This window comes from Rhinatrema bivittatum, chromosome 4 (genome assembly GCF_901001135.1).
Source record: "Rhinatrema bivittatum chromosome 4, aRhiBiv1.1, whole genome shotgun sequence".
Lineage (NCBI taxonomy): Eukaryota > Metazoa > Chordata > Amphibia > Gymnophiona > Rhinatrematidae > Rhinatrema > Rhinatrema bivittatum.
Genome location: NC_042618.1, coordinates 443,302,469 through 443,590,826, shown reverse-complemented (window position 1 = coordinate 443,590,826; position 288,358 = coordinate 443,302,469). Strand labels below are relative to the sequence as shown.

Here is a 288,358-nt window from a genome sequence, read left to right as displayed (position 1 = left end):
TAATTACCACAGTAAGGCAAGAAGTTTGTCTTATAGCTTACGCTGTATGGTGTGGGTGCAAAAATGGGAGGGCGTGAATGATCCCAAAGGAGGGGGCACACCAGGTAGCTGAGGAATCAAAAATGGCTGTGCTGGCCAGTCTTAGTGCTACATAGGCATTGCAGGCTCTGGAGGGAAGCAGGCCACGGCTTAATACAATCTCTTTCTCTCTCAGCAAGCCCAGGAGAATGGCTGCTTCTGCTGTGACAGAGCCAGGCATAGGAGGAGCCGCTGCGGTAGTCCACAACCAGGAAGAGCTCCTACGCTCAAGCCCCAGCCCTGGAGTTCCTATTGCCACTGGGTCTCTACCCCAGGAGAGAGATTGCAGCTGCTGCCTGCCAGGGGGAAAAGAAGTGGTGAGGTGGAGAGGGGAAAGGGCAGACAAGGAGAAGGTGGAGGGGAGAGAGGAATGAGGTGAGGGAGGGGAGTTAGGGAGAGAGAATAAAAAGTTGTGGTGTTTTTTTTAAGTTAAATAAGCAAAACATGACAAAATAAGAAAGGCGGGGAAAAAATGCTACAGGTGTTCCAACTCTTGGTACAGGGAGGTGGTATAGAAAAATGAATAAATGCAAAGAATGGTGAAAAAGCAAAAAGAAGAAATGTTGGGCAGATGGGATACTTTTGTCCAGCTCCTAAAGATTTTGGGTGGTACAAAACTTCCACCTTTTTCCATTTTGTCTGTGGTGTATGGCCTGTGTCTGGAGGTGGTGTCTCTCTCTCTCTCTCTCTCTCTCTCTCCCTATCTATCCGAGTCTGGGTCTGGACTGTGTCTGTCTGGTGTGCTGAGGTTTATGGGTGTGGTGTGGTCTCTCTCTCTCTCTGACCCTGGGTCTGCCTGAGTTTAGATGTGTAGTGTCTGGGTGTCTGGGCCTGCCTGAGTATGAGCTATCTGTTTTCATCACTCACTGTTGGGACTGGATGTGTGTGTGTGGTGTGAGAAACAAGAAGGAGCCACTGGTTAGCAGTATGGCTTTCTGGTGGTTTGGCAACTGGTTCAAGAGCCGAGTGCTTGGCAAGACCAGGAATGCAGGATAACCCTCGTGTTTGTGAGTGTGTATATGTTAGAAAAGGCAGAATATCAAATGGAAACAAATATAGAATGATCTGTATTCTATATTTGGGGGTACCCCCAAATAATTGCATGGATGGAAGAGGGGTCTGTGACTTCAAAAGCTTGCTCACCCCTGCTGTGTTGGATCAATGTGCTCCGATGTTCACTACTAGCAACGAATCAGCTTACTGTACCCTCCCACCCCAGGATTGTTCCTTAACTGGGACAAACGGATTAATGATCAAAATAGCCACTAACAGCTGGAGGAGGAAGTATGTGCAGGAAAACATGCCCAAAGAATGGGGTTTGAAGCAGGTGATCCCCAGAGGTGGCGATTACTTAATTTAGTGGCTGGATGGGTGTCAGAAAAGGATTCAACTAGAACTCTCAAAAACAGAGCAACTGAAATCATAAATGAAAGAATGCACTCGCACAGGCTGTGGTAAACCTGCTCAAAGGCCTTTTTATCAAGCTTGCCAGAGGAGGAGGGCAAATTAAGTTAACACTGAATAAATCTCTGAAGGAAACTAAGAGGAAGTAACCATCTCTGTGCTTCCACAACGCCATCCTCTCTAGGCCTCTCCTCCACTCACCTCCCCCCCCAGTCACACCACTCCTCCAACTTACCCTCTCCAAACCATATTGAGGTGGATTTTTAAAAGCCCAGCACGCACATTAATTAGAGGACGCGTGAAGAAGTTGGGCTCGTGCGGGCCGAGTGGACTTTAAAAGTCGCTCAGATATGCGCGAGTCTCTTGCGGCGCGCACATCTCCAAAGGTTTGAAAAAGGGCTTGTGCGTTTCAGGGCACGAACCAGAGATGGGCGCGTAAATACTTAATGTGCCCCGAGCTGAGGCCCCCCCACCGTGTAACTTTACGTCTGCTATGGATGACGTGTATGTTAGAAATTAAAGCAAAGTAGGAAGATCTGCGGGGCTTTAAGGTTCGAGGCTCACTGGGGTTGAAGGACCTCTCTCTTAAATGGGCGAACTGACAAAACTGGGAATAGCGCCGGCACGCACCACTTTTAAAATCCCCTGATTTACGCGTCACTTGCGCGCACCCACTTTGGCGAGACCGTTTCATAACGTGCAGGCATGTGTTATAAAACGGCCGCGTCGCTGGGCGCAGGCCAATGTGAGCGCGCAAATGTGTGCCCGCCTGCCAGTTTGAAAGTTACCAAACCTAATTTTCAGTGAAACTAGATAGAAAAGAGCAACGGTGTTCATTACATGGAGAAAACAGAACCAGTACCTTACTATTAACATTGGCCATGAGATTGTTTTGTCTACAGTGAAACTGAAGTTACCAAGTGGCTCCAGAGTTTGATTCACTGCTGGTTTTACCCTCCTCTCATTCGTGGCCCTGCAGTCCTGTGGCTCTCAGGGAAATCAGAACTACAAATCCATACCTCCTATGGGGGGTAAAACCAGGAAGCCACGAATCCTGAAGAAATAAAGCAAGTTGGCAACCCTATGTGAGGCACGGCCTGACATGTCGGCAGTTTATTGATTATTACTAGATAGCGTTGCTACAGATTTCACATACAAACTGTTTGTGTCCCGGTAAGTAATTCTATACTTTCCAATAGTCATAAACCTCATGTGGACATGAGGTAATTAAGCTGATCTGTAAAGGGTTAGCAGAATAGCCCCCTTGGCTGGAGTAATCCTTTTGGTGTATAACCTTTACGGTATTCGTCTCCATTGATCAGTTTTTTTTTAAGACTAAGCAAACAGCAAGGATTTCTAATCTGCTGGCAGAAACTTTAGCTAAAAATCAATAAGACAGCAGTAAGTGATCCGCGGGGATTTCTCGGTGTGTACACAGTACCTTCATTACGTTAACTTCTTTGGGAGATTTTTAACCAGGAGCATACTTTCTAATCATTCCTTTAGAAGATGACAGAGCCAGCGCAAACGGTTCTGCATCAGTATCAGTTTAAATCAATAAAAATGTAATGGTTGGGTTTAGAATTTCTAAATTAATACATTTTTCTTTAGTATGGAGAGAGATATTTTTCTTACCTCATGTAGCGGGGTTAATGGTTCTTGGAAATGCAGATGCAATAGTTATACATGGAAGCCAATGCAGGTGCAACTCATTTATCTGTGTCTTCATTTCCTTTGCTAGTGTAAACCGATGATGGATTTTATGTGGAACAGCTTTTCTGTTCATGCGGATCGTGTTTCAAGAGAACTTTCATACTGTTAGAGTTTTTCACCTCCAGGTCCCTCGTTCAAACCCAGCTTAGGTCAGAAGGGACATAAATAAATACCCAACTCCGGTTGGTGAGGCCTAAGTGAAATAAGTTTGTGGTCTCTGTCCACTTCCAGGGCGGTCCACATTGTGCCCTTGTCAGATTCTTACAAATCTGTGATTTCTGTCACTTTGTCACTGATCTGTAGGGATGTGCTTTTGTTTCATTTTATTTTTTTAAATGAAACAAAAGGAAAAAGAATGAAAATCCTTTTGTTTTCGTACATTTTCTTTGAAAATACAAGTTGCCTCCATAGCAAAAACAAAAATTCCCAACACGCTCCCTAGCCCAAAATCTCCTCCCCCCAGCCTCTTATCCTTCTTCAGTCTTCGACAAGCAACAGTGACTCCCAGTCACTCCTGCTCCACCAGTGTGGGAACAGACAATGACCCCGGCCGACCCGAGGCTGGCTCCACTGGCTCCCGATCAAATACAGAATCTGGTACAAAGTTCTCACCATTACTCACAAAGCTCTACACAATATCACCCCACTAGAACTCATGATCCCTCTCCGACCTCACTTACCATCCAGGCCGGTAAGAGCAGCATATAAGGACACCCTCATGGTCCCCCCTTTAAAAACTTCATTAATTAAGAGAGCCATCTCAGCCTCTGGACCAATACATTGGAATTCTCTTCCACCAGACCTCAGGCTGGAACATTGCCCGGTCACATTTAAGAAAAGACTCAAAACCTGGCTGTTCAAGCAGGCCTTTGCTGAATCATACGCCAGATGATCTTAAATCAACTCTATCACCAGTAACTCATTGACTCTTGCCTGCTTTCTCTCGATTCAGTCAAATGCTATATGTCCTACTTTAGCAACAATTCCCAAGGCCCTTTGCCAATACCATGGTCTTAACCTAACCATTCTCTACCAGCCATGTATCATAGTTCGATATATATATATATATATATATATATATATATACACACCCTGGTTTGTTTCAACAGTTTCATGATCCTAGTTCTGTATTCCTCTGTTTTATGTAATTGCACTATTTGAGGCACTGTTATTGTTATTATGTAAACCGTTTTGATTTGTAATCCTGTTACAAGAAATTCGGTATATAAAACTGTTAAATAAATAAATAAATAAATAAATAAATAAATAAATACCATTGTGAAAATCTGAGGGACAAGAAAATAGTGCCAGTCGACTTGAAGCTGGCACCATTGTCTAATCTTATACTGGAAGGGCAGGGGTGCTGGGAATCGCTTTTGACACATGAAGACTGAAGAACTAGGGTAAAAGGCTGGGGGGAGGTTGATTTTGGGATTGGGAGAATACTAGGAAATCTTTTTGGAGGGGGGTTCACAGCAGAACAAAGCCAACATTTTTTTTTAAATGTAATTTTTGTTTCCTTTTTTAAAAAAAACCTCTGGCTGACACCCATGGAAATTCCCTGGAAGCTCCTATGAATTGCCCTCCGCTGCCAGCCACAGCACAGCCTCCCACTCCGAGCCCCGGTATAACCTACTCAGCCTCATCACAGCCTGCCCTCCACCCTCCAACACACACAGCACAGTCTGCCTTCTCCCCCTCTAGGCCCCAGCCCAGGCTACTCCCCCAAGCCTCAGCACAGCCACCCATGGAAATTGCCTGTTATTTATTGCTCTCCCCTCTCCAGCCCCAGCACAGCCTGCCCTCACCCGCCAGCAACCTTAGCACAGCCTCCACTCCCTCCAGCCTCAGCACAGCCAGCCCTCCCCAGGGCCAACTCCTTCCCCCCAGCCCCAGTACAGCCTGCCTTAGCCCAGCCTGAGTCCTTCCCCCTTGCCACAACACATGCCCCCCCCCCCACAGCCCTAGCCCCAGCCACTCTACCTTCCAGAGATTGGACTCATTCTCTGAGGGCTCGAAGCTCTTTGCACCAAGTGCTCACGTTCAACCTCTCATCAATTCGTAGATAATTATGCACGTGGCACTCGGTGGAAAAGACTGGATAACCCCCCCACCCCCCTTGCTGCTGAACTACTGTTTGTATCTTTTTTTGTTCAGTAGCAATTTAAAACTTCTAAGGGAACAGGGATGTTAAAATTAATCTAAAGTACTTTTAATCTATCGGTTTATTTTATATTTCACCGTCAGTGAGCCTCCAGAGACTAAATGTAATCTACTTATAGCTACCTAGTTACACACCTTATTGACTCTTGTTTTGAACTAATTCCCTGTTATTGTAACAGATAAATAAATCTGTTATTGAAAATGTATAAGAAGTGGTGTTTTGGCACATGCCTCTTCCGATCCTCTGCTGCTGGAAAGAGAGGGGAATGTGGAAGCTGAACCCTAGATGAGACACGGTGTCTGCTGCTGGGAGAAGTATGCAGATGAATGTTTGGGTCTTCTAATGCTGAAAAGAGTATTAAGGTTGAGGAAGCTGATACCTATATGGCTCACGATGCTCTCTAGAATCTCTACTGGGAGTACCCAGACGAACCTTCATGTCTTCTGCTGACAGAGAGAGTGCAGGGGCTGTGAAAACTCTGAACTAGATGGCTTGTAGTGTCCTCTACAGGGGGCTGTAAGGAAAAGAATGCAAATAAACCTTCCATTTCCTGCTGATGGAAAGAGGACAGTGACTGTAGAAGATGAAGCCTAGATGCCTCACACTATCCTCTAGAGTCCTCATCTGGGTTGCTAGAAAAAGCATGCAAATGAGTCTTCTAGCTATCTGCTACTGCAAAGAGTGTGAGGGCTGTAGAAGCTGAAGTCCAATAGCTCACAGTGTCCTCTGCTGGGGGCTGCTAGAAGAAAAATGCAAATCGGCCTTCCAATTCTCTGCTGCAGGAAACAGCACAGGGGATGTGATAAGTGGAAGTCTAGAAGGCTTGCAGTGTCCTCTGGAGTCCTCTGCTGGGGCTGCAGGGAGAAGTATGCAAATGAGCTTTCCAGTTCTCTGCTAGTGGAAAGTGTGAGGACGATGGAATTTGAAGCCCAAAGGGCTTGTGGTGTCCTCTGCTGGGAGTTGCTGGGAAAAGTATACAAAAGAGCTTTCCCATTCTCTGCTGCAGGAAATAGCACAGAGGCTGTGACAGCTGAAAGCCTAGAGAGATTATAGTGTCCTCTCCTAGCGCTACTAGGAGAAATACACTTGATTATGCAGTCACGTCTTGGAAAGTTTCTTTAAAATAACCCTCTTTAGGTTATTTCTTTTCTTTCTGTCTTTTTAATTTCTACATAGAAACATGATGGCAGAAAAAGACCATATGGCCCATCCAGTCTGCCCATCCATCCAATTAATTATAATTCCCATCACTTCCGCAGTAATCCCCTGTGTTTATCCCATGCTTTCTTGAATTCAGATACCGTTTTTGTCTCCACCACCTGCACTGGGAGGCTGTTCCACACATCCACCACCCTCTCTGCAAATAAATATTTCCTAATATTACTCTTGAGTCTACCCCCTTTCAACCTCATCACATGACTCCTCATTCTAGAGCCTCCATTCTGTTGAAAGAGGCTCACCTCCTATGCATGGAACCTTCAGGTACTCCACTACTGGAAAGAATACAGAGACTGTGAAAGATGAACCCCAGATAATAGCTCACAACATTTGCTGAAGTACTCCCCTGAGGCTGCAAAGAGGACATACAAATGAACCTTTAAATTTTCTGCTGCTGGAAAGAATACAGGGACTCTGGAAGCTGCAGCCTAGATGGCTCATGGTTTCCTCTGGCACCCTCTGTTGACAATGCTGGGAAAAGTATACAAAAGAGCTTTCCCATTCTCTGCTGCATATGAGCCTTCAGATCCTCTGCTGTTAAAAAGAGTGTAGGGGCTGTGAAAGCTGAAACCCAGAAAGTTTGCAGTATCCTCCGGAGTCCTCTGCTGGGGTTGCTGGGAGAAGTATGCAAATGAAGCTTCCAGTTCTCTGCTGCAGACTGACAGATACCACTTCCTCCTAAGTGCATTTTATATACATAGATTCTTTTGTATTATATTTTATTTCAAATAAACAGAATGAAATGAAACAAAACAAAAACAAATTCTATACACACCCCTACTGGTATGTAACCTTCACTGCCCCTATATAAATCCCTGGTAAGACTCACTTGGAATGCTGTGTACAATTCTGCAGACTGCACCTTCAAAAGGATATAAACAGGATGGAGTCCGTCCAGAAGGTGGCTATTAAAATGGTCTGTAGTCTTTGTTCTAATGCATATGGGGATAGACTCAAAGATCTAAACATCTATACCCTAGAGGAAAAGCAAGATAGGGGAGATATGATAGAGACATTCATATATCTCAAAGCTTTCCATGCATAGGAGGTGAGCCTCTTTCAACAGAATGGAGGCTCTAGAATGAGGAGTCATGTGATGAGGTTGAAAGGGGGTAGACTCAAGAGTAATATTAGGAAATATTTATTTGCAGAGAGGGTGGTGGATGTGTGGAACAGCCGCCCAGTGCAGGTGGTGGAGACAAAAACGGTATCTGAATTCAAGAAAGCATGGGATAAAGACAGGGGATTACTGCGGAAGTGATGGGAATTATAATTAATTGGATGGATGGGCAGACTGGATGGGCCATATGGTCTTTTTCTGCCATCATGTTTCTATGTAGAAATTAAAAAGACAGAATGAAAAGAAATAACCTAAAGAGGGTTATTTTTAAAGAAACTTTCCAAGAAGTGACTGCATAAAAGTATTCCACATCTAGGTTTAACAGGTTTTGATATCTAGAGGGTGTTAAAGGTTGGGAGGGGCGATGAGTATGTGTTGTTTTTTTTTATAGACCTTAAAAACTTTCCAACTCCTAATGTAAATAGCACTGGCATTTAATAGACCTGGCCAGATCACTGTGGTTAGTTTTGCCTTAGGGTTTTCTGTACCTAATCTAATTTGGGGATAAACAGTTCCCATTCTGCGTACTGCATCTTCATCAGCCTAGACCATACATTTACTAAAAATAATCAGGAAATAAATTATAAAGATTACTCAGAACCTGTCTAAAAATACTTTAAACGAACCTTCCCTGACTTGAGTTCCTGGAATAGAATTTGAGCGTTCCTGTGAATTTTCAGCTTCAGCAGTTCTGTGATCTGTAACACGAGATGCACTTCATCATCCTGTAATGCCAGGCCGCTACCTGAGTGCAGAGTTTGAATAGTCATATTGCTTTTGGTTGGAGCACAGTTTCTGTACAGTTGTGGTACCTTTCACTGGATCGAATATAAGAATTATCTATCCCAAGCTATGTATGAGCTTTCCCGACCCATCGCAAGATGAGACCCGAGGGAGCCTGAAAGCACTTGTACAATGACATTGTGAAGGGGTGAGCCTAAAACCCTTCCACAACCAGTGCAGGACCGGGCCTGATGCCTGGTCCACCTTAAATCCTGCAGAAAGAGAGAGCTCTATGGGCGGGACCCTGCTTGGAGGGGAATAAAGATTTGAGCCCAGCCGGGATCAGGAGGTCCCAGCATCTCCATGAGGAGCTCCTGTATATACAGCTCTAAGGTATACAAGGTGAAAGTGCACTGCTATGAGGTAGGCAGTCTACTAAAAGGTATGTTCTTTGATATTATAATAAAGTTTAAATTGCAAGGCTAAAATTGCAAGGCACAGAGAAAACCCAAGTCTCCAAGGAGAGAAAAATAAAGACGAGAAGAGAAAATTTTTTTTGATGTTGTGTGGTGTGCCTGCCGCAGAAACAGTTTGGAGGCAAAGCAGTGAGGCTAGTTGCGCCCAGAGCACTGAGTATTTTAAAAGGACTGTGGTACAGGAAAAAGCACAAAGCCAAAGCAGTTAAAACTTTTCTTGGGGCTTAAAGGAAAATAGAATAGCTTTAACACGTTTGTTTGCAAGTGGAAGATAAGCTCTGCTTACCCAAGAAAGTTAGGGAATCAAAGGCAGTCAGTTAGAAGCTGGTGAAGCAAGCCTTTCTTTCCTCTTTTCCTGTGGAATAAAAAAGGAACAATTTTGCAGAGATAATGTGTCAACAGGACATGGTCCTTACAGAAGTGAAGCTGCCATTGTATGTTGGGTGAATAAGGTAGGGCCCTCCAGCAGAAAGGCAGCTTGCTCATCCCCACAGCACAAGAAAACCAGCTACTCTACTCTAGAGCAAGCACGATTGATCAAGAAGTGCAAGTTCTGTATGAAAGCCTCAGGGAAGGCCAGAGACAACTGCAAGAAAATGCTCTGAAGTACCAGGTTTCGGGGCAAAGGCCAGGAAAGAACAGGAAGCACACTGGGCATGTATAACTTCCTGTCTGGCAGAAATAAAGCTGGAAGCAGAGGGTGCACAGCGGCTGAGTCACCTGACTGCAACTTGATCCTTCAATGGGATTCTACTTCAAAGAGAGCTGAAAGCAGCAACTGAGCAGAAGCATAGAAACATAGAAATGACGGCCCATCCAGTCTGCCCAGCAAACTTTCACACTTATTTTTTCTCATACTTATCTGTTATTCTTGGCCCTTATTAGTAACTTTTTGGTTCTAGTTACCTTCCACCCCTGCCATTGATGTAGAGAGCAGTGCTAGAGCTGCATCAAAGTGAAGTATCAAGCTTAATTGGTTAGGGGCAGAAACCGCCGCAATAAGCAAGCTACTCCCATGCTTATTTGTTTACCCAGCCTGTGCAATTCAGTGCTTGTTGGTTGTTGTCTGAATATAAATCCTCTTTTCTTCATTACTCCTGCCATTGAAGCAGTGAGCTGTGCTGGATATGTATTCCAAGTGAAGTATCAGGCTTAATTGATTCGGGATAGTAACTGCCGTAACAAGCAAGCTACACCCATGCTTATTTGTTTACCCAGGCTATGCAATTCAGTCCTTGTTGGTTGTTGTCTGAATTTAATTCCTCTTATCTTCATTCCCCCCGCCGTTGAAGCAGAGAGCTACGCTGGATATGCATTGAAAGTGAAGTATGAGGCTTATTTGGTTTGCGATAGTAACCGTCACAACAAGCAAGCTACTCCCCTGCTTTTTTGTGATTGCAAATCCTTTGTTCCACATTTCCTCTTGCCTTTGAAGCATACAGCAATGTTGGAGTCACATTAATCGTGTGTATGTTTATTTAATAAGGGTATTAATCAATAGGTAGTAGCTGTCATTCCCACAAGCCACCCCATGCCTCTTCTCTTCATTCACATCCTGTAGACTGTATGGATCCACAGTGTTTATCCCATGCCCCTTTGAAATCCAAAACAGACCTGGAGTTGCAAGAACAGGATGGATACCAGGTGAATGAACCTGCAGTGACTGAGTCTGAGACACAGAATGAGGCGGTATGGGATGGCCGGTTGGAAGCCCCACAGACTGGCCGGAGGAAGCCAGCGTGCAGAAGTCAGAGAGGAGCGCAGCAGAGAGCTCTGAAAGAGATGCTGCAGGCTGGCCAGAGAGAGATATTGCAGAGAACCCAGGGAGTAGCAATGCCGAGAGTCCAGTGAGAGCTGCTGCAAAGGAGCAAGTGAAAGGTGCTGCAGAGGAGCCAGTGAGAAGCGCTGCAGAGGAGCCAGAGAGAAGCGCTGCAAAGGAGCAAGTGAAAGGTGCTGCAGAGGAGCCAGTGAGAAGCGCTGCAGAGGAGCCAGTGAGAAGCGCTGCAGAGGAGCCAGAGAGTAGCACTATGGAATGGCCAGAGTGTGCTGATAGTGACAGCACAGAGAAGTCACAAGACGCTGGAGAGAAGACTGGAGAGCCCTCACAAAAAGTGCGAGGGAGGCCACCACAAGAACTCCCAAGTAAAGTCCCGAGAATCCGACGGGGGGAGGAGTGGAGCACAGAGCGACAAGCGGACTCAGTTGAAGGACTGGGGGTGGACACTGGGCAAAGGGCACAGCGGCTAGTGGTCCTACTGTAGTCTGGGGTAACCCTAAAGAGAGGGGGAGAGCTTGATCCTCAAACCCAAGCCCAATCCTAGTTGGTGGGAGGCCAAATGAAGGGGAGTGGCACTTCCCTGGATGGGATCCAAGCTGAGGGGGAGGGTATGCGAAGGGGTGACCCTAAAACCCCTCCTTAACCAGTGCGGCCTGGCCCACCTTAAATCCTGCAGAAGGAGCGAGCTCTATGGGCACGACGCTGCTGGGAGGGGACTAAAGCTTTGAGCCCAGCCGGGATCAGGAGGCCCCAGCATCTCCATGAGAGGAGCTCCTGTATATACAGCTCTAAGGTATCCGAGGTGAGAGTGCACTGCTATGAGGTAGGCAGTCTACTAAAAATATGTTCTTTGATATTATAATAAAGTTTAAATTGACTCCCACCTTTCACACTGGCTGCAGTGTGGAAAAGGAAGTAATTTACTGGCTCCAAGTCCATGAGCTGGCAGGAAATCAGGCCACTCACTGAATAAGGAAGCTTTGCTTTACTGCTTCTTTACAGATGGGGCTCTAGTGAGTTATATCAGAGCTTCTCTGCACAAAGATACAGTAAGCAGAGTACCATGAAGAACATATAATAGTTGGCATGTGAACTGATTTTTCTAAGAAATAATTTTATTTCCATTTATAGCTCACCCCGTTTCATTGGGAGCTCCAAGCTAGTTACCTTTAATTACCCTAGGTATTTCCCTCTCCCCAGAGAGCTTATAATCTAAGGGCCTCATTTACAAAGCTTGGTACCACAGCTTCGTAACCCCCACCCCCTTCAAGTATTTTCCCCAGTAGTAGAGCATCTGGGGGAAAATACTGCAGCTTTACTACCTCCACCAATTCTGTGAGTCTAGGGAGCCACATTGCCTTGAAGGGGCCTATCAGCCCAATTCCACCTCAAAAGTGTTAAAGAACCAGGGGTCTCCACAGATCCCTGTCCAACTCCTTCACTGCCCCTCGAGGCAGCCAAAGTTGTAAAAAAGAAGTTTTCTTTCACAAATCACTCGAGAGTAGGCCTCGCTCTAACTCTCTAATCCTCCACTTTGAGAACCAATTGCCTGGTACCCAGATGCCAGTCCCCCACCCTAGCTTACTCTCTCGACCATCCTGGGCTTACCAAAGTAGCCCTGGTAGTCTAGTTAGGGCCCTAGGGAGGTGAAGACGAGCCTGAGGCACATATTGGAGGGATCGGGGGCTGATTGAGTGGGTGGGCACTGGAGAAATCCCGATTGGGGTGAGGGTTGGGAGAATTGGATCAGCATTGAGCTGCGCGTGGTGCACAAGGCCCTGCCCTTAGATTTTCAGGGCTGGTTGAATGCTGCTGGTGTACCAGAGATGGGCAACTGAACTGCAAGGAATGTGGGTTAGAGAAGAAGCATTATGCCCATCCTAAAAAAAGATGATGGTGCATCCATTTTTATTGGAGTGGTTTACAGGCTTCCGACTCAAATGGAAGAACTAGACAGAAATCTGGTTAAAGACATCCAAAAGGTGGGAAAGAAGGGAGAATTATTGATTGCTGGAGATTTTAATCTGCCGGACGTAGACTGGAGAATCCCTTCTGTGGAATCTACCAGAACTAGAGAAATAGTGGATGCCCTCCAAGGGACTCTGTTCAGACAAATGGTAATGGAACCCATGAGGGAGGATGTGATAATCGACCTAGTGCTCACTAATGGAGATAACGTCTCTAATGCCCACCTGAGCACCAGAGATCAAACGGTATGGTTTGATATCTTAAATAGGTTACAGAGACTGAGGTCACACAAAAAATACGGACTTTGTCGAAATGGGGATGTACCTGGAAGTAGAACTAGAAGACTGGGAGAAAACGAGAGAGGTGGAACAACAGTGGGCCAAACTACAAGGAGCAATTACTAGGGATGTGCATTCGTTTGCAACGTATTGGCAATCCGCAACGTATAGGGCCATATTCGTTGTATTCGTGGGGAAGCGAAACGTATCGCGATTCCCACGAATACAACGAATCTTCACTGAATTATTCGGCCGTCTAAAGGAGCGAATTTAAACAAAACCCCCATCCTCATGAACCCCCCAAGACTTACCAAAACTCCCTGGTGGTCCAGCGGGAGCCATCTACTGCACTCACGCCGTTGGCTGCCGGTATTCAAAATGGTGCCGATAGCCCCTGTGACATAGTAAGGGCAAAGGCTATCGGCGCCATTTTGAATACCGGCAGCAGACAGCCCGAGTGCAGGAGATCGCTCCCGGACCCCCGCTGGACCACCAGGGAGTTTTGGCAAGTCTTGGGGGGGGGGGGGGGTCAGGAGGGTGAGGGGTTGTAGTTAATTAAATTTTAGCCAGGAAACAAATAAGAATGGAACGCATGAACGGATCGGGGCCCCCCTTGCTGAATGCAACGTATCTGCCCTCCATGAATACGAATACCGAATGTAACGTATGTGGTCCCTCTGCACATCTCTAGCAATTACAAAGGCAACAAATCTATATTTCAGAAAAGTAAACAAAAGTAAAACAGTAAGAGAATTAAGAAATCAATCTGGTTCTCAAAGGACATGACTGATAAAATAAAAGCAAAAAAAGCAGCATTCAAGAAATATATAGAATCCCAAAAACAGGAATACAGGGAAGAATATCTGGTGAAACTGAGGGAGACGAAGAAAGAAATCAAGAAAGCAAAAGGTCAGGCAGAAGAAAGGATTGCCAAAGAGGTAAAGTAAAGTGAGGTGACAAAACATTTATCAGAAAGATCAGAGAAAGAAGAAAGATCGGAAGTGGTATAGTGAAACTGAAAGATGACAAAGATCAATATGTGTGGAGAGAGACGAAGAAATGGCCAAAATATTAAACAAATACTTCAGTTTGGTGTTCACTAAAGAAGACCCTGGAGAAGGACCGTCGCTAGTTGACAAGACTGTGGGTGGGGGTGGAGTAGATGATACTCCGTTTACAGAAGAGAATGTATGGGAAGGGCTAGGAAAACCGAAAGTGGACAAATAAGAGCAATCAAATTGCTGAGGGGTCAGCACTGGAAGACTTATGAGGAGAGGCTGAAGGATATGAATATATGTACACCCTGGAAGAGAGGAGGTGCAGGGGAGATACGATAGGGACCTTCAGATACCTGAAAGGTTTTAATGATGCACAATCAGCAAACATTTTCCGATGGAAAGAAATCAGTAGAACTAGGGGTCATGAAACTCCAGGGAGGACGACTCAGAACCAATGTCAGGAAATACTTCTTCATGGAGAGGGTGGTGGATGCCTGGAATGCCCTTCCAGAGGAGGTGGTGAAGATGAAAATAGTGAAAGAATTCAAAGGGGCATGGGATAAACACTGTGGAAAGGCTAGAGGATGGCAATAAAGAAAAGAGTGCATTGGGGTAACTGGGAGTAAACTTGCTGGTGTGGCAGTTGCTACCCTTAACAAAGAACAGTATCAAGGCTTAATGCAACTCCATCAATGCTCTCTGTTTCAACAGTAGTGGGAAAAGGGGAATTGGATTCACACAGCAGCCAACGAGGGCCCCGACTTTTACGGTTTGGGGAAAAAATAAACATGGGGGTAACTTATTGAGGCAACTTTTAATACCCTTAATCATTAAGCCTGAAACTTTTGGTGCAGCACCATCATTGCTCTCTGCTTCCACAGCATGGGTTAGGGAAAACTGGATTTGGACAGCATCCGAGGGCCCTGACTTTTATGGTCTGGGAAACTGATAAGCACGAGGGTAACCTGCAAAGTGTAGCAGATACTGGCATAAGCTTGCTGGGCAGACTGGGTGGATTATTTGGTCCTTTTCTGCCATCTTTTCTGTTTCAACAGTGCCAAACTTTGCATATCTCAGAAGCTCAGCTGTGGGCCAATGCTGTTCCTGCTCCTTTTTTCCTGCCCATTTGGGCCAACAGGACACAATTTCCTCTTCCAGGCCTACATGGGCAAGAAGAAGGAGGAGCAGTTTCTACAATCCTCCCACTGCTGCACCGTCCCAAAACCTGTGGCTCTCTAGACAGCTGCCTATTGCGCCTATGCTTTCACTGGCCCTGCTATTGTAGACCCCACCCTCAACACAGAAATCATTATCATAACATTAAGGCATTTATGTCTGAGGTCCTTGCCAATAAGATAACAGTCTGCTGAAGTCAACAGAAGGTTGGGTGTCAATCAGAATGTGAGATTCCTGTTCCAGCTGTACAGACCCCATCCATGGGACTGATAATTAATTTGTAGACATGTATGCTATAGTTACACAATGTTAGGTTCCATATTAGGTGCTACTACCCAAGAAAGAGATCTAGGCGTCATAGTGGATAACACATTGAAATTGTCTGTTCAGTGTGCTGCGGCAGTCAAAAAAGCAAACAGAATGTTGGGAATTATTAGGAAGGGAATGGTGAATAAAACGGAAAATGTCATAATGCCTCTGTATCGCTCCATGGTGAGACCGCACCTTGAATACTGAGAACAATTCTGGTCGCCGCATCTCAAAAAAGATATAATTGCGATGGAGAAGGTACAGAGAAGGGCGACCAAAATATAAAGGGAATGGAACAGCTCCCCTATGAGGAAAGACTAAAGAGGTTAGGACTTTTCAGCTTGGAAAAGAGATGGCTGAGGGGGGATCATGAGAGGTCTAGAACGGGTAGATGTGAATCGGTTATTTACGCTTTCAGATAATAGAAAGACTAGGGGGCATTCCTTGAAGTTAGCATGTGGCACATTTAAAACTAATAGGAGAAAGTTCTTTTTCACTCAACGCACAATTAAACTCTGGAATGTGTTGCCAGAGGATGTGGTTAGTGCAGTTAGTGTAGCTGGGTTTAAAAAAGGATTGTATAAGCTCTTGGAGGAGAAGTCCATTATTGATTAAGTTGACTTAGAGAATAGCCACTGCTATTACTAGCGACAGTAGCATGGAATAGACTTAGTTTTTTGGGTACTTGCCAGGTTCTTATGGCCTGGATTGGCCACTGTTGGAAACAGGATGCTGGGCTTGATGGACCCTTGGTCTGACCCAGTATGGCATGTTCTTATGTTTCATATAGGTACTTTGAATTTGGCATTCTTACAGCAATGGGGTGCCTGTAGCTGCATGATTCTGCACATCTGGGACATATTTTTAAATCATGAGTGGCTTCAAGCAAAGGAAGAATGTTGTTTCAGGAGAATAGTATAACTCCTAGGGTGTTTTCCTAGTGCTATAAAATAGATCTCTTTTGTTAAAAGATTTTTTATGCCAATGATTATATCTGTGTTCTGATGAATCTTTAAAAGACTGAGTTCTGGGGGCTGACCTATGGCTCAGTGGCAATGCATAGCATGTGGAGCCACATGGATTCAATTCCAGACTTGCTTTTTCATCTTCCCAGGTCGGCCAGGGCTGGCAAGACCACAGAGGCAGCATTCACAGACCCCTTTGCAATAGTGACACCTGGTGGCCGAAATCAAGGGTTCCAGAAGGTGTCCTGATGCATGGCCCCAGGTGAGGACTGTCATTGCAACGATTGGACTGAAGTGAGTTGGGAGGGGATATAAATGTAGCCTCCACATAGTGGCATGAGACACTCCTATATAACAGGCCCATGCGGACCATATTTGGGTGGAGCCCCCTAGTGGTAAACCTCAGAGTAGATCTGGGCATGCCCTGAAGAGTTCAGAGACAGAGTTGTTGCAGAGAGGGTAGAGAAAGGAGTGAGGCAGCAGAAGCTAAAAGCCTGTGGAATTAGACCTGCATGGAGCAGGTGAACACCATTCAGTTCCCTAGCTGGAGAGGCTCATGAAGACCTGCCTTGCATGATTCCCTCCTCTGCCTTTGGAGGAATTGTTTGAATGGATTTCAAAAGAGTATATAAAGCGGGGCCTTATCTTACTCCAGTACCCTTTAAGTTCAAAGGGAACCCAAGATAGAAAGCTGCGTGCCAAGTACCTCCCTTAGGATGAGGAAAAATTCCACTAAAGGTTCTGTGAAAGGTAGCAAAGCTAAAGTCTGAGGATATTGCTCTGGAATTTACTACTTCTCCTACTTATCACTTCTATAGCGCTATTCGACATTCGCAGCACTATACAAATACACATGAGACAGAGCCTTCTTTGTAGAGCTCACCATGTAACCAAGACAAACATACAGGACAAAAGGCGACTTTAGGAAGTTCATTTATTAAGAAAATGATTAAAACAAATAAGGATGTGAATAGGGGAATTGGGATTAAGATTTAAAATCATCCCAGAAAAGGTGGGCTTTTAGATTTGATTTAAGGAAGGCCAGAGAGGGAGCATGACGCATACAGTGCAGCCAGGTGGAAAGCACAGAATTGATGGTGGTGGAGTAGGGCATAGGAGGTAATTTTCAAAAGGTTTTATGCATGTAAATGGACCTTTGAAAATAGCTATGATATATGCTACTTTTATGCGCGTAGCGCCTTTGACAATTCACTCTCTGGGGCTGAATTTTCCAAAGGTTTTATGTGAGTAAATGGGCTTTTGAAAATTCTCTACTTTGATAGGAGTGACCTGCTGGGTGAATGGAGTACAATAGGAGGGATATAGAGAGGTGTATAGGAGAGATAGTTCAATGCTCAACTCAGAAACCAAGAACTAATACAACGCAGCAACCTGTTTGAACATTCTTACTGTAAATAAAGTCAGAATAGTTTGGAACCGCACCAGCTGAGCGTGTTTGCATTTATCGGAATTTGGGGGCAGGACTGAGGTGTTAGGCACAGAGATGGTAACTTCCATTACAGTGAGTGAATTTTACCATCTGATAGACCACGGACCAATGAACCCTAACCTAGATCAGGTACACATCCCACCGAGTAACCAGTTCCACAACAATAGGGGAAAAGTCACTGGCTCATACCGCCAGATTCCAACCCTGGTTCTGACTGAGCTGGAAACCCAAAGAAGCAAAAAAGAAACTTCTGGGTCGCACACACATAAAAAGGAGTGAGTTCCATTTTATTTTCATTTTCTTCCCTTATGCAACACTTTTGAGTAAAGCCTAACTGCAAAAGTTGAGGCACGAGACAAAAATCACAGTAATGGAAACAGAGAGCAGATGAACATGCAATCAAAAGCAAACTAAGAATAACTGATGACCAGACGGACAGTAATCAGGGGGAAAATACAGTGAAATGGAAGAGAAGGATAAAGGGGCAGAGTCTCCTGAAGTCCAAGAACGGAAGCAGAAAATGTCAGGCAAGTCCAGAGATGGGGAGCCAAGCAAAAGGAGGAAGGGAAGGGGAGGGAGGGGGCAGGGCGAGGAGAAGCTGGGACAGAAAACTGGAGGCCTTTATGGGCCATTGGAAGAACTGAAAGCCTGCAAAGAGTAGGGAAGTGGGGACGTGAACTGCAGCCAAGGTGAAGGAAAAGCCGAAAGAGCAGGTTAGGGAGCGGAGATGAGATGGACACATAAAAAAAACCAGCCAAAAGGAACTGGTGACAAAAAGGGGCTGAAGACTGGAGGATGCTTTGAAGGGGAAGGAAAGCGGGTGGCGGGCCCGCCTGAACAGAGGTGCAGTGATTCGCATGAGAGAGGAACAAAAACATGGGAAGTAATTTTGGTAACGTGAGCAGCAGGAATGGGCGGCAAAGCCAAGCAACCGCCCGGGGACCCCAAACGTTTGCAACAATTTTTTCAGGGGCGGAGGAGGAAGTAGCTCTATTTGCATTTTAACATTTATTTAGTTCCCCCAAAGAATATTAAAAAGACCCATGACACAACTTTCATCACAGTTTGACAGAGGTTGAAATGTCCCGTTCGCTCTCGCGCCATCAGAATGAAAGCCTCTAAGAGGCCCCCAAGTGACTTCTCTTGCCCGGGACCCGGAAACCATAAGATCAAGAAACGGGCAGATTTTTCAATAAATGATAAGTGAAATCTTAGGAAGTGTCGGAGGTTTGCGAACCGAGGAAAAGCGAGGGATGGAAGAAGGAACAAAGACAGGAGGAGAAGGGAAGAGGCCCTGACCTGTCTGCCTGCAGCATCGAGAGAGACGGCAGAGCATCCCGGCAAAAGGTGGATTTCATGTTTGACAGAGGGCGTGGACGAGCAGGCCAGGGGGGAGGAGAAGCTCAGAAGCATTAAAACCTGGCAGATAAAAAGAAAAAACGCCACTTAAAAACAAATGCTCCTAGACTGCTTTTTTTTCCTGGCCAAACCACGGTCTGATAAACCTATGCTGTGCAAGCTGCTTTTTTACTGCTCACTGCCAAAGCTCAAAAGGCAGCATAAATCAGTCAACACAGGAATTTTCTCAAACTTTGTTCTTTTTCATAAAAAAAAAAAATCTATTTAGCATCCATCCAGTGACTTGAAGAAAAGTTGATTCAACGATCCGGTATAACATTTAGCAAATGGCTTCCTACCACCAAGTGAATTAAAAACAGTTCAAAAGCTCCTTCTATAAAACTGCAGTAACCTGGTTAAAATGTGTTAGATCTAGCAAGGCCTATGAAGAACCATTGCTAGATATGGTAAAAAATATATATATATCCTTTTGCATTATTTGCTTGATACCTGTTTATTGGACTGTCCTAAAATAATTTCTGAGCAGCCTTTGAGGATCCTGCTTCCTTCATCAGGTCAGTGCCGCTGACTCTTGAAAGCCTGTCCTGAATGCACCACCTGGAACACGTCTGTTGACCTCTGTTTCTGAGTATTCAAGTGGACCGACATGGTTGATCCGACTCCCCGTCGTGTTACAGTTCAAAGATAACCAATCTTAGCAACAGAAATCTGTGCTAAAATATAGGCTCTTTAGAGAGGGTTCAACAAACTAACATGCATGATGCCACAAAATGTGTACCATGCATGCGCTGCAGTGTGAAAACTCCATGCTAGCTGCCCCAAAGTGGAACACAGAGGGTTTCATCTCCTCTCACACCCGATCACGTCCAGGCCCTGACCCTCTAAAGAGGGAACCCACCCATGGACTTGCATTCCCCAAGACATAGTTCTTTCCCTGAGGGAATACGCCGCTGAGAGAGGACTATCAGACTAGTAGGTCTCCCTCTGAATGGCACATCATCATTCTGAGCCCTCTGCCCTCCCCCTCCATCTAGACTTCCCCCCACCCAACAACAGCCCCTGCTGACAACCCCCCTCCCCCCCCCAAAAAAAGACCCCTTCTGTTGCGGTCCCGGTCGCTAGGCTAGCGACCGGGTCCTTACCTCTCCGCCGCCTCCCCCGGGTTCGCCACGATCCGCCGCTCCTGGGGCCTGTAGGGCCGCATGGCAGCGTCTCCCTCCACGTGGAGACGCCGCCGAAGGCCGACTCTGACTCCTCCCACTGCCAGGGAACGCGCGCGCGAGGAGGGGGCTCTTAAAGGTCCAGCACCCGGAAGTGCTGAATCGCCCCGTTCCTGACGTCAGACGCCGGCTGGCTATTTAAACCAGCGTCTGACTTCCTTGCTTTGCCTTTGCAACGTGGTCGCTCCTTGAGTGGTTAGTTGCCTTGATTCCAGCTCTGGTTCCTGCCTGTTCCAGCCGTGCTGTGCTTCCAGCTCCGGTTCCTGCTTGTTCCAGCCGTGCCTTGCTTCCAGCTCCGGTACCCGCTTGGTCTTGCCGTGCCTTGGTTCCAGCTCTGGTTCCTGCTTGTACTGTACGTACCCTGACTCCAGCTCTGGCTTCACGATTCTCCTTGTCTTCAGCCAGCCACGACCCTCGGACTTCCTCACGATTCTCCTTGCCTTCAGCCAGCCACGATCCTCGGACTTCTTCACGATTCTCCTTGTCTTCAGCCAGCCACGATCCTCGGACTTCCTCACGATTCTCCTTGTCTTCAGCCAGCCACGATCCTCGGACTTCCTCACGATTCTCCTTGTCTTCAGCCAGCCACGACCCTCGGACTTCCTCACGATTCTCCTTGTCTTCAGCCAGCCACACACCTCGGACTTCTTCTCGATTCTCCTAAGTCCCAGCGACCCGGACCCCTACGGGCTCCTCCTGGGGGGGTCTCGAGTTTCCAGGGTGAAGACGTCATCAGTCCGCTCCAGCTGAGCTCTGCCTCCCGGCTTATTAACACCTGTGGACGTTGTCCATCTCAGCCGGCCCAAGGGTCCACTATTGACTCTCTTCACAACATAACACCTTCTCCCAAGAAACCTTCCCCTCCCCAGAAGACCCTCCCACTAACAGGCCACCCCAAGAGTTAGCATGCCAATGTTATTTTCAGAAACCTTCAAAGCCAAGCTCCTTCCTGCCTCAAACCCAGCAAAATCCAAAATGGCCCTGGCTGATCTCATGCAATGCTATGCCCTATTAGGTGAGGCTAAACAAGTTAGGGCTTTTAAGACTGGAGAAGAGACAGCTGAAAAGAGATATAACAGAGGTCTCTAACATCTTGAATGGGGTGGAATGAGTAAACTCTTTCCAACAGTACTCGGTCTAGAGGACACTCCATGAAGTTAATAAGTAGCAAATTTAAAACAAATTGGAGAAAGTATTTTTTCACCCAGCATACGGTTTAAACTGTAAAATTTGTGGCCCGAAGATGTGGTGAAAGCAGTCAGCACAGCTGGGTTTTAAAAGGGTTTTGACAAGTTCCTGAAGGATAAGTCCATAAACCATTATTAATAATGAATATTTGGGAAGGCCACTACTTATCCCTGGTTATGAGCAAGAAGGATTGGATCTATTCTTTGGGATCCCGCTGCATACTTGTGACCTGGATTTACCAATCAGAAACAGTATGTTGGGCTCGATAGACTTTTTGGTCTGACCCACTATGGCATTTCTTATGTTCTTATGTTGCATAGTGGTTTGTTTGTGGGTGGGGGAGGGAGTTTTCTTGGGGCATCTTCTTGATGGTGTTGGTAGGGAGGGATAGTCTTGTTGGAAGGGACTTCTGAGGGGAGGTCTTTTTGGAGAGGGGGCTATTTGGGAGGCCTTGTTATGGCAGGGTGGGGGGGGTACCTTGTTGAGTGGAGGAACATGGGGGCATGTGTCTTTATGGTTGGGATAGCCCATTTCTGCTGTATAGTTATACCAGTCAGTACAGTTGCCCAAGGTAATAGGCATAAGTCATAAGAACATTCACCCTGGGATGTGCTTTAGTTTGCTTTGCTTCAGCTTTTTGGTGTAGTGCATGCTAAAACTATTTTAATGCATGCTAAAACAAGCAACATGATTTAAAAAAGGAGAAAAACATTAAAACTAAATGAATCTGCAACAAATTTCTTTCCTTGCACACCCTTACTAGTCACTGATTGAAACCCCTTGTGCATGCTGTGTGTAACGGAGGTAGGAGATCTGTGGCCAGTCTCAGAGATTATTCATTTCTGTTCCCTGGATATCCTGTATTATATTTGTCAGGCCCATACCCTCACTATAATAGTCTTAATGTTAGTCCTCTCCTTAGCACAAGGAAGGATGGGTACAGTCTGTTGCAACCCCTTTGGGTGGACAAGTAAGTGAGATACGGTAATGGAGAATGAGGAGGATTGCTAGTGGCGTAAAATGTTTTTCACAATCACAGAGAGCGAGAGAGACACGTACACAAACATAAACGCACACACACACACACAAGACAAGGCGAGAGAAGGTGGAAGGAACAACAGAGGTTTTTCCAGTGCTCTGAAAAAAGAAACAAGGAGCACAAACAGCAAGTTTATTCTCTGTGATCAGAGAAAGATCCCCAGGAAAGAATTTAAAGAATCACGCTGCTGTAAGAGAGAGGATATCCACAGCATCGTGTGAATTAGTGATCCAGAGATACAGCTGCAGCTGAAGAAAGATCAAATCTCAAAGGGCTGCAGTAGATGGGATCAGCTGGACGCTGTTCTTTGAGTCATGTCCTCAGTGTCTGATGGTAATGCTTATCTGGGAGAAAGGACCAAAATCTAAATCATTTCTGGATGGCCAGGAAATAGCCATCTCTTGGATGGGAAGGAGTCAAGTGGAAATCTCACCATGCCTGTAAGAGACTGTTGTACTCTGGAACTGAAGAAATGTTTCTGACTGGGGCAGGCTTTGCCTTTAGCAGTTCTGACGCGATTTAATGCAGTAGGATAAGAGGAGTTCAAATTCAGACAACAGTTCACTGGACAGCCATGTAAATAAATGCAAATACTTTGCCTTCTGCTGGTCATCATATTCCAGGAAAGAGCTCTGTTTGGAACAAGCTTCTGCTGCACAGCCATGAATCTCCCTCGAGCTGTCTGCAGAGCTGTCTGCCAGCTTCCACCAGTAGCACGGTTTCCCCCCATGGGAAAAACCCTGACACCCCCTTCCTGAGAGAATAAAGGAAGAGGGTCATACATGCCTTTATACAGAAACTGAACGTGCTACACCGATAAATTCATGTGCTGAAGGAAACCCAAACAGAGATCAGAAGCAGAAGGCCACATCAAGTAAAGAGGTAAGTTTAATTTTAAAGCCATAAAAGGTGAATAAAAGATGGACTATAGAAAGAAAAGTCAAAACCAGGTAACCCCAAAGGAAAGCACACAGGTGTTCTACCTCCCAAGCACCAATGCATGGCATTTCCAGCTGACACATTAACCAGGGTGTTTTAAGAAAAGCATTTTTCCACAACCTGACACGTCAGGATAATACAAAAAAAAAAGGCTAGCTATATTTTTCTTTACTAATTTTCTATTATAAACAGTAATAATTAGGGAGCACACATACTAAAACATAGTTTCAAAGCCCTCAGTGTCTTCCAGTTAGTTGAAATCTCAGTCACACAGATTATATTACCAGCTGTTTAAGAACCACAGTTTGGGATTACTTTCATCGGCCCAGTCTAAGGATGACCCAAAGATGCCCTTCTTCCACGTGAGCTTACAAGACGACGTCGCATAGTTCCTGCGTGTACAGACCTGCTGCTTATTTTTTTAATTCAGAACACTAATGAACTTCTTACTATAGCTGATGAAAATAAATGTTCTTTTGTACAACACTGTGGAAATACAGCCATCTAGTGGTACCTGCTTGCAATGACACATCCCCCTGGTTTTCTTGGCCTTCAGTACAGTATATTTGAGATTCAAGAGAATAAAGAAGACTACTTTGCTAAGAGATTCATCAGGCAAAGGCGCTCGTAATCTGATTGAGAATTGTGAGAAATCTTCCGTTCAGCGTGCTTCAAGCTCTCCACCAATTATTAGCTACGATGCACTTGCAACTCATTTTGCCCAGAGACCTGGATATGACAGCAACTTGTTTTTAATATTTGCGACAGTAATTGCTCTGCACCTGCAATGTTGTTTGAATCCTGGGAGATGGTGCCTTTTAAAGGGATACAAGAAATCATGAGTAAATCCAAAATGTGCCATTGTGATCTTGACACCCCCTGCCCTACCACGTCAATGTGTTACTAGCTCTTCTCTTCACACTGGTGTCTTTCCTGAAATCTTAAAACATACTTTGATTTCACCTTTATTAAAGAAGTAAAATCTGGATCCATACTTAATAGACGACTATCATCCAACAACAAGTTTGTCATTTTGCAGCAAACTGGTTGAGTGTGTGCCGTTGCTAACCAACTGTATACTGCGGTATATTAAAGGAGTGTGAATTCTTGCATGTAGCTAGGCCTGGAGTCAGAAAACATTTCAGTACAGAAAGGAGGCATAGCAAATACTGAATTTTTGAGGGGGGTCCAAGGTTAGTTTTACTGCCTTAGATAAATTTTCTTACTATATATATATATATATATATACTTATAGTCCTTATATACTTATAGTCTTATATACTTATATATACTTATAGTCCTCATATAAGTGGTACTTAAATTGTATATAGTTTTTTGTAATTAGCCTATCTATTACCGTTTAAAGTTAATGTTTTTTAATTCAATACCTTCTGCACTTTGTAATTACTCTCTCCCCCTTCCCCTCCCTGTTGATTGTATTTTCAGTCTTTTAGTTGCAATGTAAACCGGTATGATGTTTGCATACTAATGCCGGTATATAAAAGTCTTAAATAAATAAATAAATAAATAAATAAATATACACATACATACATACAAATGTACATACACACTCTCTCACACACACACTCTCACATGCTGCTATTTACAGTCACCTGAAGGTAGCGATAAAGACTTGTGAAAATTCAGCTTTAACAATCAATGCAGCATGGTACATTGGCTTGTGGGATCAGCATTGGTCTCACAATGCAAAGGTAAGGGGAAAGGCCCATAGTTCTCGCTCTCCCTGAAATAACTTCCAAGTATGGGGACCAGTTTCAGAGGATAATTTATTCAATTTAACCCTAGCAACAATCAGGAAAGTGACATGTCTGAGGTAAAGGGTCTTACTTTCATGCATCTTTAACTCCTAAGTCATTGATTTTTTAAGTGACGGTGGGAGCACTGGATAGACAATTAGGTTTGCCTAGGAAAACCTTAGAAGTATTCATATTTCTTATTTTTCTCAATGTAATTCATTCCTAAGGCCTAAATACATTTTAAAAGCTTCTTCGCCCCATTAATGGGGGTCACTGTTGTGATCATCATTGAACAGCAGTACGAGGGCCTATCTGAGGTATGAATAAATATAAACAGCTCTAGAGCAACCTCAGGGAATGTGATTTATAAAAATAAATGGTGTGTGACCATGAAGACAGCTTACTTTTAATTTAGAAATGTAAAACAGTAAGAAATATATGCATATGAAGGGCAAATAAGAAAAGAAAGGAAAGCCATAACTACAACCAAAAAACGTTGAGCTAAGACGTCAGGAAACAGGAAGGATGACATGTTAAGGAACTTTGGTGCTTCAGAACTGCTGGTTTAACACTATCTCCCAGTTCAGTTGCGTGCTATTCTGTTTAAAAACAGGATGTCAAGAGATCAGAGGAGAAGCGACTGCAAGTATCACAGAGAAGGAAGCTGAAACCAGCTGAGCCCACTTGAACTAGCAATATGAATTTTGTGAAACAGGCAAAAATCTACTGGTACTGTAAAGGCTTTGAATAACCTGCCATCGGGTTTTTAAATAAATAAATACAATATTGTGTGTGGTTTGTATAATTTTTGCTGGACTCAAAGCTTTAGGGCAACAAGAACATTTCAAATCCACAAGAGGTTTTCAAATTTAGTTTATTTGGCTTCTTAAAAGTCAAATGTTCCTGTGAGATGCAATATAACTGCCCTCTATCTGTAATAACTTGCATCTCAGTGAATCTCTGACCTGCCCTGACTTATATAATCAAAATACAACATTCCCGAAGCTTCCAGAATGAATGACGTAACTGGCCAAAGACAAAATACCGTATACTGTTGTCATGACAATCTATCCTGTATAGGAAATGCTTGTGAGGACCTCCCTCAACTAAGAATTCTTCTAACCCTGTTCCTCCTCCCACTGTAAACAAGTTCCTGTATCATACTGGCTTTGATGCACTGTATTCTTCTTTTCTTCTGTTGTTCTTCTTTGTTTATGTAAATAAATTGCAGTCTGGGTTTTGAATAGAGCTAGACTTGGATTCCACTTCTTGGCACCAGGATTCATTCAAAACTATCACCTCACAAGATCTCCTTTTCAAATTGGTTTCAGGTCATTGAAACCAGCATCTGCAAGATAAAAGCTTGCATCCAAGACTCAGTTTCTCTGCATTATAAAGCAAATGTTGTCATTGATGCCTTCCTGGCCTGTAATTATAGGCTTTGCAGAACTTACAAGTTTCCCAAATCCTCTGCATCCTTCGAAACTGTGATAGTCAGAAAGTCTCTCAAAGTTCATTCACCTCTGACAGGCTAGTACAGCAGAGGCGTCTGGGTATTCTTAATCAGACATATTCTTCATTTCCCTCTATGGGACACCTTTAATGGACAGGTGTCACATCAATCAGTCTTCGATGCTAAGCCATGACAGAGGAACTTAAAAGTGTAACCTAACCCCTAACCTTGGTATTTATCAGGTGTAGTGCATAGGTGTATGTCCCTCTAGATTCCTAATTAATATGAATGATACTCCCACAAGCATTCACTAGTTAATAAAAAAATAACATCAAAACTAATTTTCACTAGGTAGCTATTAGCTCTATAATGGAGCTATACAGATACCTGCATTATAAAAAGGACCTACTTCATAACAACATGATCACATATGTTATCTTTCAGAATCAAATAAGTACATAATAGTGGTATAACATGTAAAGATAAGTACACAGAGAGACTAGTATGACGGTACTGTGTTTTTCATATAATACTAGGTATACTGGGCAAATCTTTTCAATGAATACTGTTGTTGTGAACAACTACCCAGGATAATATTCATTAAAATGGCAACCAGGGATATAATCAATGCACCTTACCAGAAAAGTAAAGAAACCAATAACATAGAAGAAAACCAAGAATCTATAGAAAAACTCATACTGTGTTGTGCATACATGATGTAAAAGTGTTGCAAAGCATAAGACATATTCTAGTCATATGCTGTAGTGATGGAAGATCAAATACAAAAGCATATGCATGATAGGCAAAGGCATAGCAAAAGTCTAAAACATCATACTAATTCTGTAGGGTATGTATAGTGCTATCCAGTATTATGACAATAAACTGTAGCAGTGAAAGCACTCACTGTATGGACTGTCCTAATTCACTTATGGCAGTCATATGTCCAAGAGATAATACGGCTGTGTAGGGCAAGTATTAATTATTAAGGTAGATGATGGCTAGTAATACTGCTTCGTCTTCAGATACTTCTAGGGGAAATGGGGCTAATACCCTTCTCAAATGATGGTAAGTCTAAATATATTGGGGATATTCATAAAAATAAATGAAAGCTAACTCTGTGAGAAAGTCTTTAACATATTATGTGAACTACTTTGCAGAATTAATAAACCATCAGTGTAAGATTTTACACAGGGAAGGAAGGAATGTCATATAAATAAAAGACAGAAATAAGGAAAATTATATCTTCCCCTTTGGAATCCTAAATAGAAACCAACTAGCTTATAAGTCACAGATAGAGTTTATAGTGAAAGGGCCAAGATAAGAAGAAAAGAACAATGAGCAATTAATATGCCGAAAGATATAGTAATAGAATGTTGCAGATCCCTATAGCAGAGCTCCTCATGTGTAAGGTCTGTATTTGTTTCAAGGAGAACAGTCTCATAATAAGCATCACAGACTACACTAGTAAGAAATCTTTGTGAAAGAGAGTGAAACAGTCATTAGGCAAAATCTAGTAAATAGTGTCATACGAAAAGATATTCAAAGAAGGGTTCAGCGAAAACATTAGAATAAGAGATAGAATATTGAGATATTAAAGATCAGCAAAGTGATTATCCTAAGTGCAAGCTGCAAAGCAAAAGAATAGAAATAGCTTATAACTTAGGCTGGTGTGGAAGAGAAATATAAAAAGATCTCCCTCTTGAACCCTGAATTATCATATTTGAATCACAATGAAACACAGGTTGTACACATATATGAAAATATATGTGTACAAAATCTCATATTTAAAAGTATGGAGGTCTTTATTCAGTCATTGTCCGGATTGCAAAGTTAGCTGGATAAACTTATCAAGCTAACTTTGGACTCTGAAGGCAGGGAGAGGATTCAAGCTCAGGATACAAGATACAGGATTCTCAGACAACTTGGGATTCAACAGACAGGGTTCAAGCAGAATCTTCGGGAGGCTTGCACTGTGGAGGAGAAGATGGCCTTGTACCATGAGGCGCCCTACACAGCCCGCCTGTGGGCTGGTCACGGACCACGACAATGGCACGCCGGGAAAGTGGACATCAAGGAACCAAGGAACTGGAGGCAGAGGCGAAGACAAAAGCGTCAGGAAGGAACATCGAACATCAGGAACATGGAGACATCTGGAGGTATGGACGAAGGCGCTCTGACGAGGGACAAGACCAGGACATCAGGAACAAGAAGACGGAGCCGTCAAAGCAGAAGACCACGGAGGACCTGGACCGAAGATGAGGACACAGACGACTGTGAGACTCGATCCGAAGGCACTGGATGAAGGCAGGCTGGGCCCTTTTATAGGGCTGAAGCAGGAAACTGTCATTAGGTGGGGCCCGGGGCATATCCAGCCATGGCCCCTTTGAATACAGAGAAGAAGCACGCGCCAGCACCTAGAGGCAGGAAACAGGACGGAGCAGCACCACGGACACTAGTGCCCTGCCACGCAGAAGCAGACAGGCTTCGGAAGCGGCCTCCAGGCTGCAAGATGACGTCGGAGCGGCAGCAGCACCAGGCCGCAAAAGCAGCACGACCTGAATAAAGGTGAGAGGCCTGCTCGCGGGGAGTAGCTCCGCAGGCAGGAATCGTAACATTTGTGACTTCTTCCGTCTGCCAATTTATTAATGCTCCTTAGGATTATGGGATCTAGAGATGAAGGCTGAGTTGGCAGGGTATGTTTATGGCTGCTACAGAAGAATGGCAACATGATATGTTATTTTAATTGTTTTAATGGGTATATATTGTTTTATTGACTGTATAATTTTATGTGATAGCTAAACATGTACATGCTTAGCTATCACATACAAGCCCTCATCCTATCGAAAATAGATTATTGTAACTCCATGCTTCTGGGCTTACCTAAAAGCACCATCCAACCTCTTCAACTACTCCAAAATGCAGCCACCCGTTTACTCACCAACACCCACAAAAATGACCACATAAGCCCTGTACTCAAGCATCTGCATTGGTTACCCGTAGCATCTAGAATTACTTACAAATCTCTCACTCTAATACACAAATCCCTTCACAACCAAAACATGCAGTGGTTTAAAGAGCATTTCACCTTTCACAACAATAATAGACCCACGAGAAAACAGTACCTGGCTACACTGCATACCTCCTCACCCAAGCTGATTAAGCTTCGCTCCACCAATGATAGGGCCCTCTCCCTAGCTGGGCCTTACCTCTGGAACAAACTACCAGCCTCACTCCGCCAGGAAACTTGTCCAAAAATATTCAGGCAAAACCTTAAGACATGGCTCTTCAAGCACTCTTACACCTAACTGCCTGCTCGCTCTACTGCTACCCCTGTCTCCTCCTGCCCTTGCTCACTGCATGACACCCATCCTTTTCTCCTCCTCTCCCCACCCTGTCAGAATATCTTATCCATTGCTTTCTCCTCAGCATCTTTTTGCAACATCTTTACCATTACCTCTCCACAAATTCGCAATTTTACCAGGCTATCCACAGTAGCCCTTGGCAATGTACTCTATCTCAACTATCGCAATGTACTCCATGGCGAGCTCACAACTGTACATATACTGTATATTATTTGTATATAACATGTCCCTAGTACCTCCATTTAATTTTATGAAGATGTATCTAATCAATCACATCTCCTTATCCCTTGTTCCATCCTGCCTCCCCTAATCAATCACATCTCCTTATCCCTTGTTCCATGCTGCCTCCCCTAATCAATCACATCTCCTTATCCCTTGTTCCATGCTGCCTCCCCTAATCAATCACATCTCCTTATCCCTTGTTCCATCCTGCCTCCCCTAATCAATCACATCTCCTTATCCCTTGTTCCATGCTGCCTCCCCTAATCAATCACATCTCCTTATCCCTTGTTCCATGCTGCCTCCCCTAATCAATCACATCTCCTTATCCCTTGTTCCATGCTGCCTCCCCTAATCAATCACATCTCCTTATCCCTTGTTCCATGCTGCCTCCCCTAATCAATCACATCTCCTTATCCCTTGTTCCATCCTGCCTCCCCTAATCAATCACATCTCCTTATCTCTTGTTCCATCCTGCCTCCCCTAATCAATCACATCTCCTTATCCCTTGTTCCATCCTGCCTCCCCTAATCAATCACATCTCCTTATCCCTTGTTCCATCCTGCCTCCCCTAATCAATCACATCTCCTTATCCCTTGTTCCATGCTGCCTCCCCTAATCAATCACATCTCCTTATCCCTTGTTCCATCCTGCCTCCCCTAATCAATCACATCTCCTTATCCCTTGTTCCATCCTGCCTCCCCTAATCAATCACATCTCCTTATCCCTTGTTCCATGCTGCCTCCCCTAATCAATCACATCTCCTTATCCCTTGTTCCATGCTGCCTCCCCTAATCAATCACATCTCCTTATCCCTTGTTCCATGCTGCCTCCCCTAATCAATCACATCTCCTTATCCCTTGTTCCATCCTGCCTCCCCTAATCAATCACATCTCCTTATCTCTTGTTCCATCCTGCCTCCCCTAATCAATCACATCTCCTTATCCCTTGTTCCATCCTGCCTCCCCTAATCAATCACATCTCCTTATCTCTTGTTCCATCCTGCCTCCCCTAATCAATCACATCTCCTTATCTCTTGTTCCATCCTGCCTCCCCTAATCAATCACATCTCCTTATCTCTTGTTCCATCCTGCCTCCCCTAATCAATCACATCTCCTTATCTCTTGTTCCATCCTGCCTCCCCTAATCAATCACATCTCCTTATCTCTTGTTCCATCCTGCCTCCCCTAATCAATCACATCTCCTTATCCCTTGTTCCATCCTGCCTCCCCTAATCAATCACATCTCCTTATCTCTTGTTCCATCCTGCCTCCCCTAATCAATCACATCTCCTTATCTCTTGTTCCATCCTGCCTCCCCTAATCAATCACATCTCCTTATCCCTTGTTCCATCCTGCCTCCCCTAATCAATCACATCTCCTTATCTCTTGTTCCATGCTGCCTCCCCTAATCAATCACATCTCCTTATCTCTTGTTCCATCCTGCCTCCCCTAATCAATCACATCTCCTTATCTCTTGTTCCATCCTGCCTCCCCTAATCAATCACATCTCCTTATCTCTTGTTCCATCCTGCCTCCCCTAATCAATCACATCTCCTTATCCCTTGTTCCATCCTGCCTCCCCTAATCAATCACATCTCCTTATCTCTTGTTCCATCCTGCCTCCCCTAATCAATCACATCTCCTTATCTCTTGTTCCATCCTGCCTCCCCTAATCAATCACATCTCCTTATCCCTTGTTCCATCCTGCCTCCCCCTCCCTTCTCCTCTCCCTACTCCAGCACCTCCCTCCTCCTTGCCCTCTCAAATTGCCTTTAGCTCTATTGTTTACTAATTTGTCTCTCTTCTAAGAATATACTCCTCTTCAGTTATGTGTTCCCTGTAAAGCCTGTTGCTAATTTTGTTCCTTGTAAACCGATGAGATGTTCCCAACGTTTGTCGGTATATAAAAGCTGTTAAATAAATAAATAGATAAAATCATAAAAATTGGAAAGTGATTAATAATTTTTTATAAATAAAAATGGATAATTGTTTTTTGCATCCATTCAAGTTATTGAAATGTTATCTTTCTCTCCTTTCCCAGGTCAAGGGACAGCTGTAAGCTTTCTTCCCTTAGAACTGATAAGTTAAGTGTCCAGTCAGTCAGCAGTATCTCCTACCTAAGAACATAAGAACATGCCATACTGGGTCAGACCAAGGGTCCATCAAGCCCTGCATCCTGTTTCCAACAGTGGCCAATCCAGGCCATAAGAACCTGGCAAGTACCCAAAAACTAAGTCTATTCCATGTAACCATTGCTAATGGCAGTGGCTATTCTCTAAGTGAACTTAATAGCAGGTAATGGACTTCTCCTCCAAGAACTTATCCAATCCTTTTTTAAACACAGCTATACTAACTGCACTAACCATGTCCTCTGGCAACAAATTCCAGAGTTTAATTGTGCGTTGAGTAAAAAAGAACTTTCTCCGATTAGTTTTAAATGTGCCACATGCTAACTTCATGGAGTGCCCCCTAGTCTTTCTATTATTCAAAAGAGTAAATACCTCTCTGGTAGTTTTCTTCACCTCCTCTTAGTTTCAGATAGATACTTGTATTCTTCTTCCAAGATCTCCAACAGATGTATGTGAGCCCTTGTAGGCGTCCACCAGATCTCCTCCCTTCCCTCTCTCCTTTGGAAGGCTGTACATCATTTCTCCTCAGGATCCACATGATCTCAGGTTCCTTCACAGTGAAGGCAACCTCTCCCTTTTGGGAAGTCAAAAACAAAAAAGACTGACTCCCTAGTGGATGGGAACCCAGAAAAGGTAAAACTAAAATCCTTCTACAGAAAAAGAGGGAAAAACACATGAGTGCAGGAGGGTGGAAAAATTCCTAGCTCCTAAAACGGCTTCGTCAAAAATAAAGGAAGGCTCTCTGTCTCCATGTCCATCCCAGGTCTCACTTTTGAGATCCCCATAGGCCTTATCCCTTTAACACAATCAAAACAGGGGACAGCTAGCACCATGCTGCCCCTGCAAGGGAAACCGGAATCTTCCAGAAAATAAAATGGTGGTCAGAGGTTATAAATCAGAGGAACACACTATTCACCTTCTACATGGGGGAGCTAACCACGCACACTACAACTCTGTTCTTCCCCCACCGAAATGGAATATTCCATGTGGTTACTGGTCAAGATCCAACAGGATCTCTACATACTTAGTGACCTAGAAGGGCAGAGGACCAAAAAGGGGAGTCAACAAAACTGGTTTGAATAAGGAACAATCTCTGGCAGGCAGTCAAACTTGTACAGCTAACGGCTGGGAAATAGGCTCAGCTAGAGCTGTGTAGGCAGGGACAACCAAGCAGATGCGGTGGGCCAGTTGATTCATATCTGCCGATCGCCACTGTGTAGCTTTGCAGCTGATATTCTAAAGTGTGATAAACTTCCTGTGCATCTCTGTAAATAGTATCTGCTGTTTTTCTACCAGGACCTTAACACAAATTTGCCGTACGTAGTTCTCCTCCAAACGTTTTTGCACATTTCGCTGAGATATAATTAAAGTTCTTGTGAAATTGTTTGCAAAGCTATTTTCACACGGGTTTTTACCAGGCACTTACAATTCATGAGCTGCTTTGCATAATTTTGCATAGCAGTGCCTCATGAACTATTAATTTAAATTCTATGAATTTTTCCATAAGTATGCATGAAATTTAGCTACTTGCAAAGTCTACAGTTAACATCCAGGAGTTCCTCTCCTCATTCCCCTGACTGTTTCTTGTCCTGTGCCCAATAATACCACAAAGACTCTTGCAGAACTCTGGAAGAAGACTTTCTTTCTTTCTTTCTTTGGAAATTTTATATACTGTCGTTCCAAGTGCAGATCACAACAGTTTACAAAAGTGACATTTATACAATAGATCAACCTAATCGGGGTCTGATACAAAGACCTGTCAGCTCCTCCTCCAAGCAACGGACAGATCCACAAAGCAGGCCGTTAAGAAGCACTGTCTGCTACCCCTATTTAAGCCAGGGGAGAAAGTATGGCTTAATACCAGGAACCTCCATCTCAAAACTGCTTCAATGAAGTCTGCCCTGCGGTTCATTGGTCCTTTTCCTGTTACCCACCAGGGGGATCCGGTCAGCTACCAACTTCGCTTACCTCCTATATTAAGGGTCCACAATACATTTCATGTTTTGTTGCTAAAGCCAATTGCTATTATTATTATGGCCATCTCGATCCAGAATAAGAAGTGCAAGCCATCTTGGACACCAAATGCATAAGGGGCAAACTTCACTATCTTATTTCCTGGAAAGATTTGGATCAGAGGAAAATACTTGGCAACTGGCCTGTAATGTCCCAGCCCTCCGTCACCCTGCTGACCAGTCTTGGTTTTGTAAAATAACTTACTTATTCAGGCACAAAATAACATTCAAGTATTCTCTTAGTGCATCACACATCAGTAACAAAACAAGTGGTGCTCTGGCAGACAAGTGTCCTTCCAAACACAAAAAAAGGGAAAAGGGAAAAGAAGAAAGAAAAAGAATAACCAAAACAATGCGTCTAGTCCAGAGCTGTGGATTCCAAATCTTAATAAATGTTTCTAGGTTGCCTTTAAAACAGATCTAATTGTCAGGATATCTGTCACAGGGGGAGAGTCCTTTGGCCGTGGTGTGACCGGTGCTGTCTAGGAGGCGAACCAGCTGGGCCCACGCCGACAGCGGGCAGACACGCTCAAGCTGCGACCAGGACCTGGCATCACTTTGCCAGTCTCTCTTCTCCTGCAGGCTGAGCCCTTGGGTTCTGAGGCTGGCGGGTGAAAGTCCAGCCAGAGGGCGGTGGGGGGGGGGGGGTGCACCAATTCTGCGCTTTGCCCCTGGTGGCCCGACACCGGCGCAGAACTGCTAATGGCCCGATGCAGCATCAACGCACCCTCAGACAACTTACTGCTTACCTGCCATCAGAGACACCATGGGGGCATGGTATGCACTGCTGAAAGTGCAGGCGATAATGCTGTTTTGTGTTTGCTGGTTATCCTTTCACAGATATATAGATAGATATATATTTTTTTTTTTTTATATACTGCGGCACGTTGGGAACATCAATCACCTTGGTTTACAAGTAACACAATGCAGCAACAGGCTTTACAGGTAACACATAGAGTAACAGAAACGGATTAATAATGGAAAATATGTAGAGAAAAAAACCTTGGTATGAAGGTTGTACAGACAAAAAAACCTTGGTATGAAGGTTGTTGACATTAGAGAGGATATGTTGAGGGCTTTACCAGAAAAACAGAGATTAATGGCAATAAAAGCAATGCTTTACCAGATAATGAGAAAGTGGAGATACTAAAGGTGTCATATGGGGGGGGGGGGGCAAGAGGAGGTGTTAAGTCAAAAGGGGGGTTTCCTAAGGGGAATGCGTGTAGAGAAGGACCATGGGAAGTAGGTTAATAAAGTTCAAGAGGATATATTGAGGGCTTTACCAGAAACACAGAGAAAAACGGCAATAACAGGAGAGATTTAACAGAGTTACCGCAGGGGGCGATATTAACAGAGTAATGAAGGGTTTTCAAGGGGGATGAGTTCAAGGGGAAGATGTATTGCAGGAGGTATATATTCAAGCGTAATTACAAAGGAGTATTGACAAAAGGGTATTTTCAGTGGAACGTGGTGGTGCAAGCTCTGGGGGGAGGGAGCGTTGGCTGCATGGTTCAGGTGAATGCCTGTTTAAAAAGCCATGTCTTCAGGTTCTGTTTGAATTTTTTTGGACACGGTTCCTGGCGAAGGCTGAGGGGCATATTGTTCCAAAGCGCGGGCCCAGCGATGGAGAGGGCACGTTCTCTGATGGTCATCAGTTTAGTGAGCTTGGGTGAAGGCATGTGCAGTGTTGCCAGGTATTGCGTTCTGGTGGGTCTGTCAGTGGTGCAGAAACAAGAGGTGCTCATTGAACCAAAGCATGTCTTGGTTGTGGAGGGATTTGTGGGTGATGGTAAGTGACTTGAAAATTATCCGGGATGGGATTGGCAGCCAGTGCAGGTGTTCGAGGACAGGGGTGGATATGATCGTGTCGGTGGGCATTGGTGAAGATGCGGGCGGCGGCATTCTGGAGCATCTGCAGGGGTTGGATGGCATTTTTTGGAAGGCCTAGGAGGATGGCATTACAGTAATAGACTTTGGATAGGATGATGGCTTGGAGAATTGTGCGAAAGTCGTTCAGATCTAGGAGAGGCTTCAGTTTTTTTAGCATATGGAGCTTGAAGAAGCCGTCTTTTAGGGCGGCGTTTATGAACTTTTTAAGGTTGAAGTGGTTGTCTAGTGTGACTCCGAGGCTACGGACATTTTGGGAAAAGGTGGTGGGTGGGGGTGCTGTATTGGGTAGGAGTAGGTTGGGGTTGTTGTGGTGGGGCGAGATGAGTAGGAATCGGTTTTTAAGGTGTTGAGCACAAGGTAGTTGTTTGAGAACAGAGTGTAGATGGCGGTTATGGCGGATTCGCAGGTTTTCATGACCTTTGGAAAGATGTCTGTTACAGGTATGAGGATCTGGACGTCATCCGCATAGATGAAGTGCGGAAGACAAAGTTTGGATAGGAGGTGGCAGAGGGGAAGGAGGTATATATTGAAGAGGGTAGAAGACAGCACACCCTGTGTCAGGCTAATTGGTTTGGATTCACATATTTATATATAAAAGCTATTCAAAAATACTTGTAACCTAACTTAAAAACATCAGAATGGAGAGAGCTACAATAACAAGAAGGACAAGAGATACTAATTGAAACGAGGAATAAACTTAACGAGGGAGAGAATGTAAGAATCAATACAACGTAGTGTGTACCAATTAACAAGCAAAATCTGTTATATTATTGTAGCTTGCTGTCTGTATTCCTAGCTTATGTCCCAGATTTTAGTCAAATATAATGGAACATTACATTTGATAGATGTTAATGCCTGTTTATGAACACTACCTCCGTAACCTGTCCTTAGCCATGAATGTTACTTTTGAAAACCTTTGTGATCTATACATGGAACGACAGTATATAAAATGTCTAAATAAATAAAAGGATAACCAAGGGAGAATGTAATGCCCCTTACCTCTAAGCGCTTCTGGCAAAGCGTTTCGCTCCTGCTGCATCTGAGGGCCGCGTATAGCATTCCAGATTTCCCTTCAGCTCTCTTATAGGCCTGGCAGCTGGGACTTCCTGAGGCGCTGGCTGATGACATCACATCTTGGCCAGGTATATAATGAACTCCTTTGAAACCACCCAGCGCCTCAGCAGCAGGTCTCCCACAGTGCTTTGCTTGCAGTATGTGTTGTTTTGTTCCTGCCCCCACCTTGCCTTGCCTTCTCCAGCCTGGCTTCTGCTTTGCCCCTTTCAGGTCTGTTATAGTTTTGGATGATAAAGTGTGGGCCCTTGGTCGTTCCAAGAGATGGCTCCTCCCACAGGGCGGGGCCCTGTGGGGACTTGCAACAACAGGCTAACTCTGAGCAGATATGGACACAGGGAATAGTCTTTATTATACTGCAATATGGAGAAGGTCTCAGGAGTGGATACGGATCCCTGCCAGAAGAGGATGTCTCTGATGGCGGTGTTCCTTCTGCTAGCTGCAGGATGGAGAGGCAGCGATGTAGTCTCACTGGATCCGGATAGCAGGACGAGCCCTGCTGTGGTTCGCAGTGAAGAGCAGTCCAGTATCTGTGGGAGAAGTGAGACAATGTAGAGATAGAACAGAAGCAACAGTACTCACTGAGATAATGATAATCGCAGTAGCAGGGAACCCCCGAGGAGTGGAGGTTCAGGACAGACTTAGGCCCCCGAGGAGCGGGTACCCTAGGCGTCCTTGATGTTGAGAGATTCCCCGAAGGGTCAACAGGAGCGAGGCAAGGCCCCGAGGAGCAAGTACCATAGGCTTCTGATGGTAGGAGACAGTCTGACCCCGAAGGGTGTAAAAGAGCGAGGCAAGGCCCCCGAGGAGCGGGCACCTTAGGCATCCTGCAGTAGATAGTCTACCCCGGAGGGTGTAGGGAAGCGAAGCAAGGCCCTCGAGGAGCATGTGCTCAAAGTTGTCCAAAGTAAGCGAACCAGAGAGGCATCCGGTAGTGAGTCGGAGAAGGATGGAGGATTCCTTGCTAACTTGTAGTTGGAGATTTAGGTTTAAATACCGGAGGCCCATGATGTCATGTGGTGGGGACGCCCCCAAGGTTCCCGCCATGATGCACGTAAAGGACGGGGTTGTGCGCATGCGCCTAGGTGAATCCTCGACAAAGATGGCAAACGCATTCACCCATGCCGGGCTGAAGACACCGAAGGGGTTGGCGAGAAGAAGCAGCGGCAGCCACTCTCCCAACATGGTTTGAAGCAGGCAAGAAGGTGGTGAGCAATAGAGGGCGCAGCTGTCTGTGACCGACGGGCGCAACAAGGTCTTTCTGTATTCTCCTGGTCTTTGCTTCTCCCTCTTTTCTTGCATTGACTTCTCGTGCCTTGACATCTGCGCTTGGATACTGACTGCCTGCGCAGACGGATTTACCCAAGGGAAATCTTGCCTAACAAATCTGCTTCATTTTTTTGAAGGGGTTAATAAACATGTGGATAAAGGTGAACTGGTAAATGTAGTGTATTTGGATTTTCAAAAGGCGTTTGACAAAGTCCCTCATGAGAGGCTTCTACGAAAACTAAAAAGTCATGGGGTAGGAGGCAATGTCCTTTTGTGGATTACAAACTGGTTAAAAGACAGGAAACAGAGAGTAGGATTAAATGGTCAATTTTCTCAGTGGAAAAGGGTAAACAGTGGAGTGCCTCAGGGATCTGTACTTGGACCGGTGCTTTTCAATATATATATATATATATATATATATATATATAAATGATCTGGAAAGGAATACGACGAGTGAGGTTATCAAATTTGCGGATGATACAAAATTATTCAGAGTAGTTAAATCACAAGCAGACTGTGATACATTACAGGAGGACCTTGCAAGACTGGAAGATTGGGCATCCAAATGGCAGATGAAATTTAATGTGGACAAGTGCAAGGTGTTGCATATAGGGAAAAATAACCCTTGCTGTAGTTACCCGATGTTAGGTTCCATATTAGGAGCTACCACCCAGGAAAAAGATCTAGGCATCATAGTGGATAATACTTTAAAATCGTCGGCTCAGTGTGCTGCAGCAGTCAAAAAAGCAAACAGAATGTTAGGAATTATTAGGAAGGGAATGGTTAATAAAACGGAAAATGTCATAATATCACTATATCGTTCCTTGGTGAGACCACACCTTGAATACTGTGTACAATTCTGGTCACCGCATCTCAAAAAAGATATAGTTGCGATGGAGAAGGTACAGAGAAGGGCAACCAAAATGATAAAGGGGATGGAACAGCTCCCCTATGAGGAAAGGCTGAAGAGGTTAGGGCTGTTCAGCTTGGAGAAGAGACGGCTGAGGGGGAATATGATAGAGGTCTTTAAGATCCTGAGAGGTCTTTAACGAGTAGATGTGACTCGGTTATTTACACTTCCGAATAATAGAAAGACTAGGGGGCATTCCATGAAGTTAGCAAATAGCACATTTAAGACTAATCGTAGAAAATTCTTTTTCACTCAACGCACAATAAAGCTCTGGAATTTGTTGCCAGAGGATGTGGTTAGTGCAGTTAGTATAGCTGGGTTTAAAAAAGGATTGGATAAGTTCTTGGAGGAGAAGTCCATTACCTGCTGTTAAGTTCACTCAGAGAATAGCCACTGCCTTTAGCAATGGTAACATGGAATAGACTTAGTTTTTGGGTACTTGCCAGGTTCTTATGGCCTGGATTGGCCACTGTTGGAAACAGGATGCTGGGCTTGATGGACCCTTGGTCTGTTCTTATGTAGAAGGTTTCCACCCTAAGCGCTGTTGCTGCTGTTGGGCCCTGCCTCCCTTCAGCTAAGGTCAAACAGTGAGCAGGGGGTGTAAGTCCCACACTTTGCTAGGAAGCTCAGGCATAGATTCTGTGGCAAAAACTGGAACAATCTGAAGTACACTGGCAAACATTTCCAGCTTTCAGAGTATATAAATTTAAGTAAGTTTCCAACCCTGCTTATGTCTGTATAATTTAGGTTTTTTATTGGGTGAGGAACAGGAATCTTAAGTATTAGTACAGGAAGGAGATCTCAGGGAGGGGCAGAAGAGAGGGAGAGGATGAGAGGACCAGGGATGAGGAGACGAAAGGAAAGGAAGAAGACTAGAAATGGAGTGAGGAGAAGGTGAAAGGAGTGAGGATAGCAAGGAGGGGTATGAGAAGGAAAGAGGACTGAGGATGGAGAGGAGAGATAGAAACACTGAGGATGGGGAGGAGAGATAGAAAGGACTGGGGATGAGGAGCATGAGAGGTAGAAAGGACTGGGGATGAGGAGCATGAGAGGTAGAAAGGACTGAGGATGAGGAGGAGAGATAGAAAGGACTGGGGATGAGGAGCATGAGAGGTAGAAAGGACTGGGGATGAGGAGGAGAGATAGAAAGGACTGGGGATGAGGAGCATGAGAGGTAGAAAGGTCTGGGGATGAGGAGCATGAGAGGTAGAAAGGACTGGGGATGAGGAGGAGAGATAGAAACACTGAGGATGGGGAGGAGAGATAGAAAGGTCTGGGGATGAGGAGCATGAGAGATAGAAAGGTCTGGGGATGAGGAGCATGAGAGATAGAAAGGACGGGATGAGGAGCATGAGAGATAGAAAGGACTGAGGATGGGGAGGAGAGGTAGAAAGGTCTGGGGATGAGGAGCATGAGAGATAGGGGTTATGGAAGAGAGATAGAAAGGGATGAGGAGGAGAGATAGAAAGGACTGAGGATGGGGAGGAGAGGTAGAAAGGTCTGGGGATGAGGAGCATGAGAGATAGAAAGGACTGGGGATGAGGAGGAGAGATAGAAAGGACTGGGGATGGGGAGGAGAGATAGAAACACTGAGGATGGGAAGGAGAGATAGAAAGAAATGGGGATGGGGAGGAGAGACAGGACTGAGGATGGGGAGGAGAGATAGAAAGGACTGGGGATGAGGAGCATGAGAGATGGGGAAGGTAGAGGAAAGGGGAAAATCAGGAATCTGGGATGGGAGAAAAAGAGGGAGAGTGAGGGAGGTCCTGGGATTGAGAATGTGGGAAAGGGAGTAGGACATGAAGGACGGTGGGTACCAGGATCTGGGGGATAGAATCTGAGAGACCAAAGGCGAGAGAACCTGCATTGCAGGGGGTGGAGACGGGGGGAGGGGGAAGGAGAGGAGGGAGGTAGGTATCCCTACTGTGCTCTGGTCCTGCTGCCCCTTTCATCTCCTCTTTAACCTCTCAATCTGGCACACATTCCAGAATCAGTCCCTTTTCTGTCACACACAAACACTTCCTCCTTCTGGCCATCTGATCCACTCTCATCCCTCAGCCTCTCTTCTCCCTCAGCCTCAACCCCATTCAACCCCTCCTAATCTTACCAAAATGATCTTCCTTTGCCAGTGGCTTAGCCAGAATTGATTTTTTGGGCAGGCACAAGATTAACATGGGTTGGCTGTAGGCATGCAGGTCTGAGACCTACTAGTTGTTTTCTAATTGATAAATAATCCCATATACTGCACCCTACAATGGCTTTCTAAGTAATTTGCAACAGCCTTTATGTATCATGCATGAAACTTTAAAACATTTTACCTCAATTATTTCAAGCACTTACCAGCATTAAAAAATTTTTATTAATCAGATTTTATATTTATTGTAGTTTATAAATGCACAAGTATAGAAAACAATCAGATCTAATCATGTAATAAAACAAAAATTAATGTATTCTTTCATGAACCATCTTTGCAGAAAACCAGAAATCTTCATAAATACAATAAAATATAATTAATCATCAGAACAGGTGCAGTGCAGAGCTAGGTTAATTCACATTACAACTAACATGAAAAAAAAATTTCAAATTCTGGTGTCACCTCAACAAAAAATAACCCTCCACTGCTATTTTGTGAAGTAACACAAACTCTTGCAAAGAAAGAGGCATCTAAAACCTTGCCATACAGTCACAGCACTGATTCTCAGGATTCAAATAACAGCAACCTTATGAAAAAGCAGCAATGCAAATACTACACCAGGCCCTAGAACATTAATACACCACCTATGGGAATAACAAAACAAGCTGGACTACTACTATAGAGAAACTACACGCTAGCAGAAATACTGCATTTCAGTCACACTCACAAGCAAAACAGAGACCGATCTTTACCTAATGTACAGGTCGATTCAGTAAAATGCGAGGGAGAGCCGGCACTCCCACTCTCCTAACTCGTGCCCAGGCCACTCTCCTGGGCGCGCAATTCTGTATGCAAATGAGGGTCTGCGGTAAAAAGGAGGCTCTAGGGACACTAGGCACTAGGGACACTTATTGGCAGAAGCGGCGGCTGTCAGCGGGTTTGACAGCCAACGCTTAATTTTACTGGCATCGATTGTCGAACCCACTGACAGCCATGGGTTCAGAAAGCGGCGCCGTCAAAATTGATTGTCCGTTTTTCAACCCATGGGCAGATTTTTTTTTTTTTAAGATGTTTAATTTTTTTTATTTTTGGGACCTCCGACTTAATATCGCCATGATATTAAGTCGGAGGGTATACAGAAAAGCAGTTTTTTCTGCTTTTATGTACACTTTCCCGGTGCTGGCTGAAATTAACGCCTGCCTTTGGGCAGGCGTTAATTTCTGAGAGTAAAATGTGTGGCTTGGCTGCACATTTTACTTTATGTATTGCGCAGGTCTAACTAATAGGCTCATCAACATGCATTTTCATGTTGAGGGCGCTATTAGTTTCGGAGGGTTGGACGCGCATTTTCCACGCGCTATACTGTATAAGGGGTAAAGCTAGCGCGTGGAAAACATGCATCCAGTGCGCTCGGCCTGAGCACTCCGTACTGAATCGGCCTGATAGAAATAAGAAACCACAAATTAAAAACAGAAACATGCAGATAAAACCAAAATAGAAAGGCTGAGAAACTAAAGTCTCTGAACTGAGGAATACTGAAGAAAGAGCAAAATACTAAACTATAAGAAATGCACATTCCCAAAGATGGCATATCTAACATCTTAAAAAATATATATATTTTTTACCTTTGTTGTCTGATCGTTGTAGTTTTCTAATCAGTTGGTCCTGGTCTCTTTTTCCCATTTTTTCCCTTGTCGCTCATTTCCTAATTGCTTTTCAGTGTCTTTCTTCTACTACTGTCTTCTTCCCTTCCCCACATACACACACACACACACGCACATACACACTTTCTCTCACAGGCTCCCTCACACACTCAAGCTCTCAATCTCATATGCTCTTCCCCCCCCCCCCCCCCCCCCCCCCAACACACACAAGCTCACATTCTCTGCAGACACCCATACAAGCTCTCACTTTCTCACCCCTCCCCAGGCTTACATTCTTATGCACACACAGATGCACATCCAGGCACCCATTCTCAGCCACACACTCAAACCCAGACTCCCATTCTCACCCACAAACCAATGCTCCTATTCTCATCCACACATACACATATTCAAGTTCCCATTCACACCCACACACACAAACCCAGACTCCCATTCTCACCCACATATACACACATTTAATTTCCCATTCTCAGTTTCTCACCCACATATACACACATTCAAGCACCCATTCTTACCCACATATTCAAGCTTCCATTCTCACCCACACACAAACCCAGGCTCCCATTCTCACCCACACACAAACCCAGGCTCCCATTCTCACCCACACATACACATTCAAGCCCGCGCACAGCTTCCGCTTCCTCCCCCTCCCAAGCAGGAAGATCAGCTGGCCTCTCCTGCTGCCACCAGCCTCCTGCTATCTTCCTGCTTGGGGGGGAGGGGGAGGAAGCGGAAGCTGTGTGCAGCACTTCTGCTCCCTCCCCCCCCCAAAATAGGAAGATTGGTGGGCCATACGTCTGCAGGATTGCTTCCCCATGTGTGTCGTGCAAATGCATGGAATGCCGCACCGGCCCTGGGTCCTCCTCTTCACCGCACAGAGATGGGATCCCGTGACGGCCTTGCAAGTCCGGTGCCCACCCATGGCTACACCACTGCCCTTTGCTCTCTGTGCTCCAGGCTCTCTCTCCTCCCATTTTGTTCCCTGCCTGCTGCCTGGGAAGGGAGGGGCTGGATCAGGAAGCAGAGGGTTATTCTCTGCTGAGTGACATTCAGCACAGCTGAAAGGCAGTGAATCTTCAGCCAGCCTGCTGCCCCCCCTCCCCCCAGATTTTACCACCCTGGGCAAAGGCTTAGGGTGCCTAGAGACATTTTCAGGCCTGTCTGCCTGACCTCCTCCTGTCCTGACCTCAGGCTGCTTCTTGACCTTGCTTCACTGCTCCCTGCAGGACCCTCACCTAAATCCTGTCGGCCTCAGAATACAAGGGCTCAGCCTGCGGGGGGAAGAGGCTGGTATGGTGAAGTCTAGCCCTTGTCCCAGCTTGAGCGTGTTTGCCTGCTGTCGGCGTGGGCCCAGTTGGTTTGCTAGCTGGACAGCACCAATCAAACCACAGCCTAAGGACTTGCACTCCGTGACGGAGAACAACAAAGAATGTGTCCAGAAAAGCAGGGAAGACAGTCAGAAAATAAAGACGCTAAGGCAGTTAAACCACGATAAGGCCTTCTTCTAGATAACTTTAATGAAAGGAGGAAATAACGAGGAGGGGCCGTGTGACGGAATGGGGAATGGAATGAATGTGTGCAGGAAATACAGAGCAAACATTTTTCTGCATCGTTCATTCAAGAAGGGAATGATGAGGGCGTGCAGATATGGAAGGGAGGTGGAACCTGCACAGTTTAACGAAGAGAGGATCTTGAGGAAGCCATAAAAAATGAAACTCAGCAAGGCACAGAGGCCAGACCAGATACATGCAAGGATATATTAGGGTGTTATAGAGAGGTACGGGCGGCCTCCACAACATTCCTGTTCAAGTACTCTCCACCAGTAAAGTAGACTGGTTGCCGTGTTAGTTAACTTGAATGCACGGAAATAAAGGTATAAAAATGTATATCTATACTGGACCAACCTATACATTTCTGGACTACTTTACATGAGTTGCATTCTCTTCATTGGGCTTTGGCTTGATGAAAGAGGCACAACTCCCGAAAGCTAATCATGCCATGCCACCCCACCTCCGTCTGGAACCCTGCCCCCTGAAATTCAGAAAGATGCTCAAAACATGGCTCTTCCACCAGGCCTTCCCAGACTAGCCTACCCCCTCTCCCACTCCTTGCCCCCCCAGTTGTAATCATGTAATTATGTTCACCTTCATGCCCACGATCAATGCTTGTAAATATGACTTTTGTTTGTAAATATGACTTTTTCAGGCTCTCCCTAGAGCCCTTATTCTCTTACTCATTTTCTCCTGGTTCTCCCCTCCCCTGTTCCATGTAATTTCAATCTTTCGTTACAATGTAAACCGATATGATGTGTACTTTAATGTCGGTATAAAAAAGATGTTAAATAAATAAATAAATAAATAATCAAGAAATATACTGTTAGTCCAGTAAAAAGGTATCACTTGATTTTTTTTTTGTCTCTCCATTTCTATGTTCTTTAGAGACAGAAGTGTTTGCACAAAAAGCAGGAGCAGAGAGGGAGGTCGGTGACTAAGGGCCAGTAACCTTGCCCTTGGTGATGGAGAAATTATTGGAATTACCACCACAGGAAGGGACTGTTTAATATTTTGAAGCGCATCGATTACAGGATGCAAACAGTATAAATCCATTAGGGAAAACCAGGCTGAACAAATTTCGCCGTTTCTTTGGTTGGATGAGGAGAGAATGAGATCAGGGGAGAGCGCTGGATGTGGTGTATTTAGCTGCCAGTAAGGGTCCTTTTACACTCTCCCACACAGAAGACCCATTGATTAACCTGTGTGGGGGGGTGTCCCTAAAATTGTAGACTGGATTTGAAATACGCTGAGTGATAAGCAGCAGAATGTGGCGATAAACAAGCTCGCCAAGGCAAGGAGGATGGTGACCACCTGACCTGAAGGAAAGGCCACGTTCTTGGGCAATTCTTCTGATGTGCACCGAGCAGCAAAGAGATTTCAGAGGGAATCGTGACCGATGATCCTAAGGATGCGAAACAACGCCACAAGGCAGGAGGCCAGAGTTAGAGGAATGCTAGAGTGCATAGAGAGAGGCGTAACCAGTGGAAAACAAATGAGGTGAAAAAGCCTCAGTACAGACCACTGGAGTCTGTACCTAGGAAAGGATGCAGACAGAGTGGAGGCAGTCAGGGGAGGGCTTACTAAAATGGCCCAGAGTCTGCACCAAAAGCTGTAGGAGACGAGACTTAAGGACTTACATAGGCACTGTTAAGCGCCAAAATATGCTTTATGACGCTTATATCCAGGGATACAAGAACACTTAGATTTTATAGAAAGTATCATTTTTATTGATCAATATAAGTATTCTTGGGAAATGCTGGATGCCCTTTCTCTGACAAATAGACCACCAGCATCTCTTTCTATACAGGAATTGATCCTTCTTTTATAGGTAACATACAATATAGTACTAGGTTAGAAGTTCTAAGAGTGCATGACTATCCAGAGAATAATTTACATTGGTTGTCTTGTCAACAGCATGATTTGACTATCCCTAAACTACCCTGATTATTTCTCCAAGGTGGGGCCCATTTACCACCACTCTTTAGAGCACACAGCAGAGGAATGGTGAGAAAGAGGGTACAGGGTAGAGACATTCAAATACCTCAAAAGGTACAAATAAGGCGCAAGAAGTAATAAACTTAGGAGCAAAATCAGAAAATATTTCTTCATGACAAGGATGGTGGATGCATGGAATGGCCTCCCAGTGGAGGCAGAAACAGCAGAGCAAGAGAGCATAGGAGGCGCTCAGAGGATCCTTAATTGCAAAGAGGTAAAGCATGGAAATATAGGTTAACAAGCAAAAACAATACTATAAGGCGATAAGGCGATTCCTTATATATATATAATATCTTTATTCATTAAATCATTTACATCAAATTAAATAATTAAAGCTATATGAAAATTACCAAAACATCAATACAAGTAATAAAAAAGGAAATTAAATGGTAAATCATAAAGGGGAGAATATCTAGCATAGACGCTAGGGGAGAAATTTCATTTACATTTGAACCTGTTTAGTATGGATATGACACCTACTTATTCCCCCCCAGTCTTATTAGAAAAGAAAACATTCTAGATGAAGAAGATAAAAAAATATAAATTGGTTATTTTGAAAAGAAACTAAACATTTGCAAGAATATTTAAGAAAAAAAAGTAGAACCTATACCTAATACCTTTTGCCACTGAGAAAGAAATTGTTTCCTACGGGCCTGTGTTGCCTGGGAAACATCAGGAAAAACCTGAACCTTTTGACCACAGAAAAGGAAAGCTTCATGGGAAAAATGTTTCTTGAAGATCAGGCCTAAGGCAATACCTTTTTATTGGACTAACTTATTACATTTCTTGTCTAGCTACTGGGAGCCCACACACTCTTCCTCAGGTCCGACCAAAAGATGACATTTACTGTATTATTACTATTATATCATCACGAATTGTATAGCGCACACCAGATGTACACAGACATAACGGACAGACCCTGCTCCCTGGAGCTTACAGTCTGCTCAAGACAGACAGGACACACCACAAAAAATAAATAAGAAGCTTTGAGTTAAGACAGCAAGGCCATAACTGAGAAGATTTAAGGCAGATGGGATCAAATTAAGGAGAGGCAGCTTTTAATTGAGAATTCACCTATGTTGTTTGGTGTCTGGAAATGTTTCAATGAGAACTCTGGTTATGTAAATTGTTGCTAATCAGCTTTTTCTTATGCAGAATATCTGCCCCCTGTGTAAGAAAGAGAGAAGTGCACGCCCAGTCTAGACCTGAGATTGAGGTTCAAGTCTTATAAGCAACCTCAAAAAAGTGAGTTTCCAAGCTGGATTTGAATCTGGTAAGAGAGGACATGATCAGGGAGGCTATTCCAGGCATCTGATGCAGCCAGGCGTTGAATTTTGTAGAGTGTAAGGAAGAGAGATCAGTCAGCAGTAGTGTGCCGGAGTAGCCTAGGCTGGAGAAGTTGAGACAGTAGAAGAGGGTTCTGGCAGTGTGTTGAGAAAGAACAGGAAATGATTCATGAAATGTTTTCCAATGACAGTCTGAAGGGGAAGGGGAGTGGGGTGTTCACGTGTTAAGAGCAGGGGTGGCCAACGCTGGTCCTCGAGAGCCACAAACAGGCCTGCTTTTCAGGATATCCACGATGAACGTACATGCGCTGCCTCCATTGTATGCAACTCTATCTCATGCACGTTCATCGTGGCTATCGGGGAAACCTGGCCAGTTTGTGGCCCTCGAGGACCGGAGTTGGCCACCCCTGTGTTAGAGTGATCAGAAGGTGGCAGGCACTCAGGCAGTGGCATTTTATGCCTGGAAGTGAGTTGGAAAACCCAGGTCACTGAGCCCCTTCTCAGTTTCACAGTGTCTGATCACTTTCACTTCAAATAATCTGGATTGTTTTGAATTTCCCTGTTAGTATCCTGATTATAATGTCATTGGATGCAGTGGAGTGTCAACTACCGAAAGCTAATTAAGAAATGCATTAAATCGGTCCGATAAAAAGCTATTTCATTACATTTGTTATTCTTTATTTCTGTGCACTCGCATGGACGAGCACACGGCTACCACACTCCTTTATCAAAGAGGAGAAGAGAAAGCCAGAGATGATAATGCAAAAGGAAGTAAATTGGGCAGATTAGATGGGCACTAGGGTCTTTATCTGCCCACATCTTTTTCTGTTTCCATAACAAGAATCAGCAGCTGCAATAGAGGGGAGGGGGAGGCATTGAATTAAGTTTGCTCCAGGACCAGTGTGGCTCCTAGAATTCTGCACTACAGTTTATGAAAGACTCGTTCAATGCTGGCAAACCCATATTCTTTGGCTGCTGGTCCCACCCGGATCTGCCAAAACTCTTGAGGGAGAGGCAGGGGGGCAGCACGACATCTGGGGGGGGCAGAAACCAAGCACTGAGCATCCATGCAGAGGGTGGAGAAGGCTGCTGCCAGGCGGCGGCGCCAGCTCCATGGGTGCAGTGGGTGGCTTGAGCACCCCCCGCCCCCCCCCTATTGAAAAACTCTTTCACTGTGTGCATGGAGGGGGCACCCTCAATCATTTTCAAGCGTTGGCTCCTATGCTGGCAGGAGTGTGAGTGCAGTGCCAGGCGAGAGCTCATCACTCTGGGCTGCTGCGGAAGTTTAAAAAAAAAGAAAAGAAATTCAGCAATAGGAAACGAACGTCTCCCTCTCCTCTCCAGCCCCCACTCAAATAGAGGAACTTCACAACAGCAAAAAAAAAACAAACCCAAAGCCACAGCAGTAAAAGTGTCCAGAAAGTGCTCCTCGCTGCAGATCAGCCCGGGCAGGGCAATGCAGCGCTGAGCAAGGAACGGCGATGAGGGGCACCCGGGGTGCCAGGGCGCTGCCCAGCCCGCGATCCACCCCCTGCCCTCTGGCTTTTGGCCTCTTCCTCCTCCTGGGCGCCGTTCGGGGCCAGGGGTCTTTCAGGCTGCCCCGGCCCCTCACCAACCTGGCCGTCAGCAAGCGCCACGTCTTCGTCGCCAGCGAGAGCCAGCTGTACCAGCTGAGCCCCTCCCTGCAGCAGGAGCTCTCGGTGCCCAGCCAGGCGGGCGAAGGGCGGCCCGGCTGCCCCCCGCCGACGGTCAACCAGCTGCTGATCGTGCAGGAGGAGGAGGGGGTCCTGTTCAGCTGCTGGAACCAGCGGGACGGCCTGTGCCAGCGGCGGAACCTGAGCCACGTGGGCAGCGTGCAGGGCAACAGCACGAACCTGGTGTCCTGCCACCCGGGGCAGCCCACGGCCGGGCTGGCCTACAGGATCGGGGGCGTCACCTACCTGCTGGTGGCCGCCAGCTACTCCCCGGCCGGCGTGCGGGACTGCTGCCCGGCCTTCGCGCAGCACTACAGCAAGGAGGCCATCTCCATCCGGGAGCGGGACCTCCGGAAGGGCAGCTACGAGAACTCGCTGGGCCTGCGGGAGCCGGCCGCCAGCCTGCGCTTCGTGGACGCCTTCCCGTGGCGGCAGGACGTCTTCGTCCCTTACTACCCTTACAACTACTCCGCGGGGGCGGTCGCCGGCGAGCCCGCCATGGTGGACATCCGGCAGACCGGGGGCCCCCTGACGCTGCGCGGGGAGGCGGCCCTGGGCTGCCGGGCGGGGAGCGGCAGGAGGGCGATCGTGGCCTCCGCCCTGATCCGGGGCCCGGGGCTCTGGGCCGGCGTCTTCGCCTCGGAAACCGCGCGGCGGGCGGCGGCGGCGGATCGCACGGCGCTTTGCCTCTTCGACCTGACCGAGATCCAAGGGCGGGCGGCCGGCTGCCGCCCGCGTCGCTTCTCCGATCCCATCTTGGACGGTGGGGGTGCTGCCTGCGTAAGTCGCCCGGAGCCTTTAATCAATAGTAACTTGTCCAAGGGCCAGTGAGGAGGAGAGTGCCTGGCCACAGAAGGCTTTAGGGTTAGACTTCGGTGGCCAAAGCCCCAGGCTAGTCGGGCACTCTCCTGCTTTTTTTTTTTCTCCTCCAAGTTCAGGGAAAGTCCCCTTGCGCCCTATAAGGGGGCAGTCCTAGTATCCAAAACCCAAACAATGTAAAACTGTTCCGTGCTTACTGAGCATTTCGGTTTTGTGGCCCTTGGCAGCGCCTTGAATGGGCGCAACACCGCAGAGCTGAGGGCTCCTGCATCAAAGGATAGGACAAGGGGGGGGCTTCCGAAACCTGTGCTGGGGGGACCGCACACAGCCCGGCGGGTTTCAAGATTTGCGCCAGAAAGCTGCATGCATTGGAGGCTCAACATATGCAGATTTGTCTCCTACATATTCATTGTGGCTCTCCTGAAAACCCCCAGGAGTTGTGTGGTCCCCGGGACAGGTTTGGGAAGCCCTGGGATAAGCTGCATGCATGCTCCCAGGCAGTTTTAAGTCCTCCAACCAGAGACTTTATTTAGTTATTTATTTGTTTTTACTGCTGGTTTTCAGCCCCTCACTTAGGGCTGATCTTGTAAAGGACAGCAGAGCTCTCCTTCAGGATCCCACTGTATTTATTTGTCCCCGGGGGGCCTCGCCCTAGGCCATGTACAAAATGTGCATGCATAATAAAATCAGAACAAATACTAAAACAAGAGTTACATAATTTTCAGAACTAGACAAACAGAAAAAAAAAAAACAAAACAGATAAGAAGGGAAAATGTGGCTTTAGTGTGGTGGGCAGGTGGAATATTGCAGTGTTTTGCCAGTCCAGTCACCGACCTCGGACAACACTGTGCTCTGTTTTTAGCTAAAACATCTTTTGGCAAGCACGGATTGGTGATAAATAGTGCGTGGGGCAGGAGTCTGCCCCTCGCACCCATTTTATCTGCTGCCAAATGATCAGGCTGAGGGCAGGCGAGGTGCCCTGGCCCCGCCCTGATTTACTGACTGGGCTGCGGGCAAACAGTGTTGAGGGCCCCCCCAGAAACACTTCCCGTTCCCGCAGGGCACGCACATTGCTGACTCTACCTCGCAGGTTTCAGCTCTTCCGCTCAGTTGTAAGCCCTTTAGACCTCCTGCTAGTTTTGTTTTTTAACAAAAGGGATCTAAATAATCAGTCTAAAAAAAAAGTTTCTTTACATATTACAAAAGGGCCGAAGAAAAGCACTAGTACTAGTTGCCTCCTAATGGCTTGTGGTGCATTGGAATAAAGTTTACATTAAAAAAACCCCAAAACAACAACCCTTTATAAATTGTTTTACTTTTACTGTCTGCTAGTTTTAACCGATGTTCTTATCACCAGGGCTGGATTTAAGAGTTTTGCACCCACAGGCAGGGCTGAAGTGTGAGGGGAATGGGGGCGGGCAGACCCTGGAGATCAGAAAGGTTGTGAGGGGGAGGGGGCGTCCCTTTCTCCCTACCTCCTCCCAAAGGCCCCGAGTGCCATAGCAGTGCCCCCTTGAAGGGGATCGCTGGTACAGGCTCCTCCTTGGCACACTTAGACACTCCTTTTTGGCCTGGGCATTTGGTGCCTTCAAAATCTGGCGCAGTGGGCAAATTGCAGACGTTGCCTGCGCCTAAATCCGGACCTGCTTACCTTGACGTATTTCAGGTTTAGAAATCTTTCCTTCCACTTTATTTTTGTCTAAAAGATTCCATACGATTCATAAGGCCTCTCAACTTTTCAAAAGCCTTGCACAATGCAAAATACTCCCCCCTCCCCCCCTCTCCCCCAAACTCAGCTGTTCTGCAAATCCTGCACCGTTCACCTTCTCTTTTAATTTTCCCGCGTAGTTTCTCATGCTTGGTAAGTAAGTGCATATGTTGCGTCTTGTCGAGGTGTAACCTCGGGTTATGCTGGGTTTTCTTTATCATATGGGGGAGTGTAGGTGCTTTTTAGTTTAAAGCTGTCCAAGCTGGTTGCACGTGACAGCATTTTGCTGCTGGCCCATGCAGAGGCAACAGCAGCGGCATCCTCTTCCCAAGGGCCCAGCCCCCTCTTCCATCCTTGTGAAAGGAAATGCAGTGCACTGGGGACTTCTAGATAGGCAAGGGTTGCGGAGATTTGAAAGCACAGAGGAAGGCAGGCCCTTTATATTTTCACAGACCCCAGGTCACCGGTGCAGGGTGGCAGGGCTGCTGCTGGAGCAGGACTCAGGCCAGCGCTGGAGTCAGGCCTGGACTGCTTGGAGGACCTGGTTGCTATCTGAGTCAGGCATTGGTGCTGACCATGGGGGTCATGCTTCGGCCTGAGCAGAAGGTAAGAGGCATGAGATGGATGGGTAGAGAGAGGCTGGGAGGGAGGGGTGAGGGAAAGCAAAGAATGTCAGAGTAAAAATGAAGAAAAACAAGTAAAAAATAAAATTAGCTAAGAATAATACAAGAAAAAACCATTGTACCTACTTTATTTTCCCCGGGCTCCGAAAACTTTTGGCTGGCACCTAAGTTTAAAACATTTTGTTCATTCCTATATCTAGTGCCCTTTCTACAGCACTAGTGCCGAGTACTTCCCACACAGAGAAGTACAAAGCCAATGATGCAGTCATCCCTTGGGAGGAGGGGTGTGCAGTAATAGAAACTGAAAAGAGAGAATATCAACAGACTTCAGTGCAGTGGGTTTGGGGAGGGGGGACAAAAGATTAAGGAAAGCATAGAGTCTGAAGTGGCTTGCTGAAATGTCCTCAGTGAGTGGTTTTAAGAGGGGACTCAACCCTGTCTGCTTGCTTGCTGTGAGTTCTCCTTCCTGCCCCGCTCACGGTTTGATTGCACAGTGCTCAGTCCGGAGTGTGGCGGTTAATGTCCAGGGGGGGGGAGGGGGGGGGATAATTAATACTAGGATTGAAGCTGAGCTAAGATTATTTTGGGGGTCCGGGTTTCTCTGACATTTTTGAACAAGAATCAGTAGAGATGAATTTTGCAAACGTTTTGCTTGTAGAAAGCTGGGAGGATCTTAGTGAAAGTGTCCAGTTAAGGAAAAAAAATCGTGGTTCCTGTTAAATTACTGTAACTAGGAGCCGGGGACAACAGTGGATGGGCGATCGCTTGCGGTCTCTTTCTTCTGCTTTTGCCTTTGCCTCCAGACTGCTGATTGTGGTTTAGCTGAGTGAAGAAGAGGAAAAAGGAGCCTGCGGCTTCTGGGCCATTCTTTCAGTTGCTAATTAAGCAACCGGTTAATTTAAGGAAGGGGAGGGTTGTTTGTTTGATTTTTCAGAGACAGGACAGTGTCAGGGAGCTCCGCCTCTGGAAATGATCTGGTGATTGGGGGAATGGGTTGCTGAATCAGGGAAACCAGGGTTCAAATCCCACGCCCTCCCTTGGCATTCCCTAATGGCCTTGGGCACGTAACTTTATCTCCTGTTGCCTTCAGTACCCACTGGATTGTAAGTTCTTTGGGGCAGGGACCTACCACATCTGAAAAATAATCTGTAACCCACCTTGAGCTGAAATTGGAAAAGGAGCCTAGAAATACCAAAATCAATAATTGCAATTAGGCTGTCTCTGGACTCAGAACAGATTTGACACCAGAAGTGCTGCCGCCATCACTGTAGCTCAACAAAGCCGAGCTCTTTCTGAGAAGTTACTGCCCTCTGGCCTGGCATTCTACAAGGTTGTTAATAAAAAGTCCTGCAGAGAAAAGAAGGCATAAGAATGAAGCTAATCACAGACCGGTACATTTTCTTATGCGTGGTAGCACCTTCTAGGTTTCCTGAAGAGTTACTGGTTTTCCAGGCAACTCCTTTTGTAAGATCTTAGGTTCAGGGAATCAATAATAATAATAAAAAAAAGCCATCCAAATTTCCCTTACTTCTGAAAAGTTTCAACCAAGGCTAGCACTAATTTTCCCCGTCAGACACAATAGACTGCAACTTTCTTGCCATTCAGTAGTGTTGTCAGCCCCAGTAACACCGCCCAGAAGGAGAATGAACCTGGCAGTGGGCCTTGGAGAGAAGACCTTGGTAGAATCTTGCCAAAATAATCATAGTCTGGCAATGGGCTGTGATCACCAATTCTTGGAAAAGAGAGACGGTACCTGCTACCCCTGATGCTGAGACTGCTTCTCAGCTGTACTTGCTCTTTCACCGTCCAGTCAGTGGCAAGTGTAAACATGACATTTTTTTTCCCCCCCTGCCTATTTCCTGCCTATTTCTTGGGTTAAGCAATGCAGGCGTTGGGCAGTCAGATGTTTGTAGCCAGCGGCTGGAGAGAGAGGTAGTGCAGGTTTTGCAGTTTAACAGCTAATGCCAGGGCAGAGAGGAAGAGAAAAAAGTTTAACATGATGGAAGATATTAAAAAAAAAACAACCCACACGGTCGGCACGTGAACGCTTTGCCGAGGTATCTGTCAGACAGTAATCTTGGCTTTTCAGCTGCTTTTCTTGTATTTGTTTTTACTGCTGTCTAAATAAGTAATGATTCTGCTTTATTTCAAGTCAAGTGGATTTTTTTGGGCCGGTCCGGTTATTCAGTGGTGGCACTGCTACATGGAAAGCCTGAGCCAGAATTCTTCTCCCTGGGCTAGTCTCAGCCATTACTCAGTAGCCAGACTCGGGATCCACGTCAGCCATGTCTCCGGTGGGAACCGCAGTTTGTGGTCCCTGGCTGCAATAGCTGGGCTGACTTAGAGGGGGGGGGGGGTTGAGGCCCCACCCTGGCTAGTTGCAGATGAAGATACTTCAGTTGCCATAGCCCTCTGGAAGCAGTTTGTGTCTGAGCTAGAGGCTTGAAGGAGCAGAAAGAAACTGCTGGGTTGGAAACCAATGTGTTCTGCTTCCCTCTTTATGAAGTCTGCTGACGTATATAAAAGAATGCTCAGACTTTAATGTGTAACCTGATGTCGCTGACCCCCACTAGTAGACCAAACACCACTCCCTTGTGCAATCAATTCCTTTTTCTTAATTATATGTTAACCGAATGAAAGAAACATTTTTTAAAGATGGATGGTGGGGGTTTTATACATAAGCCAACAAACGGTTCCATCCAGGTAGGCAAAAACTGGAGATACCATCACGCTGGAGGCCTGCTTATCTGCTTGAATTGTGGCGATATAACATTGGAAGGTTTTTTTTCTGCAAGAATGAAAAGTTTTCCCTTGATGAAGGATTCATTATTTGAAACGTGGCCATGTCGGGCTTGACGATCTATGAGCGGGACAATTTGTGGCATGTCATGAAAGTGGGACAGCACAAGGATTCTATGAATTTTAAAGGATTGCCCACAGTTTATTTTGAACATTTGATGGCATTTCCAAAACAATTTTTTTGATATATAAAAATATATATATATATATATATATATATATATATATATATATATATAAAATAAACCCCCCACCTTCTATCTTTAACATTTTTTTTCTTTCATTTAGTTAATATATCATTTAAAAAAAGGAATTGATTGCAAAAGACAGTGGTGTGGGTTTGATTTATTAGGTTTACACTCCCTGGGTGGAGAATTGTTGGTCAACTGAACCTACCAGGGCAGTAGAGTATGTGGAAGAAGTTTATAAGTATGAAGACTTTGCCTGTTCAAGGATCACTAATCTTGACTCGCAAAACCCATGATATGGAAGGATGGAAAAGCACCAGTTCACCTTTTTGGATAGAAGAGTCTCGATCAACACTGATCGTCTCCAAGCATCTGTATAGTAAAAACAAACGATCAAACTGAGGGAGGGGCAGCTCAAAAATAGAGGACTCCCCTCCTGCTTGCACTGGTGTATAAATATTTTCACTCCCTCACAGACAAATTTTATTCACCACTAAAAAAGTTCAGTAGTGCAATCTTGGGTTTAATTAGAGTTGAAACCAGAGGAGGTGAACTCAACTTATGATGCAGATCACTGTTGGCCCCTGAACTGCACATAGAAGACGACTGATAGAAGCACTAGTCCAGTGAATAACCATGCATGTAGAATAAGTCCTGGCAGTCTAAGATGATCTATGAATTTCATTTTAAATGTCTGGATCTAGCTCCTGGCAGTGTAAGTATAGTTTAAAGTTGAGATACGATAGCAAGATAAATTGTTTGTTGATGAACTAAACAGGAGATCTACCCAAGATGGTGGAGAAAGGTAGGGAGTGATATCTTACAAGCAGTCATGCTCTATGGCTGGCAGCTGGGATGCGTCCTTGAAATGTGAACAGGAATAGTTGGGCAGACTGGACCGCCTGCATGGTCTTTTTCTGCCGTCATCTACTGTGTTTTCTCTGTAACTATAGAAAAGCTGATCCAAGAGTCCGCTAACTATAGTTTTTATTTACATTTTAATGAGGGCCTTGGTTTGGATTCAGAGTGGTAACGGAAAGAGGGGGAACTGAACAGCATATGACAATTTTTGTTTTAGAAAGGGGGGAGTTGACCAGCACTTATGCCACTAGGACCCTGCTCAGCTCTGAACCCTGAGTTCTCTCTTCTCCACGAATTCAGCCTTCTTAATTTGCTTCCTATCCTACCCCCACTGGTAGATTTCTCATCAACATGAAAACAATTTCCATACCAGTCTTTTATGGACTGCCCAGTCAAATGTTTACAATATAAATTAGGTTGAGAAAAATGCTCAGCGTAACTCCTTCTCGGGTCTGATGGTGGCACTAGCCTCTGTGGTTGCAAAATCCACAGAATGGTTGGGTAGATGGTGGACGGCACCTGGCCCTGGCCCAGTTACTCGTGTAATATCCTCTCCCGCTGAACATAGAAAAGTAACAAAATCTCCCCTTTTCTTTCTGTGACCATCTGACTGCACCCCATTCTTCATTCTTCTCTTCCATAGGCAGACAAACTCACACCTTGAACCCACAACCCTGGGTTCAAGTAACAGAATCTTTCTCAAAGGGCATCTTTCAAAAGCAGAAACATTTATTTCTTTTGGGGATAGCAGCAGTTAGTTCACAATAATAAAAATCACCAAAAAGGATTCACAAGATAAGCAGCCTAGCAAAGTAAACAGACTTGCTCTTCCTTTAGCATAGTGTTCAGATCTTAGCCTGGGCCTCAAACATCCAAAGGGGCCGATGCAAAAAAAAAAAGCGCAGAAAAGCGGGCGCTGAAAAGTCAGCGCCCACTTTCTTAACAGGCACATGGCTCCCGCAAGGGGGGCACCATGCAATATTATAATTAGGGGGTCGCTTTAGCAAGGAGGCACTAGGCGCTAACACGAACCCGCGGCGGCTGCCGGTTACGAAAACCGACGCCGAGTTTACCGGCATTGGTCTGCCAAGGTATTTTTTATTTTTATTAACTTAAGAAGTACAGAAGAGCAGTTTTTTCTGCTTTTCTGTACTTCTTTTACATGCACTCAGCTATTAACGCCTGCTCCAGGCAGGCGTTAATAACTGAGAGCCAAATGTGCGTCTGAGACACACACTTTTTTTTTGGAATGCGGAGTGAATGAGTAATAGCCTCATTCGCATGCATTTGCATGTGATGAGCACTATCGCATTCACTCCGCATCGGACACGCGTTAAATTGGTGCTAATCCCCTATTGCATTAGGGGGTGGATTAGCTTGGCTGAGCGCACTGTATTGCATCGGCCCCTAAGTGTCTTAGTCATTCTTCAGATAAGACCCCATTAGTATTCCTGTCTCTTCTCAGGATTCTCTCTCCGCAGTACTTCTCTTAATATCACACAAAGCAGCTCCCCTTACAGGTCCTCTCTCACCTCAGTGAGCCATCCTTTTCTGTAATTGTAAAAATTACAAATTAACCAAAAGTAGAGGTTACGTGATTATACTGTATTAAGATAAAATTATGTTATTAGTTGCATAGGGCCAGAATTAGAGCCTGGGCCACGCTCAGTAATTAGCCGGTTCGGAAAGTTGCTAGAGGCTCGGCTGATTGCTAAGCAAAGCATAAGACAGTTGTTCTCCCCTTTCCCCTTTTAATGTAGGGTCATTCTGTTCAAGTTGGCTAATTGAATATTGTAAAAGACTGTGGATTTGTCATTTGAAGTGAGAATTCACAGCTTTAAGGGGAACTTGGCAAGCAGCAGCGGCCTGGGAGAGCCTGAACTTGTTGGTTATCAGACGCTAAGCAGGGTTGGGCCTCGCTAGTACTTGCATGAGGAAACCTCTAGCAAAAACCAGGGGTTATGCTCTGTAGAAGGCAATGGCAAACTACTGCTGTCTTCTGCCAAAGAAAAGGTCACAGGTACTGTGATGGGGCTGGCCGATCAGCTGGCCCTCCACAGCTACAAAGAGGCTGGGAGAAGCAAGCAAATAGCTCTTGATTTAGAGTGGGAGAATTGTAGGATGACTCGAGCTCAATATTAGAAGGAACAGGACAAATCAGTTCTACTTTTACTCCCAGTGTCACTATGGATTTGCAGTTTCCAGTGTCGTAAAAATAGGAATAAAAAACCACAATCAAATCCTCCGTGGTAAGTTTATTTGTTCAAATGTATGAAGCTTCTAAATCCCAAATCAAGGTACCACGGAGGATTTGATTTGTGGTTTTTCATGTATTAATAATTCCTCCAAAGCAATTTGGTGCTCATTTTGAGGGTTGGTAAAAATATGAATAACATTTAAAAAAAAAAAAAAAAAAAATCTAGCTGTGTCGAAATGGCTGAACACGCCTAGATTGCCCTCCTCTTGCTGAGTAAAGCATGGGCTTCCATGGCACCCAGACTTTTAGCCGTTTTGCGGCGGGGCGTTCTCACAGGTGGGGGAGGAAAATAGCCCAGGTGCACAACAATACAAAAGTCCTTGCACTGTTTTACAACACCCCCCCCCCAGCCAGGGTTCAAATCCTGCTGGCCCTTCCTGTGACCTTGGGTAAGTCACGCCATCCTCAGTTGCTTCAGGTACAAACCTAGGGGCTCCTTTACTGACAGGCCAGCGGAATCACCTGCACATTAAGAGCCTGGGTGCTGAATCTCAGCATGCAGTTTTAATGCACAGTTTAACCAATTCCCAATGCAATAAACTAATGCTGTGCGAATGCACTGGGAGTTAAAATGTGCGGTTGGCATGGGCTGACTGCACATTTTAACTTGGGAAGGGAGGGGGCTGAACGGGAGAGAGTGTATCAGAGCAGAGCTTTTCCTGTGCTCCTAGCCTGCTAACTGGCCACGGTTAGACTAAAAAAAAAAAAAAGAGTGTCCTGTCGAGCCTCTGCCACTTGTCCACGCGGGTAGGGGGAGGGGAAGGCCCGTGTTAGAAACTTTACTCCACCTCTGCCCATGAGCAGAGTTTCCAGCAGCAGCCCTCGCTGCGTGGGGAGGGAATGCTGAACGCACTCATTTGCATGGAATTTCCATGTGAGGGCGCGGTGCTGAGTGGGCATTTTTAAACACTCATTTTGTGCAGATAAAACTTCTTCCTGCATCGGGGCTAATGTTTACCTGCAAAAACCATGTGCTCAGCTGAACGCACTTTATTGCACCGGCCTGCGTGGCTTTTCTCCTGTTCTGTGTCTCTGGCGACAATGCTTGGGGACCAGGAAATACCTACGCAACCCGAATTGAATTCCCTTTGAAGTGGCCGACCCATCACAAAAGGTGGACTAATTAAATTATATTAAATTTATTTTTAAACATTTTCAAAGAAGAAGCGAACCCAGGTAGTTTCTCTCTGAAAATGAAATGTAAAGCTGAAACCACCTGCGCACTTTACAATTTTGCAGCTGACTGCAAGGCTATGGATGTCCTGGGAGGAAAGCCAGGGCTGGCCCAGTCTGTCCGCTTTGACATAAAGTGATCTAGGCAGCTTGAAAGTTCAGTAATAACGTCTTACAGCTGTGTAACAACAAATTAGCCCTTTTTGCCTTCAGAATAAAAAGCGGAGTCCTACAGGACGTAGAAAATGAACTATCATTAGTTTTTGGAAGTGCATTTCTCCCTTGTTATCGCTCCACTGCCTTTCAGTGGCAGGTTTACAGTCCTGCCATGCAGCTCGGTGCTGATCAGGTTTCTGCCTCTCGCCTTGTAGGGAATGCACAAAAAATAGCCACAAACGGCTCTCTTTTTTTTTTTTTTTTTTTGGCTAAAGCTTCAGTGATGACATCTTCGTCTAGTTTTTTATTTTTATTTTTTTAACTTCCTCAAACCAGGTGGTGGTTTTGATTTATTGGGAAATCTCCCTCTCCCGGCTGAAAAATGTCTTCAGAGAGTTAAGAGAAATGGTCTAGTACAAAAAAAAACCACCCTGAGGGCCAGAGTCATTAAAGCTTTTCTCCCATGTTGTGTCTATGGGAATCAGGTACTAAGTGTGCAGAGCTCTTTCTAAGCAAGTTCTGGAAGATTCCATGCTTGCCGGGCACTCTGCAGTGAAGCACACTTAGGTGAAGAAGCAGGGGAGCAGGTGGGCCACGCCCATGGTAAAAGATAGGCCCATGTGCTCTTTCTATTTTTCTCCATCTGCTCTGTTTGTCTCTCCCCTCTGTCCTGAGCCTCCCCCCCCCCCTTCTCTCCTGTCCCCTAAATCCCTCTGCCCACCCCCCCTATTCTCGCTCCCATGTCCTCTCTCTTTCCTTTGCCCAGCACCTCTCTTTCCTTCTTCATCTCCCTCCACTCAGCAGGCCCCAGTCATGCCCAATGCCTCCGCCCTCCTCCTGCCAGCAGCAGTGCTGGCCCAGTGACAGCACTGCCATCAGCCCTGGGGAGCTTGGAAGAGGTTCCTTCCACTCCGGTACAGTGGTCCTTCCTCTTCTTTGCAAGTGGCAGCAGGCAGGGCCTGTGTGCAGCCCCTACGCTTGCTGAACGCACCTTTCTACCTGCACTTCAACACGCTTTTTCTGTGCACAGAACTTACCGTCGAAGCAGCCAGGAGCTCTGCACGCCGAAAATGCGCCCTTGCATGGAAATCCTATGCAAGTGAGGGCATTAAGCATTACCACCCCGATGCAGAGAGACTGCATCTAACCAGCACACCTTTTTTTTTTTTAGCACTGGAAACTAAACTCCGGGTCAGAGCTGGGGTAAAGCTTCCAGCACTAGTGCCCTGGCACTTAAAACCCCTAGAAAAGGGGAATAAAAAAGCTAAGTCAGTGCTTACCTGCAAGCACTGACGTATCTGGCAGAGGGTAACAGCTTATCCGGAGCTGCTTCCAAATAGCCAGATAAATCAGCATTTATCTGGCTAAATGGTGGCAGTGGCTGCCGTCACTTACGGCCTATCAGGCATGCCCCCCCCCCCCCCCCCCTTTTCCTGAGTTGAAATGTGCATTTGACCTGAGCCACACACACGCATTTTACTCTAAACACGCTGTTTTGCCTCCCAGCGCATTTGCATTTCATTAGCTCACTGCAGCTGGAGTTTTAGAAAAGAAATGAATCTGGGTGCTAAAGATGTGGGCTGACAATCAGCGCTCAGTTACTGTTCACTGCAACGGCCTGACTACTCTGCCACCACTTTGGTTGAAACTGCCGCGGGTTTGCTGAGGGGGGAAGTGGAACCAAAACCCACCCTGCACAAAGGCGCACTGCCCAGCTAGCCGCATCCAGGAGCATCGCAGGCCCGTCTTGGCTTCAGTGGGCAAACTCACAGACCGAGAAAGAGGAGGAGGAGGGGACGAGGCGCGGCTCCCCTAGGCCATGTGCCTGAAGTGCCGAGCGGGAAAATGCAGCCCTGGCCACAGCCCCACTGAGGAGCCTCAGCGTTCGAGCCTGCACCGGAGACCCCACAACTGAACTGCCTACGGCTGAGGTCATAGGAGGACACGTCCTGCTTTTGCCAGGTCACGCTGCTCTTTCACAAGCTTAAAAATAAAAACAGCAGCAATGTCCGAACGGTGCTGGATATTTGCTTCCCGTCTCCCCCATATTTTGCTCTTAACCCTGAATTGTATGCTGGGGGGGGGGGGGGGAGAATCGAGTACCCTCCTTGCCAAAGGACCAGGGCAAAGTCTCTGCAGCAGCACAGGTTGACTTCTCTTTGCCCTGGGCTTCAGCTCGTCACCCGCATGGCAGGGGGGGGGGGGGCCTGCCTGTGGGCTCAGTCAAGAAACTAGAATTTAAATCTCATGCACCGCAGGGCTGCAGCCCCGAGACCCAGGGCTGGTTCCCGTCGGAGACATTTCCAGATAGAAAAAAAAGGTTTTAAGATGCGCTCCTAAGACCAAACTCTGGACATTTGCTTTTAGGTTGCAGGCAGCCTCATAAATCTTTGCCGAAGAAAGTTAATGCACTAAGGGATAGATTTTAAAAGGTGTGCACGAGCCGATTTTATAACATGCGCACGCTTTCTAATCCGCATGTGTGGGCTGCGCGTGCAGGGGGGGGGTAATTTTGTAAAAGTATGCGCGGCGACAAAATCGGGCCTTCCCCCGTTCCCTCCCAGTCCGTTCCAATTTAGGAGTGGACTGAGCGAGAACTTCCCTACCCCCTCCCTCTTCCCCTCTCCTCCCCACCCCCTAACCCCTACCTTTTTGGGGGTTTTTTTCTTTGTTTTTCAATTTACTTCATCTCCATTAGCTGCTGTCCCGGCTGGTCTCCACCCCCCCCCCCCCCCGCCCAGGACATGCCTCCCCCGGCCTGCCCCCCTTTTCAGGGCCTGGCAATTATGCCCGTATTGTCACTTACGTGCCTGGCTGGACCCTTTTGAAAATGTGCACAGTGGGGTAGATTTTCAAACCGCGCGAATTCGCGTACTTTTGCTGGCGCATCAGGCGCAAGCAAAAGTACGCGGGATTTTAGTAGATACGCGCGTAGCCGCTAAAATCCTGGATCGGCGCGCGCAAGGCTATCGATTCTGTATAGCCAGCGCGCGCCGAGCCGCGCAGCATACCCCCATTCCCTCCGAGGCCGCTCCGAAATCGGAGCGGCCTCGGAGGGAACTTTCTTTTGCCCTTCCCTCACCTTCCCCTCCCTTCCCCTACCTAACCCACCCGCCCGGCCCTGTCTAAACCCCCCCCTTACCTTTGTCGGGGGATTTACGCCTCCCGGAGGGAGACGTAAATCCCCGCGGGCCGCTAGCGCGCCGGGACGCGACCTGGGGGCAGGTATGGAGGGCGCGGCCACGCCCCCGGACCACCCTGGGCCGTAACCACGCCCCCGGGCCCACCCCCAAAACGCTGCCGACGCCCCCAAAACGCCGCGCCGACCGGGCCCGCCCCCGACACGCCCCCTCGCCAAACCCCGGGACTTATGCGAGTCCGGGGTCTGCGCGCGCCGGTAGGCCTATTGAACATAGGCGCACCGGCGCGCAGGGCCCTGCTCGCCTAAATCCGCCCGGATTTAGGAGGATTTAGGCGAGCAGGGCTCTGAAAATCCGCCCCAGTGTAACAACATTTGCACGCGTGGCTGATTTAAAATTCAACCAAAACAACAAATCATGTACTGGTTTAAGCTAAAAGCACCTTAATACCGACTTAACAAACTCGGCGAGCTGAAGGTTGGCTCGCGTTCAGAAAAAATACTGCACGGAATGTAACCGCAATCTTCAATTTTTGCATCGGATTGTTTTCCAGTTTCCAGCGTTTCCCCTGAAGCAGGACTACGGTCCGAAACATGGCCATGTCGGGACGTTTGGGACCGATCTATTATGGATGAGTATCTTTATACTAATATTAATTTTGGATTCAATAATTTGAAATTTTTCCTATGAAATTTTTGATTGGGACTGTTTTTATAATATCTTGAAAAAAGAAAAAAATCTTCTAGGAGTTGATAAATTAAAGCAATTAAGACCCCTTATAAAAAACGAGATGGTTTGTTCTATGCCTGCTCGTATATAGAGGGTCTAACAAAAGTTTGTTAAGTCGGTATTAAGGTGCTTTTTAGCTTAAACCAGTACATGATTTGTTGTTTTGGTTGTTTACAGAGTGGTGTACTGGAATACACGAGTGGTGTTGAGTGGGTTATTGTGTGATTGATTTAAAATTCAGCCATAAATGTTCGACCTCAGGAAACTACAAGTTAACAGCGTGTTAAACACCTCGCACCTCGGCCTCTACTGTATAATGTACATGGCAGCAGTGCCTTCCATATTTCTCTCAAAAACTGAGAGCATTATCTTTTCAGTGGGTATTTAGGACATTTGTTTGTGGAATCCGCATTCCTCACTAAGTCATTGCTTTAGTTTGAGGTTCGACTGTGGAGGCAGGACGCATAGATCCAGTGGGGGGAGAAGTCCAGCCTTCACACCACGGCAGGCTGAGGGGACCGAAATCCAGAGGGCGGCATGGCCTGCGACTGCTGACTTACAGTCACCACAGTAGCTGGGCCAGATGAGAGGGGAGGTAATGATGGGGGGTGGGCTGGAGTGGAGAATGCCAGGTGATTGCAGATGAAGGCTGGCAGGTGCTGTATCCACAGTCGAAGTTGGGTCCAAATGAGCTGAAAGCCAAAAGAAGTAGGAGGAACCTGCCAGGTCAAAGTAAAAATGATGGAAAGTAATGACACAGGACGACCGCCCTTCAGAGGCTGTGATAAGAAGCCACTGTATGTGCCCTGAAACCAGACACTGCTTAAGCACAGACACATAACTGAACTCTGAGGTCGGCATCCGATTTAAAAAGTGGACTTCATTTCAATGGGAGCACTAACAAAAGCCTCAGGTGCATCCAGGTAAATGGTATGGGACCTTTATCTTCCTTTTGGCTTACGTGAGCGCCATTTGCAAGCTTCCCTCCTTCCTGCAGGAGACTGAAATGAAAGGCACGTGTGTTCCTGAGCCTTCCTCCTGAAGGTAAAATGATGTGAGATAGTCTCTCTTCTGATTTCTCTCCGTGCTCCTGCACGCAGAGCAGGGTCCTCCATAGAGGGGAGGTGAATAGGGGCGACTGCCCGGGATCCCCCGCACCACCACGATAGCCCCCTTCCCCAGCACTAGAATTACCTTAAGCTTAGGAATGGGGCCCCATTGTGGCTGAGTCACCCTGGGTCCCCCGCATCTTCCTAAGGTCGGCAGCCAGTCATAGGTTGCAGCCCTGTGGGTGCAGTGGATTCTTGGGCACCATCAGTGTTGAGCAAACTCTTTCACTGTGTCAGGGAGTGGTAAGCAATCGTTGAGCACCCAGGACCTGATTCTCGAAGGCTTTCCTCCCATTCTGTATCTTTGGTGAAAAGATGTTAACGAAGCAGAACCTCGATCACATGTCCCCACCTCGGATACTGCTTACACTACTAATGCCGATGAGAAGAGATACTTGTCAAAAGGTTGCACGCCCCAGGGCTGGGGGAAATATCATTTCAGACAGCTAAACTGAAAATAAGGTTTTGGAACACAATAACCCTGACCAGAGTATGCTGCTGTTTCTTTGTTTTATTTCCTCTTACGGTTATGGGCATGATTTTCAGGCTGATCCATCAAAACCGGTTGACCCGATCTCCAAGGCCCCGACGTTGGTGCACTCGGACCTGTCTTCGGTACATGGTGTGGAACTCCGCGGACGGATCGTTTTGTTCTTGGGGACCGGGGATGGACAGCTGCTTAAGGTGAGCGCCATGAGAATTTTTAGTGTTAATCCCCATAGTGTGGCTACACATTGCAAACTGCCCAGGTTATGGCAAAAACTGTTTAAAAATTAAGTTTAGGGTTTTTTTTTTTTAATTGAAGATGCTCTTTCTTTAGCCTGAGGTTTGCATGTTCTACTGAAGCTGGTCGTCTGTTGCTTAGTTTAGCTTGAAAAGAGATCCTAGGCAAGCTTGTGTCTGTTAAACATCAAAATTAGCAATTGCACTGTATGAAGAGAGAAAATGCTATACTACAGCCCAGTCTTCATGTAACTGTCCCTCAGATAAGGTTGAGATTAGTTTGATGTGACTGAGGCTGAAATCAAGATCTGTCCTCAGTTTAATGCAGCCCACTTCATTGCCTTACACATGTTGATTGAAACATAAGAACATACCATACTGGGTCAGACCAAGGGTCCATCAAGCCCAGCATCTTGTTTCCAAAAGTGGCCAATCCAGGCCACAGGAACCTGGCAAGTACCCAAAAACTAAGTCTATTCCATGTTACGGTTGCTAGTAATAGCAGTGGCTATTTTCTAAGTCAATTTAATTAATAGCAGGTAATGGACTTCTCCTCCAAGAACTTATCCAATCCTTTTTTAAACCCAGCTATACTAACTGCACTAACCACATCCTCTGGCAACAAATTTCAGAGTTTAATTGTGTGTTGAGTGAAAAAGAACTTTCTCCGATTAGTTTTAAATGTGCCCCATACTAACTTCATGGAGTGCCCCCTAGTCTTTCTATTATCCGAAAGAGTAAATAACCGATTCACATCTACCCGTTCTAGACCTCTCATGATTTTAAACACCTCTATCACATCCTCCCCTCAGCCATCGCTTCTCCAAGCTGAAAAGTCCTAACCTCTTTAATCTTTCCTCATAGGGGAGCTGTTCCATTCCCCTTATCATTTTGGTCGCCCTTCTCTGTACCTTCTCCATTGCAGTTACATCTTTCTTGAGATGCGGCGAGCAGAATTGTGCACAGTATTCAAGGTGTTTCAGACTTGGAGAAAGTTAATGAGGGGAAGGGCTCTTCCATCCTTTCATGAGCTTGGAGTGACACCACATTCATTTCCGGGTATGAAACACAATCCTTAAAGAAAATAAGAGAGTTAAGGCAGCGGGTATTATGTAAATCTACTAACTTGAAAGGAGAAAATGCCCACTATCCAGAGAAAAAAAGCTGACCCTCGTCCTTCCACCAGTGTCCGTTCAAGACATGATTTAAAGAACGCAGCAGGAAAAATCTGTTGGGAAACCCTTTTCATTCTTTTAGATTCACTGGGGGAGGGTTCATGCAAGTGTTCAGCCCTCCTATTGTTCCTTAGTTTTGCAGAGTATGTCATAGATTGCGTGCTTAGTTTCCGTGATGTGATGGAGTCAGTGACCCCAGGTATGCTCTGGAGGCTCTTCCTGTCCATGGGCAAAGCAGGAATGACCGGATTTGGAAGGACTGGCACTGTAGACATTTCACACGCGCTCTGTCTAAAGTGGGGCTTGCCAGTCATGTCCTGGTAACCCCACAGCCAGTTCAGTTTCAGTGAAAATGCATGCTTACTCTCCAGCATATACAAATTTATCTGGCCCATATTCCTTGAGGCTGCTGTGAAAACCTGATTGGGTGTGGGGTCATTAGGACATGTCTGAGAAGACCTGAGCTTTCTCCATGACAGCAGGCTCCCTGTCGTCTCCCTTCACCCGTTGTTAGCTGCAAGAACGTCCAGCTACTATTCACCTTCAATCAGGACTTCACAACGAGCCAGGGGATAATATTTGCACTTTTGGAAGCTTCTGCCTTAAGATGGGGGACATAAGTGACATCTGAAAATCATCTTATTTTAAAAATGGAAGCAGCACTATTATTTTGAACTCCAAAAATATAGAAATATTTACAACTGCCTAGGGCCACTTTGGGCACTCCCATCAGGTTCAACAAGGCAGAGTACAAGTCCCAATGGAAACTAGAGAACATCTGGATATATGGCTAAGGCTCCAAAAAACACAAAAAAAGGGAAAAATCAAAAAAATATTTTTTTGCAACATTTTTATTTAATTTTTGAACTCCTTTCTAATAAAGTTATTATTTATCAAAAATCAAATGGGGCATGCGCCATATTTTTAATCATCAAATATTCCCATAAAATTGCAAAACACCCACACCATACGAGAGTACTGAAATATAGCATAAAGCAACACAAGGGCCAGATTTTCAAAGGGGTACGCGCTTAAGATACGCGTGTACTCCCCCGAAAACCTGGCCCAAACTCCCCCTGCGCGCGCCGAGCCTATGTTGAGTAGGCTCGGCGGCGCGTAAGTCCCGGGGCTTTCCTGGGGGGGGGGGCGTGTCGTGGCCAGCGCGTCATCGGGGGCGTGTCGGGGGGCGCGGCTGGCGTGTCATCGGGGGCATGGCCGCGGCTTCCGGACCAGCCCCCGGACCGGACCTTGATGCGCTGGCCCAACGCGCTTAAGTTACGCCTGCTTCGAGCAGGCGTAACTTAAGCGCGTCTCTGAATACAGAGACACTGAATACAGTGGCTCTGTATTCAGAGTGAATATATCCTTTGAGACTTTTCGAAAGCAAACGTTCAAGGAGCTAGATGTTTATTCCTTATTTAGGATTGTAAAATCTGGTACAATTCACTTGTCTTTGAATGGGAAGGTGCTGTAGTATGGGTGAGGCATGGTGTGGTTGTGTGAATTTAATGTGCGGTGATTTTACTGAATAGGTGTTGCTTGTATGCTATATTTCAGTATTCTGATATGGTGTGGGTGTTTTGCAATTTTATGGGAAAACATGATTAAAAATATGGCGCCATTTGATTTTTGATAAGTAATATCTTTATTAGACAAGAGTTAAAAAGTTAAAGATTTTATAAAAATATTTGTTGATTTTTCCCTTTTTCGTATTTTTTTGGATTTCCTATTGTTAGGGAAAACTTGCCTTACCTTTTTCTTTTTTTCTGTCTACCCATACGGTTATGTCTGCCATCCAAAAATGAAAGTTTGACTCAACCCCTCTGCCTGTTGTAATGGATGCTGTTGAAAAAAAAGCTCCCACTAGCCGACGGTTGCCTCTGCTAACAAATTAGATGATAAGCCTGTGGCCAATACAAGACATGTAGAGCTCAGCTGTGTAGCGGGAAACAAGTGAGAAATTGGCTTTGAGCATCTTATGGTTGACATGCTGCGTTCCATACCTCTATAATTCAGCAGATGCCTGTTCTTCTCTAACTATTTCTAGGTTATGCTTGATGAGAATATGCAAGCAGATTGCCCCGAGGTTTTATATGAAATTGAAGAAGAAACTCCAGTTTTTCATAAACTTGAATTCAATCCTGTAAATCAGAATTACATATACTTGCCGACTACATATGAGGTTGGTAGCAATTACAGATACAACTTAAACTATATTGAAGCAACAGAGCTCATGTGGACATGTTTTGTGGTGGGATGATGTTATCCTAGAATGACACAAGCAGTGTAGCACTTATTCAATGTTTCCATATCTCCATTCCTTTCCATTTTCTGTAGTAAACATCCAAAGTCTTTGGTTTCTCCAAATATGCTAAGTGCTTTATCCCCCTAACGAGCTTGAGTTCCTCAGTCTCCTCTGTATCTTTGTGCTGAGAGGTGACTACCAGAACCGCACCCCATATGGCGGATGAAGCCTTAGCAAAGCCTTACAGAGCGGTAGTATCACCTCCTTTTCGCAATCGTCAGTCACTCTCTAAAGATACTCTAGGACCTTTTGCTGCCTGGACAGTCACTGCTTGACTCTGTACTGCCATTTTTTAGTCTTGTCCTAAGTCTATTTCTGATTCACATTCCTAAACCTTCCATTCCCAGTTTATAACTGGCTTGTTGTTTTTGTTTCTTACATGCATGGCCTTTTGCTTATCTGCGCTGAGTTGGTGTTGCTGTTTCATAGCCCATTCCCCTAATTTATCCAAAGCACTTGCAGTTTTTAATATCTCTTATATTGTAAATTTTAACATCACCAACAAAAATTGCTATGTTATCTTCCACCCCTCTTTAATAATTGTTAAATAATCTTGATGAAAAGTGGGGATCCCATTGCAGATCCCTCTGTTCCTCCACTTTGCACTGTGTATTAGTCAGAGCCTGTACTGTTAATAAGTTGCATCCTAACTCTTTTGCATTTTCTTAGTAAGGTCATTTTTCTTTCTTAGCTTTCTGTGTGGCAGTACATGAAATGCCTTGGCACAATCTAGGTGAATGATATCAGTCATACAGTCCCATCTATTTCTCTAACAGATTCCAAGATATGTATTACATTGGTTTGTCAGTAAATAGGAAGCTCCATGTTTGCCCACCTAAAATAAAATGAATGAAAAAAGTAAAGATAAGACCTGTTTAAGACTAATACCTGTTTAAGGATGCAAACTTTCAGCTACTGAAGATGAGGCCTTAGTAATCTTAGCAGCCTGCATCTTTAAATATTTATTTGCTTTGTAGAGGCACCATCTCTACCCTGCTGCGTTGCTGTTATTTATTTATTTTTTAAAACTAATTGGATAGGCACGGTGTTCTTTTGCCAAATAAAGAATCTTGGTACATTGCTGACCCACGACAGGATTTGTTTTTGATCTGCCACGTTCTGCTATACCAGGCCTCTTAAAGGGTGTGAGGCCTTCACTACCCATGCATGGTCTTCAGTCCAGAGAGACAATGTATGATGCTGCATAAGTTCCTAAGTCAGGGGCAGCAGAGCCGCAGAGAAGCTATTTATTTTGTACGTCACCTGGGAAAGCACTAATCTTCTCGAGCCCCTTAGATCCTAGTCTAGGGAAATGACATGAAAAAACGGTCAAGATCTTGAAACCATGGAGGACGTAAAGAGCAAAGCTGGGCACAGAGAGAGCTGGTGCACAGTAGTTGCCACTGTTTGTATTGAAGATGGCACTTGAGGATGCCGAATTGGGTGGACATAGTGATCTGTTTTCCCTGACCCCCATGCTGGGCATCTGTGGGAGATGCAATGGATCTCTAAACAGATTCTAGTATATTTTTTCCCAGCTGTTGACCTCAGATTCCCAAGTTTAGACTGGACTATCTCAGTCAGCCCTTTTAATTTTTCTAAGTAAGAGCGTCACCCTTACTTTTCTCCAGGCACCGCTCCCCTCTTCAGAGATTCCTTACAAACAGCACACAGTGCGCTTGCCTGTTACACTCTGCCCCCGGTGCCTTATTAATATGCATTCATATCTGCCTTCCTAACAAACTCCTCCTCCAATAGTTTATTTTCTGTCAAAACATCGTGCTCTCTTTTGAGTAAAGTTGTCTCTCTGTGTTTCCTGTAGAGATGTGAATCGGAACCAGAATCGGTTCGGATTTCAGTTCCGATTCACATCTCTAGTTTCCTGTAACAAAGTTCTTTTGTGTAATTTGAAATATGCATAAATAAAAAGAAGTAGAATAAAAAAGCTGTCCATCAGCTCAGGATGTGACCAAGGGACATCCGAACCATCCTGTGGGAATGAGGCTTTAATATCTCCAGCTTTGCAATTATGTGGGGTTTTTTTTTTTTATTAACAACATCTCTAGGAGTTTGCTCCAATAGGCTCCACTACAGCTTCCTTCCCTTCCAAGCAAGAGCCAACAATTTTTATAGTGGGGGTTGTGGAAAACTCTTTTTGATCTGCTGTTCCCCCAGTACCTTAGTTCCAACATCTACGGTAACAGCTTTCCCACAGTGTACCGGGGTTACAACAATGACAATAGCCTGAAAAGTAGAACCAGGAGCCCTTCTCTTGATTTCCTTCAAAATCATTATAAATGCAGAATACACCTGATCTTCACTTCATTCAAATATCTTGCATTGGTTCTGCATTAAAAAAAAAACAGCTGCAGCCACAAACTGGTTCAAGTTTATTGGAATTTAACATTCCTCTAATTTCTTTGAATTTTGCAGGTGAAACAAATAAAGGTTGCAAACTGTGAAAAGTACGAGTCCTGCAAACATTGTTTATCTGCAAGGGATCCGTACTGTGGATGGTGTCATTCAAGCAAAAGGTTTGCAATTTTAAAAAAAACAAACAAAAAAACAGCAAAGCAATGGAGGACCCAAACACACCCAGGTGAAATCCACAAGAAAGAGGTGTGCTCAATGAAAAACTTTAAGTTCATCTGCAGACACACATGCCTTGGTGAAAAGTGAATGTATTAATGGTCATTAAGTCAAGCGGGCAGCCCTAACCATTCAAAGCTGAGACATCACAGTTCATTTACGTTGGTCCGATGTTGCTATCATTGTAAATGAAGTGTGATGTCTCAGCTTTGAATGGCTAGGACTGCCCGCTTGACTTGATGACCATTAATACATTCACTTTTCCCTAAGGCATGTGTGTCTGCAAATGAACTTAAAGTTTTTCATTGAGCACACCTCTTTCTTGTGGATTAAAAAAACCCCAAACAATCCAACTAAAATTATATAGCAAGTAATATCTGCTGCTTTTCCAGGCCTTCGCTACGCAGTCCAGTTTCCTGATGTAGCCCTTTCCAGCCCATGAGGTCCATATTCAGCCACTTTGTGGCTATGCTAGTTATATATGACCGGCTAACTAACAGGGTATACTCGGCAGTGCAGTTGTGCCGGTTAATATAGCTGGCTATCTTGAAGCTAGTCGGTTATGTATAACCGGCTAACTTTAGGACAGACCTATGGCCCGACCAGATTTAGCTGCAGAAGGTAACTTAAGCAGCTAACTTCTTCCTCCCCAGAGCGCTTCCTGCCTGCTCCCAGAACACCCTATCTTATCTGGCTAAATTCAAGCCAGGGAACCAGTTAGCCGGGCAAGCCATTTAGACGGATAGCTATTATGTTATTGGCCTAGATGGCTTTTGAATATGTACCTCCCTGATTTTAAGATCAGGCAACAGCAGGGCAAAACAAATGTGCCAAAATCATGCAGGTTAGTTTGGGCACAGTAAGTGCAATTTTAAAAGCCATTCCCACGGTTAAAGCAGTTCCATACTTGTGGATATGGGCTTTTATAACATTGCCCACCCAATATGTAGGTAAAAGTGCATGCATTAGACCTCCATGAGTGCATTTTTACCTGCATTCAGCAGAAGCATTCCAGGGCGTGGTTTATAAGTACATTTTCACGGTAAAACCACCCACGCATAACAACAAGTGTGATTGTATGTGGTAGTTTTGCCAGGGCATTTTCAAAGTCAACTTGTGTGCATCGGTTTGCTCTGGAAATTGGTGTAATTTATGCATGTAACAGCCAATAAATTTATGCAAGCTGTTATCATTTTACCCCATAACTCTGAAATTGCATTCACTTTTTTCTAGAAGGAGCAAAATTCCCCAGTGCTATGGTGCTCAGCAAGTCCATGCAGTCCTAGGGGCTGCAATCAAAGGTAACAGTATATACTTCATAGCCCCTAGGTCTGTATGGACTGTAAATCAGGAATAGGCCTGGGATACGAATTCAAGATTCCCCCCAGCCGACCACTGACTCTATATGATCTTGGATACATTTATCTCCCCTTGCCTCAGGCAAGGTACGTCTAATGTATAGCAAGATGGCTGCTGAAATTGTTCTGCTGTTAAACCTTTCAGAACTAAAGGCATGGTACTTTTTTTTTTTTTTTTTAATAATATCTTTATTCCTTTTATTCTGATTGTAACATGCAATTATAGATGCATATAAACAGGAACGAGTATACAACATTTTCCCCCTTACCCTGCTTTCCTAGCAGGCATGGTACTTTTATGTAAATGTTAACAGCTACGTTTTTGTCCGTTAAATGGTCCTATGGATATACAAGCAAACATGCCAACCAGTTCTACCAAGTTTCTTAATTGTAGGTGCACTTTACAAGAAGAGTGCTCGCATTTGAGCAACAGCGGGACCTGGTTGGATATTTCAGAGGGACCCAGCCAGTGTCTCACAATCCAAGTCATCCCCAGTGGGACGAAACAGGTACAGAAGAGGATTTCACTTATTTGTGTCTGTTGCTTCCAGCCTCCCATTACTGATACGTTCTACACTATTATATTTCTATTTTTTGGTGGTTGGTTTTTTTTTTTTTTAGATTATTGAGGTTGCCTTTGACAAAGTCGCGGGTCAACGTGAAAACCGTTCATCCTGTCAAGTGAAAAAATCAGCGACCGGTGCGGTGCTTTGTGAAGGAGTGGCAGAACCGACCGCGCGCTGCTCCTGTAACGTAACAGCCAAAGAGCTGTCGAAAACTGGTAGGAATGGTTAGAGTCTCAATGAAAAACAAACCTGACTTTCAGGCCCTTATTTAAAAAAAAAAAAAATAGAGGAAATATCTAACCAAGCAGCCAAGGCTCTAAACTGCGATGCACATTGTGAAAGTGTGCGTGATAACTTGCATGAATTATATGCAAATGACTTCAAAAGGTAAAGTATGCATATACTTTACCTATAGACTTTATTGCAATAACTTTTACCACACCTCTCTGAAGCGTAGTTACGTTTTGTTGTGATAGTGCGTCGGTAAAGCTATTTTCACCCATACTTATGTGCTGCATTTATGGCTAATGATCTGCTTTGCATAATTTTGCATGGCAGTAACTCATCAGCATGGTTTTAGCACCTAAACTTGAAAAAGGTAAAGTACACATGATAAAAGCGCTGTTGGCAGGAGAAAGAAAGATGACGCCTGTAGAAAGCACACACAGCATTCCCAATCCTAGTTAACGCAAGCTGACAGCGCTGTTATGCCTTTGATCATTTAAGTGCGGTTTAATTCATTGGCATCCAAATATGACAATCGAGGGCTTGCTGCTTAGATTTCAGAAGGTCATACAAGGAGTATGCTAAAGGGTGAACCCTGGGCTTTGATGACACCAGTACTAATGTTAAAAATAATCCTTAAATTTGAATTTTCTGTCTCAAAAGGGTGAATCCAAGTACAACACAGAAGAGATGTATTGGATTTTGGAGGGAACTAGGTGCATAATTGCACCTGATTGCCTTCCTACTACCCCTGCAAATATGCCCCTAACCCTCACCGTCAGTGCAGCTGCAAAATCCTATCCATAAAATGATTTTGCTATCCTTAGTGATGTGTATTCATAAACTAGCATTATACGTCTAGTGAGGATCCTGCAGAATGGAAGGATTAAAACACGCTGGGACCTCATTCAGTAAAGAGTCTTCTCCTAGGTACAGAATGGGAATGCGTTTATTATGCAGATAGATACAGAGGGAAGCAAATAGATGGACATTTATCTATGAACCGTGGGCTAACGTAAACAGACAGATATATAGATGGGTGATCTTCTGCGTGCTGGAAATGCACACAGGAAATCAAGGAAATGTTGACATATTCTGAAATGAAAAACCAGCCCTGCTTTTGATTTGGAGTTACATTGCCACCCGTCCTGCGGTGAAACGATTGATGACACGATAATATTCTGACAGCTCATGAACTGATTAGCAGCACATGTCACATGGATTTGTTTCTACCGGATCACATATTTGATTTTTTGTCCATGTCCGTGAAGAAGGCAAGCCGATAGGGGAGTCTCTCCCCGTGCCTCCTGCAGACCGCAGGCTGTTAAACACATGAATAACTTGTTTTTCAGAATTGCTGGTGGCAGAGGTGATGCTTTCCTCCAGAACTTTGTCAGAAAGATTCCAGTTTAGAAACTGCTCAGAGCTGCCAAGCAGGAAAACGGCGTAAGAAACCATCTTTGATCTGTACAGATGTTCATCTCTCTATATTCCGTCTTTCTCTGCAGCCAGTTTCTTTTTATCTGACTGCTGCTCACAAGGTTCTCGGACAAGGGTCAAGTTCAAGGGAGATGGCTGATTTAGTATATTTCTGATATCTGAATCCCTGTTGCGCGGCTGAACCGTGCAAGGAAGTCCAATCCAGTACAAGTTTACTCTCGCTTAACCTGTTTTCTCTCCTTTTTAGGTACTTTGTGTAGTCTGTGCACTGTGGAACCTCTTATGTGCCTGACCAGGTGTCTATCCGTGTCTTTTTTTTTCAAGTGCACATGTGCAGTAACTTACATGTGTAACTTTCATAATTACGTGTGGAACTTTGAACTTACACACACAATCATGTAATTTAGGCTTGTAAAGGAGAGGGAGAAGAAAGTGAGAGAAATTCTAGGAAACATGCTGAGATGGTGGTGGGCAGGGGTCAATGGGTGCTTTGAGAATGGCAGGGTCTGTGAGCTGGAGAAAGGTCAGATCTCCTGCAGTCAGAGGTGGTTGGGTGGGGGAGGGGGTGTACATGTACACTAGCTGGGGCCCGTGTGTGCACGCTGTAATTCAGAGCTGCATTTGTACAGTGAGAGAGCTCCCCAGAACCTTTTATCCAGTTATTTAAAACATTATATATGAGGCAGAAATGACAAGATCTGGATAAGAAGGTGGTAGCACAAGACCGGGTGGGTGTATGTACACTTTGATTGGCTGGAGCCTGGCTGTGTGTGCTTGGGTGTTTGTGGCCTGTGATTGGCTGGAGCCTGGCTGTGTGTGCTTGGGTGTTTGTTCCCTGTGATTGGTTGGAGTTTGGGTCTATTGATGTGTATTTGTACCTTGTGATTGGCAGGGACCAGGGCATGATGATGAATGTTCAGTACAACCTAATCTTCGTTACTGGTGGTCGGTGAACTGCAATGTGCACACGAAAAGTTCCATTTTTGTCTTATATAAATTTTAGCTCTGCATTATTGACCATAGCAACTATCGCAGGTATGTGATAATGTGCTGAGGAGGTAAATTTGCCCCCGAATGCACTAATCTCTATCCCCTGCATTTTAATAGCACAACTTCCTGTCTTAAATGATTCTTCGATCTGATGCTTTTTTTTTTTTTTAACAACGACTGATTTGTTAAAGCGCATGTTCGCATAATTCACTTTGACACATTGAAAACCTGGAGGGGTCACCATATCCTACTTGGGAACCCTGCGGATTAAGTGGCAATGTGCAGGCAGTGAGATAGGTGGGAGCTGGGCTTCCTGTTATTCCTTGGATTTTACCATTTAAACCTTAAATCTTCCTGCTCGTGCTAAAGGTTTCTTTCTGGACTAGGAAACACATTTCTCAACTTACTGAAACACTACTGGGCTTGATATTCTCTGCCTATTTATACTCATTAAGACTAAGCTGATTAGGAACAACACACACAGGACTGGCTCTAGGCCAACTGCCCCTATACAAAGGCCAAATTGGAAATTGGTGCCTTCACCCCTTCCCCCACCTTGGTGGCAGCTTTGGCACAGCTCTCCCTTCTTTGGCACTGTATTACCCATCTCTTCCCTCACACTTCCCTCACCTTTTGCCAAGCACCAGCATCCCCTCTGCCCTGCGCTCTTTCCTCTTTACTGCCCAGAAGCATCCTAAGAACATAAGAACCTGCCATACTGGGTCAGACCAAGGGTCCATCAAGCCCAGCATCCTGCTTCCAACAGTGGCCAATCCAGGCCACAAGAACCTGGCAAGTACCCAAAAACTAAGGGGTAGATTTTAATAAAGTACGCCCACGCGTACTTTTGTTTGCGCACGTCGGACTTTAATAGATATGCGCGTAGCCTTTAAAATCCGGGGTCGGCGCGCGCAAGGCTGTGCAAAATCGGCAGCCTGCGCGCGCTGAGCTGCGCAGCCTGCCTCCGTTCCCTCCGAGGCCGCTCCGAAATCGGAGCGGCCTCGGAGGGAACTTTCCTTCCACCCCCCCCCCAACACCTTCCCCTCCCTTTGTTTTAAGAGTTACGCCTGTGCCGGCTGCGCGATTCCCCGGCCCGGGAGCAGTTTTGGAGGCCTCAGTCACGCCCCGAAACGCCCCCAGGCTGGAACCACGCCCGCGGCCCCGCCCCGGATGATGCGACACCGCGACACGCCCCCCCCCCCCCCAGGAAAGCCCCGGGACTTACGCGTGTCCCGGGGCTTGCGCGCGCCGCCAAGCCTATTCAACATAGGCTCGGCGCACGCAAGGGGAACTTGGGTCAGGTTTTCGGGGGGTACGCGCGTATCCCTTTGAAAATCTGCCCCTAAGTGTATTCCATGTTACTGTTGCTAGTAACAGCAGTGCCTATTTTCTAAGTCAATTTAATTAATAGCAGGTAATGGACTTCTCCTCCAAGAACTTATCCAATCCTTTTTTAAACACAGCTATACTAACTGCACTAACCACATCCTCTGGCAACAAATTCCAGAGTTTAATTGTGCGTTCAGTGAAAAAGAACTTTCTCCGATTAGTTTTAAACGTGCCACACGCTAACTTCATGGAGTGCCCCCTAGTCTTTCTATTATCCGAAAGAGTAAATAACCGATTCACATCTACCCGTTCTAGACCTCTCATGATTTTAAACACCTCTATCATATCCCCCCCAGCCGTCTCTTCTCCAAGCTGAAAAGTCCTAACCTCTTTAGACTTTCCTCATAGGGGAGCTGTTCCATTCCCCTTATCATTTTGGTAGCCCTTCTCTGTACCTTCTCCATCACAATTATATCTTTTTTGAGATGCGGCGACCAGAATTATACACAGTATTCAAGGTGCGGTCTCACAATGGAGCGATACAGAGGCATTATGACATTTTCTGTTTTATTCACCATTCCCTTTCTAATAATTGCCAATGTTCTGTTTGCTTTTTTGACTGCCGCAGCACACTGAACCGATGATTTCCATGTGTTATCCACTATGACGCCTAGATCTCTTTCTTGGGTTGTAGCACCTAATATGGAACCCAACATTGTGTAATTATAGCATGGGTTATTTTTCCCTATATGCATCACCTTGCACTTATCCACATTAAATTTCATCTGCCATTTGGATGCCCAATCTTCCAGCCTTGCAAGGTCCTCCTGTAATGTATCACAATCTGCTTGTGATTTAACTACTCTGAATAATTTTGTATCATCTGCAAATTTGATTACCTCACTCGTTGTATTTCTTTCCAGATCATTTATAAATATATTGAAAAGTACGGGTCCCAATACAGATCCCTGAGGCACTCCACTGCCCACTCCCCTCCACTGAGAAAATTGCCCATTTAATCCTCCTCTCTGTTTCCTGTCTTTTAGCCAGTTTGCAATCCATGAAAGGACATCCTGTTCTTCTCATCGCCTCTCCTCCTCCTCCCTGCAGGCTGATCCTTCCCCTACCATCTTCTTCCTGCACAGCAGACATCATATGGAAGGGTTGTGGGAGGGAGGGGGCAGTGGCGCCCCCTTGAGCATGGCGCCCTAAGCGACTGCACAGGTTGCACACGCCAAAAGCCAGCCCAGAATATACATAACCTGTTATCTTTTAAATATTTACAGTCCCACCATTATTTTTGATCATCCTCAGTACACAACTGTAAACACCCACTTTATTCTTTTCAGTCATGGCCTCTCTTGCCCTAACTCAAAGCCTCTCGTTTTCTGTTTGTTGTGCATCTCGACGAGACTATAAGCGCCAAGGAGTAGGGGCTGCCCATTATAAGGGTCATTTTCAAACATCCCACATAAACTCATGCCGCTAATAACGCGCCTAAGCTCCGCCAATTTTCAAAGCGGACTTGGGAGCATAAATCTGCTTTAAAAATGATCCTGCCAAATCTACCCCGCCCCAGTTACCCCCAGCTACTGGGTGCACATAAAAGTTTCAGGGCATAAGGTCAAATTTTATAAAGACTGAGTGTTAAGTCCAAAGCTCAACTCCGCCCCCAGTAACACCTCCCCCCCAAGCACAATGTGCACATATAAGGTTACCCACATACCGAGTGGACAATTTTGTTAAAGGCTATTGCTGCGCATCAAGCAGTGCTTTTACCCCAGGGTTGCTCAAACTGGTGTCCGTGGGGCCTCCCCAGCCGGTCAGGATTTCAGGATATCTCTAATGGATGTGCATGAGATGGCACTACCTCCTGCATATCTATTAGGGATATCCTGAAAACCCAGTTGGCTTGGGGGAGGGGAGGGGTGAGGACCCGTTTCAGCACCCCTGTATCACCCACAGAGGACCCTTTGAAGATGACCCTTTATAAGTCTGTTCGCAGCGCTGTGTACATCTGGTATGCACTGTTCAAATGATCATTCACAGTAATAATAATAATCCTCCTTGCCAGGTGCTCCGAATGCATTGCCAGAGGCTGTGTTTGGTGCGCCCAGGTGGCCGACTGTCGCTCGTCCTTGCTTGCCTGCGGCAGGGGGGCTGACGTTGCAGACCAGGTAAATAACTTGGAAATGTAAGGAATCCCGAGGAGCGTTTGTCAACGAGTTGCAAGCGTGCAGAGCGTGCTGCGTGTGTATTTTGCTTATTTATTCCTTTGCTTTGCTTTCCAGGCCGGTTATTGTGCGGTGGTGGATGAGCAGACTGTGTCCTCTAGTACAGCCTCACCAAGTGAAACAAAATCTGTCTCACAAGACTTAAAGGTAGGTTGGCATATTGGATTTTTATAGCTGGCGCACAAATTAATTCAGAAAAGCCTCCCGAGTCGAACGCCTTGGAGACATTTTTGCCCCATGCACATGTTGGTTTGTAAAGCTCTGTAACACCAGGCATCCACAGCAGCATCTGAAAGAGAAGAACTGGATTGCAAAGTCTTGTTTTTCCTTTAATTGACTGTTTCGGGTTTTCTTAACGCTATGTAAATATGCAGCCTGTGGATTCTCCATCAGGCCGTGCCCTGTATCTGCCAGCTCATAATTGAAATCCCTTCAGAAATCCCTTTCCATATTTTCCCCTTTCAGTCAGGACAGGCAGCTGTGCTGGGGTCGGGGGGGGGGGGGGGGGGTAAGTATGTGGTGAGGTAATGGGAGGGGGGCAGATGTGTCAGTGTGAAGGAGGGAGCATGTCTGGGGTGGCACAGTGGGAGCAGCTGCCGAAAGGAGACTGCCACGTGCCAATCCCCTGTGCCTCCTGCTAGCACCTCCGGCACATGCACGAGGGCCCATGAATTCAGAGGCAGTTACTCTGCTCACCCCGCCGTAAAGCTGCTCTGGCTTTCAGAGCTAGGGATGGTCCTTTAATTGTTCTGTGACAGTGACGAGCTAGTGTAACTCATTGCCCTGAGCCTCTGTGGCTAGGAGTTTTACCTGTGGAAAGCCACCTTTTACGTATCTCAGCTATTTCCTGTAATCTCCTGAAGGTTTTGATGGATGGTGTGGTAGCCTCCCATCTGTTCCTGGTGCTTGGTTGAGATGTTCCTTCTGCTTACCCCACCCTTCAGCACACACATATGGCTTAGCAAAAAAAAGGTTCAAAAGATTAATGCTGCAATTTATGGGCTAAACCTTTAGAGGATGAATTTTCAAAAGCTTTCAGTATGTAAAATTGGAAGTTACGCACATAGGTAGGCAGTGTTTTAGCAGTATTGAGCATAAATGTCAACAAACAGAAGATGCGGTTCATAATAATAATATAATATAATATATTGTTTAGCATTTTAGGGGCATTTTGAGGTGGGGTTTGTGTGCAAGTCAGTGTTTTTTAAACGGTGTATGTGCATACATTACCAAACTTACCTGCATGCTTTCACACCTGCTAACTGAGTTGCGGAACTGTAGTTGCCCTTGTCTTCTTGTCTAAATTAATAATACCCGAAAAATAGCAGGAAACACTTGAATCAAGACAAAAGTGAAAATATTCCGCTATATAAACAGGCTCATGCTATTTTTATATGTGATGAGTGACCATCATACAGCGCCCTTGTAGTGGTGTCTTTTTGTCTGCATGTTAAGTGGTGGGCGTTCAGGGTGAACGCTGGTGGGGGTGAGGCTGAGTTTGATTAGCAGAAGGGGTGCATGCTTTCTGAAATGCCTGCCTCTGTGCACTACTGAGGATTATCATGCACACACACACACACGAAATCATTATGTGCATAAAATATCCGCATGTACTTTTATAAAATGGCTCTCTGCGAACTGACATATACACGTATCCTTGCTTCCAGGGCAGAGATACGCGGTGTGGATCCGGCTGTAACTTTAGTCACACTGACTTATTCATTTATTTAAAAAAAATTTCTTACCCGCTCTCTTCAAAAGTCTGAGGTGGGGCACAGCATCATGAGTTCATGCTATGCAAAATTATGCAAAGCAATTCATAAGCTATGAATGCACAGTTAAGCTGCATGTGAAAAACGATTTACAAATGCTGTGTCGCACAAAATGTAATGACCTCAGGGAAGTATCATTAAGAATTTAGTGATAGGTAAAACGCACACTGTTTAGCTACTGGGCTTATTTGCATACAGTGTCCGATAGTGAAATAGCACATGCTGAAAATGAAAAGGCATGCAAACTTGCATAAAGTTCAGCCCAGCTTAGTACAGAAGCCTCCTGGTTATTTTTATTCCTCTTTGTGAGTGCTTTTATTGAAACCCATTCTGGGTGGCTTTCAACAGGATGAGTAAAGCATCAGATTCAATAAAATCAATAAGTATCAGAAGTAACGTTTTCCACCCTTGTTGCATCAGGCTAGATGCCTGGTCCACCTTAAATCCCACAGAGGGAGCCAGCTGTGTGGGCGGGACCCTGCTGGGGCAGGGAGAGGCCTGGGGGCAGGACCAGCTGGGAAGCACAAGAGTGTTAAGCCCAGCTGGGTCCAGGAGGGGCGGCTGACCCAAAGCCCAGGGAGCGGGAAGTGTAGTGCAACGGTAGGCAGTCATTCTATTGTGTTGAAGTGCTGTAACTTGAATAAAGTTTCACCTGCATTAGAAAAGGCTGCTCGCTTTCCCACAGTGCTCTACATCCTCCTAAACCTTTCTGTAAGAGAGGGCAACCCTAGGCATTCTTGGGGGAGATTATCTGTGTTTGTTTTTACTGATTCTGTGTTGTCTTCCCCTAGCCCATCATCCATTCCATTGAACCACAGAGGATATCCACATTAGGCAAAAGCAAAGTGACAATCGCTGGCCAAAATTTAGGAGCGCTCTCAAAGATGTTCTTGTCTGGAACCAGTAGCTGTGGCTCGGTTCAGTAAGTAAAAGTTACTTCCAACCTGATCTTCAAAGAATTTTAATTACTGAAATATCCCATTTTCTGGGTGTGCAACGGATTGCATGGGGTATTAACCTGTCAGTTTTAGCCAGCAGATTCATAGCAGGCTGGTGGGAAGGGATACAGCGCACACGAATTTGTGCATAAACCCATGCTGAGATGGTATTTTTAAAAAAATGACTAAAAATAAAAATGTTGACGGAACTTGAAATGTAATGAAATGATGCTGTAAGATATTACATTTATGTATTTTACTGACGAACAGTTGCACTGAAATACCAACTTTTATTGGCCGCTTTAAAAGGGATATCAGAATACTGGGGCAGATTTTTAAAAGATATGCGGAGCGGCCTCGGAGGGAACTTTCCTTCCACCCCCCCCAACCCTATCTAAACCCCCCCCCCCCTACCTTTGTTTGAAAAGTTACGCCTGCCGGTCAGCCGCCGGCACGCGATTTCCCCAGCCTGGGAGCAGTTTCGGAGGCCTCGGCCACGCCCCCGAAACGCCCCCGGGCCGGAACCACACCTGCGGCCCCGCCCCCTGATGACGCACCGCCACGACATGCCCCCCCGACACGCCCCCCCAGGAAAGCCCCGGGACTTCCGCGCGTTCCGGGGCTTGCGCGCGCAGGGGGAGCTTGGGGCAGGGTTTCGGGGGGTACGTGCGTATCCCTTTGAAAATCTGCCCCACTGTGTGCAAGCAAAACAAAGGAAGCCGCTCCACTCCACAGCGCTAGCAAAGAGAGCCAGGGGTACAGGGAGGGAGAGAGGGACGTTAAGGCGATCCGCATTTGAAGAGCCAGGTCTAATGTGATGTCACTCTTCCAGGATCCCGGTGAACCTTACCAGTGACGCACTTGCCGTTCTGTCGTTGCCGCCGGGCCGCAAGGAAGTGAAGGCTTTATGTGTAAACTTGAAAGATGGAAACTGTTCTCTCGTGCATTATGTTTCTCTGCCATCCTGCCAGAGAATTCATCCAAAGACTACCTGGCTGAGGTGATGTTCTGTATTATTAATATGTCCTGGAGAAATGCTTGTGCTAAAGGGGGACAACTGCCAATACAGAGCACCTAGACTGCCTGTTGACTGGGGTGCACTGCTCTGGTGTACACTTTTACTGTGCTGACACCCCCTCTTCCTGTGGCTGTGCTTATATTCATCTCATTGTGAGGCCTGCTTGGGATTCTGATAAGGATCAGTGCAGTCATTTCCCTCTTCACTTCTGAGGCCCTTTTCAACAGTGCATTAGTCTGCAAGGACACTGGTCTTACAGCTCTTGAAGTGGGCCTTGTGTGTTCTTCTGTCTGCTGAGGTCACTCTTCCCTCTATTTTTTGGGAGAATATTCCATTGCAAAAGCCTATTGGCTTCTTTTTATATGGAGCCATGATAGTAAATTCTTTGCTGAGGCAGTTGAATAACCGGTATGGTACACTCTTGACTGAGGGTCAAACTGCCTGTTTTATTCAGAAGACACATGCAAGAACATCACTTAGTCCATAGGCTTGCAGGGAGAGTAATTAGTGTTGGCTCTTCACTGGGTACCAACTCCAAACTGTTTCACAATACAATGCAGATGATATTTAAACTATTGGCACTTAACATCAATGTTCAACTTCAAGCTGATTTGTTGCCCATTGCTGCTCTGAGCCCTTCCAAAATATAGGATCACACTGGATTTCTCATTAATGTCCCTGGAGCTTAAATCTGCTCTACAGGAAACTGGAACCTCTGGGCTAGTATCATGACAGAGAGGTTTTGCCACACATTTAATTCCTTCTGCACGCATCAATGTTTAAAATTTGTGAAAGCTCTTCTTAGTTAGACACACTTCCCCCTGGAACGCTAGATGTAGCCCCTGTGTGCTACTGCTGTTGTATATTCTGGTGAACCCTGTGTAGGGACTGTGAATGGTCTTTTCAGAGCATGTGATCTGGATATGCACTGAGAATATCTTTCTTAGAGATGGAAATTGTGTTGAAGTGGTGATAGTCCATGTTCGGCCTTAGCTGGCCACTGTGGGCTAAGTGCAGAATTTCCCTTGCTAAACAGCTGATGATGCTCTTCGGAAGGCAGGGGTGGATACTTTTGTTGGGCTTTCCAACCTGGAGGACCCCAGTAGAAGATGACAGGAGTGTGAGTACCAAGGAGCACCCCAGGAAAAGAAGATAACTTTGGCACGATCAGGTCAACGCCGTACAAAAGACACAAGAATTGTGTTTAAGGAAATCCAGTGACTGCATTCAGAGTTCTAATATTACAGTAGTAAGGAAACTTGAAATCTAGCCAGCACTTTAGACATTGAATGAATGAAATATTACAGTAAGGCGACAGTTTCTATGTAGTTCACCCCAATGCCAATAATGATAGTATCTTTCCTCTCTCTAAAGTTTTCTAACATATTGTATTTCTTGTAGCACGTTCTCGCCCTCTCCAAACTGTGCTGTTCTCTTTTTCACTGTTCAGAGCTCCGTTTCTTTAGACGTGTTTGGCAAGTTGTGACTATCCTTACATAAATGACAATGGGAGAAATAGGGTGAAAGTAATGTATATTTCCCTGTACGTACCAGGATCAGTCCAGGACACCTGGGTTGTCTCTCCTTTATGCCGTGCTTATGTAACCCATCATCTCTAAGTGCTTTAAATGCTTTATCTCATGAATATCAGTAAACCTGCCACTCAATATAAGTATGATTCCTGCTGGATAAATGCCAGATTTGAACGTGGCAAGTCAGTAAATTTCCAAGAGCAAGTGAAGAAATAAAAGAGATTTTTCATGAATAGAGCAGGACATGACCCAAGCTTAAGAACCTTTTCTTTTCATAGTGCTGGGCGAAATATAACCATAATCGGTAAGAACGTGGACCTGATTGATAATTTGGCTATTTCCGAGGAGAGCAGAAGCACTCTTGATGATGTAAGTCCGGAATTTCCTTTGTACGGTCATTGAGCGCATCGGGGAAACGAGCCTTCTCGTTATTGTAGTGTTTAACGAGTGGATTGCTCAGCTGGATGACTGAAGGAGGAAGGCCCCCCCTGCAGTGAAATGGCAAGGGATAGTTCAGCCATGTGTTTTAGGGGATGCGTTTTTGTGTCATTCTGTTTTATGTCATTTATATCGTTTGTTTCCCATGTGTATCGTTCGTTTTTAGCAAGAGTCATATTCTGTCTTTCCCCATTTTAGCATGTACTATATTTTTAACATGCATGTACTTTTCGAAATTTTGTAAACGGTGCCTGCTGTGTTTTTACAGTGCATGCATGCTACTAAACATTGCAAATAGTGCGCACTAAAATGACTTTATAAATGATATTTCGTTAGTTTTTTTGCGTTATTTCAAATGGGATAGGAGACTAAATGACGTGACAGCTATCCTTTATCTTTTCATGTCATTTTAAAACATCTGTAGTGTATTATCCTTAAAATAGATCATGAAGTCAGAAATTAAATTTAAAAAATAATTTGAAAAAATAATTAAAAGAAGTGTTTTAATAAAATAAAAACTGAGATGATTGTTGAATGCATCTGGCCCTAAATGAGTTGAGCTCGTTAACTTTATGGCTCTGTGGTTGCAAATACTGCACAGTTGACCTCGTTGCGTATTTTTTCTCCGCCTGATATGCAAGCTTTTCGGGAAGCATACATTTTCTTTCCCTTAGCGAGGAAAGGAACATCTGCGAGTAGACCAGTGATGGGATGCGCAGATGTGCCCTTATATACGTTCACTCGAAAACTTACCCAGGCTGAGCAAATGCAGGGTTTGGGCTTAACAAATGTACTTTTGGATTTTAAATACACACGTGTACATTTTCACTAAAAATGTGTGGGGACATTTTAGCAGGTGCAACTCATGCTTGTAGACCCCGGGCAGGGTAATTCTCAAGTGGACTTATCTGCACGTTTGCCAAATTTTTTAATGTGCAGTGTTACAGAGTTAACCCCCTGGGAGGCACCCCAGAGGTCCCACCTGGAGCATTTTCTTGGGATCAGAGAGCGGGTTTAGCAGAGAGGGTGATTCGGGATTGTGCATCTTTTTCTTTTCTCCTTTCTTTTAACCTCTTTGAGGCCAGTTCTCAAACCCTGCAGTCCTCGCAAGCTGATTTTCAAAGGAGAGCTTTCTGTGGAGTTTCCCTTTGAAAATGTCACGATGGCTGGCGCTGCAGGGAGTCTCTACCCCTCTGCATGCTTCACTGGGCCCATCCTAACCCCGCCCCCACTTCTTCCATCACAGAGAAATGTGCACGCACTGTGGACGGCGCAGGTACCCCAACCCCGCATGCAGGGTGGGGGGCGGTTGTAGAAGAGTTCCCTTCCTGCCCCACCCCCCAAGTAGAGACATGTTTACCCCTTTAGAAAATTGCCCCTTTGGGGCTTTATACTTTTCCCGCAAGTAAAAAGCAGGTACGCAGTGGCTCCCTGCACGTACGTTTTTTTTACTCGTGTACCAAGTTCAGAAACCCACCCAGATAAATGGTTTCTGAAAATTTCCCACCCCACTTTTTTTGGTATGCCGCCCCCATTAAATGGCAAAAAATGGTATAAAAATTCCTTTTTATCGATGACAAAAGTAAATCATGTAAAATGGAGGAATTCATGGAAAATCTTGAATATGGATTCCGTGACGTGCCCAACTGCCATTAAGAAACGGTTACTCTCCGACGTCCGCCATCAGGAGGCTTAATGCTGCACGTTACCTGTCCTCCAGCGTTGCGGATCCCTCTGGGGCGTCATGGTGTGGGGCTTCGGGAATTCTTCGCCGGCCGTTCATGTCTCCGTTTGCCATTCTGTTGCAGATCTCTTTACTCTCCGGGAATCGGTCCCACCGCCGTTTCCTGTCGCCACGTCCCAGCCGGACTGAGCCTAATCAGAGATTCCTGTTGAAGCTGAACGTGCAAGGGCATGGTAGAGACTGCGCCACGTTACAGTACCTAGCCGATCCCATATTTACTAATTTTGAGTTACACACCGAGGTAGACTCGGAGCTGGGATTAACATTAACGGTAATTCAAAATGTTACATTCTCTTTGAAGTTCACAGTCGGAGCTACTCAAATTGTGCCCCTGTAATTCTTATTTTCCACTTTTGTTTCCACAGAAAGAAAAAGATCAGTTGAACATTACCTCCGATGAGTTTAGAATTGTCGTCTCCCATGAAGACAAGCGTTATCTATGTGAGGTTGATAGTATTGTAGAAAATCTTGAGTACAATACGATACACTGTAAGGCAAATAGGACGGCAAACGAAAAAATTGACAGATCCAAAGTGGAAGTATGTGTAAGTAAGGAGACATTTTCTAGTGGTTAAGCATCGTTAAATATTGCTAGTAGCCTGTTGGTGGGTTATAGATGAATAAATGGTTTAATGTATTGAATTTACTTCACCAGAAAATGTTCTAAGGCAGGGCTTCCCAAACCTGTCCTGGGGACCCCACAAGCAGTCAGGTTTTCAGGATATCCACAATGAATATGCAGGAGATACATTTGCATGTGCTGAGTCTCCATGATATGCAAATTTATTTCATGCATATTAATTGTGGATATCCTGAAAACCCGACTGCCTGTGGGGTCCCCAGGACAGGTTTGGGAAGCCCTGTTCTAAGGCAACAATAAAAATAAAAAACAAAAAAAAAACCCCCAAACAAACCAATAAACCTTCTTCACTGTTGATTGAACTGAATCAGAAGCCCAAAGAAAGAAAAACATTAACCAGAACAAACCGGCCCAGAAGGTTCTCGTTTTGATCTCTGAGCCGAGACTTCCGCTCCCCGGGTCAGCTGGGTCTAGGGATACTGCGAAGGCAGCATTTACAGCCCCAGGGTGGGAGAAGGGATTCCTGGACATCGCTCCAGGGTGACGCCCGATGTGGGGCCCAGGATTGCAGGATTCAGAAGGAGACCTGGCGCATGCCACCAGCTGAAGAGCTGTCAATGCTGCAATAATCGGACTGGGTATATTGGAAAATAGGGGAAAAAAATCTCTGGTGAGGACCTCAGGCTTGAGACCGACTGAGCTGGAAGTACAAAGGTGCAGGAAGAAATTTCCAGGTCAAAAAGAAAAAAAATGAGCAAGAGCCTGAAGCCTTTAGAAGGTAGTAGGATTAAAGCAGACACAAAAGCTTAAGCATGAGACACTGCTAGAAATGAGAACGGGTAACAAGTCAAGCAGGATTTGCAACAGTGCAGAATTGTGGCCTTCTCTCAGGCTTTGTGTAACTAATATATTTTTGTGTTTTTTAAAGGTCCATTTAGGAAATTTTACTACTAAGATGATTCCACGCTCATCCTATTATATATACTTTTTCCTTGTGATCCCTTGTATTTTGCTGGTTGTGATAAGTAAGTCGAGTTTCTTTTGCTTACTGTTTCCTTTTTCAAAACAGATTATTCTGCTATGTAACCCTTCTTTTTCAAGTCACCAGGTTGGCCACCCATCCACTTCCACATACAGTTCAAGCTTCTCTACTCACCTACAAATGCATTCACTCTGCAGCTCCTCATTGCCTACCTTCTCTCTCCCTACATCCTTCCTCATGACCTCCATTCATCAGGCAAATCGCCCTTATCTGCGTCGTCCTCCTCTGCTGCAAACTTCTGACTCCATGCTTTCCACCTTGCTGTGCCCAGGGGCGGATTGTGGGAAAATAGTGGCCCGGGGGATTTTTCTCCATACTGGCCCGTGGGTACCCAATTACACATACAATTCGGTGAGTCACCAAATACAGAATAAAGGGACCATAAAATATACAAAGAAATGCACAGACAAACTGAATTGGAAATCCCAAGTTAGACTGTATGTAATGCAGCAATGGAAAAACAGAAAATACCATCATTCCTCATAAAACATCAAACAATAAAATCAAGAACTATAAAACATCAATCACAATAGGAAAATCATACTAAAAATATATATTTCAAAACTGCTGATGAATAGAACCTCCAGTAATTAAACTTATATACACATTTTTGAAAATTTCCCTAACACCAATAAAATATTTCAAAAACAGCAGACATCAAATAATAATCAATAATTAAAACTAAAAAGGATAGAAAAAAATCCACGGTTCTCCATACCTGGGAACTTTTAATTCCAGTCACCTTGAGATGGTCATGAATTAGTTGTTCTCTAGCACACATCACTCTCATATGCTCACTCATGCATACACACAGTCTCCCTCTCTCACTGATGTGCTTGCTTGCTCTGACACAGATGCTTAGTGCCACACATGCTCTCACTCACGGCCTTATGCATGCTTTCACACACATGCTGACTCATTCCCTCTCCCTCACACACATGCTCATTGACACACTCGCCCTATCACACTCACACATGTTCAGTGGCACACACACTCTGACTCATCCGTCCAGTCACGCTCATACACATGCTCAGACTTATGCACACTCACACATGCTGTCATTCTCTCCCTTGCACACATGCTCACTCACACACTTGCACTCTTAATGTTCACATATGCTGACAATCATACCCTCACTGTCTCATACATTCAGTCATGCTCACTTATGTTTGCTTTTTTACCCCTCTTTCTGTGAATAAGTAAAAAAACATTTTTACTTACATTGGTGGTCAGGGAAAATCCAGGCAGGGCCCAAGAGAGGAGAGTCTGAGTGGGCTTTAGAGCAGTGGTTCTCAACCTTTTTTCTGTCAGGACACACCTGACAGATGGTTCTTACATACATGACACACTGAACACATGACCATCATAGGGCTAAATGTAAAAGTACAGTTTGCATCCACAGGAACCCCCCTGACCCACAATTATGGATGTAAAGCAGAATTATGATATTCCCCGTACAACTCACCTTACAAAAAATATATTCTGGTTCTAATGTCATCTCAGTAACAGCAACACAAACTCCAACTACCAGGCTCAATAGCCCTACTTATGAAAAGACAGCAATTTATCACTAATGCATGTCCTCTTGAGAAAACACAACAAATAAGACCGATACAGTAAAATACCTCACCTCGGTCACATACACAGAACCGACCTAACATACTCCCAGGATCTGTAGTAATGCACATAAACGAATCCGCACACAGTTACACTTGTATTATGGAATGCACTCAACCAGTAACAACCCTACCTATGAAAAGGCAACACTACAAATATTAAATCAGGCCCTAAACACCAATACACCTCTTATTAGGAAAACAGAACTAGCCAAGCAACTATAGATCCCAACACAGAAATAATTGTAAAACTATACTAATAAGCAGAATAAATGTTTCACAACAACTATGAACAGAATAATATCCAACAATTAAAAACTCATAAAAATTATTTAAAATTTTCCAAACACCAATAAAATATTTCAAAACAGCAGACATCACATAATATTCAGTAATTAAAATGGCAGTCAATCAAGAAAAATAAACTTAAAAAAGCCACCTTTACTAGCTCCCTCCAGCAGCTCTCCTACTCCTGTCCTCTTCCATGCAGGCCAGTAGCACACACCAGTGGCTGAAGCTCTATACTCATGGTCCTCTTCCTTAGGGCCCATGACCAGTCTCTGTCTCTCACACACACACATACCAGTCACACTCACATACCAGTTTCTGTCTCTTACACACCAATCATCTCCTGACCAGTTTTTCTCTTACACACACACACACACACACACACACCAGTCACCTTCCCGAACAGTCTCTCTCTCTCATGCACACACACACAAACACAGGCTTCCCACTCCCATGTTCTATCTTACATATACAGGCTTCTCACTCCCATGCTGTGTCTCACACATACCCAGGTTTCTCACTCCTATGCTAGCTCTCTCCACATACACAGGCTTCTCATTCCCATAATCACTTTCTCTCTCACACACATACACACACTCCAGTCATCTCCCTGACCAGTCACTTCCATTGTCTCTCCTATATACACACATCACCTCTCTGACCAGTTTTTCTCAATCACACACATGCTCTCTCTCACACACTTTACATAGATGATCTCAATCAAATGCTCTCACACACAGGCTCTCACTCACAGTTTTACATGCACACTCTCAATCACACATACATTCTCTCACTTACACACAGGCTCTCACTCACAGTTACACATGCACACTCTCAATCACACATACATTCTCTCACTTACACACAGGCTCTCACTCACAGTTACACATGCACACTCTCAATCACACATACATTCTCTCACTTACAGACAGGCTCTCAGTCACAGTTACACATGCACACTCTCAATCACACATACATTCTCTCACATACACACAGGCTCTCACTTACAGTTACACATGCACACTCTCAATCACACATACATTCTCTCACTTACACACAGGCTCTCACTCACAGTTACACATGCACACTCTCAATCACACATACATTCTCTCACTTACACACAGGCTCTCAGTCACAGTTACACATGCACACTCTCAATCACACATACATTCTCTCAATTATAGACAGGCTGGCTGGTTCTCTCATTTCCTGCCCCCCCCCCCCCCCCCCGAGCACAAATGGCAGCTGCAGAAGCCTCCTCCTCTAGTCCCCGCATGCCAAGAAAGAAGAATCCCATCGGCCACAGGAGGCTAATTCTGCTGTCTCCTATGCCGATTTCTGGCTGCTTCTGATTTTGCTTCAGGCGTACGCTATTGCCCGGGGCCGACGCTGCCCAACACTATTTTTTGGTGCGGCATGGCTCTTTCTTCTTTCCGCGCACCCCACTGCACGTCACTTCCTGTTCCGGGCCAGGGGGGCAGGTGCGGGAAGAAGAAAAGGCCCAGCCGCAGTTGCCAGCCTCCACTAACACTGCTGCCGTTCCCATCCGGGCTTGAACGTGCTGATAGCCCGGGCGGCAACGGCAGCAGTGGAAGTTAGCCTGCCTCTCGCTCGGTGAAGGAAGAGGGAGGAAGAGCAGCAGGAGACCGGTAGCACGCGACACCCCGGTTGAGAATCGCTGCCTTAGAGGGAGGGGGGTGGCCATTTGGGTGGGAAGGCCCGAGATCAGTTAAGCCCTGTGAGCCCTGAAGCTGTTTGTTTTTATATGTATTTTTGCTGCGGCTTGAGAATGAAAGGAGCCTGCCACAGAGGAAAGGTGTGGGAGCTGGGAGGCAGGCATTCAGCCCGCGGAGAGGCAGCGGCAGGAAGTGTGCTGGCTAACTGCCTCCCGCCGGCAAAAACGCAAGCAGGGCAGGTGCAAATGGAGGTGGCGGGGCCTCGGTGATGATGGGGCATGGGAGAAGTGCGGCGAGTAGGCCCATGAGACCAGGGCTGGTGCCGCGGGGAAAATACAAAAGCAGCACTTCAATGTCACATGGCTGCTGTTCAATGTCGCCGCGACCAACACCTAACACGTGATTGGGGTGCCCGGCCCAGCGGGGCATGCCCGAAGCCCCGATAGGCCAATCCGCCCCTGGCTGTGCCGTATACATGAAACAGACTTCTTGATTCCTCTTTGGCAGTATTCAATCCAGTCTAACAACTTTTTCTTTCAGGCTGCTTTCAAATCCTAACCACGGCTCTACAATAAAAACACTTCCTAGTGACTCATTTGTCTTGTAGGCTTGTTTTGACTGCACTGTAAGCTCCATGGAGCAGGGACCGGCTCTTATATGGATTTGTACAGCACTGTGTATGTCTAGTAGCGCTTTACAATTGATAAATAGTAGTGGCAGTAGTCGTTGCATACCAGTATGAGTCAGTCCAGATGCTTTAATTTGCATATTTTTGCTGCAGCACAACAGAGGGAAGTAAAACAAGAGACTCAGACAGAAGATAGAAACTTTTCTTTAAGGCAGAATGTGCACAAAAATTGAATTAACTTTCATTTATAATGAATTTTCACAGGAAGCATGTCAAACATTTTTACTTGGTGTTTCTTAGTGGCTCAGCAAAAATGTGCAGAAACGATGCAGGTTAAAGTGACAAGTCTGACTCACCTCGTTGAGCTTCACTAACCCTCTACTTTCTAGTGCAAGCTTTGCCTGAGCCATCAGTACATAAGAGTGCTTATATTTAACTTTCACAGGAAGTGTACCTCTCTACCCAGTCTGCTCCATTTCTCATTAACACGTATCTTAAAAAGATAAACTGAAATTACTGCATGACATGTTTGTAGTGCTGCGCGATGTCTATAGCGCTGTAGTGAGCTCACGCGCTCCCCGTGCCATTCTCGTACCATATTCAAACCCAGCCTAAAAACGCACCTTTCCGAGGCTGCCTCAGAACCATTTAAGTCTCGATTCTCACTGATCTTAACAATTTCCTATCGTAAGCAAAGTTGCTCTTATTTTGCCTTGAGTAGACTGTAAGCTGTGCGGAGCAGAGGCTGTCTTTTATACTGTATGTGTCAGTGTCAGTACCGCGCTGCGCGCCCCTAGCACTGTGACTAGTACTAGCATGTGTTTTCATGATTTTCAGCGTTTCTTTGGTATTATTATTATTATTATTATTATTTATTTCTTTTATATACCGACATTCAATCGAGATATCACATCGGTTTCCAGATAACCAAGAGAATAGGGCGGGATCCGCCCTATTTTACATTATAACATGGTAACCAAAAAAACAGTTATAACATATTATAACAGTAGTAAATGGAACAAAAGGTTATAGGATTTTATGCTTGGTTTATTATGCTGTATTCCTTGTTTTATATTATGCTAGATTCTTCTAAGAGTCAATGGGGTTTTTATGCCCAATTTTAAAAATTCGTTTTAGGTCATATTCTTTAGCTCTACAACATAATATAAAAACAATTTCTGCCGGGCTCTGCCCCGATAAGGAGGTGGGGAATTGTGACCTGACTCTTTTTCGGTTCTTCCACTTTCAGTATTTCTTTCTTTCACCACTCTTCTCTGTTTCACAGTTGCTGTACTGGTAACCAGACACAAATCAAAACAGCTGAACCACAAACTGAGCCAAGAGCTGGAAATGCTGGAGTGTGAAATTCGAAAGGAGATTCGCGTGGGTAGGTTTCCCTCTTTCAGGACAAAAGGGCAAAGACAGCCCAGCAAAGGGACAGACAAGTCCTCAAAAATCCGCACGATGTAACTTTTAACGAGGCCTTTGCAGGTGGCCGGCTCAGAAAGTTAGTTTTCCACCTTCGGCGTGGAGGACTTTCAGGGACTGTGGGTGGGTTTCTCCCACCCTCAGGGAGTTTACAATCCAAGGGGTCAAATTACCCCTTAAAGATTTTCTTCCATCCTGGGGAAAAATGTTTGTACCCGAGGAAATGGAGGGTGAAGTGGCTCGCCCACAAGGTGCGGCAGTGAGATTTGCCACTCTGTAGAGTTATCCGAACTCAAACATATCCGCTTGCCCCACACACACACAATTAGCCGTGTCCTTCCTCCAAAGCGCTGGGAACGTGAGTCTTGGTATTCAAGGAAGTTAAGTGTTTGCCTAGGGTCACGCATGGAGAGGTCAGCAGTCAAAAGATTTGCCCAACAAACTTTAGGAGCCAGCCAGACAAATCTGCGAGTTAAAAATATCTCCTCCCCCCTCCCCTCGCTGAATGGGTACATTTCATCCAAACAAACCATTCCCCTCCCCCCCCCACACACACACAAAATGAATCCATACAGGAAGAGGTGAAGTTGGAGATGATCCCGGGACGCAGTCACGCTTTAAGTGGAAAGCGCGTTCTCTGGATAAAGTTAGCCAGGCAAGTCTGGTTGCGCCGAATGCCTGCCCTAAAGTTAGCCAGATTACTTTATCCAGGCGTATTCAGCAGCAGACCTGTCCGGATAAATGCCGCTGAATATGGGGGTGAAGTTAGCTGGGTACCTTGACCTGCTCACCGAGTATTGACCTCTGATTCGTAAAGCAGAGGAATGAAATGCAGGTTTCCATGTGTGCATTACTATGTGAGCCCTCCGGGATGTGTCTGTAGCACTACGTTATTAAAATGTTTCTACTCTGTGATTTGTGTGTGTGTCTGGACGTCGTTCTTCTAGGTTTTGCTGAGCTCCAGATGGATAAATTGGATGTGGTGGCTACCTCTGGTACTATTCCTTTCCTTGACTACAAGCATTTTGCCCTCAGAACTTTCTTCCCTGAGGTAAATAAGAGTTTAGAGATCTTTCTTGTAATCTCTGGTGGATACTGAAGACGGTAGCAGAACATAGCAGCACTGACTGTTGTAACACTACATAGTGCTACAACCTTACACCACATTTTTTCAACTCCCAACAAATAGTTGATCTTTTAGTAGACAAAGCATGAGCCTACTGGAATCTGTGGAAGAGAAGATTCATAAATAAATATTGATTTTCTCTAAATTTAAAAAAATGTCTACTAGGCTGCCAGATTTGCCCGAGAATTAAGTCTTGAGAATATTTACTTATATAGACTTTTTACCCCTGGAAAACATCTGTATCGGTCTGGGGTCCTTTTGTTCTGTGGTGGCAGTGTTCTAGAGATTTCCGCATTATTATCATGAGATTTAGGGGTAGATTTTCAATCGTGCGCATGTGCTTCCTGGCGCACACACATGGACGAGCCAATTTTATAACATGCACCCGCCAGCGTGCGCCTGTTATAAAATCCGATGGCCCGAGCGCACATGCACGTGCAGATTATATAATCCACGTGCGAACGTGCAGGCGGCGTGTGCAAGGGGGGAGAATTAATGCCACCTCTACACGGTGATGCATTCCAGCCTTTCCCCAGTTCCCTACCCCCCTACCTAAATTCCCTCCCTCTTCCCCTCTCCTCCCCACCCCCTAAACCCTACCTATTTTTTTGTTTTATAACTTACTTCAGGACCCCAGGCTGAAGTAAGTTGCGCGTGCCGGCGGGCGAGTCTTCGGGACAGCAATCAATGGCGCTGTCCTGGCCTGCCCCCCACCCAGACCTCGCCCGCCCCTTTGAAGAGGCCCGGCAGTTGTGCACGTGGCCGGGCCTCTTTGAAAATTCGTCCGGCGTGTGCAAGGCCCGGCCAGGCGCGTAAAGCCCAGGATTTATGCGCGCAGGGTTTTTAAAATCTACCCTTCGGTGAGTGAGCACGGGTGGCATTGCACAAGCCTCTAAATGCTGAACAAGGAAACGCTACGCAGCTTTTTTTTTTTTTTGTTGAAAATTCAGGCGGCGGAGAACTGGAATATCGTAATTCACAGAGCTCTTCATTAGTTAGGCACGCTGTGGATACTGTAGTTAGGTTAATCCCTGGGGGGGGGGGTGCAGGGCTAGGGTGGGGTTTCTGGTCAGAGAGCGGGCGTGGCTGAGAGGAAGCCAGGGGCACAGTGTGAGCTGCTTGCCCCGAGCGAGGCTGCCAGAGGCAACTTCCCACTCACCCTGCTAGGGCCTGCCGGGCATTCGTCCACATTATAGTGTCCCAGTCCCACTCGTTTCTGGTTCAGCCGGAGTGGCCAGTGTGGGGGGCGGGACCCCTTTCAGCACCGGGTCAGAAGCAGTCGCCTCACTTGCCGGCCCTTAAGGTTATCCCCTGACTAGAACTTTCAGAAAGGTAGATTAAAAGGCGTGAGATGGAAAGAAGGCAGAGAAAGGTATTCGGATTCCCTGTAAGTGTAAGAAAAATCCTAAGCAGTGCGCATGTATGTGAAAGGATTTGAGTGCAGCATGTGCACTTGTGCTTGTCACTGTGTCGGAGCACACAGATCCCTTGGCTCTATGATCATAACTAAGTTTTCTCCTCGTTATGAGGCAACAGTTTCTCTGTTAAAAGGCATCCTGCAAATAATGAGGAAATAGCTGCTCACCTCATCATGGGAACAAAGAGGCAAATGCTGACTATTAGATTTCATTGCTTTAAACAGAAGCATGTGAGTGGCAAAGAACATTAGAAATACATGAAAGGCAGGCAGCATTACAAAATGGAATTAATGTGGATGCAGTACCACCCCCAGTAACTCATCAGGATTACCCCTGCTGGCAAAGCTTCCATGTGCATTGCCCCGCATCCCAATTCAAGCAGCAGCCCAGTGCCACTGTCACCTGATGCCCTCCCCAGGTGAGCCAAGGATCCCCCCCCCCGCAGGGTCGATCCCTCAGGTCCCCAAACGTGAGGGGCACAGAAGTGCATGAAGTCATCAGGTGCCATATTGTCAGTTGTCACCAGCAGGCATGGCGGAGCATCCCCTCCTGCTCCAGCAGTCCTCTGGAAGACCACCAAGGCAGTAGGAGGTGGGGGAGCGGCGTAGGGGGTCGGCCCCATTGGTCCCCTTGAGATCGGCTTAGTGGGTGCTGTTTTATGTGTTAGCCGCAGAGGGCTAACACAATAGCTACATCTCCTAAGTGGAGTTAAGTCTTTGCGTTAGTCCGTGGGTTAATGCAAATCGCAGAGCTTAGCGTGAACTGCAGTAAACCGTTTGGACATTTACGTGCTGCTCTGTGTGCCTTTGCTTGCGAAGCAATGTTGGGCAGGAATTATTTAGTAACTATTTTATTTATTTGATTCATTAATAAAATAAATAGATTGACTTACTCTAAAAATGTTTATTAGGTTGCCAGAGTCTTAAGTCGAGAAAATTAAGTTACATAGACGTTTTGCTCCTGGGGTGCAATCTGGGGTCCTTTTGTTCTGTGACGTCAATGTTGTAGAGGTACTGATATCAAATGGTGAGCAGAATAATTCCGCAGCTGTATCTTTAAGAAGTCTGCATTCACTGTGCCAGTATGCATTTGTCATGTATTGTCCTCTTCTTGTGCTACAAAGGTATTGTGTCCTTACATTTTCTTCTCTTCTAGTCATTAGGCTCAGCATTCAACTCCATGGAAGAGCTTTGTGCCACCCTTCCTCCAGTAAGTGTCTGCACAGAAATAAGTTCCTATCCAGATCCATTACCGCAGTTACTTGATTTGTGACTCTCCAGTTGCAACCCCAGAAGATTCTGCAGGTCTCCCAGTTCTGCTCCTCAGCCTTTCTAATAAAAGAATATTGCACTTACTTTAAAAGTAGAGTGCAGGAGTACAACCAGGAAACAGCTGGGCAGGGAATAGCATACAATAGGGAAGTTAGAGGGACTGCATCCTTTCCCTAAGGCAGCACTTTATCTCCCTCTATAATGTACTTTTATGAGTTTTCAAATATGTCTGCATGGTTGCAAAGTCCATGCATATTTTTACCCGTGGACTTTGCACCGTTTTTCAAAGGGAAAGAACGAGCATGTTTTTCCTGTGTAGAACTGTCCTGGAACAAAAGCACCCGCAGAGATTTGCACTGTGAAAAATAATGTGCATAGTTTTGAAAATGCCAAACTATACGCACATTGTTGTCTCTTCCACCTTAACCCCATCCCCACACAGTACGGGTAAAAGTACCCATGCTTCAGCCACATGGAGGGTGAGTAATCTTCAAACCCCTTTTACCTGGGTAAATAGCTTTTGAAAATTGCCCGGCCCAGGAAGCTAACTTTCAAACTGTGTGCAGAAGTATAAAATCAGCAGGTACTTTTGATCTGCAGACTCAGTTTTCACAGGGAAAAAGTCTCCTTTGAATATTGAGTCAGAATATTTTGAGCACAGACCTGCAGCTGCTATTTGTATGGATACTTTTTCCAGCAAAATTATGCACGGACACACATAAGTGCTAACCCCACCTTCACTTTTTGCACATACTAGTACACATGTACAGGCACCATGTATGTACTTTTACATGCAGATAGGATAGGACATTTTCAAAGACCCCGCTTCTGCGTGTTAAATGCTGTTTTATGAGCAGAAATGACTTTGCAAATTGCCCTTGCCACAGGGGAAAGGATAGAACCTAAGAGGGAACTCTTTGAACATTAACAGTGAGTGGTAGGAATGTGCTTTCGTTGTTGTTCGTTCCAGTGGTTTGTGTGTGTACATTTTTTACATACATAAAATTTGATTTTGTGTGTAAGCACAGCCCTATGCGCATAAAATTCAAATTTATGCACAGAAAACAGCAATTATGTGCATAAATTACCAAAACTAAGCAAGTTGAATAAAGCACGGTGGGGGAAAAAGGACAAAATGAAAGAATAAATCCAACTGAAAATATTTTGTGTGCATCTCCCTAGCAAGTCTTAATTCCAGGAAACTTGAGAGTGCTGGGAAAACAGATGAAATGGGAAGCAATTAAGAGCCGAAAACTGAGTTCAGATAGAGAAGTGAAACCATATGAGAGCGAGGAGCTTGTGCATCAGCAGGAAAGGCTGCTTCAACTGAATACAGCGTGCAAGGTGTCTGAAGGGACCCCAGAGAAAGGAAAAGGGAGAGTCTGAAGAGAATGGCTCTCTGCAAAGCTTTCCAGAGACAAGGTGGAAGGGATGTAGAATGATAAGTAGTGGAGGGAGGAATAGGGGTCATGAAAAGCCTTAAAAATGACTTAAGAAACAACGGGAGGGCAAAGAAAATCTGAGAAAGTGGGACGAGTAAAAGATTTAAGCAGCTAAAAACACAAGTGCAGCATCACTTACCAGCACTAGAGACCGGTATCCTGAGGCGAAGAAAATGTTCCCTGTACGTAACCGGATCAGCCCAGACTGCTGGGTTATGCCTCGCTTCCAGCAGATGGAGACACAGAAAAACTTGAAGGGTACCCCCATAAGTACAGTACACCACCTGCAGCCCCCTTCAGTATTTCTCTGTCTCCAGCAGATGAAGGTGGCAGAACCTGTGGTCCTGGTAGCTTGATTCTTTAATTAAAAAAAAAAAAGAAGAAAGATATTTAGACATTAATCAGGAAGACAGGAAACCTGGTTTATTATCTATTGGCTAAATCAATGACACTGTTTCATTAAAACAAAACAAAAAAAAAGTAATTAGGTGAAGAGCACAGGAGCACGTCTCCCCTTGAGGGGAAGGCTCATCCACCTTCCTTCCTCAGTGATAGGCTTGGCGGGGGGGTCACTGGACCACCCGCATTCCCAGAGCGGTAGACGGTGAGTGACTGGGGGGGGATTTACCGGTGGGCCGGTCCCTCCCCCCCGGCCCAGAGACGTTAGTCGGGTGTGCTCTGGTCAGGCCCGCGCAGCTCATTTCGCCACGCTAAAGTAAAAAAAAAGGAAATAAGTCAGGCAGCGCCAATTCCCTGTACGTACCGGATCAGTCCAGACTCCTGGGTTTTGCCTCTGCACCAGCAGGTGGAGACAGAGCAAGATTTGACAGGCTCTGCCATAAGTACCAGGGTGCCACCCACAGCCTGTCAGTATTACTCTGTCTCCAGTAGATGGTCCGGGTGCTTGACCCACAGTCTTTACTGATTTAAAAAAAAAAAAGAAGAGAAAGGGATAATAAAAAAGGGGTTTCTATAGTTAGTTTTTGTGTCCTTTTCTTCCTATAATTAAGTTTGAAAAAAAAAAAAGAAGAAGTTTGGAGATCAACGTTGGTCTGAGCCTCCCAGGGGTTTACCAGGTCCTGAGGGGACCATCCCCCCTGGCTGTTAGGCTGCTGAGGCTTAGGGTTGAGAACCCTGCAGGTTAGTTCCAGCCCAGCTGGGATGATACCGGGGAGCCCGGCTCACTCACCCCAACCAGACCGCTTCAGCACTCGCCAAGGGACAGCGTCATGGAAAAAAAAAAAAAAGGTAAATGTTTTAGCGCGTCGTTCGGTTCCAGTGGCAGCAGTCTGTGTGCGATTCCCTGTTCCCCCGGTCCCCCCGATAACCTAAATTTTTCTTTTTTGTTTCTTGTTTGGTGTATTTTCTTCTTTCCGTTGGTGATGCCACGTGGTGCGGCTTGTGCGGCCTGCGGCTCGGCATGCGCGCGCGCCTTTCCAGGGATGGGCTGTGCTCAGCCTGCATCCCTGGCGGCGAGGGTACCTCGGGGTCGGCTCGGGGGGGGGTGGTCGTTCAGAGGAGCACCATGACTCTAGCCTTCGGGGAGCTCCCAGCGTCCGGTCCCAGACAGCTCCCTACTGGTGCGGCAAAAGCCGCCATTTTGGCTCTGGTCCTGCTGGCGGCTCTGATCGCGGGGGGGGCAGAAATTCGCCGCCCTCCCTCTCCCCTCAAAGACCGGTCCCGCGGTCTATTTTGCCGGCGGGGGCCTTCGGAGGAGTGGCAGGGGATGTTTCAGGAGCAGAATCGGATGTCTCCTGCTCCTCCTTCTCGTCCGAATTTATCTTGGTGATGCATAGGGCCTTTAAAGCCCACAAGGCCCATAAGCAACACTCTTCAGCGGCAGGAGGGTTCAAGGGGCCACAGTCTACGGATAAGGGCCCCCCCCCGGCCAGGGGCCACAGCGGAACCCCCGTGGTCAAAACGGCCATTGCGGGCTCTCCCTCCCCAGGGGGACTCGGATTCTCCGTCAGAGTCCACGGATCAGGAGGATCTGGAGGGGCTGTCCCCACCCCCGAGAGGGGTGGATGGTGATCCGTCGTAAGGTGCTACGCGACAGAGCCAGGCCTCGGAGGGCGATGATCCCAGGGTAATTCGTCTCTTCCGTAGGGACGAGCTTGCCCCTCTCATTCCCGCGATCCTGGAGGAATTAGGGATCGCTACACCCCCAGAGGAGTCCTGGCTTGGCTCGATGGATCCGGTGTTGTTGGGCCTGAGTGGTCCTCCCACGACTTTTCCCTTTCATTTTTCGGCTACGGACTTGCTCTTTTGGGAATGGCATACCCCGGACTTGGAGTTGAAGGTCACAAAGGCTATGGATAAGCTTTATCCTTTGCCCGAGGATGCCTTGGAGGTTCTGCGAGTTCCCAAAGTGGATACAGCTGTGTCAACGGTGACAAAGAGGACTACTATTCCAGTCACAGGAGCCACGGCGCTGAAGGACCTCCAGGATCAGAAACTGGAGGTCCAGCTTAAGAAGATATTCGAAGTATCCGCCCTCGCGGCGCGAGCAGCAATTTGTAGTAATTTTGCCTTAAGGGCTGGTCTGCGTTGGGTTCAGCAGCTCCTCGCCAATGAAGGCCTCTCGGAGGAGGAAGCCTGCCAGGCAGGTCGCCTCGAGGCGATCGTGGCTTATAGTGCAGGTGCCCTGTATGATCTTCTGCGAACCTCCGCGCGCTCCATGGTTTCGGCTGTCTCAGTGAGAAGACTATTGTGGTTGCGGAACTGGTCCGCGGATGGAGCCTCCAAGTCCAGGCTGGGCTCCTTACCCTTTAAGGGCAAGCTTTTGTTTGGTAAGGAATTGAAGGATATGATTCAGCTTCTGGGAGAGAATAAGGGCTATTGTCTCCCGAAGGACAAAGCGCGTCCCAGGGGGACCTTCTCGTCTAGATCACGGTTTCGGGGAAATTGGAAAGTCCATACCTCTCGTCCAGGTACCACTTCCCCTTCCTTCAGGTCGGGGGGGGGGGGGGGGCAGGCAGCAGTCTCAGTTCTTTCGAGGTAGGCGCTTTGGTAGGCCTGCTTCCTTCCAATCGACCCCTGGGGTTAAGTCCACACAATGATGTCCGGCCGGTCCATTCCTCTGTACCCAGGGTAGGGGGCTCTCTTCTATGAGGAATGGACCACAGTCACGACGGACCAATGGGTGCTCTCGGTGATAAGTCACGGCTACGCTTTAGATTTTGTGCGCCAACCCCGCCCTCTGTTTTTCCCATCCCCGTGCGGGTATGCCTACAAGCGCCGAGCAATTCAGTAGACCTTGGTTCCCCTGCTGGACCTGGGAGCGATTGTTCCAGTCCCACCCCTGGAACAACGAAAAGGACATTACTCCATACACTTTGTCGTGCCAAAGAAGGAAGGGTCCTTCCATCCCATACTAGAACTAAAGTGAGTCAACAAATGTCTGTGGATTCCTCGTTTTTGTATGGAAACGTTGCGCTCAGTAATTGCTTCCGTGAGTCCGGGGGAATTCTTGGTATGTCTGGATCTCATGGAGGCATACTTGCACATTGGGATCAGGAAGGATCATCAGAAGTATCTTCGGTTCTATGTCTTGGGAAGACATTACCAGTTTCAGGCGTTCCTTCCTCAGTGGTAGGGGGGATCTCCCTCCACAGCTTTCCGCATGATCAAAGTCCTGGGTCTCCTCAGGACTTTTGTTCAACCCCTCCGGCGCCTTTAGGAATGCACCCGAGGGGAAATTTAAAGGGACAACCACCCCTTTCGGCTGACTTTGTTTTATGAATGCATAAGGCATACCTAGCTAGCCTTATGCCTTCAGGAGAGCCGGAGCCCCCTCCAAGTCGACCTGCAGTTGACCCCTCTCCTCCCAGAAAAGTCCCTAGGGCGGATCCTCCAGAGGTTTCTCGGATTCAGGTGGTCCGGGGAGCGTCCAGTACCAGGGACCAGGGGAATACTACCCCGGCAGATCCGCTTCAGGCTGACGCGGATGAGAATTCTGAGCGGGTGGCGCCTGTGGAAGGGGATGATCCTCAAGTCCTTAGGCTCTTTCATAGGGATGAGTTAGAGCCGATGATCCCGCATGTTCTCGCGGAGCTGAGAATTCTGGCCATACAGGCATCCCAGGATCAGGATACAGTGGACCCAGTGCTTTCTGGTCCATGCCCCCCGGCTTGAACTTTCCCATTCCATTCAATGTTACTTCAGCTTATGTTTCGGGAATGGAATACTCCAGAGGCTAGCCTTCGGGTGGGCTGGGCTATGGACACTTTGTACCTGCTGCCGGACGACTCTCTGGATCTCCTCAAGGTTCCTAAGGTTGATGCGGCCGTGTCTGTGGTCACGAAGCGTACGACAATTCTGGTTGTTGGGGTGGCTGCTCTTGATCCTCAGGATCGTAAGCTTGAGGTTCTTCTCAAAAGAATCTTCGAGGTGTCGGCCCTGGGGATTAGGGTGGCTGTTTGTAGCAGTTTGATGCGACGTGTGAGTCTCCGGTGGGTGTGCAGCAGCTCCTGAGCGCCAGGGAGCTTTCCCCGGAAGAGGCAGAGCAGGATGATCGATTGGAGGCAGCGGTGGCGTATGGAGCTGATGCCTTGTATGATCTCCTCCGTACGTCTTCCCGCACTATGGCTTCCGTAGTGTCATCCTGCAGACTTTTGTGGTTACGTAATTAGTCAGTGGATGTCTCATCCAAGTCGCAGTTGGGAGCCTTTCCTTTTAGGGGAAAATTCCTTTTTGGGGATGATTTGGAGCAGCTCATTAAATCCTTTGGAGATAATAAGGTGTACAAGCTCCCTGAGGATAGGCCAAAGGCCTCCAGGGGTTTTGGGCCTTCCTGTTCTCATTTTCGAGGCCAGCATCCTTTTTGCCAGTCTAAGCCAACCGCCTTTGGCCAGAGGCAGCCAGCTGGGAAGTCTCAGTCTTGGTCTCATTCCTTTCGTGGCCGTAGGCCTTCCTGAGATGGCAGCGCTCCAGGTGCAGCAGGAAATAAATCTTCCCAATGAAATAGCGCCAACCCACCCCTCTGTTCCGATGGTCGGGGAATGGCTATCCCTGTTTTACGAGGAGTGGATCAAAATCATGTCGGACCACTGGGTTCTAAGCATTATAGAACACTGTTACGCATTCGATTTTGCTCATCCATTGCGCAATCTGTTTCTAGTGTCTCCCTGCAGGTCCGTAGAGAAATGTTGCCAGGTGGATCAAACTTTGTTGGTTGATAGACCTAGGAGCAGTGAACCCGGTTCCTTCGGGCGAGCAAAGAATGGGCAGATATTCAATTTACTTTGTGGTTCCCAAGAAGGACTGGTCTTTCCGTCCGATTTTGGACTTGAAGAAGGTCAACCGAGTTCTTCGAGTGCCCCGTTTTCGCATGGAAACTCTATGGTCCGTAATCACCTCCATCAGAGGAGGAGAGTTTTTAGCTTCTCTCGATCTGACGGAGGCGTACCTACACATAGCAATTCTGAAGGACCATCGGCAATATCTTTGTTTCATGATCCTCGGCAAACATTACCAGTTTCAGGCCCTTCCCTTCGGGCTGGCTACCGCTCCCCGCACCTTTACCAAGGTGATGGTCGAGGTCGCAGCTGCTCTCAACAGGAGGGGATCCTGGTCCATCCTTACCTGGACGATTGGCTCATTCGAGCGAAGTCAAAGGAGCTATGCAAGACGGCGGGGGCCAAGGTGGTGCAGACCCTTCGCTCTCTGGGATGGATCATCAATTCGACCAAGAGCCAGTTGTGTGCTACCCAGATCCTGGATTTTTTGGGAGTGGTTCGATACTCAGATCGGGAAAGTCTTCCTTATGCAGGAACGGATAGACAAGCTGACATCCCACGTTCGTCGTCTCTTGGCTCTGCCGCTTCCCAAGGTATGGGATTACTTGCAAGTGTTTGGTTCTATGGCGTCTACACTGGAGTTGGTTCCTTGGGCCTTCGCTCATATGAGACTGTTGCAGAGGGCCTTGCTCTCATGTTGGAATCCCAAAATGAAGGAGTTCCAGATTCCCTTGCTGCTCCAGGAGCCCACCAGGTCCAGCCTTGCTTGGTGGTTGAAACCCGAACATTTGTCTTGGGGAGTAGAGCTAGAAGTTCCTCAATGGATCATTGCTATGACCAACGCTGGTCTTTCCGGTTGGGAGGCAGTTTGCCAATCTCAAGCGGCGCAAGGCCAATGGACACGGCAGGAAGAGCAATGGCCCATCAATCATCTGGATATATGAGTGGTACGATTGGCCTTGCAGAAGTTCCTTCCTCTCATCAGCCATCAGTCTGTGAGGGTTTTATCCGACAACACAACGATGGTGGCCTACATCAACCAGCAAGGAGGAACAAGGAGCTGTCCTGTGGCGTTGGAGGTGGACGAGCTCATGGCCTGGGCAGAGAGAAATCTGTCCAGGCTAGCGGCTTCTCACATTGCCGGGGTAGACAATGTTCAGGCAGATTTTCTGAGCTGACAGCGACTGGATCCCAGAGAGTGGGAGCTGTCTGACGAGGCATTCAAGTTGTTAACTCATCAGTGGGGGATTCCCCGCTTGGATTTGATGGCAACTTGGTTGAATGCCAAAGTACCTAGATTCTTCAGTCACAGGAGAGAGCATGGGGCGGAAGGAGTGGATGCTCTTGTTCTTCTGTGGCCCCACGACATTCTGCTCTACATTTTTCCTCCTTGGCCCCTGGTGGGCAAGGTTCTAAGAAGAATAGATGCCCATCCTGGCACGGTGGTTCTGGTGGCTCCGGAATGGCCACGGAGGCCGTGGTTCGCGGATCTCATCAACCTCACGGTGGATGGCCTGTTCCGTCTGGGTCATCTTCTGAATCTCCTGAGACAAGGTCCAGTATTTTTCAACCAGGTGGATCGCTTTTGTCTAGCAGCTTGGCTTATGAGAGGCGGCAGCTGAGAAAGAAGGGTTTTCCGGTTATGGTAATTTCCACTCTTTTACGGGCTCGCAAAACATCAACCTCTCTTACATATGTCCGGGTCTGGAAAGTTTTTGACTCTTGGTGCAGTAGATCGAAGGTTTCCCCTAGGCACGCCTCAATAGTCCACATTCTAGCCTTTTTACAAGAGGGTTTGGTGAAGGGGTTAGCTTTCAGTTCTCTAAGGGTGCAAGTGGCGGCTTTAGGCTGTTTACGAGGAAAGGTGGAAGGCGTGTCCATAGTGGCTCATCCTGATGTGGTGGGTTTTCTTAGAGGTGCTAAGCACTTGAATCCTCCCCTCCGGGCTGCTTGTCCATCTTGGAGTTTGAATTTGGTCCTTCGGATGTTGTGTGAACCTCCTTTTGAACCGCTCAAGTGCGTTACTTTAAAGGACCTTACGCTGAAAACGGTGTTTTGGTAGCTATCTGCTTGGCTCGGAGAGTTTCTGAGATTCAGGCACTATCTTGTCGTGAACCTTTTCTTAGGTTTTCGGATTCCGGTGTTTCTCTGCAAACGGTGGCATCTTTTCTTCCTAAGATTGTATCGGAATTTCACATGAACCAGTCGGTTGAGTTGCCTGCGTTTCCGGATTTGGATCAAGGTTTTCCGCATGCACACGAATTGAGGAGGTTGGATGTTAGGCGGGCACTTCTGTGTTATTTGGAGGTCACTAACAAATTTTGTTTGTCTGATCACCTTTTTGTTTTGTGGAGCGGTCTTAAGAAAGGGCATAAGACTTCCAAGACCACTATTGCCCAATGGTTGAAGGAGGCTATTACTTCAGTGTACATATGTTACAGGCGAGTGGTTCCTGAGGGTCTTAAGGCTCATTCGCTTCGGTCTCAGGCTGAAAGTCAGTTGGTTTCCCCCCAGGAGATCTGTAGAGCGGCGACTTGGAAGTCTTTGCATACTTTTGCTCGGCATTACCGTTTGGATGTTTGGGCTCCTGACTCCGAGAGTTTTGGAAGCGGGGTGCTTCGAGCGGGGCTTTCTAGGTCCCACCCCATGTAAGGCAGCTTGCGTACATCCCAGCAGTCTGGGCTGATCCGGGTATGTACAGGGAAAGGAAAATTGGTTCTTACCTGCTAATTTTCGTTCCTGTAGTACCATGGATCAGCCCAGACACCCGCCCAGAGTAGATGTTATTTAATTTTTGTTTCAGATCTGCTCAAACTTTTCCATTTTTCTGTCAGACTATATCAGAACGAAGATTTCACAGTGCTCTTAATCTGTACATAGTTGTTGGTCATTGATTTGATTTAGCCACTAAATTTGGATCACGGTTACCTGTTCGAATTTATGTTCTGCTTTGATCCTGCTTATACTGAAGGGAGTTGCAGGTGGTGCACCGTAATTACAGGGGGTGCCCTTCAAGTTTTCTCTGTCTCCATCTGCTGGAAGGGAAGCATAACCCAGCAGTCTGAGCTGATCCATAGTACTACAGGAACGAAAATTAGCAGGTAAGAACCAATTTTCCTTTAGCAAAGATGAAAGGAGAAATGTTATGTTCTGAAAAGCACGACCAAGAGAGGAAGGGCTAGGACTCGGGTTTCACTTGAGAACTTCCAGAGTGCCGGCTTTGAAAAATATGGAATGACGTCCATGTTGTATTCGCTAACTTTTCTGACTGTATGCACTTGGCCAGAAGTCAGCAGTTTTATTCTCCTTGTATTAGTCGTTTCAGACAGGTGACCCCGTTGAGCAGAATGAGTGCCTGACAGAGCTGAGTGCTCTAATTTGTAACAAGACGTTTCTTGTTGCTCTCATCCATACCCTGGAAAATCAGAACAGTTTCTCGATCAAGGACAGGTAGAGTATATTTAATTATTCTGGCTTAAAAAATGTGTGATCCTCAGTCAAAATGCATAAATCAGTTGTTGCTGAGCAAAATTTTCTGCACTATTTTGTTCCATGCTATGACCCATTTTATGGCTAAACAGACTCGATTAAATGGGCCAACTTATCTATGGAGAGAATCCACAGTGCCTTACGGACTGTCCATGTTGGTAATAGTCACTGGAAATGGCCAGATCTGTCACTGACGTTAGCCCATTCAGCCATTTTCAGTAAAAAAAATGTCCACCTAAATCAAATAAATTGGCCCCTTCATGTTTAAATGAATCCAGCTAGATGTTGATGTCTGTGTCAGATGTCACTCTTGACAGGTTGTGTATGCAGGTCTCAGAGATTCTGTGCTGATGCCGCAGTAGGAATATCACTTGGTTTCCCTTTTTGCCCCATCCAGGCTAATATTTCTTTTCTACCAGGGACAGATTTTGGGGTACCCAGGGGCTTACTAATATTAGGCAGCTAAGGGATGATGAGACAAGGAATATTTAGAATCTCCAACAATTACAGAGGGTATTTCTACTCCCCTACCAACACCTTTTTTGGGTACTTGTAAGTTTGCCATTATGTATCGACCGTAGGACTGAATGGGGAACAAATTAAAAAGGAGCTGTAACTTGCTGATGAGATGGAGCTGAATGCACGGGGGGGGGGGGGAATTCAATTTCTCAGTGGTATGCCTATTGTAAACACATTAGGGGGGGTGATGGGCTGAATGGGCTGATGAGTTATTGGCAAAGGGGAATGGAGAGCTCATTTATGCTTGATCGGATTAAGGCTTTAATCCAAGCCATAATTAGCCTCCCTGTAGAGGTAAATCTGAAAGAAATGCAGTACCAAATATTATACCATTGTCAAGTGGATAGGGTACGCGTGCATAAGGTGAGGGATGGTGGGGACGGATGGCTGTCATATGTGTTATACGGGAGAAGGTCCTTTTGTGCATGTTTTTCTTACTTGTCCTAAGAACGACCCATTCTGGCGGGAGGTGATAAAATCCTGTGTACGAAGATAAATCTGCCGTTCCGGGTGAGGGGGTGGGGTGGGAATTCTTCTTCTGGCAGATGTGCAGACCTCAGTAGATTTGCACACGGATTTGTCCAGGGGGTTTCAGCTCTTTTTGGAAATAGCATTATTAATGGTGCGTAAATGTATCCTCGAAGAATGCATCGCGGATTGTCCTCCCTCAGTCTGCAGTGAGGCAGGATTATATGCTCACTCTTATGCAAACGGAAAGATATGAAGTAAAGATTCATGAAGATTATGTAAAGGCATGGCATTGTTTCTTGGATTATTTTGTGAAGAAGTGACCAAACTGCCTTATACAATGTAGGTTATTCCCCAGTGTGGGCACAACCCAGTCGCACCCGTAGGGTTTTTTCATTATCCAACCAAAGGGGTGGAAAATAAGAGGGGTGGTATGAAAGTATGTGAATGCGGTTGAATGAAGGAAGGGTGGTGGGGTCGGGAATCTATCAGTAGGGATGATTTATTTTGGAAAAAGCTGCGGTAGGAATGTTTACTTCTGTGCACTGTTATTGCTCTGTTCAATATGTTCTTGGCCTTATGCGCTGCATTTTTATAATCTTCTGTTGATGTACATTTATTACCTTTATCACAATAAAACAGATTTTTTTAAACATGCAGGGTACACACCAGTCCAGGCTCATGGCTATACAAAAGTTGGTAGGAGATAGTTCAGAAACGTTGACTGAGATGCGATGAGTGCAAATCTGCACGTAATTAAGCAAAGTTTCCAAAATGAAGTGGTGCAGAGGAGCAACAGCACCACCAGCTGCAGTCAAGTGAATGTCCATGTTAATGAACGTAATAGTAGAATCCTTATTTGGATCGCACTCTGTATCTAAACGCCATGGTTCCCAGGCTAATCTGCTGCTGCAGTGGCAGAGCGGTAGGACCTGAAGCCCACTCTCTCTTCTAAAAGCAAAAGCTAAAAGCAAACTGTTTCTTCTCTAAAGGGCAGTGACTCCCACTGGCAGGAGCATGGGATTTGCAGTGAAAGACCGGCCCCTCCTGTAGCATCCAAGAAGAGTCACTGGGGCTACTTCTCTAAAGCATTCTCGGTTTCAGAAGGAAAGTGTCACTACTGGAACTGATCGGCCGTGGGAATTGTCCTCCACCCACATTTCTTTTCTTGGCATGGCCTGTAATTCTGCTAGAACCTTATTTTAATTGTTTAAGGGGAGACGCATCTGAACAGTTCTTCGCCTCCTTGCCCGGTTCAAAATATTACTTTTTCTGAGGGCAGGAGGCTCTGCAGATCTAATTGTTCTGCTTAGCAATTCCAGGAGGAAATCCGTGGTTAGCCTTCTCTTTTGAACTCTAAGCCTTGTGAACCTGCTCAAAAAGATCTGACTAAGCCTCCCTGCAATCTTCACCTCTGTGTGAAAGCCTTCTCATTAGCATGGGTTTGCCACCTTCCTGTGGTCACCCCAAAGAGGTTCATGCAGCCCTGGTTTTGCCTGGTTGCATGAATGGGATTTGCAGTTCTGATTTTATCAATAAAAGAATTAGGATACATCTCTGTGTACACAGTGGGGGTAAAATTAGCCTCGTTGGGTTGACCTGGATGAGTTGGCAGCCCTAGAAAGGTTTGGTATTAATGTCTGTCTTTTGCCACGTGTTGCTTATCTAAGTAATAGCAGAACAGGATATGCTTTTCAGGATTTTGAGGGATACTTGGGTGGGAGGTGGGCAGTGTACTGTGAGATCAAAGGTCATGTGTTTGCAGCAACCATAGGGTACATTGAAATGTTTTGATGCCTACCCTTGAGGATGTTATCAAGCCTATGAAATATCCTGAGATTAAAACAACCTTATGATCTGCATTTAAAATAAGAGCAAATTAGCATTTAACCCATTCTCACCTGCCTCAGTCGGTATTTCATTAAATTAAGAGTACATTTTGATGTCAGACATTTTTTTAAAGCTGCATTTTTGTTAGCCAGCACCTCATGATGTGCTGATAAATGAATGAATGAATTTGCATGACGTTGCCTGACCCGATGAATCACAAGACATTTTTTTTTTCTCAGTTACATTGAAGCAATGGGAACTGTTCGTGGCATCCAGTAAGCCTAGGCTTCACTTGACAGAATGACGAATATGGTGCCTGTCTTTTTCTTTTCCTTCTTAGGTGCATGTTTGCATCCTTCTTGGCTGTTGCACTCCAGAATAAACTCGTCTACCTGACGCGTATACTGGAGGTCCTGACCAGGGACCTGATGGAGCAGTGTAGCAGCAGCCACCCCAAGCTCATGCTGCGGCGAACGGAGTCTGTCATGGAAAAGCTGCTGACAAACTGGATGTCCACCTGCCTGTACGGGTTCCTCCGGGTGAGTGCCAGAGATAACTAGAGGGCGTGTTAAGCTTGTACGAGAGGGGGCGTTGCAGTTTTCCCACGCAGTTTGTGGGTTGTTTTTTTTTTTTAAATGGATCAGATTGGCATGATCCAGGATTGTGATCCAGTGAATTCTTGCCCATGCGAGGTATCCCCGATTAGAGACGGGGTTTGCGGGTCAGGAACCATGATCCCAACGTTTTTGGTCCGTCTCTCATGTTTTTGGATACGTTTGAATTTTGCAGGATGAATGGAGGTTTGGGCTGTCAGATGGGTGGGGATGGGGAACAATATTTAGATCACTAGTCAGTGGGTTCCTGAAAGAGGTTTTTGAAATCACAGTAAAAATCCAAACGAGGCAGTATGGGAGGTAAATTTAAACTCTATACCCCTAGGATTTATTTATTTATTTATTTAACAACTTTTTTTATGCCGACATTCATAGGTACATCGTATCGGTTTACAAAGAACTAAGAGAAATACAACAAACAGGGCAAAAGGGGAAGGGTACAAATAACAATAGACATAGATTAACTAATAAGAATGTAAAAATAGGATCTGATTTTACCTTTATCACTGGGACTACAGATAACTGGAAAAATAAAAATGGATTCACATTCAGCATATTGCCCATAGAAGAGTAATTAGAAGAAGTAATTATTTAGCTTGTAGAAATAGCCAATAAAACAAATGATCTTATAAACACTACTGAAAACAATCCTCATAATGATAATTTATTTGTGCGATTCTGGATTACTGTCTACTTCCCGTAGCTGGGACAGAGTATATTTCTTATTGCTAGGAGCAGTTACTATAGAGGAGACAAAATTCCAGGCTGCCCGGTACAGAGTATGCTAAGTATTAATACAAAAAAAGTATTAGTGTATGAAAAAGGAAGTGAACGAATTTAACCATCTTTAATTAATAAATAAAGAGTCCTTGAAGAAATGGCCTCATCTGAACTGAACAAAAGAAGAACATAAAAACATTTCATAGCCCAGGAACTTGCCAAATTGTATTAGAGCAAAGTTCCAGCCAGCCCAGCATTCTGGCTGTGAGAGTTGCAAAGAGCAGACGACGCCTAGAGGAACGGCGGAAGCTCCTTTCCTTGGGCAGTCTTTAATTTTGTAACATATCGTTGCATAAATCAGGCAGCAGGCAAGCATGAGTCTGCTCTGAAAATGATCCCGCCAAAGTGGTGTGCACGCCGTTGCGCCGGCTGTTTGGTGCACACGGTTTTGTCGAGGAAAATTTGCGCGCCTGCTTTGTAAAATCAAAAAAGTGTGCGCGTGCAAAGTCCCAACCCCGCCCAGACTCCACCCTCCTAGAACGCCGCGTGTGGTGTGCATGGGCGTAATTTTATGCCCACACAGTTTTCTAAAGAGCCATTTGTTTTGGTAATGCACTGCTTTCCCTGGGTGCCAATGGTGGGGGTGGAGAGGGGGACAGACCCCCCTCTCTTTTAGAACACACAGAGTACCCCATTTTATATATATATATTACTATTAATGGGGACCCTTTGCCAGTATGTTTCATGCTGTCCTGTAGTGCACTATGTCATTTTATGCACTGCACATTGATTCTAGGACACCTCCAGTGCCAGGAACCACAGGAAGCTTGAAAAAATTAAAAGAAAACTCTTTGGGGGTCGATTTTAAGACCTGCGCGCGTCCATGGGTGCGCGGTTCCTGGAGCGCGCACATAGATGCGGCTATTTTATAACATGTGCATCAGCGCGCGCGTGTTATAAAATACAATATCCGCACGCACATGCACGGCAGATTTTGATATCCACACGCTCATATGTGTGCAGATGGCCTCCTCCGCGCGTGGGAGGCAATTTTAAAAAGGCCACATGTGGCGACGGGAGTTAGGCTTCCCCAGTTCCCTCCCAGTCCACTCCAATTAAGAAGCAGACTGGGAAGGAACTTCCCTACCTTCCTACCCTTTCCCCCTCCTCTCCTCTCCTCTCCTCTCCTCCCCTCTCCTCCCCAACCCCTAACCCCTTCCTAGCTACTTCCTATTTTTTTGTTCGATTACTTACTGCTCCTCGGGAAAATAATCTCTGCATGCTTCCGGCGCTGGTGTGCCCTTCCCTGAGACAACGCCGAATGGCGCTGTTCCGGTCCAACCCCCACCCTGCCCCTCCCCGCCCAGACCACACACCCCCGGCCCGCCCCTTTGGAAAGGCCCTGAACTTCAGTGCGTAACGGGGTTTACTCGGGTGGCTGGGCCATTCCGACAAGGCCCAGCCACGCGCATAAAGCACCCCCCCCCCCTCCCGTTTTTACACACGCGGGCTTCTGAAAATTAGCCTGTGTGGTTTCAAGAAAGTAACCTTGTACGGTGCTTCTGAACTTTCCATTTCCCTGTTCATGGCAAAGTAAAATGATTGCCCTGTTGAGAAGAGCTATGCCTTGAAACAGTGAATCCCACCCAGTGTGCCTTGGCACAGGAATGTGCCGAGGCTGTAGCTCTTGTAGGCCACAAACTTTTCTTCCAATTGCTAGCTGGTTTGTCTGCAGTCTTCTTTTAGTCTTTCCCCTACAACAGAATATCCTCCCGCCAGCAGGGGGAGACAGAGAGTAGTGCTTATCTGCTGCTGCTGCTGCTGCTGCTGCTTTTGCTTTCTCCTCTTCTCTACAATTGAAACTGCAGGGGGTGCTGTAGTCTCACAAGTCCTGCTGCCAGTGGCGGATTGGCCTATCAGGGAATCGGGCATCCTCCGGTGGTCTGGTTGCTCCGATCACGTAGTTTTTTTTTTTCAGCTTCCTGGCCTGTGGCCAAAAAAAAGATATGACAGCCTGAAGAGACCCGTCGGTGTCGATGTTTCCCTCGGTGCTCGATCCAGTCTTTCCCCGGCACCAAGGATGATGACGCCGATGTCCTCGATGGAGTCGGTGACGGGCGATCACCCTGTCCACAGTGCTCCAGGCGAATTGCCTCCGAGGTCGATGGACCCTCCACGGTCGGTGGCGCTTGAACTTGCGTCGATGGAGCAGTCTGATTTGAAGCAAACAACTGCTCCATTTTGTCCAGGTGAGCGCGAAGGCCTTTGGCGGTCATTTGTGCACAACTAGGGCATCGACGAACGTTGTGCGAGGGGCCTAAGCACAAAGCACATACTTCATGCGGGTCCGTTATGGACATGGTCCTCGGACACTCGGGACATTTTCTAAACCCGGTCGCCATGTTAAAATTTGGCGGGCATGCGGTCAGTGACCGTCGAGCACCGAAGCGGTAAGCCGCCAGGAACCGACCACATGTACCGGAAAAAACACTTACCGAGCATCGGAGGGAATGGAGCGTGATGGGGAGCCTGCTGAGGGATTTTTTGAGAAGATAAACTTCAAATAGTTCCGTGAGGAAAGTTGTGAGAAATTTATCACAGAGCTCCTAAACCGCGAGGCAACTGCTGAACGGAAAAAAAGAGACTGAAGGGGGACTCCTTCTGGCTGCAGGGTTAGTGGCATGCTGGGCATGCTCAGAGTGCCAGCCAAAGTTCTAAAAACTTTGACAGAAGTGTTCCGTGACAGGGCTCCATCTGATGATGTCACCCATATGTGAGGACTAACATCCTGCTGTCCTGGGAAAACACCTATTACAGGTAAGCAACTCTGCTTTTTCCATTGTTGCACTGCATACAGAGTCTGTCTTATTACGGTTTCAAATTCAGTTTTTGTCTGCATGTTTCTAGTTATACTTTATTGTGTCTTTATTCTTATTTGGTGAGGGTCTGTGTGTTCTGTGTGTGTGAATGAGGTGAGGTTTTCTGCTAGCATGCAGTTTCTGTGTAGAGATCTATAACAGCTTGGCTTTTTTTTTTATCCTAATATCAGGTGTATTGGTGTTTTAGGGTCTGGTGTAATATTTACAATGTTGCTTTTTCATAGGTAGGGTTATTACTGTGTGAGTGCTGGCAGCTAGTGCTGTTTTCATATGGAAGATTTACTATATTGTAATTCAGTTTACTCAAAGCTTTCTGAGGGATGACATGTTTTACAATAGTCCTAATACCTTATGGTTGCAGGTGTCTTTTTTTGTAGAGTTTTCTGGTTGGTACCACAGCAATTGTAAATAATATACATGTTGTAAGTGATATTTTTATCTTAAAACACTGATAATTGCATATTACTACAATTGCATATTTTTAAATTATTTGTGGGAAGGGTGGGGCTAGGAGTGTGGGCAAGGTTGTAAGGTTCACCTATGACACCTAATATCTTGCACCCTTGCACCAGCGCACTGGCTCCACAAGAGAATGCAGGATTCCTTCTGTGCTACTTTGGATTATTATCGCTCCCTAGTCTCGGCCAGGGCTTAATTTTCTCTTTTTATAAGCCCAGAAGTAGGGGTCACTTCTGGTTCCCTGGAGTCGGTAGGCAGAGCAGAGCCCGAGGAACCATCAAAGCAGCAGACTGTGTAGCCAGCAGTCAATGGGAATGCACTAGAGTGGAGGGAGGGTTGTGGAGAAGTGGAGGTGAGCTGCAGGCACAGGAAGGAAGGGGGTAAGCCAGGAGGAAGTGCCTGTGTAGTGTTGGGGAGACTTCTGACTGAGGTGACTGTACTGAGCTCTGAGAGAAGCAGTTGACTGTGGGACCAACGAGTCTCCTAGAGTAGTGGTTTTACACCCTTTTCTGTCAGGACACACTTGACAGATGGTTCTCACATGCGTGACACACTGAACATATGTCCATCACGAAGCTAAATGTAAATGTACACTTTACAGCCACAGGAACCTCCCTGACCCACAACAATAGATGCAAAGCAGAACTAGAACAGCCTCTGTACAATTTACCATACAAAAAAAATATTTCTGTTGTCATCTCATTAATAGCAATGCAAACTCCCTCCATTACCAGGCACAGTAGCCCTTATGAAAAGACAGCAGTTTATCACCAGTGCATGTCCTATTAAGAAACCACAACAAATAAGACGGATACAAATGCCTACATGCTAGTAAAATACCGCACCTCGGTCACTCACACTGAACTGACCTTCACTAAATACAGAATAAAAGACCACAAATTACAAATAGTAGAAACTGGAAGGAAACCCAAAAAGCCACTGTGCATGCAGTGCAAACCTGAAGAAATGGAAACAGAAATATAGCACCTAACATAGTCCCAGGATCTGCAATAATGCACACAAACTAATCCACACAAAGTTACACCTGCATTATGGCCTGCACTCCAACAGTAACAACCCTATCTATGAAAAGGCAACACTACAAATATTAAACCAGGCCCTGAACTCTAATACACCTCCTATTAGGAATACAGAGCAAGCCAAGCTGCTATAGAGCCCCACACACAGAAATAATTGTAAATCTATACTAATAAATGTTACAAAACAGCTGATGAACAGAATAACATCCAACAATTAAAACTCATCAAAATTATTAAAAATTCTCCCAAACCCAATAAAATATTTCAAAACAGCAGACATCACATAATACCCAATAATTACAATGGCAGTCAATCAAGAAAAATAAACTTAAAAAGCCACCTTTACTTACTCTTTCCAGCAGCTCTCCTACTCTTCTCCCTTGCAGGGCGGTAACACACACCAGAAGAGCAGTACCTGCTGAAGCTGTGTCCTCACGGTCCTTTTCCTTAGGGCCCATGACCAGTCTCTCTGACTCTCTCACACACACCAGTCACACTCCCATGATCAGTTTCTGTCTCTCACACACCAATTATCTCCCCGACCAGTTTCTCACACACACCAGTCACCTCCCCGACCAGTCTCTCTGTCTCATGTACAAAGACATATACACACACACACACACGCTACCCACTCCCAAGTTCTCTCTCTCACACACACACCAGTACACCCAGGTTTCTCACTCCCATGCTCATTTTCTCGACATGCACAAGCTTCTCATTCCCATAATCACTTTCACTCTCTCTCTCTCTCTCACACACAGACTTCTTACTTCCATGCTCTCTTACATACACAGACTTCTCATTTCCATGCTCTCCCATGTACACACACCCCTGTCATCTCCCTGACCAGTCTTTTACTCTCTCATACACACACACACCAGTCACCTCCCTGACCAGTCTCACTCTTTCTCTCTCTTGCACACACACACAAACACCAGACACCTCCTTGACCAGTCTCTCACCCTCTCACACACACACACTCCAGTCACCTCCCTGACCAATCTCTCTCAATCACATATGATCTCTCTCTCTCACTTACACCCAGGCTCTTAATCACTCACATGCTCTCTCTCACACACAGGCTCTCAATCACAATTATATACACTCTCAATCACACACACACTGTCTCTCACAAACAGGCAGGATGACTGGCTGACTGGCTCTATCTATCTCTCACTTCCTCCCCCCACCCACTGAGCACAAATGGTAGCTGTAGCAGCCTCCTCCTAAAGCCCCAGCAACCCAAGAAAGAAGAAACCCATCGGCCCCGGGGAATAATGCTGCAGTCTCCCTTGCTGATTGCCTGCTGCTTCTGATTTTGCTCCAGGCCAATGCTACTTCTCAGGGCCAATTCTATCACTGCCACTGCTTTTCAGTGCAGCACGGCTCTTTCTTCTTCCCACTCCCTCCACTGCACATCACTTTGTCTTCTGGGCTGCAGAGGCGAGAAGAAGAAAAGGCCAGCTGCAGTTGCCATCTTCCACTAACCCTGCTGCCATTCCCATCTGGGCTTGAATGTGCCCAGGCAGCAGCGACAGCAGTGGAAAAATGTCTGCCTCCCACTCAGTGGAGGAAGGGGAGAGCAAAGCAGCGGGAGACCGGGTGGCATGCGACCCACCTGCTGGTGCTTGGCGACACACCGGTTGGGAATCTCTGTCCTAGAGAATAGGATTGGGAAAGGGAGAGGGTCTTCTGCGGAATGGGGAAGGATTGGCAGCAAGCAAGAACTTTACCCTATGATGCAGCAGTGCTGGACTGGCGACGCTCACTGTGTGAGCACGTAAACAGCAGTGCAACAGTAGCAAGTCACAGAGAGTGTTTGTGGGTCTGTGTCAGAAGGAGTGAGAGAGACACACCCATACACACTTTGTCTGTGAGAGAGAGAGTGTGTGTGTGCGTGTATCTTTTTCTCTGACACACACACACACACACACACACACACACACACTCTCTGTGTGTGGGTGTGTCTTTATGTCTGAGAAAGAGTATGTTTCTTTGTGTGTCAGTGTTTATGTACCAATAAAGTTTCTGAAATCTAAAAATCTGTTTGTGACCAAGCACGTGTGTGTGTCTGACACTGGCTGGCAGTGTCATTACTTGCAACTGGTTCAAGAGCCAGATCAGGAACCCAGGGTATCTCTCTAAGAGATATAAGCAGATGTGTAGGGGGCCCATCCAGTTTGCATGGATGGAATGCAGGGCTGCAGGTCTGCTCACCCCTGGTCTAGAATGTGCTCAACTTTTTAGTTCTTTAGGAAAGATGAAGTTTATTTTGGAGATATTTTGCCCCAATTCTGCCAGGTTCCAGGGTCCACTTGGCGTGCTTTTGGGAGCTGTTGACACATGGGCTGCAGGGAAAGTGCATGAGGGCATCGGATCCCCCATGGGCCGGCTTTGAAAAATTCCCCGGGCTGATATTTTCCTGCAGTCCGCCCCTGCCTGCTGCCCTCATGTGCAGTTCCCACTGCAGAGGGAAACAGGCAGAGGAGGAAGAAGCAGCACCAGGTAAGTCAGTTCCAGGACATGGGGGAGAAGGGACAGCTGAATGTGTTGGGAAGTGGGGATGTTGAGGGAGAGGGAAGGGAAGAGAAAGTGCTGATGCCAAAGTGGGGAAGAGAGTAGGAAAGGGAAGAGGATGATGAAAGAGGGTGGGGGGGGAGGGAGAGAAAAGGGAAAGTGATGATGTCAGGGAGTGAGGTGAGAGGAAAAGGATGATCCCAGGCAAATAGCCCAAGAGGGAAGGAAGGGAAAGTGGTGATGCCAGGGGTCAAGGGGGATGGGAGGGAAGGGAAGACAAGGCGATGATGATGCTAGGAGTGGTTGGGGGGAGCGAGAAGGTGATGATACCTGGGGAGAGGGAAGAGAAGGTATTGATTGCAGCAGAGTGGAGGGATAGAGAAGAGAGGGGAAGAGATGGTGGGAGTGAGAGATGGGGGGAAGGGAAGGTGATGATGGCAGGGGTGGGGGGAAGGGAAGGTGATGGTGTGCCACAAAAAAGGTTGGGAACCACTGCCTTAGAGCAGCAGTAAGGGAGCCACTGGTGACTCAGTGACACTGCTGTACACAGCCATGCAGAGGAACCTGGGCTTGATTTCTGGCACAGTCGTCTGCTTTCAAGGACAGTCAGGGCTGGAGGGCCAGGGCTGGGACAAACCCTGGTGGGGAGGGAGTAAATCTTTGTTGAGTGGCGACACCTAGTGGTCAGATTCATGACCCACGCTTGAAGGACTCTGGTGCATGGGCCCTGGCTACAGTGACTGGACTGAGTGATTTGGTAGGGGATACAAAATACGGAAAAATATTCACAGTGTGGTTTAGAAATGAAAACTGAGGTCCCCAGATCCCAGACTGAGCCAGAAGCCCAAAAATAGCAGGAGGGAAATGGCTGGGTCAAAAAAAACAAACAAACAAACAGTAAGAGTGGCTAAACTCCTCATAAATATGAATCTGCGTCTTTCTAGTCTTCATTTCTTTCATCCTTGGATCTCTGTTGCTTCTTCTTCAGAATCCGTAGCCTAGTCTTGGACGTCTGATGCCACAGAAGGTCTGACAACCTGCTTCGTGCATTTCTGTTTCAGGAGCGAGTCGGAGAATCACTCTATCTCCTTGTGACGATGCTGAATCAGAGAATACACAAAGGACCCGTGGATGCCATCACCTGCAAAGCGCTGTTCACGCTGAACGAAGACTGGCTGCTGTGGCAAGTGGCCGAGTTCAATCCTGTGGTATGTTCATGAATTAATTTATGAATTAATTTATTAATTTATGAATTAATTTATGTTATTTATTGTTATTTATGACCTCTTGTTACCTTTTCACTTGTTAATTGTAAACCGACATGATGCGATACCCATCGCGAATGCCGGTATAGAAAAACTTAAAATAAATAAATAAATAAAAGCAGGGTCACGGAGGAGTGGTGGCCTCTGCCACGCACGATTTGAGAGCAGAAGATGCATTGGTGCTCGCATGGTGGCTGAGAACTGCCGTCTTTTCAACATACTCTTTACCTCCATAAATTAATTTCATTAGGTGATCCGGCCACGTGCCAGCCACATTAGTTTCTCACGCTGTGTCTACAACTGCAGTGTACTTGGTCATGTTAATCTTTATTTCCATGCATTCAAGTGGACCAACAAAAAAATAAGGGAGACACCTTTTAATGTTTTGTTAGCCCAATGAAAAGGTATCCCCTTATTTTATTTTGTTTGATTAACCTTTATTTCTGTTAATAAGTGCACAAAGGATCATTGAAAGATAGGACTTAAATACATTCTGGAGAAATAGACCTGAGTCATTTAATTCTGTTGTTTGGAAAAAAAAAATGCCCAAAAAGCTGAAAATGTGCGATCTGTTGAGATAAAGTTGATTTCTTGCAAAGTGTGACACATCTGCTCTGCGTTTCCTGTTGAACCAGAGATATCGGAATGCTGTACGTTTCCCCTGTTACTCATTAATAGCCATGGCCTTCCAGCTTCACTAGACAGCACCCTGTTTCTCCTTTGAGCAAAAGATTCAAAGTCGTTTCTTTGGCTGAAATGTTGTAAGTTCCTTGTGTTCTCAAAGACAAAAGAGGCAGTGCTCTGATGCAGACTGTTCTGTGCTGGGGACCGGCTAGCGACAGCGTAAAGCAAGCAGCAGATGGGCCGCGAGTTCACATTCAGCCACCCCCCCCCCCCCCCCCCCAAAGGCTGCTCAGGGCAGTCAGAGAAGGATCAGCAGAGTTCTGCCCAGCTCAGGAAGGGGAACCTCCCTCTCGGTGTTTCGTTCTTCACCTAAACGCTTCTCTTTTTTATGCAGCCAGCCAGCTGCGCGTCGCCTTACATTTTAGGGGATCATTTTTACACATTGATTTCAAAATGCCCGTCACCCATCACTTCACTGCCTTAAAGGTGGCCCCAGCGGTGCAAGCTCCGCCCAGGCGGCCCGCTCTGAAGGTTTGGCTCGGAAGGATGGACTTTGAACCTGACGCCACCGAGGTGGCTTTCCTCAAGCGTGCGCCATCGCAGGGGAAATCCCCGCACCGTTGGAGAGCGATGCTTTTCCTCTTCCAGCAGAGTAATGCTGGTGCGTGCCAGAGTAGAGGAGGCTCGGTACATCGGGGGCAGATGAGGCTGCTGAACGTGTATGGAAACCTGAGTCTTTCGGTAGGGATCGGAGAGCCCCAGATTTTCTGTGGAGAGCGAAGAGCAAATGTGAAAAAGTGAGACGGTGGCGGAGAGCAGAGAAACGCAGAGGAGAAGGGGGGCTGTTTTGCACTCCCTTCCCTCTTGGTGCCGGCACTAGGCATAAGCAGACTTAAAACAACGGAGGGATGCGTGAGCGGGTTCCTTAATTAGTCCGTTTGTTGTTGAAATGGCCAAGGCACTGTTTCCTCTGCTGGGTTTGAGGTGCTGCCCCTGCTTGCAGATCCCCCAATAAAAGTGGACTGTAAATCTCAAGTGGTTGAAATGGCTCTAATTTATTAACAATTGCTGATTCCCCTCCAGGTGCCAGCCTCGTTTCAGGGCCTTTCACAGTTCTCCACTTTGCATTAGGAAGCTCTCCCTTACAGATTTCTCCTTCAAACCTAGGTCCCTAGATTAGCGTTAACTCTCAGTTTTGAACCACTGCTCAGAACAGATCTGCACCATAGCCACACAAACATGGTGCGAACACCAGTCTGGCTTCCAAGAAAGTTCTGATCACAATGGAAAGATGGTGGAATTCTCCCCGGTCGCTGTAAGCAGTCAGGCTCAGAAGGTAGCAATAACCAGTTCCCTGTACTACCAGGATCAGTCCAGACTGCTGGGTTATGCCTCCCTTCCAGCAGATGGAGTCAGAGAGAAACTGAAAAGGCACCTCCTATATACTCTGGTGCACCACCTGCGATCCCTCAGTATTTCTCTGACTCCAGCAGATGAGAGAGCATAACCTGCGGTCCTGATCCTCTCTAAATTGGGAAGGGTTCCTGTCAGGTTTGGTTTAAAATTCTGGTGAATCCGTTGACTAGATCAACTCTAATATTTTATTATAGCCCACAGAGTCTTCGTATCCAAGCTCTTCTCGGTCTCTCTTCTCAGTCTTCTAGGGCAGTGGTTTTCAAACCTGAGGGTCACGACCCAGTTTGCAGCCCCATTTCCGACGCTTCTGCTTTGTGCGGCTCAACGTGACTGCGCAGTGCTGCTTACACTCTCGGGCTTCTTGGCCTTCATCAGGAGAATGGCACTGAAAGGCACAGGGACTGCGTGGCTCGCACTTCCTGAGAACCACGTGGCATCCCAACTCTCAGGGCTATTCTCGTGTTGAGGGCCAAGGGACCTGAGAGCACAGGTACTGTATGGCTGACACTGTCCGAGCTGTGCAGAGTCAGAGGCAGTGAGTGATGGGGACTGGGGTTGGGGGGAGGTGGTGAGAATGAGCAGTGGGGACTGGGGAGGAAGGGGTTAGTAAAAGTGGTCAGTGAGCAATGGAGGCTGGAGAATGCACGCATGCATGTGCACCAGGGGGCAGGGCGATGCTTTTCTTCCCCTGGGCCCCCCCGAGGAGAAAATGTTTTCTTCTGTTGGAAAAAAGTTTGAAAGCCACTAATCTAGGGGTTGACTAATTCACTTTTTAATCAAACCACTGGGGTTTTCTGGCTGAGGGATTTGCTGGGTCGTACCGTTTTTAGCCAGAGGTTACAATTGCTTGAAATGCCAAGCAGCTCATAGGGGTCCCCCAGACTCACTTTTTATTGTTGTCATTTTCTCCGGAGACATCGACGCCTTCCTCTCTCCCACCATGGACCTCCTGCTTAGGACTCCCAGTCCAGTGGCACCACTTCTGCCCCTTCCATTCTAAGGGATTCTCCTGGGCTAACAGAACGTTTTAAACTTTCAATTCCCGACACCAATTGGGCCTATTTACTAACACGAATATTGCACAGCCCAGCCGGGCTCGGATCTTAAAGGGGCAACAAGTCCCAGTTGACTTGCACCCCTCCCCCCCCCCAGCAGATGAAAACATTAGATGGGACTAAGGGGAGCCTCGGGTCGGCCAGTGCCATTTTGGATTATGGTGCCAGTGAGGCAGGACCAACTGGGGATTTCTACTGCTTTCTTAGGACCTGGGGGCTCCTGCAAATAAGGGGGAGGGGGGAGTGGCAGGAGGAAGGAGGCCAGCAAGGAGGTGGAGAGTTTGGAGGGACAGGGCGTCTTCAGGGGGAGGGTGATGTACTGGGGGTAGGGGAGGGGGGCCCCCGATGTGGGATCTGCTTTGGTGGGGGCACTGTGGTTGCAGGATATTCATTTCCGGAAGGGCTAAGTCACTTGGGGTTTGCTGTCCCTTTTTAGGGATCTGGGGGAGAGGGGCTCTGAGAGCATCAACGGGCGCAATGTCTGCCCTTGCTCCCGGGAGGAAAGTTAGCCGTACATCCTGAGATGTAGTTGTCATTCAGAGGCTGATCACAGATTGTGAAGGCCATTGCAGTCCCTGAGGAGTCTTTTTAATATTAATGAGCTGCTTTGCGTAGGACCCATCTCATTAATGCTTTCCTTATGTTTATGCTGTGATATTTGCAACAGTCACACAAGAGTTGCTCACGTCCCGTGTTAACACGGTCTTAACGTGTGTTAAAGGCCTAATTTTGCATTTAACGTACACTGCCGCTCCATCTCAGCCAGGTAAAAGGGCTCCTAATATTGTAGGACTCGGACATTGTTGGGAAAAGATCAGCATCCAACTGCTGTGTGTAACCAGTGCAGAAAAGTTGCAACCGTGGCAATAACTTTTGAAAAGCAGGGTTAAAACTGGTTTTTTTTTTAAAAAACCCTCAAAATTGCAAACCTGGCAGTAATGCATAAGAAGCATAAAACATATTTCATTTGGTTTAAGAAATTCAACCGGATAAAATGAGCTACGTTTTGGAATAACCTGCTTTTGTTTCTTTGTATTCTGCAGGAACTAAATGTTGTTTTTCCGAGAGTTTCTGATAATGAGAGTGAAGACGCCGCCTGTCAGAACCTCCAGGTCAATGTTTTGGATTGCGACACCATTGGACAAGCCAAGGACAAGATCCTTCAGGCTTTCTTAAGCAAGAATGGCTATCCTTATGGCATTCCAGTAGGTGAAACTGGACTTGGTAAGGCACATTGAGTAGGGAATAAGAGATTTCATGTGCCCCTTACTGACTGCGCAGCCTTTGGCCTCTTTGCCATTCCCCCACTGCTCGCAGATTTCCTTATCTTTTGGTCACCAGCCCAGTGCTTCTCGATGCTGCCACAAAGACCATATGAAGAGAAGGAGGTGGGCGTTTGTGTAGGGATGTTCTTCGATTTTTCAGGACGCTGAATTTGCAGCGATTTAACAATCCTGCAGTTTTTTGCATTTTAACTGCTCACTTATTGCAGCACTTATGTTTTATATTTACAGAAAAAGGCTCAATATTTCGAGGAGTTATATACATAAAGGATATTAATTCATCTATCACAGGCAATAGTGCCATTAGAGATCATAGTTGGTCTGTCTTTTCCTAAGTCTGCCTGAATCTCTTTTTCATGTACCTGTTTAAATCCAGTAGGGATTATTTGTAAGTAAACAGGGCTGGTGTTTCCATTTGGCAAACTAGGCAGTTGCCTAGAGCGTCAAACCTTTGGAGGCAGCAAAATCCTACCAGTGCAAGGCTCAGGAGCAATGGCAAAGACCTTCCCGCCAGTGGCCAAAGAAGAGGAAGAGTTACTGCTGGAACTCATCCCACCAGCGGCCAAACAGGGAGTGGTCTGGGGCTGCTGAATTTAGGAGGAGGCCTGGAGCTGTCGCATTAGGAAGAGGCAGAGAGAGGAAAATGAATACTTGTAAGTGTGGAAAGGTGGAGACAAAAAGAGAAGGAAAATGGATGCTGAGTGGGTAGAGGGTGGAGAGAGAGAAGTTGCTGAGTGTATGAGTGTGGAGAGAAATTGGAAGCGCTGAGCAGTTGGCAGGATGGAGAGAGAGGATGCTGGGTGGATGAGGGTAGGGTAGAGAGAAGATGTTGACACTGCAAAAAGAGGGCGAAGACATTAGGGTGATACTAGGCAAGGAGTGGAGGGGAGAGAGAGGAGAATGCTTTGGGATGGAGGAGGAGAAGAGGAGATGCAGAACAGGAAGAGAAGGGGGGAGGCCGGACACTATGAGTGGGGGTCAGAGAGAGGAGGATACTGTCCCAGAGCCAATGCTGCCAAAGAAAAGAGAGCATTGTGCTGTTGGGGTGAAGATTAAGGGTTCGCTTACGGTGCCTGATACCCCTTGCACCAGTTCTGTAAGTAAATTCATGTTTATGTAGACAGCCTGTCGCACAAACCCAAACTGGGGAGACCTATTCAGTAAAGGTGGCCCTAGCAGGAGCTTACACAGATCATCAGAGTGTGCAAGCCTCCTCACCAACGTCAAGATGCTGCTCTCGAGAGGATATTACCTCAACCTCTGGTAAAGTTCAGAGGTGTGCAAAAAACTGTGCTCACGCGCGGATCTCTCCCAAGCCAACCCAGATATCTTTTCCTGCAGCATGAGAAGTGTCCCCGAACACCGAGGCGCTTGCTTTGCTCATGAAAGTTCCAGAATGGAAACCTGTTTATACTGAGTAAAATAAATGTTAAAATGCAATTATGTAAAATGTAAACGAGATGTAGTAAACATATAAGAAGATTTATGGTGGGTGTTTACAGAATTATTGTAACCCCCCCCCCCCAAACAAAAACTATTGGTATACACTCCGACTGTAGGCAGGCATGCAGGATACTCAAGAGAGTGAGAAGGGGGAGGAGGCTGAAGGCTTTCAGGCTGTTTATTTATTTAAAAATCCCTGACTGCAGTATTTGGTACTTAATACACTCCAGACAGCCAGGTTACCAAATCTGGTTCTCAGGAACCCCACAGTAGGTCTGGTTTTTCAGAGCAATCACAACTATTGCAAATGAAGCTGGTTCAATCTGCCTTGACTAAATGCATGCAAATATAGCTAATGAATGTTAAGTTTGGATATTCCGAAAACTAGACCAGTCAAGGGGTCTCAAGGACTGGATTTAGGAATCACCAACCACAGTAAGAGGTTTTGTTTAATTTGTACTTATGGGAAACTTACTAAGCATATCTAAACCAGTGTACTCTGCTCTGATTACTCAGGTTTCCTTTCTTTGCAATGAAGGCAGATCAAGTGCTTGTTAAACACTTTGTAACTATCAGAATCATTGGTAAGGTATTTTTAATCTTCGTACCCCGCTCTGGGCTGTTAGAGCCAAGATCATGACTACCATGAGATGCATGTGTGGGAAGACGGAGACAGGAGAGATCAACCAGTGGCACTATTATATTTGATTTTCAACCCTGTTATATAGATAAAGCACAACATTAGAATCTACCGTGAGCCAAATAAATAGGATTTCTGTCTCATCCAAATTAGCTGGTTCCCCACTTTGATCAGAAGTGAAGGAAACAGGAATGCCATTGTTGTCAGCAGTCGCTTGCTGCTAATGATGATGATGATTGATGCTGCTGTTACTCTGTTGTTTTTTGTTTTTTTTTTCTCATCTGTGCCAGGCCAGAGTTTTCTTGTCTTTTCAGTGAAGACCCTTTGATCCATCACTTAGCAGTGCTGATGCAGGAGCTGGCTATTTCTGCAGGCACAGGATGCGGGAGAGCCATCTCTGGCTTGATAACACACTGTTCTTGAGTTAGTCAGACAGCTCGTTAGCATGCTGGAGGGAGCATATTTTTTTTGCAGGTGGTTGTCAGATCTCCATGTTGCATGCCAGGGGTCCTTGATGTGACAACTTTGTTGCTGGGCATACCTTCTTTTCTTCTGATGTCGTGCAGAAATGTTTCTGCATTCTGGCACAAACCGGGAAAGAGGCTGCGAATCCTTACCCTGGCTGACTAGGCCTCACCACTAATGCTAAGCTAATGCTCATGGTCCACCCCAGTGCTATGCTAGTCCTAACAGGGCGAGCATTTGTTAAGCTGGGAAGGTGGTTTATAAGACCAGTAAAATAAATAAATATCCAGTTCTCTTTTAATATCTCACCTTATGTATCAGATACATAAATTGAAAAGATAATTTGCATTGTGCTGATTTCTTTCGGTTCTTTAACCCTTTATTTAATTCAGCACTGAGTCAGCATTTCAGGTGCATTGGGTTTCATTATTTTTACAATTGTGATTACATTTTGTTCTTTGCAGAACTTCATGTTGGTCAGCAGCGGAAAGAGCTGTTAGATATAGACGACTCTTCTGTGACCCTGGAACATGGCAAAACAAAGTTAAATACCATTGGACATTATAAAGTAAGAATGAGAAATACTGCTCCAGAATTAGAATGTCAGTGCAGAAGGCCTGGATTTGATACTTGGGCCTGGTCTTTGCTCCCCAAGCTAGCCAGGGCTAGGAATGCTAAAGGGGCAGCATTCACAGCTCTCTGCGGGGATATGAGGGGAGGGGAGTCCCAGCCTGGCTAGAACAAGGGAGCACAGATCTGGAGGCAGACTTTGTGGCTTCTGGCCAAGGAGCTGGGCTTAGGGAAAGTTTAAAAACATAAAACCGGGGAAATGCTCTGGGTTGTTGCGAATGAATGCTCTTGGCGCCATTTCCTCAATAGTGGCCAGTTCCAGTCAAGCCAGTAGCCCAGAGAAGTAGGAGACAAATTCCAGAGCCAAAAAATCCAATTAAAAAATGTGCAGTATTTAGAACTTCCGATATGCAATTCCATTCTGTCTGTCTGTTCTAAGCCCCCATTTACTGTAGCTCTGAATTCTAGCCCTTCCCCATCTCACTGGCCACCTTTGTATGTTACAGTACTCATTGCTAAGCCCACTTTATGCTCTCTCTCAAGAGTGCTGGTTGACATATCACATATAATTTATTTATTCATTTTCTTTTATAGCCCACCTCATAATAACAAGGTAATCTGTTTGGAAAAATATCTGAGCATAGGCCTGAATGCAAAGCCTTTTTTCTCAAGCTGCAAAATAAGGTATTCTGGCAATCTCAGTGGGCATTTGGCACGAGCCCTGGAGATTTCCTCCTGTGCATAATTTCTTGCACACCTTCAAGTTTTGCATTAAAGAGGCAGGTTTAGCTTTCTCATGGTTGCCTATAATAACCTATCCTGCGCCGTGGTTCTTAACCCAGGCCTCGGGATACACCCAGCCAGTCAGGTTTTCAGGATATTCAGGAGATAGATTTGCATGCACTGCCTCAATTGTATGATGATCCATCCCATGCATATTCATTGTGAATATCCTGAAAATCTGACTGGCTGGGTGTGTCCTGAGGCCCGGTTTGAGAACCACTGAGCTAATGTACCATGCATATCCAATAATACCATTCATTCTTGTGAAGTTAGCCAGTTTTCTTTTAAAAATATTCAGGTCTGATTTCCCTAACAATACTGTACATACTTATGTATAAGTCAAAAAATGTTATCCTCAAAACTGGTCCTTAAAATCGTGTTGTCTTATCCACGGGTCAATCCACATAATGCCGGTACCATAATTGCAAGATGCATGAGTGAATCGTTCGTACGCTCCTCCTCCCGATCCCTTAACTCACCCGCTGCTCTGAGGACAACGGTGTCACTTGCGGTTGCGTAGGCAAGGGGGGAATAGGTGGCTCTGAAGAAGAATAGTGTTCAGGAGACCAAGAGACACTGACGGAGCATTCTAGACAGGTTACTACAGAAGAGATGGTTATCCCACCATTGAAACTAAGTGATGGGCCCAGATCATCAAGGTCGTTTCCCAGAATGGAAGGAAAGCCTGCGTGGATCAAGTCCTTAGGACAGAGAGAGGGTGACAGCTGGCATGCAGTGTGGCAGGAGAAGAGAGAGGAGGGAGGAATCTCCTAAACAGAAAATGTGAAGGGCTTGGAGGGAAGAGGCCGATCTTTAGAAGGGAAGCAGCAGCATTTTGAACACAAAGAAGATGAGAAATTTGGGACTTATCAAGACAAGAAGGAATACATGGATTTGGATTTTGGATTTAATTATTCACCTTTCCAAATCTGAGCTCAAGGCAGGTTACCAGTCCAGGTTAATAGGACCCTTCCCCACAGGACTTACAGTCTAAGGGGTCGATTTACTAAAGGTTTTCTCCCATTTTCTGTCTATGTGGAAAATGCTTAGTAAATCAGGCCCAAAGTTTGTACCTCAGACAATGGAGCGTGAAGAGACTTGCCCAGGGTCACAAAGAGGGTCAGGAGGATTTGACTTCTGGCTTCCCTGTTTTCTGAAATACTTTAATACTTTTCTGTTGGAGAAACCAAGAGCCCTGAGTGCAAAACCCTTGAAGATGAGTTACCCAGCCCATTGGGCAGCATCTGTAATTAGAAAATTGGAATGGGCGAGCTGCAAAGACAGGGATCCTCTGAGCTCTGTCATTCCCGAGTGGACCGATTCCACTGGCCTGTGAGGGTGAATTGATCTTGTCTCCTATGGAGCCCGCCAAGGGAGTGACAATAACCATGGAAGCCATGCTCAGCTTGGACCAAGCAGCTGTCTGCTGACTCTGAATCACTTCTTCCCCCATAGCCACTATATTGCAAACGCCGCTGGTGTGCTGTTATGGGGTCGATATTCAAACATTTAAAATTAGCAAGCAGAGTCACAAGAATTCCATTAATTACCCTTTAAAGAACTGCAACAGAAAAAATACAGATTGTCCAAAAGAAGAGCTAAGGAGATCCATGGCAGCCTCTGTGCAAGCAAGATTGCATAAACCCAGTCTTCATTCCCTGGACTCTACACCAGGGCTGCCCAAACCTGTCCCGAGGACCTCACAGCCAGTTGGGTTTTCAGGATATCCACAATGAATATGCAGGAGATAAATTTACATATGCTGGGTTTCCAATGTATGCAAATGTATCTCCTGCATATTCATTGTGGATATCCTGAAAACCCGACTGGCTGTGAGGTCCCCAGGACAGGGTTGGGCAGCCCTGGTCTAAGTACAGAAGACGCAGGCATCCGTCCCAGTGATTAGCATTCCTCTGACATGAGAAATTGTGCCCTCCTAGAAGAACATGCTTTAATACATTTTCTTTCTTTTCAGATCTCAGATGGGGCAACAATAAATGTCCTGAAAAAGAAAACACATTGTCCTTCAGGTAACAATGGAACTGTTAAACATTAACAACATTATTATTGCGATAAGGTGATTCGTATGTATTCTTAACAATCATTTGACCACTATATATACATAACTTGTGGACTTCAGTTTAGCAAAGCCAGGCTTAGTTTGGAGAAGGTGTCTTCCTTGGTAAAGTGGTAGGGAAGATTTGCAGCTGTCAAATGCTTTTGAGGTTCAATAGTAAATCTGTATCTGTCTATATACTGTATGTGTTTGCAAAGACACCTTAGGGTAGTTGGACAAGTTCCCTCTTGAGTTTGCGTACAATAATTTCCTAAATAAATAAAAAAATAGCCAAATATTCAAGAATGTCAAGCCTGATAAAGCACATCAAAGAATAAAATGTTAACCAAAAAGAAAGCAGGTTTCCCTCAGAAAGCTGCAGTGTTATTTTAAGATATTCGGGAAGTAATGCTGTGTCATACCCTTACTTCCCATCTCTCAGCTTTCACTATTGCGTGGATGGCTCTATTTTCATCCTAGACAGTTGTCTGTGACCCAGCATAGAAATCTGGGTTAAATATAATCAGACTTGCGCTGTAGCCCTTTATTTAATAAAATTAAAACAGTAGCTTGCAGTTCCCTTTTTTTGTAAACCTCCTTTTCGTATCTGACCTTTTAGCTACGAAATTCCTTCAAGCTTCTACAGTCGGCGTCTGCTGGACCTCTCCCCCTCGCTCGTTGACCCAAAGTGCTCGCTTCTAAAACTTAGCGAGATGCTTGCTCCTGCATTTTAATTTACATCACTGATTTTCTTTGTTTATTAATTTGACTAGAAGGCGAATACTCCGATGACTACTGCCACTTGGTAAGCAGAATAAATACCCCTGGCTTAACCCTGTCCAGGAAAAAGGGGTGACCTTGCCAGGAATGACCTTTCTCCTCTTCCCTTGTTAGATATTGCCACAGTCGGAGGCAGCAGAAGAGTCGCAGGGGGCACCGCACAAGGGAAAACAGAAGTTCAAAGTCAAGGAAATGTACTTGACGAAGCTGCTGGCCACAAAGGTGAATTTTCTTGCGTCTCCCACCTGTGCCTGATGGTAGATCTGGAGCTCAGGCTAGTTGGTATTTCTTGCACTGAAAATCCTCTCCACTCCCACGAAGAAAGTCCAGTGGAAACTTTAAGTGTCAAATTGTCATGAAAGTTGCTTCATGGGGAAGTGCAAGAGTGACTCGTACACCCCCTGCGATAAAGTGCATCCGAGGCAATGAAAGTTCAAATGGGAGTTCACACACACGCATCACTGTTGCTCTTGATCAAGACTTATCATCGTCGTGGCTGAGCTGCATGGGAGAGCGATTAAAAGTAGCAGGGAGAACGAGGGCGGACGGGGACCCCAGCTGGTTGGGAATGAAGGGTAATGGCATTGGGGCACCACCGGGAGTTGGTTATGACTGAGCTGGAAATCTCTGGGTGCCCCCTTCCACTGCCCATGACACGGTGCAGATGAACCGAGCGGGACCGTCACGTAAGATGTTTGTGGCCTACCTGGTCACTTCACATTCATGAGGGACTCATTTAGGGGATCAATAGGGTTTGGGTTAGGCTGGGCACATGAAGATACCTCAGCAGTATAACTACAGAAAAAATTACAAAATAAAACCTGGGCAATCCCAAAATATCAGCACTTCACCGCCAAACAACTCAGTATCACCACAAGAAGTAAGAAAAGGGCTGCAGAGCAATTTCTATGAGCACTTTTTTCTAAAAGTAAAAATAGAGAGGGAAATATTTAGTTTATTTTTTTTTCAATTTTGAGCCAGATCCATAAGTTTTAAGGGGAAATGTTATTTCAGTTTCTAGCTTTGCCACTGAAAATGTGGTTGCTGTAGGTTGAATGCTTCAGGAGATCATTTGCACGAGAATAGATAAATGATGATTTTTGTAGAAAAACAACAAATTCTAAAAAGGTAGTGTTTATCAGAAAGCAGACATTCATGCCTGTAATTCACTGTGCATGAAAACGCTTTCCAAAGGCAGTGGGTTAAAATCATGAAATATTGCCACTTTATTAGTCCCACAGGATCCAAAGTAACTCGAGTAATTATCGAGAAGCCAGTTCCCAGAATGCCGTGGTGCAGGTCTGTTCACCGAGCACACAGTCCTATAACTGATCCGAGACTTCAGAATTTGGGTGTCTAACAAACTGCTTGCTAGCTGTCATTTTTCCTGTGCTTGGCTACTGTTTGCAGTCAGTGCAGCAGGAGCCAATAAATGGGAACTTGTTTCGGTTCAAGGTTGTCAGAGACCCAGGCAATCCAAAAGGAATAAATGGAGGAAGCATTCCCCATCCCGATCCATGCTTAGACTGCTGCACACTGATGCCCCTCCAGCTTAGGACCCTCCTCACTGGTGCTAAATTGTTTTTCAGGTTGCAGTTAATTCTTTTGTTGAAGACCTATTCAGAAGCATTTGGAGTTTACCCAGCAGTAAAGCCCCGGTTGCCATTAAATACTTCTTTGATTTTTTGGACGCCCAGGCTGAAAATAAAAAAATCACAGACTCTGATGTACTGCACATATGGAAAACGAACAGGTATGTACGTGTGTGTGCGTGTGTGTGTAAAATGACAAAGGATCAGTCGTGGTTTTCCTTTCTGCTTATATTACTTGTTCTTATCCAAAGATAAGTATCTTCTATGGCTCGCTATAAAATGATTCAACCTTCTCTTTACCTCTTTTCCTCTGCCAGCCTCCCTCTGCGTTTCTGGGTGAATATAATAAAGAACCCCCAGTTTGTCTGTGATATTAAGAAGACTCCACACATGGACGGTTGCCTCTCCGTGATTGCCCAGGCTTTCATGGATGCATTCTCCCTTGCAGAGCAGCAGCTGGGGAAGGTAATGCAAGACTTCGCCTCAACATGCACAGCGTTGACTGAAAATAGGATACCTGTGAAAAATCAGTTTTAATTCTTAAGATAATATTCTGTCTCTGCAGTCAGTCGGTGCTTAGTTAATGTTTTTGTTACTGCATGGAGGGACAGGAAAGAGAGCCTGAACTATGTCTAGTTCATTAATGCCTTGATATAGGCACCCCCTGAGTACCTAGCTGAAGGGATTATGCACCCTCTCTCCTCACAACAGTGGCTTTTAGTCATTCCCTTTTAAAGTCGGCCCATTTAAGCTTTACAAGAAAGCAATCTTTCAGCCACGTGGGTCCTATTTGGTGGAACTTGCTCCAAGTCGAGATGCATCAAGAAGGCCAGTACTTACCATTTAGAAAACAGCTGAGAGGCTGGCTTTTTGCAAACATCTGTAGGTGGAGGACAGCTGTTTAGCAAAATGAGAGCTTGGTCTGGTGTGTCATGACTTGTTAATTGAAAGGATGATGGGAGTAGGGGTGAGTGGGCGATTGATTGTTTATTTTATTGGACTCTGCTTTAATGTCTTTGTGGGTGATGATAAGCAGATGATCACGTTTTAATAAATAAATAAAATCAATACATAAGTATAGGAGTTAAACCAAGAACTAGACAGCCCTGACCTCATGCCCTCTACTCACTGGACAAGTTCTGAATGTATTTCTGTATTATAAAACTATTAGGGGCTCCAGGTGATCATTGCGGCGCATCTCCACAAGTACGACCTAATGACCTCACCTGAAGCATGGGGGGTGAGGGGGAGGGGGCCTAAAGACAGCGAAGGAGGAGCACCGACGTCTGCAGTGGAGGGCCAGCAAGTGCAGAAGCAGTGGCGCCAGCACCAAAAAGGCTGGTGGGGTTTCCCAGGCCCCCACCAGTGCAAAAAGCAAAAAATAAAGCAAACAGAGTCACCGGCAGCAGAAAAGTTGATGGGGTTTCCCAGGCCCCCACCAGCGCAAGATAAAGTGCAGAGGCAACGTGGCAGGGAAAAGGCTGGAGGGAATTCCCAGGCCCTACCAGCTGCAGGAATATCACCTCAGAGCCCGAGGACTAGGAAGAGGAGGAGAGGGGAGGGCCAGAGTAGGTGGAGAAGGGTGAATGAGGGGAGTGGGAGAGTGAGGAGGAAGAGGGGCTGGGGGAGGGGAGCAGTGGAAGAGGGAGGGGGCTGGGAGAGAGGGGGAAGAGAAGCTGGGGGGAGAGGAGAATGAGGGAGGAGAGAAGCTGTGGAAGGGGGACTGGAGGAGAGGGGCAGAGTGGGGAAGTGGGGCTGGGGCAGAGAGAGAGAGGAGGGGAGGAGAGGGAGGGGAGGAGGGCTGCAGAGATGGGGGCAGAATGCAAATCCCGACCCCACAACACACACCTCACACAAACCACAACTACCTCCTCCTCCTCCTCCCACACATACACTCTCTCCATACCTTCTCCCCCCAACACATATACACCGCTGTCCTCTATACACAATCCAACTCCCTCTCACACAGCAACATCCACCTTCCCTTATACACTCATCTTACACCCCCAGCTCCCCCCCCCACACACACACATATTTATATCAGTGAGGGGGGAGGGGTGTGTCTTTCTCCACACCATTCCCTCCCTAACAAATACACCCTACTTCAGACTCACAACACACACACATCCCTTTACACAGGAGGAGGAGGAAAAGAAGGAAGAAAGTGGAGAGTGCAAGGGGGAAGTGCACAGCTCCCACCCCCACCCCAAAACATTCCCCTACACCCCCCCCACACTCCCCCAAATTGACCACTGACACCCTACCAGTCACTCCCCGATCCTCATACACAGCTCTAGACAACCCCACCCACACACAACCCCACCACACCCCATCCAACCTCAGTCATTCCCTGGTCGCTCACACCAACTTCATAACACGTACACATAACCTGCACACCCCCCCCCCCTACACCCACATACACAGAGGAAAGAGAGGGGTGGAGGGAGAGTAGGTGAAGGCAAAGTGGAGAGTGTGAGAGGAAGAGTGCACACATACACACACTCCACAACCTCTCAACATGCACCCCTCCCCAACTAGGCCCATAACACACACACACAGGCGGAGGCGGAGTTTGTGGAGAATGTAAGAGGGAAAGAGTCCATTCCCCAACACACACACACCCTCACTCTCACCTCCCCACAACACTCACACATGAGGGAGGAGGGGGGAAATGGGGTGCAGTGGGGAGAGGAAGGGAGTGCACACACACACACACCTGCATCCCCACACTCACAGAGGGAAGGAAGGGCAGAAAATGGGGGTGGGTCTCCCTCACACACACACACACACATTCCACTCACTCCTGATAACCACTCGCACATCTACAATACATGCACATCAGTTCCACACAGGTGGGGAGGAGAGGGTAGGGGGAGAACATGGAGAGTTCAAGGAAGAAAAAGTGCCCACGCACCACTCACATCCCCACCCAACCCAACAGTGCATACCATGTACAACGCCACATACGTACACGCCACCCATCACATACCCTACCAGCGCCTGCACCTTGACCTTCACACACCCTCTGGTAATGTTATATTCCCAACCACCATCAAGATTGACATTCAGCTTTCTTCTGTCCATTTTAAAGCTGTGAATGTACAGTGTAGAACCACCGCAGACTTCTGAATTTCCCTTTCAGGATCCTGATCTTAAAGACTGGTCCCAAAAAAGTGTTCTTCCTCGGAGACGTGATGGGCAGTCTTGGCTCTGTGTGGAAGTATTCTTGTCTTATAATGTTTGGACTGTTTCATGAATGCAGTTTCCCTGGTCACAGTCTCTGTATTGAATAGTGTACAAGTTGCATTAGAGGTGGAGCGTGAACAGAGTCCCACTTCTGCTGAAAGGCTTTCTCATATGAATCCTGTGGAATGTGTTGTCCCAGTGTGTTGGGTTTTCAGCCATTTTCTTGTTTCAGAGTTTGTTTGGAGCTTGTTTTTCCTTTATTTATTTATTTATTTATTTATTTATTTATTTATTTAAAATCTTTTCTATACTGTCGTTCAGTGTATTACTGTCACAACGGTTTACATAGAGGCACATATAGTAAATTGTACATGCATCTAATCCTATTATTAGTAATGGAGGTGTCTGATAAGCTCGGTAACATAGTTTCATATATGTTCAGTGTTGTCTAATCTGACCTGTGACTACAATAAAGACGGTTGGATTATACATTCAATTAAGAGGTGTAGTAAACAAACCGTGATGTACATACATATAATGTGCTAGTGCTGTATAAATATTTTGTGTGTACAGCTTTCAGCGTTTTTCTCTTTCTCGCTCTCTTTGTGAAAAAGCTTCTCTAAAGAGCCATGTCTTTAAGCTCTTTTTGAAAGTTTTGAAATCTCTCTGTAGTCTTACCTCTATGGGCATAGTGTTCCATAGTATCGTTCCGGCCAATGATCGTGCTCTTTCTCTGACTTGTGTTAGTTTTGCAGTTTTGACTGAGGGGATGGTTAGGAGGGCTTTGTTGGCAGATCTCAGGTTTCTGTGTGGGACATGGACACGGAGTGCTGTGTTTAGCCATTCAGCTTTTTCGTCATGGATTAATGTATATATAGTGCAAAGGGTTTTATATTTTACCCTGTATTCAATTGGCAGCCAGTGTAGTTCAGCTAGCGTTTCAGTGATATGATCTCTCTTTCTTTTGCCAGTCAAAATTCTTGCGGCCGAGTTTTGGAGTATTTGGAGTGGTCTTATTGTCGTGTATGGTAATCTTAATAGTAGGGCATTACAGTAGTCAGTGCTGGCAAATATTAAAGCTTGTAGGACAGTTCGGAAATTCGTTTGATTTAGTAACTGTTTAAGTTTTCTGAGGACCATTAGTTTGGCATATCCTTCTTTGACTTTTTTAATGATATGTGTTGTTTGAGGCTGAGTTCTGTGTCTATTATTACACCGAAGTTCCGTACTTGCTCAGCTATTTCAATTTTCTGATTGTTTTTTAGTAGTATAGAAGATTGAATGACTGTCATGTTTTTTCGTCCAAGATGGAGGAATTCGGTTTTTTCAATGTTAATGACTTAGCTCCCTTTGGTTTAGTAGTTGTTTAATGATATCAAGGTACATAATTGCTAGGTTTAGTGTTTTTTCCAGTGAGTCTTCGATTGGTAGTAATATTTGAATATCATTGGCGTATATGTAGTGTACGATACGCAGGCCCACTAGTAGATGGCACAGTGGAAGTAGGTAGATATTAAAGAGTGTAGCGGAGAGTGCTGATCCTTGTGGTACTCCAGTTACTAGATTTATTTTCTCCGACAATGTGTTTTTTATTTGAACTTGATAATATCTGTTACTTAAGTATGATCTGAACCAGGATTTAGTTTTATCCTTTAGTCCAATTTCATCAAGTCTTTTTAGCAGTATGTCATGATTTACTGTGTCAAAGGCAGAGGATAGGTCAAGCAATAGAAGGATGTAATGTTTACCATTGTCAAAACCTCTCATTATGCTGTCAGTCAATGAGAGAAGTAAGGTTTCGGTGCTGTAATGTTTGCGAAATCCGTGCTGTGAGGGGTACAGTATATTATTGTTGTCTAGGTGTTCAGCTAATTGTTTCTGAACGATTTTTTCTATTAATTTTGCTATTAGTGGCAGATTTGATACTGGTCTGTAGTTACTCAGTATAAGTGGGTCACTGTTCTTTTTCTTTATTATTGGTTTAATTATTGCTCCTTTTAGGTTATCTGGAAGGGATCCTTCCTCTAAGGAGAGGTTTATGATTTTTGTTAATGTGGGGGAAACTATGTTGGCTAGTTTTTTTATGTCGTTTGTTGGTATGGTGTCAATTATATGTGAGGCTGGGTTTATCTTTTTTAGTATGGTTTCAACTTCAGGTTCTGTTGTTTCCTCAAATGTGGACCAATATGTACTGTCCCTTATGTGCATTTTGATTTCTTGTTTTGTTGTGTTTGGAATTTTGTTTTTAAGGTTTCTAATTTTGTCATCGAAGTATTGAGCTATTTCGTTACATTTGTTTTCAGGTAACTCTGTGGGAGCTTCTGTTGTATCATTAGTAAGGTTTTTAACTATGGTGAATAACGTTCTAGGATTATTTGAAAATTTTTCAATTTTTGTTCTATAGTATTGTTTTTTGGCATCAAGGATTGTTTATTTGTAGTAGGCTAGATGTTTTCTATATCTAGTTAGGTTTTCATTGGTTTTGTGTTTTTTTCCAGTCTTTTTCTTTTTTTCTCAGATTTTCCTTGATTTCTTTTATCTTTTGGTTGTACCATGGGTTTGTTTGTTTTGGTTCTTTGATGAGAGTGTGTTTCATCAGGTTGATTTCATCTGCTAGTTTATTCATTGTTTCTGTCCATGTTTTTGTTGCTGAGTGGCTATCTTTAAACTCAAATTCTTTTAGTTTTTTGTCTAGTTCATTTCCTAATGTTTCAATGTTAAATGGCGGTCGGTATTTAAATTCTATTGGTTCCGTTCTATGTTTTGGTTGGGGCCTCGTATATTGAATTGTAGACTGTATTAGAAAGTGGTCGGACCATGGAATTTGTGAGTAGTTTGTTTTAATGTGTTCTAAGAAACTACTATTTATGACTGTAAGGTCAAGGGAGTGTCCTGCTTTGTGTGTTGGATTGTAATTAGTGTGAACCCTAGGGCTGTCATAATGTCCATTAATGTTTGGCAGGTGTTTGATAAAGGGTGTACGTCTATATGTAAATTGAAATCTCCTAACACTATTGTGGGTTTTGTTGTATTTAAGTGTGTTGTGAAGAATTCTATTAGCGGTGATATAGTTAGTTCAAGGAGGCTTGGAGGGCAGTAAATAAGACATATTTGTATGTTGAGGGTTTCAAACAGAGCAATTTCATGGTTTGTTGGGGGTATTATGGGTAGCAGTTTTCATTTAAGTTTTTTTTCAGTTATTAGTAGGACTCTGCCTCCTCTTTTGTTTGCTCTGGAATTGAGAATACATCATAGTTCTTGTGTGCTATTTGGTTTTTTAAAACAGTGTCAGATTTTTTCAGCCAGGATTCTGTTATTGCAATGAAGTTGGGTTTGATTTCATAGAGTAGATCCGTGATGATTGGGAATTTTTTGGTTATAGCTTGTGCATTTACTAGTAGGAAGGTGATCATTAGTAGGTTTAAATCTCCATTGTTTATGTTTTTTGATCTTTTGATTTGTATTAGGTTGTTTGTATTTGTTTGTGTAGTGTTTGTTGCTTTGTATTTTATTTTGTCTTTGTAGTTTTTCATATCTTTTCTGCCGTACTTACCTTTGTTTAGGCAGACTCTAATTGTGTTACCTGTTCTTCTTTCTCGTTGTCCATGTTTGGTGATCCGTGGCTGTTCAGCAAGAGTTTCCTGTTCTCTGGGAGTTCTCGGGGGGTACAAAGGGGCGTACAAAGGGGCTGCCCCTTTGACGCGCCCCTATGGCACGCGGCGCCTCTGGGTCGGCTCCGCTTTTAAATGCCTCCCCTTTGGTGCTCCTCCGACGTTGTGATGTCAGCAGCGACGCCAAAGGGGAGGGGCGCGGGCTGCTCTTCCGGGTCCGTCGGGGCCGTGCGATCTGGGGCTGCGGCGTCTGTAAGAAAAAGAAAAGGAAAGAGAGAGAGGAGAGACAGGAGACAAAGGAGGGAAAGGTTAGTAGGCGCGCTTTTTTTTTTTTTTACAGAGAGGCTTGGTGGCTGTAAGGGAGGAGCGGGTGTGAGACACTGCCGCTTGATTGGGCCTCGGTGTCAGCTGAGGCCGTCGGGCGGTAGCACTGCTCCTTCTCCAGGTCGGCCCTGCTTTTAAATGCTTCCCCTTTGGTGCTCCTCCGACGTTAGAAGGTTGCCAGAAGGCTCACCCCAGAGCAGCAGGGAATATTTCTTTCCATGATTCATCCTCCAGGAGTAGTGGCTGTAGGACTGTAATGATTTTTCTCACTTTTTCTAGCTCTAAGTTTTATGTTATAACAATGGGCTGCAGTTTTCCTCTCTTTGTGTTGCAATACATTTACCTTGGGAGTTTTAAGTGAAGATGCAGTGTTCCCAGAGATGATTTAAGTTTTAATCTTTTTGTCTGAAGGATGCACTTAAGGCTTTGAGGTGTTTGTCCCTGTTATAAGAAAATAAGGCTTGCCATAGTGGGTCAGACCAAAGATGCATCAAACCCAGTATCCTGTCTCCAACAGTGGCCAATCCCGGTCACAAGGTCCTGGCAGGATTCCAAGGGGTAGATACTATAGCATCCCAGGGATAAGCAGTGGAGTTCTCCAAATCCACCTTAATAATGGTTTATGGACCTTTCCTCCAGAAACTTGTCCAAACCTTTTCTAAATGCAGCTAGACTAATCGCTTTCACCGCATCCTCTAACTACGAATTCCAGAGCTTAATTATGCACTGAGTAAAAATATATTTTCTCTTATTAATTTTAAGTGTATCACCTACTCACTTCATTGTGTGTCCCCTGCTCTTTGTACTTTTTGAAAGAGTAAATAACTGATTAACATTGACTCGTTCCACTCCACTCATCCTATCTCCTCTCAGCTGTCTCTTCTCCAAACTGAGGAGTCTTTAGCCTTTCCTCATGGGGGGGGGGGGATTGGTTCCATCCGCTTTATCATTTTGCTTGCCCTTCTCTGTACCTTTTCTAATTCTGCTATATCATTTTTTTTTAAGATATGGTGACCAGAGCTGCACACAATACTCAAGATGAGGTCATATCCTGGAGCGATACCGAGGCATTATGATATGCTCTGTTTTATTCTCCATTCCTTTCCTAATAATCCCTAGCGTTCCATTTGCTTTCTTGGCTGCTGCAGCACACTGAGCAGATGATTTCAATGTATTACCAACGATAATTCCTAATATGGAACCTTGCATCGTGTATCTTTATAAATTTGGGTTTCTCTTCCCTAAGTGCATCACTTTGCCCTGGTCCACATTAAATTTCATTTGCCATTTTCATGCCCAGTCTCCCAGTTTTGCAAGGTCTTCTTGCAATTTCTCACAATCCTCATGTGATTTAACAACATTGAATAATTTGGCCTCATCGGCAGATTTGATCACCTCACTCACTGCTTCTATTTCCAGGTTGTTTATAAATATATTAAAAAGCACAGATTCCTGGGGAACTCCACTATTCACCTTCCTCCATTGGGAAAATTTACCATTTGGCCCTACTTTGTTTTCCATCTTTTAACCAGTTCGCAGTCCACAATAGGATAATGCCCCCATCCCATGACTTTTTAATTTCCAAAGAAGTCTCATGAGGGACTTTGTTAAATGCTTTCTGGAAATCCAGATACACTCTCTCAACACTTTATCCACTGCCATGAAAACCCACACTGGATGGGGTAAGGGGCTAGCAACCTTGAGCTCCCCCAAAAATTCAGTTCTGGCTACACCCTTGCCCAAATCATAAAAATATCCTCAATATGGCGGGCAGCACTGTTGAATGGATGCCAGACTAGACTTTTCAGATACTACTTCTACTTGGACCTCTTTACATCACCATTGTAATGTATTTAGGGAATAGCATCTTTTGCCCTGACTTGCTCGTTTTGTTGTGATCTGAAGAAGGGAGTGTAACCTCTGAAAGATATTTTAAAACCACCCACATTGGTGCGAAGACCCCGGGTACATTTTACCTGCGGTCTTTGCGCCCGTTCTCAAAGGGAAAAGTATGAGCGCATGTTCCTTTTCAAAACTGCCCCAGGAATCTCCGCAGAGATTTGCACCGGTGCTTTTTCTTGTAAGTGGATTTCCTGTGCAAAAAAGACGCACATTCTTTGTGTTTCTTATCTGAATCAATTACAAGCACTCTATTAAATATATATGTTAAAAAGGGAGGCGTGGCTGTTTTTAAACAGATGCTGTTTGCATAAAAATCCCAACTTTCTATTGACAGTTACGTTCTTAAGAGAAAAGCGTGCAATGATGTGGTCAAAGTTAAAAACAGATGCCCAGGAATACACAGAGCAACGGGGGGGGCGGGGGGCGGATTGTAACTATTGGTGACCTTGATCAATGGAATTTTTTATCTTGGTTTTGCACCAGTCAGTATTGACCTCTCAGGTCAATAATCTTTAGAGTAGATGAATCAAAATTGTGCTCTAGTGCAAAACTTGATCAGTTTGATGCTATTTTTTCCCTCTGAACATACTGGCATCTTTTTATTGAGTAATTCTGAAGCAAAACTTTGATTTATCTGTCAGATATTAATCCAGATCCAGTTGGCGCTCTTGCACCATGTGCTGTGGAAAAACAGGAATGCCCCATTAAATTAAATTAATCTAACTAGTGTATAATGCCAATTTTAAGGAAATATTTGCTTTTGAAGCTGCCTTTTCTTAATATTTATTATATCATGGTTATAAATGCAAGAACATGCTGAGATCAATATTCAAAAGCTATTTAGATGAATAACCTGAAGTTATCCATCTAAATGGCAAGGTTTGGGATATTCAGCCCCTTAACTGGCTAGATTTTAGGTGGCTACATTATTATCCGACTAAAATCTAACCGGATAAAAAAGAAGCATTCCAGGAGCGTTTCAGGGAGGAGTTAAGATTATCCAATTAACTTAGCCGCAGAGCCATAGCATTCCTATGGCCAATATAGCCATGGCCAAAAGGTGCCAGCGAGAGCAGTGCGGTTGGCCGCCAGCAGGGCCTCAGCAAAAGAAAAGCAGCGCTGCCCCGTTGAAACTGAAGGCATGCTAAGCGTGGCTTTAGTAAGTGGCGAGGCCACGCTGCTTTTCCATTTACTAAGGCAGAGCTTACCACGCGAACAATTTTGGCAAGGCCGTACTGCTTCAGAGGAGCGCCCCTGCCGGAAATAGTCCAGTGCTAGAGCTGGCTCGGCCTCGTGGCCAGAAGTTGTTCCCTTGGCCACAGGGGCTGAAGAAGGAGATTGCTGCAGCCTGCTACATCAAGGAGGAAGTGAGTGAGAGAGAAAGCATGTGTGTGGGAGAGTGAGAGAGCGCATATGTGTGAGAGAACGTGTATATGTGTTTGGGAGCATGTATGTGGGAGAGCAAGAGAGAGCATGTGTGCATGTGTGTGGGAGAGACAGAGCATGTTTGTTTATTTATTATTTATTTATTATTATATACCGACATTCGATCTCAATCGAGATATCACACCGGTTTACATTCAGGTACTGTAGGTATTTCCCTATCCCCAGAGGGCTTACAATCTAAGTTTTGTACCTGAGGCAATGGAGGGTAAAGTGACTTGCCCAAGGTCACAAGGAGCGACAACAGGTCTTGAACCCTGGTCTTGAACCCTGGTCTCCACTGCTCTAACCACTAGGCTATTCCTCCTCCCCCTGTGTGTATGTGTATATGAAAAGGAACATGTATGTGCACAACTACCCCAGTTACTCAGGGCATCTGGAAATCAAACGTTCCAAGGTATGGATATCGGGGAATTTTTTAAAAACCTTATTTTAATTGTTGGGTGTTATTTGATATGTCTGTTTTTGAAATATTTTATTGATGTTTGGAACATTTTATATGAGTTTTTAATTATTGAATGTTATTCTATTCATTAATAGTTTTGAATTATTCTTTTAATTGGTATGGTCTCTAGAGATGTGCATTCGTTTTTGCCGAATTGGAAAATCTCAAAGAAATTGTCCAATTCGGCATGGGTCAGAAGGCCCGAATCCCGAGACGGATTTTCCCTGAACTGGGGTTAGCGTGGGGGGAAGGGCACATTTATTTTTTAAAAAACCCAAACCCACCCCAACCCTTCAAATTTACTTAATTACAACCCCCCCCCCCCCCACCCCCACCTTGCCTAAAGTCCCTGGTGGTCCAGCGGGGGTCCCGGGAGCGATCTCCCGCTCTCAGACCGTCTGCTGCCAGTAAACAAAATGGTGCCGGTGGCCCTTTGCCCTTACTATGTGACAGGGGCTACCGGTGCCATTGGTCGGCCCCTGTCACATGGAAGGAGCAATGGGTGGCCCGTGCCATTTTCTAAGATGGCACGGGCCACCCATTGCTCCTTTATTCTGTATTTGAGGATCTATCTGTGTTTTGCATGTGTGACTGAAGTGAGTTATTCCATTACTGTGCAGTTTCTATGCAGGGATCTATTGCAGCTTGGATTGTTCTGTTTTCCTAATAGGAGGTTTATTACTATTTTGGGACTGGTGTAATATTTGTAGTATTAACTTTCATAGGTAAGGTTGTTGCTGTTTGAGTGCTGGCAGTGCTATTTTTATATAGAAATTCTTTTTTCCTCGTGGCTCTCTGAGGGTCTTGCCCAAGATGCATTACAATAGGCCTAAACCATATAGGTTCCAAGCGTCTCTTGCTTATTTGCAGGGTTTTCTGGATGGCACCTCAGCAGTGCATGTAAATATAATATACTTATTATAAGTGATATTTTTACCTCAGACGATTGTGCTTTGAATGTTCTTTTTCATGTAAAATCTGTTATAAATAATTTTTAATTGCGTGTGAGGAGGGTGTGATGGGGTGGGGGATGCAAGGCTATAAAGTTTTCCTAGGGCCATGGGCATTGCTGTACAAACATTGAACAGAGTCTCCCAACTCGTGGGGTCAGGTCTTGTGTAAAGGGGGAGGGCGCAGATTTTCACTTGGCCATAGGCGCCAGATTGCCTGGGAACAGCTCTGCTGGGCTGATTGTAAACTATAACCGACTAAGTTACCCAAATAACTTTAGAGCTGCTTCAGAACAGGCAGGGGGCTCCAGTGGAGGGGGGAGGACAGTGCAGGGGAGAGGGTGGCAATTAGATTTTTATTTTTGGAAAGGAACAGGAAGGGGGGCCTAAACTGTGAGCCCCGGGACCTTAGTTGTACATTTGGGGGGAGGTGGGGGATGCACGCCCCAGTGGGAGTCCTTATCAAATTTTGTGGCAGAAGGAGGGGATCGGGCTACAAGCCCTTTTAACTCTTTATTTTTTTTATTTAAAAAACAGTGGATATCTTTTGAAGAGATCCAGATAAGTAGCAAGTTATCTGGCCACACAAGGCTGGATAACTTAAAATCCTAAACAGGTACATGCAAACTTGTAGACAGATAACTTTCAGCAAGTATATTCAGCGAGATGTGTATCCGGGACAAGTTATCCGGCTTGCTGAATATGGACCTCGTCATGACTGGTGTGGAAGTAATAGATCTTGGAGAACAGAAATTTGTGCTTGCTGCGTTTCGGCTGCATGCAAACAATCCGCTGCTGTAACGTCCAAGGATGTCCTTAAAGTGTTTTCTGGATTCCTGTTTTTCTTTAGGAAGCGCCAACAAATAAACTTCTGTATGCAAAAGACATTCCACTATACAAGGAGGAGGTGAAAACTTACTACAAGGGGATCAGGGATTTGCCTCCACTCTCCTCCACAGAATTAGAAGAGTTTTTAACAGAGGAATCCAAGGTATCGGCCTTCAGAGCGGGCAGGGCTGGGAATATTTTACTGTGCTTTTGAGCAGCATAATTCAGGCAAATTCTCTCACCCATACTTCTTTCTGTTTCAGAAACATGAAAATGAATTTCAAAAGGATGTGGCCTTGCTGGAACTCTACAAATACATTTCAAAATATTATGATGAAGTAAGAACACAGTTACCAGATATCATCAGGTTGAAAATGGAGGATATAAAACAATAGACAGAGATATCTGCAGAGAGTTTGTATCTGTGCATATATTTAGAACACACAGCTATAAAATAGTTGGAGATTTTATTACCAGAATTTTACTACTTTTAAAATACAAAACAGATCTCTGAGCCTGACTGGGAGCACTTCGCAGGCATGAATATATTTAGAACCGCACAGATCAAACCTTGATTTGACTCATCATTGTCCCTGACTTTCATATTCTGATTCATAAGGATGAAAAACAAATCATTGGTCAGTACAGCTGTCACTCAATATGAGCAATATTCCATGAAAGAACAGGCGGTGGCCATATTGGAAACACAGCTACCCAAGACCAAAATAAGGAACAACTGGTTTTCTTCTATCCCTCCACATTTTTCAGCCTTTTGGCAGGCATGGGGTATGGAGGGGTGCTAGTGCAGAAGCATGTAAACTTCTGTTTTGGGATATTTTCATAATGCACCAAATCATCTTAATCGCGAGATCTCTTGCACTGTTTATTACAGCAAGGAAAAGTTTTGCCTTTTGTACATTATCTGTATCTTTGAGGTATTTGAAAGTCCCTATCTTATCTCCCCACCTCTCTTTGCTCCTCCAGGGCATACATGTTTAGGCCTCCAAGTCTCATCTCATAGTGCAAACACTGCACCATTTTGGTAGCATTCTCTAGTCTAGACTGCCTCCACTCTATATCCAGGTGAGGTCTGAACATAACCTGTACAGAGAGACATTATCACTTTTTTTCAACTAATCATACCTGTTTCTGTTTACCCTAGCATTCCTCTGTCAGCAGGTATCTCCTTGTCACACAATTTCCCAACCTCGAGATCACGAAATATGATCTCCCCGAGGTCTCCTGCATAACAGCATCTCTCCCCTGCCTCCAACGCATACTGCTCCCTCAGATTTCTGCATCCCCAAGTACATGAATCTCCACTTCCCTGTACGTACCAGGATCAGTCCAGACTGCTGGGTTATGCCTCCCCTCCAGCAGATGGAGTCAGAGAAAAGCTGAAAAGCACCCCCTAGATATACCGGTGTGCCACCTGCGATCCCTCAGTATTTTCTCTGACTCCAGCAGATTGAGAGGCATAACCTGCGGTCCTGTTCCTTACAAATTTCTTCTGTGGTGTACAGGTTCTTTTCGGTCATTTGCTCTAACCCTGACTAGATCAACTGGTTTTGCTCTGTTCTGTTTAAAAAAAAAAAAAAATATATATATATATATATAATTCTGCAGGAAGAAGTCTATTATATTCTGATTTTTCCTTCAAGCAGGTTTTCAAGGCAGGCTTGGCAGGGCAATACCCTAATGCCACATGCCCGGAGGTAATCCCTAGGGACCAGGGGGAGAGTTTACCGGTGGGCCGGTCACCCCCCCCCCAGTCGAATTATTCCAGAAGTCTGAGACTTCTGAAGGGGGCTGTGTTTTTGGTGAAGACTGCTGTTTGATTTTACAAAAAACCCCCCCAAAAAAAAACAAAGCAAAAAGTGTAGAGTGGTTTCAGTACCCATCAGTCCTGTTGGTGACAGGCAGGGTACAATCCCATTCAGCCTCGGCCTGCTGACCTATTGTCCCGGTGCTCCGGAGGGGGTGGCTAGCTCACCCAGTGCGCTTTGGGGGTTGTGCTTACCTTTGTTTTTGGCACGCTTTATTTCTCCTGCTTCTTGTCGCATCATGCTGCGATCTTCGGCCTGCACGGCCTGTGGGGGGGCGGGGGTGCGACTCTCCCGAGAGGGTCTCTGCTCCTGATGTCTTCCCGGGGGCGAGGGACCCTCTCGGGGGCCGAACACTGCCCGCAGCTCTTCGTCTTCTTCGTGGCCGAGGAGAGTTCTTGCCGCCCGGTCGACAGCCCCACCTCCCATAGAGAAGGAGGCAGTGGCCATTTTGGACTCGCTGCCGTCTGAGGGGGCAGCGTCTGAGGAGGAGGATTCCCCTCCTCCCTCGCCGCCGGCTCTAAGCCCGCAGGAGTCACCCAATTTCGGAGCCCCTCGGTCCCCCCCTCCCTCCCAACCTGCGGGGGACACATTGAAAAGAGCGGCGCCATTTTCTCAGTTTGTCCTATTAATGCACAAAGCCTTCTTAGAAGCGCAGGCAGGTTGGGAGGTCACCGGGCCTTCTCCACCTAAGTTCCCCAGAGCAGCCCCAAACCAGGAGAAAGCGGGGAATCGTTGTCCCCGTCCACAGAGGGGTGCAGGGATTCTGGTGACTCCAGCTCCGGATCCTTCTCCGGACATTCCTGATACCGTCGGGGGTGGAGAATTGGATGGTCAGGCATCCGTGGAAGGGGATGATCCCCAGGTCCTTCGATTATTTGACAAGGACGAGCTAACTTATCTGATTCCCCATGTTTTGAAGGAACTGGAACTCCCGGCTCCACACCAGGAAGCGGACACTTCCCTGGGGGATGTAGCTTTGGCAGGCCTTCAGGACCCTCCGCAAACTTTTCCATTTCATCCCAAACTGTTTCAAATTGTTTCTAAGCAATGGGAACTTCCGGAAGCTTCCTTGAGAGTCAGTAAAGCTATGGATAAGTTGTACCCCCTACCGCCTGAGTCCTTGGACCTTCTTAAAATTCCCAAAGTGGATTCGGCGGTCACGGCCGTGATAAAGCATACTACCATTCCTGTGACTGGGGTTATAGCGCTGAAGGATCTCCAGGATCGGAAGTTGAAGGTCGTATTAAAGCGCATTTTTGAAGTTGCGGCGTTAGGGGTCCGGGCGACGGTCTGTAGCAGCCTAGTGCAGAGGGCCACTCTCCGCTGGGTCCAGCAGTTGCTCACAGCCCAGGAGCTTCCACCGGATGAAGCGGAGCAGGCTAACTGCGTAGAGGCTGCTGTCGCCTACACGGCAGATGCCTTATATGATCTCAAGATAACATCGGACCAGTGGGTTCTAGACGTTGTAAGTCGCGGTTACGCTTTGGATTTTGCTCGTCCGCTCCGGGATCTGTTTCTGGTGTTGCCATGCGGTCCTCCGGCAAAGCAGCTAGTCATTGCACAAACGTTGGACCGGTTGCGGGCCTTGGGGGCGGTAATCCCAGTGCCGTCTGCCGAACGTTGGACTGGTCGGTATTCCATTTACTTCATGGTTCCAAAGAAGGAAGGCACAGTCAGACCGATCCTGGATTTGAAGCAGGTCAACAGGGCGTTGCGCGTTCCACGTTTTCGCATGGAGACGCTGCAGTCTGTTATTGCGGCCGTCCACAAGGGAGAATGTTTGGCTTCTTTGGATCTAACAGAGGCATATCTCCACATTGGAATCCAGGAGCATCACCAGAGGTTCCTGAGGTTCATGGTGTTGGGGGACCATTTTCAGTTTTGCGCCCTTCCGTTCGGATTAGCGACTGCTCCCAGAGTTTTCACCCAGGTTCTGTTGGTGGTGGCAGCTTCTCTTCGACGTCAAGGGATATTGGTCCATCCCTATCTTGACGATTGGCTCATCCAAACAAAGTCAGAAGTTTTGTGCAAGCGGGCGGTTCGGATAGTGGTGGATCAACTTCAGAAGCTAGGTTGGATAGTCAACTTCGCGAAGAGCCATCTAGAACTGACTCAGCAATTGGAGTTCCTGGGAGCCCGGTTCGATACCTCGGTGGGCAAGGTGTTCCTGCCACATCAGCGGATGGTCAATCTGATGGCTCATGTGCGCAACCTATTAGACCCGCCCCTGCCTACGACCTGGGATTATTTACAGGTCATTGGGCATATGGCTTCTACTCTGGAAATGGTGCCTTGGGCCTTTGTGCATATGCGACCTTTGGAAAGAGCACTTCTTTCTCGCTGGGATCCCAGGTCCGAGGACTATGACATGTCGCTACCATTGCTGGAACCGGCCCGGTCCAGTCTCGCTTGGTGGTTGAGCCCGGACCATCTTTTGCAGGGGGTGGACTTGGAGCCTCCACCTTGGATAGTCGTGACGACGGATGCCAGTCTGTCTGGTTGGGGAGCTGTATGTCAGTCCCGAGCGGTGCAGGGGAGATGGTCCTCTCAACAAGCCAAGTGGTCCATCAATCACTTGGAGACCAGGGCGGTCCATCTGGCCTTGCATCAACTACTTCCGATGGTGCGTCGTCGGGCGGTGCGAATTCTATCCAACAACGCGACCACGGTGGCATATATAAACAGACAAGGGGGCACAAAAAGTCGCCTAGTAGCGGCCGAAGCATCTTTGTTAATGGCCTGGGCGGAACGCCATTTATTCTGCATTGCGGCCACCCATATTTCAGGCGTGGACAACGTTCAGGCAGATTTTCTCAGTCACCAACATCTAGACCCAGGAGAGTGGGAGCTGTCGGCCGAAGCGATGCGACTCATCACTCGAAGATGGGGGGGTTCCGCACGTGGACCTGATGGCCACACGGCTAAACACCAAAGCGGCGCGTTTCTTCAGCCGACAGCGAGAGCACGGGTCGGAGGGGGTGGATGCGCTAGTGCTTCAGTGGCCTCCTCGCATCCTTCTTTATGTGTTTCCCCCGTGGCCCCTGGTGGGAAAAGTTTTAAGGCGCATAGAGTACCATCAAGGTCTGGTGATTCTCGTGGCTCCGGAGTGGCCAAGGCGCCCATGGTTCGCGGATCTCGTCAATCTGGCGGTGGACGGGCCCCTGCGTCTCGGTCATCTCCCGAATCTTCTTCGGCAGGGCCCGGTATTTTTCGATCTGGCGGATCGCTTTTGTCTGGCGGCTTGGCTTATGAGCGGAGGCAGCTGAGAAAGAAAGGTTATCCAGAAGCGGTGATTTCTACCTTCCTTCAGGCGTGCAGGTCCTCGACTACTTTAACCTATGCTAGTGTGTGGAAGGTTTTTGACTCTTGGTGTAGTGAGTTACAGCTTCCTCCCCGGCAGGCTTTGGTAGGTCATATCGTTACGTTTTTGCAGGATGGTTTGAAGAAAGGTTTAGCCTACAGTTCTCTTCGGGTTCAGGTGGCGGCTCTGGGCTGCCTGAGGGGCAAGATTGAAGGTTACTCTCTGGCAGGTCACCCAGATGTTGCTCGTTTTTTGCACGGGGTTAGGAATTTGCATCCCCCTGTGAGGGCTCCATGTCCATCCTGGAGTTTGAACCTTGTTCTCAGAGGTCTATGCGCTGCCCCATTTGAACCTATTAAGAGGGCCACCTTGAAGGATTTAACTCTCAAGACGGTATTCCTAGTGGCCATTTCGTCCGTGCGTCACATTTCGGAACTTCAAGTGCTTTCGTGCAGAGAACCGTTCTTGCGTATTTCAGAATCCGGGGTTTCTTTGTGCACAGTACCTTCCTTTTTGCCTAAGGTGGTATCGGCTTTTCATGTTAATCAGACAGTGGAATTACCTTCCTTTACGGAGGAGGAGCTCCGCTCTTCTCAAGGTCGGGATTTGAGGCGTTTGGATGTCCGTCGAGTACTCCTGCAGTATTTGGAGGTAACTAATGAGTTTTGAAGGTCGGATCACTTGTTTGTGTTGTGGAATGGGCCCAACAAGAGTCTGCAGGCATCCAAGTCAACTGTTGCCCTATGGTTGAAGAGCGCAATCATGTCCACATACATTGGTTGCGGAAAGTCTGTTCCTGAGGGGCTTAAGGCTCACTCTCTGCATTCTCAGGCGGCTTCGTGGGCTGAAAGCCAGTTGGTGTCTTGCCAGGAGATTTGCAGGGCGGCTACTTGGAAATCCTTGCATACGTTTGCTAGGCATTATCGCTTGGATGTTAGTGGTCCGTCGACAGAGTCCTTCGGGAGCAGTGTTCTTCGAGCGGGACTCTCTGGGTCCCACCCCATTTAAGGCGGCTTGGGTACATCCCAGCAGTCTGGACTGATCCTGGTACGTACAGGGAAAGGAAAATTAGTTTCTTACCTGATAATTTTCGTTCCTGTAGTACCAAGGATCAGTCCAGACGCCCGCCCAAGTCAGTTTACGGAGAGTCCGCTCGTGATTCTATCTGTTTTTCCTTTTGCAGTTTTCGACATCTGCGAATTATGGTGCTAAGTTTTTGCGGCATATTTTCCGGTAAGTTCGGTAAGTTCTGTGTTTTGTTGCTATTTTTGTGCATAGGGAGACAGGCTTGTTTATGCCTTTAGGGCAAGGTTACTACTTGATCTGGTCAGTGGTTCAGTTAAAAAGGGGTTTCTTAATCAGCGGAAGTGTACGATTAGTTTTCCTTCTGCTTGGATATTCTTTATACTGAGGGATCGCAGGTGGCACACTGGTATATCTAGGGGGTACTTTTCAGCTTTTCTCTGACTCCATCTGCTGGAGGGGAGGCATAACCCAGCAGTCTGGACTGATCCTTGGTACTACAGGAACGAAAATTATCAGGTAAGAAACTAATTTTCCTTTTTTTTCGAATACAAGAATGAAAACATCATTTGGCAGTGGTAATGACATTATACAATGTATTGTAATGCATTGCTAGTATCATTTTCACTAAACTCTAGGAACAGTTTTTCTATTTAATGTTAGCGCTCTTCATAAATTGCCCAGCTTCGATTTCTTTCTCTCTCAGTAGGAGATCTTCAGGGTTCTGTCCTGGGCCCTTTCCTCCTCTTTAGTTATTTGGATTATCTTCTTTCTTTCTTGCAGTCTGTAAACAGCTAAAGTTAGATTTAAATTGCTGGAGGCGTGGCTTTGCCCATCCCTAGTGAGAGTGAAGTAGGGCAGAGTTAGGCTTTCAGAAATATTCTCTTATATTTTGGATTTTTATTTGACATATTAATTATATGTTGTGTTGTTTAATTGTTGCAAATTATTTTGTTATATTGTATCTGATGTAATGATTATTTGCTATATTTTTTAATTGTTGTAAACTGCTTTGGGTTGTTCTTCAGTCCAAGAAATGTGGTCTATGAGTGCGAAATACCATAACATGTCTCTGCAAGGAGGGTCAGTAACTTTGATACCTGCACACAGGCACACATGTACACACGTATGCCAGCTCACGCTAAAGGACGTGGTCATTTTATAACATACCACGTATATGCGCATGGTATAAAATAGGCTGTATGCTCATAGATATGTGTACAATTTTATATGGACGTGTGCATGTGCGCGCAAATGCCGCCTCCATCTCGTAAGTGGGGGAGATTTTAGTAGACAATGCATGCCGATGCAATTACCAGTTTCTCCAGTTCACCCAGATAGGGGTTGAACTTCCTACCCCCCCTAGTTAAATAGCCTTCCTTATACCCTGTTATAACCAACCCTTAAAACCCCCTAGCCTAAATGTTTTTATTTTATATAGTAACATAGTAATGACGGCAGAAAAAGACCAAAATGGTCCATCCAGTCTTAAGAAATCACATGCACTCTTGGTCATTGTATGCCTCGTAGCCCCTTTTCTTGGCAGATTTCACCCAAACCTAGGAAGATCTGTATCCCACTACACAAGTTGTACTTTCATTATTGGTCTTGCCCTCTGGTACAATAAAATAGGCACACAGTCATTTCAACAAGAAGAGCCCATTGTGACTTACAGCCTGGTTGAGGGAGTTTTAGAGGAGTCTAAAATAAGATAAAGAAAAGGAGAAAAATAGTTGAGTGATAAGGATGCACCAAGCTAGAAGTTTTTAGTAACCTACATAAGCATATTAATGTTAAAATCAAACTGCCTAATTTGTTCCTAACAATCAGGTTTAACTTACACACCTAGTTTATTATTTTAAATTGTTACCGTACTATGATGGCACACGAGTAATTTGTAATCTATACCACCCATATTTCTCTTTATCGTGCCCTTCTGTAAACCGTTGTGATGGTATTTAACTTAACGCCAGTATAGAAAAATTGTTAAATAAATAAAATAAAGATTCTCTAAACACAAGCCTGATAAATAAGTCTTGTTGGTATGACTTTGTAAATTAAACTAAATTGCAGAATACAAAAGAATTCTAAGAAAAGTAATTACACATTTTCCTTTCTTTTATTTTTCCCAACAGATCCTAAGTAATCTTAAAAAAGAGCAGAATCTAGCTGAGGCCTTGAAGCAGTTAGAGCATCTCAAAAACTTATTTGATGAGAAGAAGAAATGCAAGTGGATGTGAACCTGCTGTTGATTTTTATATTTTGGGGGGGTGAGGTTGTACACTAACTGTTTTTTATTTCCCATAAGTATCTTGCTCCACGTGCACTGAACCAATACGTATCATCATGCACTTTGTTCACCAGTGGTAAAGGGAGAACATTTTCCTTTTCTTGATCTTATTTATCCCACTTTCTGGTAATGCCTGTTTTCTCCCCAACCCTCTTGTTTTTTTACAGTTCTGTTCAAAGATATTCCCTCTAGTCAAGGAAATGCCTTCTTGAACATTACTCGTATTTAGGTGTGAAGTAAGACAGGAGTAAAAAATGTATGCACGCACTAAAACAGAAAGTTAACTTCCAATGCAACAAGCATCAGCACATAACTTAAAAAAAGGGTATCAATCTAGAAAGGTGCACGAAAAAATGAATAGTGTGCCTAAATCATGTATAATGCACACAAACCATAATTTATGCATCCAAAACATGTTTTAGGAGCATAACGATGGTTTGTGTCCATTTTGGACAGAAAACCTGATTTGTTCGCATAAAATCCGTGCCCACAAAACATGACGTAGAAGCACAATTTTAATGCTACTAAATTTTCTATGCACAAAACCCAAGTTAAGAGCATAAAACTTTGTGCTGATAGGTTGTGCACACAAAACCCACAGCCACCCACACCACGACTCACATAGAAACGTTACGCCACTTCTGACTGGGAGTTAAATTTCCAGCCTTGAGGGAACGGGAGTAAAGCCTACGCCCCTCTCTGCCCTGAGGAGTAGTAGCAAATGCCTTGATGTACATGGGATTTGCACAGAGGAGCACTAAGCTGCGTGCACATTTTTACTCTGGTTTGTGCACAAAATTCCTTGCTACACCTTATTACAGCAGGGCCTTAGCAGGCTTGTTATGTTGGGTGTTTTATCCATATCACATTTGCAGGACCTGTGATGGAGTCCAAAGGGATTCTAACAGAGTTTTTTGGAGGGTATGGGGGGAAGATCTTTCTAAATGTACAGAGTTAAGTTCCATTAGTTCTGCACGGATCTTCTTCTTCATTGCAGAAGGGAAGTAAGCAGCAAGGCCTCCAGGAGCCTTTTCTGCAAGGACCTATCTTTGTCCTGGACAACTAAAAAACCCTACCTTGCAGCATGCATGAATGCCAGTTCATTTCTAAACAGGCACATTGTTATAGCATTACCTTTATAGGATTTTTATTTTTCAACACGTTTTGTCCCTAACACTTTCACACTGTTTACATAAAATAGCATCTGTTTTATTAACTAGTGTTTTGTTTTTAATGAGTTGAACATTGCATGTCATGCATGCTAAATACAGCATTACCTTTTTGTAAGGATACTAGCAACAGATGGCCAGAGCTGGAACTTGCAAATGATATCTGAAGGAAGCAGTGTGGAAGCATCTGTGTGTTGCTATACGATAGAACTCAATTTTATTATAAAAAAAAAAAAAAATGCATTCTCTGTTTTTGCTGCATTCTGCACACTGTATCAGTGTGTTGTAATCCAGCAAGTGAATGATCTGGATGCCCCCAAATTCAGAGATTCCTGTTTCTTTACTCATCCAATTAAATGAATACATCCTGTATATGACCAAAGGGAAGGGTGAAACAATTGTCTAGGGTTGGACAATTCTGATCCATGAGGGCCATCAACCAATCAGGTTTTCAGGATATCCCTAATGAATATGCATGAGACAGACTTGCATACAATTGAGGCAGCATGCATGCATCTCTCTCATGCCTACTCATTAGGCATGTCCCCAAAACCAGACCCCATTACTGCCCTCAAGGACTGGAGGTGAATACCACTGCTGTATGGCTCAAGGCAAGTACCTTGGTTCCTAGACCATGGGTAGGCACCTACACTCCTGGAGTGCCACAAACAGCTCTGGTTTTCAGGATATCCACAATGAATATGTATGGAATAGATTTGCATATGCTGCCTCCATTGAATGCAAATATCTCTCATTCATATTCATTGTGGATATCCTGAAAACTAGACCGGTTTGGCTCTCCAAGACAGGACAATGTTTCTCGAGTGAGTCCTGCAATACTCCTGACCTAGTCAGCTGGTATTTCAGTATATTCATAACAAAGATGCATGAGAGAATTTTGCAAATCTGGCCATCATTGTGGATTTCCTGAAAACCAGACTGGTTTGAAAAACGCTGTCCTGGAAGACTAGAGCAAGGCCCACACTGAGCCAGATTTATAAAGAATACCACCCTGTATACCAGGGGTAGGCAGCTCTGGTCCTGGAGTGCCACAAACTGGCCAGGTTTTCAGCAGATCTACAATGAATATTGCATGAGGTATATTTGCATGCAGTGCCTCTTGATTGCAAATGTACCTCATGCATCTTTGTTGTGGGTATTCTGAAAACCAAGCCTGTTTTTGACACTCCAGGACTGGAGTTGCTCATTCTTGCACTTAAGACAGTAAGAGAGGACTTCTCAGATATGTCTAGTGTGATCCCACAGGTAGTCAGGTTTTCAGGATATGCAAATATAACTCAGGATATCCACACCAAATATGCATGAAAACCCCATCTAGTTTGGGTTTATCTACACACATTTGGGGAAACCTGTACTAAAAAGCCCCACCAGTTTTTTAAATCAGTTGTTGTTATTTTATATTAAATTTCACTAAGAAATCACACTGTAGTTTAAATAAATGCAAATAAATACTCAAAAATATGTAGCCTTCATGACAGAGCTATAACAGACTTTAGCCCTGTCCCCACTACATTGAACTCTCATTATTTTATTTTTTATTAAAATAATTTAATCTTCCATTCTAAAAAGTTTCCTGCAGTACTAAAAAAAATGTAATTCTGAAACTCTGGCAATAGTAAGCACACGGACTCGTCCAAGGATTCAGCCATGCCACGTAGGGAGTCACACCGCTGGAGCTGGCCATTTGCTTAGTGGGTTGAGAGTATGTGCATTTTTCAGAGTACGCATACGTTCACCCACAGTGCAAAGGGGTACGGCCAAGGGTAGGTTTAAGTCGGCGACAAAAGCATGGCTGGATCATAGAATTTTCAGTGGTGCGTGCATGCTTTACCCCATGTACCTCACCTCTATAAATAGAAATGTGACGGCAAAAGATAACCATATGGCCCATCCACACCTAGCTCTACGATCCCTACCATTCCTTCAAAGATCACCTGTGCTAGTCCCATGGTTTCTTAAAAACCAGGAATGTGCATTCATTTGTTTTTTGTTTGGGTTTTTTTTTTTTTTTGGGGGGGGGTGTTAGTGTGCACTAAAATGAAATGAATTAAAAAAAGAAATAACAAGATTAGCTTGGCTGCACATCCCTCTGGTCCTTGTGTACAGCACTTCCGCTGAGAGGCTGTTCCGTGCATCCACTCTGTAAAGAAATATTTCTTTTATTACTCTTGAATCTACCCCCTTTCACCCTCATCCCACAGCTTCCTTTCCATTAGAAAAGGCCCACCTCCATGCATGGATACCTTGGAGGTATTTAAATGTCTCTACCCTATCTCCCCTGTCCAGTCTTTCCTGATCTTTAAGTCTGTCCCCATACACTTATAAGCAGGTGCAAACTATGCAATTTTTATACCTATGACCCTTCTATCTAATTATCAAAGAGAAACTACCTGCTCCTACAAATGCAATGAAAACCCATATTTTTATACTCCAAGCTGTTATAAAACAGTAAAGAGCTCAGATTCCTATGTACATTTGTAATCAGTATGTTTAGTTCTAACACTAGCTTGCAAGCCAGATTTACTAATATGCATAATTTAAGCTGTCAAATTACTAAATATTTGATGAATGTATTTTCTGTATGGTACAGATGTGTTAAATATGATTAATAAAATGTTCTATGTTGAAACAATTTTTTACAACAGTGCAAATCGTAATCTAAGCTAAATAATCAGCCATACTAAGCAGACATGTTGGGGGAGAAAGAGAAAATCCTAAGAAAAATAATTCAAAGAGCACATATATAAGGGCTTTTTCTTACCACAGTGCCAAAACGTCCTTCAAATGATTCCTGTGTGGAAGATTTCTTATTGTAAAGATCCTCCAGTCCAATCACACAGAACTTTCATTGGCTTATTCTCTCTAAATGATTTCATCAGTGCATGATCTGCATTACATTCAATCCGGCACAAGAATGCCACATTTAGCATTGCCATTGCTTGGCAGGAATGGTTGAAGTGATGCTTCTTGGTGGTGGTCTGGGCGCAGAGGAGGTAAAGGAAGGGAGGCACACACGGGCCCGTAGGTAGGCATAGGGAACGTAGGCAACTGCCTCTGGCATAAAATGTTGATAGGGAGGGACCCACAAAACAAGAAGGGAGGCAATCTATGAAAGCCGTAATGGTGTCAACAAACAAGATAGATGCAGAGTGTCCTTTAAAAACATTTATTGTAGTGGAGACGCACAAATGCCCGACTCAGGCCGAGTTTCGCCACGCCTCAGGGGCTGACTTGTTCAAGATCTGAACGCACATATATCGTTCTGTATGAAAGGTGAACCAGCACCAGTCAATGCATGTCGTTTTGACGCTGTTCAAAAAATGTAGTCTCCACTCTTGTCGAGCAAGAACAAACATGGCTCCTTCCACTAGCATGTGTGCGTTCCCAGCAGGCCCTGCTCTGCTCCACCTCTAGCATAAGGTGCTCTGGTAACAGGAAGTCCGTGCTGGAGCAGGGGGTGGAACGCCACGGAGCCTGCTGTGACCGTGCCTGCGTCGTTGCTAAAGACCTGGGTTTGTTTAGGGGAAGTTATTCCTGCAGTGCCGGTGAGATCTGGGAGAAGAAGAAAGGGCAGCAAGTCCAGAGGTAAAAAGAGGATGAAGGGAGATACCAAACATTTTACTGTTGTATACCGCCAAATATGAATACTAACCCCACAAGAGGGAAGCTGACATGATGTCAGCACATAAGACCAAGATGAGAAACTTTGGCCAGAATAACAATACGTGACTAAGTTATCTGATCGGCCTGTTTTAAGTTAAGGGATATAATCTTCTCTCCACAAACAATGACCTAAGAAAGGCCCAGGTATGGGTCAGGGACATGTCCCAAATCTGCCTGGTAACGAGAACAGCCAATCCAAGGAGAACGAGCTTCAGGCACGCGAACTGCTGTGTCCGGATTACCTTTCGGGTCCAAATGGCACAGGACCGAAATCACGCATCCTGGTCAGGAGAAGTGATCCCCCCCTCCATGGTAAAGGGCCAGTATGAAATGAAGGAAAGACCTCTTTCTCATGCTCCTCTTTAACTGAGCGAGATGCACATGCATGTCCTGCCTGTTAAAAGCAGCAGGGAGGCAGCTTGTAGAAGAAGGCCATTCACCCTGCCCCTCCCTCTGACAAAGCAGAAGAGCTCCTGTCTCCTGGAAGGCCACAAGTAAGAAAGCCCTGCCTGTTACCTGGCAGCTTGTGTCAAACTTGTCTTTTCGTCTTCACGGCTGAGGCAAGCCTCCTTATCCCAGCAAGCGACAGGGGCCAAGAACAGGTGCTCCCTTGGGCAGAGGTTTCTCCAGGGTGGAGGTAGTTAGCTATCAGACCGATGCAATAAAACGTGCAGGAGAGCCAGCGCTCCGAGGTGAGTGCCACTCTCGACGCGCACCCAGGCACCTCTCCCGAGCGTGCAATTTTGTATTCAAATTAGGCCTGCGCTAATAAGGAGGCCGCGGCTGTCGATGGGTCCAACGACAGAGGCATAATTTTACCGGAGTCGGTTTTCGAACCCGCCGACAGCTTCGGGTTTGGAAAACGGACGCCGGCATAATTGAACGCATGTTTTCGAACCCATCAACCGGCAGGAAGATGTTTTTTTTATTTTTGGTGCCTCTGCTTTAATATCGCTATGATATTAAGTTGGAGGGTGTACAGAAAAGCAGTTTTTTTTCTGCTTTTCTGTACACTTTCCTGGTGCTTTCTAAGGTTACCGCCTGCCCTTGGGCAGGCGGTAACCTTAGAAAGACCTTGGGCAGGCGTTAATTTCTGAGAGTAAAATGTACGGCTTGGCTGCACATTTTACTTTCAGTATTCCGGGGTAATTTGCATGCGATGAGCGCTATTAGTTTCGGGGTGGTTGACCGCGTGTTTTCCACACGCTATTACCCCTTACAATATAAGGGGTAATAATAGTTCATCTAAAGTGTGTGGCCAAATGGGCTAAACGGTGGGCTCGGCCGAGTGCATTGCTCTGTATCGGCCTGTATGTTTATTAATATACCCAAAGCAAGTCAAAGTCTCTGATATGGTTGCCCTAAATTCACTAATTCAGTATAACCCTATGCTGTGTTAAGGTCTCTAGAGGCGAGTTGTCAATTGTATTCTAACGGGTAAGCCTGAAATGTCTGACTTTGAGACCGACAGCATCCTTCCTCCGCCGCTGCATGTATAGGAGGCAATAAGTGGTCAGTTTAGGTGGTGCTGCCCATCCCCCATTCTCCACTAAAGACTAGTGGGGGGGAGGAAGCAGACGGCAATCCACAGGTTACAGAATACCCCCATTTTTTCCTACAGCTAAATGTGCCACAGGACACCAGAAGGTAAGACCTGGGCAGGGGCTCTGCGTCCTCTGATTTGTGAGGGAAAGGGGGATATTGCCCCCTCTGATGATTTCTGGGAGGGAGGGAGGAGGACTTTCCTCTGCAATCTTCATGATTTCAGGGGAGATGGGCTCTAACCTCTTTCAACTTGTTCCCTTTAATAATTTCTGTGGGCCCCCCCCAGTGCTTATGGGCACCTATATTTTAAATTCAGCCCTGGGCACATAGAAGCACCTTTAATTATTATTAGGGCTTCTCGGCTTTGGTTTGCACCAATAATCCCCACCACTCTGCCCCAATGTGAAAATTTCCAATTTCAGATTTAGCAAAAAAAGAAAACCAGAGTCTCACCAGCTGCAAGTTGATAATAAAGCTGAAGCATGTGCCCAACAGTGACTGGGGGCCTGCAGGGTTCCTAGTCTCTTGTGCTGTCATCACATAATTTATTAGATCAGGTATCACGCTATTGCCAGACTGTGATTTTAATTTTCTCACCTGCCCCTAGTCGAATCTTAGTGTTTCAGAGGAAATTTTGACCTGGAAGTTTCTTCCTGCAAATTTGGTTCTGATGGAGCTGGAAGGACAGAGTTTGGGATCTAGGTTCCTGAGCCTTCCTTCACAGCTACTCTGGGATTTCTCGCCTGTTTTCTATTGACCATGCCCTCTCCCCCATCATACATAGCCTGGTCATTGAGGTGAGGATCGTGGGCCTCTTCTAAAACCCTGCCTCATGGGTTCTGAACGCAGCCAATGACCATGACTCCCTCCTCCTCCTCCCATGGGGACTGTGAACACAGCCACAGCTGACCCATGTGGTGGCAATATTACAGCTTCTTGCTACAGGTCTTTAAAAAAGAAAAAAAAATTAGCAAACAGCTATGCCCGGAAGACAAAGACTAGCCCACACCCACTAACATAGGATTTTTTTAAAAATCCAAACAAGCTTTAAACAACTCCCACTGCTAAACAGTTTCTTTTGTAAAAATGCAAATCATTTCAACGACTTACAACTTAATTATACACAGAAGAAAATTCTCTGTCATGAAGTACTAGATTAAAAGTAAACTAATTTACTTAACTTAAAATTTAGCACTTTTGGGCAAAAAAGTCTGAGCACTTACAGAACGCTATACTTTCAGTTTTTCTCTCTGAGCCTTTCCTCCTGAAGTTGCAGGAAGTTAAAGTTTAAGCAAAAGATGTCATTTCAAAACTGTGCATGTGAATGGACTTCCAGCTTTCTTGCATGCTCTTTGATCTCTCTTTGCCCACAGTTGAAATCTGGTGCAATGCCTCCTGCGTGGCACAGTACCAAGTGAATCTCTGGTTTTCATATGTTGTTCTTGAAGGCGGCACAAAAACCACTCCTGCCTACATAAGGCATTGGTGAATCCATTCCACAAAATGAGTAACATGTTCAACAAATGACTCCAAATACAAAAGTGCAGTATAAAAATATTTATAAAAATTGAATAAATCCTTTGTATAATAAATTTAGTAATAAAAATGTTAAAAATCACAAATATTCATAATTATGACACGTGCCTTTTAAATTACTGTAAACAATACATGTTAATGCAGAGGTTACAACAAAATGTTCGTGCTTCAAGTTTCACATCATACTCCAGATAGCTAGAAGCCTGATTTCCATTAACCAAAAATGGTTTACAAAACTTTTTAGAAAAACATAGTGCTCAAACGAGAGGAGAATCATTTGTATGCCCCAAACCATTATGGCATAAATGCTTACCACCTACACATCATACAAACAATCTGGAAGACTTTTTTTCCTTTTTTAATTTTAAAGGTAAAATGTAGTTAGTAAATAAAGAAAAAAAAATAGAAATTTGGCCCATTGCTTCACTATTGTATGCAGACACAATATAATAGTCTTTCCTTCTATAAATGCAATTCATTTATAAATGTTCATGTACAAAACACTGAAAAATATAGAAGCTGAGGATTAAAGCTTGACCTTTGACCAGTGAGCTCATTTCTCCTCCTCATCCACTTTATTGCGTTTGTCCATGTAAGCCCAAGCTTCCATCTTAATGGACTCTCCTGGTGGCCCGAGTTCTTCCAGTTGCCTTCTCTGTGTGGTTTCCAGCTCTTCCAGCCGTTTGCGGAGAAGGAAAAGATCTCTCTGATGTTGCTCTTCCTGTAAGTCACAGAAACATTACAAAATTCTTCGGCCTCTCGAGAAGATTTATAAAGAGCTGCCTGTGGCTTGACTGTACAATGAACTACCATGCAGGTCATCAGGGGTCAGTACAGCTTTATTTACAATACTTATTACAAACATATAAAACAATAGCAGGACAATAAAATATCATCATCATCATCATCAAAAATCTTTACAAATCAACCATAAAAGCTTCTTTAAACAGAATCGCTTTTATTTTTTCGCAGACGCTAGGGACAGAAATAATCCTAAGTTCTGCTGATAGCTCATTCCATAATTTGGAACCAAATAAAATAAATTCCAGTTATTTGGGATTTATTTTCATTTTTCCGTGGAGGATTAGGACTTGAAGACTAGCTTTGGGGAAACTGATTTTTCTAAGGTAACTAAATCAAAGAACTTAAAGTAGGAGTGGTAAGTAAAAAAAAAAAATTAGCACATTAATGGACCTGCGTTTTGTTCTCTTCACGCAATTTTTTTTTCTTTTAAGTTGTCCAAAACTGCTAAGCAAACTGAAGTAGCTGCCATTGGTGTTTCTTCAGCACTGGGATCCCTCCACAGTTTACTTCCTATGAATGGTGGCAGTGGGTCACTTTCACTGCAGAGGGAAGGCCAGCCCTCCAGACCCTCCCACTCCCACTCAGTCTCACTCTAGCTTCTTTTTCCTGATGTTCCTTCACAATGTCTTCATTGTTTTGTTTAATGGCAGTTTTGGTGTTTTCCAGGCCATTTTCTAACTCTGCCACCATGCCATCCCAGAACAGAGTGTGCTCCAGCCCAGCCTTCCCTAATGAATGCAGTGGCAGGAGAGATTAGTTTGAACACACTCAAAAATGCTGAAAGGTTGAAAAGTCCATCAGAACCAGCAAGAGAGGCAATTTCTGGTACATGCAAAACACAACCAGAAATAACTTGCTCTATGCTTGAAATATGCAAATTGAACTTCCAGATCTCTTTTTAGATAGCAAAATCCCCAAACTCCCACAAAGAAGGGGTTCAGACTTTAAAATTTTTTTAAATCTTTTAATAGGGCCTCATCTGTAAACTAAAGTTTTATTTTCCTCCCTGTCAAGATCTGTTTATATGATGTGCTCAAGTCAGAGGTACAGGGAGAAGAGATTAAGCACTCATTCTGCTAGAGCACCCTTCCAAACAGCAGATATTCACAAAGGAGTGAATTTTCAAAGGAGTTACAAACATAAAAGTACATCATATATGAATTTTCAAAAGCCTATTTGCACATGTAAAACCTTTTGAAAATTCAGCCCTTTGTAGTGAATTTTCAAAGGAGTTACGTGCATAAAAACGTATTTACTCCACCGATCCTACTACACTGATAATCATTTCAATCTGAATAGAAGTGAAGCTACAGTTACTACAAATAATTGCTTAAGACACCAGTCATCCATATTTACAGATGAATCCAAACTACTGTTGTCACCAAGTGCAATACAATAACATCTAGAAAAAAAAGAGTGATCTTTTATTTTCTATTAAAGCAATGAATTTAGTCTCATGTTTACTCAATTTCTGCAATCAGGTTAATTAGCTTCCTACCTGAAGATGCCGGAAGGATAGCTCAGAGCCAGGGACCAAGGTGGAAGAGAGAAAACTAACTGGATTCAGTTGTCCTGCAGATGGCACATTAGGACCTAGTATTACACTACGGAATTCATTATGCCTGCGCTGTAAGTCCCTTAGCCTTTTCTGAAGCCGGGTGTGTTCTTCATAGGGAACATTCTGTCTGCAATTGTAGAAACATTATAGATTATCAGCTTGTCTTTAATACCGTATCCTGTCCTTCCCGATGAAGCCCGATTGCGGAACACGATCATGTGGGGGACTGACTTTTGCTGAAGAATTACTGTACACTGGACTGCTGTACTATCATTCTTCAATAAAGGATTCTACTGATTTAAAAATTCCCAGACTTTGGATGTCAACCATCTTTGAACTGTGTGCATGTCACTCTCTTTGACTTACAGCTTGCATTATATACACAGCTTTGGCACTGGAAACAAAAATTAACTCGTTTGTAATACACAATAACAATTGTAAACCATTAAATTTCATTAAATCTTTAATGAAAGCATAGGCTGTGTGTGTATTTGCATGGATATTTTAAGCCCTCCTCTACTATAACATGCTCTCTCATTTACTAGAACAGGGGTCAGGAACCTTTTTGTCTGAGAGAGCCATGAACGCCACATATTTTAAAATGTAATTCCGTGAGAGCCATACAGTATGTTTAAAACTAAATACAAGTAAATGTGTGTATTTTATGTAAGACCAACACTTTTCAAGTACAATAAGTCTCTGAATTCTTTTTAATAACGTTGTTATGCTGTTGCTAACCAATGATGAATAAAGTACTTCTTACCATTAATGTGACTTCTGGTGCTGCATGGTTTTGCTGATGGCTTTGTAGTCTGGTTGATACGTGGTGAGGTTAAGCTTCATGCAGGCGTTGAGACTTCCATCCGTTAAACGTGATCGTAGGTTGTCTTAATGTTCTTTAGATGTGAGAAAGACTGCTCACATGCATACGTAGAGCCAAACATTGTCAGTATAGCAATACTCACACGTTGCAGTGTGTGGTATGTGACGGGAAGCGCGTTCCAAGTTTTGATAATCAGCTGGTCCGCGGGTTGAAGTTTTTTCATTTCTCCCCACTTGTGTTTGCTCGCCAACTCTGCTTGCTGTCGTGGAAGTCTTTCCAAATCTTCATTCAGTGACTTGAACTTATTCACCTACATGTCTGAGGCCTTCAGGTCAGCAGCTTGTAGCTCAAAATCTCTGACGGAGACACCGGGGTTGTAACTCAGGTCGGCACTGTCCACTGCACACTCGTGTGGATGGGTGATGAACTTAAAAAGATGAGTACACTCATGAAATTCTCCAAAGCGCACTTTGAATGACTGCAGGAGATTAGATGTAAAGCCCACTAGCTGCTGAACATCAAGATGTTGAGCAGGGTCACTTGCTGTGCATGCATCTTTAAACTCTCCCAGTTTTTCAAAGTGTGGTAAATGACCTGTTTCAATGTTGGCGATGAAGAGTTCTAGCTTGTTTTCAAATGCAAACACTGCTTGTTGAAGGAATAAGACTGTATTTCCAACACCCTGCATTTTCACATTGAGCTGGTTCAGATGTTCAGTCATGTCCACAAGATAGTAGAACTTCAGGAGCCACTCAGTGTTAGCTAACTCAGGATGCTCGACGTTTTTCATTTCAAAAGTCCGGATTTCGCTCAGATAAGCCGTGAAACGGCTGAGCACCTTCCCTCTTGACAACCAACGCACATTGCTGTACAGAAGCAGACCAGGATAATTATTCCCAACTTCATCCAGCAGTGTTTTAAACTGGCGATTATTTAAAGCTCAGGCAACAATAAAGTTGACCACCCGAATGACCAGCGACATCACCTCACCAAGCTGCTCACCACACATCTGAGCACAAAGCACCTCCTGATGTAGGATGCAGTGAAACCTTAGGATGGATCTCTTTTCATGTTCACGAAGAAGCGCTACGAATCCTCTGTTTTTCCCCACCATGCACGGAGCACCATCAGTACACACCGAAATAAGTTTATCCATCAGTAGATTTTTTTCTTTAGCGAGCTCAGTGAAAGACTTGAATAAATACTCCCCTCTTGTTGTCCCTTCATAGGCAAAACAGCAAGACTTTCCTCACGTAGTGTGTCACCGACAGCATACCTTGCAATCGCGCTGAACAGGGATAAATGGCTTACGTCTGACTCATCCAAAGCGAGAGAAAAGAATGGTGCTGCATTTATGTCCTTCACTTGTGTTGCCTCAATTTGATTTGCCATCATGATGGTACAATCGTGAACAGTTCTTGCCGACAGAGGCATGTCTTTTATTCGTTTGATTATCTTGTCTTTATCCGAAAAGTCGTCAAAATGTTCATTGGCAACATCAAGCATGAATGTTTTGGCATACTCCCCCCATCTGTGAATGGCTTTCCGTTTCTCACAATTGCTAAAGCACCAGCAAAGCTAGCCAAATTCCAGTCACCTTGTTGGGTCCAAACACGGAGTTGCTGCTGACTAGCTTGCACTCTGCACAGTAACTCTTGACATGCTTTCTTCCTGCTGTTCCCCGCAGGATATTTCGATGCAAATGTAGTATGGCGTGTGTTGAAGTGCCGCTTTATATTTGACCGTTTCATCGATGCAATTTTATCATTGCATATTAGACACACTGCAGAACCTGCTCTCTCCACAAAGGTGAATTCCTCTGTCCATTCCTGCTGAAAAGTACGATAGTCCTCATCATCTTTTTTTTTTTTTTGGCCATCTTCTTTGATAAAAGGGTTTCTGCAATTAGCTAGCTGACTACTTGATTAAAAGGAGGGAAGTTTACTTCCTGACCTCACAACGACCCGTGTACGTTACGCATTTTGGTCCATTTCCTTCCCACTCATTCTCCTTCCCACTCCCTCCCCCTCATTCTCCCTCCCACCTCTATTCTCCCCCCTCTAGTCTCCCTCCCTCCCCTCAGTCACTCCCCCCTCTGCAGTCACTCTCTCCTCCTTCCCCCACTCAGTCACTCTCTCCTCCCTCCCTCCCCTCAGTTACTCCCTCCTCCCTCCCCTTGGTCACTCCCCCTCTCTCTCAATTCCCTCCCCTTTCAGCTCATCCACAACCCCTTCCCTCTGATGGCGCAGATGGAAGATCTCAGGGGTGGGGGGATGGGGTGTCCCTCCTTTGCACGCGCCGCTACTGCTCCTCCCAGTGCCATTTTTTTTTCAGGCACGCTCTGATCTGACCGTCGTGCTCGCCCGCGCATGCGCGGTAGAGCTGCTCTCTACTGCGCATTTGCGGGCCGTCGGTCAGAGCCCATTTAGAAGGTATATTTGTCTGCGAGCCAGATGCAGCCATCAAATGAGCCACATCTGGCTCGCGAGCCATAGGTTCCCGACCCCTGTACTAGAACAAATCTTTTGCTAAGAAAGCAGGAAACAAAAAATGCTGAATTTTGGTTGAATGCCATTTAATTTCTCATTTAGAAGTAAAGGCAAATATTTAACATGTAAATGAATTTCTTCCAAACAAATCTAAAAATAAAAAGATATATTGTATCTCTGATGCTAAAAGAAGAAAAAAGGTATAAGAAAATTATTCCTTACCTGCTAATTTTCGTTCTTGTAGTACCATGGATCAGTCCAGACCCTGGGTTATCTCCCCCTTCCAGCAGATGGAGTCAGAGCAAAAATCTGAGAGGCCACCCATATATAAGTAGGCTCCCTCTCTGCGGTCCCTCAGTATGAAGTATATCAAAGCAAGAAGGAAAGATAGTATTGGATGGAGCAAGGTATTAAGATAATAATTGGTAAACCTGGGATGAGAACAAGACATCCCGAAACAGCAACTTGCAAAAAGAATCATCAACAACATCTAAACAGTTCAGAATCATGTAGTAACTGCGTATTCGAGCTGGTAGCGTCAGGGTGGGCATCTGGACTGATCCATGGTACTACAGGAACGAAAATTAGCAGGTAAGGAATAATTTTCTTTTCCCTGTACGTACCCGGATCAGTCCAGACCCTGGGATGTACCAAAGCTTCCCTACTTAGGGTGGGCCCCCGCTAGCCCAGCTCGCAGTACCTGAGCCCCAAAAAACCCAATAACCAGCGCTTGGAGGTTTAGCCGGTAATGAAGAGCAAAAGTGTGTAAAGACTTCCAAGTAGCTGCTCTACACATCTCTTATTTATTTATTTATTTTTATATACCGACATTCGATCGAAATATCACATCGGTTCACAGGAAACTTAGAGACAGGGCGGGGACCGCCCTATTTTACATTATAACATGGTAGATTAATACTAGAACTAAATTACATTATAACATGGTAACAGTAACAAGGTAAAATATAACTATATTACATTATAACATGGTAACAATGTTCCCAATAACATGGCAGGCGGAGACACAGAACGACTTTCTGCCCAAGACGCTGCCTGACATGGAGCGAATGAGCCCTAACACTCTCCGGGTGGGAAGAACCCACCCCTATGTATGCTGAAGAAATAGCTTCTTTTAACCACCTTGCAATGGAGGTTTTCGTCGCCTGGTGGCCCTTCTTGGGTCCATGCCATAAGACAAACAGATGGTCCGAGAGGCGGAAGTCATTCGTCTTCTCCAGGTACCGAATGAGGACACGCTTGACATAGAGGCGCCTGAGTTCCCTGGAATCCTCGTCCGAGAAAGAGGGCAGTTCCTCCGACTGATTCAAATGAAAAGCCAAGACGACCTTAGGTAGATATGACGGTACCGTGGTCAGTGTCACTCCCGAGTCCGTGAAACGAAAATAAGGCTCTCGGCATGACAAGGCTTGAATTTCCGAAATCCTCCGAGCCGAGGAAATGGACACCAAAAACACCGTCTTAAGTGTGAGATCCTTCAGAGAGGCCCTTTTTAAAGGCTCGAAAGGCGGTCCCGCAAGAATCCAAAGAACCAAATTTAAATCCCATGAAGGTGTAAGCGTCTGTGTCGGCGGTTTAACGTGCTTCACACCCCTGAGAAAAGGACTATATCCGGATGGGCCGAAAGTAAGGTACCTGGGAGACGAGGAAGGAGAGCTCCCAGGGCAGCCACTTGGACCCTCAGAGAATTATAAGCCAGACCTTTGTCCAGACCTTGCTGCAAAAAGGAAAGAATCTGAAGAACAGACGCCTGGCGGGGAAGAAGCAGCACTGCCTCACACCAAGCTTCAAAAACCTTCCAGACCCGGACAGAGGAGATAGAAGTGGAAGTCTTTCTAGCCTTGCAGCGTCGCAATCACATTCTCCTGATATCCTTGATGTCTCAACCAGCGCCGTTCAAAAGCCAAGCTGCAAGACAAAAACGATCGGCCTGGTCGAAAAATACAGGACCTTGGTGAAGCAGGCGAGGCAGATGTCCAAGCCGAAGAGGACCGTCCATAGCTAGGTTGATCAAGTCCACGTACCACAGTCTCTGAGGACACTCTGGCGCTACTAGAATAACAGGTCCCCGATGGTACTCTATTCTGCGCAGAACTTTCCCGGTCAAAGGCCACGGTGGGAACACAGAGTAACAGCTCTGAAAGCCATGGAAGAACCAGGGCATCCACACCCTCTGCGCCGTGCTCCCTTCTGCGGCTGAAGAAGCGTGGAGCCTTCGCGTTCCTTTGAGTGGCCCTGAGGTCGAAGTGGAGGACTCCCCACCTGCCGAACACTAGATCCATCGCCTCCTGGGAGAGTTCCCACTCCCCTGGATCTATGCGCTGTCTGCTCAGAAAATCCGCTTGGACATTGTCTACCCCAGCTATGTGGGATGCCGCCAAGCGAGACAGATGGCGCTTCGCCCAGTCCATGAGGGGAGGTCCGTTTCCAGAGAGACTTGCCGACTTCTTGTGCCTCCCTGGCAATTTATGTAAGCCACTGCGGTGGCGTTGTCAGAGAACACCCTGACAGCTCTGCCCTGAATCAGAGGGAGGAACTGGCACAGGGCTAGGCGAACTGCCCTGGCCTCCAATCGATTGATGGACCACACCGACTGCACCGCCATCCATTGACTCTGAATCAAGTGTCTCCCGCACACTGCCCCCCAACCGGAAAGGCTGGCATCCGAGGTGATCACAATCCATTGGGGAACTTCCAGCTCCACCCCCTGCAGCAAGTGATCCAGGTGGAGCCACCAGGAAAGGCTGTGTCTAGCTACCACCGGCAGCGGCAGGGGTGCCTGATAATCCTGGGAGACTGGCTTCCAGTGGGAGAGCAAAGCCCTCTGCAAAGGAAGCATATGCGCAAAAGCCCACGGGACCACATCTATAATGGAAGCCATAGTACACAGGACCTGCAGGTAGTCCCATGCGGTCGGCAGTGAGAGGCAAAAAAATTGCCGTAGCCGTCTCAGAAGACTCTGCGCCTGCTCCTGTCTGAGAAGACCTTGCCCAGCTTGGTGTTGAAGTGGGCCCCCAGGAAGACGAGCTCCTGCGATGGCACAAGACTGCTCTTGGCCAAGTTGACAACCCAGCCGAGAGAGCGCAGAAGATGTAAAACCTTGTTGACCGACTGCAGACACTGGGGCTTCGGACTTCGCTCGGATGAGCCAATCGTCCAAGTTCGGGTAGATCAGAATCCCATCTCTCCGGAGTGCCTCCGTCACTACCACCATCACCTTGGTGAAGGTGCAAGGCGCTGTTGCTAGTCCGAACAGCAGAGCTTGAAACTGGTAATGCTGGTCGAGGATTTTGAAGCGCAGAAACCTTTGATGCTCCGGCAGAATCGGAATGTGAAGATAGGCTTCCGTCAGATCCAAGGATGCTAGAAACTCCCCGCAATGCACCACAGCCATGACAGAACGTAATGTTTCCATGCGAAAATGTGGGATCTTGAGTGCCCTGTTTACCAGCTTGAGATCCAGAATCGGGCGGAAGGAGCCTTCCTTCTTGGGGACCATGAAGTAAACGGAATAATGGCCTGACCAGAGTTCCGACCTCGGGACCGGCCTGATAGCCCCCAAAGCCAAGGAGCCAACCCAGCGTCTGACGCACGATCACCTGTTTCTTTTGAGGTCCGCAAGGAGAGAAGACAAACCTGTCTCTGAGGGGGTCGAGCAAACTCTAAGGCGTAGCCGTCTCTTAGAATATCCAGGACCCAACGGTCGGTAGTTATCCTGGTCCACTCCTGGTAGAAGAGAGATAGGCGACCTCCTATCCGAGGAACTGAAGAGTGGACCGGCAAGACTTCATTGGACAGGCTTGGACACTGACCCTTGGGACAAAGCGTCTTGGGCTGGACGTCTACCCCGAAAGGAATGAGACCAGGCCTGGGACCGAGAGGAGGGAGGCCTCTGATTAACCGATCTGGATTGCCAAAAATGTTGCTGATCTCGGAAACGGCTGCGGGTGGCACCGAACATTCTGGCTGGACGAGGCCGATCCTCCGGCAACTTATGAACCTTGTTCTCCCGAGCGACTTAATCAACTGGTCCACCTCCTCGCCAAACAGTAACTTGCCCTTAAACGGCAAGGATCCGAGTTGAGCCTTTGAAGAAGCATCCGCAGACCAGTTACGGAGCCAGAGGAGACATCTGGCCGAGACCGCCGAGACCATGGACCTGGCCAATGCTCGTAGGAGGTCATACAGAGCATCCACCCCATACGCTATGATCGCCTCTAGGCACTCAGCCTGTTGTGCCTCCTCTGGAGGTAGTTCCTGAGTCCCCAGGAGCTGCTGTACCCATCTGAGGCCTGCTCTCTGCATGAACGAGCTACAGACCACCGCTCGGACACCCAAAGCGGAGACGTCAAAAATCCTCTTGAGATAAGACTTCCAGCTTTCTATCCTGAACATCCCTCAGGGCGGCACCCCCGTGACCAGGATGGTGGTCCTCTTCGTAACCGCCATCACAGAAGAATCAACCTTCGGAAGCTTGAGGAGCTCCAGGAAGTCCTCTGGGAGTGGATAAAGTTTATTAATTGCCCTGCCGACCCGGAGGGAAGCCTCCGGAATGTCCCATTCTCGAGAGAGTAATTTCAAAATCGTGGGATGAGATGGGAATGACCTGGCCGGGGGCCAAAGGCCTGCTAGGATGGTGTCTCCATGCTTATTCCCCATCTGTGAACCCGAAGTCTCCAGAGCCAGGTCCATGTCCAATTCCTGCACCACATGTGGGATAATGGGCTGCAGCTAGTCCCGCTGAAAAAGGCGCAACATGCGTGGATCATCTCCCTTGAACTGCGCCTGGGACCCCGGATCATCCAGATCTGAGTCTTCGAGAGGGTCTGGAGCCGGATCTACATTCGGGACGACCGAGGACGACACCACCCGAACTTGGGAGGGACCCTGAGGGTCTCTGGTCCCGGACAGCCGCCCGCACCCTGATTGTTGACTGAGCCAGTGTTGTCCTGTGGAACTGGCAAGGGTGGCACAGGCAGAGAAACCCCCAGCCTGGGTATCTTAGGTGGCGTAGGGACGGCAGATAGGTCTGGTGGCTGGCTCTGCCTAGCCAAATAAGCATTATGCATTGGCAGGATGAACTCTGCTGAAAATGGTTCCGGTGGACCCCCTGGGGGGGGGGGGGGCCACGCGGGAGATATCCCAGGGAGGTCCCCCGAAGGTGCCCCCATGTCTGGGAGGTGGGCTGGGAGCAAAACCGTCGTGGAAGGCGACCGGCCGAAATCTCCAATCTCCTCATGCTGAGGAGAGACTGAATCCCCTGCCGGCAAAATGGCCACCGTTCCCGCACGACTCAGGGACGGCCTACCAGACTCTGACCGCGCATGGCCGCGGGATGAAGAGTGTGCTCCTGGGCTCGAGGGTCCTTCCCTACCAGGGAGACACCTCGAGCAAAGTCCCACCCAGGAGAGCCGCGAAGCGAGCTCTCCACAAGTGTTACATCGCGGCGACCGCAGCATGGGGGAAGGCGCTGGCACTCGGAGAAAACAAAAATGTATCCCCCGAATACTGCCGGAGATGGCAGCAGGAGCGCTCAAGCACGACTGACAAGAGTTCCGACCTCAAACGCTCTACAAGCCAATAAAAGTTATTTATTGCTGCTTTTCGCGCCTTTTTTTTTTTTTTTTTTTTTTTACAAGACAGAGGAATGATGCCTCTCTGTCTGTGCTGCCCCGAGGCAAAAGCGACCTCCCAGGGCAGCCAGTCAGGCCAATGGGGGAGAGGTTGGACCCCCAACTTTCACCCCTCCAGAAAGGCAAAGGGACACCTGAAATAAAGAGTACAGAAAAATTCCCCCCCAATAAACAAAGTTCACAAGAAAGAAAACCTGAGAAATGAGCCAGCATCAGATCAATCTGCAAGCTGAAGCAGTGTGAAGGAGGAAGGCAGGCGTCCCTCACGCTCTACTCTCTCTTTTTTTTTTTTTTTTTTTAAATCAAACTTGATCCATCCACAGTAGAGAGGAACAGCAAGAAAGGAAAATTCTTCTCTCACACCAAAAGGGGAAACCGCAGGTGCAACCCTCATCTGCTGAGTCAGAGGAAATACTGAGGGACCGCAGAGAGGGAGCCTTCTCAGATTTTTGCTCTGACTCCATCTGCTGGAAAGGGGAGATAACCCAGGGTCTGGACTGATCCGGGTATGTACAGGGAACCAAGAGCAGCGATAAAAGCTAAGCAACCAGATTATTTCAAGAAACACGGGTAAATCCTGGCGCATCTAAAAAGGACTGAAAATCTGTCTGTAATGCTGATTTGGGAAAATCCAGCTGCCTTGCTGCATAAGCAGCTATGGCTCCTACTGCCATCTGTAATTTTCCACAGTGAAATGCAATGTAGCTGTCTGTACAGAAAACTATTTGATTTGCTTAACAATATATTCAAATGCTGGTTTCTAGCTCATTACTTTACTTTTTGCCTTTCAATATATTTGCATGATGGGTGAATTGATTCCTTTTTTTCCCTCAATCTCATTCTTAAAATAATTAATTTTGCAAACCATAAATACACTTTAGTCAATAAGATAATCAGATTAAGAACCAAACTTCGGCATCTGTATTACCTATTCAGTATTTGCCTTTCTGTTTCTAATTCTTCCTTTTTTGCCTCTAAAAGCTCAATCTTCTCTTGCATTCTTTTCTGCTTGTTTTCATTTAAAGTTTTTCTCTGCAAAAACAAACAAAAAAATCAAAAATAAATGTTGACTGTGTGCACATACACTTTCAAGGTAGTACTTGAAATTGCTGTAACTCATATCCATTTAGAATTCTAATTGAAATGTTACCTTCCAGTACCAAGATAAACATTTTCCTTATCAGCAGACACGGCTCACAATGGGATTCCAGGGCTGTGTACAGAGCTAAGCTTTCAAAAGGTTAAGACTAGCCCCATTGACATGCAACAGTGACCAACTCAAAATTACAGCAACAATACCAAACTCCCTGATGGAATTTATTTCTGAGCAGTATTTTATTTTTAATCTGTTCACGGCACTCTTTATCAATCGTGATTTTTTTTTCCATACTTTCAAGCCCTCCCCCCCATCCTTCCAAACAGTAGGCCTCTGCAACTACCAGTACAGTCAAAAAGACTGACAAACTGCATCCTCACTGCACCCTTTTCCCTGTAGATGTCATCGCAGTGTCCTTTCAATTCCTTTCTGGAGTACGTCACCTCTGTAGCATACCTAAGTCTCCTGCATTGCAACATCAAAGCCACGGGGCCACCCACCCTCTACTTTATGTCAGTTGAAATAGGAGAATAAGTCTCACACAGAATGTTAGGAAAAAACACCTGAATATATACAGAAATCATTAACCACAGCATGAAATTCATCACAGGCAGGGTTAAAACAGAAAGCAGAATCAAGAGAATGAATAGGAAATGCACCTTTGCTTGTGCATTCACAACATGCATTAAACGAGTTCATGTTTTACTGTGCCAAGCTTCTCACAGGTAGCCCTATGTATGGGATGCATACAGGTGTTCACCACTGTAGCAGATTTGCTGTTTCTTTCCTACATTAAATGCACTCCTTCTGGAAAATTTTCTATTTGTGAATTTGGTTCTTCTTTTTGACATCAGAAACATCCAAATTGTGGAGAAGGAATGCACAGACTGAAGGCAAGATGAAATTCCTTTAAATCATGGGTGCGTAAACTTTATTATTTTTAACTGGAGCCACATTACTGGCTTCCATTTGTAACAGGAGCAGGGGGGAGGGGTTTCCCCATTAAATGCTCCCTTTCTTACTCTCTCTTACTTGCACATACTCTCTCCCGCTTACACGCCTCTTTCCCTCTCCCTCTCATATATTTTATTTATTTATCGAGTTTTATATACCGTCATTCGGTTTCGCCATCATAACGGTTTACAAAAATATATATATACACACACACGCTCCCTCTCACTTCTGCCACAAGTCAGAAAGGGACTTAATGAGTCTTGGCAAGAGAATTTTTCCATTTTTCTCTGCCCCATCAGACCTTTGCCAGTTTATTATTAAGTGGCACACATCAGCTCTATTTTACTCTCCCCCACCTCTTCAGTACATCTCTGAATTTGTCCATGATATGCACCTGTCACAGCAGATCTATGAATTGGACCCACAATTTCCAGAGACCTTCAGTCCATAATATACAGAACATAAATAGTTTGATGTACAGCCTTCTCTTCCTACATTTAACACCCACATTCAGCCTTGCAGACAGCAATGATGTTACTTAATACACTTTACCTTTCATCGATAAGGTACAGCCAAGTGTCTGCTGGAAAAAGATTTGCACATGGGGAAACGGGGTCCTTATGCATGGATGTGGGGCTGGCTCCCAGAATTGTGCAGGGTGCTGCGTGGCGTGTGTGCTACACACTGTTCGCTGAGGTAGACCGAATGGTGGGCGGCCATGCGTGGAGACTGATGCTAAGAGAAGCTATGGGTGCTGTATAACTGACTGTGAGTGGTTTGCTAAGATGAAGCCAGCACTGCTACCGAGAAGGCTCTAGGTGCTCTTCTGGGCCTTTCCTTTTGCCCTTCATGGAGGGGGGGGGGGGGGGAGGGGGAAATATCCACAGCCCTGGCCAGTCCCTCTAGCCTGCCTATTCTTTGCTTCTCTTCTCACCAGCAGCCCCGAGCTCTACTGGGAAGCCTAACCTGGGGGAGACAAAGGCAATAGCTCTCTGCCCCTGCTGCCGGGAACAGTGGAAGTGCCGCTCCTCCACAGCAGCAACAGGAGCACGTCATCCAGGATGCCAACGCAACGTCACTGTCCTCCAGCAGCCTGCTCGAGGTGCAGCCCAGCATCATCTCAATGGCCCATATCAAGCACATCAGCACATCATATAACGTCAGGATGCTTGGGACAGTAGTGGGCCAAATCATATAGGGAATGCAGGGGAGGGTAGGCAGGCCAGTGGGCCATACGTTTGCCCATCCCTGCTTTCAACTGATATGTACATGGAAGAGTAAAGGAGCCTAACAAAGACTACTTCTCCCTACACTATACACAGCTAATGAGGGATGTTAAAATAGGCCATACATCCTCTTTCCTACTGCTTTGGTTATAATGCTCATAATCAGTGCCATAATTATAGCTATTTTTTTATTGGGAAAATATAGTCTTTTCAGCATACTCTATTGAACTTCACCGGACAACCTCAACTTGGGACATTCTGATATGTTACTGAAGCCTGCTAGGCTCCCTCTTCTTTCTTCTCAGGTGGGCTTCTTTAGCTCCTTCAGTCTCTCTGTGCACGTGATTTAATTTTATGGCGATGCCCATGGAATGCCAAACCATATGCACAGTCCAATTGAAAAAGAAAATGTGGGAATGCTCACCAACATGTTTGGTTTTCTCAGTTTGCTGTTCATTGTCTGTTTGGCCTATGTACTTTCCTTAATCCCAATGTAATTTCATGCACTTTGGTTAAAGGCAAACAAGTGTAGATTGAAGATTTTACAGAAAAAGTCAAAGGCACATGGCAGGATGCACCTGAAATGTCAAAACAGGATGGCAGAGAAGCAAAACAATGCATGGGAGATCAGACAGATCATCTGCTTTAAGTGAGCTTAAATGAGGACGTCAATGGAGTTTTGGAATAAATAACTTTAAAATCCAAAGCTCCAAGTTTACATGAAGATTTGAGAGCACAGTGATATTTAAAACGGGAAGTTTCAATTCTAAATACAGCATTAAAAGACAATTATACATGCCTTTTTCTGAGCAACTGAGGCCCGCTGCAGTTTCTCTTTTGTCTGTCTATACTTTTCTTCTATCTCTGCCAGCTGCTGCTGATACTTGTGTTTTTCCTCTAGCCACTCTATATGTTTATCTTCCAAACCTCTGTAAAAGAAATCAAACAAAAGACGAAGACTGAAATCATTAACAGGTCAATACAGTAAAGTGCGTCCATGGTTACCCTGCTCCTAACCCGCTTTCTACTCACTTTTCGGCCACGTTAGTCCAACCCGCGATACACTATCCCCTTTAACCCATTCTTACCGCCTCTTTAAATCATGGGTAACCCCTTCCGCCTGCGGCATGTATATCAGATGTAAACGATCTAATTAGCTATTCCCTCCCATACAGTAACACGCACCCCGACTATCGCTTTTTTACCCTGCTGTTTTGCCGTGCGTTTAACCTGCTTACTTACCGCCTACCCTTACCCCTGCGTTAGAGGCAGGGGTAAGGGTAGGCGGCAAAATTTCCCCCAGCCCCCGCTCACCTGCCCTGGCCGCGTCCATGGGTGCTGGTCTCCGGGGCAGCCCCAGTCCTCTCTCCCCTCCTCCCGAAGCAACGAAAGCGGAAAAAAGCGAAAAAGCGAAAAAGTGAAAAAAAAAGGCGAAAAAGCGAAAAAGAAAAAGTAGCAATGAAGCGACTTACTTTTCTTGCAGTCCTCCTCCAGAGATGGACATCGGCAGAGACAGACCGCGGCTCCCCTGCCTCCCGGAGGCAGCTGCTGGCGAAGATGGATGCCTGCACGGGCGAAAGCAGCCACTGTGCGTGCAATTGGGATGCTCAAGGCGTGACGTCACGATGTTTGGCATCACGGCATGTGACGTCACGTCTTGAGCAGCCAATTGCACGCACAGGGGCCGCTTTCGCTCGTGCAGGCATCCATCTTCGCCGGCGGGGCCGCTTTCGCCACCGGCTGCCCCCCCGGGAGGCAGGGAAGCCACGGTCCGTCTCCGCCGATGTCCATCTCCAGAGGAGGGCTGCAAGAAAAGTAAGTCGCTTCGTTGCTTTACACGTCGTTTCACCAGTCCTCTTCCCCCCCCCTCCCTGCGCCTTGCTTCGGGAGGAGGGGAGAGAGGACTGGCAATCCCGAGCGTAGGAGAACCGTCCACTTCCTGGTACCTGTCATTTCAAATGTCATTTGAAATGACAGATACCAGCGTGTCCGTGAAGCGTTAGGCCAGCGCACCCAGGATACTGTATAACGCTCGATACAGTAAAATGGGTTGCGCGGGCCTAACGCTTCACGGATGCTTCTTGGACGCGGCTTGCATTTGCAAGCTATTTAAATACAGTATCGAGCGGTAGGTGAGCCGGACTGTGCGTGCGGCAACCGCGGGTGCGCCCGGCACTAACGCAGCTCTTCCTACCGCTCCTTACTGTATCGGCCTGTAAGTATTTTGAAGGGTATCCTTTGAGGATTACAGGTTTAACTATAGAATCCTTCATGTGACAGATATCCGGGAAATTTAGAGGAGAGAAACCTGGGGGTTTTTTTTACCTGGCAGTTTTCCTTCCTGCTCATTTGTAGTTTCAGCTCAGATGAAACCAGGGACGAGATTCTGGCACCATAAGCATTCATTCACAACTACCTGGGGTCTTTTTTCCCATATTTTATATTCCCTTCCAACTTATGTTTAGTTCAGCCATGCTCCCTCCAAAACCCTGTTATACTAGGCCCCTGCATCTGGCCACTAGGTGTTACCCTAAGGCAATGATCATGACTCCCTCCCCCCCGGGGCTGTTAATGCTGTGTTTGCAGCATCCCCAGGCATGGCTGACCTAAGAATTGAACTGGGGACCTGCTGGCAGCGCATAGCAATTATCAGCTGAGCCACTGGACCAGAGTGGGAGAAACATGTTTAATGGTAGCAGTTCTTCAGTTTTTGAAACTAGACCATTTCATAAAAGCAGCATGGATGGGCCAAGATTTGGGGGTTTTGGCATTCCTATCCTAAAAATGAGAAATTACTACTTACCTGATAATTTCCTTTTCTCTAATGAAGACAGGTTAATTCAAGACCAGTGGGATATGCACCTCTACCAGCAGATGGAGACAGAGCAAAGTTGATGTCATGGTATATATACCCCTGCACTGGTATCAGCCTGCCAGTATTCTCTGCAAAAGCCAACTGTGGACAAACTAACAATAGAAACACAGAAACATAGAAATGACAGCAGGAGACCAAACTGCCCATCCAGTCTGCCCAGCAAGCTTCGCATTTTTTTTTCTCATACTTATCTGTTTCTCTTGGCTCTTAGTAACCTTTTGGTTCTATTTCTCTTCCACCCCCACCATTAATGTAGAGAGCAGTGTTGGAACTGCATCTAAGTGAAATATCTAGCTTAATTAGTTAGGGGTAGTAACCGCCGCAATAAGCAAGCTACACCCATGCTTATTTGTTTACCCAGACTATGTAATTCAGTCCTTGTTGGTTGTTGTCTGAATATAGATCCACTTTTCTTCATTTCCCCTGCCGTTGAAGCAGAGAGCTACACTGGATATGCGTGAAGTATCGGTCTTTCTCCCCTGGCGTTGAAGCAGAAAGCTATGCTGGATATGCGTGAAGTATCGGTCTTTCTCCCCTGCCGTTGAAGCAGAGAGCTATGCTGGATATGCGTGAAGTATCGGTCTTTCTCCCCTGCCATTGAAGCAGAGAGCTTTGCTAGATATGCGTGAAGTATCGGTCTTTCTCCCCTGCCGTTGAAGCAGAGAGCTATGCTGGATATGCATTGAAAGTGAAGTATCAGGCTTATTTGGTTTGGGGTAGTAACCGCCGTAACAAGCAAGCTACTCCCCGCTTTTTTGTGAATGCAAATCCTTTTTTCCACATTTCCTCTTGCCGTTGAAGCTTAGAGCAATGTTGGAGTCGCATTAACAGTGTGTATGTTTATTGAATAAACATACACACGGTTTATTTGATTATATTTGATTATAAACATTAACAGGCAACTCCTCAAGCACTCAGCAACAGGAAACGCTGAACTCAGCCAAAGAGCATATCACTACTAAACTAGGGACTGAAACTGACCCTTGTAAGTTATCCCCAGAACGCAGCCACTCTGGAGGACAATAAATCCATAAACTGGCAGCCAAGGGCGGGAAGGTGGATTAACCTATCTTCATTAGAGAAAAGGGAATTATCAGGTAAGTAGTAATTTCTCATTTCTCAGCATTTAGACAGGTTAATCCACGAATAATGGAATGTAGCCAAGCTACTCCTGAAAAGGGGGGAGTTTGCCTGCTGTCCAACCAACACTGCATGTACTAAGACTGTGTCCTCCCAGGCCTGAACATCCAGATGGTAATATCTGGAACAAGTGTGCAAGGAGGACCATGTCACCACTCGGCAAATTTCAGTGGGAGGCAACAATCAAAGCTCCGCCCATGACACTGCCTGAGCCCCAGTGGAATGAGTCCTAACCTGCATAGGTAATGGCTGCTCAGCATCCACACATGCAGCTGTGATAACTTCCTTAATCCAATGGGCTTCTGTAGCTCATGACACAGGCGCACCCTGTTTATTCCCACCGTGGCGCACAATTAGCTGGTGAGTCTTCCTGAGAGGTCTAGAAACCTCCAAATACCTCAAGAGATGTTGCTTGCATCCAAGATTCGCTACAGGCAATATTCTTCCACATCTCTTTCCCTATCCAGCGTCGGCAGGGAAACTGATTGATTCAAGTGAAAGTCCGAAACCACTTTTGGCAAAAAAAGACGGAACAGTTCGCAGCTGGACCATCCCAGAGTCACTCAGAGGAATGGTTCCTGGAAAGAAGCCTGCATTTCGGAAACATGCAGAACAAATTGCCACCAGAAAAACCTTCAAGGTAAGTAACCTCAATGAGAGGGTATGCAGTGGCTGAAAGGTGGGACCTGTTAGAAAATCCAGAACCAGATTAAAGCTCCACAAAGGCACTGGCAACTGCAAGGGAAGATGAAGATGCTTCACCCGCTTCAAGAAATGGGCAACATCTGGATAGGCTGACAAGGGTCCACCATTCACCTGGCCCCAGAAGCAGGCAATAGCCACCACCTGTACCTTCAAAAGAATTAAGGCCCAAACCTTTAATCAACCCATCCTGCAAAAAGTCCAAAACAAGTGAGATCTTAACCGAACAAGGATGAACTCCTCACACCAAGCCTCAAATACTTGCTGAACTCGAGCATAGGCTAAGGAGGTTGAGAACTTCCAAGCTCAAAGCAAGGTGGAAATTACAGCAGTGGAATATCCACGCTTCAGAATCCAAGCCCTTTCAAGACAAAGTAGAGTTGGATCCTTGTGAAGAATAGGTCCCTGTTGCAACAAATCTCTTTGGAGCAAAAACTGGAGAGAGCCAGCCAAGAGTCTCCGCAGATCTGATATCTCAGCTTTCTGGGCTAGTCAGAAGCAACCAGAAGCACTACCCTCGTGTGCCTCCCGATCCTCCAAACCACCCTGCACAACAATAGCCACGGAGGGAAGGCATACAGATGTTGGCCCCTCAGCCACTCCTTCACTAAAGCATCGATGCCCAGAGACTTTGGATCTCACCTGCGACTGAAGAAACAAGGAACATTTGCATTGTGTTACATTGCTAGCAAGTCTAGATACAGTAGGCTCCAGCAACCCACTATGAGCTGGAATGCTTCATCCGACAATTCCCAATTTCCTGGATTCAGACTCTGCTGAGAAAATTGGCTCTCACATTGTCTTTTCCCGCAATGTGGGAGGCAGAGATCTCCTGGAGATGTACCGCCACCCATACCATGAACTGATCTATTTCCTGTGACACCTCTTGACGCTTAGTGTCTCCCTAGTGATTGACGTAAGCCACTGTTGTCACATTGTCAGACATCACTCAGACCGTTTGACCCTGCTTCCAGATGATTGGATGCTCCTGAGTGACTCCTCTGTACTTCAGCACCCCTGCGCCATCAACTTCTGACAGTGAGCCCCCCCCCCCCCCAACCCTGGTGGCTTGCATCCATCGTGAGCACCAGCCAGTCTGGAGCTTGCAAGGAAACTCCCTTCCTTAGAAGGTCTGCCTGCAACCACCATTTCAGTTGGATGCCAATTTCCACTGGTAACTGAAGCCATATCCAGTAGTCCTGACTCTGTGGACTCCACCGGGCAAGTAATTTGCCTTGAAGAGGGCACATATGTGCCCTTGCCCATGGAACCATCTCTAGGGTGGCTGCCAAACCGAGCACCTGCAGGTAGACCATACAGTCGGGCAAACTGCTTCTATCAATAGTTGCACCCGAGTCATCAGCTTCTGAATGTGGATCTCTGGCAAAAAAAACAACTCTACCTTGCTTCATGTCAAAATGAACACTGAGATACTCCAGCATCTGGGACAGCTGTAAATTGCTCTTGACCAAGTTCATCACCCAGCCTAGCTCCTGCAACAAGACCACCTTGCTCAAGGCTTGAAGACTCTTCTTTCAAGCTTTTGTCCTGAATCAGCCAGTCGTGTAGGTACAGGTGGACTAGAATGCCATCTTCTCTCAATGCTGCCGCTACCACCACGACCTTGGAAAAAGTTCTGGGTGCGGTGGCCAAACCGACGGGGTGCGCTTGAAACTGATAATGTCGCGGTGGGAGAAAGCTAATGCCTTTACTGCCATGCTCGGCTTCTGCTCCCACTAGCCTCTCAGATGATTCTCTCCTGGCAGCTAAGTCCATGCTGTGAACCAGCTACCAGACTGAGTCACTCGACTGAGGGAGGGTTCACCAGATATCACCTCAGGAGAACTCAACTAAGGGAGGGACCATAAGGTATCATCTCAGGAGAAGCGGTGCATGATTAATCCTCTCTCTCCTTCCTTCCTTTCTTTTTTTTTTAAACAAACGATCCCAGAAGGGAGATGCACATCCATCATCTGCTGGAGACAGAGAATACTGGCGGGCTGATGTCAGAGCAGAGATATATATACCATGACATTAGCTTTGCTCCATTTCCATCTGCTAGTAGAGGTGCATAACCACTGGTCGTGGATTAACCTGCCTGAATGCTGAGAAAATGAAATTATTCTGAAGCCTAAAGAAGAAAAAAATGTGAGCAATAAAGAAAGCAGGATCTTTTAAACTTTAGGTACCACATTGTGTCTGGGTTCCTGAAAATTCCATTATGGACACAGGAGGGAGAGGAATACACTACAGTGAACAGACAATTCATTCAAAAAGTGCAAAGAACCATGATGGACATACTTCTCAGCTTCTTGCTGAGCTTTCTCTGCTTGACTTCTTGCAATTCGACTTTCCTGTTTCAGTCTCTCCAATTTCTCCCTCAATTTTTGGTTTGTATCGATCAAATCATTTTCTGACTGAGCAAGTGAAGTGATCTGGATCTGCAAGTCATGTATTTGCTATAAAAAGAAAGGAAGCAACATTTATGCTACAGAATGCGTATCAGCTGCTTATGTAGAAACTTGAGAGCAAGGCAAAGGGGAGAGAGCGATGGAGCAATACCACACAATTTTCTTGTGCACAGCCGTGAGATCACACACTGCCCATGGCTTCACTTCACCTCAAACCAGGGCCCATGCTAAGATTAATTCCCAACGTAGCAACGGGGGTTTTGAGGTCCCCGAGAGCAAGAGACCACTAGAAAAGCAATCAAGCAGGTGAGTTCACAGTGCAAGCCAGTTTTGCTCTTTGTTAAGGTTCATGCAGAAAAATACACATAAAACAGTGAAGCGATGAGACCATTCAATTCAATTGCAAAGAAAAATTAAACAATCCAAAAGTAATGTAGCACAAATTTTCTCAGCACTTTCTAGCAGTGATAAAACACCTATACCCAAAGTCCAAATTATGGGTTTTGCAATACCAAAAGTGAACATACATTACAGAAAACAACTGACATTTCTAGCAATACATGTGGCTAAGATTAAAATTAAAATGAAGGAATATAGCAAGGTTGTTAAGGGCCACTCAAAAAGCTTAGAAAAAGCTATTAACATCATAAATCATACACATTGTCTACTGGTTAGATAAAATATTCAAAGATTAAGTCTCTGGGAAAATCTGGTGTCAATACACACATAGACCAGCACAAAAAGAATCCATCTGGCTGGCTTTAGAAAGCATCTTAATCTGATTTACATAAAGAACCAAAGTACTCAATATTTGTGCTAACACCCTGCCTAGGTATTCTATAAAACGTTCAGGAATTTTAGATTTCACAAAGCCCCTGGAATAAGAAAGAACTGGAAGAAGATGCACAAGGAGATTTGGATTCAAATCCATGAGAATATTACTGGCAGGATACAATTAGAATATCTTTATGAACTAACTTTATAGTACATCTGTTTGGACACCTGTGAAATTATTCAAGAAAGGAGTAGTAAGTGCCAATAAAGCTTGGCATTGTAGGGAAGATGCTGGCACATATGCTTATTTTATAATCAAATTTTATCGTAAACAGTTGTGATGGCAAACCCGAATGACGGTATATAAAACTCAATAAATAAATAAATAATGTTTTCCTCTTTTGGAAGATGGTATGGAACATAGTTAATGTAATACTGCATTCCAATTGTGATATATCCTTTTGGATAGTAAGTCATGTGCAATTAAAAAAAGGTTATCTTCTAAACATCAAACCTTACTTGATATGCCACTATGGGCAGTGATTAAAATGTTTTTGATAGTGCTGGCCACGCCATACAGAAAGTCCCTGATTCAATTCCTGAATCATGTCTTTTGCTCCCCAGGTCAGCTGGGAATGCTGCACAGACAGTGTTCACAACCCCCAGTGGGAAGGAGATGGAGTCATTGCGTAAGGATGATGTGTGGTGGTAGCCAGATTTGAGCCCATGCTTGCAAGATTCTAGGAGGAGTCTTGGTGCACGGCTACTGGTCCAATGAGCAGACTGGGTACGCTGGGGGTGAAATATAAAATGGGAGAAATTTTAACCTAAGAAATGCTATACTGGGTCAGACCAAAGGTCCATCAAGCCCAGCATCCTGTTTCAGACCGTGGCCAAGCCAGGTTAGAAATCCCAAACAATAGATCCCATCCTTCTTGCTCATAACTAGGGGTAAGTAGTGGCTCTCCCAAATCTACATTGCTAATAATGGTTTATCAACTTTTCCTCCAGGAACTTGTCTAAACTCTTTTTAAAACCCAGCCTTGCTAACTGCTTTCACCAAATCCTTTAGCAACAAATTGCACAGTTTAATTGCACACTAACAGAAAAAATACTTTCTCTGATTAAGCGTCCCCTAGACCTAGTAAATATTTGAAAGAGTAAATAATTCCCATTTAACAATCCAACCCCATTCAAGATTTTATAGACCTCTATCATATCACCTCCAGGCTGAAGAGCTCTAATCTGTTTAGCTTTTTCTCAAAGGGGGAGCGTTCCATCTCCTTTATCATTTTGGTCGCCCTTCTCAGTATTTTTTTCTAGTTTAACTATATCTTTTTTGAGATTGGATGACCAGAACTGCACACAATACTCAAAGTGTGATTGCACTATTGGATCAATACAGAGGTATTACGATATCCTCCATTTTGTTTTCCATTCCTTTTACAATACCTAGACTGGACTAACTTAATACATCTGTGATGTGCTTTTGAGAATTATTCTCTCTTTATCAGGTCAGTGAAAAAACAGCACAGTGACATTGGGTTTAAATGGTAGTCCTCTAGGTCTTAGGCTTTCTGCATATATCATTACATTTTAATAAAGGAAGGAAGGGAAGGAGAATGGCAGAGGTGATGAAAAACTTTGCAATTGAAAGAACATACAGAATATCTGATAATGGGCAAGAAAACCAATGTCCTTATTGAGTCCTTTGTGTTTGTTAAAAAGTGTTTGATGATCCTAAAGACAAATGTTTTCCATTCCTGTGTACTCCTAAAGTTCCCTTTAAGTACTAGGAAGATTAAGTGTCTATGAAGATTGATTCTTGTCTTTAAATTTGGCTTGTTTCACCAATCCTTCTTCACATTTTTTGCATTGGATCATGTACACAATATTCATAGAGAAGCATGAATGTCTTTCTCATGCAGGTCCTACAGGTAGTTGTAGGGCCTGTGGCATGTGCTGGCACAATTTACATCATGATCTCTAGCAGGATTTTGTCAAAAAACAAAAAGGGTGAAACAAAGAGACCTTACATCAAACAAACAAAAATTAAAACACGTGAGGAAAAATTCAAAGTCACAATACAAGTAAGCTTCTTTTAATAGTAGAAATCTTCCAAAGTTATATTCCATAGAAGGTTCAGTAAGAAGGTCCATGCTGCTTCTTCACAGGTTTGAAGTTCAACTTGTAAAGTTCGATAGAAACCACGTATAGACTCAACCACCACCCTAACTGTTCTGAAAAGCGAACATTGTAAAGATGTGATATAGCTATGGAAATAAAGAGATGGTGTCATTTTATAGAGTTTATTGTGATAGAAATAAAAGTATATACAATGATTGAGTTTCCAGTGACATGTAGGTTACTAAAGTATTTCCTGTTCTGTGAGAGATTTTCAAGTTCATAGAAAGACTACAATGCAGGTATAATCAAGTCCCCTGACATGGCCATGTTTTGCCAGATGGCTTCTTCAGGAAGGCCATTATTGAGAATGTAAATCTTGAATGTGAATGACTCCTTTGCTGGGACGCTGCTCTTTTATTCACCTTCAAGACTTACATTTTGTCCTTCTCTTTGTTTCCTATCTTTTAACCAGTTTGCAATCCACAATAGGCCACTGCCTCCTTTCCCATGAATTTTAAATTTTCTCTGGAGTCTCTCATGGGGCTCATTATCAAGCACCTTCTCAAAATCCAAATACACTACATACACCGGCTCACCATTATCCACATGTTTATTAACTCTTTCAAAACAATGTAGCAGATTGGTGAGGCAAGATTTCTCTTGTGTAAATCCATGCTGGCTGCATCCCATTAAACCATGTCTTTCTATATGTTCTGCGATTTTGTTCTTTACAATAGTTTCCATGATTTTTCCTGATTCTGAATTCAGACTCACTGGTCTATGGCTTCCCAGATCATCCCTGGAGCCTTTTCTAAAGATCAGGGTTACATTGCCACCCTCCAGTGTTCAAGTACATTGGCTAATTTTAATGATAGCTTACAAACTACTAGTAATAGTTCCCTGTACGTACCCGGATCAGTCCAGACCGTGGGTAGAGCCTCCTGTCCAGCAGTTGGAGACAGACCAAAACTGAAAGGGTATCCCATATCAGGACAGAGTCTACCCTGCATCCCTTCAGTATTCATCTGTCTCCAGCAGATGCAGGCAACTGAACCTGCGGTTCCCCTTTTTATCTCCTTATCTTTGACCCTGTGGGGATCTTATTCATTTTCTTTACTGGATAAAGCAAGTATTAACTCTTGTCTATATATTAAAAAAAAAAAAAAAAGTTACATCTGAAAGATTTTCTGTATTTTTCTGGGAGACAGTCCTGTCTCCTTGCCCTGCTAGGGGCCTAGTGGGGCTTTGCCCCTTGAAATATTCAGCCTAGGCGTCCATTCCCGGTGACCTTCTGGGGTGATACTGGTGGTCCAATCAATCCCCCTTGGCTAGCTGTCCACATAGGGCTGGTGAAAGAAACTTTCCTCTGCACTGCGGTATTTAAAAAAAAAAAAAAAAAAAAAAAGATTTTTAAGTTAAGCTCTTTCTTACTTTTTTAAGAACCGTGGACAGCTCCGGCAGCGGGCAGCGTTCAGTCTCTGCCCCCGCTGACCGCTGGCTCAGCTCACACAGCTCAGCTGCTTTTTTGTCCTCACAGCACTTTTTTTGTCACATGCTGATGCCGCGTTCCAGCATCTGTAGTGCCTGCGGGGAACCTGCCACGAGGCTCTCTCGCGCAGGCCTCTGCTCCGGGTGTCTGCTGGGTGGGGAGGACCCCTCCTCGGCATCCCCGACTACTGCGACCTGGGGACAAACTGCACGCCATGTGGCCAGGCTGTTCCCGACCCGAAAAACTGCGAGAACGGCAGCCATTTTGGAAGAAACGCAGATATTGAAACTGGGCTGCAGGAAGAAGGTGAGCCTGATTCTTTGATTTTTCCACCGGATTTGAGCCCCCCTCATTCCCCAGAGGGAATGCCTGGCCCCCCCTTCCCCCGGGAAGCCAAAGTCTTGTTTTTCCACAGAGTTTGTGCTACTTATGCACAAATCTTACCTTGCTAGTCTGCAGAAGGAAGAGGGCCCCCCGCCTAAGAACCCGCGGGTTTCTCCTCCGCAACCTCCTAAGGAGCCGGAAGGACAGGGCTCCATTAGAGTTAGGGTGGTCCGGGGTCCTGCCACCTCCGGATCCCCAGCAGCCGCTGTTGGTCCCTGATCCGGATCCAGATGCTGATCCTCTGCTTCCCAAACCCCCCCCCCCCCCTGAGGGGGATGATCCACGGGTGCTCTGCATATTTCAAAGGGAGGAGCTGGAACTGCTCATCCCTTCATATTGCAGGAACTGGGAATCGAGGTGCCCCCTGAGGATTCTGTCATGGCCGCGATGCCTCCTAACACAGACCCAGTCCTGGCGGGACTTAATGCTCCTCCGCGTACATTTCCATTCCATCCCATGCACAAGCTGATGCTTCTCCGGGAATGGGAGTCCCCGGAGGCAGGACTTGGAGTGGGTAGAGCTATGGACAAGCTCTACCCTCCTCCTGATGACTGCTTGAATATGCTTAAGATGCCTAAGGTGCATTCCTCCGTCTCTGCAGTTACCAAGCACACCACCATTCTGGTGGTGGGAGTTACGGCTTTGAAGGACTTTCAGGACCATAAATTGGAATTTTATCTAAAGCACATCTTTGAAGTCTTGTCCCTCGGTGTTTGGGCGACAATCTGCAGCAGTCTCATGCAGCAGGCAAGCCTCAGGTAGGTTCAGCAATTACTCAGCACCCAAGACCTCCCGTCTGCAGAGACGGAGCAGGCAGATCAGCTAGAAGGTGCAATTGCATTTGGGGTTGATGCCCTTTACAATCTTCTAAGGGTACAAGCCAGAGCCATGGTCTCCGCTGTCTCAGCCGTCGTCTCCTCTGGCTGAGAAATTGATCTGCAGATGCTTCTTCTAAAGCGCAGTTGGGCACTCTCCCCTTCAAGGGTCAGTTGCTTTTTGGTGAGGACCTAGAGCAGCTTATTAAATCTCTGGGAGAAAATAAGGTTCATAAGCTGCCGGAGGACCACCTGAAACAGTCTAGGGTTTTCTTCCCCTCCTGCACTCGCTTCAGAGGTCATCGTAGATATAACACCAGAGCTCGGGGTTCTTTTCCGAGAGGCAATGCTTCCAGATCTCAATCCTGGTCTCATTCCTTTTGAGGTCATCGACCCTTCCTAGATGGTGGCCAGCAAGACTCGGCAACAAAGTCCTCCCCCTAAGAGATACGGCCGGCCCATTCCTCCATTCTAAACTTAAGTGGATGGCTGTCCCTGTTTCTCAAGGAATGGGCCAAGATAACAACGGATAGAAAAAGGCTACACGTTAGAATTTGCTCGAGATCTGCTGGACCTTCACTTAATCCCCGCCCTGCGGAGGTCGGAAGAGGCCTGCGGTCGATCAGACCCTGAGCAGACTATGGGAACTGGGTGCCATAGTCCCAGTCCCGGTGGAGGAACAAGGATCCGGCCAATATTCCATCTACTTCGTCATCCCCAAAAAGGAAGGCTCCTTTCATCCAATTCTGGATCTCAAGCGTGTCAACTGGGCTCTCAAGGTTCCCCCGTTTCAGATGGAAACCCTGAGGTAGTAATAGCAGCGGTTCGCTCAGGAGAATTCCTGGCATCGCTCAACCTGATGGAGGCCTACTTGCACATTCTGATTCGCTGCGAACATCAGCGGTACCTCCGGTTCGAGATCCTGGGCCAACATTTCCAGTTTTGAGTGCTACCATTCGGTCTCGCCACAGCGCTGCACACTTTCACCAAGGTCATGGTGGTAGTGGCGGCCTCTCTTCATCGAGATGGAGTGCTGGTCCACCCTTACGTGGATGATTGGCTCATTCGGGCCAAATCGGAATCTCTCTGCAAGCTGGCAGTCAGCAGGGTCCTGACTGTTCTAACCTCCCTGGGGTGGATAATCAACTTTCCCAAGAGCAAGCTTCAGCCTTCCCAAACCCTGGAATTCTTGGGAGCGCGATTCAACACCCCAGTTGGCAAGGTCTTCCTCTCAGACGCGCGGGCGCTCAAACTCAGGGGCCAAGTGTGCACTTTTCTCTCTCTTGCTCTGCCCACGGCCTGGGACTATCTCCAGGTTTTGGGGTCCATGGCCTCCACCATCGATCTGGTCCCTTGGGCTTTTGCACATTTGCGTCCGTTACAGAAAGCTTTGCTGTCCCATTGGAAGCCGGTGTTGGCGCAGTTTTGGATGCCTCTACCGCTATCCGAGTCTACCTTCGCCGAGCTGCAATAGTGGCTCTCACCTGCCCATCTCCTGAAGGGGGTGCCTCTTCAGATGCCGCAGTGGATTGTTGTCACAATGGATGCCAGCCTCTCCGGCTGGGGAGCGGTGTGCCAGACTCAGTCTAGACAGGGCTACTGGTCCCCAGTCCAATCTCGCTGGCACATCAATCGTTTGGAAGCCCGAGCAGTATGCCTGGCTCTCAAGGTCTTCCTCCCCTTACTCCATCACAAGGTGGTGCGGGTTCTCTCGGACAACTCCACTACGGTGGCCTACATCAATCGACAGGGAGGCACCAGGAGTCGCCTGGTGGCTCTGTAAGCCAGCAAGCTCTTCGCTTGGGTGCAGCGTCACCTAGAGCACCTAGCAGCGTCCCACATTGCAGGGAAAGAGAATGTTCAAGCCGATTTCCTCAGTCGCCAGCGGTTAGATCCCAGCGAGTGGGAGTTGTCAGACAGGGCAATGGATCTGATTGTCCGCAGGTGGGGTCCTCCACACTTGGATCTGATGACCACAATGAACAATGAGAAAGCGCCTCGGTTCTTCAGCCGCAGAAGGGAACATTGCACAGAAGGAGTGTACGCGCTGGTCCTTCCCTGGCCTCAAGAAGTTCTCCTATACGTGTTCCCTCCTTGGCCACTGGTGGGCAAAGTGCTCAGAAGCATCTAGCTCCATCAGGGTCCCGTCATTCTAGTGGCTCCAGAGTGGGCTCACAGACCGTGGTTCGCAGATCTGGGAAACCTCGTGATGGATGGCCCTCTCCGCCTCGGTCATCTCCCCCACCTTCTTCAGCAGGGTTCCATATTTTTCAATCAGGCGTCAATCTAGAAAACATAGCAATGACAGCAGAAAAAGTCCATCCAGTCAGCCCAGCAAGTTTCTTAAGGTAGTAACTGCCGCTCCATAAGAACATAAGATATGCCATACTGGGTCATACCAAGGGTCCATCAAGCCCAGCATTCTGTTTCCAAATGTGGCCAATCAATGCAGGTTACTCCCAAGCTTTATGTTAAGGGTAGTAATATTAACAATCAAAACCAAGCAACTGTCAAATCCATAACAAAAATTACTGTTAGCAACACTTTTACAGGGTGAGCAGCCTTCTTAATAATTCATACAGAGCTGCTTAAATGTGTTTAGCTTTTGGACTTGGCCATATAAGCAGTCCTATGCTTTTTCCCTAATGTCTGTGTTTCAGTACCCTGGACTATAAAAAAGTCAGGGCCCAGCATTGGCTTTCATCTGAATCCAATTCCCCTTTTCTCCCCCCAGCCGTTGAAGCAGAGAGTGATGCTGCCATTGAATCAAAATCATATAACCTAATTGGTTAAAGGTAGTAATCTCCATGCCTTCTGTTAAGGGTAGTAGCTGCTGCTCCATGCAGGTTTCCCCCATGCACCATTCTATTAATTTCAAACTCTACCCTTTAGGAATCCAGTGTTTATCCCATGCATTTTTTAATTTGTTTACTGTTTTCATCTTCACCACCTCTTCCAGAAGGCATCTACCACCCTCTCCATGAAGAAATATTTCTTGATGTTGATTCTGAGTTTCATATCATGACCCCTAGTTCTACTGTTTGCTTTCCAATGGAAAAGTTTTGAAGAACATGCATCATTAAAACCTTTCAGGCATCTGAAAGTCTGTATCATATCTCCCCTGTATCACATTTTCTCTTCCAGGGTGTACATATTCAGACTCTTCAGCCTCTCCTCATAAATCTTCCGATACAGAGCCCCATACCATCTTGGTCTCTCTTCTCTGAACCACCTCCATCCTATCGCTATACTTCTTGAGATTCGGTCTCCAGAACTGAACACAGTAGTCCAGGTGAGGCCTCACCAAGGGCTTGAATAAGGGCATTATCAACTCCTTTTTCTTATTGGTTTTTCCTCGCTCTCTCTGCAGCCTCACATTCTTCTGGCTTTAGCTATCACCTTGTTACATTGCTTTGCTGTCTTCATATCACAAGACGCTATCACCCCAAGGTCTCTCTCTTGGTCCATGCACATCAGTTTTTCACTCCCCATCACTTACTGCTCTTTTGGACTACCGCATCCCAGACACAAAACTCTGCACTTCTTGGCACTAAATCAGAGCTGCAAGTCTTAACCCTTCCTATCTGTGCACTTGCCCCTGGAGACACAGCCTAGGTAGTAGAGGACAGTGCATCACATGGAGGACAAGTTCTAGCTATAGGATCATTTTCTGCCGCAACAGGATGATACTATCCTTCCAGGCAAACTTGTTCCTCCAATGCAGCACAGGGGCTGCCAGACTGGAAATGGGACCACTCTACTATGTCCCTGAATTTTTCCTCTATATACCTCTGTATGCCTTAGCTCCTCCCAGTCTGACATTCTAGCCTCCAAAGATTGGACTCGTTCTCTGAGAGCCAGGAGCTCTTTGCTCAAACTGGTAGATAATCATACAGGTGGCACTTGGTGCAAAATACTAGATAGCCCCCATCTCACTGCTGGATATCTTAACATATATTTTTTTACTTTATTTTTAATGAAATTTCAATTAAAGCATGAAAAACTTTGTATCAGTAGCCAGGGGATATACAAAACCACATAATAAAGAAAGAAAAAAATTATAAAATACATATAAATGTATAAAAATATACAACAGATCAACTCCTGAAAAAAAAAGAAGAAAAGGGGAGGAGGAGGAAAATATAGGAGAAAATAGGAAAATTTAAGGCAAATGCACTAACGAGCCAATTCTGTTATACCAATAACAAAAGATCATTGTTCCCTAAAGGAACAGGAGGATATCTTAATATTGAAGTTTTAGTTAATTAAGGTTTCTAAAGGAGTAGGGATGTTTAACCTAATGTAATGTTCCTTAAATTTATGTGGTGAAGTATATGTTATTTTGTCAATGACCAAGCAAGGGGACAGCAGTTGATCTGTTTACTCCCTTGTTTTATTTGAATCCCTAATTTTCTCTTACTGTGAAATTTTTCTCTTTCTTGTCCTTTTAATTGGGATAGCTGTACATAAAATGAAGAATGTGCTTGAGATGGTTGGGATAATGCACTAGGGGAAAAGAACTCAAATATTATAGGTTCCCTGTATCTATACTGAATGACTAATTAAGGAAACCTTAATGAGTATCAATTTATACAAATCAACAATGAATATTTTTTAATTTTTTATTGTTAGTGAAACCACACCATAAAATCTATCTAGACAAAAAAATTCTGTCTAGCACCTTGGAGAGAGTTCATTGTTTGAATCGATGGTTGCTGTTGTTAAAAGCGCTTGGAGAAAAATTGGGTTACCACCAAGTAGAAGAATTTAAGAGTAAGTGACTGTCTACGTAGAAGGTAAACTTTGTTTATTTGCTTGAATTTTTTAAGACAAGAATTAGGATTTCACATTATATAGAATTATGTTTATTTTGCTTCAGAGTATGAAAATTGAGTGAGGGATTTGGCATGAACTATCCCTGAAGAAGCCCGCCATTGACGGGTGAAACAAGGATCGCTTGTTGGAGAAATAGTCCTATAGGAGTCCAAAGGACTGTGCCAAATTATCTTGGTCACTGGATGTGGAAGAGGAATAAAAGATTAAAAGAGGAGAACATTTTGAAGTTATATAAAAATCACGTTCTTATTCAGTGTTCCATGAAGCAATAACTTTTTGGGAAATTAATTCATTTTATGAAGAAAAATGTTTATTATACATAAAAGCTGTTTTTGCACTGGTTATTAAGCATATATTTACATTTAATGTGTAAATGTTTTTATGGGGTATTGGTATGAATGAGAGGAATGTGTGTGCTAGACAGATTTTTTTGTCTAGATAGATTTTATGGTGAGATGGGTGGGAGTCATGGATGGGGAGGATAGGGAAAAAGACACAGCAATAACCTATTTAGTTTTTAACTTTTAAAAGGTTTTCAAACAAAGAAATAACCTCGCCAGATAGCTGCAAACGAAGGCTGATGGCCCCACATCCCAGCCCTGGTTCTGAATGGGCTGGAAGTACAACAAAGAAGGAGGAAACTAGGTGGTCAAAAAATATTCTGAAGTCCTGGAAAAGTAGCAATTTACTTGATGTAAATTATTGACGAAATACAGTTTCTATGATGTATACATCTGAAACAGCTGCGGCCATTAAACGTAATAGTTTGGATATGTTTTGTGTGGTATGGCTATGTATGTGAAATCTTAATACACTGGATTGAATTGTTTTATATATTCCATATATCTCTTACCTAGTATGTTTATTTCTCACCTTTTTTGTTGTTACTGTTTTATCTTTATGCTTTTTTTTTTATTATCCCTTTTCTTCTATTTCCTAGTTTTGTACGATACTATATCCTAATAAAGATACTCAGACAAAAAAAAAAATCTTACTAGGAAAACTCAAGTTAAGAATATCAAACTACAAAGTAATAAAAAAAATAACCAAAAAACAGAAGCAGCTCTTCATATTGCTAAGGATGGAAAGAAATCAGCAGCCACAGAAAATGGAAGTCAGTAGCTGCAGTACCTCAAAGAACATGAGAACAACCACTGGAAACATGACTCACCAAGAAAATCCACCTTTGGAGATGATCTGCTTTTAAGACAAAAATAACGGGTCTGCCCAAAAGTTGCCAAATATTTATGAGGATGATTTTCAGCAGTTTGTGTGTGGCTAAAAAGCCTGTGGATCTTAGCCCAAATTTTCAAAGTCCACGCTGAATATCGGCAGGTGTCCCCAGTACAAGTGTACACGTATGCACAGGAAGTTATACCTGATCCTGAGCAGGTTTGTGTGTGTATTATTTATGCATATACTTTGGAAAATTGAAAGTATTTATGTAAAATGTCCTCCCCCTCCCTCTGGAACACCTACCATGAGTGTGGGGAAAAGTACATGCATAATCAAGTTACATGGGTCCTTTTCCCCACACAAGCCCTCCGGATAATTTTCAAAAGGTGAGTTACTGGAATAAACTGGGATTTATGCATGGAAATCCTTTTCAAAAAGTTACCCTCCTGAATGCTTTGTATACACCTGAATATGGAAGTAAAATCTGGGTATTAAACTGACTTTCAGCATGAGCACAGTTTCCAATGATTACAACTAAAAGGAAAGGTGAGGGATGGTAAGTAGTCTCTTAGGAGATTTTTTTTTTCTTTTTAAACTCTGTAAGGTTGCTTGCCCAAAGACCTGCAAGCAAATTTTCACACTGAAATTCCTACATGATTAATTATTCCCACCCCTTTTTCGGTGTGGAAGGTGTAGAATGAATACTTTTAGCCACATACATATTGGAGGTGATAGGGGGGTGATAATTTTCAAAAGCTATTTTTACACAGACATATTTTTACCCATTTAAAAGAGAAAAACTTTTGAAAATTGCCCTTTAAAGCAATTTTTTCCATTTTGCATCTATGAGGAAAATGCTTTGTACATAAAAGAGAAGGGCAGTGGATCTGAAAGGCATAGCACATCTAGAATCAGTAGCTGGTTGCAGAAGAATGACCACTAACGCTTATGTTCCGATTCCCTTACCTGCTTATGATCTGCAATTTCATTTTTCTCTTTTTCTAGTTGTTCTATGTAAATTACTTGCTGTTGGAGTTTTGATCTAAATAAAATTCAACAGGGCAAATAAATCAGTTTATCAAATTATTTTATGTTGATAATCAATTGTCCAAAATAAATATTACAAATTATTTTAGTGGATTTGAAAGAACACTGAATATTGAGAATTATAGAATGAAAGATTCAGGATCATTTACTATAATAATATTCACTGGAAAAAAAAACATGTTGGTGACTTTGCAAAGATAAACATTTCACACAAAAAGAATGTTTTGTTTTTTTTTTTAATAAGATAGGAATGAAAAGTTTAACCTAGCATTCTGTAGCTCCTTCCTGGCCGATTCTTCTGCCATCTGTATAACACGCAGTTTTTCTTCCCACTGATTACTCTCAGATTCCTGCATTTTGACAAATTCCACTTTCCTGCTCTCCAAATCGGCAATTTGGTTCTCATATTCTAACCTAAAACAAAAGATGTCAAAATCACATCAGCTGCAATTATAAGTTTCAAAAGACAACTTTGGGTCTGATCCACTAAGATTTTTTTTTTCCCTACAGACACAGAACGAGAGAAAAGTGTTAGTAAGGGCTAAGGGCGGACTCACTTGTCCAGATCTCCGCTATTACAATCTTGCTTGCATGTTCCACATTATGAACAACTGGCTACACGGCTCCTCCCTATTCTCTCCTTATAACTTCATAAGAGCTTGGCTTGGGGCCTTTTCCCTCTCCTCTCTCTTACAATGCCTTCTCTCCCAGCTTCGTTTTTTATTCTCTCATTTTGCCGAAAAGCATGGGATCTCCTCTGCAAGAAGGTAAGACTCGATTCTACTATTACGGCCTTTTATAGAGATCTGTGACAATCCCGATTTTCCTCCAGGTTTATCACTGGGGGTATTTCAAAGCTGGCGCAGAAATGGTCTTATACAATTGCATCATCTGTTTTTGCCCAAATCGAATACCCTAGTCAGCGAGCTACAAAAAACATTTCAATTCCCCCATACAGATTTGTATGCATTTTTACAAATTCGCCATTACATTAACTCGCTCTTGGCCGCTAACCCCAACCTAGGACAATACAACAGTTTAGAGACATTCTTCCACTTCACCAAAAATCAGAAACCCTCATGCGCCTCCTTCACTAAGCGTCTGTCAGTTACCCTCCCCCCTTCATACCTTTCGCTAGCGATCATACGCTGGTCTAGATGGCCTGAAATATTGCTCAATTTTCCAGATTTACAAAACTACTTATCTTACATTCCCAAAAGTTTCCGAAAATATGATATTGCGCGAGTTGCAATATCAATTCATTTGGCAGATGCATACATCACAAGCCCTAACATTTAAATATAAGTGCTGTTCCTCTCCAATCTGTGAGAAGTGCAAGGAGTCAATTAATTACTATTTTCATAGTTTTTGGGCTTGTCCACTCACCGCTTTTGGGACACAATTCGGCAGTTGTGCTCTAATATTCTGCAAGTTCCTCTCCTTTTCAATTTACATTTTTGGTTATTTGGGCGCTGTACCCCTGCTTCCCAACCCTTGAGTAAAACGTTCCAAGCTATTCCTAGACACAGCCAGCCTTGCTGTGAAACAATCCTGACCAGTTGGATTGGTCCCTCCCCTCCTTCCCAATCAGTTTGGGAAAGGAAGATGATCAAGCTATTTACCATGGAAGTTATGTCGCTAAAAACTTCTTCAGTGAAAAAAAAAAAAAATAGGGGGTGATTCGCTCTATTTGGCAACCCTTTTAAAATGTTCTCCACCCAGAGACCAAAACGAGTCTACTTCAACTCTAATTGCTTAATTCCACCCTTTACTCTATAATAGCTGAGAAATTGCCCATCCACAACACTCAGTTTTGAAATGCCGCACTGTACGGGAATCTCTCATATCCCTTACTCCCTTTAGAAACATAGGCCTCTCCCACAAGGTTATCTCTCTCTTCATTCTCTCTCTCCTTGCTTTTCTATTCTCGCTTGCTTTTCTTCTAGCCCCTAATAATAAAGTCTCGTTACGCTTTCAGTACCTGTTATCTAATATACCTTCATCTTAACCAGGTAATATATCCGGCCCCACACTTGGTGTTACATAATTATTCACTTCCTCCTTATATGGTTCTACTCTGTTGTATATGATAAAAAAATCTTCAATAAAAATGACAAAAAAAAAAAAAGGTGTTAGTAAATTGTGAGATGAAAGCTATGACATACATATTCAAATGATTTGTCCAGCTATGTTTGGGACTTAGGGATTTGAATGGGATTTGAATTTCCTGCTACGGATTCATCCGGGTAAGTTTTAGCTAGATTATTTTAAGAAAAAAAAACAAAAAACAACCCAAAAAACCCAAGAACAACTAACCAGGATAAAATCAGGGGCATTCCAGAGAGGGGGCGAGGGAGAGTAACTTACCTAGATAAAGCTGATATTCAACTTTATCCAAATAAGTCTAGTTGTACCGGAGAGCAGCTCTAAAGTTATCCAGATAACTTAATCTTGCTATATTCAGCAAAATGTTGAATTGGCTACATTTTGCTGAATATCGGAGGACAGACTATACAACCCGCAGATGAAGGTTCTGCAAAGTTAGACTTGCTGGGTAAGAACACTTAAAATCTTAACACAAAAATTATTAAACAGTTAAACTATTACTGGCTGTGTATATTGTGTGGTAGTTTTTTCAAGTATTAAGAATTGTATATGTTTAGAGAGAATAGACTTTGGATTCATTTTCTGCAGGCCCAGCACAACTGGGTATGCATATCATGCATTTTCATGGAGCAGCACACCCAGGGGGGGGAGATGGCAGCAGCAGGAGAGGCCACAGGGCTGCCGGCAAAGACTAACCCCTTGGTGGCCGAAGGAGAGAGGCTACAGACTACCAACAGAGCTCAACTCGCCAGTGGCTGAAAATGAGAGGACATCTTCCCTTTATTTGCATGCGCTCGCACACAACATTTCCCACAGGCATGCACAGCTTCCACTCTCCCCCCCCCGACTCCACCTAAGCAGGAAGGTCAGTGTCCATGGTAGAACTCATCCCACCATGGCCCGATGACAACAAGAAGCCATGTGAGCGTGTATGTGTGTGACTGAGTGAGAGCCCATGTGTGTCTCTGTGATAGCCTGCGTGTGCATGTGTGTGTGACCGTGTGAGAGCCTGTGTGTCACATAGAGGCTCTCACAGGCATGCACACACAAACACACACAAGGTAACTGTGAGGGAGAGGGAGCCTGTGTATGTGAGGGATGGGAAGCATGCGAGAGAATGAATATATTATTGTGTGTGTGTGTGTGTGTGAGCGAGAAGATAATATTTGTGCGGCCCTACCTCCCCCAATCCATGACAATCTCAGGGTGACTGAAAATCAGAAGAGCCCAAGCATGGAAAGCAGGAGATTTTTTAATCCTTATTAGTTTTAATTATTGGGTGTAATTTGATGTTTCTGCTCTTTTGAAATATTTAATGTTTTGGGGGGAGAATAGAACATTTTTTAATTATTGGATTTTTTTTTTTATTCATCAGATGTTTTGAAATATTTTATTGGTGTTTAGAAAATTTTGGATATTCTATTCATTAATTGGTTTGAAATATTCTTTTTATGAATTTGATTTTATTATTATGATTGATGTTTTATATTACTTGATTGTATTATTTAATGTTTTATGAAGAATGGTAATGCTTGTTTTTCCATTGTTGCTCTGCATATAGAGGCTGGCTTGTTGTGGGTTCCAGTTCAGTACTTCTCAGCACGTTTCTGTTGATACTTTCTGATCTCTTTATTCTGTATTTGGTATGGGTATCTCTGTGTTCTACATATGTGACCAAGGTGAGTTATTTTGCTGGCATGGAATTTCTGGGTAAGATCTATAGCAGCCTGGTTTCCTAATAAGAGTTTTACTGGTGTCCTAGATTAGGGCCTGGAGTAATATGTGCAGTGTTGCCTTTTCATAGATAAGATTGTTAGAGTTGTTTTGGTATAGATTTACTTTATTGTAATGGTAATTCTGTTTATTCATGGCTTTCTGAGGGCCAAGCTCACACCTAACACGCATTATAAAAATGTCTAATTCCAGAGGAATTCCAGGTGTCTTTTTTTGCAGAGTTTTCTGGCTGGCATCACAGGAGTACATGTTGTAAGTGATATTTTTGCCTCAGAGGGAGAAATTACTACGTACCTGATAATTTCCTTTCCTTTAGTGAAGGGTAGGTCAATCAACGAGTGGGTTATGCACCTCCACCAGCAGAAGGAGATGGAGCAAAAGCTGACATTAGCCTGCCAGTATTCTCTGGAAAAACCAAACTGTGGACAAGCCTGATTAAACTTGAACATTATTAGCAATAGGCAACCAGTCGTGTTTCTCAACCAACTGGAACACTGAGCTCAGCCCAAAAAATAGCAACTAAGAGCTAGAGAAGCCACTTACCAGTTATCAACTAAGAGCAGGAATCATACTCTGCATCGCTTGACCTAAGAAGGCTAACCACAAAATCTAAATCTGGCAAACGAAGGCGGGTATGAGAAAGGAAATTATCAGGTAAATTGTAATTTCTCTTTCCTTAGCATTCGGGTAGGTCAAGCCCAACGAGTGGGATGTACAAAAGCTAATCCTGAAAAGGGTGGGAGGCTGCCAGCAGCATCCTCCGTAGCCCTAATATCCAAGAGATAATGCTTGGAGAATGTATGCAAAGACGACCATGTCACCCCCTTGGCAAATTTCAGCAGGGCAACAACAAACAAAGCTCTGCCCACGATACCGCCTGAGCCCTCATGGAATGCAGTCTAATCTGCTTCGGTAAGGCAACCTCAGCAGTCACACAGGCTGCTATGATGACCTCCTTAACCCAGCGGGCAATCGTTGCCTGCATCACTGGTGCTCCCTGCTTACCTCCACTATGGAGCACAAACAGGCGATCAGACTTCTTAACAGTATCGGTCACTTCTTAGTAGCGCAGTAAATGGCGCTTGATGTCCGAGAAATGCAAAAGGCGGTACTCAGCTTCATTTCTGTCCTGTCCAAGGCAGGCAGAGAAATGGATTGATTCAAATGAAAGTCTGAAACCACTTTGGGCAAAAAGGAAGGCACAGTCCGAAGCTGAACTGCACCTGGAGACATATGGAAAAAAGGCTCACAGCAGAAAAGAGCCTGCAGTTTAGAGACCAGACAAGCTGAACAGACTGCTACCAGAAAAACTGTCTTCAAAGTAAGTAGCTGCAAGGAAAGAGTATGCAGCGATCACAAAGTCGGACCTGCCAAGAACTCGAAGACCAAGTTAAGATCCCACAAAGGCACTGGAAGCTGCAACAGGGGACAAAGATATTTAACTCCCTGCAAGAAAATGGAACACGTCCAGATGGGAAGACAAAGGCCCTCCATTGATTCTTCCCCTGTAACAAGCCAATGCCGCATCTTGAACCTTCAAAGTATTAAGAACCAAACCTTAAGCAAGCCATCCTGTAAAAATTCCAAAATCAAAGTAATATCCACCTTGAGTGATCGAGTACCTCGCTCAGAACACCAGGCCTCAAAGACCCTCCACAAACCTTAACGTAAGCTAGAGAAGTAAAATTTTCCGGGTTCGAAGAAGACTGGAAATTGCAGAAGGCAAATAACCACGCTTCAACAGCCAAGCCCTTTTAATAGCCAAACCGTAAGACAGAATATCCGGATCCTCATGCAGAATGGGCCCCTGACATAACAGATCTGTCCGAGATGGTAGCCAGAATGGACCGCCCACTGGAAGTCTCTGGAGATCGGAATACCACGGCATTCAAGCCCAATCTGGAGTCACTAAAAGGACAGTTCTGGTTTGACTAGCAATCTTCTGTACCAGTCTGCCTATCAAAGGCCAAGGGAGAAGTGGGAAACTATAGATCTGTGAGCCAGATGTTGGTGCCAGCCAAAATGGAAGAAGCCATTCTTAAAAACAAAAATTACTGGCCATATAGATAGGCTTTGCTTATTAAAGAAGAGTCAACATTTATTTATTTATTTAAAATTTTTTATATACCGGCATTCATGATACAATCACATCATGCCGGTTTACATAGAACAGGGGTGTACAAAGAACAAATGAGTAACCTATTAGTGAGGAGGAAGCAGTTACAAATAACAAGGTACTAGAACTGGGAGTAGAGAAGAAAGGGAAACATGGTTTTAGTGAGGGGATATTTTGTCTTACCAATCTGTTAGAATTATTTGAAGGTATAAACACATACAGATAAAGATAAACCCATTGATATAGTGTATTTGGATTTTCAGAATGTATTTGACAAATTCCCCCATAAGAGAGTCCTCAGGAAATTACATTCATAGGGTAGGACACAGTGTTCTACTGTAGACTGATAACTGGTTAAAAAGGACAGAAAGATGGTAGAACTAAATGGTCAGTTTTCCAAATGGAGAAAGGTTGTTAGTAGGGTACCACAGGGATTGGCACTGGGATCTGTGCTGTTTAACATATTCATAAATGATCTGGAACAGGGTGTGGTGAACAGATTTGCAGATGACACAAAATTATTCAAAGTTGTTAAAACAGTAGCGGATTGCGAGGAACTACAGAAGGACCTTGTGAGTCTAGGAGATTGGGAAATGGAATGACAGATGAAAGTTTGTGTGGAAAAGTGCAAAGTGATGCACATACGGGAATATAAGCCCAACTACAAGTGCACGATGCTGGGTTCTGTATTGGGAGTCACTATCAGGAAAAGAGCTTTGGAGTTATGTTGAAATCCTCAGCTCAGTGCATGACAGTGGTCAAAAAAGCAAATAGAATATTAGGGATGATGTGAAAAGGAATGGAGAATACAATGAAAAATGTAATATTGGCTTGTATCAAGCCATGGTGCGACTGCACCTTGAGTATTTTGTGCAATTATGGCTGCCCCATCTCAAGACAGATATAGCGGGAACTAGAAAATGTGCAGAGGGTGACAAAAATAAGAAATGGGATGAAACATGATGAGAGGCTACGCAGGTTAAGGCTTTTCCTCTTGGAAAAGAGATGGCTGAGAGGGGACATGACAGAAGTTTAAAAAGTCATGAGTGGGGTGGAACAGGTAAATAGATGACCGTTATTTACCCTTTCAAAGAATACTAAAACAAAGGGACACTCCATGAAACTAATAACCAGCAGAATCAAAACAGATTGTAAAAAATACTTTTTCATATTTGTGGATATGAAAAATACTTTTTCATATCCACAAATATTGTGGAATCTGTTGCCAGAGGATGTAATGAAGGCAGCTAGCATAGCAGGGTTTAAAACAGGTTTGGTCAAGTTCCTGGAGGAATAGTCCATAACATTATTAGTCTAGTAGACTAAAAAAAAGCTATTGCCATCCCTGGGAGAAACAGGAATTAGATCTAATTTATGCGATCTGCCATGTACTTGTGATCTAGATTGGCCATGGTCAGAGATGGGATGCTGGGCTCGATGGACCTTGGTCTGACCCAGCATGGCAATTCTTATGTTCTCAAGTTATTCATATAACTTACCCATTCACCAGCTGCCTGAATACAAACCTCCATGTATGTATTCTAGTCCATGTTTTTTTTTTTCACTTCATAATAGACCATGGTGATCAAAAACTGGTCAGTTAATCGGTGTTGCATTCATTACTAGTTGAAGCCTCAAATATACTTGTACACTCAATGAAAAAATGGGTGTTTTATCTACATCTATATACATACCCAGTACATTTTCAACACTGCATAACTCATCACATCACCTGCCCCTCCAACCCCCCCAAAGAAAGAGAAAACCTTTCCAGGGACATTGAGTACATTAGATATTCTTGCGAGATCAGAATATACATAGCAATGTAAAAGTAGAACAACTATAGGACAAATATGATGAATGAGGGATACATTTCCCATACTGAGGTCACTGAAAGTGCATAATATTAATAAAAATAATCCAGCCTGGACAGAATTTATGGATCCTTTTATTCTGTGCAGGTTTGATTCTCTTTAATGGCTAGAGGTGTGGCTCTGCCCTCTTTTGCAGAAGCTTGAATCGAGTGCACTGCATTAAGGTCCTAAGCAGCTGAGCACTTACTTTTCCTCTTGCAATGCTGTGATTTTCTGAAAGCCTTCTTCTTTGGCTGCCTGGACTTTGCGTACCATTTCACGCTCTTTTTCTGCTAGAAGTGCTCTGTGCCGTTCCACTGCTGCCTTCAGAATCTCATTCTCGGACAGTGTTTCTGTTTTGTGAAATATTTAGGCAACATGATATCAAACAGAACTTATCTATACTTTAACATACAGTAAGTAACAGCTTAACCCATAAAATCTTTTAAATGGCTCAGAGATGGCAGCTGTTTTTAATTACTGCAAGCTTGGCATGGATTTCAAACCGTAACCTGAAACAAAAGGCCATGTACCCAGACAAGTCCCATCTAATAATGTATTTCTTCATTTTTAAATACAGACATATAAAACAGGGGTTTCACTTACAATTTGAAAAGGTTTTTGAAAGTGGGGCTGGCTAAGTGACAGTGGGTTCTATTCCTGGATCAGAACTTCTATTTCCTGGGCTGGCAAAAGACGCTGGGAGAAGGAATCATAGAGACACAGAAAAAAAAAGACCCTACAGCCCATCCAGCCTGCCCTTCCACACCAACTACCCTGGGGGTAATATTCAGCCGCTGAGCAGCTTGGCTAGTTAACCAGATAAACATATCTGAGTTAGCTGATTAACTTCTGCGGCCATCTCTGCTCCTCCCCAAAACACCTCCTGCCTGCCCCCAGAATGCCCCCAACTTATGTGATTAAGTTATCCAACTAGAATTTAGCCAGAAAAGTCCCTCAATATGCCGATTTTGTTATTTAGATAGATAATTTTTCATTTTTGTCTAAATGGTTATTGTGCTTATCCCAGTCATTATGCAACATTGGCACCAACTAGACCAACATTGGCACCAACTAGACCAATCAGAGAATCCTATAGAGAAACCCTACAAGTACCACCCTCCAAATCTATGAGGCACATAACCGCCAGAGACAGGGCTTTCTCCACTGCAGGACCAACATTGTGGAACTCCATCCCACCAGATTTGCGACAGGAACCCTGCCTTCCTACATTTAGGAAAAGACTTAAAACGTGGCTATTCACGAAAGCCTTTCCTGAACTAAACTAAACCTATTCCATTATTACCTATTCGCTCAGACTTTGCCTTAATCATAATAATTAATATCCCTACCTCATAAGGGCAATTCTTCAACGCTATAAGCACATTGACTGACATATATGTTATATATATTTAAACCCCTGCTTCTTTTCTCTGATCCAAGTTATATTACTCCCTTGTTTTATTGTAACTGCATTCCTTAGCCTTCTCTTGTTTAACGTTTTTTACTACTATTACTATTATTTTATTATTATTATTACTTAGATCAATGTTATTTATTGCCTTTTGTTCCCTATCTACTTGTTAATTGTAAACCGACATGATGCGATTTTTATCGCGAATGCCGGTATAGAAAAACTTAAATAAATAAAAAAAAAAAAAAATAAATCCAGATTACAGGGTTCTGGAAGGAGCCCTGGTGCATGACCCCTGGCTGCAGACTGTCTCTGCAATGGCTGGCCTAAGTAAGTTGGCAGGAGATGAAAAAAAGGGACTATGTCCCCAGGTAGCTGTGAATGAAGGCTCATCACACTGTAGCCCAACTCCCACAGCAATCCACCCTCCAAAAAAAGAAGTTTTGAACGTAAAAGAAAATTCCACATGCTTCCAAATTTGAAATCAATTTTATGGTTTCAAAAGCCTCAATAAAACAACCGTTTCCAGAACAGTGCTATAAATTACATATCAATTTCATTTTGTGCATGTAATGTCTTTTCTGACATTCAGTAATATGAGCTAAAATCAGTGTAATGCAGGTTATTTTGGGCCTTGCTCCAAACCTGGATTTTGTCCCAGGAGCTCAATAGAATAGGGGAGCCGCTCAAAGGGCAGCAAACATAAAAACAAGCAAAAAGATTTCATAGGGAAGTAAGTACCGTATTACTGTTCAGATATAATTCTGAAATGCTGCACAATACACTGGTGGGCACAGGCTGTCTAATCATATCAGCAAGCAACAAGAGACCAGGTATATAACAGCTGCCTATGAATTTTAGCCCCTTCCCACTCAAACAGATAAAACGTTTAACACAGGGAACACGGTTTTGGATAACTTAAGTTTCTTCTACTTGGTCTTGGCATCAATGAGTATAATTAGAAAACTAGACCAAAATTATGACTAGCATGACACTGATGATAAATCACTTAGAGTAGATAAACTTCACAAGACAGATTCAAAATCCTTCTCCAGGCAGTTCCTGCTCACAAACAAGGGTTTTATGGAGCAGAACCCTTTAATCAGCCTGGCCAGTTCAGGTATTTCCAGTACCTAAAGGGCAGTCGATAACCTATGCCTGGAGAAAAGATCTGAATTAAGTTTCATGTAGCTTGTAAGACTGACAGACATTATGTTCAATGATTGTCCCTCATGCTGTTTTCCTTTATAAACCAAGACATAAAAATGCTTTGTTTAAGTCCAACTTAAACGTTACCATCCATTTGGCTTTGAATATTGTTTTTCTCCCTCTCGGTCTCACTCCTGGCTCTTGCTGCTTCCAGCTTGATGTTGGTTACTTCTAGCTTGTGTGAATGTTTAAGCTCTTCCACCTGACAGTCACAAAACAAAACCCATTAATAATGTCACTAATAGTGAGACTGCTCTCTAAAAGGGGCTGAACCAGATAAGTGACTTGGCAGCCTAGCTTTACATTTTTTGATTCATTTCTTGCATTTCAACCCCTGCATACACACCCACACCCATCCCCACCAAGCAAGCTCCCATGCACACATACATCACTCCCAGGCAAGCTTACATTCACACTCAACCACACTCCCAGCTCAGGCAGGCTCCCATTCACATCCACTCATCCCTGGTAGACTCTCATTCGCACACAATACACACAAGCAATCTCGTCGAAGGAGGGTCCACGGACCTCGTTTTCCTCTTCTGCTGCTGCTAGCACCACCACCTGGTGCCTTGCTGCTCATGGGAGGACAGGATTTCTGGCAGTGCCATAGAAATCCTTTCTGTGGCTCCTCCTCCCATGCTGGCCGACCATGCACAGTACTTAAAACTCATGGGGTTAACACTTCCTGTATGCTCATCTCCCGATGCACGAGATGAGCATACAGGAAGTGCTAGCACCGTGAGTGCTGCGTACCGCAGGGCTGACTGGCACACGAGGAGCCGCAAAATGATTGCCCTCTTCCTCAGCCAGAGTGTGGGTTTCTCTTTTCTTCTGTCGCCGGTTGGATGGGGTCCACTGGCGGGTGCATGGGCCTCTCGCTGTTCCCTTTGGTGGGTGCCATCCGCCGCTCTCCCAGGTGTGCCGCCCCATGCAATTGCACAGTTTGCACACCTGATAGCGCCAGGCCTGGAAGCATCAGTTGCTCTAGGGCATCCTTGGATAGAGGGTACAGCTTCAATATAGCTGTTTCTACCTTTAGTCCAGCTTCTGGAGTAGCCCACTCTCTCACCATCAACTTCTTGACTGACTAGGGTCCACCCCCTCAAGATCGGATTCTTCCTGTGGAACCTAAATCCCTAGCTCCTTTAGCACTTTTGAGATCACAGGGCACAATTATTCCTTTCTGAACAGCTAGACCATCTTCAGGTTGTTGCCTTCTGCCACAGGCACCTCTTCTGGATCTGACTGATCCAGCCTCACCATCCAGAGACTTTACACTCTGGAGTTCTCCAAATACTCCGATGCCTTATCAGGCTGACCTTTCAGTCCAAGCATATGAAGAATACTTCCAGCTCCCCCTCACCCCCCAAGGGTCCAATTTCCTAATCTTTGCTTACTGTGGACATCTCTGAGCAGGAGCACTTTCCTCCTGCAGCCTTTCTAGACAGAAAGGCCTTATGTAAGAGTAGAAAACTCAGAGGAAAAGGCCTTCGAATAGTCTGAACCATCCTCAAATAGGTCCTCTGCTCCTTCTGTGTCCTCCTCTGCACATGCGGTCCCTTGGATAGCAGGGGATAATGGAAGAGGAGAATCCCTTCCCTCCCCTGATGCTTCTATCTCCCCTGCACATGCTGACAAGATGACTGCTGTTCCCGTGCCATCTGAGAGCCTTGTTGCCTGTCCCTGCTGATCGGATGACTCTCCTGCAGGCCGCTGCTGTACCGATCGCACCAGAGCTACCCTCTACCCCGGAGTCGCATCTCCCACATAGGCCGGCTGCTGTCAGCTGCGAGAGCTGCTCTCCACAAGAACGGCAGTGCTTACCACGATCCATGGACACTGTTTTTTGCACGTGCTGCCAATGCAAAGTTCACGCTTTGGCCCCCTCACCGGCGTTTCACCTTACTGCACTACTAAGGCACTCCCCGGCGTACCGCAGTGGCAGTCGCTTCCCCTTCCTCTGCCGCTAACACCCCACCAGCCCTGGCCGAAGGGCTGGTTCTCTCTCACTAATCTTGTCTCTTTTTTTTTGTTAAACTTTATTCAAACAAAATACTTAATTAAAATACTTTCCTGACTTGGGAAGCTGTCCTGTGACCACAGGAGTAGAAAGGAAGCCAGACCACTGTCTTTCTGAACCATCATGTATCCTGAAGCGAGACTTCAAAGAGTCACCAAACCCCTGCTCACCTTGCTCAATCAGGGGAGACTGTCTACTCATGAATCTTACAGCCCCCAAGAGCAATCTTCCTAAATCTGAATCTTCCTGTTCCCTTTTTTTTTTTTCACTCCAGACTGCAGGTTTTACACCTCTACCATCTGCTGGAGACAGAGAAATACTAAGGGACTGCAGGTGGCACACTATGTTAAGTAACAATCGGGCCGATACAGTAAAATTCACGGGAGAGCCGGTGCTCCGAGGCGAGCGCCCACTCTCCCAACGTACACCCAGACCACTCTCCTGGGCGCGCGATCCAGTATGCAAATGAGGGCCCGCAGTAAAAGGAGGCGCTCAGGACACTAGCCCGTGGCTGTCAGCAGGTTCGAGAACTGACGCCGGTAAAATTGAGCGTCGGCTGTCAAACCCGCTGACAGCCACGGGTTCAGAAAACGGACACCGGCATAATTGAGCATCCGTCTTTCAATCCGCGGGCCACCAGCCGATTTAAAATGTTTTTTTTTTAATTTTTGATTTTTTTTTTAATTTTGGGGCCTCCGACTTAATATCGCTATGATATTAAGTCGGAGGTTGTACAGAAAAGCAGTTTTTTCTGCTTTTCTGTACACTTCCCAGGTGCTGGCGAAACTAACGCCTGCCTTTGGGCAGGCGTTAATTTCTGAAAGTAAAATGTGCGGCTTGGCTGCACGTTTTATTTTCTGTATCGCGTGGGAATAACTAATAGGGCCACCGGAGCGCACTGTACTGTATAGGCCCGAATGGCAGTAAAGCTTTTCTTCTCTGTCTTCATCTGCCGGTAGGGATGCAAATCCATGAGTCTGGACTGATCTGGGGATGAACAGGAATTATGGTTTGTGATAAATTAAGAAATAAGGGGAAAGAAATGACAACACAGGTGAAACGAAAGGCTTAGCTAAGGCAGCTGCTCCTTTAAATTTTGAATCCAAAAGGCTGTATATTCAAATCCTGAGATCACAAATTAGATCTCAGGATTTGGAGAGATATGATGAATGTCACAAAGCTTTATCCTCCAGAGCTCAGTTTGACATTTCTTACTCCAAGTGCTTTTAATGAATAATCTGCCAGATTTGCTTAAATTCAGTTTCTTTTTTCCCCCCAGTCACCTGGTTATGTGGCATCACTACCACCCTTTGTCCCTAATGAAATATGCAACATTTATAGCACATAAAAGTAAGAAGTCAGGAAAAATCCTTAAAACATACACTATACATAAACTCCTATAAAAATCAGAGATACACTGAAAAAAATAAGGGTTTTTCATGCAGGTAAGGTTAATGGGATCAAGATTATGCAGGGTACACTGCCATTTTTAACTCAATTTTAACAGTTCTTTTGTTTTAGGATTCTGATCACATCCAGGCAAGTTTACTGCAGTTCATCTTTAATATAAATATGCATTTTTCATCTTCATGATGCTGCAAACACAAACACTGGTGCTTACTTTGCTAGTCAAGGCATTTATCTCTCTTTCTGCTTTGAAGAGTTTGCTGGTAAGTAGATCATTTTGCTCATTTGCCATATGCAGTTCTTTTTCCAGACGGTCAAGCTGTAGCTTAACAGACTGTTTTTCTGACTTTAAATAAAAGGAAAAGAAAGAGCAAACTTAAATACACTGAAACCTACATTGACTATTCATATGATTACCAGCCATATGCTTTCTTTATCATGGATTGATAATCTCACTACACAGCTTTCACATGCATAAAAGTGTTCTGGTACATGACAGAGCAGAGCAGTAATTAAATAAAAGACTTCAGGGGCTTGTAAATTTAAACCAAAACATATTAGGTCCTAATATAATACAGAGAGAACATTTCTCACCACACAGCTCAGAGCCAAGCAGGTACAAAATGAGTGCAAATTAATGTTATTTTGCCCTGGAAGCCATCAATCCCCTTGCAGCAGTCTGGCTCATATATGAGACTTTTTTTTGGTAGGGGAAGGGTTGAGGAGCAAACAGTCCTGACATAAGACCTTGTTATACAGATTTCACACCACCATCCTGAAGCTGCTGCATCACTAATTTTCTTTTGTTGTTAAAAGGACGTAAGGCAATAATACATGAAATACAAGAACAAATTCTGATGGCAGATGAAGACTGTAAGGCCCAGTTGATTTTCTGTTACTCTGCCATCATAGAGCCAAGTTGATTTCTGGCTTTTCTATTGCCAGCTGCTCTTTTAGGAACTGGTATTTACTGCTACCAGAGGCCCATCCTCCAATCCCAGTAGGCTAGTCGTTCCATTTGTATATGCTTTACAGAAATCAGGTACCACAGAGGATGGGTGCTAACAGTACAATCATTTCACATATCCTATAAGCACTGCAGCTTTAAAGTGGGAGGTACAGCAAATACCTCACAGGAACACATCTGAGTTTGCACCAGGAACACATCTGAGCTGTGCTGATGCAAACTGAAATGGTACATTGCACAACACCACAAACCCCTCTGCAAAAGGGGTTTATGCACTTGCAAGCTTTTAGTATATTAGTATCACAAAAAGTGCATACAAATTTCAGGCCCTTGTGAATTATGGAATCAGTACTTTTGAATAATTAACTTGGGAGAAATTTTATTTGAAATTATCCATCCAAACTACAGGCCTGAGAACACACTGTCCTGTACTCCCCTATTAGGTTCATTAAATGCAGCTGCCAGCTATTGTCTACTGGGAGACAATTAAAACAGTCGTACCTCCAGAGACTTGATTGTAGTTTGCATCTCTGCCAACTGTCGCACCTGTATTCTTTGAACGTTTTCTGCCTGCATACCAGAATTCTCTCTCTCAGCTCTCAGTTCTGCAACTTCCGCTTCAAAGCCTTTTAATTTTTGGTGCAACTGAGCTTTTTCCCTGAGCAGCACCTCCACGCGCTTACTGTCGCGTGTAGGATCCACAGTCATCAGCTGGTTATGGAGCTCTTCTTTATCCTTTTCCAGTCTTGCTACCTGAATGGGACAGAAAAGCACCACTGATAAGCAACTACTAATAATCTATTAGGCCAGGAATCAAGAAACATTAAAGGGGGGAGGGGGATAATTTTTACATTGTCCGCATTGGTGCAAAGTCTGTGCGGCCTTTTTAGCCGTGGACTTTGTACCAAATTTTCAACATGAAAGTGCATGTGGACTTTCACTTTCAAAACTGCCTAAGGGGAAAAAAAAAAAAAAAAAGACCGGCAAAGATTTGCACCAGCTTTTTCTGTGGATACATTTCCCAAAAAAAAAAAAATTTTTTTTAAACCCTTCCATGTGTGCAAGTTTTCTCCAGCAACCTGTCTCTGCCCCGGGAATGCCTCCACTTGAAATCAGATAAAAGGATGCGCCTTATGGAAGCACGCATGCACTTGAAGCCACAGACAGGGTGGGTGCTTTTCAGACAGGTGATTTATGCAGGCACAATTTTTTTTTTTTTTTTTTTTTTAAACCTTTGTAAATCCCTTTAAAAAATTGCCCTCTACATAGCAGAAAATTCAGTATGGGGGTAATTTTGTAACATCATGCAGAAGTCAGCTGACAAACATGCCAAAGTTACACCAATTTTCAAAGCAGATTTATGCACGTAATTCCCCTTTGAACCTGCACAAATTAAACATCTGGACAAATTTTCCACAAAAATGTAGATGTACTTTTTAAATCTAAAAGTATGCATGCAAGTGCAAGCCCATCCCCAACTCTTTCCCAGCAACATCTCTGCTCAATCTGGGTAAACACACATGCGAACATGTCATGTGTGCAAAAAATTACCCGCATATCAGAAAGGCAACTTTAGCAAAGCCCATTTCTGCAGGTAAAAAACAGTTTTGCCCATGGAAATGCTTTTGAAAATTACCCTCCCAATGTAGGAGTTCTTCCTTTTAAAAAATCAATTTCGTTTTTTGTAGAATTAATCAACTTCTTATTTTTCCTATAAATTGAATTCATAAAAATTGGATGTTCATTTGACCAATTCGCTGCCTGACACGTCATGCTGGCTCAGCATATGCATCAGGGGATCAGACTGATTAAACAGGAAGGTAGGTTGTCTAAGAACGCCGTTTGGGCAACAATGTGGATTAGACACCAAAGTAGTCTAAAATTTTAAAGTCCTGGCTGTATTCGAACGGAGACTATGTGCATCTGCACTATCAACGGAACAATTAGATAATTGAAATACTTACCATAAGAGAAATCTTGTGATATATAAAGAGAGAACATCTTCACATAGCCCCTGAGGCAGCCCCAAGCGGGGCGAAACTCGGCCTGAATCGGGCACCTGTACGAATTTATGTCTCCACTCAAATAAAAGTTTACACTTGGACTACTTTGGTGTCTAATCCACATTGTTGCCCTATCAGGGGATCAGGCATCCCCAGTGGGCAGGTCACTCTGATCACGTGTTTTTTTTCATCTTCCTGGCCCGAATCTCCTTTGCAGTTGACCACCTCCTTCCAATGTGGGCCCCATACAAACCTGGCCATTGCAGCAATCAGCCACCATCTCAAGCCCTTCCTTTGGAGCTGTTCCGGCGCCTTTTTGCATCCCTTACAGCTCACTCTAATCATGGCCTACTGCTGCCGCTGCAGCTGTCATTGGTACTCACTGCGATCTGATGCTACCTTCAGCTGTAGGGAGCCCAATGCGTGCTCTTGCAGCCTTTTCATTATTTCCTGCCACAACGCTCAGCCTCTCTTTATGCCAGACCAGCCCAACACTGTTTCTTGCTGCCTCGACCCTCTCCTTAAAATCACCAGACACCTCTCTCATTCATGGCCTACCATTTGCGGCTCTTCTCCCTCCGTGGCTTACCGCCGCCAATCTTAGCCCCTCCTGTATTGCAGATTAACTCCACCACCCTCACTGTCTACTTAGGCAAGACTCCTTCCTCCCGCTCTGATCTCCACTCGCTCCATCACAGCCATTCACTGGCGCAGCCTTCCCTCTGCCTTGCCTTCTTTCACGAGATGAGCTTGATATCAGAACTTATCGCTGGAGATGAGCATTCCCTGAATTGGCCCCTCTTTCTTGCTGCAGCTTACAGCCTCCTCAGTTAAGTTTTTCGTGGGATAGTCTTCCCTCCCACCACTGCCCCAGCCTACCCTGCCGCAGCCTGAAGAGAGGCCTACACAGCCACAGCCGAGGCCCTCCCACCCCCACCTTGCAGGAGCAGCAGATAGCAGAGTCCGCCTTCTACCTCCCTCCTGGCAAGGAGTAGCAGTACTGCCATCCCTCAGTGGCCAAAGACAAAGACAGAAGAAAGGGGGAGGCTCGAGAGGTGTATGTGTGTATGCTTATGTGTATGAGAGTGAGTGAGGCTGGTGTGTGTATGGCGAGAGCCTGTGTGCATATATGAGACAGCCTGCATGGGTGAGCGTGAGGGCCTGCATGTGTATGTCAAAGCCTGTGTATGTGTGAGAGACTGCATATGTATGACAGAGCGAGACAGCCTGAGCCTATGTGTATGTGAGAGATTGTGTATGCATATATGTGAGAGGGCGAGAGAGAGAGAGAGCCTGTGTGTGTGTGTGTGTGTAAAACAGCATGTGTGTGTGTAAGGGGGGGAAGAGAGAGAGAGAGAGAGAGGGTAAAGATTGTGAGACCTCCCTCCCTTAATCCACAACAACATGCGGGTGACTGGAAATAAAAAGATCCCAGATATGGAGAGCTGGAAATTTTGAATCTTATTATTTTAAATTTTGGGGTATTTCATATGTCTGCTGTTTGAAATATTTGGTGTTTGGGAAATATTAGAAAAAATATGTAAGTTATTTTAATTAATGGATGTTCGATGGCTGTTGCTTGCTTGACTTTTTTTCTATTAAAATTATGAACAATGTTTTATATCGCTTGTCTTTGTTTATTGTTTGAGGACTGATTTTGTTTCTGTTTTTCATTGTTGCACTGCATACGGAGTCGGACTTGTTATGGTTTCCAACTCAGTTTTTGTCTGATTATTTTCAAATATACTTTATTGCCTCTTTATTCTGTATTTTATGAGAGTCTGTGTTTTCTTCATGTGTGAAAGAGATGAGGTATTCTGCTAGCATGCAGTTTCTAAATAGGGATCTATAAAGCTTGGCTTGTTCTGTTATCCTAATATCAGGTGTATTGGTGGTTTAGGGCCTGGTGTAATATTTACTGTGATGCTTTTTCATAGGTAGGGTTGTTACTGCGTGAGTGCTGGCAGTTAGTGTGGTTTTCGTATGGAAGGTTTACTATATTGTAAAAGAAAATTGGTTCTTACCTGATCATTTTCGTTCCTGTAGTACCACAGATCAGTCCAAACCATGAGCTATGCCTCCCTTCCCAGCAGGTGGAGACAGAGCAAAATGTGAAATGCACCCTCACTTAACCTGGTGTGCCTCCTGCATCTCTTCACTATATCGAATATCAAAACAATGAATCAAGCAAGAACAGAACTGTAAACATGAACGTATAAACATGTAACCTGTAGTTTTCTTTCTTAGTATGCTGCAAAAATATAACTGGAACATGTGTGTGCGGACTGTATAGATCTCCCTGTTACCCACTTATAGTCTTTGGGTGGGCGTTTGGACTGATCCGTGGTACTACAGGAACGAAAATATCAGGTAAGAACCACTTTTCTTATCCCTGTATGTACCCGGATCAGTCCAAACCATGGGATGTACCAAAGCTTCCCCAAACCGGGTGGGACCTCGCAAGTCCTGCGTGCAATACGCCATTGCCAAAATCTCCGGGCGCCTGTACGTCCAAGCGGTAGTGGCGAGCAAAAAAGTATGGAGCACCTTCCAAGTTACAGCTCTGCAAATCTTCTGAGGCGATACCAACTGGCATTCGGCCCACGAAGCTGCTTGCGAGCGAATAGAATTGACCCTCAGGCGCAGGTTTCCCTTTACAAATGTATGCAGACAATATGGCTTCTCTCAACCATCGTGCAATCGTCATCTTAGACGCCTTGTGACCCTTCCTGGGACCGCTCCATAGGACAAACAAATGATCTGAGAGTCTGAAGGAATTAGTGACTTCTAAGTAATGCAACAAGGAGCGCCAAACATCGAGCCGACGAAGCTCTTGTGCATGTTGTACATCATTCGACAAATCAGGAAAAGCCGGAAGCTCACTGATTAGCTTAAATGGAAAGATGAGACCACTTTGGGTAAAAGGACGGAACAGTACGAAGAGAAACTCCTGAATCAGAGATCCTCAAGAAGGGTTCCCTACAGGAGAGAGCCTGCAACTCAGAAACTCGGCGATCTGAGCAGATAGCCACCAAAAACACCATTTTCAAGGTGAGGTCTTTCAGCATTACCGTTTTAAGGGGTTCAAATGGCGGATCACACAATACGCGAAGAACCAAATTAAGACTCCACGACGGCATACCAGACGGACTGGGGGCTTCAAATGCCTTACTCCTCTGAGGAAACGCACAACATCTGGATGTGATGCCACCGAACTACCAACCAGAGAGCCTAGGGCCGCCACCAGTACCCAGAGGGAATTGAAGGACAAGCCCTTGGCTAAACCATTTTGTAAAAAATGTAACATCTGAGCAATCGTAGTGTGTCTGGGAAAAATCTCTCTCTCATGACAGCACGTCTCAAAAACTCTCCATGCCCTAATTTAAGAGAGGGAGGTAGACGTTTTCCTGGCTTGTAGCAATGTAGTGATAACCTCCTCAGAATATCCTTTCTTCCTCAATCTCCTTTCAAAAGCCAAGCCGCTAGACAGAAGCGAGCTGCCTGGTCGAAATATATAGGCCCTTGATGGAGAAGTTGTGGAAGATGCCCGAGCCGTAGAGGGCCTTCCATGGCCAGATTGACGAATTCCGCAAACCACAGACGTCGGGGCTGCGCCCGCTTTTACCGCGCCACCACGCCCGCTGACCTGAGACCGACCGCCTCGCTCCCACCGACCGGAGGCCTACCTGCCTACCCGATCCTCGCTCCACCAAGTGCCGCGGACCACCCCAGCACTGCCCAGCCCGACCGGAAGAGGAAGTGAGAGCAACGCCGTGGAAAACGCGAGAGAGAGAGAGAGAGAAAGCAGAAAAGGGGAAACGAAATCAAACCTGCTGAGAATCAAACCTATAAGCCACCAATCTCGCCGCAAAAAGCAAAAATTTCCACAAGTAAGGACTGCGCCGACGACTTGTGCCGCCCCTAACCCTTCCTGCGCCCCCGACCCACCACTAGGCTTCGGAGCCGCGTCCGATTGACGCCTGGGAGGCGGACCTTACATTGCCCTTTAAATTTGTGCTCACCTCTTCGGCGCCGCGCACACAAAGGAGTGGGTCCCAGCTGTTTCTTGATGGTCAAGCTAGGGTGAGAGAACTCTAGGATATAAACCATTTGGCCCAGGTGATTTGCTACACTTTACTGTGTCAGTTTTGTCATATTACATCTTCTAGGTTCACTGTGATTTGTTTCCATTCCTCTGAATGATAATCATTAAATACTATTTCCAGCATGGATATCTTCCCAGCATCCTCTATAAACAAAGTAAAGCTTGATTGTCAAGCTAGGGTGAGAGAACATAGTACAATATTTCATCTTTGTTAGACTTTCCTCGCTCTAAATTATGTCAAATCTTCACCAAGGCATACTGTGCTGTTTGTACATCTCATGCTACATGCGAAACTGGCCCCTAACCTCGACCTATTAGGCGACCCTCCTAAAGAGATTTAAATACTTAACTACTATGAGAGCCTTGTAGATGCGTACTTTCTCTCTCTCCCCCCCCCCCCCACCCCCATGCGGTATAACTCCAAAATATTTCTAAACACGCCCCTTTTTGTTATCACTGCATTAAGGGTTTTTGATGAATCTAGGGGTAAACTGGAAGGTAGCCCTACTGGGTGTATGGCTCCATGAGCCTTTATTTGCAGTTACCTAGGATTGTTCCCTATTTTTAATTCTCTCCCTCCCTTTCTATTTCACCCAGCCATTGCAGTAACAGTAATCGGGCAAAGGCCACAGACCTCAGCCCCCTCCAGAACCCAGGACATAGGCACATAGAATTTGACCACTAGGTGTTGCTGTTTTCCGATGCGTGGACTCCCTTCCTTAGTATCCTCAGACCCCCCCTGCCAGTCTCAGATGCCAAAGCTGGACTCAAACTCCTACCTCCCACATGGAAGCGTGGGACAGTGCCCCTAGACCAACCTCTATGTTTGATGATGAGTGAAGAAGAAAGTATAGAGCTTGTTTTTTCCTCAAGATATTAATTTAATTGCCAATGAGAATATTAAAAAGAAAATCATTTGTACTATGGTAATGGAAATGTGGCATTAACAAACAGGAGAGAGAAGCGGGACTTTGCATTTCTCCTCGCTCATTTTGCTGTATTAACAAGATGAAATAGAAACATCAGTCCTTTTACATGGCTTGTGTATGGTCAGGTACTGATAAAGCCTGAATACATCAACTGCACTGATTATTTTCCAACAACGTGCCAATCTACTGGTGCATACTGGTCTTGTAAACCGTTTGAATCTAGCCTTAAGAGTTGTCGGCAGCAAGAGCCCAAGGAAGGTTACATGGAAAAGTGAGGAAATGACTGCACTTTAAGATTTTCCAAACAAGGTCATGTCATTTTATCAAAGGAGTACATTTGCATGAATATTTTGCACTCACCTCAGCATTATACTTGATTTTTTTTTCTTCTAAAATACGTGCATGTTCCTCTTTCTGATGTTCAAACTCTGATTTGAGAAATGTCTGCTCGTAACGAAGTTTGTTGTATTCTCCTCTGTATTTTTCTACTTCCTATGTCAGAGAAAATATATAATTTGTTTTTTGTTCAGCTATAAAACAAGTACTAAAAACATTTCAAAATCTGTAAAAATATGATGTACTATGCTTAGTGCACGAGACTGAAGATTTTGCTCAGATTTCTGCATAAATCTGGCAAGATATAAAGCCACTGGCTACAGCTCTTCATTCCAGAGATCCTGTAAAATATCACACACTGGTCTATTTGCCTCGTGAACCCTGAATCTTTATCATCTGGTCTAGTCCCACTACCTTCCTCCCCACATTTTCTATTTCTATTACTTCTGTATGGCCTGTTTAGTGAGAGGTTAATTGAGCAATAGGACCCAGAGTAGTGGTCAATAGGGTTCATTCTGTTGCAGGGAAAGTAGCCAGCGGGGCAATACAGGGATCAGTGTTAGGACCAGTCTCCTTCAATATCTTCGTAAGTGATATTGTGGAAGAGATAGAAGGGAAAGTATGCCTGCTGGCAGATGACACAAAAATCACCAATGAAACAGACATGCTGGAGTGAGGAGGGAACAGATAAAAGAAAATTGGTTCTTACCTGATAATTTTCATTCCTGTAGTACCATGGATCAGTCCAGACCATGGGTTATGCCTCCCTTCCAGCAGGTGGAGACAGAGAAAAACTTGAAAGGCACCCATGGTTAAGCTGGTGTACCTCCTGCATCCCTTCAGTATACAGAGTATCAAAACAGAATAAGACTAGCAGTGAATCAAGCAAGAACTTTAAGAACATATCAATTTGTAACCGTAGCTTTCTTTCTTAGTATACTGCAATAACATAACCTGAATATGTATGCGCAGACTTTACTGATCCCCCTGTTACCCACGCCTAGCCTTTGGGCGGGCATCTGGACTGATCCGTGGTACTACAGGAACGAAAATTATCAGGTAAGAACCGATTTTCTTTCCCTGTATGAACCCGGATCATTCCAGACCATGGGATGTACCAAAGCTTCCCTAAACTGGGAGGGACCCCTGCTCGCGAGTCCCGCACGCAATACGCACTGCCAAAATCTCTGGGTGCACTGAAGGTCCAAGCGGTAGTGGCGAAAAAAAGTGTGAAGCGTCTTCCAAGTAGCAGCTCTGCAAATCTCTTGAGGCGATACCAACTGGCATTTGGCCCACGAAGCTGCTTGAGAGCGAATAGAATGGGCCTTCAGTCCCTCAGGAACATGTCTTCCTTTACAAATGTATGCAGACAAAATGGTTTCTTCAACCATCGTGCAATCGTCGTCTTAGATGCCTTGTGACCCTTCCTGGGACCGCTCCATACTACAAACAAATGATCTGAGAACCTGAAAGAACTTGTGACTTCCAAGTAACGTAACAAGGAACATCGGACATCAAGCCGACGCAGCTCTCGTGCGTGTTGTACATCATTTGAAAAATTAGGAAAAGCTGGAAGCTCAACTGACTGGTTTAAATGAAAAGATGAGACCACTTTGGGCAAAAAGGACGGAACCGTTCAAAGAGAAACCCCCGAGTCAGAGATCCTCAAAAAAGGTTCCCTACAGGAGAGCGCCTGCAACTCAGATATCCGGCGAGCCGAACATATAGCCACCAAAAACACATTTTCAAGGTGAGATCCTTCAACGTTACCACTTTAAGCGGTTCAAACAGCAGATCACACAATACTCGAAGAACCAAATTAAGACTCCATGACAGACATACCAGACAGATAAGGGGCTTCAAATGCCTTAATCCTCTGAGGAAACGCACCACATCTGGATGTGACGCCACCGAGCTACCAACCAGAATGCCTAGGGCCGCCACCTGTACCTGGAGGGTGTTAAAGGACAAGCCCTTGGCTAATCCATTTTGCAAAAAGCTTAACATCTGAGCAATCGTAGCGTGTCTGGGAAGAATCTCTCTCTCACGACACCACATCTCAAAAACTCTCCACACCCTAATGTATGAGAGGGAGGTAGATGTTTTTCTGGCTTGTAGCAGTGTAGGGATAACTTCCTCAGCGTACACCTTCTTCCTCAATCTCCTCGTTTCAAAAGCCAAACAGCTAGACAAAAGCGAGCTGCCTGGTTGAAATATATAGGCCCTTGATGGAGAAGATGTGGAAGATGCCCGAGCTGTAGAGGACCATACACGGCCAGACTGACAAGATCTGCAAACCATGGACGTCGGGGCCACTTGGGAGCTACTAGGATTACCCTGCCTAGGTGGACTTCTATCCTGCGAAGCACCTTGCCTACCAGAGGCCAAGGAGGAAACACGTACAGGAGAACTGAGGTTGGCAAGGGAAGAACTAGCGCAGAGACCCTCTGTGCAGTGATCTCTCCTGCGACTGAAGAATCAAGGAGCCTTGGCATTGACCCTCGTTGCCATCAAGTCCATGTGGGGAGTCCTCCATCTGTGAGAAATGAGGTCCATTGCTCGGTTCGAGAGTTCCCACTCTCCTGGATCTATGTGCCTGCGACTTAGAAAGTCCGCTTGTATGTTGTCCTTCCCGGCAATGTGAGATGTCTTTAGCATTGCCAGATTCCTCTCTGCCCAAGCCATAAGCAGTTCCACTTCGTCGGCTACTGCTTGACTTCTGGTGCCTTCTTGACGGTTGATATAGGCCACTGTCATTGCATTGTCGGAGAGGACGCAAACTACCTGATGGCGTAAGTGTGGAAGAAAGTGATACAAGGCCAAGCGAACCGCTCTGGTCTCCAGGCGATTGATCGACCATCCGGACTCCTCCAGGGACCAACTGCCCTGTACTGAAAGATGCTGGCAGACCTCTCCCCAGCCGGAGAGGCTGGCATCCGTGGTCACCACTGTCCAGTGTGGAACTTCCAGATCCACTCCTTGAGACAGGTTGAGCGGGCAAAGCCACCACCCAAGACTGGACCTGGTGTGTTCGGTGAGTGGCAGAGGGAATTGGAAATTCTCCAACTTGGGATCCTACCGGGAAAGAAATGCTCGTTGTAATGGTCTCATATGAGTAAATGCCCAAGGAACCACCTCCAGCGTGGATGCCATTGAACCGAGAACTTGAAGGTAGTCCCAGGCCTTGAGCAGTGGAAGAACCAACAAGCGACGAACTTGTCCCATCAGTTTGTTCCTTTGATCCATCAGAAGAAATACTTTCCCAACCAAAGTGACTAACTTGGCTCCCAGAAATTCCAGTGTCTAAGAGGGAACCAGGTTGCTCTTGGCCTGATTGATTACCCATCCGAAGGATTCCAAAAGAGTGGTCACCTTGCGTATCATAAGAACATAAGAATATGCCATACTGGGTCAGACCAAGGGTCCATCAAGCCCAGCATCCTGTTACCAACAGTGGCCAATCCAGACCATAAGAACCTGGCAAGTACCCCCAAAACTAAGTCTATTCCATGTTACCGTTGCTAATGGCAGTGGGCTATTCTCTAGGTGAACTTAATAGCAGGTAATGGACTTTTCCTCCAAGAATTTATCCAATCCTTTTTAAACACAGCTATACTAACTGCACTAACCACATCCTCTGGCAACCAATTCCAGAGTTTAATTGTGCGTTGAGTAAAAAAGAACTTTTCTCAGATTAGTTTTTAAATGTGCCACATGCTAACTTCATGGAGTGTCCCCTAGTCTTTCTTTTATCTGAAAGAGTAAAATAACCTATTCACATCTACCCGTTCTAGACCTCTCATGATTTTAAACACCTCTATCATGTCCCCCCCTCAGCCGTCTCTTCTCCAAGCTGAAAAGTCCTAACCTCTTTAGTCTTTTCTCATAGGGGAGCTGTTCCATTCCCCTTATCATTTGGAAGCCCTTCTCTGTACCTTCTCCATCGCAATTATATCTTTTTGAGATGCGGCGACCAGAATTGTACACAGTATTCAAGTTGCCGGTCTCACCATGGAGCGATACAGAGGCATTATGACATTTTTCCGTTTTGTTCACCATTCCCTTTCTAATAATTCCCAACATTCTGTTTGCGTTTTTGACTGCCGCAGCACAGTGAACCGACGATTTCAATGTGTTATCACTATGACACCTAGATCTCTTCTTGGGTTGCAGCACCTAATATGGACCCAACATTGTGTAATTATAGCATGGGTTATTTTTCCCTATATGCATCACCTTGCACTTATCTACATTAAATTTCATCTGCCATTTGGATGCCCAATTTTCCAGTCTCACAAGGTCTTCCTGCAATTTATCACAAATTTATCGCTTCCAGACAACAATCCCTTGATTTTGCCCTGATGAGCCAATCTTCCAGGTAGGGATGAATGAGGAGGCCTTGTCTCCGAAGAAACGCCACCACAACCACCATGACCTTGGTTAATGTACGGGGTGCGGTTGCGAGACCGAACGGCAGAGCACAGAATTGGTAATGCATTCCCAGGACCATAAAGCAAAGGAAATTCTGATGATCCTTGCAGATGGGAATGTGCAAGTATGCCTCCATCAGATCCAGAAAGACCAGGAATTCTCCCTTGTCTACCACCGCGATGACTGAATGCAGAGACTCCATGAGAAAATGTGACACCTTGAGAGAATTACTTACCTTTTTGAGGTCCAAAATTGGCCGGAAGGACACTTCTTTCTTTGGAACTACAAAGTAAATGGAGTACCTTCCTTTCCTCCAGTGTTCTGGAGGAACCGGCCTTACCGCTCCCAGAGCCAAAAGACATTCGAGAGTCTGATGAACAATCTGCTGTTGATCTGTGGACCGCATGGAGATAATAAGTAAAGTCTCTGAAAGGCCGAGCAAATTTCAAAGTGTAGCCTCGTTCTATTATGCTTAGCACCCACTGATTGGAAAGTAATTCTGGCCTGTGCCTCGTAAAATCGGGACAGGCAATGCGACCCCCTACCCGAGGGATCAAGGGATGGGCCCGCCCCGTCTCATTGTGTAGCCTTGGAGGCGAGAGAGGAGGATGAACCACCCTCTCGGGCATTTCTGCATCCCCGAAAGGATGAGGACCAGGTTTGATTTGTCACAGTACGGCCGCTTGTCGCATGTTTCTGCCGAAATCACCGCTGTCCCAGAAAATGAGAGCGGAATGATGAGAACCCTCTGGAGGGCCTCGGTCTGTCCTCTGGTAACTTGTGAACTTTGTTCTCCCCCAGGGACTTTATCAACTGCTCCAAATCATCTCCAAATAAGAAACCACCTTTAAAAGGAATAGCCCCAAGCTGTGCCTTGGATGAAACATCCGCTGACTAGTTGCGGAGCCACCTTTCTGACACTGCCACGACATGTGCGAGAGGAAGTGCGAATTAAGTCATACAGTGCATCCGCCCCATATGCCACAGCAGCTTCCAAATTTTGTGCCTGCTCTGATTCTCCTGGAGGAAGATCTCTAGACATCAGCAATTGCTGGACCCAGCGCAAGCTCGCTCTCAGCACATAAAACTGCTACACACCGCCGCCCGGATACCCAGGGCCGACACCTCAAATATGTGCTAAAGTAGGACTTCCAATTTGCGGTCCTGAAGATCCTTGAGAGCCGCCGAGCCTGCAACCAGAATAGTAGTCCGCTTCACATCAGCCAAAACTGAGGCGTCTACCTTCGAAGACCGCAGGACTTCCAGGAACTCATCCACTAATGGATATAGCTTATCCATGACTCGACCACCTCGCAGCCCAGCATCCGGAGCATCCCACTCCCCTGGTCATCAGCTTACTGAAGCATGGATGGCAAGGAAAAGCCCAGGTCGGCGTTCGCAGTCCAGCCAGGACTGAATCCACTGTGTCTTGCGGGGAAGCATGCGGTGGGAGCTCCACTCCGAGCTCAGATAGAACTGCAGGAATGAGGGGTTCTAATTTCTCTCTCTGGAACAAATGGACCACCTTCGGGTCATCCCCCTCCAGAGGGGCCTGTTTGCCCTGCTCATTATCCAATCATGTTGGGGGGGGGGGGGGGGGGAAGAGACCCCTGCATCTGCAGCCGCACTGCTCAGAACCATCGGAGCGGCTGAACCTCCTGAAGCCACAGCGCCTCTCAACTTCGCGACCCGTAGAAACGCGGGCATGTCCGTGCGCTTGGCTATCTTGGGGAGCGGTCCCTGTGTGGGTCTCATAGGCAAGGCACCACCTCGCGGAGACCTGGAAGCCAAAAATGTTTTATGCATAAGGAGGAAAAAATCCAAAGAAAAGGGATCAGAATCCACATCCTGTCCCCCTGGGAAAACAGGATCCCCCTGAAAAAAAATCCTGGTCCTGATCTAAAGTATCATCAGGACTAGCAGGGACCGGAGACAGTGCTAGGGGAAGCTCCCATGCTTAAGATGGCTGCTGTCCCTGCACTGAGGGAGAAAGGATCAGCCTGCAGCTCCCTCTGAGCAGATAGTTTTGAAGCCCCTCGAGGCTTGGTTACTGCTGCAGACACTGAAAAAGAACTGCCTTCCCCTCCAGGGAGGCAGCGGGAGCAAACACCAGCCCCAGAAAGCCGCGCAGCTGGTTCTCCACATGCCACATATACAGATGGCCGTGGCATCGCGGGGGAGAAAAATGGCCTATAAAGCACAGCGAAATTCATAAAAAATGCGGCAATTCTGATGGGGGGGGGGGGGGGGGGGGAGTTCCCGGATTGCAGCGGACCAAAAAAGAAAATTTGGATTTTTTTTTTTTTTTTACAATACTCAGCAACAGCACAAGGTAAGAGAGGGACTGGACCACCAGTAATCTCTTCCCCTGCTCCTTACCTGTCTGAAGCCCCATGGGGTTACCAACCCCAGCTCCAATAACCTGCCACCAGAGAGGATGACCCCGCAGGATCTAACCAACCCCCTGGGAGGATAGGGAACTCTGCAGAAGAACTTTTTTTCTTTTTTTAAACTTGCTTGATTCACAGCTTATAGCTAGTTCACTCTAGTTACTTTAAGGGATAGCCTAAACCCCAGAAACAGGGCAAGACTGCAGGGTTTGCACGACCTCCATCTGCTGGAGACAGAGAAATACTGAAGGGATGCAGGAGGCACACCAAGTTAAGTAAGGATGCCTTTCAAGTTTTTCTCTGTCTCCACCTGCTGGAAGGGAGGCATAACCCATGGTCTCGACTGATCTGGGTACGTACAGGGAATATGAAGGATGTCTTTTAAAAAATTGTAAGAATGGTCAAGAGTTTGGCAACTACACAAGAAATACAAAAATCACACATGGGCGGGGGGGGGGGGGGGGGCAGAAATCCAACTGCCAAATACCACTTCGGAAGGGAAGAAATAGCAGTCACCAAACAAGAAAGAGACCCAGGCATCATCATAAATCCCATAACAAAACAATTGCAAAAGCTAACAGTATTCTTGGGTGCATAAAGAGAGCAATCACTATTAGAAAGAAAGAAGTAATAGTGCTTTATTCTGCTCTCTGTTGAGACCCCGCCTTGACTGTGGGATAAATTGGAATAAGTTATGTTGTGCAAGCAGGTCTGTGGCATAAATTTTAAGAAACTGAAAACTCACCTGTTTGAAATGGTGTTTTATTTTGGAATGTGAGAACTGAAAGCAACTGTACACTGATTATGAGCATTTTATGTTTTGTTTTTAATTGTTGCTTTTTAACATTTGATTTGTTAATTTTACTTCATTTGTACAAACTGTGTTTTATTATTTACCTTTGCGAATAAATGATTGGAAGCCACTCAGGACAGCGGCTGATGCGGCTTGCAAATTTTTACAATAAATTAATGCTGTGTGCAATTCTGGGGGCCAAACTTAAAAAACCATTGACAAGATGGAAGCAGTTCTAAGTAGGGTCACCAAAACTGAGCATGTAACCTGCACTGTAAGCTATACAGAGAGACTGAAGAATGTACAAGGGCGATATGTACAAATATTCAACAAAGTGCCAAAAAGTTGAACTTTTCATTTTATGTAAAATACTAAGACAAGAAGTCATTATATGAAGCTAAAGGGAGGAAGATTAAAAAGGAACATGAGAGAATACTTTTTCACCGAGACAGTGATGGACACTTGAACAGACAAATTTCCACAGAGGTAATAGAAACCTATGGGGTGAATTTTCAAAACTATATGCATGTAAAAATAAACATTTACACACAGTAGCTTCTACTTGTGTAGTCCGTATTTTATATATGCATAAGCGCATTAAAAAAGGGGTAGTCTAGAGGCATTCCAGGGCAGGGCCAACACTTATGCATGTAAGTTGCTATTTTAAAAGATGTGCATGAACATTTCCAACTTACTCACGTATTTTTGCACCTACAAATTAGCTGATTAAATGATATTTAAACATGTTTATTGGTTAATATTGGCCAGATGGGAGGTCTGGGTGAACTGGGGGCAGTTCAGGCTAAAGAAACAGGAGGGTCTCTATGACTTGAAGAAGGACTGGGTGAACTAGTGGAATAACTGGTAATTTCCTTGTTGCGCATGTTTTAAAATTGGTTGACTTGAGCGCAAAATGTCCCGATATAAGCAAGTCCTACTTTTAAAATAGGCAGGAAAAGTATGCACGTTCAATGCATTGCATGCATTTGCATGGGATAAAGATGCTTGGTTTTATAAAATGCGCATATATCATACACACCTTCTAAAATATTCGCACAGATTTGCTCATGGCCATATAAGTGCATATATGCTGCCACGTGCATTTGTTTGAAAGTTATCCTCTAACATAGTGGCAAAATTCAAGCACACATGAGACAGACACAAAAGGGCCTTAGCGGTGCAGGGAAGAATGGAGGGAGAAGGCCACAGACTCAGTAATAGTCATGGCAACACAGCAGGCACACACAGACAAGATAGGGTGGGCCAAGTGGTCTTTACTCACTACCTTGAATGTTTCAGAATTGCAATGCTGAGTCAGACCAATGGTCCATCGAGCCTGGCATCCTGTCTCAGTGGCCAGTCTGGGTCACTTGGAAGTGGTGATCCTTGTGCTGCCTAGCTAATAAGTATTAAAGGACTTGTCCTGCAGAAACTTGCCCAAACCTTTTTTAAAATCCAGCTATGCTATAAGCACTGACCACATCCTCCAGCAATACATTCTACTGCTTAATTGTGTGTTTACTGGAAAAAAAAAACCCTCTCAACTTTAAATCGGTTACCAATTCATTTCCTGAAATTAGTTTCATAGTTACAAGGATTCTCTCTTTAACCATAATTGTCCCACCTAAGTTTTTGTATACTCCCTAAGATCAGTACTCAGCAGTAGGGTGAGCAGACAACTTACCAGGCTAAGGATTGTCAGGAACATTCAGTGAAGTGTTGCTCATTAGGAGCTGAATAAAGTCTACTTAGCTAGCTAACTTTAGGACAGCTCTCCAGCTTGACCAGACACTGAAACACCCTCAACTTATCTGGTTAGCTTTTAACTGGCTAAACAGCTGGATAAATCAGAGGTAGTCAGAGCGGTGGGAAATTTAAAACCCCCAGTATGCCCAGCCTAGCCGAACAAACCATTGACCTCTCTGAATTCCAAGTCAGAGGAATCTCATAATTCACAAAATCCAGCCCCCAAATTCCTGAAGGTATTTTTTTGGGCCAGAATTGCATTCCTTAATCAAGAAATTCCAGCAAAATAGCATTGCATTTATGATGAGACCAAGAAATATGTTTGTTTGTTTGTTTGTTTTAACTCACCTCATCTAATTTACGAAAGCGTTCTCTCATAGGAATCTCCAATTCCTGTTGCATTTGTGCTTTTAGCAATTCCAGCTTTTGGGGTGTGAGCACCTGGCATTTACAGAAAACAAAGATTTTAAAGATAACCAAGTCAACCGATAGGATGTTTTTTTTCAAAATACTTTACCCAAATAGCTAATGCTCAATATTCAAACGCAGCCATTTATGTAACTTAGCCAGATAAGACTTATTCAACTAACATGGGATATTCAGCAGTATGGCTATGCTGCTGAATATTGTCGTATTCATTGCTACTTAGCCGGTTAAGTTATATCCTCTCTAAGGCAGGTCTAACTTACCTGATTAATTTAACTAGATAAGTATGAACATTGCTACTTATCCAGCTAAGTTAGTTGGATAATTAGCAGCATCCCAATCTGCCCACTGCCCATCTATGCCCTTCTATGGCCATCTACTTAACTGGATAAGTGATGTAGGATAAGTAGCGGCTGCTAAACACCGCCTGGTATTCCGAAACTTCCATTTAGCCGGATAAGTCTGACTTATCCGGCTAAATAGCGTTTCAATATTGTGCTCTAAACAATTACTTGGGTAAAATCGAGAGCTGGAACTTATCCCCCCATAAGTAAAAGAAGTCAGACTTTTATTTGTGCTGGAAAGTGGTGGGGCCAGGGGAGGGTGCAGCAGGCTTACCACACGGGTGTTTCATTTGGAAATCCCCACATCATTTACGGCAGGGACTTGACACCTGCAAAGTCCGTAGATGGCCAGGCCCATATTTTCAAAACAAGCTTGTAGACCCACAGGTACAAAGGTTTATCACAGTCTTTTTCTGTGCTTAAACTTTTTGTTTTAGGCACAAAAAAAAAACAACTTAGGTTTTCAAGAAATTTAGGGGGGGGGGGGTGCATTTAGATAGCAAATAGATGTAATGAAATAGCTAATTTTTTAAGGACAAAATTATGAACCTAAAAACAAAGATTCCAAAATCATCAACACAAACAATCAAAATGCAAAAAAGAGATGTTAAGCAATGGACAGCTTTTACTGAAATTTCAGAACTAGAAGTAGAGTCAACGCTAAAAAAGCTAAATCCAGCCCCACATACACAAGACACAATACCAACCATAGACGTAAAAAAATTAGCCTCCACAGTCTCTCCGACTCTAGCCAATATCATTAATCTATCCTTAACATAAGGGACCATGCCAGATACGCTTAAAGGAGCAATAGTAAAACCGATTTTAAAGAAAAAACACAAACAGTGATCCCCTTTGTCCTTAGCAACTATAGGCTGGTATCAAACCTACCTCTACTAGCAAAACTAATAGAAAAAACTGTACAAAACCAATTAGCAGAACACTTAGAAACCAACAACATCCTATACCCGTCACAACACGGTTTTCGAAAAAACTACAGCACTGAAACTCTCCTGCTGGCACTAACAGACAACATCATGAGAGGGTTTGACAGCGGTAAACATTTTATACTGTTAATGCTAGACCTATCAGCTGCATTCAATACAGTAAACCATGGAATACTGCTAAATAGACTAGAAGAAATAGGACTAAGCAACAATACAATTAAGTGGTTCAAATCATACCTAAACAACAGATACTTCCAAGTACAGATCAAAGATACAATGTCAAATAAAACAGAACTTCAAACAGGAGTCCCTCAAGGGTCGGCCCTATCCGCCACACTATTTAACATATACATCGTGCCAAATTAGCTGGACTGGGCATAACACATTACATATACGCTGATGATATTCAATTAATCCTTCCCATTGACAATACAATAGAAGAAACTCTGGACCTAGCCAACATGTATCTAGATATTATCAAACAGCTTCTCAACCAAATGGAGTTAGTTATTAACATAGAGAAAACAGAATTTCTTCATCTAGAAAGAAAAAATCTAGACATCATCCAAAATCCTATTACACTCAAAAACAACCAAAAGATTGAACTAGCTGAAAAAGTACGCAACCTAGGAGTGATAATTGACACTGAACTGAATATGAAACAACATATATCTTTTAAAATAAGAGAAGGTTACAACAAACTTATGACTCTTAGGAGATTAAAACCCATGCTAACTACAAACAAACTTCCGATCAGTGCTACAAGCATTAATCTTGCATGCACTGACTATTGTAATGTTCCTACTCCTGGGTTTACCATACACAACAATTAGACCACTCCAGGTACTGCAAAACACAGTGGCAATAATTCTGAATGGAAAAAATAGAAGGGACCATATCACTGACACCCTAATTGAACTACACTGGCTACCCATTGAACAGAGAATACAATACAAATCACTATGTACCATATATACATTAATTCATGTCGAAAAAACAGAATGGCTAAACACTGCACTGAAAGTACACGTCCCCAACAGGAACCTGAGATCCGCAAACAAGGCATTACTAACTATTCCCTCCGTTAAAACTGCAAGACTAACTCAAGTAAGGGATAGAGCCCTATCATTAGCAGGACCTACATTATGGAACACCATGCCATCAGAAATCAGACTGCAAAAAGACATCAAACTATTCAAAAAGAGCCTAAAAACATGGCTATTTAAACAAGCATACCACAAAGAGAAGGGAGAATAGACTCCAAAGAATTGCAGAAAGCAATGAGTCTGTGCTTTGATACAACACACCTACTCATTATGAGTGTTTTCTACTTTTAAGCAGTAACAGATAACATGTAGATTATTAATAATTTTGAACCGACCTGATAAACCTAAACACACAACCTCACCTAGCATCTTATAGCTATTATGAAATTTTGTACCGTACCTTACAGGCACCTGTCTAGATGTTAAAATAAAGCTACATTTTTAAAGTGCCTTATTGTTAACCATTGGGACGGCTTCTAGCTTAACGATGGTATAGAAAAGAGTTTAAATAAATAAATTTTCAAAGGCATTTACATGCATGAAATCTGGTTTGTGTGCATGCATACACACACACACACACACACACATATATATATATATATATATACACACATACACAGCTGCACCATCCTCAGGAAGTAAAAAAAAAAAAAGCAAAATTGCTTACCTTGTAATAGGTGTTATCCCAGGACAGCAGGATGTAGTCCTCACATATGGGTGACATCAGTAATGGAGCCCTATACGGAAAAACTTCTGTCAAAGTTTCTAGAAACTTTTGACTGGCACAGTGTGCCCACTGAGCAATCTCAGCATGCCATGATATTCCTGGCCACAGGGGTCTCCCTTCAGTCTTTTTTGTAGCAATTTGCGTTAGCCAAAAATAAAATAATAAAACGTATCGGACCCAACTCCACGGGGTGGCGAGTGGGTTTCGTGAGGACTACATCCTGCTGTCCTGGGATAACACCTATTACAAGGTAAGCAATTTTGCTTTATCCCAGGACAAGCAGGATGCTAGTCCTCACATATGGGTGATTAGCAAGCTACAAGGAGCATCATCTTTGTGTTGGGACCAACAGCAGACAACTTGTGCAACAAGCACAACAACTGGTTGTACTGTTGGGAAAAATGAGACAGCCTGAAATCACGAATAGTTGGATGTGGAAGGAGTTGGATTATGCTGGAACAAGTTCTTTAAGACAGATTGTTCATAGGCTGAATCTTGTCGTCCTTCCTTGTCGAGACAGTAGTGGGCCGCAAAGGTGTGAAAGAGGAACTCCAATGTTGCGGCTTTACTATGTCAGCTATTGAACTGAACGATAGTGTGCTGAGGGTGACATTGCTCTTACTGAATGTGCCTTTACTCGCCCCTGGAGAGAAAGGCCTGCTTTTTCATAGCAAAACTATATGCAATCTGCTAACCAGTTGGAAAGAGTATGTTTTCCCACTGCTTTATCCAGTTTGTTTGGATCATAAGATACAAAGAGTTGAGTGGATTTCCTGTGGACTGCAGTGCGATCTAAGTAAAATGCTAGCGCACGCTTACAGTCCAAGGTATGGAAGGCTCGTTCTCCTTGGTGAGAATGAGGTCTTGGAAAAATGTGGGTAAAACTATAGATTGGTTCAAGTGGAATTCCGTGACAATCTTGGGAAGGAATTTTGGATGTGTACGGAGAACCACTCTGTTATGTTGGAAGTTTGTATAAGGTGAGTACGTGACAAGTGCTTGTAACTCACTAACCCTTCTAGCCGATGTAATGGCTATGAGGAAGATAGTTTTCCATGTGAGAAATTTAAGATCACAGGAATCCATGGGTTCGAAAGGAGAACGCATGATTCTTGTTAAGACGAGATTCAGGTCCCATTCTGTGACTGGTGGCCGAATTGGTGGTTTAAGTTGAGTTAAACCTCTCATAAACCTGCCGATGAGAGGTTGTGCAGATATTGGTGCATCTCCCATCTTGTTATGGTAAGCTGAGATTGCACTTAAATGGACTCTTACAGATGAAGTCTGGAGACCAGAGTCTGAAAGATGGTATAAGTAGTCTAGTAGAGAAGTTGTGGGACAGGAGAAAGGATCAATACTCTTTTGCCTGCACCACAAAGTAAACCTTTTCCATTTCGAAGAATAATTCTTTCGTGTGGAAGGTTTACGTGAAGCTATAAGCACTTGAGATACATTGGATGAAAGATTAAGTGGTTGTAAAATCAAGCTTTCAACATCCATGCTGTCAGGGATAGGGATTGAAGGTTGGGATGGCGCAACCGACCCTGATCCTGAGTTATGAGAGTGGGAGCTACTCCCAGATGAATTGGATCCCTGACTGAGAGGTCTAGAAGTGTGGGAAACCATACTTGTCGAGGCCAATACGGGACTATGAGTATCATGGACCCCTTGTCCTGTTGAGCTTCACTAGAGTTTTGGTTATGAGCGGTATCGGAGGATATGCGTATAGAAGGCCTGAGTTCAAGGACGAGCAAAGGCGTTTTTGGCTTGCTGGTTTTTCTGTTTGTGTAGAGACAGAATTTGTCCACTTGTGATTCAGATGAGACGCAAAGAGGTCTATTGTTGGTTGTCCCCAACGTTGAAATATCTTGGTCATTACTAAGGGGGTCCAGAGACCACTCGTGAGGTTGGAACTGACGACTGAGGCGATCTGCAACCACATTGTGAATGCCTGCTAGATAAGTGGCCCATAGAAGTATTGAGTTTTGTCAGGGCCCAGTCCCAAATCTGGTGCAGCTTCTTGACAAAGGAGATACGAGCCCGTACCTCCCTGTTTGTTGATGTACCACATGGCTACTGTGTTGTCTGTTTGTATCAGAACAGTCTTGTGGGAAAGACAGTCCTTGAACGCATGTAGCGCATAAGGTTCTAGGAAGTTTATCTGAAATGTAGCCTCAAGTTTTGTCCAAGTACCTTGGGTCTGCAGATGGCCAATGTGTGCTCCCCAGCCTAAGGGTGGATGCATCTGTAGTTAATGTCACTTGCATAATTGGGTTGTTTGGAAAGGTAGGCCCTTAAGCAAGTTGTCCATGTTTGTCCAGCAGAGGAGCGAGGAGTGTAGTTCTTGAGTTACCTGGATAGGGGAAGACATTGGTTGAAATGCTTGTATCCATTGACTTTGAGCGTCCATTGAGTGATTCTCATAGCTAATATGGCCATAGGAGTGACGTGGACTGTGGAGGCCATGTGACCCAATAGTGTGAGACATTGATGCACTGTTATTCGTGTGCGTGCTCGTAGAGAGCCTGTTAACGAGGCTAGTGTCTGTGCATGGTCCTTTAGTAGGAAAGCTTTTGCTGTTATGGTGTTTAACTCTGCTCAGATGAACTGTAACAGGTGAGACGGTGTGAAGTGGGATTTCTGGTAGTTGATGAGGAATCCCAAGGAATGGAGTAGATTTATTGTGAGCTTGAGAGAATTGAGAACTCCTTGTTGTGTTTGACTCCTGATGAGCCAATCGTCCAGATAAGGAAACACGTGCACGCCTTGCTTGTGCAAGTGAGCTGCTGCCCACTGTTAGACACTTGTGAACACTCGAGGTGCTGAGGTAAGGGCCGAATGGTAGTACCCTGTACTGGAAATGTTGAGTACCCACGAGGAATCGTAGATACTTGCGATGAGGAGGGAATATGGGAATGTGAGCGTAAGCGTCTTGAAGATCCAGAGAACAGAGCCAATCTCCCTTTTGAAGTAGAGGTAACATGGTGCCTAGAGAAACCATCCTGAATTTTTCTTTTCTCAGAAATTTGTTGAGATTTCTGAGGTCTAGGATGGGACGTAGGCCTCCAGTTTTCTTTGGAATGAGGAAATAACGGGAGGAGAATCCTCTGCCCTGCTGAGGCCGGGGAACTGGTTCCACGGCCCTAGCTCTCAGAAGGGTGGATAATTCTGTTTGTAGAAGTGTGGATTGGTCGTTTACTGTCCAAAACAAGGTGGGAGGAGTGTTGTTTGGTACAGTGAGAAAATCCAAGTGGTACCCCTGAGATGTGATGGAAAGTACCCATTGGTCTGTGGTGATGGATGACCAATTGTGGTGGAAGAATGTGATCCGACCACCTACTGGTATTTCTGGTGTCGGATTGGTAGAGGCGCTGCTGTTCCCTGGGATCACTTCAAAACCCCCGATGTGGATCCTGTCTGTGGAGGGGGTTGTTGTCTGGCTGTTCTTGATTGTCTAGGTTGTGACCTTTGAGGTGGCCTAGATGAGAGTCCACGTGTAGGAAGTGGATAATATTGCCTCGGCCTGTAGTATGGGCGCTTGGACTCTTTCCTTGGGAGTCTCTTTGATGATTAAGACTCTTAAGGTATAGACAATTGTTTTAGAGTTTCTGAATGTTCTTTCAACAGAGAAACCGCTTCTTTAACTTTATCCCCAAACAGGTTGTCTCCTACGCAAGGGAGATCTGCTAGTTTGTCCTGTATTTTAGGTCTTAGGTCAGATGCCTTAAGCCAGGCCCATCGTCGAGCACTGATACCAGTGGCAGACATCCTGGATGCAGTTTCGAAGGAGTCCTACGCTGCACGAACCTCATGTTTGCCTGCCTCTAGGCCTTTATGAATTATGGTTGAAAAGGATTTTTGAAGTTGCTGGGGGAGATCCTCAGAGAGTTCCTGTATTTCTTTCCATAGGTTCCACTGGTATTGCGTCATATACAATTGGACACCAACATAGAACCTTGAAACATTTTTCTACCAATGTTGTCTAGGAACCTATTATCTTTGCCTGGTAGGGTTGAAGAGTGAGTTTTTACTCTTTTTGACTTTTTCTGCACTGACTCAACTACCACTGACTGGTGAGGTAATTGTGTCTTTTGAAAGCCTGGGATGTGCTGGACCATGTATGTTGCATCCATCCTCTTGTTGACTGGAGGTATGGAGCAGGGATGTTCCCATAACCTGTGCAATAACTCTACCAGGACTTCGTGGACTGGAACTGCCAAAACTTCCTTGGGTGGGTCCACGAATTGCAGCACTTCTAGAGTCTTTTGTCTGGCATCATCCTCAGTGTGTAATTGGAAGGGGATGGTATCTGCCATATCCTTGACAAAATTGTAGAATGAGAGGTCCTCCGGGGGAGATAGTCTTCTCTCTTCTGGAGGAGATGGTTCAGAGAGGATTTCCTCTGAGGAGGTATCAGTATCTGTATCCTTCCAAGAATCCGGTGTATGAGGCTGAAGAGGTGTAGAAGGTATAACTCCCTTGGTCTCAATGGATGTTCCAATGGTTTTGATGGAAGTAATGGTGATATTGGTGGATGGGAGCGTGGAATCCCCGATGGACCCGGGATTGGGTCTGAAGTTGGTAGTTCCTTTGGAGTATCCTCTCCAGTGGGTGGTGGTATCGATGGTTCTGGAGATTTTATCGGAATGGCACCAATAATAGTGTCTAGTTTTGCCAAAATCGGTGCAAAAAAAGACAAATCAGACATTGTCATCGATGGCATCGAGGGTGTTGGCGCTAATGGCATCGGTGATGGTATCGATGGAATCGTCAATGGTATCGGCAGGTTCATGGGAACTGGCGTCAATGGCATCGGTGATGTCGACGGTACTGGTGATGGTGCTGGCCTCGATGGCTGAGTTGGCATTGGCATCGCACCGAGGAGCGCATCCTGTACTGCCTGGTGGATATAGCTGTCCAGTTCCGCCCGCATAGCTGGTGAGGCCAGAGCAGCTATGGGGGGAGGCAGTGAAGGCGATTCTGGTACTTCCCCAGAGCCCTGAGGAAGTACGGTTCCCGGCACAGATATCGGTGGGGATCGCCTCGGGGTAGAAGACCTTGGTGGCGCGTCATCTCTCCGAGGTTTCTTTGGTTGCGATCCAGGATCCTCGATGGACCACCGGGTATCGGGTCGATTTCGGGATCGTGTGGCCTCCGATGCCGATGTTTTTGCTTACTCTCGGCGGTCTTTTCGATGATCGATACCGATCTGAACGAAGACGTAGACAGGGTTGGTGATGTTCTATCCCATGCTTCATCTGGTCTTCGCTTTTTTAGTACGACTTTGCGAATCGCTCCAGCCGGAGACAACTGTGTGGATGTCGACGTCGAAGGCATTAATTGTAAATGGAACAAGTGCTCCATTTTCTCCATCCGGAGTTTCTCCCTTTCGGTATCATTTCGGCACACTTTGAACAATTCAAAACATCATGTTTCTCTCCGAGACGCATCACACACTGTAAGTGTGGGTCCGTAATGGACATATTATGGCAGCAGATCGGGCATTTTTTAAAACCCAAGGCCATAACTAAGTCGGACAGCCGTCGACGACTTGAAGGAACAAAAGGACGGTACGGAACCGGCAAAACAGATAGAAAAACTTATCGCGATGGTAAAACACGGGAGACCCCTGCGGTTCTAGAGTTTTTCCTAAGTTTTAATAAACTTTATGAGGTGAAATTCACCTCACAGGACTCCTAATAACCGCGAGGCTAACGGCTCCGCGGAAAAAAGAAGACTGAAGGGAGACCCCTGTGGCCAGGAATATCATGGCATGCTCAGCATGCTCAGTGGGCACACTGTGCCAGTCAAAAGTTTCTAGAAACTTTGACAGAAGCTTTTCTGTATAGGGCTCCATTACTGATGTCACCCATACGTGAGGACTAGCATCCTGCTTGTCCTGGGATAAAAAAAAAAAAAAAAAGACAATAAGTACCGCAATATTTTTGTAACTTACTTTTAAATATTTAATTTTAGTAAATACTGCAAAAAATACATGACAGCTTTAGGAAGCTACAGCTTTGGCCAAATAGATGACATCTGACCAAATGTATTACTCTTTACTATTGCTACTTATCTCCATTATAGTGTTTCATTCCTTGCTCACTGGCCTCCATAAAGAAGTATTGCACTAGTTATGTTATTGTTAACCACACCCAACGTGGTTACAATCTGACAGGACAGTAGTGCCCCTTAAAAGCTACCCAATTCTTTTGTGAGCAGTCATATTTGTAAAAATGAAATGACAACCAACTACCCTGGAACCTATTAATATAAAGTGATGTTACTTATAACATCAACTCCAATATGGCCCAATCAGATCAAGGATGACTTAGTTAATGACTCTTGCTCATATGGTTGCTCCCAAGGATGTAGAATAATACTGTGCAGATATGACTTGATTTGGGGTTGAAAGATCATAGGGTGTGAATTCCAGTGCAGGTATTTTAGAAGAGTTCTTTATTTTTGTGATTTAATTTTTTTTTATTAAAAAATTTATCCAGCTGAAAAAAAAAGTATATAAGCTAGGATTCAATCTTACAGACTGAGATCACTACAATAAAAAAAATAGCAGTTTCTATATAATATAAAGAACTGTATATGAGGGTGCTTGGGTGTATTTTTAAAATATGATATACATAAAAGCATCACTTAAAAAAAAATTGTACTGTCCACAAGAATAAATGCCAAGTTCCCAATCAAAAGCATGCATGCAGCAAAAGCAGGGATTTAAATGCAATGTACCATACAATGTTTGAAGCTACCAAGTGCCAGCCAGCAAACAGCACACAAATAAAGTATTTTTCAGACACTTAATCTTACACAAGAATCAGCTTGTCTCATTATTACTTTACCTGCAACTTTAGCTCCTCCAGCTCTCTAGTTTTATCTAATAATTCCCCTCGGAGCTCAGCGAGCAGCAGCTGAAATTTATCATGTACAGTCTGCTTATCAGCAAGGAGCCGTTTGAGTTCGTTTTGGGATTTTGTGTACTCATCTTGCAACCTGTAAAATAAGCAGTTTAAAAAGCTCGTCTCTGAATATATTTTTGTATAAATAAAACTGTTCAACAAAAAAGTAAGAGATTTGAAGTATAAGTGAAACAACTCTTTCATAAGATCTGCCAGATTTTTTTCTGCTGTGCATAAGTACTCAATATTTTGATTGCAATAAACTATTTACTTCTGGTATTTGATGTATTTTAGGGGGTAATGTGCAAAGCCATTTAGTGACCATAATCTGAATTTTAGGCACATAAATGAACAGTTCTAAAATAGCCTGGGGCTATTGCATGTGTACTTTTACACAAACTGCTGAGAGCTGTTCCAGGAGTTGGCACTTATGCTTATCTGCATATTTTTTAAATAAAGTACACGTTAACCTGCATAAGTTATGTACTCTAAAGAGGAAGTGCAAATCTACATGAGTTCATCTGTGTGCATACTCGGGCACTTACATGCAAATTTCCAAAGCAAAATTATGCTCATCAGCTTGCTTTGAAAATTCAGGATAAAGTCTGTGTATACAAGTTACACTGAGACTTTAGCCCTTGCCGCAGTTATAAAATTACCCTCCTTAAGAAAAAGGTAAGTCTTCTAAAAATCCACTGAAGAAAATTGATGCAGAAAAACAATGCTTTAGCATCGCATGCACTTCACTTTGTTTTCTTTCAGTAATGCCAGGCTAGGGCCAGATTCTTTGCCCATGAAGGGGAAGTAAAAAGATTATCATGTGTCATACGGACACAGCATTTTAATCATAAAAAGTGAATTTGCCACACCTCATAGGCAAAGCCAAGTCTTCTCAAAATAATATGTCTGAACCATCACAGATCTAAAACACAGCAATAGTGATAATAAATTAGTATTTCAAACCCCACTGCTTTATTTTGAAGTTAAAAACAATAAAAAGAATAAAAGGAGGAGGAAAGAATGAGTGGCAGGCAGCAGCAGCAGCCAGAGCCTCTGGCGTTCCTCAAACCAGTTCCCCTCAAAGTCATCAACGCTGCTGTTCCACTGCTGTCAACTGTGAGCGTCATCCATGTTATGTTAAGCAGTATCACATGGATCCAAGACTACTCTCAACCCAGCAACCATAAGCTTTGTCTGAAAGAAAGTGAATGAAATTCATGGATCTAGTGAATCACTACTTTATTGAAAAAACATTCACTTACATCATTATCTTTCAGACACTTCTCAAAAGCCTTATACTATGTCATAAATTAATGAAGTTTATCATACTCACTCAATTAATTTGTTATATTCTCAAGTATGAATGATTATTTTGCACATTGGATGGCAAGAATTGATTACAAAGTAATTCTGACCATTAAAACTAAATTAGGGAATAATGAGATTACTGTACCTTGTGTGTTCGGCCTTTAGAGTTTGATAATTGGTTTTGTGCAGTTCACATCTCATTCTTTCATCAATTAAAAGTTTTTGGAGTTCTGTATCTGTAGCTGGAAGCCCCACATCTCCGCCAATCAAAGGAAGACCAGTAGAAAAAGCCTCCATCCTTGCAGGCAGCAGAGATAACCACCATATAAAACATCTAATCAGCCTAGCTCTATAAGCAAAGGACAGATTCACGCCTCCATCTGCTCTCCGAAAGCATCCCAGGTGGTTAAATTACCTGTTGTACACAGAAATGTAGCTAATTAGTAAACAGGAAATTCCTAGCTTGTCTAGATGTCAGCATTCTGTGGTTTCATCTTACAAATTTGCTAATTTAACATTAGAGGTAATTTTTAAAAGGATTAATGCATGTAAAAGTAGTATATTTTGTAACAATTTTCAAAAGCCAATTTATGCACGTAAAACACAGTTTTGTGTGTGTAAATCCTTTTAAAAATTACCTCCTTGGATTTTTAATAAAAGTCCTACAATAAATTTTACTACAACATAAGGAGAAATTAGATCTTACCCGCTAATTTTCCTTTCCTTGAGTCCTGAAGACGAGTCCAGATCAATAAATTTTGTCCATTCTACCAGCAGATGGAGGCAGAGGGCAACTTCTTTGGCCTGACATTGTCCCGCTATATACTGAAGTACCGCAGGGAAGGAATCAGTAGTCTGGGACTCAAGCTGAATTGAGCTTTCCTTTCAGATGGCCAGGGAAAAAAGTAAAAAATGTTTGGAGGAAAAAAAAAAGGAAATTGTTTACATCAAGAAAAAAAGAATTAGTCCAATACTATACAAAAAAGTAAATTATTAGCTTTAAATTTCACTTTCTCCCTCCTCAGGACAATTTTACTGGAGGGGGTATTTATATAAAGGATAAACAATCAAAAAAAGAACTAGCCACCTTCTCAATACTAACAAAGGCAAAATATGAAAAGTGCTACCTATTACAAAATCCACAACACTAAAAGAAAGAACCAACGAGATTGGGGCGGAGCGTGCTGAGACACCTGACTCCTCACAAACAGTCACAAAGACCTTCCAAGCGCGCACGTAAGCTAGAGAAGTCAACTGCTTCCGGGCTCGAAGCAAGGTGGAGATGACCTCTTCCTTGTAGCCCTTACGCCTCAGACACTGCCGTCCAAAAGCCAGGCCGCTAGACAAAAGCATCGGCCTGGTCGAAAAATACGGGCCCCTGCCGAAGTAGACGAGGAAGATGGCCTAGCCGCAGAGGACCGTCCATCGCCAGGTTGACAAGATCTGCGAACCATGGCCTTCGAGGCCATTCGGGTGCCACCAGAACCACTGGCCCTTGGTGGAGTTCTATTCTGAGAACTTTTCTCACCAGAGGCCACGGAGGAAACACGTACAGAAGGACGTCCGCGGTCCGCGGGCCAAGGGAGAGCCAATCCGTGATCCCTCCAGCGGCTGAAGAACCGATTGGCCTTGGCATTGCACATGGTTGCCATTAAGTCCAGGTGGGGGGGGACCCCACCTGCCGACTCAGATCCATGGCTTCTTCCGAGAGTTCCCACTCTCCCGGATCGAGCAATTGACGACTGAGAAAGTTGGCCTAGACATTATCCTTGCCCGCGATGTGGGAGGCCGCCAGGCAATCCAGGTGTCTTTCTGCCCAGGCGAAGAGACGACTGGCTTCTAGGGCCACCAGGCGACTGCGGGTGCCCCCCTGATGACTGATGTAAGACACGGTGGTGGAGTTGTCGGACAGCACTCTCACCGCTTTGCCGCATATGAGGGGCAGGAACTCCTACAGAGCTAGCCTGTGCCTCCAACCAATTGATGTGCCAGCGAGTTTGAATCGGCGACCAGATCCCTTGAGTGGACCGGGACAGGCAGACCGCACCCCAGCCCGAAAGACTGGCGTCCGTGGTTACTATCGTTACTGTGGAGATTGAATGGGGCATTCCCCAGAGAAGATGGGGGAGAGAAAGCCACCACTGCAAGTCGGCGACGGTAGAGGCCGAAAGAGGGAGGACTATGTGAAACTGTTCCAACACCGGCTGCCAACGCGAAAGCAAAGCTTTCTGTAACGGTCGCATATGAGCAAAGGCCCATGGGACTAGGTTGATGGTGGAAGCCATGGATCCTAGTACCTGCAAGTAGTCCCAGGCCGTTGGAAGAGGCAACGAGAGTAGATTCCGAATCTGGCCGATCAACTTGAGGGCCCGCGCACGAGGCAAGAAGACCTTGCCCACTCGGGTGTCGAAGTGGGCTCCCAGGAACTGTAACTCCTGGGAGGGCTGAAGGTTGCTCTTGGAAAAATTCACTATCCACCCGAGAGACGTGAGGAGGGCTAATACCCGATTCATCGCCTGTTTGCAGAGAGCCTCCGACTTGGCCCGTACAAGCCAGTTGTCCAGATAGGGGTGAACTAGGATGCCTTCCCGGCGAAGGGCTGCCGCCACCACCACCATGACCTTGGTGAAGGTGCGAGACGCGGTCACGAGGCCGAAAGGCAGGGCCCGAAACTGGAAATCCCGGTTGAGGATGTGAAAACGAAGATACTTCTGGTAATCGCGGTGGATCGGAATATGGAAGTACGCTTCTATCAGATCGAGCGAGGCGAGGAACTCTCTGGGGCGAACCGCCACGATGACCGCTCGCAAGGTTTCCATGCAAAAACGTGGGAACTTGAGAGCTCGGTTGACCCGTTTGAGGTCTAGGATCGGCCAAAAAGCCCCGTCCTTCTTGGGAACCACGAAGTAAATAGAATACTGGCCTGCGCTGAGCTCCTTTTCCGGGACAACTGCACCCAGACTCAGTAGTCTAGCGAGGGTTTGCTCTACCGCTTCCCGTTTGAGATGCCTGCATGGGGAGAATAGAAAAAGATCCGGTAGGTCGCGAAAAAGCTTGAAGGCGTAGCCGTCTCGGACAATGTCGAGGACCCACTGGTCCGACGTGATCTTGACCCATTCCTCGAAAAAAAGAGAGAGGTGGCCACCCAGAAAAGGGTCCGAGGAATGGGCCAGCTGAACTTCATTGTGTGGCAGGCTTAGGGGTGGAGCGCGCGGGCTGGCCCTCATGAAAAGGGAGACGCCACGAAAGGGCTGCGACCAAGACTGAGACCGAGAAGAATAACCCCTGGAGGAGCCACCCCATCCGCGTGGGGTGTACAGTCTCTGTCCCCGGAAACGAGGATGGGAGGGTGTAAAGGAGCGTGATTGTTTCGGACGGTCCTCCAGATGTTTATGAACCTTATTTTCCTCCAAGGAATCCATAAGCTTCTCAAGGTCCTCTCCAAACAGCAACTTACGTTTGAAGGGCAACGTGCCCAGCCTTGCTTTGGAGGACGGGTCGGCCGACCAATTGCGCAGCCAGAAGAGTCGTCTAGTGGACACCACCGAGGCCATTGCCTTCGCCTGGATGCGGAGGAGGTCATAGAGCGCATCAGCCCCATATGCGATGACGGCTTCCAGACGTTCAGCCTGCTCTGCCTCTGCCGACGGGAGGTCCTGGGTGCCGAGTAATTGTTGAACCTACCTGAGACCTGCCCACAGCATGAGACTGCTGCAGATAGTCGCACGGACCCCCAGAGCCAGGACTTCATAAATGCGTTTCATATGAGGCTCGAGCTTGTGGTCCTGCCCGTCCTTCAGAGCCATCGATCCCTCTACAGGGATAGTGGTGTGCTTGGTGACCATGGAGACGGAGGAGTCCATGGAGGGATTTTTCAACATTTCCAAACATTCCTCCAGGAGGGGGTAGAGCTTGTCCATAGCACGCCCCACCCGGAGTCCCGCTTCGGGAGCCTCCCATTCCCGCAGGAGCAACAGCTTGTGCATGGGATGAAATGGAAAAGCACTTGCCGGAGCCCTGAGTCCCGGGTCCATATTTTTGGGCAAGGAGGCCATAAGGGTATCTGCGGGGGCCCCTCCAACCCCAATTCCTGGAGGACAAAGGGGATGAGGGGCTCCAACTCCTCCCTTTGGAACATAAGGAGGACCCTGGGATTGTCCCCCTCCAGGGTGGGAGGGTACCCGCTGAATCAGACTTGGGATCAGGATCCGGAAGTACCGGGGCCACCGGGGGGGGGGGGGGGGGGGGTCGGGGCACCCCCGGGACCACCTGCACCTGAAGCGACCCCGGAGGCTCCGCTGCCGGGCAGACAGTCAACGGCACGGAGCGTGGAATTTTTGCCAGGGGGGGTCATGGGGGGGGACGGACCTTCCTCCTCCTCCTGCAGGCTAGCTAAATAAGATTTGTGCAGGAGGAGGACAAACTCCGCAGAAAAACGGGCCCTGGATTTCCCGGAGGGGAGGGCGAGGGGGGGTCAGGGATCCCATACTGGGGGGCCTTGGGGCTCAAATCAGGGGATACTCTGAAAAATCCAGCTCCCCAGCCCCGAAACAGGAGCTGCCGAAAAATCCAAGATGGCCACCGTTCCCGGGCTTTGCCAACCCGGGAACGGCCTGGCCATGCACTGGGGATGCAATCCCCGGGCTAGATTTGCCTGTCCTGCTGAGGATGGGCCTTCCCCACCCGGCAGGCAGGCAGGCTGAGCAGAGCCCCTTGCGTGAAAATCGTGACGAGGTCTGCCCACAGGCAAGGCAGGCTGCCGGCCGCGGCATGAAGAGGAGCAGCTCTGCAAGAAAAAAAGGTAAAAATAGATTTGATTGGCAGCCCGCCGGCAGGAGTGAAGCAGGGGAGAAACCTGCTGACTCCTGCCTGTCTGGCTGCCGGTTCAATCCCCCTGGAGTACAAATTTAAAAAACGTAAAAAATATATTTGTATTGCTGTACTGAAAGTTAATATTAACTTTTAAAACTTTTTTTTTTCAGACTGAGCACAGCAATGGGGCGCTAAGCCCCCTAGGCAGCCAGAGGAGCGGGAGACGAGAACTGGACCACCAGACTCGGTCCCCACACCTGGAAGCACTCACGGACTCAGGCTATGCTCCGCACAAGGGGTGAAGCCCCCCTGTGTCCGGCAAGAGCCAGGAGACGGTACCATCTCCTACACAGAAAAAAGACTGACTACAGTTTTTAATTTTTTTTTTTTCAGAGAAAGAGCCAATCCAAAACTAAGAAGAAGTACTTGCTCGATCCAAAGAAAAGAAGAAGAAGAGACGGCTGACTAGCCGAAATCAGGAGATCGAAGCTGATCCAACTGCTGGATCAGACAAATACTGAAGGGTTACAGGATAGGCTCTGACCTCATATAGGATACCCTTTCAGTTTTAGTCTGTCTCCACCTGCTGGAAAGGAGGCTCAACCCACGGTCTGGACTGATCCGGGTACCTAAAGGAAATGAGCTTTATTAATGTATAAAGATAACATGGCAAGAAAAAAACAGTAGTCATTCAACACAACTATTATTTTTATTAACTGTACAACACTGTGATTGTATACTGCCTTTTGGTCCTAAGATCAAAGTTTTAAATAAAAAAAAAAAACAACAATCTTCTACATGCCTTAAAAGCATTTCTTTCTGCAAAACTGCACAAAAAAATGCTACCAACTGCAACTGTGGATAGATCAATGTGAAACCAGAGAGTTTCAGACAAATCCTCTTGCAAAATTTTCTGCACCAATGTTTAAACAATGCAAAATGTCTGTTGGTAGACAATCAACTTCTTAGTCTGACATTAAGTGGGCATTAGGAAGCTTGTAACAACACTACAGAAAGGTCATCTATAAGAAGAAGATGACAGTAGGAAATCAAAGCAGAAGACAATTTTATATGAAGTACTGTATAAGGCACTAGAAGTAAATCAATCCAATATATGCTAGCAAACAATGCAGTAAGTGCATATATAGTAAATGCTTCAAGAACAGAGAGCTCAGTGACATCAAACTCATAAAATTCCACCTATTATGTCACAAACCTTTGTGACATGTATTTTGCCTTCATATTATGGATCGGACCAGAAAAAATAAGTTCTTTTATGAATAGTTTTTTTTAAACCCTTGAAAAAAAGAGAGCCATTTTTGTTTACCAGTAATCCCTGGGAAGTGCCTGCTAGTATAGATTAGCATCTGGGTGACTTACATTCAAATTCAGTCCCTCCCGTTGAGGAGTCTGGGAATGGCCGTGCCCTTAAAAGGCATTATGACAGCTCTCTCCCGAGAGTCTGTGGCAGGCACCTTTTGGTTTGTCTAGACCTAGGAGGTAGAGAGCAACTTTTGCCTTTGTTGTTTTCCAGGCCCAGTCAAAGGACCCAGGCAAACCCTGCCTGGGAAGGATGATCAGAGTCTGGAGGGTTTCCTTCCAGTCTACTCACTAACTGGTAGGAATATCCCTCTGGGTTGTCTTCAGGCAGAGATTTTTCATGGCAGGAGCTTCACTGGACACCTGGGCCTTTCTTGGTTTCAGGGTTTGGGAAACCCTGTGTCTGGGATGCCCAGGGATAGGGAAGATCTGCCCTCAAAGGTGGTGACGCATTGTGAGGAGTAACTCTGGTGTTAATGTCAGTTGAGGGAGTAGGACATTAAGTTAAAAGATCCAGGAGGAAGATCGCTTTTGGCTGCCCCTTCCTTCTTGCATAAGAGCAGGAGAAACCCAAAAGGAACTTGAACAGCTGCTAACTGTGAGTAAAAGGACCACAAAGATTTTGAGAGAGGGAGAGAGAGGATTTACTCTCTATGCAAGGACAGGAGTTTGGCCATCTTTGGAAGGGACCACCATTTTACCTAATCCAGGACGTTGGATGGCTCCCTTGCCTACAAACAAGACTCCTGCACAGATATAGGATAAAGACTGTAACCAGTGGTGCTGCAGTCATATTTATTGTGCCATTATTCACCTAACTTTTGAACAGTAAAGTTTTATTTGGACACTAACCCAGTTCATCCTACATAATTTTTAGCACTTAGCACACAGTGAAGAGATTACTCCCTCCCAGGGATATTTCAGTAAGGAGGAAGCCCGTGCACTGGGCCCTGAAAGTAAATCTTTTCCCCCAACCAAAAGGATCCACACTGTTTTGTTCGTACGTCTCTGAATGTCAAAGTGGCCCCTAACCCCTACACTACCACCTAAACATCACCTCGAGTTACTAGGTGGGCCTCATATAGAGGTATAAATACCTAACTACTAGAAGGGTCTTATAGCTAGGCTCTCTCTCTCTCTCTAGCTTAACACGTGGACAGAAATCCCGCCCCAAACTCCTCCCCCTTTTCCAAATTAGCATCCCACCATGCGTTATGGTGCTTTTCACATGCGTTAAGGCATTTTTCGTGTGCGAAAAGGCCATAATGTTACTTGGAAAATAACCACCTAAGTTTGCACCTAAGTCAATGGAGGGTAAAGGACAAAATCAATAACAAGGAATCCCCACGCACCAACGCCCCATTCGGAGTCCCTCAGGGCTCCTCCTTATCGCCCACCCTGTTCAATATTTACCTACTCCCTCTCTGTCATTTACTCTCAAACCTAAAACTGAAGTTCTACATATACGCAGACGATGTCCAAATTTTAATCCCCAAAAGAACATAAGAACATAAGAAAATGCCATACTGGGTCAGACCAAGGGTCCATCAAGCCCAGCATCCTGTTTCCAACAGTGGCCAATCCAGGCCATAAGAACCTGGCAAGTACCCAAAAACTAAGTCTATTCCATGTAACCATTGCTAATGGCAGTGGCTATTCTCTAAGTGAACTTAATAGCAGGTAATGGACTTCTCCTCCAAGAACTTATCCAATCCTTTTTTAAACACAGCTATACTAACTGCACGAACCACATTCTCTGGCAACAAATTCCAGAGTTTAATTGTGCGTTGAGTAAAAAAGAACTTTCTCCGATTAGTTTTAAATGTGCCCCATGCTAACTTCATGGAGTGTCCCCTAGTCTTTCTACTATCCGAAAGAGTAAATAACCGATTCACATCTACCCGTTCTAGACCTCTCATGATTTTAAACACCTCTATCATATCCCCCCTCAGTCGTCTCTTCTCCAAGCTGAAAAGTCCTAACCTCTTTAGTCTTTCCTCATAGGGGAGTTGTTCCATTCCCCTTATCATTTTGGTAGCCCTTCTCTGTACCTTCTCCATCGCAATTATATCTTTTTTGAGATGCGGCGACCAGAATTGTACACAGTATTCAAGGTGCGGTCTCACCATGGAGCGATACAGAGGCATTATGACATTTTCCGTTTTATTCATCATTCCTTTTCTAATAATTCCCAACATTCTGTTTGCTTTTTTGACTGCCGCAGCACACTGAACCGACGATTTCAATGTGTTATCCACTATGACACCTAGATCTCTTTCTTGGGTTGTAGCACCTAATATGGAACCCAACATCGTGTAATTATAGCATGGGTTATTTTTCCCTATATGCATCACCTTGCACTTATCCACATTAAACTTCATCTGCCATTTGGATGCCCAATTTTCCAGTCTCACAAGGTCTTCCTGCAATTTATCACAATCTGCTTGTGATTTAACTACTCTGAACAATTTTGTGTCATCTGCAAATTTGATTATCTCACTCGTCGTATTTCTTTCCAGATCATTTATAAATATATTGAACAGTAAGGGTCCCAATACAGATCCCTGAGGCACTCCACTGTCCACTCCCTTCCACTGAGAAAATTGCCCATTTAATCCTACTCTCTGTTTCCTGTCTTTTAGCCAGTTTGCAATCCACGAAAGGACATCGCCACCTATCCCATGACTTTTTACTTTTCCTAGAAGCCTCTCATGAGGAACTTTGTCAAACGCCTTCTGAAAATCCAAGTATACTATATCTACCGGTTCACCTTTATCCACATGTTTATTAACTCCTTCAAAAAAGTGAAGCAGATTTGTGAGGCAAGACTTGCCCTGGGTAAAGCCATGCTGACTTTGTTCCATTAAACCATGTCTTTCTATATGTTCTGTGATTTTGATGTTTAGAACACTTTCCACTATTTTTCCTGGCACTGAAGTCAGGCTAACCGGTCTGTAGTTTCCCGGATCGCCCCTGGAGCCCTTTTTAAATATTGGGGTTACATTTGCTATTCTCCAGTCTTCAGGTACAATGGATGATTTTAATGATAAGTTACAAATTTTACTAATAGGTCTGAAATTTCATTTTTTAGTTCCTTCAGAACTCTGGGGTGTATACCATCCGGTCCAGGTGATTTACTACTCTTCAGTTTGTCAATCAGGCCTACCACATCTTCTAGGTTCACCGTGATTTGATTCAGTCCATCTGAATCATTACCCATGAAAACCTTCTCCATTACGGGTACCTCCCCAACATCCTCTTCAGTAAAGACCGAAGCAAAGAAATCATTTAATCTTTCCGCGATGGCCTTATCTTCTCTAAGTGCCCCTTTAACCCCTCGATCATCTAACGGTCCAACTGACTCCCTCACAGGCTTTCTGCTTCAGATATATTTTAAAAAGTTTTTACTGTGAGTTTTTGCCTCTACAGCCAACTTCTTTTCAAATTCTCTCTTAGCCTGTTTTATCAATGTCTTACATTTAACTTGCCAATGTTTATGCTTTATCCTATTTTCTTCTGTTGGATCCTTCTTCCAATTTTTGAATGAAGATCTTTTGGCTAAAATAGCTTCTTTCACCTCCCCTTTTAACCATGCCAGTAATCGTTTTGCCTTCTTTCCACCTTTCTTAATGTGTGGAATACATCTGGACTGTGCTTCTAGAATGGTATTTTTTAACAATGACCACGCCTCTTGGACATTTTTTACTTTTGTAGCTGCTCCTTTCAGTTTTTTTCTAACAATTTTTCTCATTTTATCAAAGTTTCCCTTTTGAAAGTTTAGCACGAGAGCCTTGGATTTGCACACTGTTCCTTTTCCAGTCATTAAATCAAATTTGATCATATTATGATCACTATTGCCAAGCGGCCCCACCACCGTTACCTCTCTCACCAAGTCCTGTGCTCCACTGAGAATTAGATCTAAAATTGCTCCCTCTCTCGTCGGTTCCTGAACCAATTGCTCCATAAAGCTATCATTTATTCCATCCAGGAACGTTATCTCTCTAGCGTGACCCGATGATACATTTACCCAGTCTATATTGGGGTAATTGAAGTCTCCCATTATTACTGCACTACCAATTTGGTTAGCTTCCCTAATTTCTCTTAGCATTTCACTGTCCATCTCACCATCTTGACCAGGTGGACGGTAGTATACCCCTATCACTGTAGTCTTCCCTGTGACACAAGGGATTTCTACCCATAAAGATTCAATTTTGTATTTAGTCTCATGCAGGATGTTTATCCTGTTGGACTCTATGCCATCCCGGATATAAAGCGCCACACCTCCTCCCGACTGCTCCTCTCTGTCATTGCGATATAATTTGTACCCCGGTATAGCACTGTCCCATTGGTAATCCTCTTTCCACCATGTCTCTGAGATGCCAATTAAGTCTATGTCATCATTTACTGCTATACATTCTAATTCTCCCATCTTACTTCTTAGACTTCTGGCATTAGCATACAAACATTTCAAAGTTTGTTTTTTGTTTGTATTTTTATTCTGCTTTTTAATTGATAGGGATAAGTTAGAATTTTTTAGCTCAGGTGAGTTTTTAGTTACAGGCACTTGGACTACTTTTCTAATTATTGGAACCTCACTGTCGGGATGCCCTAATTCTAATGCATCATTAGTATCCTTTAAAGATACATCTCTCCGAACCATGCGCTGCTGAGCGACTGTCGGCTTTCCCCTTTGTTCTAGTTTAAAAGCTGCTCTATCTCCTTTTTAAAGGTTAGCGCCAGCAGTCTGGTTCCACCCTGGTTAAGGTGGAGCCCATCCCTTCGGAAGAGACTCCCCCTTCCCCAAAAGGTTCCCCAGTTCCTAACAAAACTGAATCCCTCTTCCTTGCACCATCGTCTCATCCACGCATTGAGACTCCGGAGCTCTGCCTGCCTCTGGATTCAGCTCTCAAACTATGAGACTCTCACTTACAAACAATCAACCTTCACCTCTCAAGCCTCAACCTGGTGCTTAACACTACCAAGACAGAACTCCTGCCCATCTCCCCAGAAGGCAGTCCCTTCCACCATCAGCTGCACGCTAACACACAAATCTCCCACATTAGAGACCTTGGAGTCATAATAGATAGTCACCTGAGCCTAAAGCAATTCATTAACCACACTACAAAGGAGTGCTTCTACAAGCTACACGTTCTCAAAAAACTCAAGCCGCTTCTTTTTCATTATGACTTCAGATCTGTTCTCCAAGCCATTCTGTTTTCCAAGGTCGATTACTGCAATTCCATCCTGCAAGGTCTTCCTGCTTCTACAATAAAACCCCTCCAGTTGCTCCAAAATACGGCGGCAAGAATTCTGACAAACACTAATCGGAGAGAGCACATCTCTCCCGTATTAAAAGATCTTCACTGGCTCCAAGTAAAAGGATTCTCCATAAATCACTTACAATTATTCACAAAAGCATTCACCATCAGACCCCTCTTGACCTGCAACAGCCTCTCAAACTTCACTCTGCGACCAGACCCTTAAGGGAAGCTTTCAAGGGATCCCTACATGTTCCTCCAATCAAAGTGGTGCACCACTCAAACATCAGAGACCGGGCATTCTCAACAATAGGTCCCTCCATCTGGAACGCCATGCCCCCGGACCTCAGGCAGGAAACCTGTCCACTAACTTTTAAAAAGAAACTCAAAACATGGCTTTTCGGTCGAGCCTTCCCTGTTCCTAGCCCTACAGCTTAACTCAGAATTGTTCTCATCACCTCTGTAAATAAACAAACACTAAATCATACAAATACGTCATTTATTTATTTATTTATTTATAACTTTTATATACCGAGGTTCAATTAACAAGATTAATTATCACTTCGGTTTACATTACAACCAGCAAAATAACATAGACAAAGTCTTGTTTTACAATGAACAGGGAATAATAACCTGGATAAAACAAAGAACAGGGAAGAAATAACCTGGAAAACATAAAATGGGTGAAGCAAGTATAGAGAATAGGGATTTGTATAACTTGGGCGAAAAGCAAGGAAATTAAATAGGGGAGGACTGTGAAGGCTTTTATTACATCACCTTCATGAATGTGGTAGCTCTGGAACTGTGTTAGTAGTTTACCTCTTGCGTGAACCATTATCAGTGCATTGAGTTTAATAATGAGTATTCTCAAGGGCCTGAAACTACTACTGGACTGCCTCAAGGCTCAGCAGTTTGAGCTATGCTATTTAATACATATTTAACACCTCTGTGCAATGGATATAAACTATGGGCCAGATTTTAAAAGGGTTACGCGCGCTGAGCCTATTTTGCATAGGCTTGGCGGTGCGCGCAAGCCCTGGGACATGTGTAAGTCCCGGGGCTTGCAAAAAGGGGTGGTCAGGGGTGTGGCCAGGGGGCATGTGGGCGGTCCGGGGGCATGGCTGAGTGCCCCGACACAGCGGCCTGTGTCAGGGCCTGCCGCGCCAGCACGCGTAAGTTACTACTGCCCGGAAGCAGTAGTAACTTTTCTGATAAAGGTAGGGGGAAGGGTTAGATAGGGCCGTCATGATGAGGCTGGTTCCTCTGCCTCCCTCCCACATCTTCGTTTGTATATAGTAAATTATCTTGGTTCTCCCCTCTATTTCTTTTCCCCAGTTTATGCACCCTTGTTATAATGTAACTTTTTGCTCCAACAAATTTTGTCTCTTGTTATTGGTTCTTGTTAATTGCTTAGTTCGATGTAAACCGAGTTGATTTGATTTGTATCAAGAAAGTCGGTATATAAAAGCCTTAAATAAATAAATAAATAGACTTGCCTAAGGTCACAAGGAGTGACAGTGGGATTTAAACCCTGGTCTCCTGGTTTGTAGCCTACTGCTCTAACCACTAGGCTACTCCTCCACTTGGATAATTTAAGATAATTATCAGTCCTGTATATATTTTATTTGGCCTTTAGCAAAAGGATAATTTTCCTCCAATTAAAATATAGGTTGGCCCTGTGATGCAGGACCCTTGGATTTAAGTTTTCTTTCTGTCACAGCTGAAAGAGGAGAGGTGCGTTCAGTCCCGAAGGAGGGAAGAGAGTTGCTGATACCATGGCTATCTCCGCCAACCATGGAATTACACTTACAAAGCCTGAAGTCTGATGTGGGTTCCAATCTTCCAGGCATGACATCTAGGATACAGGGGATGGGTCTATAAAATGAGGGGAAAAAATACAGTGTAATGTAACTAATATTCTTCAAAGGTGCTAAAACTTTCTGGATGGTTCCTGCTGTCCAGGATTCACCCAAAGTTCAGGGAGTTCTGTGTAAGATGCAGAACTTTTGCCCTCTGCGAGCATCTTCTTAAGGAAGGGTACTAAGGGGGATGAGGTAATGCTTATTGCAGAATGACAGATGCTTGAGGAAGGTAGGATAATATAAAGGGGAGATGCATTCTCTACATAGGGAATGAGTGGAAAATGGAGAAATTACTTACCTGATAATTTTGTTTTCCTTAGTGAAGACAGATGGACTCAGGACCAGTGGGTTTATGCTCCCCTGCCAGCAGATAGAGATGGAGCAAACTGAATTCACAGTATATATAAAGATATGGCGTAAGAACCCTTCAACCCTTCAAGATATGGCGTAAGAACCCTTCAACCTCAAACCTTGCGGCCTTTAAAGCCCTTATGCACCAATACAGGATCTCCATTCTTCAGACAAAAAAGGACTTCTACTCACAGAAAATTCATAACTTTATATTCGACCCAAAAGCCCTCTTCTCCTTGGTGGCATCCCCCACTAAACCACCCGCCTTCACTATTCCAGATGACAAAGCAGCAAGCAAAGCCACTGAACTGGCCACCTATTTCATGAACAAAATTTCTAACCTCCTGGACCCGCTCAAGGAAAGGAAAGCCCCTACCCCACCTCATCTACTTACCTCCCCTCTACCACTCACCTCAAGCCTTGAGATCCTCGAGCTTGTCTCCACATTAGAGATTGAAAACGTACTAAAAAAACTTAAACCCTCTTCCCACCCGCTAGATGCGATTCCAGCTAACCTCTTTATTGCAAGTGCCAAAGACATCTCAAATCCAATATCACAGGTCATCAATGCCTCCTTATCACAGGGCCTTGTCCCCACCCCCTCAAACTCGCCATCCTGAAACCTCTGCTAAAAAAACCAAATCTTTCTCCTGATAACCCAGCCAACTTTCGCCCTATAGCAAATCTTCCGATTATCGCCAAAATCTTGGAAAGAATAGTAAATAAACAACTTTCTGAATACTTGGACAACAACAATATACTTTCGCAGTCTCAACTAGGATTCCGTAAATCTTGAAGCACTGAATCCCTCCTTTTATCACTATCAGACAATATTCTCATGAACCTCGAGAAAAAACAATCCTGCCTGCTCATCCTACTCGACCTAACGGCGGCCTTCGACACAGTGAACCATGATATTCTCTTAGATCGTCTAACCGAGATCGGCATCAAAAACACCGCCCTCAGCTGGTTTTCATCTTTCCTCCAGAACAGGTTCTACAAAGTCAAGATTAACAGCAAAGAGTCACCACCTTTCAGATCCACACTTGGAGTCCAGCAAGGATCTTCATTATCTCCAACATTATTCAACATTTATCTTCTCCCTCTGTGTCAGCTCCTTTCCAAACTTAATCTAACACACTACGTATATGCTGATGACGTCTAAATCCTCATACCGATTAAAGACTCATTGCAAAAAACCCTTCTATTTTGGAATTCTTGTCTTCTATCCATCAGCAACCTTCTAACAAATCTCAACCTGATACTCCTTCTCATCACTCCAGACGGCAACTACTCGTTATCTAACTCACACACCGTAGTTCTTCCAGCCTTATCCCCCCAGGTCAGAAATCTTGGGGTCATCATGGATAATTAACTGAACTACAGAAGTTTCATCAATAACGCCGTTAAAGAATGCTTCTTTAAACTCCAAGTCTTAAAGAGGCTAAGACCCCTCCTACACTTCCAAGATTTCAGATCTGTATTACAAGTAATCATTTTCTTGAAATAGACTATTGCAACTCTTTGCTGCTCGGGCTACCTGCCAACACTTTGAAACCATTACAAATGGTACAAAACGCCACAGCAAGGATTCTAACAAAGTCCAACAAAAGGGACCACATAACACCCATTTTAAAGAACCTTCACTGGCTCCGAATCAAATATAGAATCCTCTACAAAGCCCTATCAATCACCCACAAAGTCATCCACAACACCACCCCAATTGATCTCACGATCCCATTGCAGCCTCACACTACCTCCCGACCGATGAGACTAGCTCAGAGAGGCACTCTACAGGCACACCCTGTCAAAACAACACTAAGTAGAAGAGCTCTTTCCACCGCTGGCCCTAAACATTGGAACTCACTCCCACCAGACCTCAGGCTTGAACAATCGACACCCACCTTTAAAAAAAGACTTAAGACCTGGTTGTTCAACCAAGCATTCTCCTAACCCAATTATCCTAGTACAGATCCCAAGGGTATACCCTACCCTTAACATATCTACAAGTTTCATCTAGCACTAATAAACCATCCATAGTAGCTCACTCTCCCAGTGAACGTCATGACAGTTGGCTTTAGTCTCTGCCAAGTCAGTCCTAGCGATTATACACATTGTTCCTCCAAGTTCTTTGTATATAAATTGTATTCTCCCCGTTCATTGTAAGATATTATCCAAGTTTCATTCACCCTGTTCATTGTAAGACATTATACTTTATACTGTCAATGTAATTTGTTGAAATGTAAACCGAAGTGATTAGTAACTCTGTTACCTGAACCTCGGTATATAAAACTGTTAAATAAATAAATAAAATAAATATAACCCTGCAGTGACCCCAGCCTGTCAATACTGAATGCTTTAATATCTACCTACTGCCCCTCTGCCAGCTGCTATCAAATCTGAAATTAAAGCATTTCATATACGCTGATGATGTGCAGATTTTGATTCCCAAAACAGAATCCCTCCCCAAAACCCTCAAGTTCTGGGACAGCTGCCTTCACTCCATCAACCTCCTCCTCACCAGCCTAAACATAGTCCTCAACTCAGCCAAGACAGAACTCCTCCTCATTTCCCCAGATCACAATGACCTTTCACAGCTGACCCCCTCTACCACCATGGTGACCCAAGCAAGAGATCTCAGCGTGATACTAGACAATCGCCTGAACTTAAAGAAATTTGTCAACAACACAACCAAGGACTGCTTCCACAAATTACAAATTCTAAAAAAAGACTTAAACCCCTTCTCCACTTCCATGACTTTAGGACGGTCCTCCAAGCTACCCTATTTTCCAAAATAGACTACTACAATGCCCTCCTGCTGGGACTCCCCACTTCTACCACAAAACCCCTTCAGATGCTTCAGAATGCTGCCACCAGAATTCTGACAAACTCCAACCGAGGAGATCACATCACGCCCATTCTCAGGAATCTCCACTGGCTCCCTATAAGCTTCAAAATCCTGCATAAGTCCCTCACCATTATTCACAAGACCATACATAATCAGCATTCACTCGACCTATATATCCCGTTACGACTGCATACTTCTATAAGACCTATAAGAGAGGCCTATAAAGGAACCCTTCACGCCCCCACCAACAAATCCACCCTTTATACATCCACCAGGGAACGGGCCTTCTCTACAGAGGGGCCATCCATCTGGAATACCATGCCTCCAGACCTCAGACAGGAACCCAGCCTGTTGACCTTTAGGAAAAAACTCAAGACCTGGCTGTTCCAACAAGCCTTCCCATAACCTGATCCTAATTCTCTTAATCCCTCTCTTAACCCCCTCCTCCTAATTCCCTGAACCTGGAAAGACACAATCTTTACCTACCTGTTAACCCTCACTTCCAGTATGGTCACTGCATTGCATTGTAGCCACACTTATTCTTTTGTATATAAGTTCCATATTTATAGTGTGTTCTATATGTGATCCACGGCACAACCAGTATTTATTTTGTTAAGATTATATTGTTAAATTTCTGTAATCTGCTCTCTTATCCAAGTTCCCATAACCCCCTGTTCATTGTAACTTATCTTCTTCTTTAATGTTAATGTTATAATACCCCTGTTCCATGTGAACCGATATGATATGATACGTTTCATGAATGTCGGTATAGAAAAAAAAAAAGAGAGTTAAATAAAAATAAATAAAATGGGCACCGGAACCGCAGAACTCAGTTTGAGGAGCCTTTGAAGCGTGAACTCCAATGCCTGCTTCTTCTGCGGGGAGTGACAAGGAGACACCATGAACACGTCCCGAGGAATACTGCAAAATTCCAGTGTATACTCTTCACATATCACCTACAGAACCCACTGGTCCGAAGTGATCTTGACTCACCTCCGATAAAAGAGAAAGAGACGTCCCCCTATTTCCTGTTCCAGAAGGTGTGTCGACAAACCTTCATCAGGAAGTCCAGGAAAGTCCGCCACCCGAGCCCGCTCGTCTCTTGAGCTGCCAGGGACAAAAGGACTAAGACCTACCGAAAGGCCGAATTTGCCGAAAGATCGTCCCTCTGTGGGGACGAAATGCCTGGAACCCCAGAAACAACCTCTCATACCAAAGGGACACTGTATCTGCTTCTTATCCTTCGGCAACTGAGGCACCAGAGACTCACCCCATTTACTGGCCAGTTTCTCCAACTTGCTCCCAAACAAGAGCAAGCCTTTAAAGGGCATCTTGGTAAGAGTAGCTTTGGAAAATGTGTCAGCTGACCAATTTTGCAACCAGAGTTGACGCCTGGCCGCTATCACCGAAGCCACTCCTCTGCCCAAAGTCCGGTCCAAATCACAGCCTGCATCTGCTATAAAGGCGGCAGCAGGCTCCATAACCACTCTGGAATTTCCTCCAGACTCATCAACCCACTGAGAGAGAAGCAGACAAAATCTCATCACTAGGGCGCAATAGGAGGCAATCTGTAAATTCATTGCCACTGCCTCAAAGGCTTGCTTAAGAACAGCCTCAACCCTTCTATCAGGTACATCCTTCAAGGTCACTCCTCCCTCTACAGGAAAAGTTGTCCACTTAGACATGGCACATTCCAGAGCATCCACTTTGAAAAAATGCAAACTCTCCCCCACATCTGGCTCCAGGGGGTACAAGGCTTCCACTGTCTGACTCCCCTTTAAAATTTGCCTTTATGCCTTTCCTCCGTGGCCCTTGCTGGGCAGGATAATTTGCGAGATCAAAGCCACAGGGGGGGCTAGTACTCCTGGTGGCACCCCATTCCAGATCAATCAATTCCTGGATGGCATCCATCATAGGGAAAAAACAAGAGGCTTTACTGTAAGGAAACCAAAACGGGATTCTAACATAGCATCTCTGAACCAGGAACACCCAGTTGTTTCAAGGTCTTGGAAATCGGGGCCAGCACTTCATCTCTATGACAGAACTGCAACATGGTTCAATACGTTTCCTGCCCTGGACGAATTTCCCTATCTTCCAGGGAATCAGGATCAATCTCATCATCAGTGCCAATCCCGATTCCTGTTAGGAACACCTCCAGGTAGCCGAGGCGAGCCCCGGTGCTTAAGCATAGGACTGGAAGAGGGAGGAGCCACCGGCTGAGGGTCTGACCGGACAGAAATGGGGGAAGCGGAGGACTGCATCTGAAGAAAGACTTGTAAGCCTTGAAAAAATTTCACCCAAAAAAAGCAGCCGGGTCCAGACCAAGTCCAGAAGAAACTGGAGCTGGTCTGACAGAACTACCCTTGCCAACGGAGGAGCCAGTCAAGGGAGAACCAAGATCTTGCGTCCCCCCAGTCAAGGCCGTGACCAACCCATCATCAGAATGAGGAGCCAGGCTTAGCAAAATCGAAGGAAGACAACTCTCCCTGAACGTCTGAGCAGCGCTGACACAGGTTAGAAGCCAAGTCAGGCTGAGAAGCCCTAATAAGACAGGCAACAAATAGGAAGATGCTTAGGCTTTTTGCTTACCGGCACCACCGCTGCAGTAAATGTGCATTGGAACGGCACACGCTCAAAAATGAAATGCGCCCAAAAAGTAAGTGCCTAGAAGAAAGCCCGGCAAGGCACACGTGCAACCTGTGCGCCAAGTTAAGCACGTAAAAAAGTTTGCGCGTAAAAAGCATGACCAAAAACAAGCGCACATGAGCGCAGAACTGATACACTGCGCACACAGACGGCCTATAAAGGGCGCTAGAACACGCACAAAAGCATGTGAAAACAGCCACCGCGGACTACCATGTGGCATGCAAGTAAAAAGCTTAAGTACAGGGCCTAGCCCATCAAGGGCCGCTCAACCTGAAAGCTGCCCAGTTCCCCAACCCCAATGAGAGCAGGAATGAACATCGGCATAGAGCGCTGAGAATGGAGAAAGTCCTGAAACCTCTCTAACATGTCTCCTATTCAGGTAAAATTTTCTCTTTTTTTTTTTTAAACTTAGCTGAGCTCAGTGCTTACCAGCAGAGTACAGAGAACATCTCCGGCTGTGGAGGGAGAGGGCATCTGCCATCACTGCCCCGCTTGGCCTCCTGCACCCACTGCCTTTCAGCTGAACTAGCAGCTAAGTCCACGCCAGGAAACCCAACTATTGGACCAAGGCACACCTCTGAAGGACCACGGAAATCGCCTCAGGAATTCTCAACTGGGGAAGGGACCTTTAGGTATCATCGCAGCAGAGCGGAGCTTTCTTTTCCTGAATTCAGATTTTCAAATTTCTCCTTTCAAAAAGCTGAAAGCAATCCCCACAGGGGAAGCACATCCACCATCTGCTGGAGACGGAGAATACTGGCAGGCTGGGATCACAGTGGGGTTATATACAACTGTGACGTGAGCTTGCTCAGTCTCCATCTGCTGGCAGGGAAGCATAAACCCACTGGTCCTGAGTCCATCAGTCTACACACTAGGAAAAAGACTAAAGGTGCTGTTACAGTAGATTCTATAAGGAAAGAAGGAGAAGAGTGAAGAGTACTCAGGAGTGTAAGGATTCCTGAGAGTCTAAAAATGTTGAAGTTCTTGTAGTTATTGAAGATTCCCATTAGCCACCCAGAGGAAGGAAACCCTAGGAGAAAAGGTGGAATTCCTATTGGAAAAGCTTCAGGAAAAGGAAAGATTCCTGTTTTGATCCTGGAACAATGTTGCCCCAAAGGCTTTGGGGCTGAAGTCTGAGCTGGGGATATATATTTGCAAAGCAATATTTGAAGAAGTATGAGAACTTATTTGAGTTTGCTTTACTATAATCTGCTACTGCTAAGTGAAGGATCGTCTTTCTGAGAAGTTATCTGATTTCTTTTGGATTTACAAAATAAATTCACCACTTTTGGAATGAATGTACAATGTGGACATTTTGCTTTGTGCTTTTGTTACGTCTTCCCTTGGGCTTTCCAGAGGCAATCCCTGATGGACTATACCTATTCCTATGGCTGCAGCAGTGGCACTCACCTCCCTCTGCAACTCTGAAGGTGATCCAGAGGGAGAAGGGGGTTAACAACTGCTACAGATTCATTTCTACATTATTTTGAAGCAAGAGTTGAGGAAAAAAAAAAAAGTAAAATTGTAAAGGTAACGAGAAACTATAAACCTTTCCAAAGGCAGCATGCACATAAAACCTTATGGGAATTAGTTTACAATAGGCTACATTTTAGAAGGATCTTCAGCAAGACAGTCAGAACCCACCTCTTTACCCTAGCTCAAGCAATGTCTCTCTTGCACAAGAAGTAGGAATTGTTTGCCATTTCTATTTCAGACCCTGCCAACTAGTGCAGTGGTTCTCAACCTTTTTTCTGTCGGGACACACCTGACAGATGGTTCTCACATGCATGACACACTGACCCATGATCGTCACGGGGCTAGATGTAAAAGTACAGTTTGCATCCACGGGAACCCCCCTGACCCACAATAATGGATGTAAAGCAGAATTATGACATTCCCCATACAACTCACCCTACAAAAAAGATATTCTGGTTCTGGTGTCATCGCAGTAACAGCAACACAAACTCCTACTTCCAGGCTCAATAGCCCTACTTATGAAAAGACAGCAGTTTACCACCAATGCATGTCCTCTTGAGAAAACACAACAAATAAGACCGATAAAAACGCTTATATGCTAATAAAATATCTCATCTCGGTAACAGACACAGAACCGACCTAACATACTCCCAGGATCTGTAGTAATGCACAAACTAATCCGCACACAGTTACACCTGTATTATGGAATATACTCAAACCGGAGCAACCCTATCTATGAAAAGGCAACACTACAAATATTAAATCAGGTCCTAAAAACCAATACACCCCTTATTAGAAAAACAGAACTAGCAAGCAGTTATAGATCTCCACACAGAAATAATTGTAAAACTATACTAATAAGCAGAATAAATGATTCAAAACAGCTATGAACAGAATAACATCCAACAATTAAAAACTCATAAAAACTATTAAACATTCTCCAAACACCAATAAAATATTTCAAAAAAGCAGACATCGCATAATATTAAATAATTAAAATAGCAGTCAATCAAGAAAAATAAACAAAAAAAAAAGCCACCTTTACTTACCCCTCCAGCAGCTCTCCTACTCCCCTTCCATGCAGGCCGTGGCACGCACCAGAAGCAGCAGTAGAAGCTAAGCTCTATACTCATGGTCCTCTTCCTTAGTGCCCATGACCAGTCTTCTCTGTCTCTCTCTCACACACACACACACACACCATACCAGTCATGCCCCCATGACCAGTTTCTGTCTCTCACACACCAATCATCTCCCAAACAGTCTTTGACACACACACACACCAGTCACCTTCCTGAACAGTTTCTTTCATGCCATACACAGGCTTCCCACTCCCGTGTTCTACTTACATATACGGGCTTCTCACTCTCATAATCACTTTCTCTGTCACACACACACACACACACTCACCAGTCTCTCACTCCCATGCTTGTTCTCTCCATATGCACAGGCTTCTCATTCCCATAATCACTTTCTTTCTCTCACACACACACACACACCAGTCACCTGACCTCTCTCATGCATATACACACACCCACACAGGCTTCCCACTCCCATGTTCTCTTTCAGATATACAGGCTTCTCACTCCCATGCTGTGCCTCACACACACCCAGGTTTCTCATTCCCATAATCACTTTCTTTCTCTCTCTCTCTCTCTCTCTCTCACACACACACACACACACATACATACACACAAACACACACCAGTCACCAGATCTTTCTCATGCATACACACACACAGGCTTCCCACTCCCATGTTCTCTTTCAGATATACAGGCTTCTCTCTCCCTTGCTGTGTCTCACACACACCCAGGTTTTTCACTCCCATGCACAGGCTTCTCATTCCCATAATCATTTTCTCTCTGTTACACACACACCTCTCTCTCTCATTTCCATGCTTGCTTCTCCACGTGCACAGGCTTCTCATTCCCTGAATCACATTCTTTCTCTCACATTCACACACACCAGTCTCTTTCTCTCACACACACCGTCACCTTACCAACCAGTCTCTTTCTCATGCATGCACACACACACACAGGCTTCCCACTCCCATGCTCTCTCTCTCACATAATCAGGCTTCTCACTCCCATGCTTTCTTTCACACACCCCCCCCCCCCCCCCAACACCAGGCTTCTTACTCCCATGCTTTCTCACATACCCAGATTTCTCACTTCCATGCTTTTTTTCTCTCTCACATACACATCAGTCACCTCCCCCCTGACTAATGTCTCACACTCTCAATTACACATCAGTCATCTCCCTGAGCAGTCACTTTCATTGTCTCTCACATACACACACATCAGCTCTCTGACCAGTTTCTCTCAATCACACACATTCTCTCAATCACACACAGGCTGGCTGGCTGCTTCTCTCTCTCTCACTCACTTCCTCTCCCCCCCCCCCCCCCCGAGCACAAATGGTAGCTGCAGCAGCCTCCTCCTCCAGCCCCCGCAGGCCAAGAAAGAAGAATCCCATCGGCCGCAGGAGGCTCATGCTGCTGTCTCCTTTCCCGATTACCGGCTGCTTCGATTGCTCGGGGGCCGATGCTGCTGTCACTGCTGCTATTTTTCCACGCGGCATGGCTCTTTCTCCTTCCCGCGCACCGCGCATCACTTCCTGTTCCAGGTCACGGGGGGGGGGGGGGGGGCGTGGGAAGAAGAAAAGTCCAGTTGCAGGTGCCACTGCTTCTTCTAGCACCACTGCCATTCCCACTGGGCTTGAACGTACTGATAGCCCGGTGGCAATGGCAGCAGGGAAGAAAGAGCAGCAGGAGAGACCGGGAGCATGCAACACACCTGCCGGTGCTTGGCGACACACCGGTTGAGAAGCGCTGAACTAGGGAATCAATCAAAAAAAGCATAGTGGAAACTCAACTTTGGGGATTCAGGTGCAAAAATCATATACTAGTTCATTTAGAGTACTTGCTTCTTCCATGGTGAAAATCATTCCAAAAGCTTCAGTTCTGAAGCCACAAGTTGTGTGGCTTGAATGTGTGTGTGTGTGTGTGTATGTATAGTGAATGCAGAGGAGTATCTAATATTTTCTCATGCAAAAGAACCTCTTTCAACTTTTAAAGCACAATGACTCCACAGGAAAGACCAAGAGGGGATATGTTAGAAATATTCGACTGCCACTCTTCAAAGTGCAAGAACGTACCATTTTTCATACAAAAAGAAGCACAGGAATATGAAGTAATATGAAACTAAAATCAGGGAAACTCAGAGGGAAGATTTCTTTAATCAAGTAGAATGCCTGGAATTGCCCACTGGCAAATGTAATTAATAGAAACTAAATCTGTGCCAGAATTCAAACATAGTTGGATTAGGTACAGAGATGTGACAAAGGCACCAGAGATGACTGATGATAGAGTAGATCTACACAGTTACAGGCAACAGCAACTGGGGAGATTGGTCCTTATCCCCCCCAACAGGTATGTGACAGTTTGAGAGGGAATATCTTCATATTTAGAAGTGGCAATAGTTTTATATTTTTCTTAACACTGTGCAATTCAGAATAATCAACATACATGGGGGTAATTTTCAAAAGGATTTATGCACATATTAAAGTATCAATTTTCAAAAGCCCATTTATGCACGTAAATCCTTTTGAAAATTACTTTAATGCTCTCTCTTATTATTGCAAATATTCATTCCCAGCTCTACTGCTGCCATGAGCCTTTACAAATTGATATATCAAAAATGCATGTCCATCACAAAAAAAAAAAAATTAAAGACAATATTCACATTTTGTCAAACTAAGCAAAATTTTAAGTGCTACATAAATAATTGTTGCATCTGACAAAGTGGATTCTGTCCTCAAAAGCTCATGCCTCAATAAAATGGTTAGTCTATAAGGTGCCACCTGTCTTTTGTCATTTTTGCTAAATCAGATTAATACAGCTATTCCTCTGAAGATAAATAATTGTGTTATCAATGTAACAATATATTTTCATTAACATTTCTTACATCTTTTTAAAAAAATGGATAAGTAAATGTGCTAGCCATGTTTTGCAACAAAATTATGGTAGCACAGTAATACTATTCAGTAAAAAAACAGAATTAGTTTGTGATCAATTGAAGACTATCTCAGCTCTCTAAATTAAAGGCAATTATATGAACCCACCATTGTTGAAAAACAGGAGGGTGATAATCATATGCCTTCAATATACACAGGAGAGATAGCAGAACTGGTGAAACATACATGAAAAATGTGTTACAACACAAAAAAAAGGTAATGTAATGACTTTGGATAAAAGTCCAAAGCAAAAATGTAGAGTCAAAATATAAACCTCTTCAGGGACCAGTAATTATTAAATACATTATTTTTACCTCAGAAAACTGTACTTTGCCCTTTTTCATGTCAAACCTTATTATAATTAAATATTTTTAATTATGTGTGAGGAGGGCCAGGGACAGGGGAAAGAGAGCAAGGTACTTAATATTCTTGTACCAGCCCGAGATAGTTATACATACAGAGTTTGCTGCACAACGGTGACAATTATGCGTGCGCCAAAGAGCTAAAAGGCACTAAAAACCTGAATTAAAAAACCCACACTAACCCGATCTCCCTGCTAGCATGGCTCCCTGCATTGCCCGTAAATAGATAATTGCCTCCTTTGCATGCAATTAGCTTGCACTCATGCAAAAAACCACGGGTCTGTAAACGCGTTTGTATGTACTTTTTTCCACACGCACAAACCATTACATACTTGTATAGGGCTTTGTGCAGGAAAACGCGCATACAAACCCGCAGCAGATTCAGTGTACCTTATTACATCGGCTCCATTGACTAGGAACAGAATAGTGGATTGGCTGCTGGAGAAATTAAAGGACCAGATATTCAATTTCTTCAGATTATGCATAATCTAATTTACTCAGAACAAGAGGTACTCACTTCTGGTGGAACATGGAGGTGTTAAAAATTCACAGAATTCTTTCATATCATTACAATACAAATTGAACTCTCTGGGATGCAGCTTAGAAGTCAGTTTCTCTATAAGAACATTAAAAAAAAAGTTTACGTCAACAATGCCAGATAAGGATCTATACAAAGACAAAATGTAAATACAAAGGATGAAGAGATTGCTTAGCAATAAAAATAAAACTTAACATTTTCCTAATTTCATTCCAAAGAAAATATTGGTATCTGAAAATGTCCTTACACATACCCAGTCCCACTAAGGATGCTGCTGTATTGCTCCTCACCAATACCTAGTACAAAAAGCTATCGGGCCGATACAGTAAGGACGCATAAGAAAAAGTGCGGCAGTGCTGGGCGCCCGCTCGTTTGCTGCGTGCACATCTTGGTTCACAAGCCGCTCGATTCAGTATTCAAATCAGACACAAATCCAAGCGGCGTCCAAAGCGCGTCAATGAAGCGGTAGGCGTTCGCAATCTATTTTACTGTATAGAGCGGTATGCAGCGCCTATACAGTATCCAGGGTGTGCTGGTACCTGTCATTTCAAATGTCATTCCACCAGGTAAGTGGATGGTTCTTTTCTACAGACCCCGCTGCCTTGAGCGCCCGGCCGGACGTCCAAGCCACAACCTTGGAAGTCCAGCCGGGCGCTCAAGGCAGCAGTGCCTCCGATCATGAACGCCCAGATACAGGCAGGAAGGTCCATGAATGGACGCCGTGACCTTGAACGTCCAAGATCGCGGCTTCCGTTCATGGACCTTCCCGCCTGTAGGCCCCGCTGCCTTGAGCGCCCGGCCGGACGTCCAAGTTTCCCAGTACATACATGGATATGCCACGCTGTGGATTCTCTGGTGTACAGTTTGACTGGCAGCACATAAAAATTATTTAACAGTACATACATGGATCTGCAACACTGTGTACTCTCAAGTTTGTATTCTCAACTCAGCTGTGCGTTCTTATTTCAGCTTCTACTACAGCCTTATTCTAGACGCAGGAGGAAGGTTCCTTATAGGCGTCTGTAGAGGCGTCTATAGAGGCGTCCATAGAGGTAGAGGCATCCATGTCTCCGCTGCACCCCGGAGCCTCAGGACGCCTAGCGGACGCCCACCTCTCCGGTGTCCGTAGAAGCATCCATGTCCAGAGCCTCAGAGACGTACAGTTTAACCCTAGCCTGGCGCGGCTCCCATCTAATGCCAGGAACAGGGTAGGCAGTAAATATTCAGGTTAAAGACGTGGTAAATAAGCTGGTTAAAAGGGCGATAATTTGGGCGCACGTTACTGTATCGGAGGGAAAGCTAATCCAATCATTAACATATCATATACATGCGGCGGGCGGAAACAGATACGCGTCCTTTTCGGCAAGCGGTAAGGACGCGTAAAAGCTGATACTGAATCGTGGGTACGCCTTACACGTCCAAAACCTGCGTCCAAAGCGGGTTAAAAACCGGGTAACCACGGCCGCGCTTTACCGTATCGGCCGGTAAGGTAGGTTCAACTGCAGAGTGAACTCCGGTCAATAGAATACTAAAGGCAGGGAGAAACCATACTAAAAATTGACTATTGCAATTCACTTCTACTCGGCCTTCCAGCGAACACCATTAAACCTTTACAGATGCTTCAAAACGCCTCAGCCAGGATTTTGACTAAGACCAACAAAAGAGATCATATTACTCCCATCCTAATGAACCTGCACTGGCTCCCAATTAAATTTAGAATCATGTACAAAGTTCTAACGATCATTCACAAAACCATTCACAATCTCATTCTATGGGAACTCAATATCCCGTTTCGGCCACATTTACCCTCCAGACCGGTGAGAGCCACTTATAGAAATACCCTCTTTGCCCCACCCATTAAAACTTCGTTAAGTAAACGAGCTCTGTCCACTTCAGGCCCTGCGCAATGGTTTAACTGTTCCTCATATAATCATGCGATAATTGTAAAGCCTGTTGCTAAATTTCTGTTCTCTGTAAACCGACGAGATGTTCCCAACGTTCGTCGGTATATAAAAGCCATTAAATAAATAAATAAATAAATAAATCACTCACTCACTCACTCACTCTCTTCCACCAGAACTCCGGCTTGAACAATACCCTATTACCTTCAAAAAGAGACTAAAAACTTGGCTGTTTGACCAAGCTTTTCATTTATGCAGGGGATCTTTATAGTACAACTCCCAACATAGGTTAGCACCCCAAATCTGCAGATGATCTATCTTATTATGCTCCTTAACCCTTACCCTAAGTTAATTCAATATGCACTCAGATCTTTAGCCAGTTAATATCTGGCCCCACGAAAGAGCCTTTTATTTAATTGTTGCTTTGATCTCTGTTCCATTGCTCCAAGTTATTTGATCCTTGTTAAATGTAAAAGCATTCTTACATGCTAGTTATTGTTATACTGTAAACCGAAGTGATATTTAATTTTCTACATGAATATCGGTATATAAAAGTGTGAAATAAATAAATAATAAAATGAACTCAGATCTATTCTATAAATGTACACAAATATAAGAAAAATAAAATAAAATACATTTTCAGTAATCTAGTTAGGCCTCTTGCTTCGACAGTTTCATCCTACTGAGAATCTGGAATAATATATTCATTTTGGCAGAGAGACCGGAGCCAACCATTTGGGTAGTTCCACAGAAGACTCAGAATTCAGCGGGAGAGTCCCCGAAAAGAAGCAGCTACAAAATACTTACTACCAGCAGCTGTCACCGAGTCCCCAGAACATCCCTCAGGCGGGCCACAGATTTTACTTTCCTTACTTCCGGTTTTTAGGCAATTTAAAAATGGCGCCTCTTCTACCGCCGCACGCCCCCGCTTCCAGCCGCAACCCTGTGGCCGCGCATTAACGGCTTCCGGGACCCTTTCGCCCCCCTGCGTGAGCCCGTCCCGAGTCAAGGCCGCAGAAACCTTTCCCAAAGCCGCCGCAGGGGATCACGGGAAAGGGACCAGAGAAAGAGGGATCTGGCTGATCGCGAAGTAAACGGAATGTTGGGAGCGCGAGCATGAAAGAAGGAAAGGAAAAAGAACTGGTGCGGTGGGGGGCGCGCGCACGAAAGGAGTAGGAGGTACGAGGACCGGACGCGCGCGCGCACGGAAGAAGGAAGGGAAAGAGCGAAGTCTGGTGTGGTGGAGCGCGCGCGTGGAAGGAGAAGGAGGGCTAAGGACCTGACGCACGTTCCCTTTCTCAGGCCGGGCTTCCTTGCTTGTTCTGTTACCGAATGGGATTTCCTTAGAGCTTGGACACCTTAAGAGCCAGGCGGAAGCTGTCATGGTCTTGAATTCTGTCTAGAAAATGGGCCCACATCATCTGTTTTCTTTCCCCAGCCCACTTGATGCTTTAATCTGAAAAGCTCCCCGAAAACCACTGGGTCTTTTTGCCTGTATGTTCAGCCTCCTAGATTCCACTATGCCTAGATGGAGCCTCTCTACCGCCAACCTGCCGGACCTGACCTAATTGGTTTTTAGGGTGTCATAGCTTTCAGGTACCAATGTAGCTACCCCTAGACTGTGGTTTGCTTTTTCTGCCCCTTGTTTTCTCTTTATGACTTTACAGAACAGACCCGGTTATTTCTAGTCTGGGTCTGAACCGAAAGGAGCGCCTCTTGGGTAAGCTCCATCGTTCCTTGTGTTCCTGGAGCCTGGTGCTTCCACTTGAGAACATAAGAACATAAGAAAATGCCATACTGGGTCAGACCAAGGGTCCATCAAGCCCAGCATCCTGTTTCCAACAGTGGCCAATCCAGGCCACAAGAACCTGGCAAGCACCCAAAAACTAAGTCCACTCCATGCAACCATTGCCAATGGCAGTGGCCATTCTCTACGTGAACTTAATAGCAGGTAATGGACTTCTCCTCCAGGAAGAAGCTTTAGTGGGTGAGATTGTCAAGGCTTAATTTGTGGGAGCAGGGTTCTGGAACAGAGGTCCACCACGTCTTTTTAAGACTTAACAGGCCAGTCCTGGCCAATCAGTGGCTCGGGGAGCCACGTGTGGCGCTTTCATATGCAAAATGTAGGTCTTGGCCATGTGACAACTGAGTAGACCTGCAGTGGGGGCTGGAGCAGAAAGTACACTCGAGAACGGAAAAGAACTATTTTGCACCAGCGTCCTTCCCTCTCCTGACTTGACAATGCTGATGGTTGCTGCAGAGACAAGGGAGGAGCTGGAGCAGTGCTAAACAGGTTTTCTTTGCTCTACTACTCGCCCTTCTCCCCACCCCATTTACAGTTGGCAATAGCGGAGGACTGGAGTAAGTGAGTTTGGAGTTAACAGGAGAGCAACGAAGATCCAATCAGCTACGCCCCCTCTCCTGTTCAGCCTGCTACCTGGAGTAGAAGGCTCTTTTCTGGTCTGCTGTCTGGAGGGGAAAAGCTGAAATGTACACAGCCCAAGACCCTGTCGCTCAATGTGCTCCCATGACTTGGGAGTCAGCTGATAGCAGGGGGAGGAGACAGTCGCCCAAAGCCCCAGTCAGACCAGAATAATTAGTGGCAAGGGAAACACAGTGAATGATGAAGGGGGGAAATGTTGACTAATACTTGTGGGAGAGCAGTTCATGACGTGAATGCTTGAAGGAGAAGTGCAAGAGGGGGGTGAATACTTCTGAGGGCAGTGACACGAAAACAGGTGAATGTTGCAAGAGTTGGGGGGGATAACACAATTAGGAGCTTATGCTTTAGTGAAGATGGGGGGAGGGGTGGATATTGTTTCCCTCCCCCCATCTCCCTCAAATCAGCAATGAAATTAGACAGTCTGGCCTCTTATTCCTTCTCAAAGTCATAAGAACATGCCATACTGGGTCAGACCAAGGGTCCATCAAGCCCAGCATCCTGTTTCCAACAGTGGCCAATCCCGGCCATAAGAACCTGGCAAGTACCCAAAAACTAAGTCTATTCCATGTAACCATTGCTAAGGGCAGTGGCTATTCTCTAAGTGAACTTAATAGCAGGTAATGGACTTCTCCTCCAAGAATTTATCCAATCCTTTTTTAAACACAGCTATACTAACTGCACTAACCACATCCTCTGGCAACAAATTCCAGAGTTTAATTGTGCATTGAGTAAAAAAGAACTTTCTCCGATTAGTTTTAAATGTGCCCCATGCTAACTTCATGGAGTGCCCCCTAGTCTTTCTACTATCCGAAAGAGTAAATAACCGATTCATATCTACCCATTCTAGACCTCTCATGATTTTAAACATCTCTATCATATCCCCCCTCAGTCGTCTCTTCTCCAAGCTTCCTCATAGGGGAGTTGTTCCATTCCCCTTATCATTTTGGTAGCCCTTCTCTGTACCTTCTCCATCGCAATTATATCTTTTTTGAAATGCGGCGACCAGAATTGTACACAGTATTCAAGGTGCGGTCTCACCATGGAGCGATACAGAGGCATTATGACATTTTCCGTTTTATTCACCATTCCCTTTCTAATAATTCCCAACATTCTGTTTGCTTTTTTGACTGCCGCAGCACACTGAACAGACGATTTCAATGTGTTATCCACTATGACACCTAGATCCCTTTCTTGGGTTGTAGCACCTAATATGGAACCCAACATTGTGTAATTATAGCATGGGTTATTTTTCCCTATATGCATCACCTTGCACTTATCCACATTAAATTTCATCTGCCATTTGGATGCCCAATTTTCCAGTCTCACAAGGTCTTGCTGCAATTTATCACAATCTGCTTGTGATTTAACTATTCTGAACAATTTTGTGTCATATGCAAATTTGATTATCTCACTCGTCGTATTTCTTTCCAGATCATTTATAAATATATTGAAAAGTAAGGGTCCCAATACAGATCCCTGAGGCACTCCACTGTCCACTCCCTTCCACTGAGAAAATTGTCCATTTAATCCTACTCTCTGTTTCCTGTCTTTTAGCCAGTTTGCAGTCCACGAAAGGACATCGCCACCTATCCCATGACTTTTTACTTTTCCTAGAAGCCTCTCATGAGGAACTTTGTCAAACGCCTTCTGAAAATCCAAGTATACTATATCTACCGGTTCACCTTTATCCACATGTTTATTAACTCCTTCAAAAATGTGAAGCAGATTTGTGAGGCAAGACTTGCCCTGGGTAAAGCCATGCTGACTTTGTTCCATTAAACCATGTCTTTCTATATGTTCTGTGATTTTGATGTTTAGAACACTTTCCGCTATTTTTCCTGGCACTGAAGTCAGGCTAACCGGTCTGTAGTTTCCCGGATCGCCCCTGGAGCCCTTTTTAAATATTGGGGTTACATTTGCTATTCTCCAGTCTTCAGGTACAATGGATGATTTTAATGACAGGTTACACATTTTTACTAATAGGTCTGAAACTCTGGGGTGTATACCATCCGGTCCAGGAGATTTACTACTCTTCAGTTTGTCAATCAGGCCTACCACATCTTCTAAGTTCACCGTGATTTGATTCAGACCATCTGAATCATTACCCATGAAAACCTTCTCCATTACGGGTACCTCCCCAACATCCTCTTCAGTGAACACCGAAGCAAAGAAATCATTTAATCTTTCCGCGATGGCCTTATCTTCTCTAAGTGCCCCTTTAACTCCTCGATCATCTAATGGTCCAACTGACTCCCTCACAGGCTTTCTGCTTCGGATATATTTAAAAAAGTTTTTACTGTGAGTTTTTGCCTCTACAGCCAACTTCTTTTCAAATTCTCTCTTAGCCTGTCTTATCAATGTCTTCCATTTAACTTGCCAACGTTTATGCTTTATCCTATTTTCTGTTGGATCTTTCTTCCAATTTTTGAATGAAGATCTTTTGGCTAAAATAGCTTCTTTCACCTCCCCTTTTAACCATGCCGGTAATCGTTTTGCCTTCTTTCCACCTTTCTTAATGTGTGGAATACATCTGGACTGTGCTTCTAGAATGGTATTTTTTAACAATGACCACGCCTTTGAAGATACCTCTCTCTAAACCATGCGCTGCTGAGCGACTGTCGGCTTTCCCCTTTGTTCTAGTCCCACTGTAACCTCAGTCTCTGCTATGTGAAGAAATGCAACTGGGCAGGGTATTGCCAGTCTTAAACGGGGAGGGGGGGGGGATCCGTTGCATCCAAACTGCTGTTATCTTCTCTCCTCTCCTCTGCTCTGCTGTTGGGTAACAGCACCCTAATATCTGCTCTGATGTTGGGTAGCACCACCCTAATGTCTCTGTCTCCTCTGCTCTGCTGTCTACTGACCTCTACTTTGTAACTATGTGTTGGGGTCTACACCCTTCAGGGGTTTTCTTCCTCACTGGAAAGTGTTTCCAGTGCTAGGGTTTATAGCTCAGCAAGACTCCTGTCTTGTGCATTGCCTAGCAATTATAACTCTCATTGATTCAACTTGGTTAAATCCATGACCTTAATAGTCAAGTATTACCCAATCTTGGAAGAACCCACTTCTCTTAGCCATAAAGCCAAGATCCCCACTTGTACAGGGTGAGGTTCTGTCTGTTTGATAAGATTGCCTTTCAATACATTTGCTACAAAAATTCCTCTTTTAGTCAAAGGTCTGGAATTTTGGACTTTGCCATTATTTGTTTGTAAAGTGATGCTTAACTGTAATTCAGCAGTAAGGCTCAGGGGGTTGTCGTATTCAAATCCCCAGCCTAAAACTCTCACTTAATATATCTCTAGAAATAGGGTTTGAGCACCTTCACAGTAGGGGCCCAATCATCTTCCAGCATGATTGTGATTCTCTTAGGCTGACTGACGGCTCATGTTACCTCTTGCTATTGCAGTTAATTTCAATTGCAGCATGCTTTCTTTCCATCCTCCATCCCTAACCTTTGCGCCTAACAGCTTCCAGAGCAATGAAGACTTTTGATACCCTCTGTGTAGCAGAATTGTATCAACCTAACAGTATTATTTGTGCCAACATGGACGAGCAGCATCAGATAGTGGTCAATAGGTTTGAGGTTTTTCAGCTGTCTTTCTGTATTGTCTTGGATTTTGGCACCCGCCAGACAACACCCTTCTTGGGAGAACATGGATTGGCAGAATAATGCCTCTGTGCCCCTCGGAAGCGAGCCACCAACCACCATTACCCTCTGCCTCCTAGGTACAGTGGTTGTTGAACCCACAGTTTTTGAGGTTGGCAAGTTTTGTTCATCCTCATCCTGGCATCTTACAGGGCTATGCCCCCAGTTCTTCAGCTCAAGAGAAATCAAAGTCGCGGTGTAAGGGCTAGTGGCTGTAGTAATTTGGGTCCAACTGTTATCTTCTGGTCCGGTTTCATCTCCCCCCCTGCTTTAGTTTTCCATCTTTGATGTCTGGATAAGCATTTCATGGATATAATCCTCATTCTTCTGCATGCTTCTCAGTCTCACCATCTCCTCTCCGAGTACCCGCACCTGTTTCTGAAGGGAGTCTATCTGCGGATGTCTTTCACCCTGAATCAGTTCCTCACTGTGGATCAGGACATCTCTCTGGACAGCAGTAGAAATTGTAACAGCGGCAACCTAACTATTTTTTTTCTCTTGTGCCATGTGTCATTTGTTGAAATGAATAAACACATTTAAACATAAAATGTTTCCCATCCATCCATCAGTTGTTGGGAGCTTCTGGCACCTGTTGAAAGAAATGAGAAATACCTGCCACAGTCTCTGCCTTTTCCTCAATTGTCCAACAGGTAAAATTAGCCAGCCTGTGGAATTTAACTTCCACCTCTGCACTCAGAATTCCTACTTGTGGTCCTCTTTGCTTGCTCACTTGATATTTGGAAGTATGACGTAAAGACAAACTCTGCACAGGATTAAAAGTGAACAAATCTGTAGTCAACATAAACTGCGGGTGCTGGAGCAGAGACTAACCATTTTAAGGTAATCTGCCATTGTCTTTCAAGTAAATAGGTTTCCCCAAGTATGCTCTGATACTCCTTTAGTTAGTGTTCTGGATATCCACAATGCACATGCATAAGATACATTTGGAGATCCAATGTGTGCAAATTTCTCCTGCATATGGATATTCTGAAAAGCTGCCTGGCTGAGGGGTCACCAGAACAGGTTCGAGAAGCCCTGCACTAAATGCTTTCAGCATGGAAAGGTAAAATGGGATCCAGGGCATTTACAGTACATTTCAAGTGCCACAGCCATGATGATATCACATACTAGAAACATTACTAATAATACTCATCCCCCTATTTATATATATATATATATATATATATATATAACAGTTTTATTCCAATACCTGCTGATAAAAGGACCGGTTCAGCCACCCTAAAAGCCCCAGTCTAGTAAGTGCAGTCACTCCAAATTAATCTTGCCAGGCTGATTTGCCACTACCCCCACCCTCTTCCACCCCCATAGAGAGGTGCGAAGAGCAGGGCTAGCTGAGTCAGCTGAGCTGACCAGCCAATTTGACTTTTCCCAGATGGCATCTCTGCTCTGTGTGGGAGGTGCATGCTGGTCTGACAGATGTCAGGCTGAGTAGTGTGTGTTTTTTGGTTTTTTTTTCCTGGCAAATAAATCATCAGATTCATTAAAGTACTGCAAAATTTGACCCAAATGGAATTTGTTAGTCACAATAGTTCCGCAACCTTTTTCACAAATGTACTGGGTATGACTGAAGCCAAAGGGCACACTAGCTGTAAACTTGTCGGCATGCTACAGAGACATGGAAGCTAAAGACTAATTAAAATTAAAATAGTAAATGTTCCTTTAGTTTTCATTTCCCTAGAAGGTGGTGAAAGAGACTGCAGATGTACAGAAGTGTAGCTGGAGGATGAGGAGGAGAAAGAGACAAAAGGTGCTGCTGCTGCCTTTCTGTTGAGCTGTTTGTTTTCTTGTAGAAGGTACCAGGTCTTATTGAGCAGTACACCCTTTGCCACAAGGTCAACTGTTCAGCTCACTTGCTCTCGCTTTAGTGGTCTGAAAGAGAACAGTTGCTCAATACATGTACATCACATTGTAATAATTTTGGAATAAGGTTCTTTACAATTCGACTTGTTCACTTCCCTTTGGTATGGACAACTTGTGCACAGCAGAACTTCAGAACCTCCAGAAGTCAACCATCGAGGCAGGTTGGGGTTTTTTTTTTTCCATATATATATATATATATATATATATATATATATCTCCCTTTTATTAAGGTTTTAAACATAATACAACATCCAAAACGATAAGCCTTTACATTCATTTCAGTATCTTTTCTATACAACCAGTATATACCATAGGCTTAATACAAATGATATACAGTAGCAATTCATCCCTTCCCCTTGTGTAATAATCAAAGCTGAATATGTTTTGGTAGACTAAAAATGCTCCCCAAGTCTTCAAAAATGAGTTGGATTTAGTATTGGGGTTGAGGTGTCAGGATTTGTAGTCTAAATTGAGTAGTTCTACCATTTCCGCATGCCAAATTACCTCTGTGGGGGGCAAGCTTAAAATCCAATTATGCAGTACACACTTCTTTGCTATAGCTAAACCTTTGTTTATGAAACAGCTGAGTCCTTGTGCTCTTCAGTTTGTCGGTGACCTTGTACCAAGCAAACAGTGTGGCCGATGTCTGAAGAGGGGAGTCTACTAGAGAGGACATTTTCTGCACTATTTGCTGCCAAAAATCTTGGATTGGAGGGCATTCCTACAAATTGTGGTTAAACGTAGCATTCCCATTAGGACATTTTAAACATTTTGGAGTATCTATTATGCCCATTGCATAGGTTCTCGTTGGGGACAGTACAGCTCTATGAAATAACCTCAAATGTTGATCTCGTAAAGACGCCAACAGGATATCAGTATACCCTTCAAAAAGCTGTCTTCCAAAGTCTCTACTTCTAGAGGTTCCCCAATATCTTTTTCTCCATCTTGTTGCTATCCGAGACAAAATCATAAACTTCGTCTGTAGTAATAAGAGTTTTTATACATATGGGACAGTTTATATTGTTTAGTTTGATAAATACATAACTTTTGAAAGTTACCTGAGGTAAAGGTCTTATCATTTGCTGGTGTAATAGAGGAGATGTAACTGTGTAATTGTCTATAAGCTAAAATCTCTGAGTTTTGAAACCCCAGTGCCTCCTGACACCTATCACAACTATGCGTTTTCCCTGTTTGAGAGTTGATAAAACAAGTAACAGTGTCTATGTTGTGTAATCTCAGTTGCTGGAAACAATGGGGCGGATTTTCAGAGCCCTGCTCGCGTAAATCCGCCCAAAACCGGGCGGATTTACGCGAGCAGGGCCCTGCGCGCCGGTGAGCCTATTTTACATAGGCCTCCCGGCGCGCGCAGAGCCCCGGGACTCGCGTAAGTCCCGGGGTTTTCAGAGGGGGCGTGTCGGGGGGCGGGCCCGAACCGCGCGGCGTTTTCGGGGCGTGTCGGGAGCGTTCCGGGGGCGGGCCCGGAGGCGTGGCTACGGCCCGGGGTGGCCCGGGGGCGTGGCCGCGCCCTCCGGACCCGCCCCCAGGTCGCGTCCCGGCGCGCAGGAGGCCCGCTGACGCGCGGGGATTTACGCCTCCCAGAGGGAGGCGTAAATCCCCCGACAAAGGTAAGGAGGGGGTTTAGACAGGGCCGGGCGGGTGGGTTAGGTAGGGGAAGGGAGGGGAAGGTGAGGGGAGGGCAAAGGAAAGTTCCCTCCGAGGCCGCTCCGATTTCGGAGCAGCCTCGGAGGGAACGGGGGTAGGCTGCGCGGCTCGGCGCGCGCCGGCTATACGAAATCGATAGCCTTGCGCGCGCCGATCCAGGATTTTAGCGGATACGCGCGGCTCCGCGCGTATCTACTAAAATCCAGCGTACTTTTGTTTGCGCCTGGAGCGCAAACAAAAGTAGGCTATTCGCGCGCCTTTTAAAATCCGCCCCAATGGGTCTGGGAACCAGGTAAAAAAATCAGGGTTGCCGCATAAGGGTAACCACACGGAGGTGAGCCATGGTAAACCTAGCATTTGTCTTAAACCTTTTTCCAAACTTGACACATATTGGGGCGGATTTTAAAAGGCGCGCGAATAGCCTACTTTTGTTTGCGCTCCAGGCGCAAACAAAAGTACGCTGGATTTTAGTAGATATGCACGGAGCCGCGCGTATCCACTAAAATCCTGGATCGGCGCGCGCAAGGCTATGAATTTTGTATAGCCGGCGCGCGCCGAGCTGCGCAGCCTACCCCGTTCCCTCCAAGGCCGCTCCGAAATCGGAGCGGCCTCGGAGGGAACTTTCCTTTGCCCTCCCCTCACCTTCCCCTCCCTTCCCCTACCTAACCCACCCGCCCGGCCCTGTCTAAACCCCCCCCCTTACCTTTGTCGGGGGATTTACGCCTCCCGGAGGGAGGCGTAAATCCCCGAGCGCCAGCGGGCCTCCTGCGCGCCGGGCCGCGACCTGGGGGCGGTTACGGAGGGCGCGGCCACGCCCCCGGGCCGTAGCCATGCCCCCGTACCCGCCCCCAAAACGCTGCCGACACGCCCCCAAAACGCCGCGACGGCCGGGCCCGCCCCCGACACGCCCCCCTCCGAGAACCCCGGGACTTACGCGAGTCCCGGGGCTCTGCGCGCGCCGGGAGGCCTATGTAAAATAGGCTGCCCGGCGCGCAGGGCCCTGCTCGCGTAAATCCGCCCGGTTTTGGGCGGATTTACGCGAGCAGGGCTCTGAAAATCCGCCCCATTATATATCAGAATTTTAGTTCGAGTTGAACTGGGAATTTGCTCAGCACGTGCATGCAATATAAATCGCAAGTCTAAATCTTTAGCTATGAAACTCTCCAGATGGACATTGGCATAACCAATCTCCCAATACTCTCATTAAGCACCCCATGCTGTAATAATGCAAATTTGGGAATCCCCAACCTCCCTTTTCTACTGGGGCTATTAAGGTTTTATTTGAAATCTAAGCTCTTTTTTCCTTCTATATGAATTTTAAACATAAGGGGGCGGATTTTAAGAGCCCTGCCCGCGTAAATCCGCCCGGATTTACGCGAGCAGGGCCCTGCGCGCCGGTGCGCCTATTTTACATAGGCCTACCGGCGCGCGCAGAGCCCCGGGACTCGCGTAAGTCCCGGGGTTCTCCGAGGGGGGCGTGTCGGGGGGGCGGGCCCGAACCGCGCGGCGTTTAGGGGGCGTGCCGGGAGCGTTTCGGGGGTGGGCCCGGGGGCGTGGTTATGGCCCGGGGGCGTGGCCGCACCCTCCGGACCCGCCCCCAGGTCGCGTCCCGGCGCGCAGGAGGCCCGCTGATGCGCGGGGATTTACGCCTCCCTCTGGGAGGCGTAAATCCCCCGACAAAGGTAAGGGGGGGGCTTAGACAGGGCCGGGTGGGTGGGGAAGGGAGGGGAAGGTGAGGGGAGGGCAAAAGGAAGTTCCCTCCGAGGCCGCTCCGATTTCGGAGCGGCCTTGGAGGGAACGGGGGTAGGCTGCGCGGCTCGGCGCGCGCCGGCTATACAGAATTGATAGCCTTGCGCGCGCCGATCCAGGATTTTAGTGGATACGCGCGGCTCCGCGCGTATCTACTAAAATCCAGCGTACTTTTGCTGGCGCCTGATGCGCCAGCAAAAGTAGGCCTATTCGCATAGTTTGAAAATCTACCCCAAGGAGTATAATGTCTGAATGTCTTTCTTTTTCAGCATGAAAGGAAGCATTTATAAGACATACAGAAGTTTTGGGATTAAGATCCGTTTTTATCAAGGCTATACGAACAACTAAATTTAGGGGTAAATTAGTCCAATTCTGAAGCTTATTTTTTAAAACAGTCAGCACCGGTTGGGTATTGCAATGGTACCATTCTGATAGGTGCTTATGAATATAAACCCCTAAATACTTAAGTTTATCTTTTGCCCATTGCAGAGGAAAATTAGGCCAATTTCGTTCCAAAGATCCTGATAAGTCCAATCCCTCAGATTTCTCTAGATTTATTTTAAACCCCGAACATTGTCCGTATTGTTGAAATATTTGGACAACTGTTTCTGTGCGCCTGGTAAAAAGAGCAGTATGTCGGCAGTAAATAAAGAGAACTGGTAATTTTCTTTCTTTGATTATGTCAATATTACCAAGATACTTCTCCAAGGCCTTAATTAGGGATTCTAGGGATAAATAAATAGCGGGGACAGCGGGCATCTTTGTCTCGTGCCCCTCGTTATTGGAAAGGGTGCAGACGTGATATTGTTGACCCATATCTTTGCTGTGGGGTTAGAATAGAGCACCTGAATAGCATCTTGTATGAAACCCTGAAATCCCATAATTGCTAATACCTTTTGCAAGAAGGCCCAATCCACTCTATCAAAAGCTTTCTCTGCATTGAACCCAATCAACATTGGGTCCTTGATGCAGAGATCACCACAGAGTGTTAAAAGAACCGCCAGACGCTGGCTGTTTTTCCTGGCTTTTCGGCCCTTCACTAATCCTGGTTTTGTCTCAGATTATTTTTAAACAGTTCCCTAGAATTTTTGCATAAAGCTTGATATCTAAATTTAATAATGAAACAGGTCTATAAGATGTCAACTGGGGATTTCTGCCAGGTTTAGGCAATACTATGATCTGCGCATGTTGCATAGTAGCTGGCATTGAGCCCTTTGTTACCATACCAGTATATAGTGTTTGCAGGGGATCCACAATGTGGGAAGCTAATGCTTTATAAAATAAAGCAGTCAGTCCTTCTGGACCTGGAGCCTTCAGGACCCTAAGCTCTTTGATAGTTGTTTCAATCTCAGGTATTTGGATATAGGTCTATTTAAATAATCTAACGATTTCTCTGACAGGGAGGGTAGCAATATTTGGGAGAAAAACTCATCCTGTTTGGACTCCCTAGTTAATTCTTTTGTATATAGGGACTCATAGAACTTCCTAAAAAGCTCCCCAATAGCAGATGATGAAGTTACCACCTTCCCCTGGTTATTTGTCAATGATATAATAAAGGACATCCCTTTCTTAGGTTTAACAAGACTTGCCAGGAGTCTTCCTGCCTTATTGCCATGTAAATAGACTCTATGTTGAAGGGCAGTCACCGATAACATCGCCCTATGATGTAATTTCTCATTGGTTGCCTTTTGCAGCATCCAATATTTTTGTTTATCCCCTTCTAGATTAAATTGAATATATTTCTTTAATTTTTCTGTAAGAGCTAAGATGTCTCTGTCCAACTCCTTCTTTTTCCGTAAAGTGTATCCAATGATCTCTCCCCGCATTACTGCCTTGGCGTCCTTCCAATATAATTTAGGTTGAGTATTATACTGTCTATTATGGATTTCATATAACTGCCACTTTTCTTGTAAAAATTGTTTACATTTCTTGTCTTGAAGTAACCATCCTAGCATCATCCAATGTGCTCTAGTATATTTTGATACGGGCTCAATGATAAAGAACATGAAACGGGGCAGTGATCTGAAATGTCCAGATCCTCAAACTCTGCTTTAGAGCAGAGTGAAAACAGGGTTTGTGAGAGAGACATAATCAATTCTCGATTTAGAGGGGTGGGATTTGGCCAGGTGTATATAATCTCTAGTATTAGGATTTAAGGTTTGCCATATATCGATAACATCCACGGTGTCACAAAAAAGGTTTAGCCCCTTGGAAGATCTGGCATACATAGTTGGGTTCCCCTAATATTGGTCCAGCTGGGGGTCCATCACACAGTTCATATCTCCCCCCATTATAATATCCACATTGCCTAAATCTATTATCTTAGATTATAATTGAGTAAAAATACTATGTTCGTAAACATTAGGACCATATACAGCAACTAGCATGCCAGATTTTCCAAATAAGTGACCTCTAACTAAAACAAATCTCCCCATACTTTTACTGTGTCGGCCTGATAGATGGGGGGTGATAGATGGAGATGTAGACCTATGACCGAACCAAAGTGCCTCTGATTTAGCGAGTGCCCGCTCTCCTGTGCGTGCGATTCAGAAAAAAAAATTATTCAAATTAGGGCCTGCGGTAAAAAGAGGCACCTCTTTTTGGACAGGAACGGCGGCTGTCAGCGAGTTTGACAGCCGACGCTCAATTTTGCCGGTGTCGGCTCTCAAACCCGCTGACAGCCACGGGTTCAGAAACTGGACTTGGCAAAATTGAGTGTCCAGTTTTCAACCCGCGGGCCGATTTTAATTTTTAATTTTTTTTTAATTTTTGATTATTTTTAACTTTTGGGACCTCTGACTTAATATCGCCATGATATTAAGTCTGAGGGTGTACAGAAAAGCAGTTTTTACTGCTTTTCTGTACTTTCCCAGTGCCGAGAGAAATTAACGCCTACCTTTGGGTAGGCACTAATTTCTGAAAGTAAAATGTGCGGCTTGGCCTCACGTTTTACTTACTGAATTGCATGGGAATACTAATAGAGCATCAACATGCATTTGCATATTGCGGGCACTATTAGTTTCGGGGGGGGGGGGGGGGGTTGGATGCGCATTTTCGATGCGCTATTACCCCTTACTGAATAAGGGGTAAAGGTAGCGCATCGAAAATGCGCGGGGTAACAGAGCATCCGCCGGAACGCACTGTACTGTATCGGCCCGTATGACTGGTATTCTAATCCAACTAATGAATACCATTACTGCTAGGTGTAAAATTTGGTCCTCTGTTATCTATGGCTCCCCAAATTTCTTCTATAGTTTAGTTTTTAATCATAAGATATAGTTTCCATGTCCTTTTTTTTTCTCTTTAGTCTCCATGATTTGAAATTTTTAACCTGTGCTTTTATTTCAAATGTTGATTATTGTAATTCCTGTTTAGAAGAATTATGCCTTCAGTTGCTTCAGAATACAGCCACAAGAATTCTCTATGGTCTTGAGAAATGTGATCACATGACTCCTCTCCAACAGCTGCAGTGGCTCCCTGCCAGTTAAATCTTGTATCTCACATTCCGTGCACGTCATCTGTATATCGTTTCAGACATCTAATTCCCAGTTCTCCTGCCTGGAGCCTCTGTTCCTCCCAGAAGGGCATTCGTTGTCTTGCCCCTCCATCTGTCATTCAGTTAGATCTCACCAGGGAGTCTTCCTTTAGTTATCGGGCCCCCTTACTTTGGAATTCTGTTCCTCTGCTATTAAAAGCTGTCACCTGACCTATCCAAAACTGATAGGTCACCAGGGATTACTTATCCTCCATCCATTATATTTCTAGGTTGCACGATCCTCTTCGTTAAGGACGTCAGGAATCTGGGTGACTTTTTTTTTTTTTTTTTGCAATCCTGATCTCGCATTTCAATTCCACTTTTAAAAAGGTGGTTCAGCAATCGTATTGGAAGCTCGGGGCAGTGCGCAAGCTTAAGTTTATCTGGAACCTAATGACTTCAGATCAGTTGTGCAGTCTTTAATAATATTCAGAATTAGACTACCGTGACACCATTTATTTGGGGTCGCCTCACTGTCCACTTAAAGCTTTGCAAGTTATACAGAATGTGGCAGCCAGGATCTTGACTTGTTCCTCAAGAATTGAGCACATTCCCCCCCATTCTGTACTCTCTCTCTCTTCACTGGCTGCCTGTTGAATGGAGGATTCAATTTAAAATCCTAATGATTTTTAAAACTGTATGTAATAATGCACCGGGCAGTATCCGATCTTTAGTCAAGATTCTCCAACCTACGCAAAAGCTAAAATCAGCTGGCCAGTGTCTTCCCGACATATCAATCCATAAATTAATTAAACTTGCCGTACCTAGTGAGAGGCTCCTTTATGTCTTGGGCATGATTTGATGGAATCAACTGCTGATAACTTTATACAAGGAAGTGTTTTAAGACTTTGGAAAAGTTCTTGAAGGCTTTTCTTTAAAAAATAAATAAATAAATAAATAAATAAAATAAAGGCTTTTAATTTAACCACTAATTTTTAGGAAAGTTGCAAAGTATTTTGGATTTGATCTGCTCATGTTTTAAGTCTTGTTTTATTTTTGGTAGTGGTCTTATTGTTTTATGAATGTATGTACTAGTTTATTTATTTATTTATTTATTTATTTATTTAACTTCTTTTACTATACCGACACTCAAGACCAGGTCTTATCGTGCCGGTTTACATTAAAACATGGGGAAACCAATTAACGTATAAGTAGAAATGAGAAGTTACATTAAAACAGGGAGAGTAAAAACATGGATGTTGGAAGATAGGACAGAATTAAACTATAACAGAAATGGGAGATCAAGAATCAAACAATAAGTTAACAAAATTACAAACTATAAATTAACACAAAACAATAAATTAGTAATACAGAAACATGGATTATAATCAGCAGATATATACTTGGTATGTCAGATGGGAGGTGGCGGGGGGAGGGGGAAAAAAAGTGGGTTGAGGTTGGGGGGGGAAAGGGAAAAAGGTAGGGAGTGAGGGGAGGGATAAAGGGTGGGTTGAAGGGTGAGAGACAGAGTTGGTTGAAACTAGTGTGAGCCACTTAGGACCGAGAATGTCATTTATCTACTCCCTGATAAATCCTCCTCTCTTCTCAATCTTTGATTCCTACCTTTCCTTCTTCCTTGAATCATCTTCCCCTTTCCTTATTGTTGGGGACTTTAACCTCCACAGTGATGACCCTTTTGACTCAAGTCTCAAAATTCATTGCCTTAACCTCCTCATTTGATCTCCAACTCTGCCCTACCACCTCTTCTCACAAGCATGGCCATTGCCTTCACCTAATCCTATCTTCCAGCTGCTGTCTGTCAGACTTCTCCATCTCCGTTCTTCCCCTATCAGACCATCGTCTGACACCTTTCACACTCAACCACCCACAATCTCATCCAGTCACCACCAACACCTTCAGGAATCTTCAGACTGTCAACTCTTGTATCCTCTCAACTGCAGTCTCCTCCCCTCTCCTCCACGACATTGGCTGGTTAGTTAAGGTAGTTTCATCTTATAACACTATACCTTCCTTTGCTTTAGATGCTTTTGCTCATTCTCTTAACTGATCCTGTAAGGCCCACCAAACCCCAGCCTTGGCTCGCCCACAGAATTTGCTTCCTACATTCCTGTGCCCATGCTGCAGGACTTCTCTGACTAAAATCCCATGCCCATGCTGACTTCATACATTTCAAATTTATGCTAACCTCCTTCCAGTCTGCTATTGCATTTGCCAAGCAAGAATATTATGCCTATCTGATTGACACACTCTTGCATCCAACCCTCTCCGTCTCTTTGCCACACTTGATTCCCTCCCATCTCCCCTTCACACTCTGCCCAGACCATGGCTGACTACTTCCATAACAAGGTTCACAAAATTAGTCTGATTTCTCAACAAGGTCACCTCTTACCCTGGCCCCTACCACTCTCTCCTCTTTTTCTGAATCACAATGGAGGAAACTGCCCATCTTCTCGCCTCTGCCACACTCACTCCTTATTCTTCTAACCCCATTCCCACCCAGCTCTATTTCCCCTGTAGTCACCCCTTCCATCTGTCACATTTTCAAATTACTTTCCCGTGCTACTGTTCCTGCTGCCTTCACGTATGCCATGATCCTATTACTCTTCATTGGACCCTACATGCCCTGCTAACTATCATCCTATCTCCCTCCTCCCTTTTGCTTCTAAATTGCTTGAATGTGCTATTCACCATCACTGTACTGATTTTCTTTCATCTCAAGCCATTCTTGATCCACTCCAGTCTGGTTTGCTCTCTTCATTCCACAGAAACAGTCCTTGGCAAAGTCTCCAATGGGATGGATTTGGACCTGTTGGGGGATAGCTCTGGTCATGTAGTTTCCTCTCCTCAAATTCTGCTCGAATTGCCTACTGGTAGTCAAAGAAAAGAGGAGCTGTGGCAGAGCCCATCCCACTGTGGTCCAAAGAGATGTCTGCAGGGCTGTGGTGGAGCCTACCCTGCAACAACTCGAAGAGAAGCCTGTGGGACCACAGTGGGTTCATTCCACTGGGCTCAAAGAAAGGCTTGGTGGAGCCTATCCCACAATGGCCTGAAGAGGGTGGAAACCCTGAGAGTTTAACTGTAACTGTGTGTGAGAGCATGAATGCATGTGTATGAGAGAGGGTGTATGTGTAGGAGCATTTGAGAGAGTGAAAGCCTGTGCATGTGTGAGACAGGATCGGTGTGTGTGTGTATGTGTGAGAGCATGGATGGGTAGGTATGGGTGTGTGTGTCTGAGAGACAGCATGGATGGTGAATGAGTGTGAGCATGGCTATGTGTGTGTATATATGACAGAGGAGATTGGGCAGACTAACTTTTTCCCCACTAATCCACAACAATCACGGAAAGACTGGAAATCAAAAGCACACAGGGGGAGACTGGGGGATTTTTAGTCCTTAATTTTAATTATAGCCTGTTTTAATGTTTAACTATTGGATATTATTCCATTCATTGTATGTTTTGAAATATTTATTCTTTGAGTAGTAGAGTTTTACTAGTATGAGGTTTTGTATTCCTTGATTTTATTGTTTGATACTTTGAGGAATGGCATTGTTTATTCCATTGTTTACACTGCATATAGAGAGTCTGGTTTGTGGTTTCCAGTTCAGTTTTTGTCTACAGGTTTCTGTTTATAGTTTATGGCCACTTTATTCTGTATTTGGTGAGGATTTGTCTGTGTTCTCGACCAAGTAAAAAAAAGCAGTAGAAAATCAGAGGAAAACTTTCTCGACCAAGTAAGTAGTTATAAAATAAAAATAGACATATCAAAATATAGAATTGTAAAGAATAGTGCAAATTTTAAATACTTAATATAACATTTATAAAATGTTTCAGTAAGCACTTTCATTCTCTCTCTCGCTATACAAATTTCTCGACCAAGTAAAAAGTTATTATATATATGTGTGTGTGTATAATTGGATACCCATAGGCCAATATGCATAAAAATGCCCTAAGCTATTTCCCACAATCTACCCCAGTCTCCAAAGGACCTGTTTATCTCTAAAACCAAGGCATTTACTCAGACCTTATCCTCCTTGATCTGTCTTCTGCAGAGTATCAAGGGGTAGGTTGATAATCACCTACCCCTTGATACTCTGTCCTCCCTTGGATTTTGGGATTCCATCCTATCTTGGTTCTCTTCTTACCCCTCCCATTGCACTTTAGTAGGTTGTCTGGCTGATCCTCCCCTACTGCTATCCCACTATCAACTGATGTGCCTCAGCCCTGGGCCCTTGTCTCTTCTCTGTGTAGTAATGCTTAGTAAATGCTTAGGTACAAAACTTAGATTGTAAGCCCTCTGGGGATATGGAAATACCTACAGTACCTGAATGTAAACCAATGTGATATATCGGTATAATAAAAAATAATATATTAATTCTCTTGGTGCTTTGATTTCCTCTCATGGCTTTCAATACCATTTTAATGCTGATTCCCAGATTTACTGCTCTACAACAGAAATTTCATCAAGAATCCAGTCCCAGATCACAGCCTGCTTATCTGACATGTCCTACTGGATGTCCCACCACCACCTCATCTTTCTATATTTCTGTCAAAAACACTGTAATCCTTCCAGTCTCCTCAGCTCATACCATTGGGGTTATCTTCAATTCCTCTCTCTTCCCATACTTGTCCAAAACAGTGGTAAAATGGTTTTCTCTATAACATCACCAAAATCCATCCCTTCCTTTCTGAGCTCACTACCCGAACCCTTGTCCCCTCTTTCATCACTTTCCATTTAGACTACTGCAACCTGCTCCTCACTGCTCTCCCAATTAATCATCTCTCTTCACTACAATCTATGCAACATTCAGCTGCACAACTTACCTTTTGCCAAAGTTACTACACTCCTCAAGTCACAGTATTAGCTCCCTATCCATTTCCATGGTTCAAGTTCCTCTTACTCACCTACAAGAGCCTTTGCTCTGCAGTTCTTCTGTCTTTCTCTTATTATCTCTCCCTCCTCATCAGGCAAGTCACTCCCCTCTATGCCCTTTTCCTCTACTGTCAATTCCCAACTGCGTCCTCTCCACCTGGTGGCACTCTGCTTGGAATAGACTTCCAGAGTTGTGCATCATGCTCTTTCTCTTGCCTTATTCAAATCCAGCCTAAAGAAAAACAAAAAAACTTTTTAAGGCTGCTTTCATTCATTTTAACTATTTCATTCATTTAACTATTTTCTTAATAAATGAAATTCCCAAAGTCTCTTTTGCGCTGTATGTTTTGTCTTTAC

At 45.1% G+C, this 288,358-nt stretch overlaps 2 protein-coding genes across 9 annotated transcripts; one reads left to right on the top strand and one right to left on the bottom strand.

Moving 5' to 3' along the window:
• The first annotated feature begins 49,679 nt into the window (after nt 1–49,679).
• On the top strand, nt 49,680–159,111 carry PLXNC1 (plexin C1). 2 transcript variants are annotated; one of them, XM_029601621.1, is made up of 31 exons: nt 49,684–50,742; nt 66,071–66,208; nt 69,470–69,604; nt 72,161–72,261; nt 74,069–74,183; nt 74,296–74,455; nt 75,818–75,911; nt 80,299–80,401; nt 80,516–80,605; nt 83,022–83,152; nt 84,001–84,168; nt 85,997–86,087; nt 87,965–88,171; nt 88,266–88,445; nt 89,409–89,505; nt 95,016–95,117; nt 96,106–96,209; nt 98,858–98,911; nt 108,969–109,102; nt 112,299–112,497; nt 121,249–121,395; nt 125,591–125,771; nt 128,843–128,946; nt 131,707–131,761; nt 132,561–132,592; nt 132,682–132,789; nt 134,157–134,320; nt 134,477–134,624; nt 146,871–147,011; nt 147,112–147,186; nt 155,134–159,111. In XM_029601621.1, the coding sequence occupies exons 1-31, from the start codon at nt 49,750–49,752 to the stop codon at nt 155,236–155,238; spliced, it is 4,656 nt and encodes a 1,551-aa protein (XP_029457481.1). In that variant the 5' UTR covers nt 49,684–49,749; the 3' UTR covers nt 155,239–159,111. The 2 variants fall into 2 exon arrangements, with proteins under 2 accessions (XP_029457482.1, XP_029457481.1); XM_029601622.1 differs by lacking the exons at nt 132,561–132,592; nt 132,682–132,789; nt 134,157–134,320; ... (2 more) ...; nt 147,112–147,186; nt 155,134–159,111 and adding an exon at nt 132,407–132,547 and having other exon boundaries at nt 49,680–50,742.
• Nucleotides 159,112–163,228: 4,117 nt separating this feature from the next.
• On the bottom strand, nt 163,229–288,052 carry CEP83 (centrosomal protein 83). Of its 7 annotated transcripts, XM_029601614.1 has the most exons (19): nt 269,064–269,488; nt 266,335–266,433; nt 254,071–254,135; nt 241,577–241,752; nt 241,016–241,285; nt 239,506–239,656; nt 229,510–229,602; nt 219,826–219,957; nt 212,930–213,181; nt 211,676–211,807; nt 208,119–208,233; nt 205,617–205,761; nt 197,864–198,013; nt 197,519–197,594; nt 184,842–184,999; nt 178,623–178,752; nt 175,476–175,579; nt 165,525–165,711; nt 163,229–163,943 (listed from the first exon to the last, which is right to left on the bottom strand). In XM_029601614.1, exons 5-19 carry the CDS (start codon nt 241,165–241,167, stop codon nt 163,776–163,778), a joined length of 2,145 nt encoding a protein of 714 aa, XP_029457474.1. In that variant the 5' UTR covers nt 241,168–241,285; nt 241,577–241,752; nt 254,071–254,135; nt 266,335–266,433; nt 269,064–269,488; the 3' UTR covers nt 163,229–163,775. The 7 variants fall into 7 exon arrangements, with proteins under 7 accessions (XP_029457474.1, XP_029457476.1, XP_029457475.1 ...); XM_029601616.1 differs by lacking the exon at nt 241,577–241,752; XM_029601615.1 differs by lacking the exon at nt 254,071–254,135.
• Nucleotides 288,053–288,358: the final 306 nt, after the last annotated feature.

Excerpts from the sequence above, each read along its gene's own strand:
- PLXNC1 (XM_029601621.1), top strand. The coding sequence starts at position 49,750 with ATGAGGGGCACCCGGGGTGCCAGGGCGCTGCCCAGCCCGCGATCCACC. Across the intron at positions 83,153-84,000 it reads AGTAGCTGTGGCTCGGTTCA|GATCCCGGTGAACCTTACCA; the intron begins GTAAGTAAAAGT and ends TCACTCTTCCAG. Across the intron at positions 128,947-131,706 it reads ATACCATTGGACATTATAAA|ATCTCAGATGGGGCAACAAT; the intron begins GTAAGAATGAGA and ends CTTTCTTTTCAG.
- CEP83 (XM_029601617.1), bottom strand. The coding sequence starts at position 241,167 with ATGGAGGCTTTTTCTACTGGTCTTCCTTTGATTGGCGGAGATGTGGGG. Across the intron at positions 229,603-239,505 it reads TGGAGGAGCTAAAGTTGCAG|GTGCTCACACCCCAAAAGCT; the intron begins GTAAAGTAATAA and ends TGTAAATGCCAG. Across the intron at positions 165,712-175,475 it reads GAAAGGCAAATACTGAATAG|ACAGAATGTTCCCTATGAAG; the intron begins GTAATACAGATG and ends CTACAATTGCAG.